Here is a 288,358-nt window from a genome sequence, read left to right as displayed (position 1 = left end):
GGGCAGCCTGCGACGTCACACACACACACACTAACCACCCCCCACACACACACACACTAACCACCCCCATTGATATTATATTAATATTATTCATTCACTCCTGACAGCGCGAGCAAGAAGACAGCGCTCTATGATCTTCTTTTCAAAGATCGGGGTTTTTTTCAAATGTATTTTGGCAGCGACGGACGGGAGCCGAGACGGACCCGAGAGCTCTAAAACAGGGCCCGACTTGCTCGTTCTTCACTCGCAGAGCGTGCCGCAGTCTTCAGCGATGATCTTCGGTATTCAGTCGACGGGATGACTTTTGAACAATGGGGGGAGGAGGGAGGGATGGCAGGTGACGTCAGTCGCAGCGCGAACAGATGGCACGGCAGGCAGGCAGATCTATTGTCACGTCATCAGTGAAAAAAACGCGTTTTGAATTCAAATTTTTATCGGATTTGTGAAGATTTTGATTAATAACTCAAGAAATAAAGCACAAATTTTTCAGGTAAGCCGATTTTGGACTCCAGGGGGTAAATCTCTACCGGAATATGTAAAAATATTCCCGTTAGCACGTTGTTTCTTCGAGTAGATGTGATCACACATAAACAAATAAACGCACACGCACACACACACACACACACACACACACACACACATACACACACACACAGACACACACACACACACACACACACCCACGTGCACACACACACACACACACACACCCACACGCACGCGCGCACACACACACACACGCACATAGACACGCACACACACACACACACAAATCCACATCCAAGATCAGAGTTTTTTAGTTACAGTTTTTGTCGCTTTGACACTAGTTTCAGAACCTTGATGTCATTTTTCACAACTCTAGATACAAAACTCAAAACGGTCACCACTTGTATCACAGGCTGTCCAACGTTCAAAACATTGCATTGTGTATTCATATCTTTAAAGAAAGCTTGCACTCACAGAATCATTGGTTCAAACAACTCATTTATCATGAAATACCATAGGGACATTTCTTTAGATCACCCACACACAACATACACATAGTTTCACTGTTTAGTTGTTCGTACAACCATTAAATATTGTAGTACAAAATATGTGATACATGTTTCATCCTGTGCTACACGTAATGTCACTGTAAAAGGATTAGTAGAGAGAATACCACAGACACAGTGGAATCATTGAACAAAGCTGAAATTTATTGATGAATACAAACTAAATGGCAACATAGGTTGAATGAAAGCAACAATTACTGTAACAAAACAAAAAAAAAGTCCTGCAAAACAAACTGCCGTGTTCCTCACCTGGCTACTGTACAGTAAGAAAAAAAAGCTAAACAAAGGATCAACAATCACTCGTCATCCCCATCAACCCTGTCTTGTGGATTGGGCCACAGGTTCTCATCCACATCCGCATAGATGTTTTCGTTTGCCAAACATCTTTTAAAGTACCTTCGCGCATGGCGAATCCAGGCCTGACACTGGTCTGCTGTAATGTCATCGCAGGCATTGTCCATGGCCTGAAGAAGGGTCACTTGTTGATGCGGATGCCGATCATACACTTTCCACCTCCATGTGGAGAAAAATTCCTCAATGGGGTTAAGGAAAGGAGAGTATGGGGGCAAGTACACAGTGAGGAACTGTGGATGGGCCTGAAACCATGCCTGCACCAGATGAGCGTGGTGGAACCTGACATTGTCCCACACAATGACATAAATTACACCAACAGCTCTACAGACTAGAGTTAGCTCATCAAGAAATGCAACAAGGAGCTCTGCATTGTATGCGCCAATCAGAGATCTACGCCCCACCACACCATCTTCTGATATCGCCGCACACATACTGATGTTGGCCCCATGTCGTGCAGGTACTTGTATGGTTGCCCGCTGGCCAATTAAATTTCGCCCTCTCCTCCTTGTCTTGGCCAGGTTGAAACCTGCCTCATCCACAAAAACAAATTTGTGATGATTGTCATCCGCATCCAGGGCCATCACCCTCTATGTACAAAAAGACATGTTGGAAAGAGAATTACTGTACAGTATTGATTACAGTACAATGATGGGGAATTTTTCACAAACAGGCATCATGAAATTGAACATACCTGAACATACTCAATCCTCAGTTGCTTCACTCTGTCTGCATTTCTTTCAAAAGGCACACGGTACAACTGTTTGAGGGACACCTGGTGCCTTTTCAGAACACGTGCAATGGTCGGCAAACTTATGGCTTCCACATTCCTGAAGAGACCTTCATCGTCCAGGATGTTCTGTCTGATTTCTCTAAGCCGAATGTCATTTCTGGCCCGGACCATGTTGACCACAGCCCGTTCCTGTTCCTCAGTGAGGAGTCTGCCTCTGCCTCCACTATTGGGTCTAGTCTCAATTCTGTAGGGAATATGACAGGAAGAACATGTCATCATACTGTAGAACACATTTTCATAGTCACATTACCTACTCTGTGCTGCACATTGGCATGCAGTGTACAATCATTTGACAATTACAGTAAGAGTAGCCTACAGTACTGTAATGTTTACTGTAATGCATGCTGAAGACTTATTGCGGAAAGTTCTAATGATTGAGGCCACGGTTGATCTTCTAAGGTTTGGTTGTATCATTCTCGCTGCCTCAATCATTGTCATGCCATGATTGATGACATGATCTACAACCATTGCTCTAATCTCATTGGAGGCTCTTTGCCGTTGCTGTCTTGGTCCTTGTCCTCGACCCCGTTCCCCCACACCCCTCAAATGGGGCCCATGGCCACCTCTCAAAAGGGGTGCTTGTCCCCTGCCATTCCTTTGACCACGTCTTCCTCCTCTTCCTCCTCTTCCTTCTCCTACTTGACCTCTAAGGTGCCCACCTGCCTGCTCCATGTTGTATCACTACAGATGTTGTTGTGGATGCCACTTACACCCATACCACAAGGTCAGATCAATCATCAGTAACAAATTGGTGTCACAGGTGGTGTCAATCATTGTCGTCATCCTGAAACTGTCATGATCTGAACATGCTCATCCTCAGTTTCCATAAGACTATGCTTTAAGAGTAATGCAACAGTTACTTGTCATTTTGAGCAGTTGTATCAATTGATAGTTAGATTATTGTAATGAAATGAATAGACAGTCATCTCAAATGTAATGTGTGAATTGCATTTTGAAATGGTTATACTTTGATGTTAAGTTGTGTCATTTTGAACAGGTGATTATAGTTCAATGGACAAATGATCTTTGGTTTATGTGAATTGTATCCAAGAAATTGGAAAAAGTGTTAGAGTTTTGAAAAAAATGCATTTTGATCATTGGTTGTGAGTTTTGTATCTAGAGTTGTGAAAAATGACATCAAGGTTCTGAAACTAGTGTCAAAGCGATTGACAAAAACTGTAAACAAAGTTGCCCCTCTTACCTTTAGCTTATGTCCTCTGGTTCTTGTGTCCCTACCCTGCATTTTTAAAAAAATATTTGTGCATTCAACCTATGTACTCCCTTCATAGAAACATAGACAATAGGTGCAGGAGGAGGCCATTCGGCCCTTCGAGCCAGCACCGCCATTCATTGCGATCATGGCTGATCAGACCCTCAGGAGTTTATACTCTATAAGATCACCCCTCAGCATCCTGCTCTCCAACGAATGAAGCCCAAGCCTGTCTAAGCTTTCCCTATTACCCAGGGCTTCAAGTCTTGGCAAAATCTTTGTAAACATTCTCCATGCTCTTTTAAAGTGTTAAAAGCTGTGTTGAAAGACATTCTACAAGGGAACATTGAAAGTGATGCAAACTCAGCAAAGTTTGTGAAATAAATCGTTTTGGCCAAATTATTAAAAATCTTCTAGAAGAAGCAACATGTGTTGTGGATAAAGAGGAACATCTGGGTGGACAAAGATTTATAGAATTTGGTGGGGTACTGAGGAAAACAAAAGCTGATGATGTAGGAAGTAACATATTGGCACAGATAGAAAACTGGCTACCATGAGACAGTATGTGGGCCTGAAAGTTCTTTATATGATTGGCAAAATTCAATTAGGAAATAGTGCTGGGGTTTCAACTTTAAACAATTTATAAAAATGACTTAGATGAAAGAATGGAAGGAATGGCTGCTTCATTTACTGGCGACACAGAGATAGGTAGCGAATTCAATAGATTACAAAGGGAAATTCACCTTTGAATAGATTACATAGGTGAATTACGAGAGTGGTCAAAGATCTGGTAAATGGTGTATGAGGTGTGAAAATATGCAATGGACCCTTCACAAGGTGGATGGTTGGAATCAGTTTAAAAGTAAGGGCCCACTTGTTCAAGACTTTTTCCTGTGACTTGAGTCTTTGGAACTCTCTTCCTCAAAGGGTGGTGAAATAGATTGGTGATAAGTGATGCAGTGAGATTTTCAGGGTAGACATGGATGCAAAGTTGAAGTCACTATCAGATCAGCTGCAATCCTATTGAATGGCTTCACCTCCTCTTAATTCATACGTTCCACATAGTTTAAGACTGCACCAACTTGCTTCACATTGGATTTTTTTAGCCACGGAACAAAGGACCCATTTATACCATCGTATCTGGCTGGATTCCAACCAAATCGCTTGGGATGAATATCCTCTGTCTGCCCAATGAATATCCTCTATCTGCAGTCTCCTGTTATTGATATTAACACTGGTCATGCAGGTTCGTAGGTTAATGGTTTCTGTAAATTTGCCGTAGTATGTAGGATAGAACTACTGTGAGCGGGTGCAGACTAGGTGGGCCGAATGGACTGTTTCCACGGTGTATTTCTAAACTAAACTAAGATAAACTGGAACTAGCAGTATCAAACCAAGATGTTTATTTCCTCTCACTATGAGAAGATACTGAGAACGAACAACATGCAGGAATATAATGATTACCTTTTATTTTCTAACACATCTTATGAAGGGGGTTTTACCCTACTCTGCTTCTTCAGGGTAAAGAGGGGCTGCATGGCGGAGCAGCGGTAGAGTTGCTGCTTTACAGCGCCAGAGACTCGCGTTCAATCCTGACTGTGGGTGCTGTCTGTACGGAGTTTGTACGTTCTCCCTGTGACCGCATGGGTCTTCTCCAGGTGCTCCAGTTTCATCCCACACTCCAAAGGCGTACAGGTTTGTAGGTTAATTGGCTTTGGTAAAAATTGAAAATCGTCCCAAGTGTGTGGGATAGTGATGGAGTACAGGCATGATCATCGGTTGGCATGGACCTGGTGGGCCAAAGGGCCTGTGTCCATGCTCTCTGTCTGAAGTCTAAAGTCTAGAGAAGGCATATGGTGGTGGGGCAAGGGTGGGTGGTGTAATCACCTGACTTGTAATTTGTTGAAAAAAATGACAAGGTTTGCATTTTTTGGTAATTTTAAGTAAAAACTGTTGAGCATATATGGAAGGTGTGACATTCTCATTTCACTTTGTCTGTTGCCATCTCTACATACCATCTATATGTGCCTGATCCGAATTCCTGCCGTTTGAAAGGTTTAGCTACAGGTACCTCAGGACTACAAGTCACTGCTGGTGCAAACGTTCTGTGCAAAACATCTTTGCATTAGGTTTCAATTTGCATCGTAATATCCCATCATTTTCATATTTACAGGACCGTAGGTCAGACGGGCCCGCGGTGTGTGCTGGAGGTTGGTCGCGAGGAGGGCCGGAGGCTTCGGAGGCTCAATCCAGCGCTAAATGCAGCTCAACTCTGCCTGTCTCACCGGGTTAACTACACTGTCTGGACTGGCGGGATACCAGCGCTGCTTCTCCGTGCTGGCCATATTTCCCGCAAATCCAGGAAGGGCTGTAGGCTCAACTGGCGGGACAGGCAGAGTTGAGCTGGGTTTAGCGCTGCTTCTCTGCGCTGGCTGTGGCCCTGGGGGCACCGCGCCCGTCTGACTCCCGACCAAAGATCCTATAGCGGAGGATCTTTGCTGCCGACCTCTCTGGCCGCCCTTGGGGGGGGGGGGGCACTCGGGACAGCGCCGGAGACACGGCCGGGATCGATCCTGGCTGCGGATGAAGCGCAGGTCTGTGCCACGTCTCCCTCCTCCAATCACCGCGCTCTATCATCAGTCCCACCCCCCCCCACCCACTCCTCCCTCCTCCAATCATCGCGCTGAATTATCATGTCCCGCCCCCATTGCTTGCTGACCGACGTCTCTCTCGTCCAATCGGCGCCCTCGATCATCAGTCCCACCCCCACTGTCTCGCGGAAAGCGGAGATTTCACCGGGTTTTAAAATCCGGATTACAAAAACTTGGGGGGATGTCCCCCACCTCTCAAAACATGGGGGGGACGTGTCCCCTCTGGCCCCCCCCCCCCGGATTTTCCGCCCCTGTGTGATAATAAAGTATCAATCAATCAGTCCATTTATTTAGCTGCCCGTAGTGATTCTATGCTCAGTCTAGCACCAGTTGATTTGGCACTGATGTCCAGATGAAGAATTTATTATGAAATGGTTGATGGAATTGAATACACAGAAGTGTGAGGTGTTGCATTTTTGAACGTCGAACAAGGGCAGGGCCTACACAGTAAATGGTAGGCCTCTGGGTAGTGTTGTAGAGCAGAGGGATCTAGGAGTTCCTTGAAGGTCGAGTCACAGGTAGATAAGGTGGTCAAAAAGGCTTTTGGCACTTTGGCCTTCATCAGTCAGAGTATTGAGTATAGAAGTTGGGAGGTCATGTTGCAGTTGTATAAGACGTTGGTGAGACCGCATTTAGAATATTGTGTTCAGTTCTGGGCACCATGTTATAGGAAAGATATTGTCAAGCTTGAAAGGGTTCAGAAAAGATTTACAAGGATGTTGCCAGGACTAGAGGGTGTGGGCTATAGGGAGAGGCTGAGTAGGCTGGGTCTCTATTCCATGGAGCGCAGGAGGATGAGGGGTGATCTTATAGAGGTGTACAAAATCATGAGAGGAATAGATCGGGTAGATGCACAGAGTCTCTTGCCCAGAGTTGGGGAATCGAGGACCAGAGGACATAGGTTCAAGATGAAGGGGAAAAGTTGTAATAGGAATCCGAGGGGTAACTTTTTCACACAAAGGGTGGTGGGTGTATGGAACAAGCTGCCAGAGGAGGTAGTTGAGGCTGGGATTATCCCATTATTTAAGAAACAGTGAGACAGGTACATAGATAGGACAGGTTTGGAGGGATATGGACCAAGCGCAGGCAAGTGGGACTAGTGTAGCAGGGACATGTTGGCCGGTGTGGGCAAGTTGGGTCGATGGGCCTGTTTCAACACTGTATCACTCTATGATTCTAATTAGGGGACACAAGAAACTGCAGATACCGGTTAAAAAAGAATAATTCCTCTTGTTATAAACCCCCACCCCTCTCAAACTCTCCAGGCAATAGTTTGTTCAACCAAGCCTTTATGTTGCCAGCCATTTGTTTCACTTGTTTAAAAATAACAATAATGGCCTGCAGCTCAGAAATCTATTTTTGCTACGAATACGATCGACACGCATATGTTTTCTAATTCTGCACTAATTCATTTGGATGGATTTATATTCTGTGATCTATGAGGCCCAGATGATATCCACGTGTACTTTGTCCCAGGAGTACCATTAGCTCTTCGAGTTCAGGCATCACAGCGAGCATTTCAGTTTAAGGTTTTCAAGCATGGGCCTCACTGCCAAGGATGAAAGATGGTGTGTGTCAAGAATAAAGCTGGTATTTTTTAATGTTCTTCATGAACCCTGCACTGAATGAGAGCTTGCTGTTGACCTCCACCACCCCCCCCCCCCCCCCCCCCCGCGCCACTTCCTCTACGGGGGTCACGTGCAAAAGGATAGATTGGTGCCTCGCAGTTCGATTTTTTTGAGCTGACGTCAACCCTCCCTGTGGTGACTTTCTCCCTGTGGTGAAGTTTGGATGAAATCCTAGACTCTGCTGGAACAGGAAAAAAAAAACCCTTTCATGTGGCTGAATGTAATGCTATCACTCAAAAGCTTTGACCACATGCCTCTGTGAAAGCAAACTCCACACGCACATTGTGCGGGAAGGAGCTGCAGATGCTGATTTACACCAAAGATAGACACAAAATGCTGGAGTAACTCAGCGGGTCAGGTATCATCTCTGGAGTTGACGACCACCCCTGCCACAGCCAACAATGGACCATTGTGGGCTCCACCTTTCTTAAGTCATTGGTGCCGGCTACGATTTATTCTAACCCTTGTCATGCCTTCAGTTTCCCTCTCTTCTGACTGGAGAAGGGTCTCGACCCGAAACGTCACAATAGACAATAGACCATTTGGCCCTTCGAGCCAGCACCGCCATTCAATGTGATCATGGCTGATCAACCTATTCCTTTTCTCCAGAGATGCTGCCTGACCCGATGGCGGGACTGTCATATGCTGAGAGAATGGAGCAGCTGGGCTTGTACACTCTGGAGTTTAGAGGGATGAGAGGGTAACTCATTGAAACATATAAGATTGTTAAGGGCTTGGACACGCTAGAGGCAGGAAACATGTTCCCGATGTTGGGGGAGTCCAGAACCAGTAGCCACAGTTTAAGAATAAGGAGTAAGCCATTTAGAACGGAGACGAGGAAACACTTTTTCTCACAGAGAGTGGTGAGTGTGGAATTCTCTGCCTCAGAGGACGGTGGAGGCAGGTTCTCTGGATGCTTTCAAGAGAGAGCTAGATAGGGCTCTTAAAAATAGCGGAGTCAGGGGATATGGGGCGAAGGCAGGAGCGGGATACTGATTGGGGATGATCAGCCATGATCACATTGAATGGCGGTGCTGGCTCGAAGGGCCGAATGGCCTACTCCTGCACCTATTATTGTCTATTGTTATGCCACCATTTTGTGTCTATCCATACGCACATTGTTTGGCTGAGCCATTCAACCAAGTAAATCCTCCCATTTCGTCCATGGTGATGGTGCTTGTTTATAATGCGGACGTGGGTGTGTAAAAGATGGATTCTGACCGTGGAGATTGGATGCGAGGGTAACTCTTGCATCGTAATGTGCCGAAAATAGACCATTCATCCAGTTTCACTTGGTGGCTGAACTCCCGATCATTGTGAGTTCCTTCACTGAAGCATCCAGGAGAACGCGTCTTTTACTAAACGGTCAACAAACCAATATCTTCGGCCAATATGTTCCTGCCACACAGCCCTGCTGCCCTGATGATCCAGATCCATGTTTCAACCCTGAAAAATGTGGATCACTCTCCTTATCCAGAGATATACCTCGAAGCCAATGCAGGCATTGATGACTGAATTTACTATTGCCTTCAATGAAGTAGCCCCGGCGTTGACTACCTGAGGAGCAGAACGTCTGAGAAGCCAAACCTCAAACGTGGGTCTGGACTCATGGTCTACCAAGCATCTTCAGAATATAGACTTTAGAGATACAGCATGGACACACACCCTTCGGCCCATCGAGTCCTCACCAGCAGCAATTACCCTGTACATTTTAAAATATATATATTTTATTTTATTAGAAGTACAATCATATGGCACCAAAGTGACTAATATATATTTTCATAATATATTTTATGTACAGCTTCTTATTTTTTTTGTTATAATAAAGAAAGATGAGAATAAGAAAAATAAATTAGATAGTAAAGGATAGAAAGGCGTGAGATATATAGTGTGTGAAGAAAATGAAAAAAGACGAATGAGTGAAGAAAGTTGAGGAAAAGAAAATAGAAAAAAGAGAATAAGACATAAAAAAATCATTGTTTATAATCTTGACCAATTCTCGTCCAGTCCTGAAACAGTTAGCTTTTACAATTGTGTTGCACCATATGTTTCCAAAAAGATGACAAATGGAGACCAACTCGTTATGAATTGGTCTGATTTATCCATTAGGAGGAATCGCATTTCCTCAAGATGTGCGGTGTCCAACATACTTGCAATCCACATTTTAAGCGTTGGTATTGATGTATTTTTCCAAAATTTAAGTATTCATTTTTTTGCTATTATTAAACCATAGTTAAAAAATAAATTTTGAGATGTGTTCAGTTTATTCCCATCTTCCATTACTCCAAATATAATAATTTCAGTATTAGGTTCCATTCTTATCTTGAATAATTTTGTAAATATTTCGAAAATATCACTCCAAAATCTATAAAGTTTTATGCAGGAAACAAAGAAGTGTGTTATAGTTGCGTTTTGGGATAGACATTCATCACAAATGGGGGATATATTTGGATAAAGTTTGTTCAATCTTGTTTTTGAATAATATAATCTATGTAAAATTTTAAATTGAATTAGAATATGTCTTACATTAATCGAACATTTGTGAATATATATCAAGTACTTTTCCCATGTAACCTTTGTAATTTTTATCATTAGTTCCGTTCCCACTCTTCTCTAAGTACCTCTGTCGATGGTAGGTCTATATTTAGAATACTATTATATAAATATGATATTAATTTTTGTGTCAGCTTTAATATTCATTGCTTCTTCCAATAATTCAGGAGTTATTTTTTGATATCCTTGTATATATTTTTTCATGAAATCGCAAATCTGAAGATATTTAAAATATTGGTTGTTTTTCAGTTTAAATTTTAATTGTAATTGTTGGAATGATAGTAGGTTTCCCATTTCGTACATATCCCCGATCCTTCTAATTCCGAGACTTTCCCATTGGTTATATGTTTTATCAATAAGAGATGGTTTAAATAAAGGGTTATTCGCTATTGGCATTAACAATGATAGATTTCTTAATTTTTTATTTTTTTTTGTTTATTTTATTAGAAGTTAATACAGTACAAAACAGTACAGTGGAACCTAATTTTAGGTGCCAACTATGTCATACCGTAATCCATTCTATGTACAACCTCTAGTTTTATGTTTTGAGAAGGAAGTAAGCAAGACAAGAAAAAGAAAACAATAGAAAGGGGAAAAAGAGGAAAAATAGATGGTAGAGAATAGAAAAACGTGAAGTGTGTATATAAAAAAAAAGAAAAAGTGGAAAGTAGAAATAGGAGAGAAGGCCCCTTAAAAGAGAAATTTTCAAATCTTTATTCGGAGATAACATTTCTTAATTTTAAAGATAATTTTATTTGTTTCCAAATTCTTATTGTACCATATATAATTGGGTTCTTCTTATATATTGTGTTGTTCAGTTTTTTCGGGGAGAAGAGGATCGTTCCTATATTACAAGGATGACAATCCTCTTTCTCAATTTTTATCCATTCTGTCTGTTGGGTAGAACTATCCAGCCAATAAATCATATTCTTAATATGCACTGCCCAGTAATAATACATAAAATTCGGAAGTGAAAGTCCCCCAACCTCTTTTGGTTTACATAAGTGTTTTTTTGTAATTCTATGTGATCTATAGTCCCAAATAAAATTAGTAATATTAGAGTCTAATTTTTTTTTAAAGTATTTTGGTATATATAGACTGAAATAGGTATAGTAATTGTGGTAGGAAGATCATTTTTATTGCATTTATTCTACCTAATAATGATAAAGGAAGTGTTTTCCAAAATTTAATCAGCGTATTAAGTTTATTTAATAAAGGTATAAAATTAGCGTTGAATAATGCTTTATATTTTCTAGTAATCTGAATACCCAAGTATTTAAATTTTTCTGTTGCGATTTTAAAAGGGAATTTCAGTAAGTGTGTAGGTTCTTGAGGTTTTAATGTCATGATTTCACTTTTATTCCAGTTTATTCTATATCCAGAAAAAGACCCAAATTCCTCTATTAAATTTAATAAATTTGGTATGCTCGTTTGTGACTTTGTAATATATAAAAGTATATCGTCTGCATATAATGAAATGTTATTCTTTGAGTCCCTAGTATTATAGCCCTGAATATTCGGATGAATTCTTATACTTACCCTGTACATATGAACAACATTTGTACATAAGGGGTTGGACAGGCTAGATGCAGGAAGATTATTCCCAATGTTGGGGAAGTCCAGAACTAGGGGTCAGAGTTTAAGGATAAGAGGGAAGTCTTTTAGGACCGAGATGAGAAAATCATTTTTTACACAGAGAGTGGTGAATCTGTGGAATTCTCTGCCACAGAAGGTAGTTGAGGCCAGTTCATTGGCTATATTTAAGAGGGAGTTAGATGTGGCCCTTGTGGCTAAAGGGATCAGGGGGTATGGAGAGAAGGCAGGGATGGGATACTGAGTTGGATGATCAGCCATGATCATATCGAATGGCGGTGCAGGCTCGAAGGGCTGAATGGCCTACTCCTGCACCTATTTTCTATGTTTCTAACTACCCTACACACGAGGCACAATTTACAATTAACCTGGAAACCTGTACGCCTTTGGAGTGAGGGAAGAATTAATCTGGCTATTCAAGGGTGATGGATTTATGCTGTGTCTGCTAATGCTTATTTTCTAGGAAAACGTAGGATTTACAATGTCAGCACCTAAATATTTCAAGGAATATTATTCAATAAACCTACAAACTTGCATGTCGTTGGAATGTGGGAGGAAGCCGGAGCACCTGGGCAAACCCACGTGGTCACAGGGAGAACGTATAAACCGCATTGATAGAACCTGGGTCTCTGGCAATGCTACAGCTGCGACAATGTGCTGCCAACTGTGTTCCCTGCACTCTTTATACATCAGAGACTTCAGAGCACTGGAGAAGCACCACCTACACATTCCTGACAACATCCTCCAAATTAATTGGCAAGGAAAATGAACCCACATCAGTGTCCTCCCGCAAGCCAACTTTCACAGCGTTTAGGCTGTGATCATTCTCAACTCAGTCCGGTGTGAAGGCCTCATTATCCTCGTATACAAGATGAGACCTCTGAAAATGGCACACTATGTGGACTCCATAAGTTCATAAGTTTTAGGAACAGAATTAGGCTATTTGGTCCATCAAGTCTACTCCGCCATTCAATCATGGCTGATCTATCTTTCCCTCTCAACCCCATTGTTCCTCCTTCTCCCCATAACCACTGACACCCGTACAGATCAAGAAACACATTCCAACAAGAGAGTTCTAGGGTGAATAGACAAAATGTTCTCTGGATATTCTTAAAGCTTCCTTGTAAAATACAACCTCATTAACTCATGAGAATCGTTGGCCTGTGCCAGATCGAAATGGAGGAGAAACATTTCATAGATACATAGGTGCAGTAGGCCATTCGCCCCTTCGAGCCAACACCGCCAGTCCATGTGATCATGGCTGATCATCCACAATCAGTACCCTGTTCCTGCCTTCTCCCTATACCCCCTAAGAGTTCTGTCTAACTCTCTTTTGAATGCATCCAGTGAATCGGCTCCACTGCCTTCTGAAGTAGAGAATTTCACAAATTCACAACTCTCTGCCTGAAAAAGTTTTTCCACATCTCAGCTCTAAATGGCCTACCCCTTATTCTTAAACTGTGGCCCCTGGTTCTGGACTCACCCAGCATCGGGAACATGTTTCCTGCATCTAGCATGTTCAAACCCTTACTAATTGTATATGTTTCTATAAGATCCTCTCTCATCCTTCTAAATTCCAGTGAATACAAGTTGAGTCGCTCCATTCTTTCATCATATGACAGTCCCGCCATCCAGGGAATGAACCTACGCTGCACTATCTCAATAGCAAGAATGTCCTTCCTCAAATTAGGAGACCAAAACTGCACACAATACTCCAGGTGTGGTCTCACCAGGGCCCTGTAGAACTGCAGAAGGACCTCTTTGCTCCTATACTCAACTCCTCTCTTTATGAAGGCCAACATGCCATTAGCTTTCTTCACTGCCTGTTGTACCTGTATGCTTACTTTCAGTGACTGATGAACTAGGACACCCCTTTGTAATTTCCCTTTTCCTAACCTGACTCCATTTAGATAATAATCTGCCTTCCCGTTCTTGCCTCCAAAGTGGATAGCCTCACATTTATCCACATTATACTGCACTGCCATGCATCTGCCCACTCACCCAACCTGTCCAAGTCACCCTGCATCCTCATAGCATCCTCTTCACAGTTCACACTGCCACCCAGCTTTGTGACATCTGCAAATTTGCTAATGTTACTTTTAATTCCTTCATCTAAATCATTAAAGTATATTGTAAATATACCAGCACCGAGCCTTGCGGCACCCAACTAGTCACTGCCTGCCATTCTGAAAGGGACCTGTTAATCCCTACTATTTGTTTCCTGTCTGCCAACCAATTTTCTATCCATGTCAATACCCTACCCCCTATACCATGTGCCCTAATTTTGCTCACTAATCTCCTGTTTGGGACCTTATCAAATGCTTTCTGAAAGTCCAGATACACTACAACCACTGGCTCTCCTTTGTCCATTTTTCATGCAATATCCTCAAAAACTCCAGAAGATTTGTCAAGCATGATTTCCCTTTCGTAAATCCATGCTGACTTGGACCGATCCTGTTACTGCTATCCAAATGCACCGCTTTTACATCTTTAATAATCAACTCCAGCATCTTCCCCACCACCGATGTCAGGCTAACTGGTCTATAATTCCCTGCTTTCTCTCTCCCTCCTTTCTTGAACAGTGGGATAACATTAGCTCTCCTCCAATCCATAGGAACTGATCCAGAATCTAAAGAACATTGGCAAATGATCACCAATAAGTACACAATTTCTAGAGCCACCTCCTTGAGTAGGCCCTGGGGATTTATCAGCCTTCAGTCCCATCGGTCTACCCAACACCATTTCCTGACTAATGTGAATTCCCTTCAGTTCCTCCGTCACCCTATGTCCTCTGTCCCCCAGCACATCTGGGAGATTGTTTGTGTCTTCCTTGGTGAAGCCAAAACCAAAGTACCTGTTCAACTCGTCTGCCATTTCCTTGTTCCCCATAATAAATTCACCTGTTTCTGTCTTCAAGGGACCCACATTTGTCTTAACTAATGTTTTTATCTTCACATACCTAAAGAAGCTTTTACTATCCTCCTTTATATTCTTGGCTAGCTTACCTTCATACTTCATCCTTTCTCCCCATATTGCTTTTTTAGTTATCTTCTGTTGATCTTTAAATGTTGCCCAATCCTCAGGCTTCCCGCTCATCTTTGCTATGTTGTACGTCTTCTCTTTTATTTTCATACTGTCCTTGACTGCCCTTGTCAGCCATGGTCGCCTCTTACTCCCCTTAGAATCTTTCTTCCTCTTTGGAATGAAATGACCCTGCTTCTTCTGGATTATTCCCAGAAATACCTGCCGTAGCTGTTCCACCATCATCCTTGCTAGGGTCCCTTTCCTGTCAACTTTAGCTAGCTCCTCCATCAAGCCAATATAGTCCCCTTAGTTCAACTGCAATACTGCTACTTCCGATTTTACCTTCTCCATCTCAAATTGCAGATTTGTTTACCTTGAGTTTTACCTTGGTTCCTTTACCTTGAGTTCCCTTATCAAATCCGGTTCATTACACAACCCTAAATCCAGAATTGCCTTCTCCCTGGTAGACTCCAGTACAAGCTGCTCTAAGAATCCATCTAGGAGCCACTGTACAAACTCCCTTTCTTGGGGTCCAGTACCAACCTAATTCACCCAGTCTACCTGCATGTTTAAATCTCCCATAACCACCGTACTACATGCTAATTTTAACTCCTGATGCAACTTGCACCCTCTCTCCAGGCTACTGTTTGGGAGGCTTGTAGATAACTCCCAATGGGGAGTTTTACCTTTTTACCGTTACAATTTCTCAGTTCTATCCACAATCACGCTACATCTTCTGATTCTCACCCCTCGCAAGGGACTGAACTTCAATCCTCACCAACAGAGCCACCCCACCCCCTCTGCCCATCTGTCTGTCTTTTCGATAGGACGTATACCCCTGAATATTCAGTTCCCAGCTCCGATCCTCTTGCAGCCACGTCTTTGTAATTCCCACAACATCATATCTACCAATCTCTAACTGAGTCCCAAACTCACCCACTTTATTTCTTATAGTTCGCGCATTCATGTATAACACTTTCACTTCGGTATTCACCTCCCCTCTCACACCAGTCACTTTTGGCCCTGACCTTACTCTCTTATCCCTTACAGTGAAACTGGCAGGACAACTAGGGTGACGACAGAGGGAATGCAGGGGTTACTTGAAATGAGAGAAATCAACATTCATACCGCTGGGTTGTGAGCTGCCACTCCTTCCCGCTCATCTTCAACCCATATTGATTGAGGGAGAAAAGCTAATTGATAACTAACTCCATGGATAACCCCTGGTGTTACTGCCATAGAAACTGTCCTGTTTAAAGGTTCAATTTAACCACACACTTTTGTGGTTGCCTTGAAGTGAATCATTGTGTTATTCTATCAATTGAAGGCACCAGGAGCTAGACTCTCCACTAATCATGGCGACATAGAAACATAGAAAATAGGTGCAGGAAGAGGCCATTCGGCCCCTTCGACATGGTAGCGCAGCAGTAGAATTGCTGCCTTACAGCACCAGAGACCCGGGTTCGATCCTGACTACGGGTACAGTCTGTATGGAGTTTGTACGTTCTCACCATGACCTGCGTGGGTTTCCCCAGGGAGCTCGGGTTTCCTCCCACACTCCGACAGGTTTGGAGGTTAATTGTTTTGGTATAATTGTACATTGTCCCCAGTGTGTGTAGGATAGTGTTATAGTGTGGGGGGGTCGCTGGTTGACGCGGAGTCGGTGGGCCAAAGGGCCTGTTTCCATGCTGTATTTCTAAACTAAACTGATCTAAACTAAACTAAACTAAACTAAACTAATCTGTACCAGGGCAGGAAACAGACTTCAGTCTCTCAGGCTGCTGCTGGTTAAGGTGGATTCTGCTGCTGCAGGAGTTTTGGCTGCATCTCTGGGCCTTGCCACACCTGGTAGGAGCGGAAGTGCTTCTTTTACATTTGCTACAAATGTCAGAAATGACAGATTGCAAGAAAGATATCCACGGTGTGCTGCCAACCTGCGTTGTTTTGGGGGTTGTCCAAAAACAACTAGTTAGCACTTTATTCGCCAGCTATTCACAGGAATAAACAGTGAAAAGGAAGGCTATTCAATTCAATGGTGCTCCCACCTGATCGCACAACACCACATCACCACATCACCACATCCCCTGAAGCAAAGCATTCATCTACGCCCTCACACCATGTACATTCCTGGTACACAAAAATGCTGGAGAAACTCAGCGGGCGCAGCAGCATCTATGGAGCAAAGGAAACAGGCGACGTTTCGGGCCGAAACCCTTCTTCAGTGTTGATTAGTCATTGTGAAGAAAGGAAATTCTTGGTGGCAATCCAAATCATGCCTTTTGACAAGTCTCTCTCACCTCCTTTGCCTTTGAAAGTGGTAGATTTCCTGCCCAGTTACTGTTTATCTGTGTAGGAAGGAACTGCAGATGCTGGTAAAAGAAAGGTATGAAGACGAGTCTCGACCCGAAACATCACCTATTCCCTTTTCTCCAGAGATGCTGTCGGACCCTATGGGCTACTCCAGCTTTTTGTGTCTATCTTTATATTTCTGTGCAGCTTTCCCTCTGTCACCTTTAGACTGAAGAGCCATAGCTTTCTCCAGTTAGTTTTCCTCACTCTAGAGTCTTCTGCTATTGGTTTCAACTTTGTTTCTCCCCTCTGCACTGTATCTCGAGGTGGAGAATTGTGTCCTTGTAACTCGAGTATTGGACCGGTCAGTGTAGTAGGGCAGGAGGTGCAGAAGCCTGACGTCCCGTACCACCAGGTTCGAGGACAGCTACTTTCCTACATACGCCATGTTCTTGAATCGACGTGCACCACTCTATTCCTACCTTGGCAATGAAATACTATAGACCATCTCTTGTACTACCATGGACTTGTTTTAGAATTGTGCTTTGCACTCATGTCTTGCTTTATGTCTTATTCTTCCAGAATGTATGAGTCTATGTGCCTGTGATGCTACTGCAAGCAAGAGTTTTCATTGTCGGTACACAAAAGTGCTGGAGAAACTCAGCGGGTGCAGCAGCATCTATGGAGCGAAGGAGATAGGCAATGTTTTGGGCCAAAACCCTCATTGTACCTGTAGATTAGATTAGATTAGATATAATTTATTGCCACACAGCCAGGCTGGTGGAAATTTGGGTTGTCTGCAGCGATACAATAATAAAGAACACACAACCACAATAAAACTGTAACACAAACATCCACCACAGCATTCATCACTGTGGTGGAAGGCACAAAATTTGGCCAGTCCTCCTCCATTTCCCCCCCGTGGTCAGGACCAGAGTCCAGAGTCAGTCCAGGATCGGCTCTTCCTCACCAGAGACCGCGGCTTTAAGTTGTTGTAGGATTTAAGTCCCCGCCGCAGCCAGAAGCACCGTAAACTGCAGGGCCGGCGGTCGAAGCTCCCCTCCAGGGGTGATGGTAAGTCCATGCCGGACCCGCAGTAGAAGTCGGCCGCGGGCCGGCAGTGATGGCTTCTTCTTCCCCCGGGTCCCCAACGTGAGATCCCGGGCTGTAGACGCCGCACCAGCTGGAGCTCTGCAGACCGCGGCTTCAGGCTGCGACTTCAGGCTGCCGGCTGCCCCGGACCAGCGAAACGGAGCGCTCCCCTCCAGCGAGGGCACACCCGCTCCACGCCGAGAGTCCACGCTGCGCCCGGGAAAGGCCGTAGCTCACTGTACTTGTACCTATGTCAATAAACTTGACTTTAGACTTTAGACTGTAGAGATACAGTGTGGAAACATATCCTGCCACTCACCGAGTCCGCACCGACCAGCGATCACCCTGTACGTTAGTTCTATCTTACACACTAGGGACAATTTACAATTTACAGAAGCCAATTAACATACAAATCTCTTCACCTTTGGAATGTGTGAGGAAACCAGAGCACCCGGAGAAAACCCACGCGGTCACAGAATGTACAATCCCCATACAGACAGCACCCTTGGTCAGGGTTGAACTAGTGTCTCTGCTGCTGTAAGGCAGCAACTCTACCGCTGCACCACTTTGCTGCCCACTTCACTTGAAGCGGAGTGTATGCCAGCGGAGAAGTATTGGGGGCTTTACTCTGACTTTATGCTGTTGGATGGGGAAAGTGTTGCATAAAAAAAGCACAACAGAATGAGGGGAAAATGGAATTGGGCAATAGAGGAAGAAAGAGAATTAAAACGTCACAATAGACATCATCAGCATTTGCGCATGAAACCATTTTTGGCAAAAGCATACACTTGGCAGCTGATAGGAAAATCTGTTGCTGGTAACCACAGAGCAACAAAACATTATTTTCACAGCCGTCCCATCATAAGCCCAGAGATAAATGAACCACTATGCACACCAAAGCCATGTAGGAGGTCATTCTATTTTGTATAACATTTGCCAGCTCGTTGTGGGATGGTTGCCAATTCTTTGTATAAAACTCCAATAACAGAAACTTCAGCGGCCATTTTCCCGTTGACAAAGTGCCAGTGATGCATGGGATTTCAGTACGTTAGTGATGCTCTACATTTCTCCTCAGAGTAATTTCAACATGTTTCTGTTTGTTGCACTTTATTATCAAGACTTGATATGTAAAATAAAGGGGGTCAACGTGACTGCCCTGTCAATCCAAGTTAACTAAAGCTTTGGTTTTAGGTTTCAGTTGGCAACAGCCATGTCACCAGAACCAGGGGCCACAGTCTTAGAATAGAGGGGAGGTCATTTAAGACTGAGGTGAGAAAAAACTATCATCCAGAGAGTTGTGAATGTATGGAATTCCCTGCCACAGAGGGCAGTGGAGGCCAAGTCACTGGATGGATTTAAGAGAGAGTTAGATAGAGCTCTAGGGGCTAGTGGAGTCAAGGGATATGGGGAGAAGGCAGGCACAGGTTATTGATAGGGGATGATCAGCCATAATCACAATGAATGGCGGTGCTGGATCGAGGGCCGAATGGCCTCCTCCTGCACCTATTTTCTATGTTTCTATGTTTCTGTCACAGAGTCGTACAGTCGTACAGCACAGATAAAGGCCTCTCCGCCCAAATCACCTATGCCGACCCTATGCCCTATCTAATCTGGTCCCTTTTGGCCCACATCCCTCTAAACCTTTCCTATCTGTGTACCTGTCTGTGATAGTGAACTACGTGTGATAGTTCACAGATTGGACGCCAGTTCTCACAACTTGGAAGAGCAGATTAACTGGACAGATTTTCCATTGCAGAGGTGAAAGGATTGTCGGAGAAGATAGTCTTCTGACAAGGCTCTTCTGATTCAGCAACCTGAAACATTAGCTCTGTTTCTACCCCCATAGATGCAGCTCAACCAGCTGGGTATTTCCATCATTTTCTGTGATTTTATGTTAGCCTTCCAAAAAGATGCAAGTGATCTCATGATGTTATTTTGAAGGATGAGAGGGAATTCTAATGCCACATCCCTGCCTCAATCATTGCCACTGAATTAACTGACCATGCATCTCAGTGCTATTTTCTGCTCACAATCAAACTATTGTAACTTCAGGTTACTTCAAACACAATATTTTTCTGACCGAAGAGATAAAATGATACTTGGATTTAACTCCTCCACTCTCTATCTGTAATCATACTGACTTTGCATAGAGAGGCAAACCACTGATAAGAAAGAAAGGTTGGTTAAAGCTAAACACAACGTGCTGGACAAACTCAGCGGGTCAGGCAGCATCTGTCGGGACTCTTCTTCAGACTCAAGTCAGAAATGTCACCTGTCCATTGACTCCACAGACGTGCTGAGTTCCACCAGCACTTTGTGTTTTGTTCCTCATTACAGCAGTGGGGCGGCAGGGTGGTGCAGCGGTAGGGTTGCTGCCTTAAGGGCCTGTCCCACCAGCATGCGACTGCATGCGGCAAGCGCAACCAAACCGGAAGCGGAGGTCGAGTGATCCCGTACGAGTTGACGTGAAGTTCGAGCGAAGTCCGCGGGATGTTCGCGCTAAGCGTACGCCGTCAAGACGCTGCGTACGGCATCGAGGCGGCTGCGGGCCGGCAGGCCGTTGCCGCGCGGAATTTTTGGACAGTGTCTGTTTTTCGGAGTCCCGCGCGATGTCAGGACCAGCTCCGCACAACTCCATACGGCTCCGGCAATCGAAGTGGGACCGGCCCCGCGAGGCCATACGGCTCAAGCGACCACGTTAGGTCGCGCTTGCCGCATGCAGTCGCATGCTCGTGGGACAGGCCCTTTACAGGTCCAGGGACCTAGGTTCGATGCTGACTACGGATGCTGTCTGTACGTTCTCCCCATGATCACATGGGTTTTCTCCAGGAGCTCCACTTGCCTCCCACATTTCATAGCCGTATATCTTTGTAGGTTAATTGGCTTTGGTAAAAATTGTAAATTGTCCATAGTGTGCAGGATAACGTTAGTGGGCGGGGATCAATGATCTGCGCAGACTCGGTGGGCCGAAGGGCCTGTTCCCGCACTGTATCTCACAACTAAACTAAACTAAACTAATCTGCCATTTTGTTGTGACTCCAAGGCTGGTTAAAGGACTAAATGGAAACTCTGCTGCCCCTCCTGGCCTCAACAAGCATTGCTGCTAGGACACCCAGCTTTTTGTCATGGCTGTCCTTGCGTTGTGTGTGGTCTGTCAAATTGTGGTGTTTTAACACCCCTCCCTTTCACCCTAAAATACTGTAAATGTTCTACTAGTTCTATTAGTGTGTTAGATTGAGAGGCAGAGGAAGTTTAATACAGGTCGTGGACTGTGTTGGGGAATAAAGAGAGTCAATGGCTGCCTTGGCAGTAACAGACATGCAAAGAAATATTTGGGAAAGGAATGGTCAGAAAATATTTGAGTGGGAGGTTCTGGATGGAGGTATAAGTCCTGCTTAATAGCAGAAGATGTTGACGGAAATTCTCTGTTAGTGGTTGCAATACCGTTCGAGAGAAGTGGATTTAACATAGAAACATAGAAAATAGGTGCAGGAGTAGGCCATTCGGCCCTTCGAGCCTGCACCGCCATTCACTATGATCATGGCTGATCATCCAACTCAGTATCCCGTACCTGCCTTCTCTCCATACCCTCTGATCCCCTTAGCCACAAGGGCCACATCTAACTCCCTCTTAAATATAGCCAATGAACTGGCCTCAACTACCTTCTGTGGAAGAGAATTCCAGAGATTCACCACTCTCTGTGTGAAAAATGTTTTTCTCATCTCGGTCCTCAAAGACTTCCCCCTTATCCTTAAACTGTGACCCCCTTGTTCTGGACTTCCCCAACATCGGGAACAATCTTCCTGCATCTAGCCTGTCCAACCCCTTAAGAATTTTGTAAGTTTCTATAAGATCCCCCCTCAATCTTTTAAATTCTAGCGAGTACAAGCCGAGTCTATCCAGTCTTTCTTCATATGAAAGTCCTGACATCCCAGGAATCAGTCTGGTGAATCTTCTCTGTACTCCCTCTATGGCAAGAATGTCTTTCCTCAGATTAGGAATGTCTTTCCTCATATTTAGATGGAACCATTTCTGTGCAGGTTTTGGGGGAGGAAGGAATTGTACATACTTTACTCAGTACAGAAGAGCAGGGGAAGGGGGGCCATTAATTGCCGTATGGTTTTCAACAGAAGACTATCCTTGCCATTAATAGAACTGCAGCAAGAGAGAGCAGATGGATGGGAGCTGGCTTGTGCCAGGTTCTTTGGAGATTGCAACATTTTCTCCGCAGCAAATGCCAAGGCTGTTTTGTGTTGGGTTAGCTTTGGTGTTAAGCAGGCAGTTTGTGGAACTTGTAATAAGAAAATACCAACAGAAGCAGGAGTGGCCATTTGGTTTCCTCATGCCTGCTCTGCCTTTCAATAAGTCCATGGCTGATACTTTTGCTCAGCACCGTTACTAATCCCAAGAGGAACATCCTCCCTGCATCCATCTTGTTGATCCCTGTAAGAATGTTCTCAGTTTCAATAAAGTCTCCTCTAAAACAGTCCAAGTGCAGTTAATCTCTCTCAGACGGCAAACCTGCCACCCCAGGAGTCAGCTGATGAATCTTTACACCACTTCCCCTATGGCCAGTAGGGCATTTTTTAATTAACAAATCTAAAGACATTATCGCATCTGCTGTTTACCAAGAGCTTGTGTCATTCACAATTTATATATATTTTTGTTCACTCTATTGGCCGTCCTGAATAGTTTTCTGGAAACATGGAGCGAGAGGGACATAGTTATGTTTAGTTGGTAATAACATCTAGTAAGCCTGACTATGAGCATAAAGTAATATCAGAACAGTAAACCTGCAAGTGTCTAAATTAAAATACAACTATATTAGTTCAGTTTAGTTTAGCTTAGAGATATAGCACGGTAACAGGCTCTTGGGCCCACCAAGTCCGCGCCGACCTGTGATCCCTGTACACTAGCACTATCCTACACACTAGGGACAATTTACAATCTTTACCAAAGCCAATTAACCTGCAAACCTGTACGCCTTGGGAGCGTGGGAGGAAACCGGAGCACTGAGAGAAACCACACAGGGAGAACATGCATACTCCATACAGACAGCACCCATAGTCTGGATCGAACATGGGTTTCTGTTGCCGCTCTTGACTATGGTAATGTCATAATCAAGAATATTGTTTTAAAATTCAATGTGGATAAAGAAAATAATATTGAAATTAGTGTCAAACTGTAAACATGTAGCTTCAACAGTATATATATATTTCTCACGGCTGCAATAACGAACAGTTATATTGACTCATGCAGCAGAGAAACAGGCCCTTCGGCCCACCATGACCGTCAGGTTTCTCTCCTAACGGTATGGTTCACAGCCTATTAGGCTTTGGTGATTCAAGTGGTCGTCAGGCGATACAGATATTCTGGTTCCTGCATCATGAACACTTTCCCATTAGTATTCATTTCATAGTTTACTGTGTCAGACATGATAGGAAGGAATAAATTGTTCACACTGAACATGCTCACCAAGTGCAAGGATTGTTGACTATTCCGTGCAAATAACCTTCTTACCTGTCCACCACTCCACCAATTTTCGGGTCACAGATGACTTACTAATCGTGCCACCTACACTGTTAGATAATCTTTGAAAATGGACAGTGGACCATGAAGAGTATTTTTTTTAAGATCACAATGGTTTCTTGACGAACTGGGGAAGTGAGTCATGGTGGCATTTAACTCAGCGAGGTGCTGCACTTTTCTAATATAAAGCAGGGTAGGACTTGCACAGTAGGGCCCTGGAAGAGTTGTAGAGGCGAGAGACACGAGGGTACAAGTGCATCATTCTCTGAAATCCGAAGCATGAGGAGACACAAGGTGGTAAAGAAAGCATTTGGCATAGCATGGACAAGTTGGGCTGAAGGGCCTGTTTCGTGCGATACATAAATCTATATAAAATGTAAAACTACTATACAAATAAAAATTATGTCTATGTATCAAAAGTAAGCAGTTTTATATATATATTTTTTGTTTTATCTTATAATATCTTATTGCAAATGAAGACTAGACTACTGGAATGAATCACTCCTCGTGAATCATGTGTGCACAACAGTATTTCCAGACTGTTATTGTTTCTGGCATGACATTTGGAACTTATTAAGCAAATGATGAAATATCTCTTCCCATTTCAAGAACCCCTCCATCAGAGAGGGGCAGTTCAGTGCGGTTAGCATTAATCTAATGGGTGTCAGAACTGATGAGCGAACAATTTCCTTGATGCAATGGCTGCACTGGTCCAACATGAAACTTGTTTCCACACTCTCAACCCAGTTCCCAGTCAGTGAAGTGAGGAGATTTTCCCACGCAGCAATGTTACAGCAACAATCTCATCCACTTTCTCAAATGGTTGATATTGGAAAATGGACAAGTTCATGCCATAGAGGGAGTACGGAGAAGGTTCACCAGACTGATTCCTGGGACGTCACGACTTTCATATGAAGAAAGACTGGATAGACTTGGCTTGTACACGCTAGAATTTAGAAGATTGAGGGGGGATCTTATAGAAACTTACAAAATTCTTAAGGGGTTGGACAGGAAGATTGTTTCCCATGTTGGGGATGTCCAGAACAAGGGGTAACAATTTAAGGATAAGGGGGAAGTCTTTTCGGACCGAGATGAGAAAAACATTTTTCACACAGAGAGTGGTGAATCTGTGGAATTCTCTGCCACATAAGGTAGTTGAAGCCAGTTCATTGCCTATATTTAAGAGGGAGTTAGATGTGGCCCTTGTGGTTAAGGGGATCAGCGGTATGGAGAGAAGGCAGGTACAGGATACTGAGTTGGATGATCAGCCATGATCATATTGAATGGCGGTGCAGGTTCGAAGGGCCGAATTGCCTACTCCTGCACCTATTTTCTATGTTTCTATGTAAAGTAATTTTGTGAAAGCAAAACCATGGTGATTGTAGTGATGTCCTTTGGATCTTCCTGACTGTGGATGTGTTCCCTGAAACCCACGGGTCACAAGGGGCTCAATTGGAAGCTTCAGCTCAGCAATGGTATTTTCTCACCCTGTGGACTGCGCTGGCATGACTTGCACATTTTCCTTCCAAAGCAAACATTAAATTTGAAGTTAAATTAATCCAGGAGAAGTTTATTATTTGTAATGCACTGAGTTGTGAGCCAACACATTTTTGTGGATTATGGCATTTGCAATTTTTTAACCTCTACATATATATTTCACCACAGTCTGCATATAAACCTAAAGATGGTTTGCTTGGCACTGTGCAGAGTCTGAAATTGTAGTTGAGTAGCAGTAATGCATTGCATTCTATCCTTGGTTTTCCTCTCCCGCGTATACCCTCCTTGTGTGGTGGGGGCCATTGGGAGCACAGTCAGTCAGTGTGTGGTGGAGCTCATAAGTTCATAAATTATGGGACAGAATTAGGCCATTCGGCCCATCATGTCCATTCCGCCATTCAATCATGGCTGACCTATCTTTGCCTCTCAACCCCATTCTCCTGCCTTCTTCCCATATGCCCCATTACTCAAGAATCTGTCAATCTCCACCTTAAAAATGTCCCTTGACTTGGTCTCCACAGCCTTCTGTGTCAATGAATTCCACAGATTCATCACCCTCTGACAAAATTAAATTCTAAAGGTACGTTCTTTTATTCTGAGAGAAAAGCATCTGGTCCTAGACTCTCCCACTAAATAAATCAAGGAATTATGGGGGAAAAGCAGGAAGGGGGTACTGATTTTAGATGATCAGCCATGATCATATTGAATGGCGGTGCTGGCTCGAAGGGCCAAATGGCCTACTCTTGCACCTATTTTTCTATGTTTCTAGTGAAACATCCTCTCCACATACACTCTGTCCAGGCCTTTCACTATTTGGTAAGTTTCAATGAGATTCTCCCTCATCCTTCTGAACTCTAGTGAATACAGGCCCAGTGTCGTCACTCATATATGCTCAAGCGTATTACATTTATTTAGCACATACAATGTCTGAAGACCGCTGAAAGCAATAAAGAGGATTATGATGGAAATTGGGATATGTAGATGGATTACCAAATGAATAGACAGGATGAATAAGCAAAGGTACAATGAAAGCTTTGCCTGTACCTCGCTGAGTGTGTGCATCTGACAATACTGCAAATGCAACTTGACTTGACGAAGAAAATCCGTTTGTTTTTATTGTCCAAAAGGGTATTGCGTACTTATCCTGTCTGCTTGTTGGTAACCTTTCAATCTCTATTACAACCTTGTTTTTACTGCTTTAAACTGCCTTCAGACATTGTGTTAAATGAATGCAATATGCCTGAGCTCCACTCTGCACTCTTAGTCAGTGCAATATCATTGATATTGATGAATGATCCTTGGGATAATTGAGTTAATGTTTGATAGCCCTGGGCCTGTACTTACTGGAGTTTAGAAAGATGAGGGGAGAATCTCATTGAAACTTAACAAATAATGAAAGGCTTGGATAGAGTGAATGTGAAAAGGATGTTTCCATTATTGGGAGAGTCTAGGACTAGAGGGTACAGCCTCAGAATAATAGGACGTACCTTTACAAAGGAGATGAAGAGGAAATTACTTTGTGAGAAGGTAGTGAATCTGTGGAATTAATTCCCACAGACATCTGTGGAGGCCAAGTCTTTGGGTATTTTTAAAGTGGAGTTTGACAGGTTCTGGATTAGTAAGGGTATAAAAGATTGTGGGGAAAATGCAGGAGAATAGGGTTAAGAGCGAAAAATAGATCAACCATAATTGAATGGCGAAGTAAATTAGATGGACTGAAAGGCCTAATTCTGTTCCTATGATTTATGAACCTATGAACATATAATTTTACACCTAAGATAGAGACAATAGACAATAGGTGCAGGAGTAGGCCATTTGACTCTTCGAGCCAGCACCACCATTCAATGTTATTATGGCTGATCATCCACAATCAGTACCCCGTTTCTGCCTTCTTCCCATATCCCCTGACTCCACTATCGTTAAGAACCCTATCTAGCACTCTCTTGAAAGGCAAGTTGTGGAGGGAATGGGTAGACGCCATCTCACCTGAAACATCGTCTGTCTTTGGCTCCATAGGTGCTGGCTGACCCATTACTCCAGACCCGAGTTACTCCAGCACTTTGTGTTTTGCTCAGGGTTCCAGCACCTGAAGTTTCTGTCACTCCTCCACATAATTAACAATTAAATTGTTGGTGATGTATTTCATGAGAGTATAACTTTGCAATTTTGAAAGTAACTTTGTATTGAAATGTTCATATTGATTACTGGTTGAAACAACATGAATGCACTGATGGACGCATAAGGCTGGAGTAACTCAGCGGGTCAAGCAGCATCTCTGGAAAAAATGTGTCTGGCTTTGGTATCAACCTGCACCTGCAGTTCATTTTCATTACATGGATGCACTGATGCTGCTTTCTTGCCTCAACAGTTGCAGAGGTCAGTAGTAGCCTCGGGAGAGAAGCAGACCGCTATGGAATATCGGATCAGTAAAAGGTAACACTACAAAGGCTGTCAGCAGGATTCTGGGTTAACCAGCTGTAATCGCCTGTCAATACATTGGTCGGTCTTTATCTAACTTTGCTTGTCTTTGATATCATTTAATTTCATGGTGGCCAGTGACAAAAAAAAAAATGCATTGCATTGACTTAAGTTTAATATCGGGTAGCTTAAACCCTTGCCATAAATCTCTCCTATCCTCCTCCACTTTCGTTGTGGCACAGAATTTGTAACAGATACCCAAGTGGCTTGCTTGCATCCGGCCCCTGTGGCACACATTAAGTTGGACATTTTTCCAATCCATTTTATTTAATTCACAGTTGAGGGAGACTGTTGTTGGCATGGTTCCAATATATGTGATCCTTTTGCATTCACTGCCTAATTTAAAGCAGAATGTTCCATGAGATTGAGCAAGTATGAGTGCAGGGAGAGTGGGAAAGATTAGTGCAATGGGTAGAGGCACAGTGTATGCACATTGTGTGCAGCTTAAAGTGGGAGATGCGATGGGGCATGTTTAGTTAGAAAGAAAGAGAATGTCAATATAAACTCAGTTTTAAAGGCGAGTGGGGCCGAAGGGATACTGAAGAGATACTGAGGCTACGATAGAAAATAGCAGGTCAAGTTTAAACATAAAACTACAGTGAAAGCTTGAGCAGAAACACAATATCCAGTCCTATTATAATCCAAAGCATCTCACGAGGGTTACCAATCAAAGGCAGGTGGGAAGGAGGCCAATGAAGGAGGGGAAAAAGAAAGTAAAGCGGATTTAGCGGACTAACACAGACTAGCAGTTTGTGATTGAAAAATCAGATACATTTACAGCTGCAATATAGAGAGTGCAAGAACGCTGGAATTGGAGTCCACGTCATCTGCAGAAACACAATTAAAAATTATTAATTAAATGTGAAACTTTTAAAAAAGCGTTATAGAAGTGCATGTTCCTTCTTTAAATGGAAGACGTTCCCATCCCAGTTATTCCTTCTTCTACATGCTCCCACTCACAGAAGGGGCAGAAGCTTGAAAGCACGCAGCACCAGATTCAGGAACAGATTCTTCCCCTCTCTTATCAGGCTCCTGTGCGGTCTTTCCATAAGCTTGGCTACTGTCCGATTCACCTCTACCTTATTGCAGATCTTGGACTTTGTTTCTGGAACTGATGCGCTACAATGCTGGGACCTATATTCTGCATTCTTTTATCTTCCCTTTTGCTCTATCTATTGAACTTGTGTTTGACTTGATTGTATTTATGTATAGTGTATCTGATCTGTTTGGATGGCATGCAATACAAAGCTTCTCATTGTACCTCGGTACACATAACATTAATAAAACTAAACCTAAGCCTAAATATTTAGTTTAAATACTGATAAATGGTGCTCTCTTTTAAAAACATCTCTTGGAGCCCAGGAGGATGTGATGATCTTATAAAGATGTATAAAATCATGAGAGGAATAGATCAGGTAGATGCATGGAGTCTCTTGCCCAAAGTAGGTGAATCGAGGACCAGAGGACATAGGTTGAAGGGGAAAAGATTTAATCAGAGGGGTAACTTTTTCACACAAAGGGTGGTTGGTTTGTGGAACAAGCTGCCAGAGGAGATAGTTGAGGCTGGGACTATCCCAACGTTTAAGAAACAGTTAGCCAGGTGCATGGATAGGACAGGTTTGGAGGGATATGGACCAAACGCAGGCAGGTGGGACTAGTGTTGCTAGGATATGTTGGGCCGAAGGACCTGTTTCCATGCTGTGTCACTCTATGATTCTATGACAATACATGTTATTTTTCCTTTTAATATTTGTTGAGTGTTTATGTATTGGGTGTTGCTTTGAAATAGACCTAGCAGATGATAGGTAGGGTCCACCTGGAAATGTTCATTCCTTTTAGCACTGCTCCCATAATTATTAACGTGTTAAGGGATTGGGCACGCTAGATGCAGGAAACATGTTCCCGATGTTGAGGGAGTCCAGAACCAGGGGCCACAGTTTAAGAATAAGGGGTAGGCCATTTAAAACTGAGATGAGGAAAAACTTTTTCACCCAGGCAGTTGTGAATTTGTGGAATTCTCTGTCACAGAAGGCAGTGGAGGCCTATTCACTGGATGCATTCAAAAGAGAGTTAATGCCCCTGTCCCACTTAGGAAACCTGAATGGAAACCTGTGGAGACTTTTCCGTGCGGTTCCCGGAGGTTGCAGGTGTTTGCCGGAAGTTACAGGTAGTTGAAGCAGGTAGGGAGACTGACAAAAACCTCCGGGAACCGCACGGAAACCTTGGGTGGGGCGCAAAGTCTCCAGAGGTTTCCGTTCAGGTTTCCCAAGTGGGACAGGGGCATTAGATAGAGCTCTTAGGACTAGCGGAATCAAGGGATACGGGGAGAAGGCAGGAACAGGGTACTGATTGTGGATGATCAGCCATGATCACATTGAATGGCGGCGCTGGCTCGAAGGGCCGAATGGCCTACTCCTGCACCTGTATTCTATGTTTCCAATATAACAGGATACACAATTATTTACTTACCCTTCTTAAAAAAGTTTTTATTTGGAAAAAGAAGGTACAAAGTGCTGGAGTAACTTAGTTGGCCAGGCAGTATCTCTGTAGAACATGGACAGGCGACGTTTTGGGTCAGACTGATGGTTTTTTTCGTACTGTCAGCCAGACTAACTGACTGAGTTATGTGTTTGTATATTGTTTCCCAGCGCCTGGCTCAAAGAGACAGTGGACCCGGTGATCGGCAAGCTGGACCTGCGGATTGCTCATCTCACCGGCTTAAACGTGCAGCAGCCTTACGCAGAGTATCTCCAGGTCGTGAACTATGGGATTGGAGGTCACTATGAGCCACACTTTGACCATGCAACGGTGAGTTTATAGAGGGCACCACGAGTGAGGCTGGTCAAGGAGTGTGCCGGATTGAAGTGAATAAAACCAGATGGATGTATTAACAAGGAACTGCAGATGCTGGTTTACAAAAAAAAGACGCAAAGTGCCGGAGTAACTCAGCGGGTCAAGTAGCATAGGAGGTTGGGGAGATACAGGTGAACCTTTGTCGCACCTGGAACGACTGCTTGGGTCCTTGAATGGAGTCGAGGGTCAAGTAGCATGTCTGGAGAACATGGATAGGTGACATTTCGGGTCAGACTGATCCGTATCAGATGCATATTTAGCGGTTTGGGCAGATTCAGGGGCCAGATACAGAGCTCAAAATAAATGCTGGCAATGAAGGCAGAGATAACACGAGTCAAATATTCCTCCAAGGCTGCAAGTAGACGAGTGTTAGATGGAGAGTCTTTGGTTAGGGAACAGAGCAGATCACTTGGGTTGTAATCATATTTAATGGCACGAACATCGAGCCATTTACAGTGTATAGACACATGATAAGGGGATAATGTTTAGTGCAAGCCCATATGCCTCTAAACCTATCCTACCCTTCTACCACTCTAGACGTTTCTTAAATGTTGCATAGTACATGTCTCAATTACCTCCTTCAGCAGCTTGTTCCATATACCCGCCACCCTTTGTGTAAAAAACGTTGACCCTCGAATTCCTATTAAATCTACCCCCTCTCACCTTAAAACTATATCCTCTGGTGTTGAGGCAGAGCTGCCTGTGACCTACCCTGTAGGTAGGAGGGAGAGGACCCAGGGAGATGTGTCCTCTGGCTGCAGCATCTGAAAGTAACGCTAATAATCTTAGAATGTAAGTTAACCATTTGGGACGAAAATGAAGAAAAGTTTCGTCAGGCATAGGCTTACAATTGGATGGATGTCGCTACCCTAAGCGGCTGCAGATGTTGTGAATATTCATACCAGTGAAGCTGAGCTCCTGCCTCCAAGGGTTGTATGTCTTGCCAATGTCAGTTGCACACATGTGCTCCGACTTGTTATCAAGCAACTGAACCATTAGACATAGAAAAAACATAGAAAATAGTTGCAGGAGGAGGCCATTCAGCCCCTCGAGCCAGCACCACCATTCATTGTGATCATGGCTGATCGTCCCCAATCAATAACCCGTGCCTGCCTTCTCCCCATATCCCTTGATTCCACTAGCCCATTAAGTCAAATTTAACTACACCAATTGGTGTATGTGATAATAAATGTCCTTTGTATCCTCTATCTAACTCTCTCTTAAATCCATCCAGTGATTTGGCCTCCACTGCCCTCTCTGGCAGGGAATTCCATAAATTCACAACTCTCTGGGAGAAAAAGTTTTTTCTCATCTCAGTCTTAAATGGCCTCCCCTTTATTCTAAGACTGTGACCCCTGGTTCTGGACTCGCCCAACATTGGGAACATTTTTCCTGCATCTAGCTTGTCCAGTCCTTTTATGATTTTGTATGTTTCTATAAGATCCCCCCTCATCCTTCCAAACTCCAGTGACTACAAGCCTAGTCTTTTCAATCTTTCCTCATATGACAGTCCCGCCATCCCAGGGATCAATCTCGTGAACCTACGCTGCACTGCCTCAATCACAAGGATATCCTTCCTCAAATTAGGAGACCAAAACTGTACGCAATACTCCAGATGTGGTCTTACCAGAGCTCTATACAACTGTAGAAAAACCTCTCTAATCCTATACTAAAATCCTCTTGTTATGAAGGCCAACATTCCATTAGCTTTCATTCACTGCCTGCTGTACCTGCACGCCAACTTTCAGTGACAGGTGTACAAGGACGCCCAGGTCTCGCTGTACCTCCCCCTTACCTAACCTAACCTAACCCCATTGAGATAATAATCTGCCCCCTTGTTTTTGCCACCAAAGTGGATAACCTCACATTTATCTATATTATACTGCATCTGCCATGCAACGGCCCACACACTCAACCTATCCAGGTCACCCTGCAACCTCCTAACATCCTCTTCACAGTTCACACTGCCACCCAGCTTTGTGTCATTCTACCACAACAAGTGAGCAATCCTATCTTCCTCATTGGTGACCCTCGGACTATCTTTGATCGGACTTTACCTTGCACTAAACATTATTCCCTCATGTATCTCTACGCTGTAAAGGGTTTGACTGTAATCATGTATTGTCTATCCCCGGCACGTTAGCATGCAACAAAAGCTTTTCACTGTACCTCGGTACACGTGACAATAAACAAACTGATCAGAACTGGGGGCTTCCAGCCGAAGGCCCCAGCTACATTCCAGGTTGCTAGAGCTCTGGTAGCAACATAGAAAGATAGAAAAATAGGTGCAGGAGTAGGCCATTTGGCCCTTCGAGCCAGCACCGCCATTCAATATGATCATGGCTGATCATCCAACTCAGTATCCCGTACCTGTTTTCCCCAAATCCCTTGATTCCGTTAGCCCAAAGAGCTATATCTCACTCTCTCTTGAAAACATCCAGTGAAATGGCCTCCACTGCCTTCTGTGGCAGAGAATTCCACAGATTCACAACTCTCTGGGTGAAGAAGTATTTCCTCCTCTTTGTCCTAAATTGCCTACCCCTTATTCCTAAACTATAACCCCTGGTTCTGGATTCCCCAATATGCGTAATAATTTTCCTGCATCTAGCCTGTCCAATCCTTTAAGAATTTTATATGTTTCTATAAGGTCCCCTCTCATCCTTCTAAATTCCAGTGAATACAAGCCCAGTTGACCCATTCTTTCATCATATGTCAGTCCCGCCATCCCAGGAATTAACCTGGTGAACCTCAATAGCAATAATGTTCTTTCTCAAATTAGGAGACCAAAATTGCACACAATACTCCAGGTATGGTTTCAACAGGGCCCTGTCCAACTGCAGTAGGACCTCCTTGCTCCTAAACTCAAATCATCTCACAATGAAAGCCAACATGTCATAGCTTTCTTCACTGCCTGCTGTATCTGCATGCTTGCTTTCAGTGACTGATGTACAAGCACACCCTGGTCTCATTCCATCTCCCCTTTTCCTAATCCAACACCATTCAGATAATAATCTGCCTTCCTGTTCTTGCCACCAAAGTGGATAACCTCACATTTATCCACATTATACTGCATCTGCCATGCATCTGTCCACTCACCCAACCTATCCAAGTCACCCAGCAGCCTCATAGCATCATCAACGCAGCTCAGACTGCCACCCAGCTTTGTGTCATCTGCAAACTTGAAGATGTCACATTTAATTCCCTCGTCTAAACCATTATTATATATTGTAAATAACTGGGGTCCCAGCACCAAGCCTTGCAGCACCCCATTAGTCACTGCCTGCCATTCTGAAAAGGACCTACCCTTTGCTTCCTGTCTGCCAACCAGTTCTTTATCCATGTCAATATCCTACCCCCAATACCATGTGCTTTAATTTTGCTCGTGTGGGACCTTGTCAAAGGCTTTTTGAAAGTCCAGATATAAGTTCAGTAACTTCCATATGTCACCAGAGATTCTAGTTATAATCCAAAGACATACTAAAGGTCAATGAATGTTTCTCCATTAAAAGATATGTTGATAAGTGTGAGTTGAAGATATAATCAGTTGGTGGTGCAAGCTCGAGGGCTGAATGTCTCGATCATGCTCATATTGTTCTGTGTATTGCTGTGAACTTTAACCCACTTTAAATGTTTGCCATTCTAATTCAAGAAAATAAATATTAGTTCTTTTATCAATGGACAATAACATACAATTCTGGAAAACATAGTAAAAAATACAAACATTGAAGGCGTTAAGTCTCTGATCTTTTAGTCTAAAGACACACGAAAACGATCATTGCTTAATAATATTTTTTCCTTTTTGATTTGCATTAGTCACCAAACAGTTCACTGTATAGGATGAAATCTGGAAACAGGGTGGCAACGTTCATGATATATGTAAGTATTGATTTTTTTAATTTTCTGTTGAAATGCCATCCACCAGCAAAACTCAATCTATTTAGTCAGTTTCCTTTAGAGGAAATGTGCACATTTCTATTCTTTCCCCCATTTCCTCTCTGGTTGTAATACCAAAGATACTGCTTCTCTGCGATTCTCAAATCAAGTTGAATTTATTGTCATGTGTGCAAGTGTGGTAAAGGTATAGGTACAAAATTGCTATGAGCCTCTAAATCCTATCATATGGCTCAGAGTCATCTTGTTCAGACAGCAAGATTTGCTATGCTGATATAAAGTAACAAGCATGCAATAATAGTTCGCTTTGGCAGATTATTTGTTTCTCTTCATGGTCATGATACCAGTTTAATGTTTAATGGTGAAGTGTTCTCATAAGTCCCACTGTGCTTATCTTTTTCAGTTGAGTGGAGTAGAAGCTGGAGGATCAACTGCTTTCATTTATGCTAACTTTAGTGTTCCCGTTGTCAAGGTGAGTGGAATGCACCTTATTCTCATGTCATAAGTAATAAGAGCAGATTTAGGCCATTTGGCCCATCAAGTCTGCTCTGCCATTCAATCATGGCAGATCGATCTCTCCCTCCTAACCCCATTCTCCTTCCTTCTCCCCGTAACCTCTGACACCTGCACTAATCAAGAATCTATCTAAGGTACACAAAAATGCTGGAGAAACTCAGCGGGTGCAGCAGCATCTATGGAGTGAAGGAGATAGGCAAAGTTTCGGGCCCAAACCCTTCTTCAGAATCTATCTATCTCTGCCTTAAAAATATCCATTAACATGACCTCCACAGCTTTCTGTGGCAGAGTATTCCACAGATTCACCACCCTCTGACTAAAGAAATTCCTCCTCAATTCCTCCTAATTTTGTCTCATTTAGTGCTAAGAGAACTCAACAGGGCAGGCAGCATCTGTGGAGGGAAACGAGCAGACAAGCAGAATACTTGTGTTCTACTAAGGCTTGCTGGATTTCCCGGTTGATATCCATTTCAATTTCTCCTCCCATTCGCAGGACAGATCCTACTTCAGACTGATGGAGTAGTGGGGAGAGAAAACTGGTAAAGAGATGCGAGGGGAAGGAGTGGTACAAAAACTGACAAGTAATGGTAGATTCAGGTGAGGATGAGTGATTGGCAGATGGATGCCGGTTGTAAAAAAAAGGCTAGCGGTAAAATGGAATTCAGAGGGAACCAGTTAAGGAAGGGAGAAGAAGTCCTGGGATGTCAGGACTTTCATATGAAGAAAGCCTGGATAGACTTGGCTTGTACTCGCTAGAATTTAGAAGATTGGGGGGGATCTTATAGAAACGTACAAAATTCTTAAGGGGTTGGACAGGCTAGATGCAGGAAGATTGTTCCCGATGTTGGGGAAGTCCAGGACAAGGGGTCACAGTTTAAGGATAGAGGGGAAATCCTTTAGGACCGAGATGATAAAAACATTTTTCACACAGAGAGTGGTGAATCTCTGGAACTCCCTGCCACAGAAGGTAGTTGAGGCCAGTTCATTGGCTATATTTAAGAGGGAGTTAGATGTGGCCCTTGTGGCTAAAGGGACCAGGGGGTATGGAGAGAAGGCAGGTATGGGATACTGAGTTGGATGATCAGCCATGATCATATTGAATGGCGGTGCAGGCTCGAAGGGACCAATGGCCTACTCCTGCACCTATTTTCTATGTTTCTATGTTTTTAAGAGAAGTGATCTGTAAAACCAGAGGGAGGGATAATGAGTGAACGGGGAGGTGGGAAGAGGGTGGAGAGAAAGAAGATGGGGAACACGGATTGGGGAGGGACAGGAGATAGTGGGCAGAAGAGGTTTAAAGAACTGGGTGACAGGGGCAGTGGGAGGAAGGCGTGCAGCCAGGGGGCGGAGAAACAGGTATATGAGAATGAGGGTGGGAAACTTACCTGAAGCTGGAGAAATCAATGTTCATGGCACTGGGTTGTGGACTATCCAAGCAAAAATGTGAGATTCTGTTCTTCAAATTTGAGTTGGGGCGGAGAAGGTGGATTGAAAAGTCAGCATGGGAATGGAGAGGGGAATTTAAAATGGTTAGCAAACTGGGAGATCCAACAAGTCTTCGCAAGTACAGCAAAACGGTCACCTAGTCTACACTTGGTCTCACCTTGAATTAAACATTTATAAAAATAAAATTGCTGACTCAGCATGCTACCATTTCTTTGTTGTCAGTAGGTTATAGGTTCAAATCCTATTCTTGGACCTGCACATTGATACTGAACAAGGCCAAAGTTAATCCTGAGATAGATTACTGGTTACTCGTTTCATTTAATGTAATCAATGACATTCTCTGAATGTAACATCAATAACAGGATTGGCAAGTGCTTGGCAAGATATTAATTTCAGCCTTTCAGTCCTGAAATGAGGTTAATCAAGTCAAGAGTGTTTAATTTTCATATGCATCGGGTATGGAACAATAACATTCTTACTTGTTGAAACTTTACAGGCAAATAAACACAATAACACAACAAATAAATATACTATAATCAATAATTACTAAAAGTATGCAGTATTGAATAAATTAATTCAGAGTAATGGAGTTAGTGCAATAAATTTGGTTCTTATAAATGTTGTTTCTTTTCAAAGACACCTCCTCTATTCCATCATTTTTACGAAAGATCCCGACCCAAAACAGTCATTGCGTCTATTTCCCTACCTAGATGCTACCTGATCTATTAAGTTCCTCCAGCAGTTTGTTTATTTCTCAGGATTTTATTATGTGATAGGAGCAGATTTAGCCCATCAAGTCTGCTCCGCCATTCAATCATGGCTGATCTAACTCTCCCTCCTAACTCCATTCTCCTGCCTTCTCCCCATAACTCCCGATACCCGTACTAAACAAGAATCTATCTCTGCCCAAAAAATATCCATTGTCTTGGCCTCCACAGCCTTCTGTGGCCGATTTCCACAGATTCACCACGTCCTTTAATTCTGAGGTTGTGACCTCTAGTCCTAGACTCTCCCACTTGTGGAAACATCCTCTCCACATCCACTGCATCCAAGCCTTTCATGTAAGTTTCAATGAGGTTATCTGCAATTATTTCTCGTGTCACCATTCATCAAAAGGTTTATCCTGGATGAGCTGCTGAAGTCTTGTTATGGCATATTTCTTTTTTTGTCATGTTTGCAATGAGATGGAAATTATGTCAGGTTATATAATATTAAGCTTGTGAGGAGTGAAAATCGAATAAGGACGTTTTTTGTGATATTATGAACGTTCGTTGCAGAGTAGAAATGTCAAGACACAAAATGGTGAGCGTGTACTTGACATGTTTTTAATGTGAGATCACTCTATCTGGCTCTTTCCCAGCTCGTTCCTGGCACCCAATAAGCCTTGCTACACCACAGGACTGATGCTGTGCTTTATTAGGCATTATATCTGTAAAGAATGGTGTTGATAATTTTGTGTGGAGGTGTCAGGCAGTGGGGAGTCCCACCACTTTCAGGTTGACTTCAGGGCAACTGCACTCTAATTTTACACAGCTCATCTGCACCTAATTTGTTACAAGAATTCAGCATCAGCAGCGGTGAGCTCATTGTATGCCGATTAGTCAGACTTCTGCAAGTGGGATTGTACATGGCTGACACAATTATTCGTATGCCAAACCACTCACTTCAGTAAATGCTAAAGGGCTGTTCCAAATGAATCAGCATCTTGCGCTCTGGACATTCCACCTCAAATGAATACAGTAGAAAAAAAGAGGAGTTTCTTGATTATTGTAAAGTCTTTAAGGAAAGCTGCTGCCATTTTTCCTTAACTTATCGATTGAACCCCAATTTCAAATTAATTCCTTTCCTTATTAAGTTTAGCATCTGATTAAAATGTTGTGGAATAGCAATGGATTACAACCCTAAGACTTTGGTGAATTGTATGCAGTATTATTCAAATACCTTGAAAACCTTGTTATGTTAGCAGATTAGGCAACACAAGCTTCCTTTAATGTAGCAAAAAACACTCAAGGGTTGTTTCAATTAGGTTGCTTCTCACTCTTCTAAACTCCAGCAGATACGAGCCTAACCTGTCCAACTTTTCTTCATAAGACAACCAGTCCACTTCAGGAGTCAGTCCAGTAAAGTTTCTCTGAACGGCTCCCAATGCATTATTATCCTTCCCTAATGGGGCTGTCCCACTGCACGAGTTAATTCAAGAGTTCTCCCGAGTTTCCCCTGATTCGAACTCGGAGATTTACGGTAATAGCCGCTCGTAGGTACTCGGGGCTCTCGGGGGACATTCTTCAACATGTTGAAAAATCTTCACGAGTCTTCCCGAGCTTACCATGTTTCCCAGAGTACCTGCCGTTAGCGTTACGAGCCGCTAAGAGATGTCCCAAGCTCCGACGTACCCGCGACGTACATTCTACGTGCTTATCAGGAGTTTGATTTTTTTTTTTAACTCGGGAGAGCTCTTGAATTACCTCGTACAGTGGGACAGGCCCTTTAATAAGGAGACTATTCAGGACAGGATGTGAACTCACCAATGTTTACAAACCTGTTATGCTTCTTCTTTTCGTGTCCATCGTGTTACAAATGTTGACCTCGCTGTCATCGTCCGTCCTGAACAGTAAGAATTTCATTATTCCGTTTCAGGACAAATTACAATAAAACGCTCTTTTTTTTTTTTTTAATATTTTATTTTATTAGAAGTAAGTACAGTCATATGGCACCAAAGTGCCTAATATATATTTTCATAATACATTTTATGTACAATTTCTTCTTTTTTTTTTTGTTACATTGAAAAAAGATTAGAATAAGAAAAAGAAGTTAGATAGTAAAGGATAGAAAGATGTGAAATATATAGTGTGTGAAAAAAGAAAACGAGTAAATGAAGAAAGTTGAGAGAGAAAATAGAGAAAAGAAAATAAAATAAAAAAGAAAAGAAAAGGAGATCATTATTTATAATCTTGACCAACCCTCGTCCAGTCCTGAAACAGTTATTTTTTTACAATTGTGTTGCACCATATGATTCCAAAAAAAAGACGAATGGAGACCAACTCGTTATGAATTGGTCTGATTTATCCATTAGGAGGAATCGCATTTCCTCAAGATGAGCGGTGTCCAACATACTTGCAATCCACATTTTAAGCGTTGGTATTGATGTACCCTTCCAAAATTTAAGAATTAATTTTTTTGCTATTATTAAACCATAGTTAAGGAATAGATTTTGAGATGTGTTCAATTTATTCCCATCTTCCATTACGCCAAATATAATCATTTCAGTATTAGGTTCCATTCTTGTCTTGAACAATTTTGTAAATATTTCAAAAATATCATTCCAAAATCTATAAAGTTTTATGCAGGAAACTAAGGAGTGTGTTATAGTTGCCTTTTGGGCTAGACATTTATCACAAGTGGCGGATATATTTGGATAAAATTTGTTCAATCTTGTTTTTGAATAATATAATCTATGTACAATTTTAAATTGAATTAGATTATGTCTTACATTAACGCTCTTGACTTGACTCTTGGACTCTGCCTGAGAATTATAAAGTAACAATTGACACTGAGTCAAAGAAGGAGATGCAGGCAAAAGGATGCAAGAAGTTTCTTAAAGGAGGAAATAGAAATAAATAGGTAGTGAGAGAATTTGTGGACATAGGGACCTGGCAGCTGAAGGGTTTACTGTCAGTGTGGAATGATTAAATGTAAGGTGCAAGACGGAGCCAGAATTGGAAGAGTTGAGCTTGAGAATTACAATTAGGAAGAGGCAAGGCAATGATCACATTTTAAAACAGCAACAATCATTTCAAAATCAATTATTTGCAAATAGGACTACCTTTAATGGGCATCTTGGTCAGAATAGAGGAGTCAGGTTGAGGGACCTGTTTTCATGCTAGTATGACTAGCATTAAAACAGCTCTGTCAACAATAGCTCTGTCAACAAATGTTCCACCTTCAGAAATATTTCCATAGAAACTGCGTGTGCAAAGTATGAAGTTCAGATATTTTTGTAACATAGCCAAGAATTGGAGAAATCTTCTCTATCACAGTGATGAGTTCTGTGAGAGAATTTAGCAATAGAATGAAACACAGCAAACATGGAAAGGTTTGCAGATAGGAAAGTGTTAGAGGGATATGGGCCAAACACGAGCAGGTGAGACTTGTGTAGACCGTGCATCTTGGTCAGCATGGGCAAATTGGGCCGAAGGGCCCGTTCTGTGCTGAATGACTGAACAATCACAAATTGCTCTTGATTTTCATTTTAATGATTTTTAGATCTAGCGTTTTGTTTTATTTTAAATGAAGAGCTGTCATCCATTTGTGTTGGAATGAACTGCAGATACTGGTTTAAATCGAAGATAGACACAAAATGCTGGAGTAACTCAGAGATGGGACAGGCACCATCTCTGGAGAGAAGGAATGGGTCGAGTCCCTTCTTTAGACTGTCATCCATTTCTGTTTAACCCTACAAATTAACTATTTGGCCAGTGGGTAAGAAAGAGGCGCTGGAAGCAGGTACTTTCACAATATTTATCAGATTGATCGGCAAGGCTATCCACCAAGTGCTGGTCAATGGGATTAGGATAAAAGGGAATTTGATGTCAGCAGTTAGTTGATAGGCTGAAGGGCCTGTCTCTGTGGTGCATGACACTAAGGTAGAGAATGGTTACTTTCCTTGTCCTAAATTGTGGAGGCCTGAGCCATTGATCTATGGATATGTTTGAATATCATTCTGGTAGCTGGATAATTTAAATTCAAGTGGTGACCTTTGCAACTTGTAGTTTGTTGTTTTAAAACCACTTCTGTTTCATTAATGTCCTTCGGGGCAGGAAATCTGCCACGCTTACCCTGTCTGGCCTCAACGTAAACCTAGACCCAGAGCAATGTGGTTAACTCTTAAACGTCCCTTGAAATGACTCGGGGTCATTTGGGGATGGGAAATAAATGTGAACCAGACAGCAAAGCCCGCATCCTGCCAGTGAATAAATATCAAACAAAAAGCAGGTTTGCAATTTCTCATAGACCTAACTATTGAATATTTGACAGATATTCACTGAAGGTTTGCACTAATGACATGTAATAATGTACACTTTGAATGTTCTTAATCCATAAAGTACCCACTACCATCCCATTTTTTCCATGGTTGTAAGTTGCCATGGAATGAATGGACCCTTTTCTTCCCCAACTGTGCTTCCCCTGCTGTGCCCGTCAGTTTCAGTAACACTGAAATCTAACAAATCCACCGGAGTATTAGTCTCTATGATCAACCCAATTACCCAAAAGAAAATGTGGGCATCATCCAGCAAGCTTTCAAAGACTGCCAGGATGAGTGAACTTGTAATACTGAAGCGATTGTCAAAGTCAAAGAACCACGAATGCTAGAAATCTGAAATAAAAACAAAGTAGAAGGGTCGAGATGGCCTGTTTCCGTGCTGTAATTGTTATATGGTTATATACTGGATACTCGCAGGCAGTAACTGTAGAAAAAAAAGTTTTATGTTGAAGACCCTTCATCATAAATTGATATTATAAAATTATCAAATGCTGTGTTTTCACAGCTTCTTTCACCTGTTACATTCATAATCATAAAAGTAGAACATCTCAATTTATGATGCCCATTATGACAATCTATGGATTTTTCTGCCACAGAAGGCAGTGGAAGCAAATTCTCTATGCTTTCAAGAGAGTTAGATAGAGCTCTTAAAGATAGCAGAGTCAGGGGATATGGGGAAAAGACAGGAACGGGGTACTGAGTGTGGATGATCAGCCATGATCACAGTGAATGGCAGTGCTGGTTCGAAGGGCAGAATGGCCTACTGCACCTGTTGTCTTTTGTCTATAAAGTACTATTATAAAAATCACATTCATTGTGTAAAAAAGTAAATAACACTTTAATTCAAAATGTATATGTGAATAATATTATAAACATTCAGCTTTTTCTGTTGTTTTTCTATTATTAATTATGCTTTTTTTTTTTTAAAGAATGCAGCACTATTTTGGTGGAATCTTCACAAAAATGGACAGGGCAATGCAGATACGCTCCATGCTGGCTGTCCTGTACTGGTCGGGGATAAGTGGGGTATGTGGAAGAATCACGTTTTCATGAATAATTTGTGATGTGCGCTTCTTAAGATGAGAACTCATATTCTGCATTAGGCCAGAGGAAGTAAAGATAGAAAATTGGGAAGGTTGTTTAATGTTGTAAAGTGATTTGGATATTAAAGCTGCCGGAGGTAAATGCAGATACAATTGTAACATTTAAAAAGGTCAAATGCAGGCAAAGGGGATTAGCATAGACAGGCATCATGGTCGGCATGATCGAGTTGGGTCGAAAGACCTGTTTTTTATGCTGTCGACTTCAATGGCCCTGGCCCTATTTACTATTCTGTGCACTGCTTCTCAGCCTTATCAGTCTCCTGCTGCTTTTAAAGCTTGGTAATAATGTGAGCACTAGAATCTGATTCAATTTAGCCCCAGCTTTACAAATTGTACAATGTAATTTGTGTTGCCTTGCAGAATATTGGTTTTGATCCCAGGGAAACTTTCTGTGATTCTGAGTCAACTTGCATCTGAGTGCTTAAGTTTCTAGTTTTACATCTGCAAACGCGTCTGTTAGAGTTTCTCATCGTACAATGCTTTTCCTGATCAGAAGGTTTAATGCACAGAGGGATTTGGTGCTCAGCAGGATTTGCTTATACTTGTGCCTCATGCTTTTTTCACCCTCCTACGTTTCTGGCTAATGTCAAGGTAACCCTCACCAGCCTCACCATACAGGAAACTATTTGACAGCACTGTCGTTTAAGGCAGGCAGGTGGAAGCAGTTAGGAAGTACTTGTGATTTACTGCTGTTTATTTTGGACAGTCAAGAAATGAATGTCGGGATTGGAATTTAAAATTTGGACTGCTGCATTAATATCACTCTGCATGTTTTGGAGTTAAAATAATTTAACACGTACTTATGGTAATGTCCATGCACTGTTAAAGGGGGTTCATGTTAACAGATTTACACTAAGGACAAATTAATTTGGATTTAAAAGCAGCTGTCTGCTTAAAAGGCTGTCTGAATAATGCAAATATGCAATACATCATTCACTCCTTACCACAAATAATTTAAGAAATTAAACAGCTGTGAAAGAAAGACCACAGTATAACACAGGTGACTAAAATGATGCTGTCAGCGCATTGAAAATAATGGGAATGTAACAGTAAAATGTGAAATTTGTTATAAAACCACAAGATACTTTGAATGAAGATTTTTTGAATTATTATTGAAGTAATTTACTGAAAATATCAGATTTGTAATGACATTTTTAAATTGTACCTCAGTACATGTGACAACAATAAACCTAAACCTAATATTCACTACTTTTGTTTTATTTCCATTAATAATAAAAACTAATTATCGTTTTTCTCCCCCACCTGAATAAATTCAATAATTAGTCTTAATTATCAATTTGTTTAACCAAAACAGAGAAGAGCAGTTTTATAACCTGAAATTATTTAACAACTGTTCTCTTTTTTTTTTTTAAAACCTCTTTTAAGTGGCTAACAAGTGGATCCGAGAACACGGGCAGGAGTTCCAAAGAAAGTGTGGAGCTGACCCAGATGAGTAAGAGACCCGTCTGTCGTGGGTCCTCTTGGAGTGCAAGAACCTGTGCTGTACAGTGGAGAGGAGTGGCACCATGTGTGTCTGAAATATCGACTGGGAACTCGAGACTATTCTGCACTGGATTCAGGAAACATGGCCGGCTAAACCCTCTTTAGTACCGATTCTGCTCTGAGGAATGCAGCTGAACTGTTGTTAACTCCAGGCAATAAAGCTCTTCATCTGTGGAAAACATTCACCATCAGAACCACAATACGTTGCTCAATATATCCACTGATTCGGTCTCTGACTGCAGCCAGGGGAGACATTTCTGCTGAAGGTTTAAAGCAGATGCATCTGATGTGGAAAAACAGGATCAGAAAGTAAAATGAACTATTCACATGTGTATTGCGAGGGGAGAGAAAAGAAAACAAAAAAGGTCCTCGAATGAAGAACGAGGATTAATTTATAAAAGAAACTCTAAAGCAGACTTATTGCATCATGCATTTCTGAGGGTAATTTCCTTAGGCAATTAAATAAGAAAATGAAATGGAACAAAGGCATGTGATTTTCTCATTATTAAATGATCTATGTGATTTAATTTTGTGATACACATCATAGGTTAGTTTTGAGATACAGAATGGAAACCGGCCCTTCAGCCCACCAAGTCCATACTGACCATCAATCACATGTTCATACTAGATCTTTATTATCCCACTTTTGTATCCACTCTCTACGCAATAGGGGGAATTTACAGAGGCCAATAAACCAACAAACCCTTATGTCTTTGGGATGTGGGAGGAAACTGAAGCACCCGAAAGAAGCCCACCTGGCCACAGAGAGAACATGCAAACTCCACACCAAGGTCAGCATCAAAACTAGGTCTCTGGCACTGTGAGGCAGCAGTTCTGTCAGCATAGCTACCCTTGTAAATGTTGAACCGTATACATCCACTCCTGCACTCAACCTTACCTTGCAAGGAAGATATCGAAATTACTCGTTATTTGTCACCATAGTATTAATATTACATCACCAATGTTACTATGAAGCAGGAAAAAAAAAAAAAAAACTGCTGGAAGAACTCTGCAGGTCCGGCATCTCTGGAGGTAGAGATAGTCAATCGTGCGGGTTGTAATTCTGCTTCAAGACAGAGGTTGTAAAGTGGAGATAGCTCTTATAAAAAAGTGAGAGAGAGGAGTGAGGCAGGATCTGTGCAAACTATCGGTGGATCTAAGTGAGGAGGGTTTGACAGGAGATGGTGCCAGGTGGGGAAGGGGAAACAAACTGGGTAGCAGAGGCTGGGACAGGGAATGACAAGGTATGCAAGAGGGGCTTGGTGGATCAGAAGGAGAGAACAAGAAACAAGAGTGGGTGTGGTTACCTGAACATGGAGAATTCAATGTTCACACCGTTGGGTTGTAGATTTTCCAGGCAGAATATGAGGTGATGTTCTTCTACTTTGCCAGTGGAGGAGGTTTTGGACAAATAGGTCATTGTGGGATTGGGAAGGTTGGCGCAACTTTCATCATTGTTCAACTTCTGTCAAGGAGAAGCCATACTTCAGCCTCGTTAGACCTCATTTGGACTACGCAGTTGCAGCATGGGACCCATACACAAATAAAAACATTTCATCCATTGAACGTGTCCAAAGACAGGCAGCTAGATTTGTTACTAACACCTATGAGAGAGAAGCGAGTGTCACCAAACTTCTGAATTCTCTGGGGTGGAACCCTCTCCAAGACAGACGTGAAGCTCACCGTTTGACCTGTTTTTACAAAATGTTAAATGGTCAGCTCGACATAGACTACAAGACCTACACCAAACCCAAACCAATTAGGAGCAGACAAGGGCATTCGATCCAATTTGTGATCCCAGCTACAAAGACAGATGTATACAGCAATTCGTTCTTCCCCCGCACAATTAAAGCATGGAATAATCTCCACCCAACTATAGTTACCCAACCAGATGCAACTAAATTTAAAGTAGCTCATTCTTCCCAATAACCCTTTCTGGCTTAAGCCCTCCCTTCACCACCTCCAGTTTAAATTCCATTTGGAATATTTTGCAGGACCAAGAACCAAGAACCAAATGTCAGACAGCTGTAAAGAATGTTGTTTGTACGAAGAACTGCAGATGCTGGTTTAAAGAAGGGTAAAGATGGTATATGTCCAATTATCCTATTATAATTTTGTAGCTTTCAAAATGTTTTTAATAACATCAGTCGTCACGTGTGTAAAAAGAAAAGACTCCTCCTATAATATGGTCACCACTAATGCAAACACAGGACGGAGAACCGGAATCAGGAAATCATCGTGAAGCTGACGGTACTTCCAATCTTTCAGATTCAATTTTAAAATAACTTCAGATTCAAAAACTGGCACAGCAAGATATATTGGGGTGAAAAACCCCATCTCTGGAGCGATTACTTAAAAGGTTACAGATGACAATGTGGGAACCTATTTTGAGGGGATTAATAATCTCATTTTAAAGTGTTCTAGTACATACAGGGGTAGGATATGTCCATGGAAATGTAGATAAATAGGTGCAGGAAGATTCGGCCCTTCGAGCCAGCACCGTTCATGGCTGATCATCTAAAATCAGTACTCCATTCCTGCTTTTTCTCCATATCCCTCGATTCCATTAGCTCCAAGAGCTAAATCCAACTCTCTCTTGAAAACATCCAGTGAATTGACCTCCACTGCCTTCTGTGGCAGAGAATTCGAGATTCACAACTCTCACCTAAATGGCCTAATCCTTATTCTTAAACTGTGACCCCTGGTTCTGGGCTCCCCAAACATCAGGAACATTTTTCCTGCATCTAGCCTGTCCAATCCTTTAAGAATTTTATATGCTTCTATAAGGTGTCCTCTCATCCTTCTAAATTCCAGTGAATACAAGCCCAGTTGACCCATTCTTTCATCATATGTCAGTCCTGCCATCCCAGGAATTAACCTGGTGAACCTCAATAGCAATAATGTTCTTTCTCAAATTATTGCCTCTCATCCTTCTATATTCTGGTGAATACATGCCCAGTCGACCCATTCTTTCATCATGTCGGTCCCGCCATCCTGGGAATTAACCATTAAGAAACTATGTTGCACTCCCTCAGTAGTAATAATGTTCTTCCACAAATTAGGAGAACACTATTGCACATAATATCCAGGTGCAGTCCCACCAGGGCCCTGTACAACTGCACTAGGGCCTCCTTGCTCCTAAACTCAAATTCTCTTGCAATGAAAGCCAACATGCCATTAGCTTTCTTCACTGCCTGCTGCGCATGCATGCTCACTTTCAGTGACTGATGGTCTCGTTGCACCTCCCCTTTTCCAAAAATCTGCCTTCCTGTTCTTGCCACCAAAGTGGATAACCTCACATTTATCCACATTATACTGCATCTACCATGCATCTGCCCACTCACCCTAGTCCTAGTCGCCCTGTTGCCTCACAGCATCCTCCTCGCAGTTCACACCGCCACCCAGCTTAGTGTCATCCACTAACTTGGAGATGTTACATTTAATCCTCTCGTCCAAATCATTAATATATATTGTAAATGACCGGGGTCCCAGCAGAGCCTTGCGGCATTTCACCAGTCACGGCCTGACATTCTGAAAAGGGCCCATTAATTCCTACTGTTTGCTTCCTGTCTGCCAACTATTTCTCTATCCATGTCAATACCCTACCCCCAATACCATGTGCTCTGATTTTGCACACTAATATGTGTCCATGTAATTTGCACACTAATCTCTTGTGCCCATGTCAGGTATAGAATAATATACAATGCTGGAAATACTCATCCAGTCACCAGCATCTGAGGAAAGATTAGCAATGTTAATGTTTCAGTATCCCTATCTTTCATTAGAACTGATGCCAAGTCTTTGACCTAAAACATGGTTTCTCTTTCCCCAGATGCCGCCTAAGCTGCTTAGTGTTTCCAGTATTTTCTGTCTTCATTTTTATTTCCAACATCTGCAATTCATTTTCAATTCCAAGTGACATATTTAAGAGAAGACATTAGAAATAAAATTGTATGTATTTTAGTGATTCATTTTAGTGAACTGCATTTAAACTAAATACATATTTCCACAAGAGGGAAGTGTCTGCATTAAAGGATGAAATTAAAATTATATTTACAGTATATTCATAGACTTTGCATTAGGATCTCTACCATAGTTCTTGCAGACATGGAAAAGAAATGGATGCTTTTGGATCGACAGTACCATTCTTAGCCATCCTTTTATGTACAATTCCATGGTGAAGTACTACTTTGTTAAATGAAAATGTCAGATTGCATAATATGTATTGGTGGCTTGAAACACAATATGCAAAAGATAATATTTGAAAACAAGTTTTGGTTTTGTAAGTCCTTTGCCATTTTAATATAAACAGATGAAGAACTTCTATTCAGACATTGAGAAAAAGGAACAAAAGTAGGTCATTTGGCCACTCAAGCTTGCTTCAACATTTAATAAGACCAGGCCAATAAGAATCAACTTTCCCGCTCACTTTTCCACCCTTTTCCCCCTAATCCTGAATTCTCTTAATGTTTAAAAACCTTTGCCACCGTTTAATATATTCAAGGATTCAGCCTCTTGCACGTTTCCGCGGCAAGACATATATAAAGACTCTCAATCTTTAGAGTTAAGAAATGCTTTCTCATATGGAGGTTAGGCAGTTGATTATCTGAACTGAGATGGATTAGTAAAGAGGAAAGCACGGCAAGAACTGGTTGTCCTTGTGCATCAATTGATGACAGTATACATCCAGCTGCAGACACGTAAGATTGAAAATTATATGTTGGCCTTGTAGCCAGAAAAATTGAGTATAGGGGCAGGGGGGCTGTGTTAGCTGTGAGGAGGATGCTAGGAGACTGCAAGGTGACTTGGATAGGTTGGGTGAGTGGGCAAATGTTTGGCAGATGCAGTATAATGTGGATAAATGTGAGGTTATCCACTTTGGTGGCAAAAACTGGAAAGCAGACTATTATCTAAATGGTGGCCAATTAGGAAAAGGGGAGATGCAACGAGACCTGGGTGTCATGGTACACCAGTCATTGAAAGTAGGCATGCAGGTGCAGCAGGCAGTGAAGAAAGCGAATGGTATGTTAGCTTTCATAGCAAAAGGATTTGAGTATAGGAGCAGGGAGGTTCTACTGCAATTGTACAGGGTCTTGGTGAGACCACACCTGGAGTATTGCGTAGTTTTGGTCTCCAAATCTGAGGAAGGACATTATTGCCATAGAGGAGTGCAGAGAAGGTTCACCAGACTGATTCCTGTGATGTCAGGACTTTCATATGAAGAAAGACTGGATAGACTCGGCTTATGCTTGTTAGAATTTAGAAGATTGAGGGGGGATCTTATAGAAACTTACAAAATTCTTAAGGGGTTGGACAGGCTAGATGCAGGAAGATTGTTCCCGATGTTGGGGAAGTTTCTCGTACCTTTCTCGTACATCAGTGGAGCTGCACACTAAATCTCGTTGCACTGACGTGCAATGACAATAAGATATATTATTATTATTATTATTATTATTAAGTTGTGGACAAGGGGTCACAGCTTAAGGATAAGGGGGAAATCCTTTAAGACCGAGATGAGAAAAACATTTTTCACAGAGTGGTGAATCTCTGGAACTCTCTGCCACAGAGGGTCGTTGAGGCCAGTTCATTGGCTATATTTAAGAGGGAGTTAGATGTGGCCCTTGTGGCTAAAGGGATCAGGGGGTATGGAGAGAAGGCAGGTACGAGATACTGAGTTGGATGATCAGTCATGATCATATTGTATGGCGGTGCAGGCTCGAAGGGCCGAATGGCCTACTGCTGCACCTATTTTCTATGTATCTATGGATGTCTTATTACATTTAGGGATGTAATGTTGAGGCTCCATAAGGCGTAGGCAAAGCCACATTTGGAATATTGTAAGCAATTTTGGGCACCATATCTGAGGATGTTCTGGCTCTGGAGAGGATCCAGAAGAGGTTTACAAGAATGATCCCAGGAATGAGTAGGTTAACCTATGATGAGAATTTGGCAGCACTGGGCCTGTCCTTGCTGGATTTTAGAAGAATGAGGGGGGATCCCATTGAAACATACAGAATAGTGAAAGGCTTGATTAGAGTGGATGTGGAGAGGATGTTTCCACGAGTGGGAGAGTCTAGGTCATAGCCTCAGAATTAAAGGACATTCTTTCAGGAAGGAGACATTTCTTTAGTCAGAGGGTGGTGAATCTATGGAATCCTTTGCCACAGAAGGCTGTGGAGGCCAAGTCAGTGGATATTTTTAAGGCAGAGATAGATAGATTCTTGATTGTCAGAGGTTATGGGAAGAATGCAAGATAATGGGGTTAGGAGGGAGAGATAGATCAGCCATGATTGAATGGCATAGACTAGATGGGCCAAATGTCCTAATTTTACTCCTATCCCTTATGACACGGTGGTCTAATATCAACCCCAGGGTGGCTCATCTTACGTTGATTTCTATGAGGTGTCTGACAGGAAGATTGAGATTACACAAACAGTTTTAAGTAGTCTCAGCAAGTGAACCCAAACACTGCCTCACAAAATTGGTGCAATCTTTCATGGGTTAGTTAAGAGCACATTTTGACATATTTTTAAGCAATTTGTTTTCATGCTCTCTTTTAGTTTCTTTGATTTGTACATTCATCATATGTTTTCTGTGGATTAACTTTTCTGAGGATTGCTAACCAAACTTGTTAACTTAACTGAGATAGTTTGGTCTGGTGTTATACTCCATCTAGTGCCCAAACAAAGAATTTCGAAGTCGGTTGTAATTTTCAGTAAAGAGTTCAAATATTTCACACTCTGGTATTGAATTTATTCCTTGCGTAAAATAATCATTACAGCAAGTTCAATGAAATAAGCAAATAAAGTTCCACAATAGTTTCACTACTAACTACAAAATGAATTGTTTCACAGTTATTGAACAACATGGCCTTGGAGTGCAAGCGAGAAATGAAATAAAATTAATTTATTTCATCCATCTGTTTCATACATTTCCTCTCTAGAAACAGAATGAATTTAAACCTGCAATCATTTAAATTCTTGCAAACATAATTTTTCTAGGATAGAATTGTGTAGATTCTCATGCAAAAGGTCTCTTAATACTAAACAATATTATTGAGTTTCTTCTACAAAACAATGCTGATGCATACTAGACCTTGTTCATGAGTAAACTTACTCTGGTTTGAATAGTAACATCCGCTCTTGGTTTAAACCACAGCGGTAAGATCCTGACTAAGTATTATAGCAACAGTTGGACTTTAGGAAAAGTAAGTCACATTTGCCTGTATTGGGTTTTTTTTTAAGACGCTGAAATAGAATAAGACACTTGTAAATATTGGCCAGTTCAATGTAAATGAAATTCCAAAATAACCCCAGAGCAAATTCTTAAACAAGCATTACTTTCACTTTGCCATCCACATTATTACTCATATCACAAAGATGTGACACAATGCACATATGTTAAGCATATACCCCTACTAATTGATGCTAACATGCATGATTGCATTGTGCACAGAGAAATTTGGACATTGCTGCATTCACTCAGGATGCCCCAGGCATGATGCAATTTTGCATCTGCTGACAAGGAAACAGAAGTGCAGCAATTGCTGCAGATTGCAGTCTCCCAAATTAAAAAAATAGCATGCTGATTGCAGTTGCTTTCAAGATATTCCTACTTAAGCGTTTTACTTCGCACTTTTACACTACCATGAGGAAATGAAGCAGGAATGTCACACATTGGACATTTAGAACCAAAGTAATTGTGGAAATCCAGATTTAGTGAGCACAGCATTACTCATCTTACGTCAAATTTGTTCAGAACATTTGCATCCAACCACACATTTCTTTCAATCCCCATCCGATTAGCTTTATATTTTTCTCTGGTTAAAATATTTGTGATCTTTTACTCTCAGTGGGAACAGCAAGTTGTTTTGGTGCTAAGAACTTACTCACCCTCTGGAACCTAGCAAAATATTCTCATACACTTTTCAGGGAATGTTTGATTTTACATGCAGGATCAAGTGCTACATTAATAAACCACTTCTTGAGCACTCGCCACCTTGCACTGAACTTTGTCTCTAAATCATGTTTAAAAAAATCCAAGTGTATATTTGGAAAATCATTCCCATTACCGTTATGTATTTGTTCCAGACACCAAGATAATTTTAGCAGAAACCTTTAAAGAACTTAATAGCTAAAATGCTACGCTAGTTCTGTACTAATCTATTAATTTAAGCAGACTTACTCTCCTAGGTTATATCTGACATTTATTCACAATTTCAATAAGTAAAGGTACATTTACAAAAGGGCAAGAACAAGCCTGAATAAAAACAGGAATAAAGATACCAAGGCGTTGGAGAAACATGAAGTTCTACCAACTTGCAAATTACAAATTAATTTTTAGTTTTGTTCACTTCTTATAAAGGCTTAGTTGGGATTTAACAAGATCTTAAAGTTGTGGATCCATAATGAAGGTAAAATTAAAACAAAACTGCTTCCAAATTTTACCAATAATATTTCCAAGTAAAAAATAAGAAAACAGTTCTGGGCAGTTTCTCAGTTAAATCAAACTTTACTAAAGCATTGAAAGTTGGCATTAAGTAAAAAGCCTCATTCAGAAAGAAAATGTGTATCCATTGCCTTTCTCACTGAAGTTAGTCTATATATTGACGCTCAAATTTGTAATTCTAAAATATAAATTTTCCTTTTATTTTAAAAATATATAATTTGTGCTAATACTTTGTAGGAAACAGGCTTAAGTATATTTATCTTTATTCACCATTTGTGAAAACAATAGTGGGAGTCAAATAGCTTTAGAGTTCTCAGACCAGAAAGCAAATATCTAAAGAACAAGATGAAATAAAATTTGCTGCAAGTGTCCGTCTTGAATATAAGTGTTGCATATTAAGTTAGTAAAGGGCTAATCTAGATCTGATTTCAGAAGTGCTCCATTATCTACAAAGATAAAAAGTATACAGAACTAAAAACTGAAAAGGCTTGAAACTTTCTACCTGACAGGCAGCATCTGTGGAAAGAGAAACAGTTAAGTTTGGAATTATGACCTCGAATCAATGTAGACATACAGGCTGAACTTTCAGAGAAAAGAGTAGAGGAAAGAAAATGTAAAAAATCCAATGTCTTTGGAGAGACATTACACTTGTCCAAATGGTCATCCACAGCCATCCTATACAATCATGATCTGAGGCAAATCAGCATTGTACTCATCCCTTTCAGGGTGGCCTTCTTAATTACATATGTAAACATCATGAATGTGGTACTGGTGGGCTACATTGACAAATGGGTGCCAGAAGGATGTGCCTTGAAAGGCAGCTGGTTAGGCTGTGGTGGAGCTGGAGAACCTTAAAATACAGACACAAGGAACTGCAGATGCTGGTTTACAAAAGAGGATATAAAGTGCTGGAGATACTCTGACAGCTTCTCTGGAGAACCTCTGACAGCTTCTCTGGAGAACCTCTGGCAGCTTCTCTGGAGAACATGAATAGGTCACCAGCCACCAGAAAGAAGGGGCCTGCCTCGAAACGTCACCTGTTCATGCTGCCTGCCCCACTGAGTTACTCCAGCACTTTATGTCTGAAAATGCAGACAGCTGCTGTTATGCGCAGTTATATTTTTCAATTTGGGAGAAGTCTGACATTAGGTACCCGGCTGCAATTAGTACAATAAAGAGCCAAAGACCTATTTTAGGTGAGCACATTGGGCACACAAAGGAAGAACAGCAATTAAAATACTGCTGGAGTCTGGAATGAGAATGGTAGTTCAACCCTAAGCCCTGACTCTCTCTCTCACCATCCTCCCTCTCTTCAGCTACAATAGAATATTGATTTTTCATCACAATTTATCAGATTTGCAAGTGAGATCAGAGTTTTAGTCATCTTTCTAAATAAAACCAAACCTCACTTTTTCTTATTTAATGTCAATATTATTGGCAATAACAATGTCCACATGTAGCAGTGCAAAATTCCAGTTACAGAAACATCTAATAAAGTAGCCCAAAAAAGACATTTCAGCCGTTTCCTTTATAGATGCCATCTGATCTGTTGGGTACTTGCAGCAGATACTCTCTGTTGATGTGAGCAGTTTTGTGCATTTTCGGTGACCTTGGCGAGCTTTGTTCCATTCTTATGCTTCACGCTTAGTGAAATGAGTCCAGCCTTACATTGAAGAAGACTTGGAAAAAGTTATCTCAACAGTTCAGAGGATCAGCTGACTCTTTCTAGGTATATATTGTACTAAAATTATTTTTAAATCTGTAATGAATATGGATGCTGTATAGATCTGGTGGATACCCTCATGCAGCTATTTTGCCTGATAACAAGAAAACATGACACATTGCTGAGTAAAGTAAAATATAAGTGATCTTTTGTCACCCATGTGTTCCACCAGCCAACATCTTAAGACAATAGTGTTACTATGATCTAAACACTTACTTTTTTTCCCCATAAACAATTTGGATCATACTAAATGAAATAAACATCATATCTCGTCACAATAGAAATCAAAACATGTGCAAAATCATTTGTTTGTCAACAATTAAGGCCAATATAGTTTGATCCCAGAAGCACATTCTAAAGTCATTTTAAATCAGATTATGCCTCAGTATGGGTGTCGAGTAGGAGTATTTGCACTCTAACAGCTAAAGTTGCAAACCAAAATCCAGCAGCTTATTGTATTTGGTTGGGTTGTCCTGCAAACTTGCACTTGTATTTCTCTTTTTATTTCTTTGATTTCTGACTTTGGAAATACTTCACTAGAAGAATAACAAATTCAATTTTAAAACTCGCTCAAACTTAACCACAGGCATTACTATCTCAAACACACAGTTCCAAAGCACATCTTAAATCTTTAACCAACAGTACAAAAGTAAATGCTCCCAGGTTCTAAAGCAAAAATGTGTGCAAGAAAGAAATACACTGTCTGAGCAAGCAATCCCCTTTTAATTGATTTTAATCTTCGAATCACAAACAGGTTGTATTATTCAACCATTGTGCAGTGCCAGATTCTACCAATGAATGCAGTGGAGTGGTGGAGGAATCTGGACTTCTGTCATTCCCAGCTTCTCTGTATTAGATTAGGTGGATGGCAATATGTGGATACTTCACAGTGGCCCCTGGTGCAGCTAGACGCAAAGTTGAATCTGAAGGCTGCTGGATCTATTAAAAACTGGGGAAACTGCTGAAACAAAACAAAGACATCTTAGGTTTACTGTTAATGAATCATGCATCAAGATACTCTTTCTGGTCAGCAACATTATCCATGCACAAATAATAGATATAACTCAGGAGGTGGTACCATAGTTGTGGGCAGTGGGCAGATGTTATAGACCTGCACGGGAAGGTAGATGCTCCCATCCCCATGAGTCTCGGGCAGATGGGGCTCGTCATCCTGGGAAGGCAGTCCATCTAGGAGAGGGAAAACTCTGATTTAAAACATCCACTGCCTTGTGGCCATATCCAGTCATGGAAAAGGCTCCTGGAGTAAACCTCAAGAAAATCCAGAGTCGGAGCCCCTAAGGCAGTTCGTCGTTGTCTACAACCTCGCTCTGGCATCTCCTGCGACAGCGCTGGTGCCCAAACTGTAACGGCCCTGCTGTTCCTTTGGATCGATCAGCGACGTGGAGAGAGGGGGGGGGGGGGGGGGGGGCTGCATGGGCCACAGCCTGTCCTCCATATGACATCGCCCAGGTTTGCATACGACCACACATCACCTGCAAACTTGGATGCATCACCCATAATCAAGCATGACCAAGGGGGGGCTACTAATTGGTATCATAGTGGTTAAGTTATTAGGCTGGCATCTGGAGGCCTGAAACACTAATCCAGTGGCACAACTTGAGTACCACCACAGAAACTGGGGAATTTAAATTCAAGTAATTAAATAAATCTGGAATGGAAAGCCATTGACGACAGCGGTAATCATGAAAATAGCCTCCATACACTAATGTCCTTTGGGGGAGGAGATTTGACATCCTTAATCCATCTGACATACACACAACCCCAACTTGTCAAAGCGGTTGCTTCTCATTCATGCAATATTTTGCAGTGACACTTCACATCCCATGAATGAATATACAAATATTAACCATTGTTTTATTTCTGTGTAAACAAAGGTTCAGCACTAGATCAGAGGGCAGCATTAGTCAGTCAATGTTTTTAAATATCTCGAGTCTTTACCAAATGTTTATCATGTGGCTAACCCAGGACACAGCTTCCATTAATAAACACCATATATGAAGATAGACACAAAAAGCTGGACAGACTGCATCTCTGGAGAAAAATAATTGGTGACGTTTCGGGTCAAGGCCCTTCCTCAGTCTCGACCCGAAACGTCAACTCGAGCTCTTTGTCTATCTTCAGTTTAAACCAGCATCTGCAGTTTCCTACACATCATATTTCTGTGGTTGGAACATGTTCCATGCACAAGTAGTCTGGAATAGCTTTTTGATCAAATGCTTGAATTGATATGTACAATCCCCATTATGTGCACAAGTCACCTCAAACAATAAATAATGTCTGTTCGTTTTAAAAACGAAACAAATTAGTTTAGTTTAGTTTAGAGATACAGCGTGGAAACAGGCCCTTCGGCCCACCAAGTCCGCACTGACCAGTGATCCCCTCACATTAACACTACCCTACACACACCAGGGGCAATTCACAGTTATACCAAGCCAATTAGCCTACAAACCTGTACATCATTGGAGTGTGGGAGGAAACCGGTGCTGCCAGAGAAAACCCACGCAGGTCACGGAGAGAATATACAAACTCCTTACAGACAAACACCCATAGTCAGGATCAAACCTGGGTCTCTGGCGCTATAAGGCAGCAACTCTACAGCTGTGCCACCATTTAAAAAAATAATAAATTCAAATGACCATAAAACTTAGGAGTAGAGCTAGGAAGCGGCCGCTCCAGACAATTCCAAGCCGCTGAGGAGTCTTCACCCGACGTCGGAGTTCCAGCTTTCCGGCAAGAGGGCCTGTAAACATCGGACTGGCTGCGGAGGCCACAATCGGCCTGACTATGGGTGAACAGGGGATGGGACTGGACTTTGCTGCCTTCCCCCACAGTGGGAACCATTGTGGGGGGATGTTTGTATGTTTATTGTTAAATTCTTTAATGTTGTGTCTTACCTTTATTCGTGTGCTGCATTGGCAAGTCAAATTTCACTACACCATTTGGTGTATGTGATAATAAATGTCCTCTGTATCCTTTGTACCATTCGGCTCATGGTCTGCTCCGTCATTTGATTATAACTGATCTATTATTCCCTCTCAACCCAATTCCCCAGCCTTCTCCCCGTAACTTTTGACATGGGAAAGCAATAGACTGTGTTCCCAATTTAGTGAGGTAGGAATGGGCCCCAAGATTAACATAATCAAAAAGGTATAGATGAAGAACGTAACAGAGAAAAACTCACACTGATATTGATTATTGAAGTAGAGATCATAGATTATTTGAATACAGAAATATTATAGGATTAATAAACCAATATTTGGTGATCAATAGATTTTTGGACACTATTATCAGGATCAGGAACTGGATGAGAAAGGGATCCACAGCAATCTTAATGGTGACCTTCATGCTGCAAATAATCAAATGCAGTATAGAAAACAATGGATAAAAAGTCTTACCTTTGGATATCACCCTTTGATTCTGTAAACTTGTTACGAATCATAAATGTTGCAAGTGCTTCTGCTACCTACAAAACAATGACAGTCTATATAAAGCTAGCTGCATGTGATGGATTAGATTTGAGCTCCAGTTTAGAAAGACCATCGTAATTAACAGATTGTAAATTTGTTTTAAAAAATACACTTGTCTTTCAAAATAAATCAAATTTTAAACTAAAATTCATGAAGATTTAATTTACTAAATAAAACACAAATACAAACCAGAAAGTACTGCAGGTCTGCAGCACCTCTGCAAATTCTGAGGAAGACCTCACATATGAAGTGATTTTTATGTCACAGACTAGACACCAAGTTACATTATTATTTTAAATTTGTGGCTTTTACAGATTTTGTTGGTTATACAAATGATTTTTTTTTTTAATTCCAAAGAATCCATATATGGCCAATTACTAATCAATTTTACTATCCTATACTGATCATTTATCACAAGACCTTTTCAAAATCTCAATGGTTCATTTTTTTTGATAAATGTACCAACTTGCAGCTACATTTGATTGCTTATTAAACTAGCATGAGCACAAACACCATTATTGTTCAAAATTGGTGATTTTATCAAAAGCTCCCACACGGGGTGCAACTACCAGACTGTCCTTGCAAATATTAATTGGTCACTTTTTTAACTTAATTCTGACTTGTAAGGTTTGGAATAACTTGAAATTTGAATACCACGAGTAAATTAAAGCAGTCGCTTTGAATGGAAAAGAATGGACTTTACTTACTTTGTCTGGGGCATCTTCATGTACAGCATGGCCACACTGTGGTAGGACTTGCATTTGAAATTTTCCTTTCAAGAAATACATATACAGAAATCATAATTATATTAGTGTTTTCATCATTCGATCGTTTCTATAGCTCCAAATTTTCATCAACACAGGAAGTGGCCATTTTAGACAATAGACAACAGGTGCAGGAATAGGCCATTTGGCCCTTCGAGCCAGCACCGCCATTCAATGTGATCATGACTGATCATCCCCAATCAATACCCCGTTCCTGCCTTCTCCCCATATCCCCTGACTCCACTATTTTTAAGAGCCCTATCTAGCTCTCTCTTGAAAGCATCCAGAGAACCTGCCTCCACCGCCCTCTGAGGCAGTGAATTCCACAGACTCACCACTTTCTGTGAGAAAAAGTGTTTCCTCGTCTCCGTTCTAAATGGCTTACTCCTTATTCTTAAACTGTGGCCCCTGGTTCTGGACTCCCCCAACATCGGGAACATGTTTCCTGTCTCTAGCGTGTCCAAGCCCTTAACAATCTTATATGTTTCAAGACTCAGTCTATGCCAACACACAGATCAATCCTATTTCCCCACTAATTTTTCCTGCAACCTATCTTTAGACCTTAGACGAGAAACAGAGTGGAAACAGACCCTTCGGCCCACCGAGTCTGCACTGACCAGCGATCACCCTGCACACTAACACTATCTGACACACCATTTACAATAATTTACCAAGCCAATTAACCTACAAACCTTGGATCTTTGGAGAGTGGGAGAAAACCGTAGCACCTGGAGAAAACCCACGCGGTCTCAAGGAGAACGTACTAACTCCGTAGACAGCACCCATAGCCAGGGGCGAACCTGGTTCTCTGGCGCTGTAAGGCAGTAACTCTACCACTGCGCTATCGTGCCACTCCTGCTCACATTCCCATCAACTCCCCAGATTATGCCACACGTCTACACACTAGGAGCAATTTACAGTGGCCATTCAACCTTCCTACCAACCGCCTCCCCCACTAACCACATCTTTGGACTGTGGAAACAAATCAGGGAGCCCATGTAGGCAGAAGGGGGACATGCAAACTCCACAAAGTAAGCACCAGAGATCATGAGCGAAAATAGCTGCTGGAGTAGGCCATTGGGCCCTTCGAGCCAGCACCTCCGTTCAATATAATCATGGCTGATCATCCAAAATCAGTACCCTGTTCCGGCTTTTTCCCCCATATCCCTCGATTCCCTTAGCCTTAAGAGCTAAATCTAACTCTCTCTTGAACATATCCAGTGAATTGGCCTCCACTGCCTGTGGCAGAGAATTCCAGATTCACAACTCTCTGACATGGATCACGAGAGCTGCACCACTATACATGATGCCCTATTAAATACTTCAGAATATTTTATTTCTATGAACAAAACATTCAGAGTACTATTTATATTTTTGTTCCTTTCATGATTTCAAGCAAGAATGGAGGATATATTTACATTGTTGGTTAAGTCCTTCGGTGATTCAGCCACAAATCAAATTCAGCTTGGGCAGCTTCGTAATATATTATGATGGAAGCAGCCACATATATGGTTTGCCATGCATACAAATTATCAAAGATATGTAGGCATATAGTTTGCATTAACCCTTGTGAAAAGAATCTGCCATTTGTGATGTTGGCAACTGAGCATCAACTATCACATTCATATTGAAATCATTCCTGGATTTACCTTGCATTTGACCAATCGTGAGGTCTCGATCCAATCTATCAACACCTGCAGCAAAAAAAGTTTTTATAATGGATTATTGGAATTACATGAAAGTTTTTTTTAAACAATTTTTACAAAGGAAAATATTTTAACCTATGTGTAAGAAAGAGTACCTGCTAGTAATAGGAGTTTGGGGACTGGGCAACTCAGAAAGAGGTTAGATAGACCTTTGAACCACCCTTCCCAGTATTTCTCAGTTTTAGATAGTTCAATACGCCATGTGTACTGAAACAAATAATATTGTACATAATTAACCACGTATAGAACAGTAGAGACCTTTAATTAAGTAAAATGGTCAGATTCTAGGAAACTGAAATAAAAACTGAAAATGCTGTAAATTCTCAGCAGCTCAGTCAGAACCTGTGAAGACACAGCAGTAAATACAAATATAGTGATTAGTTACCCCCTCCCATCCCTTAGTAAAATACTTTAGCAATAAGAACATAAAATAATATTTGTATATTTTCATCCAAATTAAACAGCTTACCTCCGGTTTGTCTTCTTTTATACTTATGCTTGGCTCATTTTTTTTCTCCTTCTTTGCGATTCCTCCTTCTTCTTCCTCTTCTTCTTCTTCATTAATAGCAGTGTCTACAAAAGCGTGAGAGCTCCCTGGAGAATTCTGCTCTTCCTCATATCTGGACGGAAGCAAGTCAAAATGACTCCATGACTCTTCAGTATTTTTAACCATTTTCCAGCAAAGAATCCCACCATCTTTAACGATTTCCAATCATACCAACTGCCACATCTAACTTCATCAACGTGGTTATACAATATGACCGAACTCTAAACTAAACTATTCTAATGCTTTCTTGCCAGACCTCCAACCTTTCACAATCCTTATCTTTACCAATTTAAATGCTGTTAATTAAAGCCAAACAAAATCCCATTAATCCATTGCCCTTGTCTTCACTGATCTTCTTTGCCTCCGGGACGCCCAAATGAAAACATATTTTGCTTACATACTTCCCTTGCCATCACCTTGGTCCCAAATTTGTTTTCCTCCTCATGTCCTTGAAATGCTTCAAGACTATTTACATGCAGTCGCTAATCAATAGCAATCATTCTCTGAAGCAGTACTGATATTTTTTATATAGGCATTTAAGAGGCAAATCATTACACAGGTCAAAATCTGCAAAGGGGGAAATTAAATTAGCTCAAATTTGTTGGCAAGGATATCAATAATAAAAGTACCGTTTTATTTGACCAAGCATGGATACTCTTGCCGATTCCAGATTTCGTATCTGACCACTTTTAACACTGCAAAAAAAAATAGGAGAATATCCTATCAAGACAAGTAACATACATCAGATGTTTAACATCATATAACAAAGGATTTGATAATTGTGAAAGCAATATAGGAAGAACTGACATAAATAAGAATTGAACTGACATAAATAAGAATTAAACTGACCCTGAAAGTGAAGTAGCATAGCAATCATTATACTAACCCTAACTGAAGTAACATGGATTAAACATAGAAAATAGGTGCAGGAAGAGGCCATTTGGCCCTTTATTATACACAACAGGTGATACTGTTGGCAGAGGAGGGTTGGCAGATCTCCTTCCCAAATGACATGGCTTTTTAAACATACCTCTGTAACTTCAAGACCACCTTGACTTATGCTAACATTCTCAGATTTTTATTTAAGTCAATTTTTAATTTTTAAATTGCCCTTTTACCTTACCACCTCTGGATTTTTAATCCAGTGGTATTAATACACACTTTCTACCACCACTTCCTTCTGATTACATGCAACAAAAATTAACACAAAAAACATTGTGATGTACAAATATAGAACTGAAGACATCCTAAATTATTTCTGGAATTTGCTTTCATTATTTTTTATCATTTTCTTTGCATAAATAACCAATTTCCAATACACTATTCTGACCCTCCTTTTGCCCATTAGCTACACCAAGGAAATCAATCTGGCTAAGTGTTTGCACACCATATGTCAGTTTTACGTAAACTTAAGAGTATGCAAGCTTTAAAAATCAGTCGTTTGAAGTGTCACAGGGAAATTAGCTCCAAAAAGTGCAATCTCACGCTCTGATGTCATCTCTCAGCAGATTGCTGAACTTGAGTTGTAAACTACATCCCACAAATAGACTGCAGGCCCCTCTAGTTGTCACATCTTTTGGATGTGTTCATGCCAAACGACATTTTCCAAATATATTTTAACATTGTGTTCCTGTTAATTTCCACTGTATTAAGAAATTGGCTGCTCTTATAATGTGCTCGATAATAAGTATGGCTCAATACTCAGAGAGTGGTGGCTGTGTGGAATGAGCTTCCAGTGAAGGTGGTGGAGGCAGGTTCGTTTTTATCATTTAAAAATAAATTGGATAGTTATATGGATAGGAAAGGAATGGAGGGTTATGGTCTGAGCGCAGGTATATGGGACTAGGGGAGATTATGTGTTCGGCACGGACTAGAAGGGTCGAGATGGCCTGTTTCCGTGCTGTAAATTGTTATATGGTTATATGGTTAATATATTTTCCGGTCATTAAAATATAATTCCCTAAGTGTATTTTCTATATGTGCACTCAAGTGCTTACACCATTTGATGAAACTTGAAACATAGATGTGTACTTTAAATCTTAAATTCTCTTATTTATAATTGTATTTCTTTTGCTTTAGAAAATAAAAGCTAACATAATGTTGAAACATTTTTAAATGATCTAGTTATAACAATAGAAGGTAGACAAAAATGCTGGAGAAACTCAGCGGGTGAGGCAGCATCTACGGAGTGAAGGAATAGGTGACGTTTAGGGTCGAGCCCCTTCTTCAGACTGATGTGGGGGTGGGAAGAAGAAAGGAAGAGGCGGAGACAGTAGGCTGTGGGAGAGCTGGGAAGGGGAGGGGAAGGGGAGGAGAAAGCAGGGACTACCTGAAATTGGAGGTCAATGTTCATGCCACTGGGGTGTAAACTGTCCAAGTGAAATATGAGGTGCTTCTCCTCCAATTTGTGGTGGGACTCACTGTGGCCATGGAGGAGGCCCAGGACAGAAAGGTTAGATTCGGATTGGGAGGGGGAGTTGAAGTGCTGAGCCACCGGGATATCAGGTTGATTAATGCAAACTGAGCAGAAGTGTTGGGCGAAGCAATCTCCAAGCCTGCGCTTGGTCTCACCGATGTAGAGCAGCTGACACCTGGAACAGCGGATGCAATAGATGAGATTGGAGGAGGTGCAGGGGAACCTCTGCCTCACCTGGAAAGACTGCTTGGGTTCTTGGATGGGGTTGAGGGGGGAGGTAACGCGACGAGTGTAGCATTTCCTGCGGTTGCAAGGGAAAGTGCCAGGGGAGGGGTGGTTTGGGTGGGAAGGGACGAATTGACCAAGGAGTTACGAAGGGAGCAGTCTCTGCGGAAAGCAGAAAGGGGAGGAGATGGGAAAATGTGGCCACTGGTGGGATCCCGTTGGAGGTGGCGAAAATGTCGGAGGATTATCTGTTGTATGTGACGGCTGGTAGGGTGGAAGGTGAGGACAAGGGGGACTCTGCCCTTGTTACGAGTGGGGGAGATGGGGAGTGAGAGCGGAGCTATAGGATATAGAGGAGACCCTGATGAGAACCTCATCTATAGTCGAAGAGGGGAACCCTCGTTCCCTAAAGAATGAGGACATCTCCGATGCCCTGGTATGGAACACCTCATCTTGGGTGCAAATGCGGCATAGACAGAGGAATTGGGAATAAGGGATAAAGTTCTTACTGGAAGCAGGGTGGGAAGAAGTATAGTCCAGATAGGCATGGGAGTCAGTGGGTTTGTCATAGATGTCAGTCAGTAGTCTGTTACCTGCGATGGAGATAGTGAGGTCTAGAAACGGTAGGGAAATGTCGGAAATGGTCCAGGTGAATTGGAGTGCCGGATGGAAGTTAGTGGTGAAAAGGATGAAGTCAGTGAGTTCTGCATGGGTGCAGGAGCTAGCACCAATGCAGTCGTCAATGTAGCGGAGGTAGAGTTCGGGGATAGGGCCACGGTACGCCTCGAGCAAGGATTGTTCGACGTATCCTACAAAGAGGTAGACATAGCTGGGGCCCATGCGCATGCCCATAATAGCTAGGCCTTGGATTTGGAGGAAATGGGAGGAGTCAAAGGAAAATTTGTTGAGGCTAAGGACCTATTAGTAGATGGGGACTGGTTGGTTCTGCGATCAAGGAAGAAACGGAGGGCTTTAAGATAATCCTGGTGGAGGATGGAGGTGTAGAGTGACTGAACATCCATGATGAAGATGAGGGAGTGGGGGCCTGGAAAACGCAAGTCATGGAGGAGACGAAAAGCGTGTGAGGTGTCTTGGACATAGGTGGGGAGGGATTTGATCGGGGGGGGGGATAGGATGGAGTCGAGGTATGTGGAAATAAGTTTTGTGGGACAAGAACAAGCAGAAACAGTGAGTCTGCCAGGATAGTCAGGTTTGTGGAATTTGTGGAGAAGGTAAAATCGGGCCGTGGTTGGAGGCTTGGGAGGGCAGGGAGCCGGAAGTGATGAAGTCAGTGATAGTGTTAGGTGCTCGTCTGTGGGGTCATGGTCCAAGGATAAGTAGGAGGAGGTGTGAGAGTTGGGGCCTGGCTTCAGACCGGTAGAGGTTAGCGCGCCAGACTACCACGGCACCTCCCTTGTTGGCAGGTTTGATCACCCAGTCGGGGTTGTTGCAGAGTGAGTGGAGGGCTGTACGTTCGGGGGGGGGAGAGGTTAGAGTGAGAAAGGGCAGAGGAAAGGTTGAGGCAGCTGATGTCCCATCGGCAGTTTAAAATGAAAAGGTCTAAAGCAGGTAGATGGCCATGAGGGGGAGTCCAAGAGGAGGGGGTCCGTTGGAGACGGGAGAACGGTCATCACTAGGGGGTGAGGACTCCTTCCCATTGAAGAACGTTTGGATGTGGATGCGACAGAAGAGGAGCTCCACATTGTGGTGAACACGGAACTCATTGAGGTGGGGACGGAGGGGAACAAAGGTGAGGCCTCTGCTGAGGGCAGACCGTTCGATATCAGAGAGGGGGAGGTCAGGGGGGATGGTGAACACACGGCAAGGATGGGGGTTGGGGCCAGAGGAAGGCAGGTGAGTGGATGGAGGCCGTGGCGATGTCTGATAAGGGGGTGGTGGGTGGTCAGGGAGGAGGGGGGCATGAAGACTGTAGTGTGGGTGGGGAGGAGCTGGGGTCATATGGTGCAAGGGGGAGGGGGAAGACCCAGTGGAACACCCACTGTTTCCCTGTGTGGGGGGGGGGGGGGGGATGATGGTGGTGTGGGGGGGGGGGGAAGAGCACTAGGACCCACCACAGTCAGACCGCGTGGTGTGAGAGTCTGCAACCTGGAGACTTCAGGCCCGGTGCTGAGCCTTGGACTCAGGTAAGGCGAAGGCTGTGGCCTGCTGGTGGGCGGTGGAATGGCGAGGATCGGTAGAGTCACTGCTGGAGGCCCGCGGGGAGTGGAGTCCGGGTCAGCGGGCGAAGCGTCGGAAGTCCCGGTCAGCTATTATATTTTAGTTATAACAATGTATTTGTCCCTGAGGCTATTCTTATTTGTGCTGAATGTTTTCATTTCCATCGATTATCTACGCATGGTAGAAGACAAATTATTAAACTTTTCTTACAGAAGGCACAAATGATAGAAAACTGATGTCACATTGAGGAAGAATGGCAGATCACCTTCTACATGATTATCCGATAAACAGAGATTGATTTGGGGGTTAAAAATCAATCTCTGGCTTGCTGACATATGTTGAGATTAATTTGATTAAAAAGCCAAATACTTTCCTGTTATAAAAGAGCAGCATAATTCAGCCGTGATCACAATGAATGGCGGTGCTGCCTCCTGCACCTATTTTCTATGTTTTCTATGTAATTCGAAGAAAAATTAAAAAGATAGAAGAATTATAATTGCTTATATTTTAAAAATTTGTATGATAGGTGTTTACGAATGTTAAATGCATTTTTTGGTGGTGGCTGTTAGTTAAATAACTACCCGAAGATGGCACATGAGCTTCACTTTGGAAGACTGCTACCTCAGACTGACTGAAGCTTTGTGCTCACTATCTCAGTCAGCTGAACACCAGATACCTCTATTCCAGATTCTAATTTTCACTTCAAACTAATTTTTTTAGCAACTATTAGCATTGAACAGTTTTATCATCCTTTGGTCTTTACATACGCCAGGAATAGAAAGTATACAAATCTCAATTACATCAGAACAATCTGCATTTTTTTAGACCAGAATTTTTTTGCTGCTTTACACTGTCAGTCAGAGTGCATCGAGATCCCCATCTTCTCCCAGACCTTACCCCCGAAAAGACAAAATGGTCCACAGTTTATTCTTAGTCATACAGTGTGGATACTGGCCCCTTGGCCCAACTTGCCCACACAAACCAACATGCCCCATCTATACCAGTCCCACCTGCCTGCAGTTGGCCCATATCTCTCCAAAGATATCCTATCTATGTACCTTCAAAATGTTTCTTAAACATTGCGACAGTATCTGCCTCAACTGCCTCCTTCAGCTGCTCATTTCATACACCCACTACCCTTTGTGTTAAAAAATCACCCCTCAGGTTCCAATTAAATCTTTCCCCTCCTCACCTTAAACCTGCGTGGCTGATGCAGTATGATGTAGATAAATGTGAGGTTATCCACTTTGGCGGCAAAAACAAGGGGGCAGATTATTATCTCAATGGGGTTAGGTTAGGTAAGGGGGAGGTGCAGCGAGACCTGGGCGTCCTTGTACACCGGTCACTGAAAGATGGCGTGCAGGTACAGCAGGCAGTGAATGAAAGCTAATGGAATGTTGGCCTTCATAACAAGAGGATTTCAGTATAGGAGTAAAGAGGTTCTTCTGCAGTTGTATAGGGCTCTGGTGAGACCACTCTGGAGTATTGTGTATAGTTTCAGTCTCCTAATTTGAGGAAGGACATCCTTATGATTGAGGCAGTGCAGCGTAGGTTCACGAGATTGATCCCTGGGATGGCAGGACTGTCATATGAGGAAAGATTGAAAAAACTAGGCTTGTATTCACTGGAGTTTAGAAGGATGAGGGGGGATCGTATAGAAACATATAAAATTATAAAAGGACTGGACAAGCTAGATGCAGGAAAAATGTTCCCAATGTTGGGCGGATCCAGAACCAGGGGCCACAGTCTTAGAATAAAGGGGAGGTCATTTAAGACTGAGGTGAGAAAAAACGCTTTCACCCAGAGAGTTGTGAATTTATGAAATTCCCTGCCACAGAGGGCAGTGGAGGCCAAGTCACTGGATGGATTTAAGAGAGTTAGATAGAGCTCTAGGGGCTAGTGGAGTCAAGGGATATGGGGAGAAGGCAGGCACGGGTTATTGATAGGGGACGATCAGCCATGATCACAATGAATGGCGGTGCTGGTTCGAAGGGCCGAATGGCCTCCTCCTGCACCTATTTTCTATGTAAGATATCATGCGAGTTACCAGAAATCTTAGCAAGAATCTACATAGAGAATAACTATTCAATAAGCACACTGCCTATTCTTATTGATGCAGACTCTGAATTGTTCTACTAGAGTACATGCATGGCTCATCTAGGGGAGATACAAAATATTCTAAAAACGTTTGTGTGTCCCTACTTTGTCATATCCATAGGGAAAGATATGCAATCAATTATTTTGAAAACTGAAAATCAGGTACCTGCAAATCTGATACTTCAAATATGAAACTTTATATTTTACTTGGAGACCAAAATGACCTTGAGGTATTAGGTTTAGTGCAACAGTGACTCAGTTAGACACGGAAAAAGTACATGACTTTTGTGCAACAACTCGTGTTATTGCAGGTTGCAGAGCTCTATAATACCCATCTGGTGAAATTGATCCTCCTTGTTCCTGCTCCTCAGTGAACTGCAATTATTCTGATTCAATACATTGCTGTAGAATAAAGCCCTCTTTGAGGTGCACTATTTTTGTCTCTGGGAATGCAGAGCCTGTGATTAAGGAAGCCTTTATTCCTCCTGTTATACCGAAGATGCAAGCACCAAACCCACAGAAATTGTGAGATATGCTTACGTTGCTCCCACAAATGAGGACAATTGAACAATGAACTTCCAAATAACTCAAAACTCATGTTGAAATTGTGACTCAAAAGCCTGATAATTCTTTCAAATATTAACATAAATTCATCCTCTAAGCTGATGATTAATGACTGATGACTAAGCTGATGATTAATCTGCAATTGGTGACTCGGAAAACAAATTTGCTGAAAAGGAGAGCAAGAACGTTGAGAATGATGTAGGAAAGAACTGAAGATGCTGGTTTAAATTAAAGGTAGACACAAAATGCTGGAGTAACTCAGCGGGACAGGCAGCATCGCTGGAGAGAAGGAATAGGTGGCGTTTCGGGTTCAGACTGAAGAAGGGTCTCGACCCAAAACGTCACCCATTCCTTCTTTCCAGAGATGCTGCCTGTCCTGCTGAGTTACTCCAGCATTTTGTGTCTACAATGAGAATGATTACCATCTTCAAAATGCACTCTAACTGCTCGCCAAAGCTCCTTCAACAGCTTCTCCCAAGCTTACAACTTCTACAACTTAAAAGAACAAAGGCAGAATGTGTAAGGGACCACCACCACTGACGGTTTCCCTCTAATTCGTTCACAATCCTGACTTCGAAATAATTTGGTGTTTCTTTATTGGAACTCCATACTCAAAAGCACTATGGGAGCACCTTAGTCAAATTGATTGCAGCAGCTCAAGGCAAACTGGTCACCACTATTTTGAGTGCAATTAGGCATGGATAATAAACTGTGGCATGCACAGTGATGCGCAAATCTCAAATGAATAAAAAAAATCTGTGTAAATCATATGGCACCTCTAGCTGACCATTGATTTAATACTCACTGTTCAATCATTCCTAATTTCAAATCATCTGCATATTCTTTATTTAACAAGTTTTCCTAGATAATTCAAATTTAATTTTGGGTTCCAAAGTTTCCAAATACCCAACTTTCAACCCGAAATGCAACATACCACAGAAAGAACAACAGCATGGACATTTCATATCCAAGGTTCTAACCAGACAGGAATGTTTTTGTTGACATGGCACTTGGATGAAAAGATAACTTACAGATTTTACTATAATTATCTACTGTTGGAAAGGACTTATGACTTCTAGACCCATTGCACTTGCCCACTAAATAATAGGCTACCTGAAGGGGGGGGGGGGGGTGGGGGGGGGGCCTCCCTCTGAAACTGAGAGACGGAGGAGCTTCTTATAGTCAGAAAGGTAAAAAAATCTCACCTCCATTCAATGGCACTCTCAACAGAGTTGAATATTTTCGGCCGACTTCGTAAAAACGTTTGCATGCTGTTTAAAGCGTCCATTGCTGTGCCTAGAAATGTTTTTTTTTTAAATCATTAAATGCTTTGGAAATTATTTATACATTCATTAACAGTAAAAATTCATATATTACTCAGTGGTTTACAAACACTGTTACTCTTGGGCGACACGGTGGTGTAGTGGTAGAGCTACTGCTTTACAGCGCCAGAGACCCTGGTTCGATCCTGACTATGGATGCATGTCTGTACGTTCTCCCCCATCTGCATGGTTTTTCCCCAAGATCTTCGGTTTCCTCCCCCTCCAAAGACGTACAGGTTGTAGGTTAATTGGCTTGATATATTTTTAAAAATGCAAATTGCCCCTAGTGTGTGTAAGATAGTGTTAATGTGCGGGTAATCGCTAGTCGGTGCGGTCTCGATGGGCCGAAGGGCTTGTTTTTCCATGCTGTATCTCTAAACTAAACTAAGATGTTACTCTGATGATATTTACATTTCTGGGCAGTGGGCAGGTGCTATAGACCTGCACGGGAAGGTAGACGCTCCCGCCCCCACGGGTCTCGGGCAGATGGGGCTCGTCAGCCTGGGAAGGCAGTCCATCTAGGAGAGGGAAAACCTCCACTGCCTTGTGGCCATATCCAGTCATGGAAAAGGCACCTGGAGTAAACCTCAAGAAAAATCCGGAGTCCGAGTCCCTAAGGCAGTTTGTCGTTGTCTACAACCTCGATCTGGCAGCTCCTGCGATGGCGCTGGTGCCAAACTGTAACGGCCCTGCTGTTCCTTTGGATCGATCAGCGACGTGGATAGGACGAGCTGCATGGGTCACAGCCTGTCCTCCATATGACATCGCCCAGGCTTGCATCCGACCAGGATGCATCACCCATGATCAGTCATGACTGGGGGGACCTAATATCTACATTTAAACAAGACTAAAACAACTTTGTTCTTTAAGTTTCCCATAGTAATTTAAATAACCCACCTTCCACCACATCAATCACGCAGAGGCCCTGGAGAGATGGAACAAGATTCTTTGCTGCACAATGAACTGCTATTGCTCCCCCCATACTATGGCCAATCAACAGAACTGGGGGAGCATCTGCACCGTATAGTGTGTCAATTATATCTCCAACATCCCTGTAAAGGAGAAATATATATATTTTTTTAAAAATATAAACACATATTCATTCTCAACAAAATTGACTGATAGACCATTTCAAACCTTACTATGTCGAGGTGAGTTATCCCATCTTGGTGTAATATACCAAACAGCTTGGTGTCAAGATATGTATCCCAAGGCTGTTCTTTCAAAATTCAATGCATAAATTTTGTATGTTATGTGAATGTGTTAACCTTTAGAGTTAAAATGAGTAATCTATAAATAGAACAATTATCATTCAATCCAAGGCCAAATTCAAGGCCTGTTTCATCTACCTCCAGAATTGAAAAGGTGGTTCAGATTTGATAAAAAGGAAATTAGCATGCTACATTAAATGCAATAAAAAATCTTTCAATGCTACGAATAATTTTATGTCTTCACGTTTCGTGCATTTTGATGTAGAGGTAGAAACCAAAGAACTGAATTGATCATATTTCTTTCTGGATTCTTTAAAAGCTGAAAATCAGTTTAAACTGTTTTTTAGCTAATGAAAAACAACTTTCCAAAAGCTTCTAAAACTGTCAGAAAAGATAGAACTAGCAGATCTTGCCAAATCAAATTGATCATTTAATACATAAAATTATTTTTAAAATAAATATTGAGAGTAGAAATTAACTGATGCAGATAAAGATGCAGATAAAACATGCAGACCTAAACTATTTAAAATACATTTTAATTGCCGTTTTTCAGTGCCTAGAATAGGGTTAATGTTGAGGTAATGGAGTACTTTTGCAATGTTGCAGTGTATTTCAAATATATGAAAAATTTAGCAACGAGTCATTGGGTATTTTCCTGAAACTAATAGTAGTTTAAATAGCAAGAACTCTGGAATAAATTATATTTATTAACTGTTCTATTTTTGATTTTGCAGAAACATTCAACACAAACATCCTTTGGAAGTCCACATATCAATAGAATATACAGGAGTCAGTTGTTTTATTATTTATCCATTATCCAAGAGCATCATACTGGCATTTACTGTAGCTATCAGTGTTTTTCATTACATTTTATTTTTCTAATTGCCTGGATAATATTAAACATTTTAAGGTCTGCTGTATCGAAAACTGATGTAATTAAATATTCAGCCTGAAAGAACACTTTGAAGTGAAAGTATTTTTAATAAGGACGAGAGAATTAAAATTAGGAATATTCAATAAACCACAGTCAAGTGCAGCTGACACATTCAAGTCTCAGCTGCAGCTGATAGTTCATTGTTAAAGGGAATGTGTATATGTGTGTGCGCACACATACGTGTTCACAAAACTAGGTTGCTGAATCAGAGCCAACAATGAGCTTAATGTCAGAAATGATATTTCTCCACCAGCATCTATATTTCAAAAACAGGCATTTAGATTGGGATAAAACGTACGTACACAATCCACCTACCCTTATCTGAGTTCAAAATAAACCCAGATTACCAGTGATCATTGCTTCTTTCATATTTGGTCAATAGAGACCAAAGATCAACAGGCCATCCTCTCATTAAACATCAGCATTTACTTTATTATGATGCAAAAATAACTGATCGCAAAAAAACCCCATAGTAAACTAAATTTGAGATAAAAACAAGAAGTCAATCATGTGCATTCCCTTAGTGCCTGCCTTTGCCTCTCTTCTCTCATGCAATGACACTTCCTTTGCAGCATGACTCATGACAGGCTACTGACTTTCAGTGGAGGAAACAATAAATAATAAATCAAATACAAATGAAAGATAAACCTAACCATCTTTGTGCCTGGATCATCACCGTCTTATCTTCAGCTGGCTACTCAGGGGCAAGAGCAAGGGTGCAGTCGAGTGACATGTTTAAAAACTACCATTTGTTCCAATGAGGAATCACTGACCTGCAATATTATTTAATGGTTTCTCCCTCTCTTCAGATACTGACTAAATTGCTGACTATTTCCAGCAATTTCTGGTTTTATTTTGGAATTAGAAATAGTAGTTCCCTCTCAGAGGACGGTCGGGATTGGCTCGGTGGCACTACCCTTTTACGTCAGAAATCCTAATAAACTATTGCCGTGCTATAGTAAGAGGGTGAAAGCCCCTTTATTATAACACTATAAACAGAGAAATTGCTACCTTTCAACTTCAGCTCAAGCCTCTTGTGCAGCACAAAGCCATTGACTTATGCTGGTCGAGAAAGATACAACTACTTTCCAGAGCTACGGCACATATACATCATTAAAATAATAATCGGGCCATAAATAGATGAATAATAGGGGCATGTAGCGTAAATACTATTTCTATTAATGAGTTTCTATAAATGGCTGCAGGGTGATCAAATGATGTTGTTAATATGATAACCTGATTCCACAGTTTAGAAAAAAATAAATGATTTCCTCTTAATGGGAAAATGCTGTAATAATGTTAAAATTAGAGTTAGATGATTTAAGAGTGAAACCAATATTGTCACAAAAACTGGAATTCTCTCCTCTGAACGTCATTGGATTCTGGTTCAATTAAAATATCCAGTACTCGGATCCATAGTACAAAATCATGAGAGGAATAGATCGGGTAGATGCACAGAGTCTTTTGCCCAGAGTAGGTGAATCGAGGACCAGAGGACATAGGTTTTAAGGTGAAGAGGAAAAGATTTATTAAGAATCTGAGGGGTAACTTTTTCCACACAAAGGGTGGTGGGTGTATGGAACAAGCTGCCAGATGAGGTAGTTGAGGCTGGGACTGTCCCAACGTTTAAGAAACAGGTACATGGATAGGACAGCTTTGGAAGGATATGGACCAAGCGCAGGCAGGTGGGACTAGTGTAGCATGGACATATTGGCCGGTGTGGGCAAATTGGGCCGATGGGCCTGTTTCCACACTGTATCACTCTATGGCTTAGATGTTTTTTTTCTCTTAATAGGCATCAAGAACATGGAGCAAAAGGAAATAAATGGATTTGAAGTAAAGAATAACCATGATCCATCTGAATGGCATAATAGGCTTGTGGGGCTCAGTGGCCTTCCTATGCCTCTATTGACTACAATGACCGTACTCAGTTTCCAGTAGAATTCTAGAACTAAGCTGAAAAACTATTTCACAGTAATAACTGCATTCGAGATTAGCTGTCAAAATTGTTTTTTTCTGTTTTTATTTTCCCACAACAATTAACAAGTAAACTTTGAAACCAAAATCATAAATATATGAATCCACAGATTATTTTCCTCTCAATGCTTTGATGTAAATCTAACTGTGGAAAAGTAAATAGAAAACTATCTACAGTTTTGGCCGTGCTAAATGTGTGTTAGTTATTCATATTATTAAAAGTTTTGCAATCTTTTTGGAACACTTGCATTTCACATTCAAGATGTAACTGCAGAAACTGCTAGACAGGATGTAGCTCACAATGGGAGATCTTGTCAACAGATGGAACAGCCCACACACAATAACATTTCACAGGTTGCTGAGGAACTATGATAAGGCCCTAATGACCTTGCAGTAACACAGAGGAGGAATGTACTGGTACAAATTAAACAATTTGTAATTTGGTGGCTGAATCATTTACAACATGAAAATAATTACAGGTGCACAACCTTTTATCCGAAGTTCCAAATAACGAAAAGCTCCGAAAAGCGGACATTTTTTCAGTCCTTGAAGAAAGGTCCTTGAAGACGTTCACCGAGGGCGGCCCGCAGAGGTGACAGCGGAACCTCCGGTCGGTCCTCGAAGAAAGGGGAACTAAATCCCCATTCATAAAAGAGAAGGTGAGGGTATATTGCGCGGGAGAGTTAATAATTGACAATCTGCTGCTGCCTGCCCGCTGAGTTAAAAAGTTCCCACGGTAGACTCACGATACACAGTGTATCGTGAGTCTTGCGTGGGAACATTTTAACTCAGCGGGCAGGCAGCAACAGATTGTCGCTCCCTTCAGTTTCACCCCACCTACACCCCTCTGCTTCCCGGCCATGTGTGTGACCCCTTCCCTCCCCTCTCCAGCTCCCCGCCCATTGCACCGGCGCGGGGGCTTTGCACTGTCTTCACGTCGGCGATGCCAGCAGGTCAATGCCAGTCACCGGAGACGTCAGGACCAACGGGACACCGACCCCCAGGCCCACTGCAAGCGCGGAGATCCCAGAGACCGACAGCCAGCAGCAGCCCAGCCCCGTTCCAACTCCATGGAACACGCTCCCCGTAGGGACAGCAGCTGATGGTGTGCAAGGTACGTCTTGGTCTTGGGGTTGCGGATGAGCTCGGGCTGTGACGTCTCCGGCCACCCCTCTGTACAGGAGCTGAGACTGGGAACTGTGGGGTTGTTTGCAGTTGCAGAGGGAGGGGGCAAGGGCGGTACAGTTCCCAGTCTCAGCTCCAGTCCAGGGGGGTGGCCGGAGACATCAGGACCAACGGGACACCGACTGCAAGCACGGAGATCCCAGAGACTCACAGCCAGCAGCAACTCTAGCCCAGCCCCGCTCCAACTCCAGAGGAACCCGAGTTGCGGATGAGGGGGCGCAGCTCGGGCTGTGGGCGAACTGCCACTTGTCGCTGTAGCGGCCCATCGGGGAGCGGGTTCATGTTGGTCCTGACGTCTCCGGCCACCCCCCTGGACATGAGCTGAGAGACGTCAGGACCACCAGAAGCCGCTCCCCGATGGGCCGCTACGGCGACAAGTGGCAGTTCGCCCACAGCCCGAGCTGCGCCACCTCATCGGGACACCGACCCCCAGGCCCACTGCAAGCACGGAGATCCCAGATCAGCAACTCCAGCCCAGCCCCGCTCCAACTCCAGAGGAACACGCTCCCCGTAGGGGCAGAAGCTGATGGTGTGCAAGGTACGTCTTGTTCTTGGGGTGGCGCAGCTCGGGCTGTGGGTGAACAGCCACTTGTCGCCGTAGCGGCCCATCGGGGAGCGGATTCCTCTGGAGTTGGAGGGACAGGGAGACACAGCGGCTTTTGAGAATGGTGGGCAATCACTTCCAAAGTTCTGCCCACACAGTCAGTACACCTCTCCTACACTTGTCTCCCGCACTAAGATCATCTTGCAGAGAATGATCCCAGCCTAACCCTCCCTATTCTCTCCTATTCTGCTAGAAAAAACTACATTGAAGACTCAAACTCGCGATCGAGTAACTGCCGGGATCGAGGCGCAAACTCGCGACCTTGCGGATATGAGCCGAGCACTCTACCACTGAGCCAGCCGTTAAAATCGACGCTAAAAATCTTCCAGTCCGAAAGCCGAAAAATTCTGAATTACGAAAAGTGTCTGGTCCCAAGGCTTTCGGATAAAAGGTTGTGCTGCAAGCACTTTATTGCCTTTGTACCTGGACATGTTTTCTGCTGAAAGATCATCACTGTCTACGACTTTTGTATCACCTGAAAGATAAATAGGACCTTCAGTTAATGTTTTCATAACAGATGGTTTCCTGCCTTCATATTAAATAAATTATGATTTGATCTTGTGCATTTGGCTTATACATTTTCATGAACAGAAAACTACCCATATTACAAACTTAAGCAAAAAAAAAGGAACTATCATGCTTATTTGTAGTAACATCGCTCCAGTATTAATTAGCCTTGCAGAAATCTAGAGCTTTTGACTTAATGTGTTCATAGCAAACAAAAAAAAGCCATTCAGGCTAGTTCCATCTGCCAGTCCTCAGTCCCTACTCTGGTTGATCATACCACAAATTCTCATCCAGGTACTTTTCAAGTGTGGGTTTATGCCTTCACCGCACATTTATGCAGCGAGTTTCAGACTTCCTGAACTCTGTTTTCCCCATTTAAAAAGAGTTATTATTAAACTTTTACATATCACCTTAAACCTATATCAGCCAGTTATTGACCTATCACCCTATCCAAGCATCGCATATTTCACCAACATCAACCAAATCTTCCCTCAGTTCCAAAGAGAATAGTTTTTTGTTTTCCTGGCAACATCCTTGCAGATCTCCTCCATACATCTTGTGTAAGAAGGAACTGCAGACGCTGGTTTAAACCGAAGATAGACACGAAAAGCTGGAGTAACTCAGCGCGACATGCAGCATCTCTGGAGAGAAGAAATGGTGACGTTTCGGGTCAAGACCCTTCCTCAGACTGAGTCAAGGGAGAGGGAAACAGAGATAAGAAAGTGTAAGGTGTGAAAATGAGACATCAAAACAGATGATGGTCAAGGAAAATGTAGAATAGATCATTGTTTGCTAGGAGTTCAAGTTCAAGTTCAAGTGAGTTTATTGTCATGTGTCCTTGTATAGGACAAGGAAATTCTTGCTTTGCTTAAGCACACAGAAAATAGTAGGCATTTACTACAAAACAGATAAATGTGTCCATATACCATGATATAAATATATACACACATGAATAAATAAACTGGTAGTGCAAATAACAGAAAGAGGTTGCTAATAATCAGAGTTTTGTCCGAGCCAGGTTTAATAGCCTGATGGCTGAGGGGAAGTAGCTATTCCTGAACCTGGTTGTTGCAGTCTTCAGGCTCCTGTACCTTCTACCTGAAGGTAGCAGGGAGATGAGTGTGTGGCCAGGATGGTGTGGGTCTTTGATGATACTGCCAGCCTTTTTGAGGCAGCGACTGCGATAAATCCCCTCGATGGAAGGAAGGTCAGAGCCGATGATGGACTGGGCAGTGTTTACTACTTTTTGTAGTCTTTTCCTCTCCAGGGCGCTCAAATTTCCGAACCAAGCCACAATGCAACCGGTCAGCATGCTCTCGACTGTGCACCTGTAGAAGTTAGAGAGAGTCTTCCTTGACAATCCGACTCTCCGTAATCTTCTCAGGAAGTAGAGGCGCTGATGAGCTTTTTTGATAATTGCGTTAGTGTTCTCGGACCAGGAAAGATCTTCAGAGATGTGCACGCCCAGGAATTTGAAGTTCTTGACCCTTTCAACCATCGACCCGTTGATATAAATGGGGCTGTGGGTCCCCCTCCTACTCCTTCCAAAGTCCACAATCAGTTCCTTGGTTTTGCTGGTGTTGAGGGCCAGGTTATTGCGCTGGCACCAAATGGACAGTTGCTCGATCTCTCTTCTGTACTCTGACTCATCCCCATCAGTGATACGCCCCACAATAGTGGTGTCGTCAGCGAACTTGATGATGGAGTTCGCACTGTGGTTCGCTACGCAGTCATGGGTATAGAGTGAGTACAGCAGGGGGCTGAGCACGCAGCCTTGAGGTGCTCCCGTGCTGATTGTTATTGAGGCTGACACATTTCCGCCAATACGAACAGACTGTGGTCTGTGGACGAGGAAGTCGAGGATCCAGTTGCAGAGGGATGCGCAGAGACCCAGTTCTGCGAGTTTGGTAACCACGGGAGATGGTGACAATGACGCATACAGAGATAAAATTTAATCGGGAAGACAGTCAGACTGGTTGGAGAACTGGGAAGGGGCAGGGATGAAGAGAGAGGGTAAGCAAGGGTTACTTGAAGTTAGATAAGTCAATATTCATACTGCTGGGGTGAAATATGAGATGCCGTTCCTCCAATTTACACTGGGCCTCATTCTGACAGTGGAGTTGGCCCAGGACAGAAAGGTCAGTATGGGAATGGGAGGGGGTTAAAGTGTTTAACAACTGGGTGATCAGATAAGTTTAGGTGGACTGAGCGGAGATATCCAGCCAAACGATCGCCGAGTCTGCGCTTGGTCTCGTCAATATATAGGAGTCCACACATCAGTAGATGAGATTAAGGCCCGAGGAAAGGTGAAATTTCTTCACTCACGGGATTATGAACCTTTAGAATTCCCTAGTTTTCTATTTTTATTTCAGACTGGTCAAAACTTTGTGGTTCTATTTGACCTCAAGCCATGGAACATTCACCCTGCCATTTCCAAGACAGAACATCTCCATTCCTGTGTCAGTCCAGCTCTTGCTAAACGCTCATCTCATGCCTGTGCTACGTTTAGGTTTTTCCAATGTACTCCTGACCTGCTGTCATTGCAGTACCTACTGCAAACCAGAGGTCATCCAAAGCCACAGCTGGCTTGTTCATGACATTGACCCAATATTGTTCACTTAGAAGCTAGTAAAGTAACACAATAATATTAAGATTTGCAACCCCATTTTCAAATCCCTTCAAGAGCTTGCCCATTCCTGTCATTGTAATCTCCTCCAAACATACCAGACAGCTACATTCCTGAGATTGATGTTTACGCTCAAATAGTTTTGCATGTGGCAGCCATGCTTTCAGCTACCAATGTGTCAAGCTCTAGATTTCTCTCTCTAAACATCACTACCTTTTGACCACTACCTGCTCCTGCAAGAGGCTTCTGATCTGCAAGTCTGCTGATCTGATTACATGTCCAGCCAAAAGTCCTGGGATGTTTTGCCAAGGTAAAATGAGCTGCACAAATATAAAAATATTTTATTTCTGAAAAAAAGGAATTCTACACTATATTTATGAAAGACTGTTTCCTTTGGAGCATCGGAGGCTGATGCATGACCTGATAGAAACAAGCATAGGAGGGGTAGATAATCAGAGTCTTTTTCCTTGGGTGGAAATTTCAAAAGCCAGTGAGCATAGCTCAAAGGTGACAGCAGGAACATTTTAAGGGAACGTGTGAAGCAAGTTATTTTTCTTTTTGGCATTTCGAGGTCACGGGCAAAATGCGACTTCATGCGCGCTGGATCGCGTAGTGCACGTGTGAACACAACCCGATCCGGCACCAGGAACGGCTGCAGCCCGCTCTGGCACGGGGAAATCATCCCACGGGCGGGATTGAATCCCTTCGCGGGCCACGAGTTTGACACCCCTGGATTAAACCATGTGCAGGCAGATGGTATTACTTTAATATAGCATCAGATCAGCACTGTCATTGTGGGCCAAAGACCCTGTCCTGTGCTGTACTGTTCTATGTATCACATAAGTGAATGGGAGGTAAATTGCTAATTTTGCACGTCGCCACAGTAGAACAGAGATGTTGGTATAATGTAATAATAATTGGTATTATTATTATTACACATATGTAATTAGGTTTTTATAACATATCATGTTACATTACATTACATTATATAATGTAACATAACATTATGTTAGAAAGTGCCATTGCATCTACCATACCCAAAATGACTAAGTTACCCATTTCTACTTTGCGTCTGTGCAGAAGCGCAGAAAATCATCAGGTGTTTCAACTTAGAGGAAAATGGCATTATGAGTTCAATAAAGGCGATCATTGGGTTACATATGGATTGTTACAGAGGACTTCCCGTAAGCTGATTTCTCCAATGTCAGAAACATCCATTTTCTGTAGCTACTCATATCGTCTCACTCTCCACCACACACATGCTATAATGCTTTCATTTCATTCAAAATTGCACTAACATTATCCATAATCAACCCATAATGGATTATACACTGTATATAGTTATTAATTAATAGGATGAAACATTATTATTGCTCAATTATTGAAAAATGCTTTAAAAATGTATGGTAAAATTAGCGTTGTCAGATTTCCACTGGTCACCATTGGTAACCCAGGGAGCCCCATGTTATATTTTCTCAGCAGTACAGTTCATAGATGCCATGGAGACTTAACCAATGGAGCTGCTGACTCACAGCTCCACTTATCTGGGCTCAAGACTGACCTCTAATGCTGTCTATATGGAGTTTGCACATTCTCACTGTGACCATGTGTGCTTCCTCTGGGTGCTCCAGTTTTCTCCCACATTCCAAAGATGTGAATTGGTAGGTTAATTGGCTTCTATAACTTCTTCCTAGCGTCTATGTGATTGGCAGAATCCGGGAAAAATTGATAAGAATAAGAGGAGAATAAAATGGGATTAGTGTAAATGGATGCTTGACAGTTGACGCAGATGCGATGGGCTGAAGGGCCTGTTTCCATACTATATAACTCTATGCCCTTACAGACACCTGGAAATAATTGTCTCCCAAGCCCTGGGAGACAAAACAACTGACTCAAACATTGTACATGTTATGGTTTACAAATATTCTGTTCAGCCCTACGTTTTGGGAACATCAAGTCAAAATGTATCTGCCTAAGAATATTCACTACTTATCTCTAAGTCTGAGAGGACATAGTCTATGTTACCATGTTAGCACAGAAAGATCTAGTGCCAGAATCTCATGTTTTGTTATGCTGTTGAACCGTGTAAAGAAATTACTTCAGGAGCATTTTACGAACTACCGGTTAACGGTGTTTTAAGGAAATGCTTTCCTAAATATACGAGGGCGGCAAGTCAAAAATTGCAGTAGCCTCTGAACTCATTTCTAGCAGAAATTAAACTGTGAAGGTAGACACAAAATGCTGGAGTAACTCAACGGGTCAGGCAGCATCTCTGGAGAGAAGGAATGGGTGACGTTTCGGGTCGAGACCTTTCTTCAGACTAAACTGTGAAATTGGCTCATATTGGCTATTTTCTAAAAGAATAGTTTCTATTAACCAAGAAACTTAATTTTGTGTAGTTTAAAATCATTTTGTTTTATGATATAAACAATGTACATATTGCTCTACGATAAGTTTTGAAGATGAATTCAGAAATATAGCATAAGGTGGCCAGAACGTCATGGTCTACCACGAAGGATTTGATTTTGCTCCTGACCACATTACTACAAATGTGATATGTCCATAATCCAAGAGATTAGTGTCTTTTAGTACTTTGTTGTGGATTCGAAAATCGATAGGAGCTGTATAATAAATGATGAGAGCGAGTGGGACCATAAAGTGGGAATACTTGAATAGACATTTGGGGTATACGCAAGTTTTAGACAGTGTACTGACATTTGTAGTTGGGGGGAGGGGGGGGCAGAGAGCCAAAGCACAAGGTATACAAGAAAGAAATAATTAATTTAGAGATGCAGCGTGGAAAAAGGCCCTTCGGCCCACCGAGTCCGCACTGATCAGCTAGTACACGAACACTATCCTACACACTAGGGACAATTGACAATTGACAATTTTACCAAACCAATTATCCTACAAACTTATACGCCTTTGGAGTGTGGGAGGAAACCGGAGCACCTGGGGAAAACCCAGGTGGTCACAGGGAGAACTTTCAAACTACGTACAGACAGCACCCGCAGTCAGGAACGAACCCGTGCCTCTGGTGCTGTAAGGCAGCAGCTCTATTGCTACGCCACTGTGCTGCCTACTAAACACAGGGAAGCACAGTCTCAGAGAAGGATCCGAATCAATGATAAACTTATAGATGTTCCTAAAAAGAATCAGATCCACTGTGTTCTTAAAAGTGATGAAACATGAATAAAAATATAAAGCCATACTAGTTTAAAAAGAAACAAAATGGAGGTTTCTTTATCAAATCTAATGACAAATATTTTTAGCAGCTAGAATAATATATATTTTTTATCAGAAGGTAGACAAAAATGCTGGAGAAACTCAGCGGGTGAGGCAGCATCTATAGAGCGAAGGAAATAGGTGACGTTTCAGGTCGCGACCTTTCTTCAGACTGATGTGGGGGTGTGGGGGGGCGGGAAGAAAGAAGGAAGAGGCGGAGACAGTGGGCTGTGGGAGAGCTGGGAAGGGGAGGGTAAAGGAGAAAGGAGAAAGCAGGGACTACCTGAAATTGGAAAAAATCGTCCCTGCTTTCTCCTTTCCACTCCCCTTCCCAGTTCTCCCACAGCCCACTGTCTCCGCCTCTTGCTTTCTTCTTCCCGCCCCCCCCCCACCCCCACATCAGTCTGAAGAGGGTCTCGACCTGAAACGTCATCTATTTCCTTCGCTCCATAGATGCTGCCTCACCCACTGAGTTTCTCCAGCATTTTTGTCTACCTTCGATTTTCCAGCATCTGCAGTTCCTTCTTAAACATTAAATTTTTTTAATCAGAAGTTAGTTTAAATGAACTTACCATGGCCTCGCAGGTCTACTGCCACAACTCTGCATTTAACACGACTGATAATCAAGGACTGTAGTCAAAAATAACAGATCATCAAAGTTATATAAACTAATAAGTCACATCACAATAACTCTTTATCTACAAATAAACATCTTCCAGAAAGATTAAAAATTTAATCTTTTATTCCAAATTTTGAAATTTCAGTATCAATTTTTGGTGAAAAATTACTTCATGGCAAGAAGAAATGGCAATAAATTTTGTTGTTCGAATGTTGCCACCATTCTGGGATAAAAAGATTCACCTACTTAAACGTGTTTAATGTTCCATTATGTATAATGTTGCAATTACATTGTTATTGTAAATTCAGCACTAAACATCATGAGTTTTCACACTGATAAATAAGCAGTGCCACCTTCTTTCCCATCCCTTCCGCATGCAATGATCCATGCATTGCTACTGCTAACTATGAAGTATCACAACAGTTATTCAAAACTATGAAAATATCAAAAAGCCAAACCTGAGAGAATTTACTCTTTTCAGTTTAGGTTAGCACAGTCTGATTCATGATGGCTATCTCATTGGTGTTTTATAATCATTCAGCAATTCAGCATTGCTTCACTGCTTTCACATTCTGTGCCTCTATTGATAAAACCCCAAATTACGCATGCCTTATTAACAGGTTTCTCAACCAACTCTCCTGTCATTTTCTTCAATTCTTGCACTAAATATCCGGGATTCTGCACCCCTTTTAGTTTAATTTAGTTTAGAGAAAGCACAGAGTCCGTGCCGACCAGCAATCCCTGCTCATTAACACTGCCCAACACATATTAGGGAAAATTTACACTTATACCAAGCCAATTAACCTACAAACCTGTAGGTCTTTGGAGTATGGTATGAAACCGAAGATCTTCGGAGAAAACCTACGCGGTCATGGGGAGAACGTAAAAACTCCGCTCAGACAGCACCCATAGTTGGGATTGAACCCGGGTCTCCGGTGCTGCAAGGCAACAACTCTACCGCTGCACCACCGTGCCAAATTAAATTTCGGACAAATCCTTCCTCGTTTATTTCATCTCAATCAACATCAAAATTAACCACTTCACATTGCACTTCATCTGCAATACACTGCCCATTCCACCCGTTTGTTTTATCACCGTAACCTATTACTGTTCTTTTTGCAGTTCACACAGCTGTCAAATTTAGTGGCATCCAGTAATTTACAAAAGGCATAAAGGTTTCACATGTGGAAATCAAATTGTTAATCCAACACAAATTTTGGTCAAAAAGAGGCAGAATAAACAATATTTATCTTAGTCCCTACTATGATGCATCAAATTTAGGACCTCAATTTCAGTGGCACCTCATTAGTCAGAGAACCAAGAGAGAGTGTTTTATTGTCATATGTCCCAGACGGGACAATGAAATTCTTACTTGCTGCAGCACCCATTAGTAAAAAGCAAAGAAAATGCAAGATAAGTGCAGGGCCAGTTTTGTAAACAGCAAATTTCCTAAATGGTATTCATTCTCCAGTCCCACTAACAAAGAACAACAATCAGTTGGAGATGCAAAGAGGTATGTAGTGCTATTGAATTTTAGCCCAACCTTCTGGAGAAAGCAAAGATTTTATTCTTATTAAAACATGCAAGCACAAGCACAGAAATGTGAAACGTAACAGGAATTAAATCACAGAATATATTGAAATAATCTTAAAACAATCATAATTTTACTTGTCAGTATACAAAGATATTTGGCCAATTTCACTTTAAACAACAACCAATTTCCTTTTTAAATTTGCAATTACTTACAGAAAAAACTGCCCAGGAGAGGGCTGAATGGCCTCCTCCATGTAATAATAAAAGGACAGGTCCTTCAGATCCACTTTTGTAGATTCGAAAAGAGTACATGTAGTTAAGGTTTACATGCAAAATATAAAAAAGCATATAAGGGTTAAAGGATAATGTATAATATCCTCTAAATATGGCCAGGTTAAAATAGCCTCATTGTCTATCACAACAACATTTGTAACCTTGCTAGTGTTATACATTTTTTTACATTAGATTGAAGATGATCAAAGGATAGGAGAGGGGGTGAAACATATCCCCTCGTGGAACATATTTTCAAGTTGGTTTTAAAAATAATAAAAATTATGAACCAACCTCAAGACTTTTAATGCTGATGGAGACAACGTTATTTTATGTTGTGGGACACAAAATAAGTGTAGAAATGCAACCAATAAGCTAAACTAAATTCCTGATCAAGACCAGACTTATATACGAACGTACAGGCCTTGTAGTGCACTGGAATTTTATAAAGGATATATCTTTACTTATTCCCCTCGTAATTATGACATCTTCCATTGTTTCAAAATAATGATTCCAGGGCACTGGTGAGAAGTCCCGTTTTCTTCCAGGGCTATAACAAAAGGGACATTAAACATTAGTTAAAGATAGCCATCAATAATCTATGTACAATTTTAGAACATATTTCCTTTGGGGAAATCACAACATGTCAGTTCTGTATGTTTCTGATTCATTATTAGTAGGTATCCGGTGAGAAAGGTAAATTAGGAGGGCTAACCAGCTGTTCCAGTAGAAAATATCACTTTGTTGCACAGTGCTTAAAGCAGAAAACTGCAGAGACTGAAGAACCAAAACAAAAGCTAAATACTAGAAGCACCCAGCAGATCAAGCAGCAACATTGGAGAGAGAAACAGTTAGCAAATCAGGTTGCGGCTATCAGAATTTTCACAATGAAAGATCAAAAATAAACTAGGCATGGGAGGGAGAATTAACAATGGCAGATAAGGACAACTAAGCATCCAATTAATTTTCATTTTAATTCCCTATCCCACCCCCATTCTAACCGCTCTGTCGTCAGCAAGTGGACTGTGAAAAAGACCACACAGCAATCAAGGAATTAAAATGAAGGGGAAAAACATTGTTTTAATCACTTTTATGGCATATTCATGACTGCTCACATCAGGAGGTCACATCAGGAGATAATATAATTCCCTAACTGAAAGAGAACCAAACAATCATTACTGAGTACTGAGAGAGATTACTATATCAAAATTATTTTGCATGGCATTAAATTGTGAAAATGCATCTTGCAGGAGAGAAGGAGAGAGGAACAGAGTTAATATTTGCAGTGGATTGCCTTTCATCAGAGAAAGTTACGTAACTTTTTCATTTTTTCTATTCCAACTCACACTTTGTCTCCATGCTATCAATTACTTTTTTTCCTTTTTCTCTGCCCTCCTATTTGCTCTTCCATCCTCTATTTTCCAGTTCTGATGCAAAGTTGTTAATAATAAACTGTTTATTTCTCTCTCCCGAGATTACTCTGCTGAATAATTCCAGCATCTGGAGTATATTGCTTTTGAATTATTACTTGGCATGGTACTGGATGGGTCAGCAAACCATCCATTCACTTCTAAGACCAAGATTCCAACGCACGAGAACCTTCTAATTCTGCTGACTATAAATACCCCGTAAAATTTTGATTTGTTTGCACTCAACCAACTTCTTTCTGAGATGTCAACAGAATAAAATTTCCTTTAGATTAGTTGAGGAAAATTGGCCAAAGGGTTGATTGATAAGGGAAAATGGGTAAACAAATAAATGACAAATTAAAACAAATTAGTCATATGTGGGTTTAGTGTTGGGATTAGTGACCTTGATGACAATTTGGCCATGAATCAGACTGAAATAGGGATGATTCGGATTGGTCAGTATTTGCACGCGAACCCCGGCTCACCATAAATACTACTACATGCTATTTCATGGCAAACTAGTACTTGGTTCTATTTCAACCAGCAAGCAGTGTATAGAAGATGACACATGGCATCCATTAATGAAACACACTGAAATTCCATTGCCTTCTTAAAATAAAGCATTTATGAAAACAGATTCTAGTTGTTTAATCAAATATGTTACTGATATTAATCTAAGAACATAAAACATAGAAAGGTACAGCAAAGGAATAGCCCCTTTGGCCCATGATGTTTGTGCTGACTATGATGCCAATTTAAACTATACGTACATTTGCCTGCATGCCATCTAAATGGCTCATATCGTATCTGCTAACACCACTACGCCTAGCAATGCATCCAGGCACTTACCATTCTCTGTGTAAAACAACTTTCCCCACACATCTCTTACACATTCTTCTCTGACCATAACACTATGCCCTCTCGTATTTGAGATTTCCACCCTGGGAAAAAGACTCTGACCGTCTCTCCTGTCTATGGCTCTCATAATTTTATACACTTCTGTCAGGTTGCCCCCTCTCCCTTCAGCACCAGAAAAAAAGTCCAAATTTATCCCACTGTTCCTTCAGGCAAATACTTTCAAATTCAAGCAGCATCTCCAGTGAAGCTCTGCACCCTTTCCAAAATCTCCACACTCTTCATGTAATGCAACCAGAACTGCACACAATACTTTAAATGTTGCCTATCCAAAGTTTTATGTTGTTTCAACATGACTTTCATCCTTTTATACACAACACCCTTATGGGCCTTATTGATGAAATCAAGCATGCCCTAAGTATTCTTAACCACCCTATCTACTTGTGTTGGCACTTTCAGGGAGCTCTAGATTTTTGCCCCCAATCCCTCTGAACACCAATGCACCAAGGCTCCAGCCATCTACTGTATATTTTCCTCTTGCATTTGACCTCAATGCTCACATTTCTCTATCCATATTTCCAACTGATCTATATCCTGCTGAATCTTTTGACAAACTTCCTCACTACCCACAAGTCAACCATTTTTTGTGTCATCTACACATTTATTAATCAAACCACCTGATTTTGTCCAAAAATATTTATATATATTCAAAACAGATCCTAACACTGATCCTTGCAGAACATCACGAGCCACAGACCTCCAGCCAAAATAACACCCTACCCTTTGTCTACTATGGCCAAGCCAATTTTTAAACCAATCTGCCAAGTTACCATGGATCTTATATGCCTTACCTTCTGGATCAGCTTACCAGGAGGGACCTTGGTACAGTTCATGTGCAAAACATTCACTGCCTAGCCTCATCAATCATCTTCTTCACCTTCCCCAAAAAAAACTCAAATCGAGTTTGTAAGACATGGCCTTACCCGCACCAACTGGCCTTTAAATTACTTCCAAATATCAGATGTGGGCTAACAGCTGCTTCCAATCTGCGCTTCCTAGCTCCTGCCTAACACCGTTGTAATTCGCCTTCCTCCAATTTAGCACTTTCCTGCAAAGTCCACTCTGATCCTTATCCATGACTATCTGAAAACTTAAGAAGTTATGATCTCTGTTCCGAAAATGATCTTCTACTGAAACTTATTTCCCATTACAATGTCTAGTATGGCCCCTTCACTGTTATTAATGTGCGATGTCAAGAAACCCTCTTGGATTCTATGGGTTATTGATTGGAGACGATCAGCCATGATCACAATGAATGGCGGTGCTGGCTCGAAGGGCCTCCTGCACCTATTTTCTATGTTTCTATGGATGCATTTAACGAATTCTGCACCATCCAAGCCTCTGGCACTAAGGGAGTCCCAATCAATATTGGGGAAATTAAAGTCACCCACTACAACTATCCTGTTGCTTTTATATCTTTCCATATGCTGCTGACATATCTGTTCCACTATCTCCTGCTAGCCTTTGGGAAGCCTATAATAACACCACATAATGAATGCAGCCTTTTCCATTCCTGAGCTCTACCTATATTTTCCACTTTTCTTAGCAAAATAAGGATCTCTAAGAAATACAAATCAAATAAATTAAATTTTCTCGAACAATAATTTCAAGAAATACATGTCCATTTAAGACCAGCTCAAATTCTTTGTTTTCCCAATCAGGTCCAACTCTTAAATTACTTCTTACGTTTATAAAGCTAAACAATAAACATTGTTTTCTGAAGAACATGACAAATCGCAACATAAAATCATATGGAAATACAAAATGAGTGGGCAGTTGCAATATTCTGAAACTCAGCACTTGGTCTTGTGATTAAAATTTACATTTAACGTTAAAAAAGCACAACAGCATGTATTTTGCAAGAAAATTCCTATGCAGTTAGGTTAAAAAACAATTTAAAATTCTTCATTAATTGAAATTGCAATAATCTGCTGTATAAAGCAAAATCTAAATTTAAGTTCACAATTAATAATATTCAGAAAATCTCTAATACTATTGGGATTACCTAAAATTGGAAAATTCAATGTTCATACCGTTGGGTTGTAAGCTACCCAAGTGGAATACAGGGTGCTGTTCCTCCAGTTTATGTGTGGCCGCCTCCTTGCAATGGAAGAGGCCCAGGACAGAAAGGTTGGCATGGGAAAGGGAAGGGGAGTTGAAATGATGAGCAACCACGAGATCCAACAGGCCTTGGCAGATGGAGAGCGTGTTTAGCTGATGTAAAGGAGGCCACATCAGGAGCACTGAATGCAGTAAAAGTTAGACAAGGTGCAGGTGAACTTCCATCTCACCTGGAAGGGTCACTGAGGTCCTTGGATAAAAGTAAGGGAGGAGGTATGGGGGCAGTTGTTACATTTCCCATGGCTGCAGCGGAAAGTATCTGGGAAGGTGTTGTTTTGGGCAGGAAGGACGAGTTAACTGGGAAGTTAAGGAAGGTGTGGTCTCTGCGAAATGAAGAAACGGGTGAGGATGGGAACATTTGACTCATTGTGGCATCATGTTGCTGGTGGCAGGAATGTCAGGGAAGAATGTTTAGAATTACAGCGTGGAAACAGGTCCTTCGGCCCACCAAGTCCATGCCAACCATCAGTCACCTGTACATTAGCTCCATTTATCCCACTTTCGCATCCTACACATTAGGACAATTTATAGAAGCCAATTAACCTACAAACCTGCACATCTTTGGAATGTGGGAGGAAACCAGAGCACCCGAAAACACAAACAAGCAGTCACAGGGAGAACATACAAACGCCTCACAGACAGCACCCATAGTCAGGATCTGGCACTGTGCGGCAACAGCTCTACCGCAGCGCTACTGTGCCGTCCAGCTTTACATTGTGTTGGATACGGAGGCTGGTAGGGTGAAAGGCAAGGACATGGGGAACTCTATACTAGTTCCATCCGGGGGAAGGGGGAACAAGAGCAGGAATGGGGGACACAGAGGAGACTCGTGTGAGGGATTCATCCACAACAACAGGGGCAAAATCATGCTCACAAAAGGAAGACGACATATGTCCTAGACAGGAAAGCTAATCTTGGGACCAGATGTGGCAGAAATTGAGAAATCGAGAGTAGGGAGATGGCGGACAGAGAAATTATCTCTGGATGGAGAAGTTGAGAGTAGGAAATGGTGGATGGATAAATTGAGAGTAGGGGATCGCAGACGGAGAAACTGCAAGTGAGGAATGTTGTTATGGAAATACACGTTACAACACAACTTCAATAATCTTCTATTGAGTATTCAGAAATCTAACTGGTTGGGCATCTAGTCCACCAGGTGATGTTTGCCATATTTCTTTCCGATTTGCTGGGGCCCAATTTCCCTGCTCTCTCTAAGCTGACCGAATTCCCTGGCAATTTTTGTATAAATACTGTGTAACATCAAAAAAAAGTGAAATTAAAATGTCTCCAGAAAATCTGCCACCAAAATCCTGAGTGTGCTAGATTATGAGAGGATGGTACTGTTCAAATGTACAGCTCAGAGAATGTAGCATGTTAACATTCAACCAAATCTAGAATGCAAAACTATAATTTGATAGACTACAAAACTACAATTTAAAGGAGTGGAGCAGAGTTCATCCAAACTTTATTCTTCACGGCATATGGCACATTTATTTTACAGCTGCGTAAATTTATGCTCTCAACTCCCTTGTTTCAGACAACCAATTAATTTTGATTTTAAATGCCTTTGAGAGCCTTTAAAGTTGCAGGCTGCATTTCTAATTTTCGTAAATTAAATTGTTATCACAAACAAAGAATTTTAATGAAAATTGTGAACTTTCATGTCATCCCAAAATTCTTTGCAAAGATAAGTTACTGTTTTAATATAGGAAAGTTGCCAGTTAATTTGCAAACAGCAAGGTGCCACAAACAACAACAAAAATGAAGTTATTTGTTTCAGCTGTAGATTTGAGGGATTTGTTATCTAGCACATTTGTATGTTTCCAGCATTTTCTGTTTTTATTCTTATCAAGCGGAACAGTTCCCCTTACTTACTCTGTCAAACCCCTTCATGACGTTGAATAACTATATTAAATTTTGTCTCTTCATGTAAATAAAATCTGTCATTCCTGAACTAAATTCCTGGTAATTCCAAATTAAAAAAGGATTAAAATAAATCTACCGTTTAAAAAAATGTAAATCTTAAAAGATTAGGCAACAAAATGGGAGGTTAACTTCAATTTGCACAATATATCTAAAGTGATATGTTTTAAGCTGACAGTTGGTTCTTTTAAATACAGTGTTATCATTAGTATTCCAGCAACGCATGTAAATAGCACACTGCATGAACTATGAAATACACAGCAGTACAATTATAGATTTTGCCATTCTACACCTGCCTAGAACATTATTTTAACACAAGGGTCAATAACTATTCGTGATAGATCCACCACTAGTATTCATGCCAGTAAAAGTAATTTAAAGTACTACATTCCAAGTATCATATAGGATGAGTATTGAACTCAGTTTATGTATGCCTTTTCTATTGTACATTGACTTTGAAAAAGCATTAAAAAACCTAGTGACCAGTCTGAAAAATAGGTGCTTCATCTTGTTAACAGACCTTCTATTTCATATAGTTTTGTCTAAAGTGGTCCCACCTTTATGTGCTGCTCTAATGAATAGTGCAATGTAGATTCATAACAACACGTTTTCATAAAATTGACTCAATAAGAAAATCATGTACAATTTCAGTTTTACTCAAGAGAAAACTAATCTCATTTAGTGCCATAGAGTCATACAACACAGAATCTGCCCCTTTGACTAAACTCATTCATGCTGACCAAGGTGCCCCCCATCTAAGCCAGTCACGTTTACCCATAAGATAGACACCAAAAGGTAGAGTAACTCAGCAGGACAGGCAACATCTCTGGAGACAAGGAATGGGTGACATTTCGAGTCAAGACCCGTCTTCAGACTGAAAGTCACCCATGTTTGGCCCAAATCCCTCTAAATCTTTCCTATCCATTTACCCATCCAAAAATCTTTTAAATGTGCAGGGCATTTTTACACATGTGGGTGCCTGGAACATGGTCCCAACAGTAGTGGTGGAGCCAGATATGATAGTGGCATTTAAGAGGCTTTTAAATAGGCACATGGATATGTAGAGAATGGAGTGATATGCATCATGTGCAGGCAGATAAGATTAGTTTATCTTGGCATAGATAAATAAGTGCAGGAGTACGTCATTCGGCCCTTCGCACCAGCACCGTCATTAAATATGATTATGGCTGATCATCCCGAATCAGTACCCCGTCCTGCTTTCTCCCCATATCCCTTGATTCCGTTAGCCCTAAGAGCTATATCCAACTCTCTCTTGAATAAATCCAGTGAATTGGTCTCCACTGCGGCAGAGAATTCCAGATTCACAACTCTCTGGGTGAAAATGTTTCTCCTCATCTCAGTCCTAAATGGCCTATACCTTATTCTTAAACTATAACCCCAGGTTCTGGGCTCCCCCAACATGGGGAACATTTTTCCTGCATCTAGCCTGTCTAATCCCTTCTTCTTCGAGTCCGTTGCAATCTCAGATGTCGTTCTGCCAGTATCTGGCGCAGGTCACAGCTGGTCGGGTCGGTTCAGCCAGGTCCTGGGGGCTGCACTGGGGGGCGTCGTCACACTCCAGTAGGTGGGACATTGTCTGTACTGCTCCACAGCTGCATGTGTCTTCTGCCTGGTAGTTCCATGCTTTCATAAGTGCTTTGCACCTCCCCTGCTCCACTCGTAATCTGTTGAGGGTCTTCCAGGTTGGCCATGGGAGGTCGTGCCCGCTGGCGAGGCATTCAGTCGGAGTGATTCCTCTCTCCATCCAGTCGTGGGCTCGTGTGTTGAGCTGGTTCCATTCATCTTTCCAGATGTTGGTCCTTGCTGTTTCTTTGGTTGTCTGGAGAGGTGGGACTGTCTGCAAGAAACTGGCTCTGGATTTCAGTCGGGGTGGAGGTGCTGTGTGTCCGTGCAGGGGGTGCCTGGTATCGATCTCCTGTGCTCTCCGCTCGTCTTGGGCGATGATGGATCGTCTGATATGGGGGGGGGGCAATACCAGCTAGGGCGTAGAGGCACGGGACTGCCGTTGTCTTTATGCATCCCGTGATAATGCGGCAGGTGTCGTTGAGGGCTGTGTCAACCAGTTTGGTGCGGTGGGAGCGGCTCCAGCTTGAGCACGCGTATTCAGCTGTGGAGAAGCACAGGGCTAGGGCAGTTGCACGGATGGTTGGTGGGTCAGCGCCCCACTTTGAGTTTACCAGTTTGCGCAGGATGTTGTTGCGAGTGTTGACCTTGGCTTTGGTGTTCTGAAGGTGGGGTTTGAAAGAGAGTGTCCTGTCGAGTGTGACTCCGAGGTACACGGGGTGGAAGTGGTTGGAGTTTGTGGCCATCCCATGAGACGCTCAGTTGTTTTCCTGCATCTCGATTTTTAAGATGGAAGCTGCATAGTTGGGTTTTTGATGGGTTGGGTTTCAGGTGGTTGTTATTGTAGTAGGTTATCATCTCTTGGAGGGCGCTTTCCAGGACAGACTCGATCTTCTGGAAGTTCTCCTGTTGGGTGGTGATGCAGAGGTCATCAGCATAGATGAAGCGGCGGCATTGTGGGGGAAGTGGTTGGTCGTTGGTGTAGATGTTGAAGAGGAGGGGGGCCAGTACGCTGCCTTGTGGTAGGCCATTCTTTTGGGCTTTCCATTTGCTCTTCTTGTCGTTTAGTTGAACGAAGAAGCGCCTGTTGTTGAGAAGGCTTTTGATGACTTGGCACAGGTCGAGGTCACCAGTCATGTCAAAAAGTTTCCTGATCATGGTGCGGTGCTGGACAGTGTCGTAGGCAGCGGTGAGGTCTATGAAAGCTGCTCCGGTGATGAGTTTGCACTCAAAACCGTCCTCAATGTGTTGGGTGAGGTTCAGTAGCTGCCCGGCACAGGAGCGGCCAGGGCGGAAGCCAGCTTGATCTTTAGTAAGCTTGGAGTCTATAAGTGGCATAAGGCGTTGGAGTAGTAGCCTCTCGTAGAGCTTGTAGGTGATGCAGAGGAGGGAAATGGGTCTGTAGCTCTTTGGGGATGATGGGTCCTTTCCAGGTTTGGGAATTGCGACAGTCCACTCCATACAGGTGGGGTTGTTTTCTGTGCCATGCATGAGTTCAGCATTGCTAGGAACCAGGTCTTTGCTTTAGGTCCAAGGTGCTGTATCATTTCCGTTAGTACATCATCGATTCCTGCTGCTTTCCCAGGTTTCAGCATGCTCATTGCAGCTTCGAGTTCTTCTAGGTCTAGGTCTAATCCCTTAATAATAGTATATGTTTCAATAAGATTCCCTCTCATCCTTCTAAATTCCAGTGAATATAAGCCCAGTCAATCCATTCTTTCATCATATGGGAGTCCCGCCATCCCGGGAATTAATCTTGTGAACCTACGCTGCACTCCCTCAATAGCAAGAATAGCATCATGGTCAGTGTGACCTCACCAACATCTTGTACAACTGCAACATAACGTCCTAACTATTCAGTACCCTGACTGATGAAAGTGAATATGCCAATAGTCCTCTTTCACATCCCATCTACCTATTGCACCACCTTCAGGGAATTATGTACTTGTTCACTGCAAAGATCCTGCCCTGATTTGACTTCCCAAAAAACAATACCTCACACTTATCTGAATTAAACTCTATTAGCCATTCCTCAACCCACTTATCCAGCTGATCCTGCTGTAATTCTTCATAACCATATTTACTATCTACAATATTAGCTATTTTAGTGATATCTGCAAACATGCAAGGTTAATAATTTCTCATCCAAATCGTTGATATAGATGACAAACAGGAATGGGGCCCAGCAGCAATCCCTGTGACATACCACTGGTCACAGGCATTCAGTCCGTCATCACCCTCTACTTCCTACCATGAAGCAATTATGTGTCCAGTTAGCTAGCTCTCCCTGGATTCCATGCAATTTAACCTTCCAGAGCAGCCTACCACGAAGAACACCATCAAAGGCTTGCACATCCAAATAGACTTTGTCTACAGCCCTGCCCTCATCAATCTTCTTAGTGATGCCTTAAAAAAAATTGATCAAATTCATGAGACACAATTTCCCACATACAAAACCATGCTGACTATCCCTAATCAACATACCCACATCATGTTGATGTTATCTGTCGGATTTCTCTCCACTAACTTTCCTACCAAAGATGTTAGGCTTATTGGTCTAGAGTCTCCATGTTTTTCTTTGCTGCCTTTCTTAAACAGCATTACTTCCCTTCAGTCTACTGGCGTTTCACCCGTGATTATGATGATTGATTTCTCTCAGCAGCACTCCTGCAATTTCTTTTTTAGTTTCACACAGAGTCCTTGGATATATCTGACGAGGCCTGGAGATTTATCTACCATTATACGTCTCATGCAATCCAGCACCTTCCCGACTGTAATACGGCAGGATAATCTTAAAAGGCTACACTTTATAGCAAAGATGCTATGTAAAATAATAGCTAATTCAAATATTGAATTCCAAAGAAAGTGCAATTATTGAACTTTAAATAATGATGTGTTTAGATTATGTCAGATGATCGACTGGGTGCACACCAAATATCAAATAATGAAAAAGCAATCAGATAGCCAACTAACAACATGTCTAAGTAAAACAATAAAATGTAATGGTCAGTGTACAAAGAATATAATACAGAAAATCAGGTGAACAATTATGTACACATAATCATAACAACTCATAACTAGCCAAGTCTTTCCTCCCCACAGTCTAATGTCAGATCGTATAATTTGTAGTAATCAAAACACTGAACACACATTTTCTACTTACACTTAACAATTAAAAACACGACACATTACTTTAAAAAGGAAGAAAACATTAGTAACCTTATATTTCATATTACAAATAGAAACTGTAATCAATAGATAAGACTGACTTAAACTTGCACTGTCTTTTACACCTGCATTTATGCAAGATAAATAAAATGAAGAAACCCCCTGAAGTTTAAATATGTTGCTGCTATTTGCTTGAGACTTTGGTTGTCAAAATGAACCAAACTGCAAAATTGATCAGTTATTACTGGTTCAACATCTCCTCCAGTGACTGGGGACGCGGTCCGTCAGAAAATAAATAAAATAAAATCAAGGTCTAGATTTGAAAAGATAGCTTGCACACTCACCCCATCCTCATTTTGGACCCCGTCTGAAGACCTGGCCGCATCGGTGGTCGCGAAGGCAATTTACTCAAGAACAACTCTTTCTCTAAAGAAGACATTTTTTCAGATGCATGGAGGAAAAGAAAATTAAGTTAATGGTGGACCCGTTTGATGTTACTGCTGTTAAGAAGCGGCCGCTCCTCTTCTGTGCGTTTATACTACATAAGGTGTTTCAAATGATGATTAGCAGGAAAATCATTAAAAATATATTTTTAAATCCCTTCTCCGGTCCAGAAGATGGCCTACACCGATAGGAAGACGGTTATTGCTCATGGGTCTTGGTGCCGGGACTTGTAGTTCGACCAGTCCATTTTGTGAGGCAATTGCAGTTTGGATCTTCAACATTAAACTACATTCTCTATGAAAGCGACCGTGAATGATGTAATGGTTGGGAAGAGGCAGCTGTCTACCAGGCTTTCTGGGAGTTGTAGTCAACATGTGGTTCCGGCGCGCCGTTGCTAACGTTACCAATTTGAATTTTTAGATAAAGGATCGTTGAGACTTTAGGCTGCTGGCAGCTTCCAGATATTGTCAGCAACTCCATCAAAACCTTCCTGCAATTGCACCTTTTATTTAACGGGCACATTTAATGTGTCTAATCTGAGCTAAATAACATAATTTATGGAGTGAGAAGAAGCCAATTTTTTAGGTCGAGGTTCTGCTTCCAAAAACAATATAACTCTTCTCCTACCAGCCTGCAATATTTCCTCCCCCAGATATCTTTCCAATCACGTTTGAAGACTGAATCTGCTTCCACAACTCTTTCAGCAATCAATTTAAAAAAAATTCAACCTGCATCTTCCACAATGTCATGCTCCCTCGTTTATCAGTCGATTAAATCGCACGTAGTTCTTGGTTCTTGGTTTCTTGGTCCTCCAAAATATTCTAAATGGAATTTAAACTGGAGGTGGTGAAGGAAGGTGGAGGTGGTGAAGGAGTTCCTTACCAATGAAGGAAGGTGGAAGTGGTGAAGGAAGGTGAAGGAGTTCCTTACCAATGCATGTTTTGTCCTTTTTTTTTGTTCATGATTTTGTAAAATATTGTCAAATAATAATGCTAATGTCCTTGATTGTCAGAAGCACATTCGCTTGCAATGGTCAGTGATTGCAAAGGGTATTAGACAATAGACAACAGGTGCAGGAGTAGGCCATTCGGCCCTTCGAGACAGCACAGCCATTCAATGTGATCATGGCTGATCATCCCCCATCAGTACCCCGTTCCTGCCTTCTCCCCATATCCCCCGACTCCGCTATCTTTAAGAGCCCTATCTAGCTCTCTCTTGAAAGTATCCAGAGAACCTGCCTCCACTGCCCTCTGAGGCAGAGAATTCCACAGACTCACTACTCTCTGTGGGAAAAAGTGTTTCTTTGTCTCTGTTCTAAATGGCTTACCCCTTATTCTTAAACTGTAGCCCCTGGTTCTGGACTCCCCCAACATCGGGAACATGTTTCCTGCTTCTAGCATGTCCAAACCATTAATATATCTTATATGTTTCAATGAGATCCCCTCTCATCCTTCTAAACTTGAGAACACAAGCCCAGCTGCTCCATTCTCTCAGCATATGACAGTCCCAGCATCCTGGGAATTAACCTTGTAAACCTACGCTGCACTCCCTCAATAACAAGAATGTCCTTCCTAAAATTAGGGGACCAAAACTGCACACAATACTTCAGGTGTGGTCTCACTAGGGCCCTATACAACTGCAGAAGGACCTCTTTGCTCCTATACTCAACTCCTCTTGTTATGAAGGTCAACATGCCATTCGCTTTCTTCACTGCCTGCTGTACCTGCATGCTTACTTTCATTGACTGATGAACAAGGACCCCCCAGATCCTGTTGTACTTCCCCTTTTCCCAACTTGACACAATTTAGATAATAATCTGCCTTCCAGTTTTTGCTACCAAAGTAGATAACCTCACATTTAAGGTCTTTAAGACTTTTGCCTTCCATCACCGTGAGGAGGTGCCTGGTAGACTCACTGTGGTGGATGTTAAACTGTGTTCATCGTGTGTTTTGTTGTTTTGTTCTATGTTATGACTGCAAGGTTCACAATTTCGTTCAGACTGAAAAGTCTGAATGACAATAAAGGATACTTTAATACTTTGACTTTGATTTATCCCCATTAATCTGCATCTGCCATGCATCTGCCCACTCATCCAACCTGTCCAAGTCACCCTGCATTCTCATAGCATCCTCCTCACAGTTCACACTGCCACCCAGCTTTGTGTCAACTGTAATTTTGCTAATGTTACTTTGAATCCCTTCATCTAATCTATTATTCCTCACACCCTTGCCTAACACAACACCTTCCACCCAGGTTGCCCACATTTCAGGGAACAGATGAACAAGAATCTGCAATGCAGCACATGCCAAAAATAACATAAGAAGCTGAAGCTGGTATAACCCATTTTTGCATCGTTTAATACAATTACGATTGATCTGTTATCTCAGTGCCACATTCCTGCACTAAAACCATAATCATGGATTCCATTAATATACAAGTATCTATTAGCCCCTTTCTTTAATATAGTCTGCAACTGAGTTCTGAGCCTACACATTAATACTGAATGTTGCAATCTAAAGATTCATTACCCTCTGGTTAATGAAATTCTCCCTTTCCACTCCCCTCCACCTATATTCCCCCAGCTTCATGTCACGCCTCTTCTACCTTTACTCTCCTTATCTCAACACTTTTCATCTCTTGCCAGTGTCCAACCATCTACAAATCCAAAATGTACTCACCTATCACGTGCCAGGCTTGGCTTGCTCCCACCTCCATTCCAGCTTTCTTCCCCACCTAATACAATCAGTCTGAAGAAGGGTCCCGACCTGAAACATCGCCTATCCATGTTCGTCAGAGATGTTGCCTGACCCGCTGAGTTACTCCAGCACTTTGTGTCTTTTTATGTAAAGAGTCTGGAGTCTGTTGTGACTAAATTTCCTCTCATTTCTGTTCTGAATGCCAATCTTATTTTGCAACAGTGACCCAAGGTCCTAGATAACACAGCCAAGCAACTCACTGAGTTCCTCAGCAGTTTGACTTTTTGTTCCAGACTACATAATCTGCAGTCTTTGGCTTTTCAATGAAAACATCTACCCTGTCAAGCCCCACAAGTATCTTATATCTAAAAATAAGTTTGTTTTTTTCAAAATATCTATAAAATTGTAATTTTATAATGCAGTACATTAATATTTTATCATAATCAGTACTTAGAGTCACAGGCACAAAAAAAAAAGACCACTCAACCCATCAAATCCACACCAGGTCCCAGCAGAGCTATTTCATCTGCCTCACATGTCCATCAAAAACCTTTTGATCGGTTCTACAAAAACACAGATGTAATGCTGCTGCTCTATAATGCGCTGGTCAGGCCGCATTTGGAGTACTGTGAGCAAATTTGGGCCCCATATCTGAGGAAGGATGTGTTGGCTCTGGAGCTGGTCCAGAGGAGGTTTACAAGAATGATTCCATAAATGAGTGGGTTAGCATATGATGAGCGTTTGTCAGCAATGGGCCTCTACTCACTGGAGTTTAGAAGGTTGAGGGGGGACATCATTGAAATTTACAGAATGAAAGACTTAATTAAAACATATAAGAACCTGAATAGTCTTCACAGAGTGGATGTGGGGAGCGTGAGTCCTCTTTTCGGAAACATTAGTACTCAGGGAAACTATTTAAAAATAACGTATGACAGAGATAACATAACATTTTTTCTTTCGCAGAGTATATTGAATCCTTGGTACTCTTTTCAAGGATGGTAGAAGCAGAGTCTTTGAACATTTAAAGTAGAGGTAGGCAGATTTCTGATAAACAAGAGGGTGAAAGGTTACTCTGGGTGGATGGAGATCAGATTATCCATGATGTGTTAAAAAGTGGAGTCGTCTGTCCATGCTCCAAATTCATATGTTTGTAAGAAGAAATGTTTATTTGACCAAGCTTTTGTTGCCCGTTTGACACTCGCATAATAACATCTGCATGTTTGTCAAAAAGGCAGAATGATACAAGATGTCACACGCCATAACCTGATGAGTTCAGATGAAATATTAAGCTCCAGTGCAATTGCAGGTGAAAAAGAGGAGCAGCCAAGACTAGGTAAATGGAGCAAAATTGTGAAATGAAATCCTATAGATAATGGGAGAAAATGAATTTCAAAACATTTGATTGATGTCTTGGAATTTTTCTCAGAAGCAAAAAGACAAATCACATTCATTATGGTGATGTATTTCATCTGATAATTATAATTTGTGTAATAATAATGAAACTTAAGAGAAGGTAGCAATCTCTGATACTTTTATGTTGTCTAATATCTTTAATGAATGACCTTCCTCATCTGCACCTACGATCAGATTTTTGGCATCAGCATTGTGTATGAAACCTAATAATGCTGATTCACTCAGTCTGACAGGAACTCAGTAATTTGCTTTCAATGTGATGTCGTCATATTACCAAGCTGGTGATTTTACTTTGCATTTGATCAATTTACATGAATGGCCCGATGCCAAATTGTTCAAAATAAATGAATAGGCTATTGGGTCTCACGTTATTTCTTGGGTATCTACTGTATAAAAATAGTTTTCATATTCCTTCCCTTTGTAAAATCAATTAAATGTTCATCAAAGTAGTAATGCTTCATCGTAAACATTTAAACAATATAATTAAATTAATCAATTGATTTATTAATTGATTTTATTGAGCCTGCCATCACAGAACAAAGCAGGTTTAAGTTTATTATTATCACATGTACCAAGGTACAATGAAAAGTTTTATTTTTGTATACTATCCAACAGATCAGATATACCAATCATAGATGCAATCAAGTTAAACCCATGTACAATAGATAGAACAAAGGGGAAGATATGGAGTGCAGAATATAGTATCAGACTGCAGAGCATTATAGCGTATCGGGTTTGTAGCTGTAGTATGTGGGAACTAAAGAAAATCAGTCTGTTCTTTGTAGGCCATAAACATCAGCAGCTCGAGGATCTCCAAGATTTGGACACTGCATCATAGAGGACGAAAAGCTCTGATATTTTGATGTAGATGCACCACTTAGATTAAATACTGCAGAACCGGTGAGTCAAAAGAAACAGGGGAGTGTGACTACAGGGAAACAGGTGTGCAGATGAAGAACCCCCTGCAATCTTCGACATTTTCATGTTATCTAATGCTTTCATCTAAGATGGACAAAGTGATCTTTTTCAGGTTTTTGGCATTGACCATGGATATCAAACCTAACAATGCTGATTGCTTGGTTTGACAGAAATAGTCAGAGGAATATCAGTTCACTTTTAATGCACCATCATCATAGTACTTCCTCTTAGGCCTTGTGATTGTCCAGCAGGTATATAATTTTGCAGCTTGTGCAGACATGAATGGAGACTGCAGGTGGGTTGAACAAACTGACCATTTTACTCAATAAAAAAAGCCCACTCATTTTGAGGAGTGAAAGGAATATAGTGTTTAAATGGAACAGTATCGTTAGCGGGATAGATTCTGTTTGCTGCAACTAAGATTGTAAATCCTGAAGACTGTTCCCTGCCTGATGCCAGGGCTATGGACATCTGCTTGGGGCTAAACACTAATTTAGAATGGCAGGAGAAAGATCCAATTGTTAAAGTCAATATGGGAAACAATAACATAGTTAGAACAATGATGGTGGTTCTGCTGAAATAATACGAGCAGTAGAGTTCAAATTTAAAAAAAGTAAAGACAATAATCCAGTTACAGAGGGATGCACAGAAACCCAAGGTAGGTAATAAGTTTGGAGGGGATGTTGAACGCCGAGCTGCAGTGTGTGAACAACAGCCTAAGACATGTGTGTTTTATCATCTAAATCGTCCAGTGCAGAGTGGAGAGCCAGCAAGATCGCATCCCCCATTGATCTAATGTGGCGGTAGGCAAATTGTAGCGGGTCCAGGTTCTTGTAAAGGTGGGAGCTGATGTGCACCATAACCAGCCTCTATTTCCTAAGAAGGCTTAGGAAGTTCGGCGTGTCTCACCAACTCCTACAGATGCGCTATAAAAAACATTTTATCGAGATTCATCACAGCTTGGTTTGGGAACAGCTCCATTCAAGACCACAAGAAATTACAGCATATTTTGGACACAGCCCAGACATCACATAGAAACATAGAAAATAGGTGCAGGAGTAGGCCATTCGAGCCTGCACCGCCATTCAATATGATCATGGCTGATCATCCAACTCAGTATCCTGTACCTGCCTTCTCTCCATACCCCCTGATCCCATTAGCCACAAGGGCCACATCTAACTCCCTCTTAAATATAGCCAATGAACTGGCCTCAACTACCTTCTGTGGCAGAGAATTCCAGAGATTCACCACTCTCTGTGTGAAAAATGTTTTTCTCATCTCGGTCCTAAAAGATTTCCCCCTTATCCTTAAACTGTGACCCCTTGTTCTGGACTTCCCCAACATCGGGAACAATCTTCCTGTATCTAGTCTGTCCAACCCCTTAAACATTTTGTAAAAACACAAACCAACCTCCTTTCCATTGACTCCATTTATACCTCACGCTTCCTCGGCAAGGCCAGCAGCATAATCAAGAACGAGTTGCACCCTGGCCACTCCCTCTTATCCCCTCTCCCATCGGGCAAAAGGTATCGAAGTGTGAAAACACACAACTCAAGATTCAGGGACAGTTTCTTCCCAGCTCTTATCAGGCAACTGAATCATCCTACCACAACTAGAGAGCAGTCCTGAACTATTTTCTACCTCATTGGTGACCCTCGGACTATCTTTGATCGGACTCTACTAGCTTACCTTGCATTAAACATTATCATATATCTATATGCTGTAAATGGCTCAATTGTAAGCATGTAATGTCTTTCCATTGACTGGTTAGCACGCAACAAAAACTTTTCAGTGTACACGTGACAAAAAACTACACTGAACCTCTCCAGAAACTTCATCACCACAAATACTTCTGCTGTGCAATCAACTCTTTCACATTTCAAATGTTTCTAGCACACAAACATCAAAATTGGGTTCAGGACAAGACCAATTGTTCCTTCGAAGCTGCCATGCTCCTCAACAAAATGAGGCTGATCAATAATGGCTCAAGATGATATTGCATTATCAAGAATCCTTAACAAATCCTCTTCCCATTGCTAACATTAGACAGGAGGTACAGAAGCCTGAAGTTCAACATCACCAGATTTAGGAAGGTATTTTCCTACAACTATCAGGTTCCTGAACTGATCTGTACAACCCAAACCTACCTCAACAACCAAACTCTTTGGACCACTTTTTTGCACTACAATGAACTTAGATTCTAGTTGTGTTTTTACACGATTGTCTTGTGTATTTTGGACAGTCTTTTTATTTTCTTAGATAATATATGTTTTGTGTAGGAAGGAACTGCAGATGCTAGTCTAAACCACATAGACACAAAAAGCTGGAGCACCTCAGCGGATCAGGTAGCAAGTTAAGTTTATTCGGCACATACACATACGAGATGTGCAGTGAAATGAAAAGTGGACTTTGTGCAAAAAGACAAACAAACAAACAACCAAACAAACTACAAACAGAATGGACAGAATCACATATTCTTTTACATATTAAATATTGTGGGCTGAAGGAAAAAGGGGGAAAAAAACAGCAATTTAAAAAAAAGCAGTAGAATGTTACAGTAAAGTTAGTCCCTGGTGAGATTAAGAGTTTACAGTCCTAATGGCCTCTGGGAAGAAACTCCTTCTCAACCTCTCCGTTCTCACAGCATGGCAACGGAGGCGTTTGCCTAAACGTAGCAACTGGAACAGTCCGTTGCAGGGGTTGAAAGGGTCTCCCATGATCTTATTGGCTCTGGAGTTGCACCTCCCGATGTATAGTTCCTGCAGAGGGGCGAGTGAAGATCCCATAGTGCGTTCGGCTGAACGCACTACTCTCTGCAGAGCCTTCTTGTCCTGGGCAGAGCAATTCCCAAACCAGATTGTAATATTTCCGGACAAGATGCTTTCCACAGCCGCTGAGTAGAAGCACTGGAGGATCCTCGGAGACACTCTGAATTTCCTCAATTGCCTGAGGTGGTAAAGGCGCTGCCTTGCCTTACTCACGAGTGCTGCGGCGTGTGATGTCCATGTCATATCCTCAGAGATGTGGACTCCCAGGTATTTAAAACAGCTCACCCTATCCACAGTATCCCCATTCGGTAGGGGGCGCTGCACTGGCAGCAGCCTGTCGGCAGCGTGTCCGTCTTTTTTCAATTTTTAATTTTTTTTTAGTATGTTTAAAAGTCTGTTTTTAATGTTTCTTTGTGTGTTATGTGTGGGGGGTGGTGTGGGGGGGTGAGGGGGAAACCGTTTCGGCCGCCTCTTCCATGGAGAGGCGACTTTTTCAGGTCGCCTCCCCCGTGGCCTAACAGCAAGGATCGGCACCGACTTTCCCGGAGACGCGCCCGGAGCTTCAGCGGCGGGCACAGCATGGACTCTCGGCGCGGAGCGGGTGAGACCTCGCTGGAGGGGAGCGCTCCGTTACGCTGGCCCGCGGCAGCCAGCAGCCTGAAGCCGCGGTCTGCAGAACTCCAGCTGGTGCGGCGTCTACAGCCCGGGATCTCACGTGGAGGACCCGGGGGAAGAAGCTTCCACCGCCGGCCCGCGGCCATCTTCTACCGCGGGCGTGGTATGGACTTATCATCTCCCCTGGAGGGGAGCTTCGACCGCCGGCCCTGCAGACTGCGGTGCTTCCGGCTGCGGCACGGCAGGTACTTTAAAACTTTGACCGCCGGCCTGCGGCCTACACCAGCCTGAAGCCGCGGTCTCTGGTTGGGAAGAGCCGATCCTGGACTCACCTTGACTTTGACTTTGTCCCTTACCATCTGGACGCCCGCAGCAACGGCTGTGGAGGGTGGAGGTCCCGACCACGGGGGAAAATGGAGGAGGACTGGCCAAGCTCTGTGCCTTCCACCACAGTGATGAATGCTGTGGTGGATGTTTGTGTAAAATTTTTATTGTGGTTGTGTTCTTTATTATTGTACCGCTGCTGGCAACCCAAATACCACCGACCTTGGTTGTGTGGCAATTAAATTATTATTTCAATTATTTCAATTTATGCTCAATGGTGTGTACGTCCTCAGATGATGTGCCCTCCTAAAGTCCACGATCAGCTCCTTAGTTTTTTTGATGTTCAAGAGGAGGCTATTGTCCTGACACCAGAGTACCAGATCTTCTCATCGTTGTCTGAGATCAGGCCCACCACGCAAACTTGATTATTGAGTTGAAATAATCTGAATCTGAATATGTTTCTGTGTTTTTTCTGCGCCTACGTGATGCGAGGCTGTTACAAGCAAGATTTTAATTGCACCAGTAACTCACCGTATTTATAGATATGATTATAAATACCTGACATGAAAGTAAACACACTTGAATAAGAAAATATTGCTGATGCTGGAAATTTGAAATATAAAACCAGAAAATACTAGAAACACTCAGCAGGTCAAACAGCATCTGTGGACAGGTCCGTTACCCAAGAGCAGATCAAGAACCAAGCACAGGATCGGCAACCATTTCGCAGAACACCTCCGCTCAGTCCGCCTAAACCTACTTGATCTCCCGGCTGCTCAACACTTTAATTCCCTCTCCCACTGTCCTGGGACCCCTCCACTGTCAGAGTGAGGCCCAGCGTAAATTGGGGGAACTGCACCTCATATTTCGCTTGGGCAGCTTACACCCCAGTGGTATGAATATTGACTTCTCTAACTTCAAGTAACCCTTGCTATCCCCCTTTTTATAGGGTGATTTCACGAAAGGTCACTGGAGCGTAGATCCGCACCCACGTGACCGAAAATTTTAACTGGGGGACAAGCGTCACTTCCGGTACATGTTAGTGAATGGGAAAACACGCACTTTCACACCCGTTAAAAACATCGAAAACGGACCGTTTTTGAGCTGCAATTTACTGTCCCAGTCGGGGTGACCGTGAGGCACAGCTACCTAAATTTACAGTTAAAAAAAAAGATAGAAGCTAAGGTAAATACAAGAGGGAGCTGAAGGGGCAAAATAAGCGGAAGTTGTTAGCGGACATTTTTCGTGGAGATTTAAAGATCCAAAATATCGGGAATTATCGCGTTTGCTCGCTGCATTTCATCAAAAGTAAGGCATTATTGGCTTTGTTATCTTTATTCATTTGTTAGATGAAAAGTATTAAAAGTTAGAAATCCTTCAGTAAAATTGCAAAATCGCCCATGGTTCTCATTTTATTATTAGCCAAAAAATGTCCTGATTTTGTCAAATGAACAGCTGACAATTATACCATTCCTTAGCTTGCATCTGAGTAAAATTTATTTCAAGACGCATTTATGATTCACGGATATTTAAATGGTGAATGTAGCTTCAGAAGCGTTTTCATTTTGCATGTTAAAACCCGCCCGAGAACCATGGGCGATTTTGCAATTTTACTGAAGGATTTCTAACTTTTAATACTTTTCATCAAACAAATGAATAAAGATAACAAAGCCAATAATGCCTTACTTTTGATGAAATACAGCGAGCAAACGCGATAATTCCCGATATTTTGGATCTTTAAATCTCCGCGAAAAATGTCCGCTATCAACTTCCGCTTATTTGCCCCTTCAGCTCGCTCTTGTATTTAGCTGAAGAAGGGTTTCGGCCCGAAACGTCGCCTATTTCCTTCGCTCCATAGATGCTGCTGCACCCGCTGAGTTTCCCCAGCATTTTTGTGTACCCTCTTGTATTTACCTTAGTTTCTATCTTTTTTTTTAACTGTAAATTTAGGTAGCTGCGCCTCACGGTCACCCCGACTAGTACAGTAAATTGCAGCTCAAAAACTGGTCGTTTTCGATGTTTTTAACGGGTGTGAAAGTGCGTGTTTTCCCATTCACTAACATGTACCGGAAGTGACGCTTATCCCCCAGTTAAAATTTTCGGTCACGTCGGTGCGGATCTACGCTCCAGTGACCTTTCGTGAATTCACCCTATAGCCTTCCCCATTCCCAGTTCTCCGAGCGATCTTACAATCTTACTGTCCCCGATTAAATTTTATCTTTGTATGCTCTGTTGTCACCTTATCCTAGCTAACGATACGATTTTATTCAATGATCTATTCTACATTTTCCTTGAACTGCATCTCCGTTGATATCGTTTTCACACCTTACACTCATCTCTGTGTCTCCCTTCCCTCTGACTTTCAGTCTGAAGAAGGGTCTGGACCCGAAACGTCACCCGTTCCTTCTATCCAGAGATGCTGCCTGTCGCACTGAGTTACTCCAGCATTTTGTGTCTATTAACGGAGTTAGAATATCAGCTCAGACGCCCTTCGTTAGACCTGGTGAAACGCGCTGCCCATTCCTTCAGTTCCGATCAACAGTCCTTGTCGCGAAACGTCAACTGTTCTCCCCAAACCCCCCCCCGCCTCTTTGCTTTGCTGGTCCTCCGGCATCCCATTGGCCGCTCGTCCCGTTCCTCCGGCATCCCATTGGACGCACGTCTCTGGTCCTCCGTTATCCCATTGGATGCCAGTTACAGGACCTCCCATTGGATAATCCTCGATGGTCCTCCGTCATCTCATTGGATACCCGTCGCTGGTCCTCCCTCATTCCATTGGACGATCTTCGCTGGTCCTCCCTCATCCCATTGGACACTAGTCGCTGATCCTCATCCCATTGGACGACAGTTTCCGGCACTCCGTCATCCCATTGGACGGTAATTACTGATCATGCTATTGGATGTCAGTTTCTGGTCCTCTGTCAACCCATTGGACGCCAGTTACTGGTCCTCCGTTGTCCTATTGGACGCTCGTTGCTGGGCCTCCGTCATCCTCTGGAAACCCGCGCGCGGCTGGCGGGCTGGCAGGCGGCGCGTTTGAAAGCCGAGTCCGTTGCCCGGGAGCGCGTTTTGTAAACAGATCGCTGGCGGCTGTTGGTCCTCCGCTGTCCCGGCGTGCCGAGCGGCCACCGTCCTTCCGCAACCGACCCGGAGTGCGCGGGCAACCAGGTTCAAACTATTCCAATGATCGACATGCACTGGAAAACCACGGAGCAACAATGAAAACCAAGAAACCAAAAACTGCAAAACTGGGAAAGAAAAAGAAGCGTAAGTGCGGATTTCCCCCCTTTCTGGAGAAGGATCTCGACCTGAAACGTCACCAATTACTGAGATGCTGCCCAAAGATCACAGAGCGGAGCTGACCCGATGAGTTACTCTATCTTCGGTTTAAACCAGCACCTGCAGGTCATTCTTACACGTTTCCCCTTTTAGTGTGTGTTTAACCATTGATTCTTTAGGCCTTGTGAACTAATGTATGTCAAACATAGAAGATAGACACAAAAAGCTGGAGTAACTCAGCGGGACAGGCAGCATCTCTGGAGAGAAGGAATGGGTGGGTGACGTTTCGGGTCGAGACCTTTCTTCAGACCCGAAACGCCACCCATTCCTCTCTCCAGAGATTTAAACCAGCATCTGCAGTTCCTTCTTACACGTAGAAACATAGAATATGCAGGTGTAGGCCATTCGGCCCTTCGAGCCAGCACTGCCATTCAATATGATCATGCCTGATCATCCATAATCAATAGCCAGTTCCTGCTTTCTCCCCATATCTGCAGTTCTTTCCTACACATTCTCCCCATATCCCTCGATTCCTTTAGCGTTAAGAGCTAAATCTAACTCTCTCTTGAAAACATTGAAAGCAGGTGCAGCAGGCAGTGAAGAAAGCGAAAGGTATGTTAGCATTCATAGCAAAAGGATTTGAGTATAGGAGCAGGGAGGTTCTACTGCAGTTGTACAGGGTCTTGGTGAGACCACACCTAGAGTATTGCATACAGTTTTGGTTTCCTAATCTGAGGAAAGACATTCTTGCCATAGAGGGAGTACAGAGAAGGTTCACCAGACTGATTCCTGGGATGTCAGGACTTTCAAATGAAGAAAGACTGGATAGACTCGATTTGTACTCGCTAGAATTTAGAAGATTGAGGGGGGATCTTATAGAAACGTACAAGATTCTTAAGGGGTTGGACAGACTAGATGCAGGAAGATTGTTCCCGATGTTGGGGAAGTCCAGAACAAGGGGTCACAGTTTAAGGATAAGGAGGAAGTCTTTTAGGACCGAGATGAGAAAAACATTTTTCACACAGAGAGTGGTGAATCTCTGGAATTCTCTGCCACAGTAGGTAGTTGAGGCCAGTTCATTGGCTATATTTAAGAGGGAGTTAGATGTGGCCCTTGTGGTTTAGGGGATCAGGGGGTATGGTGAGAAGGCAGGTACGGGATACTGAGTTGGATGATCAGCCATTGAATGGCGGTGCAGGCTCGAAGGGCTGAATGGCCTACTCCTGCACCTATTTTCTATGTTTCTATTTGAGGTACTTGCCTTCATCTGGATTGCAAGCGACCCAGGTGGAATATGAAGTGCTGTTCCTCCAGTCTGCGTGTGGCCTTATAAGCCAATGGAGGAGGCCAAGCCGAAAAGGCCAGTGTGGGAAGGGGAATTAAAATGATTGGCAAATAGGAGATCCAGCAGGCCTTGGTAGACAGAGTAGACAAGTGTTAGCCAAAACCTAGTCGATGTTTGGTATCGCCAATATAAAATAGATCACTTAAGGAGCGCAGAATACAATAGACAATATTTGAACTCGGCTCCCAGGGAAAACATCCTCCATTCACCTTGTAGAGTCCTGTAAGAATTTTGTAAGTATGTGAGGTGGGCTCTCATTCTTCTGAAAGATGGGTGGCGCCGCGAGCCTCGCCAGCAGCTGTTCGCCCTTTCCACTTTATTTTTGTTTTTAGTGTGTCTAAAAGTGTGTTTTAGTGTGGTGGGGGGGGGGGGTGGGGGCGGGAATTGGGGGAAACTTTTTTAGTCATTTACCTCAGTTGAATGCGACTTTTTACGTTGCATTTCGCCTTCCCTCGCGGCCTAACAGCTTGGATTGGTGTGGCCTTTCCTGTAGTCGGGTCCAGAGCTTCAGCAGCGGGCTCCAGAAGAAGTGCTCCAATCGCTGGCCCGCAGACTACGACATCCTGAAGACGTGGTCTGCGGAGCTTCTTTCCGCGGGCGCGGCGTGGACTTTCCATCCCGGAACCTGGGATCCCTTGCCGGGGATCGCTGGAGAAGAGCTCCGACTGCCGGCCTGCAGCCTATAACATCGTGAAGCCCCGGTCTCCGGTAGGAAGCGGCTGATTCCAGACCTCCAAGCCGCGGAGTGTCCGTCCGTCCCGACGTCGGAGTTTCGAGCAACCCGACGAGAGGGCCTGTACATCGGGCCATCCGTAGCGGCGACAGCGGATGGTTCATGCCCCCAACCACGGATGAACAAAGGAGGACTGACAAAGTTATTGCCTTCCACCACAATGATGAATGTTGATTCCACTGTGATGGATGTTCATGTTATATTCTATTGTGTATTGTGTTCTTTTGTTTGTATGGCTGCATGGTAAATCAGATTCCACTGTACCTTAATTGGTGCATGTGGCAATAAATATGAACTTGAACGAACTTGAAATCTAAGGACTTTCATGGAGAGTATTCAATCTCTCTTTGAAATGCAATCCTGCCTATTCAGGAATTGGTTTGATGAATTTCATCTGTTTCTTCTGTGGCAGGTAAATCCATTTTTTATTACCTAAGAAGACAAATCTGCATGCAATACTCTGGATGCTGTTTCATAGTGGCCACGTATAATTGCATATGTCATACCTTTGTAGCTTTCTTTGTTTAGATTAATAGAGTAATAGCCTAATGTAAAATTCTATCACATTACAGTTGCTTTGGCCTCAAGGCCCCTTAGCAATTTTCATGTTGGGTTCTTCAACATTGGTTCTGGAAAAGCATGTTGTATGCATTCTATAAATTTGTTCATATTGTCACAGCTGTGCTGGGACCTCTGTTGTTTATGATATATATAAATTACTTTGACATAAATGTGCATGGTCAGTTAGTAAGTTTGCAGACGACACCAAGATTGCCAGAGTTGTAGACAGTGAGGAGGGCTGTCAAAGTATACAATGGATTATAGATCATTTAATCCGAGCAAGCGTGAGGTGTTGCACTTTGGGAGTTCAAATGTAAGGGGAAGATATACAGTTGATTTTAAGACTTAATAGCATTGATGTGCTGAGGGATCTTGCGGGCTAGGTCCATAGCTCCACGAAAGCGGCAACACAAATAGGGTGGTAATGAAGTTGTCTGAGGTACTTGCCTTCATTAGTCGGAATATTAAGTATAAGCATCATGAAATCATAATGTAACTCTATAAGACTTTGGTTAGGCCACAGTTGGAGTACTGCATGCAGTTCTGGTCACCACATAACAGGAAGGATGTGGAGGCTTAGGAGAGGGTGCTGAAGAGGTTTGCTGCCTAGATATTGGGGTACTAGTTATAAGGAGGGGTTGGACAAACTTGTATTGTTTTCTCTGGAGTGTCAGAAGCTGAAGGGATACTTGATGGAAGTATATGAAATTATGAGAGTAGCTAATTAATAATAATAGATAGGGTAGACAGTCAGAATATAGAAACAAGGAACTTCAGATGCTGGTTAATACACAAAATGACATAAAATGCTGGAGTAACTCATCTAGTCGGGCAGCATCTTTGGGGAACAGGGATAGGTGAAGTTTAGGGTCGAGTCTGAAGAAGGGTCTCGACCCAGATAGTCAACCATCCACGTTCTCCAGAGATATTGCCTGACCTGTTGAATTACTCCAGCACTTTGTGTCCTAGGCAGTCCGAACCGTTTTCCCAGGGTGGAAATGTCTAAGATTAGAGGTCATAGATTTATGGTTAAAGTTTAAAGGCAGGTGCGGGGCAAATTTTTTTTTACACAGAATGTGATGGGTGCCTGGAATGTACTGCCTGGGGTGATGGTGGAGGAAATATGATAGTAGTGTTTCAGAGGGTTTTAGATAGGTGCATGGAAATGCAGGGAATGAGGAGACATGAATCGTATTTTGGCAGCATGTTTGGTACAGATGTTATGGGCTAAAGAGCCTGTTCCTGTGCTGTACTGTTCTATGTTAATTTGTCTTATCCTGTCTATTCATAGATTAGAATTCTCAGTGATAACCATATTACTTCTGTAACACTTAATTTTTTTTTTCATTTACACAATGCCCAATATTTGTTTCTACATAAGTGCTTCCTGACAGCTAAGCATTTTAGCATTTTAATGATTTATTCCTTTGATTCCAGCACATTTATATTTAAATAGTCTTAGTAACATAACATGAAAACGCATGTAGGGCAACATGTTAGAGAGGACTTGTTTCTTTGTTTGGATTGTGTTACCATTCTTATTAAGATGTACAATATACCGTCATATTTTCCTGTGTTGCATTTTGCCTGCTACGTTTCTGTCTGTTCCGCTATCCTATTTTGTTTGCTGAACAATACGTGTCTAATATTATTAGCACATTAATAAGAAGCACATATTGCAGGATGGAAAATGTGCTTATTAATTATTGTCCATTCATCACATTTTTGTTTCATTCTAAGTACAATGTAAAAATTGTTCATTGCTCTTGGTTAATTTTCCTACTTTCTCCAAAATGATAATAATAATAATAATAATAATGGATGGGATTTATATAGCGCCTTTCTAATACTCAACATGGTCATAAAATGACTTCAGGACAGTTGCATATATAAATATTTTAACATTATGACATTCATAATTCATCTTTCACTGCTCCTCAGCATCAATTAATCTGCAACCATTAGTATTTTACATTATGGTACTTGCCATGTGATATTTTCAACTGCCAAAGGTTTAAGCTTGTGGGAGATAATATCTTCAATTTGAAATTATTTAATATGTTGATTATTACTGATATTTTGTATGCAACTGATATTTTGTATGCAACTGATAACACTATGAGACACCTTAACATCATCATAACATTAATTATGTTTACAGGAATAAGTGACGTCATACCATCTACAAGTCTGCCACCGCTTGTTGACGGTCAGATTCGATGTTTTCTAAGGATAACGGTCAGTAAAATCCTGTGGATCATTCTCAAACCACCAGTAGCCCCTCTTGTTAGACTGCGCTGGTGGGGTGAAACTTCCAATGGCACTTTGTTTCACCCAAGAGATTCTTCGCATTCTGAACCAAAATCTGTGAAAACTACTGCTCGATATGCTGTTCGCTGTGGACCAAGACAGTTCACTTCTTACCTTGCAGGTTAGTTTCCAATATTATTAATTTTATTTAACTATATCTGCAAGTTTTCAGTTTTCCTAGTTTTCAGACTCGTATCTTCTTTCCGATGGCAGGAGTGAAATGAGAGCAAGGACATGGTGGTGTGGGTCCTTTGATGATGCTGGCTGCCTTTTTGAGGCAGTGACTCCTGAGGTTTCCTTAGATGGTGGGGAAGTCAGTACCCTTGATGGATTGGGCAGCTTTCACACTTTTTACAGACTTCATTCTTGGGCATTTAATTTTGCTGAACTAGGTCAATATGCTCTCTACTGTACACCGCTGTACACGGTCAGGCAAACGCCTCCGTTGCCATGCGGTGAGAACAGAGAGGTTGAGAAGGAGTTTCTTCCCAGAGGCCATTCGGACTGTAAACGCCTATCTCACCAGGGACTAACTCTACTAAACGTTTTTCCTTCCATTATTTATTATGTAAAGGTATATGTGTGTTATGATTGTGTTTATAGTTTGTTTGGTTGTTTGTCTTTTTGCACAAAAGTCCGCGAGCATTGCCACTTTCATTTCACTGCACATCTCGTATGTGTATGTGACAAATAAACGACTTGACTTGACTTGACGACCTATAGATGTTCAAGAGAGTATTTGTTGACATGCCGAAATTCCTCAATCTTCAAAGGAAGTAGAGGCTTTCTTTATGATTGCGTTAACGTGCTGGGTCAAGGATAGAACTTTGGAGATATGCATGCCCAGAAATTTAATTTTTTTGTCTCTCCACCGCCGTCCTGTTGATGAAGAGCGATTTGTGGATCTTTGGCCTTCTTCTAAAGACAGCATTCAGTTCCTTGGATGGACAATATGCTGAAGTAACTCAGTGGCTCAGGCAGCATCCTTGGAGAATATGGATATGTGATGTTTCGGGTCAGAACCCTTCTTCAGACTGCAAATCAGTTCCGTGGTTTTACTGATGTTGAGAGCAAGGCTGTGCTGGCAACATTTGGTCAATTGATCTTCCCACATTGACTCGTCATCTTCTGTAATTTATACAATAAGCTTGTGTATTTCTAAGTGGGAATAGTTTAGGCTTATTGTCATATTACCAAGGCCACAGTGAAGAGCTTTTGTTTGTGTGCTATAAAATCAAATCAGATAATATACACAAATACAATCAATCCAAACTCAAGTGCATACGGTAAAATGAAGAGAAAGAGTACAGGATACAGTTCTTAACATTGGAGCAAAGCAGTACCAGGGGAATCTTCCATTGTCCACAATGCGGTAGGTTGGAGAATGGGGAATGTACCAATATCTTATGGAAGGACCTTTCAGAAACCTGATAACAGAGGGGAAGATGCTGTTCATTAGTCTGGTGGTACTCACTTTCAAGCTTCTGTACCTTCTGCCCAACGGGAGCAGCGAGAATAAGGAATGATTGGAGTGGAAAAGGTCTACATTGTGTTGGCTGCTTTCCTGAGGCAGCATGAGGTGTAAACAGTGGTGTCCGAGGTTGTAGGTTTTGGTGTTCCCGGAGATCAGCTACTCTTGCACATGCAGATGTGTATTTTTCATTTCTCGATTAATGTTTGTCCAGTAGCGCAACTGCTAAAACTAGTTTTATATTTACAAAGGTTTTTTTTTCATCTTTTTAATATGATAGATATGGGAGTGCTGGTATTGGAAGTGTTGACAAAGGCTGACCATCTTCCCATTGGTCGAGTTCAAATAAATGGAATTTCACAACTATCATCCACGTATGAAATTAGTGGATTTTTCACAATGATTTCACCTACCTCGGAGAAACTTGGAGAACTACAGGTTAGAAATGCTATTTGCCTTGGTACGTTTGATTAAGAAATGTGGTATTAAAGTTTGTGCCTTACTTGGCAAATAAAATTTCATGATTATTTATTTAATTCAGGAAATAACCGCGCACACAATCTTTTTTTCCCAATACTTTTTTCTGCTTGCTGATTTCCAAAGTAACTTTTAAGTGGTACTCAAATTCCCAATTAAACTCAAGATGGACAGATCCTTTCCCAATCAAACACACTGTACAACTAATTTGGCACTAAAAAACAGATGGTATTCCCTATTTCATGAATCGTGTTATATCCAATTAGTGTAATGAAAAGTGCATTATAGCAAAACCAAGTACACGGGCAACCAGTTTGGTGGAAGATGAATAAATTATTATGGTGTCACATGTTATCTCATGTAAAGGATGAGATCTCCAATTTTGAATTTCACAGTTCAAATGTGAATTGATGTTTATTGCAACCATCATTGCCTATCAGAGCATCGAGTGTGCTTGAATTTGCTTAGCTGGGGTTGTTTCCAAACAGATGGGTGGTGAGAGGACAAAAAAATGTAAAGGGTATGTTTTAATCAAGGTATTTAAAACAAAGGCCTAAACAGAGTGAACAGGAAGGGCCCACTCCCCTTTACAGAATAACCAGTTACAAGTAGAAGCGGTGGTGAAGAGTTGGGGAAAATAGTTTTGACCCAAATTGTGATGAGGGTTTGGAACTTGCTTCCTGAAGAGAGTGACTCAGTCACAGCATCTTTATAAAGAGCAAAAGCAAAGTAAGGATTCTGGAAACGATACCTGCGGAAGCAGTAGAATCTCATAATCGATAAGGCTATATGTAGAGTTCTTGGATATCTAGACCTCTCCTTTTGTGCTGTAAATATGTATGATTCCACAATGCAGTTTGAACTGAGTGTAGTTTTCAGATATTGTCACCAGTATAATAAAGGGGAAAAAATTCAGACAGAGTAATATCTAAAAGTGATTTGTTTTTGAGGGGAAGTAAAATATGTTGGCCTATAGTGTCATTTGTGGATCATTTGGTAACATCCATTCCCGAGTCAGGATGTGACTTGAGCATAAAAATCAAAACTGCAATTCCAGCATGCTGCCGAGGACATGCTTCCCTGTTGTAGTTTTTTTTTGGGGGGCAAGATGTTAACCCAAAGCTCCATCTCCATCAAGTGGATTAAAAAAATGTATTCATGCTTGTGGTTTCACTTCATGAAGTATTTCATTGGCTGCAAAACATTGAATGAAAAATGTGAAAGACTTTTAAAGTGTGCATGTCTACTTTAGTGCATTATTCACCTGTTATTTCATTCCCTACAGTGTGCAACAAAAATATTATGTGTTACATTTGCTGACCATTTATGTTCACTTGTGTTGTTGTTGGAATGATTTGAAGGTTTCACTTGCTGTGGAGTCGCTGACTGACACATGTGATAGTGGCAGTTCTAATCCAACTACTGACACAAGTATGGATGGTGGAATCACAGTTCAAAGTCCTGTCATGGCGCATACTTCAAGAGCAGGATCTTTAGAAAATCTCGTTGAACTTTCTGCTCCTCGCAAATCATCCTTAACCAGCTTAAGTGGAAAGGAGTCCCTGTCAAGTAGTGCTTCTAATACTCCAAGGTATCATCAAAATAAATCTTGATTTTATATTTTGTATATATTTTGCATGAAATAATGTGTTTCTTCCCTATGTTCACAACAGCATGCATTTCTATTGTATCTGCGTTGAAAACAATTCTTATGCCTCCTTAATTTTTTTAATTAGACGGACACAGGGCCAGAATGTGAATTTTGAGAATAATAAGGTAGAGAAATGTGTTCAGCCAGAGATTCAACAACATTGAGCCTAGATGGATTGAAGTAGCAGCTCCCTTCATCATCTAGGCTCAATTGTGAAAGAAGCCAGTTGAATTGAGATGATGGCAGATGTGAAGTGAAATCAAAGGGAAATTTAATAGATGCAAACTTCACAAAGGAAGATGTAAAGAAATTAAGACATGGGTGTTAGCAATAAGAGGTTAAGTAAGTAGAAGGTCATTGTAGATCAGTGCATGCTCCTTTAACATAGTGACCTCACCCCGGGGTGACCGCTGTGTGCGGTTTGGTAGTAGTGGTCATGCAGAGCGTCCGGCACCACGACCTTGTGACCCTTCACCACCACGCCGTTGTGCAGCACCAATTCGTCCCGAACCATTAAGTAGGGCACGGCACCGGCCGGTAGGGAAGAGCGTCGGTCAGGCCAGCCACGGCGGATGACGCCCGCAAGCTGTTGCAGGGCAGGATCAGCGGCAGTGTGTTCGACCAGGGACTGCATCTGCCAAGAGGGAACAATGTTAACGTTCAGCACCATCAGGTCAAACGATTCGTATGGATGGCGGGCAACGGAAGGGAGCGGCGCACGGGACAATGTGTCGGCCACGAACATCTCCTTGCCCTTGCGGTACACAATGTTGAACGTAAATCGTTGGAGCTGCAGCATCATTCGCTGCAACCGCGAGGAGGCCGCATGGATAGGCTTGTTCAAGATAGAGACCAGCGGCTGGTGGTCAGTTTCAATGGTGAAAGTGTTGCCCAGAATGTAGTCTTTGAATTTGGAGCATGCGAAAACCACGGCAAGGAGCTCCTTCTCGATCTGAGCGTAGCGCTGCTCAGCAGGGGTCATGGTGCGAGAGGCATAGGGGACAGGCAGCTGCCGATCGTCCTGGAGCTGCAGGCAGGCAGCACCGAGTCCGAACCGAGATGCATCGCAGGTGAGGACGATTGGCCTGTTCAGGTCAAAATACGTTAAAGTCGGGGTGCGAGCGAGCTTGGACTTCAGGGCTACGAATGCAGACTGGTGATGCGGTAGCCAGACCCAGGCATTGTCCTTTTTGATTAGCTCCCTCAGGGGGGCACTCAGTTCGCTGAGGTCAGGTATGAACTTACCCAGGTAGTTGACCATGCCCAGAAAGCGCTGCAGGCCGGGCACGTCCGTGGGAGCGGGCATTTCGGTGACCGCAGCAGTCTTCTGGGGGTCTGGCTTTAGTCCCCTGGCCGTGAAAACGTGGCCCACGTACGTGACCTCCTGAACGCGGAACCGACACTTCTTCGGGTTAAGCTTGAGATTGATCTCACGAGCCCGGTCCAGGACTTGACGGAGGTGCAGGTCGTGCTCAGCGACGTCCTTCCCGTATACCAAAATGTCATCAACAATAATAGCGCATGGCAACCCGGCAAACAGCTGTTCCATGGTCCGCTGGAAAACCTCGCTTGCTGAGTTGATCCCGAAGGGCATGCGAAGAAAACGAAACCTGCCGAAAGGTGTGCTGAAGGTGGTTAAGAAGGATGAACGTTCATCCAGAGGGATCTGCCAAAAAGAGCTCTTGGCATCTAGGACCGAGAAGACTGTGGCTGGACCGACCTGTGCAGCGACGTCCTCCACCGTCCGCATGGGGTAGTGCGGGCGTTGGATAGCAAGGTTCAGGTCCTTCGGGTTGATGCAGATCCTGATCTCGCTCGCATCTTTCTTGGCAGCGACGACCATGGTGGAGACCCACAGGGTGGGTGCGCTCACCTCCTTGAGAATGCCAGTGGAAACCATATCACGAAGTGTGGACTCCACGCGGCCCTTCATGGCAAAAGACACACGGTGGGCCGGTCTAACCACCGGGTCGACCCCCGGGTCAACAACGATCTTATAGGCACAGGGCAGTTTGCCCAGAATGTCATCGAAACGGTCGGGATACTCTATCAGGGGGTCCATGGGGGCCTGCACCAGGTGGACGTCGCGGTGAAAAGAGACCAATCCCAAGTCCTGGCATGCACGGGCGCCCAGCAGGGTGACGTTATCAGAGTCCAGCAAGAATGTTTAGACTCCTTCTAGGAGCAGGGACAGGTTTCCCACGAGAACGACAGGCTCCAGAAAAATGGTTAAGTTTCCCGCAGGAGTTGCAAGTTTTACCCAGCGCTGGGCAAACGTTGTACTGGTGCGAGGAGAAATTACAATTTTGGCATCGACGAGGGGTGACCTTAGCGGGAGTGGAGGGGGTTAACTGGCGAGGCGGGCTATTGATCCGCCGGCGGCCAACGGTACCGGTGAAGTTGATGTCCTGGGACGGCGGGTGAGATACGGAGCCGACAGCAGAGGCCATACGAGCAGAATGCATGGCATCCTTTAGCGTGAGGTCGGGTTTCATTAGGAGATCTTCGCGCAGCTTTGAGTTTAGGAGACCGTTGACCAGGACGTCCTTGATCAATTCGTCCGTTGTAATCGCTTCAAGGCGGCACCGCCGAGCCATATGTCGCAAAGAGGCAATGTAAGCGTCAATGTGCTCACCGGGAACCTGACGTCTTGTGAAGAACTTGAAACGCTCAATAATGTTATTGGTGGGAATGTCACATAGGGCAGTAAATTTGGTCATGAGACATACCGGGTCATGGCGGTCCTCCGGAGGGACGAACTCGAACGCCGCATAATGTTCCATAGCCTCCGGACCAGCCAGGTTGAGGAGTAGGTGAGCCTGTACCACAGGAGTGGCACCAGGATGAGCGATAGCGATGTAATGTTCATAGTCGCGCTGGAAGACAGTCCAGCGGTGCACGATGTCCGCGTCAAAAACGAGCTTGTCAGGACGACGGCACGAGTTAGCCATAGTAAAATGCAAAGGTGGGGAAACAACTGGGAGAAACAAATAATAAAATAAAGCCGATAAACAGGAGACGCAAGTCTACCGCGCTGACACCATGTAAAAGGACTTGTTCGACACACAAAGTCTCTTACTAAGTATCTTTATTAAGTCACTACACACATTGTGCTCTAGCTGTCCGTGGTCATCACTGGGACTAGAGAGCGAGCTAGAGGCGGGGAAGCTACAATTATACAGGAGACAATGGGGAGTGGTTAGTAGTGGTGAGGTCACTATTTAAAGGAGCATGCACTGATCTACAGTCATGAGGAAACTTTTTTTGGATTGTGTTAGATTATGCCTTGATTACCGTTTTTGTAGATAATTACATTTAGAAGGCTTGCCTTTGGGGCACAGTTCATCAGAAAACTAATGCGAGGAAAAATAATTTTTGGCTCTTTGTGTTTTTCTCACCTGCCTCTCAGAGGAAGAGATCATTTGTACTTCCAGGAAAATGCAAGAAGTTCCACAAAGACTGGTACATCTGAAGCTAAGGAACTGCTGAACACGGCTCCTTTGGCCTCTGCTGTGACATTTGCCACTGGCAGCAAGAGGACAGATAAACATGTACTGTCATCAAAGAGCCAGAGTACTAAAAATCTGATTTCGGGTAAGTTGCTAACATGAAATCTTATTTTAAGCAAGGTACTAAATGAGTACTTTGCATCTGTATTCTACAAAGAGTAGAACATGGAAGATCGTGCGATCAATGTGGGGTATACCAGAGCTTGCTTTCCCTGGAATGATGGAGGCTGAGGGGTGATCTGAAAGAGGTATTAAATTATAAGGTGCAAAGGTAGGATACATGGTCAGAATATTTTTTCTTCCATGATAGGGGTATTAAAAACAAGAGTACATAGGTTTAAGTTGAGAGGAACGAATTTCAGTGCGGATTTGAGGGGAATTTTTTTGGGGGGACTGGGTCGACTGGGCTTGTATTCACTGGAGTTTAGAAGGTTGAGAGGGGATCTTCTAGAAACATATAACATTCTTAAGAGATTGGACAGACAGGAAAAATGTTCGCCATGTTGGGGAGTCCAGAACTAGGGATCACCGTTTAAGAATAATGGGTAGGCCATTTAGGCCTGAGATGAGGAAAAACTTTTTCTCCCAGAGAGTGGTGAATCTGTGGAATACTCTGGCACAGAAGGCAGTGGAGGCCAATTCACTGGACGTTTTCAAGAGAGAGTTAGATTTAGCTCTTAGGGCTAACGGAATCAATGGATATTGGGAAAAAGCAGGAACGGGGTACTGATTTTGGATGATCAACCATGATCATATTGAATGGCGGTGCTGGCTCGAAGAGCCGAATGGCCTACTCCTTCACCTATTTTCTATGTATACCGAGTGGTTGTTATGTGGAACTTGCTGTAAAAGGAGATTGTGGGGTTAGATATGGTCACTGATTAAAATTTGGACAGGCACTTGAATAGGCAAAGCATATTAGGATATAAACCTTATGTGGTAAGAGGATTTAGTGTAGTTGAACAAAAATGTTGTCATATAACTGTGGGCTTTATAAAAAAATGTTTGTCTGTTCTTCTTAATTTGTTTGGATACCACCTTTAAATTTATTGTTTGTAATGTGTAAATATGCTGTGTGAGAACCTTTGCTGAGTTGGTTGCAGTTAAATTTGATGGATAAACCTTTGGGGATGGGTGTAGCCTGCAATTGTTCTGACCAGTGATTTACAATTCACAATTTATACTATTTTTAACTTGGTGTGCAAGAGTTTGTTGGGTAGGGGAGAGTTGGTGTTAAAATGACCGCCCACTAACTGGTATCAGAAATAAAAATATTACCATCTATTTATCAAATCCCGCCATATTGAGTACCACAAAGCCCAAAATTTCACCTTCTCTCAGCCTCGCGTTGCCTCAGTCCCTTAAATATTGTACATGGGTCGCCCTTCCTGACCATTAATTTCCTTTACACTTATTTTTGCCACTTTCCCCTAACAATGAGCAATATTGATCACTGTTCTTACATGTTGTCACCTCACTTACAGCATTCATTTATTCTACAGTATTATGGAGCATATTATTGTTCCTCAGATCCATATAATTTCTTGCATATGTTTCCTTTTGAATACCTGATATATTTTACACCTTGTTAATATTTTGAGCACTATGCCACAGTGCAAAAGGAATATCAGTGCAGGACTCTCACTTAACTCTTTTTCTCTGTTGTCAGTCGGGCAACCTAGGCAGCTTTTTAGGTTGCCAAATGACAGTTTAGGTGGTCATTTAAGACGGCTTGCATGACGTGTGCGATAATGTGCTCGGACAAAGTGCGTAGTTACCAGTCGGAATTATGCTCAATGAAGCATTCACATATTATTTCTACTTCAAATAAAGTCACAAACTAAACATATTCACCAATCAAGACATGATATATACCACAATGACATGCAGCAAAATTATAATACAGTATATACAGTATCTCAACTCTTTTTACACGTTGCAATGAATGCAATTTCTATTATTTCTTTCCACTTCCAAACAAAAATGTGGTTGGATTATTCAGCGTATGATCAACCTCGATGAGACCAAGCGCAGGCTTGGCGATCGCTTCGCACAACACCTCCACTCAGTTCGCAATTACCAACCTGATCTCCCGGTGGCTCAGCACTTCAACTCCCCCTCCCATTCCGATTCCGACCTTTCTGTCCTGGGCCTCCTCCATTGCCAGAGTGAGGCCCACCGCAAATTGGAGGAACATCACCTCATATTTCACTTGAGTAGTTTACACCCCAGCTGTATGAACATTGGCTTCTCCAATTTCAGGTAGTCCTTGCTTTCTCCCTCATTCCCCTCCCAATCCCAGCTCTCCCACAGCCTACTGTCTCCGCCTCTTCCTTTCTTTTACCTGCTCTATAGATGTTGCCTCATCCGCTGCTTTTCTCCAGCTTTTTTGTCTACCAACGGGATCCCACCACTGGCCACATCTTCCCTTCTCCTCCCCTGTTGGCTTTCCGCAGAGACCGCTCCCTTCGTAACTCCCTGGTCAATTCGTCCCTTCCCACCCAATTTCTCCTGGCACTTTCCCTTGCAACCACAGGAAATGCTACACTTGTCACTTTACCTCCCCCCTTGACTCCATTCAAGGACCCAAGCAGTCTTTCCAGGTGCGGCAGAGGTTCACCTGCACCTCCTCCAACCTCATCTATTGCATCCGCTGCTCAAGGTGTCAGCTGCTCTACATCGGTGAGACCAAGCGTAGGCTTGGCGATCGCTTCGCCCAACACCTCTGCTCGGTTCTCAATAACCAACCTGATCTCCCGGTGGCTCAACATTTCAACTACCCCACCCATTCCGAATCCGACCTTTCTGTCCTGGGCCTCCTCCATGGCCAGAGTGAGGCCCACTGTAAATTGGAGCAGCAGCACCTCATATTTAGCTTGGGCAGTTTACACCCCAACGGAATGAACATTGACTTTTCCAATTTCAAGTAGTCCCTGCTTTCTCATCCCCTTCCCAGCTCTCCCTCAGCCCACTGTCTCCGCCTCTTCCTATCTTCTTCCCGCCCCCACCCTCACATCAGTCCGAAGAAGGGTCTCGACCTGAAACGTCGCCTATACCTTCGCTCCATAGATGCTGCCTCACCCGCTGAGTTTCTCCAGCATTTTTGTCTACCCATTCACCCAAGTTCTGTTATCCCACTTTCCTCAGTCACTCCCTACACATTAGGGGCAATTTTACAGAGACAAGTTAACCTACAAAGCCTATGCGTCTTTGGGATGTGGTAGGAAACCCACATGCTTGCAGGGAGAATGTGCAAATTCAACACAGACAGTGCCCGAGGACAGGATCGAACACAGATCCCTGGCGTGGGAGGCAGCAAGTCCACCAGCTGTGCCACTATATTTTGTTTTCCAACACACAAAAAATTATACGTTGATAACTTTGGTTACTAAAAAAAAGAAACTATCCATTTTCTGTCTTAAATCTCTTAAGTGATGCTATGTCCCCCTTTACAGCTACTGTATGTTTTAATTCAGTTCAAGACTATGGGGCAGTACATTGGCCATAAAGTTGCTGCCTAAAAGTGCCAGAGACCCAGAATTGATCCTGAATATGGGTGCTGTCTGTATGGAGTTTGCTCCTTTTCCCTTTGATTGTATGGGTTTTCTCCGGGTGCTCTTGTTTCCTTCCCCATTCCAAAGGTGTGCAGGAACCTTTTTCAGACCCAACCCAAAACGTAATATTTTCCTTTTTGTCCAGAGATTCTGTCTGACCTGTTGAGTTACTCCAGCTGTTTGTGTCTATCTTCAGTTTAAACCAGCATCTGCAGTTCCTGCCTACACACACGATACTATACGATAGAAGTTTGTTAATCACAGGAGGGAAATTGTGTGTGTGTGTGTGTGTGTGCCTATATATATTATATACACACACACACACACACACATATATATATATAACGGGTCCCACTTAGTCTAGTATATATATATATATATATATGGTAATTATATATTATATATCTCTCTGTATTATATTATATATATATATATTTATATATCTATAGCTCTTCCTCTCTCTCTCTGTGTGTGTGTGTGTCTCTCTGTCTCTCTGTCTCTCTCTCTATCTCTCTCTCTGTCTCTCTCTCTCTCTCTCTCTCACCTCTCTCTCTCATCTCTCTCTCTCTCTCCCTCTCTCTCTCCTCTCTCTCTCTCTCCTCTCTCTCTCTCATCTCTCTCTCTCTCCCCCCCCCCCTCTCTCTCTCTCTCTCTCTCTCTCCTCTCTCTCTCTCTCTCTCTCCCCTATCTCTCTCCGCTCTCTCTCCTCTCTCCTCTCTTCCCCCTATCTCTCTCTCCCCATATATCTCTATTACACCCATATATATGCTACACACATATATATTATACCACATTATAATATTATTATATACACACCATCTATATTATATATATATAACACATATATATATATATATATACACATATATATATATATATATACACATATATATATATATATACATATACATATACATATATATATATATATATATATATATGTATATGTATATATACTAGACTAAGTGGGACCCGTTATATATATATATGTGTGTGTGTGTGTGTGTGTGTGTGTGTGTGTGTGTGTGTATATATATATACTAGACTAAGTGGGACCCGTTGGGTCCCAGCATCACACAGGAGGGCTGGTCATCCAACGCAATATTACACCTCTCCACCAATTCTAATATTGGTGGCCAGTTGGGGGGGGGGCTTTCTGGAGCGCTAGTATGGGTGTTGTGGGCTGAAGGGGCTGGTTTCCAAAGGGCTAGTATGCAAATTGTGCGCCAATTGGATTCTTGGGCTGGCGTCTCAGTCAATCAAGCCTGTTGTGCTGGCAACTCACTCACGGCTGGTAGTTGACTCACGGCAAATCCTTGAAATTCTATTTCAAGCAGGGTATAAGGCCACCAAATTCAAGTGCAGTTTCTTACCACTTCTAGCAGGGTGCAAGGCCACCAAATTCAAGTGCAGTTTCATACCATTTGAAGTAGGGTGCAAAGCCACTAAAGACAGCGAGTCGTGACCTCTCCCTCGTCCATCTTGCAGAGACTGAGCCACACCCACATTTCCGGGTTTTATAACCCCTCCCCCCACCACCAGAAAAGGTGTGGCTTTCATGGAGTGATTGACAGGAGAGAGATTCTCAACATTTAAAAAAAAACTAATAACACTTTGATGGGAAGAATTCTCTGCACCTGCTCAGCGGAGGGGGACTGAGTAAGATGGCCAAAAATCACAGCCGTAAGTGGTAGCGTTTTATCTAAAATCAATATACAGTGCAAACAGGAAGTAAGTGCATTTACAGTAGTGCCTTTTAACTTCAAGCCAAAGCACCCAAGCCACCATTTGCAGTAAGTAGTGCCTTTTAACTTCAAGCCATTGCATCCAAGCCACCATTTGCAGTAAGTAGTGCCTTTCAACCTCAAGCCACCATTTGCAGTGCCTTTCAACTTAATGCCAAAGCACCCAAGCTACAATTTGCAGTAAGTAATAATAATAATGGATGGGATTTATATAGCGCCTTTCTAATACTCAAGGCGCTTTACATCGCATTATTCATTCACTCCTCAGTTACACTCGGTGGTGGTAAGCTACTTCTGTAGCCACAGCTGCCCTGGGGCAGACTGACGGAAGCGTGGCTGCCATTCTGCGCCTACGGCCCCTCCGACCACCACCAATCACTCACACACATTCACACACAGGCAAAGGTGGGTGAAGTGTCTTGCCCAAGGACACAACGACAGTATGCACTCCAAGCGGGATTTGAGTAAGTAATGCCTTTCAACTTAATGCCAAAGCACCCAAGCCACCATTTGCAGTAAGTAGTGCCTTTCAACTTCAAACCACAATTTGCAGTAAGTAGTGCCTTTCAACTTCAAGCCAATGCACCCACGCCCCCATTTGCAGTAAATAATGCATTTTAACTTCAAGCCATTGCACCCAAGCCACCATCTGCAGTAAGTAGTGCCTTTCAACTTCAAGTCAAAACTCCCAAGCCACCATTTGCAGTAAGTAGTGCCTTTCAACTTCAATCCAAAGCAACCAAGCCACCATTCGCAGCAATAGTGCCTTTCAACTTCAAGCCAAAGCTCCCAAGCCACCATTTGCAGTAAGTAGTGCCTTTCAACTTCAATCCAAAGCAACCAAGCCACCATTCGCAGCAATAGTGCCTTTCAACTTCATGCCACCATTTGCAATAAGTGGTGTCTTTCAACTTCAAGCCACACCCAATCCACCATTTGCAGTAAGTAGTGCCTTTCAACTTCAATCCAAAGCAACCAAGCCACCATTCGCAGCAATAGTGCCTTTCAACTTCAAGCCAAAGCTCCCAAGCCACCATTTGCAGTAAGTAGTGCCTTTCAACTTCAAGCCAAAGCAACCAAGCCACCATTTGCAGTAAGTAGTGCCTTTCAACTTCATGCCACCATTTGCAGTAAGTGGTGTCTTTCAACTTCAAGCCACACCCAAGCCACCATTTGCAGTAAGTAGTGCCTTTCAACTTCAAAGCTCCCAAGCCACCATTTGCAGTAAGTGGTGTCTTTCAACTTCAAGCCACACCAAGCCATCATTTGCAGTAAGTGGTGTCTTTCAACTTCAAGCCACCATTTGCAGTAAGTGGTGTCTTTCAACTTCAAGCCACACCCAAGCCACCATTTGCAGTAAGTAGTGCCTTTCAACTTCAAAGCTCCCAAGCCACCATTTGCAGTAAGTGGTGTCTTTCAACTTCAAGCCACACCAAGCCATCATTTGCAGTAAGTGGTGTCTTTCAACTTCAAGCCACCATTTGCAGTAAGTAGTGCCTTTCAACTTCAAGCCAAAGCAACCAAGCCACCATTTGCTGTAATAGTGTCTTTCAACTTCAAGCCAAAGCAACCAAGCCACCATTTGCAGTAATAGTGCCTTTCAACTTCAAACCAAAGCTCCCAAGCCACCATTTGCAGTAAGTAGTGCCTTTCAATTTCAAGACACACCCAAGCCAAGCCAACCAGGGGAGGGGAGGGGAGGGGAGGGGGGGGGGGCGCTTTCTGGAGCGCTAGTATGAACCATTTTAGAACGAATAGACATTTTTCTTGCAAGCTTTAGAACCAATAGAGACACTTTTTGTAAGCTTTAGAACCAATAGACTTTTTTGCAGGCTTTAGAACCAATAGACATTTTTTTGCAAGCTTGAGAACCAATAGCCATTTTTTTGCAAGCTTTAGAACCAATAGACATTTTTTTTGCAAGCTTTAGAACCAATAGACATTGTTTTGCCAGCTATAGAACCAATAGACATTGTTTTGCAAGCTTTAGAACCAATAGATATTGTTTTGCAAGCTTTAGAACCAATAGACATTGTTTTGCAAGCTTTAGAACCAATAGACATTGTTTTGCAAGCTTTAGAACCAATAGACATTGTTTTGCAAGCTTTAGAACCAATAGACATTGTTTTGCAAGCTTTAGAACCAATAAACTTGTTTTGCAAGCTTTAGAACCAATAGACACTTTTTGCAAGCTTTAGAACCAATAGACATTTTTTTTGCAAGCTTTAGAACCAATAAGACATTTTTTTGCAAGCTTTAGAACCAATAGAGACATTTTTTTGCAAGCTTTAGAACCAATAGAGACATTTTTTTGCCATGTTTAGAACCAATAGATATTTTTTTTGCAAGCTTTAGAACCAATAGACATTTTTTTGCAAGCTTTAGAACCAATAGAGACATTTTTTGCAAGCTTTAGAACCAATTGAGACATTTATTTGCAAGCATTAGAACCAATAGACATTTTTTTGCAAGCTTTAGAACCAATAGACATTTTTTTGCAAGCTTTAGAACCAATAGACATTTTTTTGCAACCTTTAGAACCAATAGACACTTTTTGCAAGCTTTAGAACCAATAGAGACACTTTTTGCTAGCTTTAGAACCAATAGACATTTTTTGCAAGCATTTTAGAACCACTAAGGGCACTTACATTTGAGTAGACGTGTTCTGTGTTATTCACAACTCAGAGAAATGTGACCCTCTGCCTTCCTCCAGCTTGCAGACACTGATTGAGGCACACCACTTCCTGGTTTTATAGTCCCTCCCCCCTGCCGCCAGCGGGGGCAGCAGAGAGAATGGGGAATTTTGTAAAAACATTATCTCTGTCATTTTTAATCGACGGGAAAAATCCTCGGCACACATGCGGCGGAGGGGGGCTCTGAGCAAGGTGGCCAAAAATGACGGCCATAGGTGGCGGCGTTCTCTCGGAAATCGCAGCACAGAAGGCCAAACCCGGTCAAGAACAGACTTTTAGTAATATAGATATATATAAATATACACTGTTTTCTCGTTTATAGCACAATGTTTACATATTCTGTTGTGCTGCTGCAAGTAAGGATTTCATTGTTCTAACTGGGACGTGAGAGACTTGACTCTTGACTTACGTGGCTAATGTGTGGGACAGCGCTAGTATACGGGTGATCGGTGGTCGGCGTGGACTTGGTGGGCTGAAGGGCCTGTTTCCACGCTGTATCTTTAAATTAAACTAAAAACACTAAAACCAGAGGAAATCTAAAGAAAGGTCTCTACCCGAAACATCACCCAATTTCTTCTATCCAGAGATGCTGGCTGCTCCATGGAGTTCCACGGCACAATTAAAGCATGGAATAATCTTCACCCTACCATAGTTACCCAACCAGACGCAACTAAATTTAAGATAGCTCTTTTTTCCCCACGAACCCTTTTTTGCATGTCCAAGTCAAGAGTCAAGATAGTTTTATTGTCATGTGTTTCAGATAGGACAATGAAATTCTTGCTTGCTGCAGCACAACAGAATATGTAAACATAATACAGAACAGGAGATAAAAGTTCAGTGTATTTATATACCATAGACCATACATAAACACAATAAATAAACAGATAAAGTGCAATAGGCTGTTATTTTTCAGAATTTGGAGTTTGGTGGTGGAGGGTCCACCAGTTTAAATTCCATTTGGAATATTTTTGGAGGACCAGGAAACCAAGAAGCAAGAGTTACTCCAGGGAGTTACTCCAGCTCCAGGGAGTGATTCTGCATTGGTTTTCAACGGTCGCGGCAAGGCGGCGACCGGACAGCAATGGCGGCCACATCTCCCACAATGCAAAGGGAGGGAGAAAGTCCCCGCCGCCGACCAGTTGTCATGGCAGTGCGCATGTGCAGGGGGAGGATGTTCAGGCCGTGGCAGTGCACATGTGCAAGGTGGTCGGCCGTGCCGGCGGATGAGGAGCGGGCGGAAAGCAGAGAACCGAGAATCGGCAGCCCGGACATGGATACGGATGGCGGGCGGAGACGGAGAGTGATAGAGAGCGAGAGAGATAGAAAGGGGGGGCCCCGCTCAGAGTTGAACGATAGGTGTCCCGGGTGCTTGCCAAGCCGGGCAAAATGGCACAGCTTTTAAGTTGCCCGGCGGGACTTTAGGTCGCCATTGGCACCCGGGCAACCATTAATTTCAAGCCCTGCAGTGATGGGAAAACTACTGAGAGGGTGCAGCTTTCGAGGAAGACTCCTGTGTTTACAGTTGTTTAGGTTCACGTACTTATATAGCATAATCAAAAACAAACATTATCGACTAAGCACTTTGAAGTTTCACGTAGAAAAGGTTTTGATGTAAATTCATATTGTTATAGTAGTAGAGAATTCTTGCAGTTGTTCACTCAATTAATATTTTTCTTTGCAGTTCTATTAGACCGAGGTAGCAAATTGCGAAATGCGATGGTGGTTTCGGCAATGAAAACTGTTCCTGATGGTGTATCCGGATTAATGGATGTTCCTTCCTCACCTCAATGTCATCCTATGGATGTACCACAATCAAAGTAAGCTTGATAAAACTCTGAGTGGTTGCAAAACTCTTTTTGTGCCTTAATAAATATAATCAATGCCTTCAGCAAGGCATTTCATAAGGTAGCCCATCAAAGATTTGAATGAGTATGTAGAAGACTTAATTAGTAAGCTTATAGATGACACTAAAGTGGATGGTATTGTCGATAGCGAAGATGATTGCCAAACATTGCAGCAGGATCTTGATCAATTGGGCAGGTGGGCGTTTTGGGAAGTCAAGCCAGGGCAGGACCTACTCAGTGAATGGCAGGGCCCTGGGGAGTGTTGTAGAGGGATCTAGGAGTGCTGGTACATTGATACTTGAAAGTGACATCACAGGTAGATTGGGTGGCCAAGAAGACTTTCAGAACATTGGCCTTCATCAGTCGGGGTATTCAGTATCTAAGTTAACTTGTTACATTACAGTTGTATAAGATGTTGGTGATTGTGTTTTGGAATATTGTGTTTAATTTTGGTCACCCTGCCAGAAGAAGGATGTTATTAAGCTGAAAAGAGTGAAGAAAGGATTTATGGAGATATTGGAAGGACTTGCGGGCCTGAGTTATTGGGAGAGGCTTGGCAGGCTTGGACTTTATTCCTCGAAGTGCAAGAGGCAGAGGGGTGATCTTATGGAAGTATATAAGATCATGAGGAGAATAGAAAGGGTGAATGCACAGAGTCTTTTACCCAGTGTAGGGGAATCAAGACCAGAGCACGAGTTTAAAGTGAGAGGAAATATTTAATAGGAACCTGAGGGGCAACTTCTTCACACAGAAGGTGGTAGGCATGTGGAACAAGCTGCCAGAGGAGGTAGTTGAGGCAGGTATTATATCAACATTTTAAAGAAATTTGGCCAGGTACATGGAAAGGAAAACTTCAGAGGGATATTGGCCAAACACGGGCAGGTGGGACTAATGTAGATAGAGCATCTTTTTCAGTATGATTGGTTTGAATTGAAATTATTTCTTCTTTGTTGTATTTTCCTCAAAAATCCAATTCATGTTGTACCATTTTCAATGATTTGGTTACAATGTGGGATCTCTGCAGATAGTGGGGCATTCATGCAGACGGGGAAGAAAAATGCTTCTGCATTGCACAGCATTCATGTTCAGCATTTATTCCGATATACCATTACTCATTTCCTTTCATCCATGACTGATGAAATTAATCTTTAAATAAGCTCCAAGTATCATTTCTATGGAAAGGCAGTTTGATTGTTAATTTGTTTTATATTAAATGAAAAGTCAGTTTTTTGCAAATGTGAGTGGAAAAATTGTATTTTAAGTTTTTTAAATTGGTCAGAGGAGTAGAGAAATTTACAAAGACCAGTGATGTTAATAGACATTATTTGGTAAAATATTCAAAGGTTTATAGGTCTATTATTGCAATGTGCACCAATTAAGGTACAGTGATATTCGATTTACAATACAGCCATACTAAAAAAAAGCAACAAGACACACAACTACATAAAAGTTAACATAAACATCCACCACAGCAATTCCTCACATTCCTCACTGTGATGGAAGGCAATAAAGCTGACTCCCGAAGTCGGTCCTTAACCAGGGACCGCGAGCTCCACGAGTCCCTGCAAGCTCCCGAAGTACGTCCCCAGCAGAGGCTGCCAACTGCACGATGTTAGGCCGCAGTGCAGACGGAGATACAATACAGGAAACAAATCGCATCTACGTCAAGGTAAGAGGTAAAAAAAAAAGGTAAGAGGTAAAAACAAGTTTCCCCCAACCCCCTCCCCCGTTCCCCCCACATAAAACAAGCTAAAGAACACTAAAACATCCATTTAACACATACTAAAAGAAAGAAAAGGACAAGTCAGACTGTTGGCAAGGCAGCCATTACAGGCGCCATCCGGTGGTTATATTTGTGTTTATTGATAAAATACATCAACTTGCTTTCCAGTTTCCATCACAAATGATCATTTAAGCTTTTGGCTGTATCATTCATTATCATTAAACCGTGAGAATTAATATCCCTTTTAAATCCACCACCCAAACTTGCTAAATCATCAATTTCAACGATGACACCTGCCAAAGATTAATCAGAATCAGATTTTATTCGTCAAGTATGTTTTGCAACATACGAGGAATTTCACTGGCCAGATCAGTCATACAATTAAAAGCAACATACTCAAAAACAGATTTTAACATTAATATCCACCATAGTGACTCCTACACATTCCTCACTGTGATGGAAGGCGAAATAATGTTCAAGTCCTTCCTATTGTTCTTCTGTGGTCCTGGGCTTCTTGACGGGACGGTCTTGACTCCCGTAGCCGGCGGCATTCTGGCCCTCCGCGTCGAGGCATTCAGCTCCTGCATCGGGGGGTTGTCAGCTCCCCCGCGCCGGGTGATCGATCCTCGCGTCGGGGCTGGTCGAACCTCCGGAGTTCCGGACTAGCCTCTCCCGAGACTGCAAGCCCTTGATGGTAAGTCTGCAGGCCACGGTGGGAGCGATCCCAGGCAAGGGATCCGCTCCGAAGTTAAGTTTGCGCCCCGTGATGGGGCTCACGACAGTCCGAGGAGACCTCCAGCTCCAGTGATGGTAGGCTGCAGAGCCCGGAGAATGTGATCCGAAAATTGATCACATCTCCGGGAAGGTAGGAATTTGAAAAAAAGTTTCCCCCGATCCCCTCCCCCCACATAAAACAAACCGAAGTACATTAAAACAAACTTTTAACAAACGCTAAAAATAACAAAAAGATGCAAAAACGAACAGACTGCCGGCAGGGCAGCCATCTCCCCGGCACCCTGTGGTGAAGAGAATGAGAATTAAATATCTGAAAATAAAGTGGAACTGCATAGTCTGCTCAATGTACTAAATAATGATGACATCAAGGGATTTATCAATGATAATAATTTATAAGTTATGATAATTTGCTATTTGCAATGTTATTTGAGCCCTTGAATGAGATTGCTGCTTTAACATCCTTTATTATTTGTTCATTATTAACTCATATTTGTGGATTAAGAAAATGTCTGAAAGTGAAAACTGTTCAAAAATTGTCTGACATCTGGGCATCACACAGAGCACAGCAAATAATTACAATTTGTTTAACAGACTACAATGCTTTGAATTATGTGAAATAACATAATTTAAGAGAATAGCCCTAGTCCATTAGATGTGCTAAATATTTCCATGATGGACCTGTCATAAGGTTGTTCACCTGCAAGTCATCGAATTGTGCACACTTTTTTGAGGTGAACATTTGTCATGATTATGAATATATTTCTCACTTATAGTTTCTAAATGCTGGCCACCCCACTTGATGTTTTCAAGCTCATGTGATTAAGTAATGCAGTATTTCGCAGTTATAAACAGTTGTTCTCTAAATCCCTTTTTTCCCTCCCTTAAGAATACATCAATCTCCTTCGGGAAAACTCTTTCATAATTTGCCCGAATCTGAAGAAATGTTACCATCTAGAGATTTTTTACTGCCTTCTCCTGAATACTCATTTAAAGAACGTTATCCCAACACTGAGGCCACAGCTATCAATTTACTTCTTGGGAGGTAAATACTGGTTTAACTTGTTAATTAACTATTTTAATTTGTTTTGTAGTTGAACTTTGCATTGGTTTCAATGTTTTCAGGTTGGTAATACAGGTGCACAACCTTTTATCCGAAATTCCGGAAACCGAAATGCTCCGGAAACCGAACATTTTTTCCAGGATGTCGTCTGCACACCAAAGTTCGTGTTTGGCGCCAAAATTGACCCGAAACAACCCACGGTCAACCCAGGTCTGTACTACTGTAGCGGCTGCCTCCTCCCCGGAGACCGGGGAGACACTTAAACATCTGTAAATCATTGCTTAAATGTTAGTCAGTTAGTTTGGAGGGCTTTTATGTGAAGGGGGGGGTGAAGGGGGAAACTTTAATTCTTAGTCCCCTACCTGGTCGGAGAGGCGGGGAGCGGGCAATGCCTTACCGGGTCGCCGTGCGGTAAGCTCCGTGGCGCTGTGGCCGCCGACTCCCAACATCGCAGAGCTGGGGCTGCGGGCGTCCGGCCGCTGGCGGCGCCGGTTGGAGCTCCGACCCCGGCAACTCTACCCTTGGCTGCGCGGCGCTCCAAATCCAGCGCTGCCGACGCCCGCAGCCCCAGCTCCGCGATTTTCGGAGTTGGCGGCCACAGCGCTCTGGAGCTTACCGCACGGCGACCCGGTAAGGCATTGCCCGCTCCCCACTGGTATCCCAGCGCTGTGGCCGCCGACTCCCAACATTGCGGAGCTGTGGCTGCGGGCGTCCGGCCGCGGGCCGCGCTGGATTTGGAGCGCCGCGCAGCCAGGGGTAGAGTTGCCGGGATCGGAGCTCCAACCGGCGTCGCCCGCGGCCGGACGCCCGCAGCCCCCAGCTCCGCGATGTTGGGAGTCGGCGGCCACAGCGCTCCGGAGCTTACTGCACGGCGACCCGGTAAGGCATTGCCCGCTCCCCGCCTCTCCGACCAGGTAGGGGACTAAGAATTAAAGTTTCCCCCTTCACTTCCACCACCCCCCACATAAAATCCCTCCAAACTAACCGACTAACATTTATGCAATGATTCCCCGGTCTCCGGGGAGGAGGCAGCCGCTCCAGACTTTTCAAGCCGCCCGTGCTACCTAACTAATCTACGCTAAAAATCTTCCATTCCGAAACCCGAAAAATTCCGAAATCCGAGAAGTGTCTGGTCCCAAGGCTTTCGGATAAAAGGTTGTGTACCTGTAATGTAAAAACACACCTGTGTCAGAGGTTCCACAATTAAGAGAAACTAGGAAGTTAATTTGTACATAAGGTAATGGATGGGTAATAAGTTCTGCTTGGGGCATTCCATTAGAATTAATTATATTTTTCTTCCTGGTGATTTAAAGGGAAGAACTATAATATCTAATAATAATTAAGTATTATTATCTAATGCAGTAATTGGGGAATCCCAGTGGTAAAATTACAACTATAGAGATTGATATAGAGCAAAGAGTAGGAGTAAACAGGTCCATTTCAGAATGGCAGGCAGTGCCTAGTGGGGTACCGCAAGGCTCAGTGCTGGGACCCCAGCTATTTACAATATATATTAATGATCTGGATGAGGGAATTGAATGCAACATCTCTAAGTTTGCGGATGACAGGAAGCTGGGGGGCAGTGTTAGCTGTGAGGAGGATGCTAGGAGGCTGCAAGGTGACTTGGATAGGTTGGGTGAGTGGGCAAATGCATGGCAGATGCAGTATAATGTGGATAAACGTGAGGTTATCCACTTTGGTGGCAAAAACAGGAAAGTAGACTATTATCTGAATGGTGGCCGATTAGGTAAAGGGGAGATACAACGAGACCTGGGTGTCATGGTACACCAGTCATTGAAAGTAGGCATGCAGGTGCAGCAGGCAGTGAAGAAAGCGAATGGTATGTTAGCATTCATAGCAAAAGGATTTGAGTATAAGAGCAGGGAGGTTCTACCGCAGTTGTACAGGGTCTTGGTGAGACCACACCTGGAGTCTCCTAATCTGAGGAAAGACATTCTTGCCATAGAGGGAGTACAGAGAAGGTTCACCAGACTGATTCCTGGGATGTCACGACTTTCATATGAAGAAAGACTGGATAGACTTGGCTTGTACTCGCTAGAATTTACAAGATTGAGGGGGGATCTTATAGAAACTTACAAAATTCTTAAGGGGTTGGACAGGCTAGATGCAGGAAGATTATTCCCGATGTTGGGGAAGTCCAGAACAAGGGATCACAGTTTAAGGATAAGGGGGAAGTCTTTGAGGACCAAGTTGAGAAAATCATTTTTTACACAGAGAGCGGTGAATCTGTGCAATTCTCTGCCACAGAAGGTAGTTGAGGCCAGTTCATTGGCTATATTTAAGAGGGAGTTAGATGTGGCCCTTGTGGCTAAAGGGATCAGGGGGTATGGAGAGAAGGCAGGTACAGGATACTGTTGGATGATCAGCCATGATCATATTGAATGGCAGTGCAGACTCGAAGGGCCGAATGGCCTACTCCTGCACCTATTTTCTATGTTTCTATGATACCTGTACTCTTGAAGTAAGGGTCATAGAATCATAGAGTTATGCAGCATGCAAACAGGTCCTTCGGCCCACCATGTCCATGATGCGCAAGTTGGCCTTTTGGGGATAGTCCTATTTGGCTCATATAACGTTCTAAATCTCTAATTTCCATATATGGGCTATCTGTTGAGATTCTTCCAATTAAGTTTATCAGGTACAACTGATGAGTATTGAAGTGAAATTCGGGCTTTCATTTAAAATGTTCTGTTCCATCTAAATTTTAAAAAGCTGTTTCAAGGCACTTTCTGCATGATTATTCATTCACAGTAGCGAGTTAACCTACCACCAGCAGATCTTTGGGGTGTGGGAGGAATTGAGCCCATTAAGGGGAAACTTGCGTAGTCACAGGATTACCCTGGGTTAGAATTGAAACTGGGTCACTGGAGATGTCTAACATCAGTACTAACTCTTTAACTATCATACTGTCCAGATATGGCATCTTAAATGCTGTATTGCAAATCCTTGAAGAAGATTCTTAAAATGTGATTTTATTGCTGCATGAGATAATAATAAACTTCCATAAAGATTTATTTTAAAGTTAGTAAATTTCTGCCTTGGTGGTTTATGGTTTTGTAGATACTGGGAGACTACAAGAGTCTGTCATGGTACAAGAATTGCAATCCTGACCATCTAGAAAACCAACAGTCTAAAATTCATTTGGTTTGTGTAACATCTTGTTTTTTGGAAAGATGAAAGTTCTCATGAGATGTGAATTTCTGATGGGATGGGATGTAGTTAACTTTTGTGTCAATTTATTGTTCTACAGGTATAACGCAATGGAGCATTTTTAACAAACTCATCAATTTAAATTCAATATGTTTGCAAGATAAAGATATCTTGATTAGAAAACATAGAAAATAGGTGCAGGAGTAGGCCATTCGGCCCTTTGAGCCAGCACCTGCATTCAATATGATCATGGCTGATCATCTAAATTCAGTACCTCGTTCATGCTTTTTCCCCATATCCCTTGATTCCTTTAGCCCTACGTTAAATCTACTGTAACTCTCTCTTGAAAACATCCAGCAAATTGGCCTCCACTGCCTTCTGTGGCAGAGAATTCCACAGATTCACAACACTCTGGGTGAAGAATTTTTTCCTCATTTCAGTTCTAAATGGCCTGCCCCTTATTCTTAAACTGTGACCCCTGGTTCTGGACGCACCTAACATCGGGAAAATCTTTCCTGCATCTGGCCTGTCCAATCCTTTAAGAATTTTATATGTTTGTATAAGATCTCCTCTCGTCCTTCTAAATTCCAGTGAATATAAGCCCAGTCAACCCATTCTTTCATCATATGTCAGTCCCGCTATCCCGGGAATTAACCTGGTGAAGCTATGCTGCACTCCCTCAATAGCAATAATGTCCTTCCTCTAATTAGGAGACCAAAATTGCACACAATACACCAGTTGCGGTCTCACCAGAGCCCTGTAAAACTGCAGTAGGACCTCCTTGTTCCTAAACTCAAATCCTCTCGCAATGAAAGCCATTAGCTTTCTTCACTGCCTGCTGTACCTGCATGCTTACTTTCAGTGACTGATGTAAAAGCACACCCAGGTCTCGTTGCACCTCCCCTTTTCCTAATCTCACATCATTCAGATAATAATCTGCCTTCCTGTTCTTGCCACCAAAGTGGATAGCCTCACATTTATCCACATTATACTGCATCTGCCCACTCACCCAACCTATCCAAGTCACCCTGCAGCCTCATAGCATCCTCATCGCAGCTCACACTGCCACCCAGCTTTGTGTCATCCGCAAACTTGGAGATGTCACATTTAATTTCCTCGTCTAAATCGTTAATATATATTGTAAATAACTGAGGTCCCAGCACTGAACCTTGCGGCACCCCACTAGTCACTCCTGCCATTCTGAAAAGGACCCCTTAATTCCTACTCTTTGCTTCCTATCTGCCAACTAGTTTTCTATCCATTTCAATACCCTACCCCCAATACCATGTACACTAATTTTGCACACTAATCGCTTGTGTGGGACCTTGTCAAAGGCTTTTTGAGTCCAGATACACCACATCCACTGGCTCTCCCTTATCCATTCTGCTTGTTACATCCTCAAAAAATTCCACAAGATTAGTCAAGCATGTTTTCCCCTTCGTAAATCCATGCTGACTTTGACTGAACCTGTCACTGCTTTCCAAATGTGCTGCTATAACATCTTTAATAATCGACTCAAGCAACTTCCCCACTACCGATGTAAGGCTAACTGGCCTATAATTCCCTGTTTTCTCTCTTCCTCCTTTCTTAAAAAGTGGAGTGGAGCTACCCCCAGTCGACAGGAACTGTTCCAGAGTCGAGGGAGCATTGGAAAACGATCACCAATGCATCCACAATTTCTAGGGCCATCTTCATGAGTACTCTGGGATGCAGAGCCTCAGGCCCTGGGGATGTATCTGCCTTCAGTCCCAACAGTTTACCTAACACCATTTCCTGATTAATGTGGATTCCCTTCAGTTCCTCCCTTCCACTGGATCCTCGGTCCCCTAGTATTTCAGGGAGATTGTGTCTTCCTTAGTGAAGACTGAACCAAAGCACTCGGTTAACTGTTCTGAGGATTAGAGGAAGTGTGGTTGACCAAGAGATTTGACTAAGTTGTATGTTTCTTAGATTCACTTGTAGATTTGCAACTTCAAAAAAGGTGTGTCACTGACATGGTGGATTGGCGTCCATTACAGAAAATTCCAAATTTTCAATTGTGTTGAAATCTATTTTAATTTACATGGCATGGTATATGTAAGAGATAACCAATCCTTAACATTGGTTTTGCATCAGGATGATGACATCTAAATGTTCCTCACTGTAATTATGAAAATATTCCTGAATTATTTTTTGACACAAACATTCTTTCTTCACAAAATTCCTTCCAACAGATTCATATTCTGCTTTTCATTTATTTATCTACAGTACTGACTCTATACCTCTCCATTACTGGCATGGCACACACTCCCCTCCAGAGTCTTTATCTGGTGGAAGTAGTATTCTTGATGCAAGCGAATTAAACGATCCTCATTATGACAAGAGCCTGCTGGAAAATCTCTTCTACAAGGATCCTGTAAGTTTAAAAAGTTACAAAGCTTCCAAGATTTTTCACATTGATAATCGGCATGTTATAATTAGGTGATTGCTTTATATTGACACGATAAATGGTTTGGTATATTTAAAAACTTCCACTTCCCCCCCCCCCCTTTTTTTATGCTGTTGCCAATGTACTTATTGGGCAACAACGGTCTGGTTTCTACCAGTTATTAGAGCAGAAATTTAAAGATGCACTTAGGATAATTATTTTGTATAATGTGTAATGCTAATATGCAGAAGGCACTCTACTTGACCACTCACAGATGAATCCTTAGAACAATGCAAATAAAATGCAGTAAATATAAAATATGAAACAGGCCCTTCGGCCCACCAAGTCTACGGCAACCATCGATCACCCGTTAACACTAGTTCTATGAAATAGAAGCATAGTTAGTTCGTTAATTTATTGTCACGTGTACTTCTGTACAGTAACAAGCTCGTTCTGCCTGCTATCCAGTCAAATCATACCATATATGCGTAGAATAGATCGTCTTCTGGAACAGCACGCAGAGAGACGCCACGTCCTAGCGCCATCTTACAACTTCCAAGTCTCTGCAAAGTACGATCTTGGCCAAAGAGATGTGTGATTTCTTATTTTCTCATTATTTTCTCATTATTTTCTCATTATAAGGCCTGCTTTCCTGGTCACTGGGCTCTCACTTAACTTTATTTCTCTGTTGCTAGCCGGGCAACCTAGGCAGCTTTTTAGGTTGCCAAATGACAGTTTAGGTGGTCATTTAAGACGACTTGCATGACGCGTGCGATAATGTGCTCGGACTAAGTGCGTAGTTACAAGTCGGAATTATGCTCAATGAAGCATTCACATATTATTTCTGCTTCAAATAAAGTCACAAACTAAACATATTCACCAATCAAGACGTGACATATACCACAATGGCATGCAGCAAAATTACAATACAGTATCTCAACTCTTTTTACACGTTGCAAAGAAATGCAATTTCTAACCACTTCCAAACAAAAATGTGGTTGGATTATTCAGCGTATGATCAACTTCGGTGAGACCAAGCGCAGGCTTGGCGATTGCTTCGCACATCACCTCCACTCAGTTCGCAATAACCAACCTGATCTCCCGGCGGCTCAACACTTCAACTCCCCCTCCCATTCAGAATCCGACCTTCTGTCCTGGGCCTCCTCCATGGCCAGAGTGAGGACCACAGCAAATTGGAGGAACAGCACCTCATATTTCGCTTGGGTAGTTTACACCCCAGAGGTATGAACATAGGCTTCTCCAGTTTCAGGTAGTCTTTGCATTCCCCTTCCTTACCCTCCCATTCCCAACTCTCCCAATCCTACCATCTCCGCCTCTTCCTTTCCTTTTCCTGCCCCCCCCCCCTCCGACATCAGTCTGAAGAAGGGTCTCGACCCGCAACGTTACCTATTCCTTCGCTCCATAGATGCTGCCTCACCCGCTGTTTTTCTCCAGCTTTTTTGTCTTCCACCCATTCACACAAGTTCTGTTATCCCACTTTCCTCACCCACACCCTACACATTAGGGGCAATTTTACAGAGACAAGTTAACCTACAAAGCCTATGCGTCTTTGGGATGTGGGAGGAAACCCACACGCTTGCAGGGAGAATGTGCAAATTCAACACAGACAGTGCCCGAGGACGGGATCGAACACAGATCTCTGGCGTATGAGGCAGCAAGTCCACCAGCTGTGCCACTATATTTTGTTTTCCAACACACAAAAAATTATACGTTGATAACTTTGGTTTCAGTCTTAAATCTCTAAGTCATGCTATATCCCCCTTTACAGCTACTGTATGTTTTAATTCAGTTCAAGACTATGGGGCAGTACATTGGCCATAATGTTGCTGCCTAAAAGTGCCAGAGATCCGGAATTGATCCTGAATATGGGTGCTGTCTGTATGGAGTTTGCTCCTTTTCCCTTTGATTGCATGGGTTTTCTCCGGGTGCTCTTGTTTCCCTCCACATTCCAAAGGTGTGCAGGAAGCTTTTTCAGACCCAACCCAAACGTAATGTTTTCCTTTTGTCCAGAGATTCTGTCTGACCTGTTGAGTTACTCCAGCTTTTTGTGTCTATCTTCAGTTTAAACCAGCATCTGCAGTTCCTTCCTACACACACGGTACTATACAATAGAACTTTATTAATCCCAGGAGGGAAATTGTGTGAGTGTGTGGGTATATATATTACACACACACACACACACACACACACACACACACACACACACACACACACACACACACACACACACACACACACACACACACACACACACACAGAGTTAAACATTCATATATAAATATACACTTTTGTTTTCGCGTTTATAACATTGTTTACAGAGTACTATGTTTACATATTCTGTTGTGCTGCTGCAAGTAAGGATTTCATTGTTCTAACTGGGACGTGAGAATAAAATACTCTTGACTCTTGACTTGCGTCGCTAATGTGTGGGATAGAACTAGTGTATGGGTGATCGGTGGTCGGCGTGGACTCGGTGGGCCGAAGGGCCTGTTTCCGCTCTATCTTTAAATTAAACTAAAAACACTAAAACCAGAGGGAGTCTAAAGAAGGGTCTCTACCCGAAAAGGTCACCCAATTTCTTCTATCCAGAGATGCTGGCTGCTCCACGGAGTTCCCCCGCACAATTAAAGCATGGAATAGTCTTCACCCTGCCATAGTTACCCAACTAAATTTAAGGTAGCATACAGACGCAACTAAATTTAAGGTAGCTCTTTTTTCCCCCAAGAACCCTTTTTAGCTTTGGTCCACCCTCCACCACCTCCAGTTTAAATTCCATTTGGAATATTTTTGGGGAAACCAAGAAGCAAGAGTTACTCCAGCTCCAGGGAGTGATTCTGCGTTGGGTTTCAGCAGTCGCAACCTGGCAGTGCGCATGTGCAAGGCGGCCGGCCGTGCTGGCGGATGAGGAATGGCTGGATTGCGGAGACCCGGAGACCCGGATACACATGGCGGGTGGAGATGGAGAGTGACAGAGAGAGAGATAGAGAGGGGGGCCAAGCCGGGCAAAATGACTCGGCTTTTAGGTTGCCCGGTGGGACTTTAGGTGGCCATTGGCAACCGGGCAACCGTTAATTTCGAGCCCTGAATAAAGTAGGGTTCGGCCTGGCCCATCGCGATGCCATCGGCTCCTTCCACCATCGCTACGTGCAGCTGCCACAGGCTGCATTTGATTTGCTCGCACACTGACTGCTAAAGGACCTCCCGTGACCGCCTCCGCTGTAACCATTACTGGGGTCACCGCAAACATGCAGCCCACCACTTCTAGCAGCCACCCTTCTCACTGTGTGCCATAGTCATTTCCTGAGACGGTCATGGAAAGTTGGGACAGTTCCTGAGGATGCGGGGAGTGAATTTGTGGACCATTCACAGTGCTGACTTTCCCCTTCACCTTCCACTGCTGCCATTGTTTGCTCTGAACTGAGTAAGACCCTGATCTTCTCGATCTCTGCTGAGGTCGGATGTGACGCCCAGTGTCCAACTTCAAGCAGAACAGCCATGCTATGGCCAGTCCCCGTGAGTGACTGGCGTGCTCATAGCTGGTCCCTGTGGGCAATCAATGGGCACAAGTAACGGATGTGCTCTGTGGCTATGAGGAAACTGGAGGAAATGAGAATGATCCCAGGAATGAGTGGGTTAACATATGATGAGCGTTAGACGGCACTAGGCCTCTACTCGCTGGGGTTTAGAAATATGAGAGGGGATCTCATTGAAACTTACCGAATAGTGAAAGGCCTGGATAGAATGGATATTGAGAGGATATTTCCACTAGTGGGAAAGTCTAGGACCAGATCAGAATTAAACAACGTTCCTTTAGGAAGATGAGGAGGAATTTCTTTGGTCAGAGCGTGGTGAATCTGTGGAATTCATTGCCACTGAAGGCTGTGGAGGCAATGGATATTTTCAAGGCAGAGATAGATAGATTCTTGATTGGTACAGGTGTCATGGGTTATGGGGAGAAGGCAGGAGAACGGGGTTTGGAGGGAGAGATTGATCAGCCATGATTGAATGGTAGAATGGACTTGATGGGCTGAATGGCCTAATTGTGCTCCTATCAGTTGTGAAACGCGCACGGTCATATGGAGAACGTACATACTTCAGACAGTCAGGATGGAACCCGGTTCTCTGGCGCTGTGAGGCAACAGCTCTACCAGCTGTGCCACTTTGCAATTGGAGATGAACAATAGATGCTGGCTATTCATCAGATGTTTACATCTGGTAATTGAACAAATAAGTTCCTCTCATCTCAGACACAAGAAATTCAGTCTGTTTAAGCATGGATTTGGTGTGAAATAACAAGTTAAGTAAACGCATGGTTTTGTGTATGTGGATTTGCATAATATTTTCTTGTATTTTATTTATGTGAAGAGTTTGTTCAACATTCCTGACACTTGCATTGCTGCACCTGCTGAGTTTCTCCAGCTTTTTTGTGTACCTGACACTTGCATTGTTTGGTTGTGATTGCTGTGTACTTTTACAAGTCTACATTGTCAAATTTAGTGTTGTGCTAAAATAAGGAACTGCAGATGCTAGTTTGCAAAAAAGAGAAACAAAGTGCTGGAGTAATTCAGCGGGTCAGGCAGAGACAATGATAGGTGACGTTTCGGGTCAGGCCCCTTCAGACTGAATCAGCCCTGACCCAAAACATCATCTATCCATGTTCTCCAGCAATTCTGCCTGACTGCTGGATTAATCCAGCACTCTTTGCCTTTTTTCAGTGCTGTGGGGTTTAGTTATAAATCCACTTTCATGCACATTCACAAATTTCTTATCCATTTGTTGTTGCTTCCGCATAGAATTATGAAAGTAGCATAAGTGATTTTACTAGTGAAGATGAGGAATTGGATACTTCAAAGAAAAAACTGAAGACGAAGTCATGTTACAAACCTGATGACCATAACCAGCATAAAACTGCTAGTAGAATAGATTTAAATCAAAACAAAGCACAAAAGATTATCAGGTAAAATAGTGTTTTATTAACATTTAATGTTGGTAAATGTAAGTATTTGTGCATTTAATGTACGGTTTTATATAATGTTGTTTTCTACAATTTTGCTTTTGCTTAAATGCAAGCATTGCTTGCTGTTGACATAGATGCATAGATACATAGACAATATGTGCAGGAGTAGGCCATTCGGCCCTTCGAGCCAGCACTGCCATTCAATGTGATCATGGCTGATCATCCACAATCAGTACACCGTACCTGCCTTCTCCCCATATCCCTTGATTCCGCTAGCCTCAGAGCTCTATCTAACTCTTTTAGACAATAGATAATAGGTGCAGGAGTAGGCCATTCGGCCCTTCGAGCCAGCACCGCCCTTCAATGTGATCATGGCTGATCATCCCCAATCAGTACCACGTTCCTGCCTTCTCCGCATATCCCCTGACTCCGCTATATTTAAGTGCCCTATCTAGCTCTCTCTTAAAAGCATCTAGAGAACGCGCCTCCACTGCCCTCTGAGGCAGAGAATTCCACAGACACACTACACTCTGTGAGAAAAAGTATTTCCTCGTCTCCGTTCTAATTGGCTTACTCCTTATTCTTAAACTGTGGCCCCTGGTTCTGGACCCCCCCAACATCGGGAACAAGTTTCCTGCCTCTAGTGTGTCCAAACCCTTAACAATCTTATATGTTCCAATGAGATTGCCTCTCATCCTTCTAAACTCCAGAGTGTACAAGCCTAGCTGCTCCATTCTCTCAGCATATGACAGTCCTGCCATCCCGGGAATTAACCTTGTAAACCTACGCTGCACTCCCACAATAGCAAGAATGTCCTTCCTCAAATTAGGGGACCAAAACTGCACACAATACTCCAGGTATGGTCTCACTAGGGCTCTGTACAACTGCAGAAGGACCTCTTTGCTCCTATATTCGATTCCTCTTGTTATAAAGGCCAACATGCCATTCGCTTTTGTCACTGCCTGCTGTACCTGCATGCTTACTTTCATAGACTGATGTACAAGGACCCCCAGATCCCGTTGTACTTCCCCTTTTCCCAACTTGACGCCATTTAGATAGTAATCTGCCTTCCTGTTTTTGCTACCAAAGTGGATAACCTCACATTTATCCGCATTAAACTTCATCTGCGATGCATCTGCCCACTCCCCTAACCTGTCCAAGTCACCCTGCATTCTCATAGCATCCTCCTCACAGTTCACACTGCCACCCAGCTTTGTGTCATCTGCAAATTTGCTAATGTTACTTTGAATCCCTTCATCCAAATCATTGATATATTTGGAAATAGCTGCGGTCCCAGCACCGAGCCTTGCGGTCCCCCACTAGTCACTGCCTGCCATTCTGAAAGGGACCCGTTAATCCTTACTCTTTGTTTCCTGTCTGCCAACCACTTCTCTATCCATGTCAGCACTCTACCCCCAATACCATGTGCCCTAATTTTGCCCCCTAATCTCCTATGTGGGACTTTATCAAATGCTTTCTGAAAGTCCAGGTACACTATATCCACTGGCTCTCCCTTGCCCATTTTCCTAGTTACATCTTCAAAAAATTCCAGAAGATTAGTCGAGCATGATTTCCCATTCGTAAATCCATGCTGACTCGGACCGATCCTGTTACTGCTAGCCAAATGTTCGGTTATCTCATCTTTTATAATTAACTCCAGCATCTTCCCCACCACCGATGTCTGGCTAACAGGTCTATAATTCCCTGTTTTCTCTCTCCCGCCTTTCTTAAAGAGTGGGATCCAGTGAATCGGCCTCCACTGCCTTCTGAGGCAGAGAATTCCAGAAATTTACAAGCCTCTTTTCCTCATCTCAGTTCTAAATGGCTTACCCCTTGTTCTTAAACTGTGGCCCCTGGTTCTGGACTCCCCCAACATCGGGAACATGTTTCCTGCATCTAGCGTGTCCAATCTCTTAATAATTTTATATGTTTCTATAAGATTGCCTCTCATCCTTCTAAATTCCAGCGAATACAAGCCCGGTCGCTCCATTCTTTCATCATATGACAGTCCCGCCATCCCGGGAATTAACCTCGTGAACCTACGCTGCACTCCCTCAATAGCAAGAATGTCCTTCCAGAACCTTTCTATTAACAATAAAGCTGTTCAGCTACTTGTTACACTCCTGCACCGTACAAGTTCCTTTCTCAAATGATTTTTGACCACTCTGCTTTACTTAGTGAATTTTTGCTAACTTTTAATCACAAAGAGGAGTTTACTATAGGAGTAAAGAGGTCCTTCTGCAGTTGTACAGGGCCCTAGTGAGACCACACCTGGAGTATTGTGTGCAGCTTTGGTCTCCCAATTTGAGCAAGGACATTCTTGCTATTGAGGGAGTGCAGCGTAGGTTCACCAGGTTAATTCCCGGGATGGCGGGACTGTTATATGATGATAGAATGGAGCGGCTGGGCTTGTATACCCTGGAATTTAGAAGGATGAGAGGATATCTTATTGAAAATTAAGATTATTAAGGGTTTGGACATGCTGGACGCCGGAAACATGTTCCCGATGTTGGGGGAGTACAGTAACCAAGAAAAATCTCCAAACATCTGTCCGACCGATCGGAAACACTCTTCAGGAGTCAGGTGTGGATTTGGAGGGCACTGTAGCTTAATGTCACATTGTGTATTTATTCACTGATCCTGCTGTTGAGAATTGCTCAGTGTTGAGACAGAGAAGACTTTACATTTTTTTTTTTTTTACCTACAGTCAACACCCTATGCAAGAAGGTTCTGTACTGAGTAAAGAACAAGAGATACCTGCTGTTGAGTTGAATGTAAATAGACTTGCCCTACTTGAACGCATTTGTTTGGCCCGCGTTATAATTGAAACATTAAAGCTTCCTCCGGATAGCACTCGCGCAATGCCAAAAGGAAAAGGCAGCAGAGGAAAGCCACCTCGACCTGTTTCAGGAAGGAAATGGTAATTTATAAAATATCACAGTTCATGCATCTTTTCGCATTTGCTTTTTTAGATACGTTTCTGGCTCTGTGCTTTTTAGTGTTATGGCAGGCTTTATGAATGATCAGGTGTTCGATTAACCCTCAACATATAATTTGGAATGCCACTTCAGTGTATTAGCAGGGGAAAACTGCAAATGATGAATGGGTTGCTGATCAATTAGATTGCTTTGCAGTGGATGGGGTCAAACATTTCAAGTGCTTGTACAGCTGGCCCTGGTCACACAAGTAGCAAGGATTCCTTAACACCTCTGACATAGCTTCCCAATGCGGTGAGACTTTAGAGAGGATTAGGAAGAGGAACCCAGGCCTCTACACCTGTCTTTGCATCACAACATTTTTTAGTTGTTCATTGCTGCTTACCAGGCTGGTGGCAATAATGTTGATACTGAGAAAGGTTGTTAAATCTTTTAATTGTTGTAGAAGGTCATTGCTTGACATTGTTATCATTATCTGAGAACCACAAAGTTCTTGCATAAATGCAAGTGCTTCTTTCACACCATTTCAAGGCATTTCTTATCAAGGCTTTCATAATAAATTTTTTCTGCCTGTGACTATACGTGTCCATTAGATTCTTATCCAGCAGTTTTATGTTTTTAACTTAGTAACATTTCAGCAATGGCACTTGCATAGTTTAATGGCGGGCTGAAACAATCGTGGAAGTTACATAGAAACATAGAAAATAGGTGCAGGAGGAGGCCATTCGGTCCTTCGAGCTGAATGGCCTCCTCCTCTAAATTACATAGCAGCAATTGATGAATTCACTTGATAAATTGTCCCCAGTATTAAAAATAATGCTTGTCTGATAACCTCGCCCATTGTCAAAGTAGATAACATGATCATATTTGACAAAGTGAGAAAATATTATGTAGGAATAATAATGCTTAAAGGTGTCTGGAGAGAAGTAATTGACCACAGTCTTCCTTGATACAAGTGTTTTTCAATACTGGCAAACATTATGATTAATGGCTAGAAGCATTCATTTGAGAGACCTAGGCTGGTTCTATTTATCAGAACATCTATGTGCAGGTGATAATCTATTTATCATTTTGAAAGGCAGGAAAGATAGTTTTAGGGAAGATCGGTTGTCCTGATGCAAGAAAATAAAGAGAACTTCTTGAATTTATTTGATTAGAAATAATAGTTTTATTTCCAGATTTGTATTCTAATTCTTTTTTCTCCTTCAGCACTTATATTGTTGAGTACAATCTTCCTGTGTCCACATCTTCAAAGAGTGGAGTGCAAGAGCTGTACATGGGATCTGAGATTACACGGGTAGCTTCCAGCAAAGTTATAAATGAAGGTAGGAATGATGGGCAAAACTCCTTCTGGACCATTTGAGTAAAAAGTAAATCAAATAAGCTGACATTGTTCTGCAGGCTGATTATCTTCTACCTGTTTCCTGATCTTAGCCATGTCACTTAAAGTTGTGGTAATAAATAGCCAGGGACTTATTATGACATTCACCATGTGAAAATATGAAGAGGCTACATTCTGAGATGTGCATTAATTTGTGAGTTTTTCCAGAATTAGCAGAGGGCTCCTTGGTCAGGGGTCAGTATGACAGCCAGTGAAACCTACTTTAGGATGAAATGTTTGACATGTTGTTCTAACAAAAAGTAATTTGTGTAAGAGATGTCGTCCAGTAAACTGCGTGTTCCCTGTTTCATAGAAACATAGAAATTAGGTGCAGGAGTAGGCCATTCGGCCCTTCGAGCCTGCACCGCCATTCAATATGATCATGGCTGATCATCCAACTCAGTATCCCGTACCTGCCTTCTCTCCATACCCTCTGATCCCCTTAGCCACAAGGGCCACATCTAACTCCCTCTTAAATATAGCCAATGAACTGGCCTCGACTACCCTCTGTGGCAGAGAGTTCCAGAGATTCACCACTCTCTGTGTGAAAAAAGTTCTTCTCATCTCGGTTTTAAAGGATTTCCCCCTTATCCTTAAGCTGTGACCCCTTGTCCTGGACTTCCCCAACATCGGGAGCAATCTTCCTGCATTTAGCCTGTCCAACCCCTTAAGAATTTTGTAAGTTTCTATAAGATCCCCTCTCAATATCCTAAATTCTAGAGAGTATAAACCAAGTCTATCCAGTCTTTCTTCATAAGACAGTCCTGACATCCCAGGAATCAGTCTGGTGAACCTTCTCTGCACTCCCTCTATGGCAATAATGTCCTTCCTCAGATTTGGAGACCAAAACTGTACGCAATACTCCAGGTGTGGTCTCACCAAGGCCCTGTACAACTGCAGTAGAACCTCCCTGCTCCTATACTCAAATCCCTTTGCTATGAAAGCTGACATACCATTCGCTTTCTTCACTGCCTGCTGCACCTGCATGCCTACTTTCAATGACTGGTGTACCATGACACCCAGGTCTCGCTGCATCTCCCCTTTTCCTAGTCGGCCACCATTTAGATAATAGTCATATCACGGTATAAAACGTTTGCAGCCTTATTCAAAAAGTTTCTAAGTGGGTTTTTTTTTGTTAGTTTTGTAGAATCCCATTTTGTACATTGAGGTTATAGTGGGCAAATCTAAAGCCATATAGTCAAATTTTTACACCGGTCTCCTGTTTTTTAATCATAGTGTTCTGCTTTTCATCCATAACCTCCTTTATCACCCCCTTCAGGCAGTGAATTCCAAGTCCCTTTTTGACATTTCACTGCTGCCACCCCCACCACATGTCACCACAAATCTGTGTCCTCTATTTATTGACCACTCTACCAAGGAATCAAGTCCTTCCTATGAACATCTTCCAAGCCTCTCAATTTAATCTCAACCGATTATTACTCCAAAGAAAAAAAACACTAGCCTTGCCACTATCTCCTCCTAAACATAGTTCTCCAACCATGGAAACAACCTCCGGAATCTCCTCCACTCACTCTCTGTTGCTCTCAGAGTTGACATTTGAATTTGCAATTGTGTGCTAAGCAGAACCGTACCGATTTTATTTTCTACAGTGGTACAATTCCAGCAGCGGCTTGTTTTTCCTGTTTGCTTTGATGGTTTGATGATAGAGCATTGGTGGAACTCCAATCTTGTGTTTAGCATTTACTCCAAAAAGATGACACAGAAAAAGGTTAGATTTAATTATTTTAAATTATTTGATATGGTAAATATTTATTTACACTTGGTATTCTTTTTGAAATAAAATACTATTTTGTAAATTGGACCAAGATTATTTAAAAATCTGTACTTGACAACAGGGAGGCTGAAGGGTCTTGTTCGCTGAGTCCAATTAGTTGTAGTTGGTGAAGTTTTATATTGAATATCATCAATTCCTATTATTAGAGTGGTTGTCATTACCATTTAGTTCTGATCTACCTGGATATTAATATTAATCTTTCAAATATGTTTTGAAGCAACTGGGGGAAACATCTATGGAAAGTATTGATGAACTCCATTTCCATTTCCCTTTCCCCAACCTATTTTTCCATCTGCAGTTAATGCTGGAAAGGAGTTTGCAACTCATTACTGTCTGCAATTGAAAGGAGTTTCTTGGGCTTCAAAGTGCTTATTTCAATCTAAATTATGAATAATCAAGTTCTCTCCAAGTTTGCGGATGACACGAAGCTGGGGGGCAGTGTTAGCTGTGAGGAGGAGGCTAGGAGGCTGCAAGGTGACTTGGATAGGTTGGGTGAGTGGGCAAATGCATGTATAATGTGGATAAATGTGAGGTTATCCACTTTGGTGGCACAAACAGGAAAGTAGACTATTATCTGAATGGTGGCCGATTAGGAAAAGGGGAGATGCAACGAGACCTGGGTGTCATGGTACACCAGTCATTGAAAGTAGGCATGCAGGTGCAGCAGGCAGTGAAGAAAGCGAATGGTATGTTAGCATTCATAGCAAAAGGATTTGAGTATAGGAGCAGGGATGTTCTACTGCAGTTGTACAGGGTCTTGGTGAGACCACACCTGGAGTATTGCGTACAGTTTTGGTCTCTAAATCTGAGGAAAGACATTCTTGCCATAGAGGGAGTACAGAGAAGGTTCACCAGACTGATTCCTGGGATAGCAGGACTTTCATATGAAGAAAGACTGGATAGACTCGGCTTGTACACGCTAGAATTTAGAAAATTCAGGGGGGATCTTATAGAAACTTACAAAATTCTTAAGGGGTTGGACAGGCTAGATGCAGGAAGATTATTCCCGATGTTGGGGAAGTCCAGAACAAGGGGTCACAGTTTAAGGATAAGAGGGAAGTCCTTTAGGACCGAGATGAGAAAATCATTTTTTACACAGAGAGTGGTGAATCTGTGGAATTCTCTGCCACAGAAGGTAGTTGAGGCCAGTTCATTGACTATATTTAAGAGGGAGTTAGATGTGGCCCCTGTGGCTAAAGGGATCAGGGGGTATGGAGAGAAGGCAGGTATTGGATACTGAGTTGGATGATCATCCATGATCATATTGAATGGCGGTGCAGGCTCGAAGGGCCGAATGGCCTACTCCTGCACCTATTTTCTATGTTTCTATGTTTGAAGCATTTTTTTCCTTTACCCATTTAATAAAACAGGAGGTAGACAAACGTGCTGGAGAAACTCAGCGGGTGCAGCAGCATCTATGGAGCGAAGGAAATAGGCAACGTTCGGGCCGAAACCCTTCTTCAGACAGGAGGAGCCCAGCCAGGACTCACCCCACAGAGCCCAGTCCCTCCACGCACTAGAGTCTCCCAACCCCTGCAGAGTAGTTATTAAGATGGCTGATCCATGGGCGGTTGCTGCTGGGACGAAAGTCAGGGCCTGATCAACCCCGGCTGGGTCACCTGGGCGAGGGTGTCTGATGTTGTGAGACCCGAAACACCCGATGACCCCAAATCACATCATTGAGGATGCGTCCCAGCGCATCTGGAAGATGTATATTTTTCACACAGTACAAGTGACTTTGTCATTTTTATTTGTTCACTGAACACCTGATCACTTTTGGCAAATTCAAAAGCCAAAAGATTGGGTCTGGAGCTCCCTCATGTTTCTCTTGTGCTCTGCTAAAGTGGCCACAAGGGGGCATCAGTCAGCAAACCTAGAACCATACTCTTTCTGACATCCCCCTCCCCCCCCCCCCTTTTCCTGAAAACAGAATAAATTCTTACTAATATTTACCATTATAAAATGATTCCATTGTAAAAAAACAGTGAACGCATTATGTGGTCATTGCAATGAAAATGATTTTTGAATACATATTACTAATTTTCTTTTTTCCCCACTGAAGCCAATTTTGATTGGTACAGCAAGTCTTGCGCTTCGAACCATCATTCAATCAGATTTATTAAGTATAACCAGTGAATTACCCGTCAATATGATGTGTGACAAGAAGGAAAAGCAGCAACCGATTGGTCCTTTAAAGGTAAATATCAGAAATAAAAATACTGTAATTTATGCAATGTGTAAGAAGGAACTGCAGATGCTGGTTTAAACTGAAGATAGACATAAAAAGCTGGAGTAACTCAGCGGGACATCTCTAGAAAGAAGGAATGGGTGGCGTTTCGTGTCGAGATCCTTCGTCAATCTGAAGAAGCGTCTCGACCCGAAACATCACCCATTCCTTCTCTCCAGAGATGCTGTCTGTCCCGCTGAGTTATTCCACCTCTTTGTGTAAATGATGCAATGATTGATGGGGAAATTGAAGAACATGGGCCAGCTTGTTTGTTTACTTTCAGGGTCAGTAAATAAATTATGATGCGAACTGAAATGGATGATATATATGTTATGGTGCTAGGAGCGAGGACAGACACAAAGTGCTGGGTTAGGCAGCATCTCTGGAGAAAAAGGATGGGTGACGTTTTGGGTCGGAATCCTTCCTCAGACTGACGAAGGGTTCAGACCCAAAATGTCACCCATCCTTTTTCTTGAAGATTGCTGCCTGACCCACTGAGTTACTCCAGCACTTTGTGTCTATCTTCAGTAAAAAACAACATCTGCTGTTCATTCCTAAACATGGTGCTAGGAATACTTAGCAACTGGCAGATCATCTGAGAAATTAACATGGTGGTCTCTTGATTTAGTTTGAATTTATTGTGGTCTAATTTCCTTTTCCTTTGTGTTAATGTTTGGCAGATATCCGTGGATCTGGCTTCTGACAACAAAGATTTCACAAGTGCTAATTCCAGATTAGCTCCTTCTCCAAAGACTACTTATGCTGTTTCTAGCCCAGGACCAAAGTTTCCATCAGATCACAACATTGTTGATTTATGCCCAGTGGACCCACATTTTGGTGATCTGCAGGCTGGTGAAGTATTAGAAAAAGGAAATACTGAAACTCAGGTGAAACAAAGTCATACAAAGGATGGCTCTAGAACTTGCAATGCAAACCATCACCATCTTCCCTCTGTAGCTGCAGCACAAAGTTTAATGGAGCAGTTTAATTCTTCAATAGAGGAAGAAGGTTTCTTACTCCATGTTCTTCTGATGGTACCTGATGGAAAAGACTTTACGATGGGAGATGGCTGTGTCCAAAAACAATGGAATATATACCTAAAATGTAAGCTTTTCAGCACCGACGAGGCCACCAGATCTCCAGTTAGCTGGAGCACAACTCGACCAGTTTTTAACTTTTCACTGGTAAGTTTTCAAAGAATTCAAAAAGCACCAGTCAAGTGCATATGTTGACTTTTTAAATAAGAGATTCTCTATATGAACATTCTCTATAAGAACATGCCCAGAAACCAGAAGGAGAGGAGGTCTTTGCTGTGGATGGGGAAGAAGTGCAGTGGTGCAGCAAGAGAAGAGATGGCACAGCAGTGGTTGAGCTGCTGCATGAAGGCATCCAAGAAGGGTTAAATCCTAACTACACATGCTGTCTCTGCGTAATTTGTACGTACTCCCTGTGACTGCATAGGTTTTCTCCAGGTGCTCCGGTTTCCTCCCAGGTTCCAAAGAACTGCAGGTTTGTAGGCTAATTGGCTTCCGTAAACTTGCCCCCTGTGTGTAGGATGTGAAAGTGGGATATCATAGAACAGGTGTGTAAGAAAGAACCGCAGATGCTGGTTTAAACCAAAGACAGACACAAAAAGCTGGAGTACCTCAGCGGGACAAGCAGCATCTCTGGAGAGAAGGGATGGGTGACGTTTCGGGTCGAGACCCTTCTTCAGAACTAGTGTACAGGTGATCGATGGTCAGCAAGGACACGGTGAGCCAAAGGGCCTGTTTCCACATTGTATATCTCAATGAAACTAAACTAAAGAAAAACTACTGGTGAACATTACTTGTAATTTTGTAGAGGTTTCAGTACTAACCTCTAAAGAACAATTTGTTCTTAGTTTCTTGTCTGGTGAATTTATTTAATGCTCGCATTGTTAATTTAGCCATAGCATTGCAATTTACAGAAAGTTAATTGCATCTCCTTTAGCAACTCATTAGCATTTAAAACCCAAGCTATAAGACATGTTAATTGGCCATGAAAATTGATTGAACTGTCCAGCCTTTTATATAAACTGTACTTCATTATTGAAAAGCTGCATTTCATTTTCAAAACCGATCAAGTAGTAGATTTGCTAAGATTTTTCATTCTTTTTATTAGGTAGCTCCGATCACACTGACTCCAACACTACTAGAGAGGATGAAGAATAATATGATGATTATAGAGATCTGGAATAAAGCAATGACCTCAGGACAAGAGAATCTACTTGGGCTTGTGAAATTACCACTTCATCAATTTTACTTATCATTTAGGTAAATAGCATTCAGTAAACGTGTTTTTGTTTAAATTTCTCACATAGTGATATGATACAGACATTTAAGATATGTCATGTACCCCACTTTTTTTACTCCGGTACAAAATAACTTATATTTAAACAAGTTGTGCTTCATTAAGTCATTCTTTGTAAGTTGGAGTGAAGGAGGTGCATCAAACTTGAGGCCATTGATGATTTTGCTTGAATAGACCATGAGTAGAACCATGTTAAAACAGAAATGTATGCCAATTCAAGTAGAGGGATAGCCATTTTTACTTAGAAACTGAAATTTGAAATAGGCAATCTAAAATTAGTTAACTTCCCCAATTATTAATTATTGGTGGAAGTTGTGTTAATTTAATGAACAATAGCCAAAATTGATTCAGGAGGGGCACTTTTCAGCCTAACCATCTTCATTGATTTTTGTTTATTGAAATGGGTTGTGGAAAGCCTTGTAAAGAAGTGATCATAAACTTTGGAAGCACAAGGCACACGTTAACCGCAAAGGGAAGATTCTGTGAAATTTGGGTAACAAATTGATCTTAAGGTCAGAAACATGACTGGTCCAGATCTGCAGAACTGCTATGTCAACTGAGTTTACTAGTGTTTCTTTTGTTAATGATTATTTGATGAATTATCAGGTTGAATGATTGATCTGGTGATTAATTTAGCTGTATAAATTTCATCTGAACTAAGCAATTTAAATAACCATGGACGATAGTAATCACTTTTCCACAAATCCACATTTGCTCAGTATATGTCCTGCCTCTAAAACAAAACATAAATTGTCTAAATTTGCTGCTTACTGGATACGATAAACATAGTGTTATGGTTTTAAAATATTAGAGCTCATGAATTTTTAATCAAACCTATTTTCACGCATTTGTGTGCATTGTTTTCACCATGTAAATACACAATGCGCATGTGTGATTTTTGCACATGTACTGTGTGGTTTCCTAGTTATCAATTGGCAGGGAAACATAGAACAGTACTGCAAAGGAACAAACCTTTCAGCCCACAGCCGAACATGATGCTGAGATATCTACCTGCGCATAATCCATATCCCTTCATTGGCTGCATACCCATATGCCTATCCAAAAGTCTCTTAAATGTTGTTAAAAGTATCCTGATTTTTTAATATATGTTGCCTTCTGCCAGTATTTTGCTTTATTGCATCAAAGGATAAGAAATGTACAGAAACTCTGCCATTCTATACAAAAAACAAGAAACTTCTCTGTGGTATAACAAAATTGGAACAAAATTTAGAAAGAGTGTTTAAGCAACTCTACAGGCAAGCACAGAATTTATCTTAGACCAGTGGGATATGGGTTCTTGCACTTCATTGCAATGTTGCCAATCTGATGAAAAGAAACACAAGTGACCCGCTGAGTGCTGTTCTTGACCTGGGGGAAGTATCTTTCCTAAAAACTATTTAAAAACATCATAAAATCACCAAAACTTGCCTGAACGTGTCCAGCTAGATTGAGCAATTGTAACCATGTTTTTGAAGTCTGGAATCAGTGAATACCTGTTCTGGACTTGCATGCGTACTGGACATTAAAAAAACGGAGACGTGGCTGTTAAGGGTGGAAGCCAGCAAGCTGGAGAAAAATCAGTTGGCGCACTTGATTATTATATTACTGTATAATGTTAGGTTTAATTTAATCAGAAAGTTTTTTTTTAGATGGGTTTTTTGTTAAAATTACACTTGCTTAACATATGATTAGATGTTCTGTTTAAACAGCTTTAGTATGCACAACCCTCCCATGGTTTTAATTCTTAACTGAAGTGTAGCAAGTTGAGGGTGTCAGCAGATTTGTGTACAAAACAAATTAAACTTGTTTCCTTTTGAAATATAGATTATTTTTTGTGTGTCATTAGGGATCCCAAGATTTCTCATTTACTGCTCCAAGCTCAATATCCCGTGGTTGCTGTGGACAGCTACATGCCAATGATGGATGTTTTCACAGGGAATCAAAGGGGTAGCCTTCGAGTTCTATTAGCTATCGGAGGAGCAGACCAAATAGCAGCACTTCAGAAATTAAAAAGTGACGAGGAGGTATCTATCGCCGGTTTCCAGAGAACACCACATTTCTTGGATGCAGGGCCATCGATTCTATCAAAGGTTTGTGATTATTGTACTGCAAAATTATGTTGTAATGCAACCCCAGTATGTTATAAATACGCCTTACGCAGATTTTGCAGCAAGAACCAAATTAAAAAAATTGTGCATGTCAATTTTTGTCAATCTCTGAAAACTCTCATATTATGCTGCCTTAATTGGAATTATTATGCAGTATTAATTATGATCCAGTAATTAAAATAATACTGATTCCAGTTAACAATATCAGTTATATATTGAGCTTTGTCTCATTGAGATGTATCCAAGGGGAAGGATGCCCTGTATGAGGTTGTATTAATCTGCAGAGCTTTGATTTAGTAATGGCACATCTTTAATGTTGGGAAATTTCAGACAGTTCTTTATCTTCTCAAAACATTAAAACACACACTCAAATGCAGCAAGTGTATGAAAGGTAGTGAGAAAAAAAACGTTCATATTTTAAATTGAGTTTCTTGTAAAACTATGATACTGCAAAACCAAGGTGTGATACTGAAGAAATTATATTCAGAGTTAGTGTTATTTAGTGTAGAAACAGCCCTTCAATCCAACTTATCTATGCTGTCTTTCTGAGCTAGTCCCATTTGCTGCCATTTGGCCCATATGCCTCTAAATCTTTCATATCCAATATCTTTTAAACATAATAATTGTACCTGACTTTACCACTTCCTCTGGCAGATCATTCCATGTACACACCACCCTCTGTATGAAGAAACTTGCTGCTTGGGTCCCACTCACCTTCAACCTATGCTTTCTCAATTCCACGCTATGGAAACAAACTATGATAATCCACTTAGTCATGGAGTGATACAGTGTGTAAACAGGCCCTTTGGCCCAACTCGTCCACACCAGCTGACAATTTCCCAGCTACCCTAGTCCCACTTGCCTGCGCTTGGTCCATATCCCTTCAAACCTGTCGTATCGATGTACCTGTCTAACTGTTTCTTAAATGATGGGATAGTCCCAGCCTCAACCACCTGCCAGCTTGTTCCATACACCCACCACCCTTTGTGTGAAAAGGTTACCCCTTGGATTCCTATTAAATCTTTTCCCCTTCACCTTAAACCTATTTCCTCTGGTCCTCGATTCCCCTACTCTGGGCAAAAGACTCTGTGCATCTACCCGATCTATTCCTGTCATGATTTTGTATAACTCCATAAGATCTCCCCTCATCCTTCTGCGCTCCATTGAATAGAGACCCAGCCTACTCAACCTCTCCCTATAGCTCACACCCTCTAATCCTGGTAACTTATTTATGTTCTTCATTATTTTATAATGTTTTACAGTCATCCTCAGTCTCCTTCACTCTAGGGAAAATAATCCAGTTTATTCACGCTTTCATAACACAAACCCCCAGTTCTGGCAACATCTTTGTGAATCTTTATTGCACCCTCTCTATCTAAATCATGTTTTTCCTTTAGTATGGTGACCAGGACTGTACACAATATTCCAGTTGGTCTCACCTGATGTCCCAAATCTTACACTGAGTAGACTGGCCAATGAAGGCAAGCGTGTGCCATACACTTTCTTCACCACCTTATCTTTATGTATTATCGATATACTGTATGCGACAAACAGCATTAGACCCAGGACTGAATCTATGGCACACCATTGGCCTCCAATCTAAAAAATAACCCTCCATCACCACCCTTGGTCTCCTTCCACCAAGCCATTTTTGTAGCCAGTTAGCTAGCTCACCCTGGATCCCAAGTGATCTAACCTTCTGGACCAGTCTTCCTGTGGGACCTTGCTAAAATCCATGTAGATAACATCTACTGCCTTAATCAATCTCCTTGGTCAAGCAAATTTGTGAGAGTATTTTCTACACAGAAAGCAATGCTAACTATCCTTAATCAGCCCTTGCCTTTGTAATGCAGTGCTACCCACTGTGGGGGGATGATTTTTTTTTTTTTTTGTCAAATTGTAGTCCTGTAGGTCTGTGTCCAAGATGGCTGCCGTGAAGAGAGAGTGGACGCTGGCACGCTTTGGCTGCCGCTGCTCTCTTTTCACACTGTGTTTTTGATTTTCTGTTTTTGGATTGAATTCTGTTTTTAATTTGTGTCACTGTGATGTCTTTAATTACTTGTTTTATTCCGATTATATGTTTTTATTCCGATTACTATGTAAGGTGTCCTTGAGATGTATGAAAGGCGCCCATTAAATAAAATTTATTATTATTATTATTAATGCAGGTGGATTCTGAGAGACAGGATCTCCTCTGGTAATTCTCCCACCATTGCTGTTAGGCTAACTTAGTTGGGAGATCTTGCTTGACGGATGATTTGGGAGGAAGGGCCTGTTTATAACTCCGTGACTCTTTATTGGCTGACAGGGTAGGAACTGGAAGACACAGAATGTTGGCAAATGGCAGAAGAACTAAATTAACATGAAAACATTTTTTTGCGGAGTGGCTGAGAACTGGAATTCACTGCCAGTGGATAAATAGAAAGTGATTCATTTGTGCTGTTCATAAGGGAACTAGATAAATACATGAGAAACAAAAAGGTTTAGCTTAGTTTTGTTTAGCGATATAGTGCAGAAACAGGTCCACTGAGTCCATGCCGACCAGCGATGGTATTGTGGCAATACGGGAATAGAAACATAGAAACATAGGAAATAGGTGCACCGCCATTCAATATGATCATGGCTGATCATCCAACTCAGTATCCTGTACCTGCCTTCTCTCCTGATCCCTTTAGCCACAAGGGCCACATCTAACTCCATCTTAAATATAGCCAATGAACTGGCCTCAACTACATTCTGTGGCAGAGAATTCCAGAGATGTGGTTAGAATAGGTGTGGTTAGATTAGTATTTCATATATCCTGCATGGACGTGTTTGAATGATCTCTTTACATGGTAGAACTTTTCTGAACTGTTGCTGTGAGATAATATGTTGAGGAGTCAGATGGCCATTGGACAGGATGCCATTCCTGTTAAGGTGAAGCTACTTAACATCAATGAAAAAAGTGACTGGAACTCCACATCTATTCTGCATACTACCAGCCAGTTGATGTTCAGTAATTTCTATGCTGCTGAAATAAATGCTTCTCAAGAACTTGGTCATTCAAAATATACTAATATCTGCATTGTGTAGATGATTTATTCATATATTTAGAAAAAATAAAACTTAAGTTTCTCTCTCGAGTTTAATCGTATAACTATTCTGATGCAATATGTAATATTTCAGTCCAATAGAGGGGAGACTGAGCCATTGATGGAACACACTTTTGAGATGAATGTGATAAAACTTAAAGGATTGACTCCCTTGCAGTCTACTGTTTGGGGAGAGGCAGACTGCTATGTACAATATCATTTCCCAACTCACGATGCAAATATCATATCTGAGGCATTGCCAGTGGAACCTGGTAGGTAACTTTATTTCAGCCCTGTTTTTCAGCCAGCACATAGCATTATAAAATAGCTTTTTTTTGCTCTTAAAGATATATATTATCAAATATTCTAAGCAAGTCAAAAGTAAGCACAAAGGAAGTATTTTTTTCAAAGTAAGCTTTGAGTATTACAGAGAGAAATTAGATAAAAGGGATGAAGATAATTTAGAGATACAGGTGACAATGAAATGGATAAAAATATTTAAACATTTACTATTATAGGTTGCTAGGTTTCTTGTTTCACTGGCTGAGTGGCATTCTATGATCGGCTTTGTTCTGTTGCCTTGCTCCATCTTTGCAGTATTATCTATGGAGCCTCCCAAGAGCCTTTCTGCACTTCCTCCTTGTCAACAGGTTCAACACGTACATGGCCACGCAGATCTGCTTCTCTGTCACTACATTTGGTGTCAGACTACTATCCATTCTTGGATTTGTAATTTACTCTGAAGTTGTTGTTGTTTTCAGCCTCTGTAACCAACTCTTTATCCTCAACATTGATCTCGTGTTTCCCTCAACCCTTTACCTCAGTCCTGAATTCCTATTCAACTCTAGGCTGAAATTCTAACCCTAAATTCCACATTGCTTCTACCTACTTGCCGTTTGAAACCCTCTTACATTTTGTCACCTCTCAGCTCAATTATTCCAATCCTCTCTGCATTGGACTTTATCGTTCTGCTTACCATAACAAATTCTGTTCGTCTGAGAATCTGCATTACATCCTGTTGATACAGGATTACCCATCATTGTTAAAATTATCTTTCTCTCATTTGGTTGTTTCCTGGATTGTTCCCTAGTCTTGTCCACCAATTCAAATCCCAAGATCACTTCACTCATTTCTTATGATTCTAGATTTTTATGCAGCCAGCTTTCTCTGAATCCTATTGTAGGAAGTTGGTATTTCATTCATTCTGGCTCCATGAGTTCCTCAATCTTTTTGCTTCTTCAATCTCTTTCCTTACTGAAGGCATTCTATGAAATCCTTTATTTTTGAGAAAGCTGTGGTCACATCCATCAATATCAGCATCTTTGCAGTGACAGACAGTTGTATTTGGCTGTTTTTTCAAAGCGTTGTTTATCGATATTAAAGATACCATTTAGTTGTTATTTCTGGAATATGTAGAAATGGAAATGTTAGTGATTTAAGAATGATAATGGAATTTGCAATATATAAGCAGAATGAGCCAGATTTATCAAATGCCAGTTCATCTTTGATAGTTAACTCTTTGCAATACCTCGGCAACATACATACTCAGAGCTAGAATAGTTTGGACAATCAGTTTAATATTTTAATAAACACATTAAAATTGTTACTGTTGTGTAATTTATGCTGTAGATTATGTATTTTGTGTACAAGTTAAATAGATTTAAAATGGTCATGTAAATTATTTTGATATGAGATTGATGGTTATATAGCATAGAAAAGTACATCACAGGATCAGGTCCTTCGACCCTCAATGTCTGTGCTAAACATGATGCCAAGACCAACTCTTGTCTGCCAGTACATAATCCATATCCCTCCATTCCTTGTATATCCATGTGCCGATCCTAAAATCTCTTAAGCATCACTGTCTTATCTGCCTCCACCACCATTCCTGGCAGTGGGTTAGATACCCATCACCCTCTGTATATATAATCTTGCCCCACTCATTTCCTTTAAACTTTGCCCCTCTCACCTTTAAAGCTATGTGCTCAAGTCTTTGACGTTTCCACACTGAGAAAAAAGGCAGGACAGCCGCAGGCCCTTTGGCCCAACCTGTCCATGCCAACCAAGATGTCTATCTGCACTAGTTCCATTTGCTCGCATTTGGCCTGTATTCCGCTCCAATTCCTATCAAATTACCTACCTAAATGTCTTTTAAATGTTGTAATAGAACCTAGCTCTTCCATTTCTTCTGGCCATATTTCCACCACCCTCTGTGTGTAAAAACCTGCCTCTTCGGTCTCTTCTACCTATGCTCTCCAGTTTTACAATCCCCTGCCCTCGGAAAACAACTGTAACATCCCCTTATTTATGTCCTCATAATTTATATGCATCCATCAGCTATTCCATTTCCCATTTGTCTTTGTGAATCCAGATCCTGACCACTATACTACCATCTACATGCTTACTAATCATGCCGATCTATTCCTTGGGCCTGGCACTGATCCCTGCAGCACACTACTGGTATCAGGTCTCTTATATGCAAAGCATACCCCACTACTACCCTCTGCCTTCCATTACTAACCCAATTTTGTAGCCAGTTTGCTATCTCAATCTATAATCCATGTGCAATAACCTGTGCGACTTTGTCATGGGGCTTGCTAAAGTCTATGTAGATAATATCCACCGCCGTGGCATCATCAATTCTCTTGGTCGATTCCTCAAAACAATGCAAATTTCTATGACATGATCTCCCACGAATCAAGCCATTAGAATATTTGGGCATTTTCCTGATTTTGATCAGCCCAATTTTATATTTTCTTATGTTTTAAAATATTATAAAGATTAATTTCTACATTTACATTTTTTATATATGTACTTTATTTTCCTGTAGGTATCATCTTGAAGTCGTTTCGCACTGCAACTACATTGTGTGTTCCAGATCCTGTATTTAATCACTGTCAAAGTCACTTGCTTCTGATCCCAATGGATCTTCCAGTGCAGAGAATACTATTGGATGTCTGCTCAACACAAAGACTTGAAGGAGGTGGTGGCATTCAATTTGAGGTTTGGTGTAGGTAAGTACAATAGCTATAGAAATATATACATTTTAAGTTGGATATGGTGACTTTGATAATCAGTTGTTCAGTTTGAGATATTTCAACAACAAACAAATTTACCTATTTTACATAGAATATGTTGCAAAATTAATTTCCCAACATATTTTGTAAAATTATTTGACTTAATTCAGTGTAAACCCCAAAGATATATAATTAAAGTGATGTTATGGCTATATTTTTGAGAATTGCACATCTATTGCATATTTATTGGGCTGGGATTTATTAGGTAGTTCATGAGTGGAAAGTCTCAACTATGGTTGAATTGTGATTTACTTTTTCCAAATGTATTTTGTTATTTTTGCTTAAGGAAATTACCCCTATCAGTTCTGGCTATCCTGTTGTATTTCCCAAACTTCCAAAATTCTATTCAAGAGAGAGTTGGATATGGCTCTTAGGGCTAACGGAGTCAAGGGATGTGGGGAGAAAGCAGGAACGGGGTACTGATTTTGAATGATCAGCCATGATCATATTGAATGGCGATGTTGGCTCGAAGGGCCGAATGGCCTACTCCTGCACCTATTTTCTCTGTTTCTAATGTAAATGTTGACAAGATGGTCCACATATTTTAGGCACTGTACTCTATTCTCACAATATATGGAATGAGCTGCCAAAGGAGGTAGTTGACACAGTTACTGTAACGGCATTTAAAAGACACTTGGATAGGTACATGGATAGGAGAAATTTAGAGTTATGTGGTCCAAAAGCGGGAAAATGGGACTAGCTTAGATGCGGCATCTTGGTCAGCATGGACCAGTTGTGTCAAAGGGCCTGTTCCACAATATATGACTATCATGCACTTCAGTAATATTACTTGTTGATATTTTTCTTCTCCCATCCCCACCTTTATTGAGCATACTGAGGCCATTTACAGCCAACAATATTTTCCTGACTGGCTTAACATTTTAGATGACAAATATACTGTATATATATATCGAATCATCATATAATTTACTGAAGCTACCCACAGACATTTTTGAAACTTGTTTATAAAGGCATACTATCTCTTCCCATTGTGTAGCATTGCAGAGCATTGAGCCTCAATATATTTGGTATATTTTAGCACTGCTGCTTGATTCTAAACAGGCGAACATTTCATAGATACATTTGTTTGAGGTTAAAGGAAAATCTAAAGATTCCTTGTATTCAAATAGTTTCTGCCATTTTGCATCATAACTGATTGATTTGGCAAATGTTCCTTTATTTCAATAAAAGCATTAAACATATTGGCAATGAGGAACCTCAAATCAGGTCATATGTTATGAGCAGCCTCCCTGTGGATGTTCCTTCTTTTCAGGCAACTTTATAATGAAATGCTAAATTCAATAATAACAAATTGAAATTACTGGAATGAGCAGATCAGACATTATGAGTGTGGAAGGAAGCAAAATGAATGATTCAGGTTATAAGTACTCTTTATTATGTGACCTCACTTGCTGAGTACAGAATATTCCATTTATATTTTGGATTTCTAGTACCTGCAGAATTTTGCTTATGTTTTAAGGGCCAAGTTGATGCTTACTGACTTTAGAAGCATTAATAAAGCAGTAAAGGATTTAGGTATGTGCCTACAGCAGCTTTATTATTTGAAAGTGCTGTATCATATAAATGTGTAATAAAAGAGAAAAGCAGGCATTGATAACGTTTCTGCTTTACCCTTTTTTTTTGCAATCTGCACAATCATTTGTTATACAATTTTCAGACAACTTGAGTAATTAATCGTACCATTTTATTCATACTTCCTTCTATGATCATTTCTCATTGAATGTCAATCCATTCGAAACCATTTATAAAGCTGGATCTCCTGTAGAGGGCATGACTGTGTGAAGGTATAGTTGTCTTTGCAGACAAGCCCACAAAATGTCTGTGGCCAATTGTCATTGAAGTGAGCGGAGGGTACCTTGCTTTTATAACCCAGCTTCAGCATTCCTTTAAGGATATCAACAAGCAGTTTAGGCAATGAAAGCTTTTTCAAATGTGGAAACCAACATGTGCACAGAAAGCTTCCAGGATGTCAGTGTAATAATGGCCAGATACAGTAAAAATCTGATAATCCCACACACTCGTGATTTTGCTTGTGAGAGATTCCTGTGTTTTCGATGTTATTCCTATTAATACCAACAACACAATTTTTAATTCATTCTTCACAATATTATAATCAATTTTCCAGTGAGTCAGAAGGAAACGTGTGAAACCTTACCTGGTGAGGCGGACACTGAACCCATGGGATTTCTGAATTGTAAGATCGTGGATTACTGGACTTACTGCAATTTTACTTGACCTATATAAAGCTTTTGGTTGGATTAAATAAAGAGTATTATGTAGTGTTCTGTACACAGCATCTTAAAAAGAGTGCTTGATATTGCGATTAAGATTCCCAGCATTTTACCTGTGCTCTGAGGTTCAGAATTTGAGCAAAATTATGTTTCACTGGAATATAATAAAGTCTTAAAAAGAACCTTGAATTATTTTTTTAATTTTGGAGGAAATTGATAAGGTAGGCACTTTTTCCCCAATGATGGCTGGGTCCAGGGTAATAGGATATGAATATTAAGATCAGCCCATTTAGTAGTTTTAAAAACAAATAATTTTCAGAGTTAGTAGGATTGTGGGACACTGAGGAAAAGGCAGTGATGTTGACACAATTTTCAATTTGAGATAAATACATCTTTGCTAGTCAACAATATAAAAGGAAACTTAACCAAACCAACGTGCAGAACCATTATCTCATTGAATTGTGCAATGGATTTGTGATCTAAATGTCCTGCTGTTTCAATGTCTCATTTCATTATAGGTATTCAGCTTTAGTAATAAAAATCACAGTGAAAAAATTGTATAACAACCAGCAGGTGGCATAAGATTTCATGAATAATAGAAAATACCAGACCAATTGGAACCCGTTGGGTCCATGTTACATGGGAGGCCTGGTACCCCAATGCAATATTCCACCACTAGCCCGTAGCCCCCATGGGAGGCGTGGTACCCCAACTCATCCTGTTCCCCAACGTAAGATTCCACCACTCCCCTGCCTTGCCCAGCACTGGACTTAAAAAGAAATTCCAATTGCACTTCCCCTGCCTGCCACAGCACTTCCAATTGCAATACCAATTGACCCTTCCCCTCCTGTTCAAGTTGGCAGGAGCAGGAGTAAGTGTTCTATGACGTCAACATTGTTGAAAATGTTGGGTGGAGGACTGTGACATTCCATTCAGGTGAAAACTTGGTGGAAGCACAGAGTGTTCCTGGATTGCAACTTTGTATGTTAGTTTGTTGAAAGCTGACGCAGCAAGGATTTAACTGAAAATGTTTTTAAATTTTGCTTTTTAAAACCTTTAAATATCATTAACATGAAAGATAACATCAAATCTGAAGGAAACTTGACATGGGTGACGACGGCTGAGTAACATTGTTCAAAACGTTACTCAGATTTTGAGGGAGGTGGGGGGGGGGGGAGGGGAGGAGGGGGACGGGGGGTGTTGTTACCGAACTGAACTCACTGTGGAATGAATGCATTAACGGAGCCACTCTGCTGCTGGATACGAAGTTGTCCTGCAGCTGACGGTAAAGTCAGTGAAAGCGGCCCCATCAGAGACTGTGAGGCCTCGGATCCTCGGCACTCTGACACGCCGGCTCTGTCGCGCTGGCTGTTCCCTCGCTGCTCAAAAAGCAGCGGTTGAACATCCGATATTTGACTTGAGGCAGCGTGACAGAGCCGGGCGGGGCACCAGCGGTAGGGGAAAATGTCAGCGTTTTTCGAGCAGAGCCGGACGTCAGCAGCCGTTATGGTAGCTGGCCAGCAGGAGGCGACAAAATGAGTGAGTGGAGGGGTGGAGGGGGGGGGATTTTATTAATAAATGTGTACATAAAAGTGTCCACATGTTTTGAGGAGTGCATGAGTGAATGTAAAAGTGAATTAGCTAGCGAAATGGAAAAAATCACAGAGTTTCTGCGTGTGGTTTTGGCGGACCAAGGAATCAAAGGCCGAATCAGACACCCACAAATAAATACACACACACAGAGGATAGATAGATAGATAGATAGATAGATAGATAGATAGATAGATAGATAGATAGATAGATAGATAGATAGATAGATAGATAGATAGATAGATAGATAGATAGATAGATAGATAGATAGATAGATAGATGTAGATAGATAGATAGATGTAGATAGATAGATGTAGATAGATAGATGTAGATAGATAGATAGATGTAGATAGATAGATAGATAGATGTAGATAGATAGATAGATAGATGTAGATAGATAGATAGATAGATGTAGATAGATAGATAGATAGATGTAGATAGATAGATAGATAGATGTAGATAGATAGATAGATGTAGATAGATAGATAGATGTAGATAGATAGATAGATGTAGATAGATGTAGATAGGTAGATGTAGATATGTAGATAGATAGATGTAGATAGATGTAGATAGATGTAGATAGATAGATGTAGATAGATAGATGTAGATAGATGTAGATAGATAGATGTAGATAGATAGATGTAGATAGATGTAGACAGATAGATAGATAGATAGATAGATAGATAGATAGATAGATAGATAGATAGATAGATAGATAGATAGATAGATAGATAGATAGATAGATAGATAGATAGATGTAGATAGATAGATGTAGATAGATAGATGTAGATAGATAGATAGATAGATAGATGTAGATAGATAGATAGATAGATGTAGATAAATAGATTGTAGTTTAATGGAAGATATAATTCATTGAAGCATTCAATGAACTGCATTGATATTTGTGGGGGAAATTTTTAAACTTGGAAGTTATTATAGAAACATAGAAAATAGGTGCAGGAGTAGGCCATTCGGCCCTTCGAGCCTGCACCGCCATTCATAGAAACATAGAAATTAGGTGCAGGAGTAGGCCATTCGGCCCTTCGAGCCTGCACCGCCATTCAATATGATCATGGCTGATCATCCAACTCAGTATCCTGTACCTGCCTTCTCTCCATACCCCCTGATCCCTTTAGCCACAAGGGCCACATCTAACTCCCTCTTAAATATAGCCAATGAACTGGCCTCGACTACCTTCTGCGGCAGAGAATTCCAGAGATTCACCACTCTCTGTGTGAAAAAAGTTTTCCTCATCTCGGTCCTAAAAGATTTCCCCCTTATCCTTAAACTGTGACCCCTTGTCCTGGACTTCCCCAACATCGGGAACAATCTTCCTGCATCTAGCCTGTCCAACCCCTTAAGAATGTTGTAAGTTTCTATAAGATCTCCCCTCAATCTTCTAAATTCTAGCGAGTACAAACCGAGTCTATCCAGTCTTTCTTCATATGAAAGTCCTGACATCCCAGGAATCAGTCTGTACTCCCTCTATGGGAGCAATCTAATGCATATAGTATGAACCTTTCATTTTATTTTCTCAGGTATTATTACCCTAATGTTAGAGATCAGGTTGTTGCCAGAGGTATCCTCCCTTTGTCCAAGCTATGTGGCATGGTGACAATGCAACATCACAAGGAAGTTGGAGTTCAGATCTTTTGTGTTCCCCTGATACCAAGGACAATAAATGTTGAAAAGCATCTTCCGCATTCTACTGGTAGGTAAACCTTTTCCACAATTTTTATTGGACTGTATTAACAAATTAACATTCTGGAGCAGAATTCCATTCAATTTCTATTTTTGAAGCCAGCTGGGGTGCACGTCAATAATGTAGGAAAGCCAAACCAAAATACTCGCCAGGTATAAACGGTAGGCCAAATTGTTAGTTTCACAAGTATCAAGTATCACGTTTTTTTCAAGTATCAAGTATCTTTATTGTCATTCAGACTTTTCAGTCTGAACGAAATTTCGTGCCTTGCAGTCATAACATAGAATGAAATAACAAAACACACAATAAACACAGATTTAACATCTACCAGGCCATCCTCACTGTGATGGAAGGCAAAAGTCTTAAAGTCCATGTCTCTTCCCTCCTTGTTCTCCCTCTGCGTTGAGGCAATCCAAGCTTCCAATGTTGTGACCCCGCTGGGTGATGGTAAGTAAGTCCTGCGGTTGAATCCGAGCTCCGCGAACGGGCCAGTTCAAACTCCGCGGCCCGGGGCGGTCGAAGTTGCCGAAGCTGCCACCCTAGAGTCCAGCGGACGAAGCTGTTGTTGCGGGAGCTCCAGAGAACAGGTCACCAACACGAGCTCCCGGCGTTGTCATCCACTGGGCCCACCGCTGCAACGCCACCACAGCCCTGAAGTCGGGTCGCCGCCGCCGCAACGCCACCACAGCCCCGAAGTCGGCCAGCCTCGCGTTGGTAAGTCCTGGCTGGCTCTGCCTCCGGAGCCTCGAGGTCGGTCCCAGTTGGAGGCCGCCAGCTCCGCCATTAGGCCTCAGCGCAGACGGAGACGGGGGATACGACAAGAAAAAGTCGCATCCCCCCGAAGGAAGAGTTTCTCCCACACCCTCCCCCCCCCCCACATACACAACTAAAATAAACTGAAAATAAACTGTAACAACGTGACAAGAAAAACAAAAAAAGATAAAAGAAACGGACTGCAGGCGAGCCGCAGCAGCTAGGGCAGCGCCGCCACTTCCACCCCTCAAATTGTACATATTCAGAGAAACTAATAACACAGTTGGTTCAATTATGAGTCTGTTGCATAATACTACATAATTATTGGGAAAAGTATTAAATATTTCACACGCGTTCTTCCAAATGTGAACTTTTTAGGGGCATTTTCAAGTTAAACTGTATCAACTAATCCATCTCTGATGTTCTTATTCAAGCATTAAAAAGTTAGTATACCACACCGTTCTACCTTCCATGCAGGACAATCAAAGTAATATAATTCTTTCACATATTACAGGCTTATTGGATATTAGTGTAAAATACAGATGTTCTGTAAAAGCAACTAAGGATGGCAGAGAAGGGGTCATATCATCTCGTGCAGTGACTCTTTCAGTACAGTTGCTCCGAGCTTCAGGTTTACAAGCTGCAACAAGGTAGGGACAATTTCCAGATCTGAATTGAAAATCCTTTTACATTTTATTAGTGTTAAAACTATTTGTGGGATTTTTGTTAAACATATTGCATGAATTAAATCAGATTTATAATTGATTTTAAGAAAAAGTGCCTTGACCAACTAAATGAGATGAATTACTGAGCATTGGGGCCAGTTGAATGCAATGGATATTCAGATCCAATAAACATAATTGATAAAGTAGCATTGAACAAGATTACTTAAGGTTGACTATAATCAAAATGGGGCACAATCTCAGGGGGTGACTAGAGAATAGCAGTAGAGAGAATAAGTGAAAATGCAACTGAAGTTCCATGTTGATTCATAATCAGAGTATATATAACAGATTTGGAGATGGATTTAATAAGAACAAAGTCTGCGTTTGTTGATGCCAAGTTGGTGATTCGGGGTGAGGACAGCCTCGTGGTCGGAGGTCTATGAGGGCATGGGCGAACCACCATGAGGGGGGGAGAGGGAAGAACAATGGAGGACCCGGCGTGGGGGGACTGCCGTGATGGAGGCGGAAGAGCAATGGAGGACCCAGCGTGGAGGGGTGGAGAACAAAGGAGGAGCCGGCAGGGGTACTTTGTACCTTTGTCAGCACCATTTCTGTGGCGACTATTTGCATACCTTGGGTATGCAAGCAAAGAATTTCACTGTGCCTTGTTACATGTGACAATAAAGTAACCATTCCATGGCAAACTGAGAAAGGATGTAGGAGACCATGAAAATACATTAACTTGTTAAGATTCTCTGGTAATGAAGATAAATGTACAGAAGTATAAAATTGTAAGGAACAAAGAATGGATATATACCTTAAATGTTAGACATCCAAGTCATAGTTTTGAACATATTTTGAACATAAGTTCAGGAACTGATTTTGATTCATCAGCAGCAGTCGTAATACTAATGGTTTAATAAATGGTTTACATTTATTTTATTTCTTTAAATACAGGGCTGTCGCAGAAATTAACCATTTGTTACATTACCAATCTGAAGTCGGTGTGAACACGTATGTTACAATTCATATTTCCTTTCTTCTGGGAAATGAAAAGCGGCGCACGAAAGTTGTGGCCCGTACATTCTGCCCAGAGTTTGACCATTATTCTGAGTTTCCATGTAATCTTATAATTCAGAAATCCAATGGAGAGAGTTTCAGTTTGGCTGAACTACTAGATTCATCAGAAGCAGTGTTTACCATCTATCATCAGTCTAATAAAGCAGGTGGGCTTTGATTCTTCATTTATCTCTGTCTTTTAAGTGCATGTGTTGCTGTTTCACACCACCTCTGCACTTCCCATTATTTCTGGATTCCATCACATGTGAAAAATACCTACAGCTGCACTGATATTTAGATGACTTACTTACACACCATCTAGATAGCATTTAGCTTTGGATTATTAAATGGCAAATAACATTTGCATCAGTGGAAGGTTTGACAATAATGCTCTCAAAGAGATCTTAACCACTTCCTTGCGATATCCGTACTATTAGCATTGTCAGATTTGTCATGATCAATATCTTGTGTTCACAGTCGACCAGAAACTTCTCTGTGCAAGTCATATAAATAATGTGGTTATGAAAGCAAGTCAGAAGCTGGGCATTTGGCAATGATTGACTCACCTTTTGATCTGTCCATTCTCTCCATAGCCTATATCATCATCATCATCAATACTCAAACATGACCAGGGAATCAAATGGATTGTCATCACATTCACCATCTAAAACATTCAGCCTATTCACTATTAGTGCTTGCTAGTTGCAGTGGATATTATCCACAAGATACACTGCAGACACTGAAGCTTCTTCAACAGCACTAAGATCATTAATCTATGATCATCAGCACATAGGAAGAAATAGGCAAAAAAAAATGCATGGAATAACTGTCACTTCCAAGTTATTTTCGCCTGTCATCTGGGCATGGAAAATGTTTTGTCATCACTTAGGAACGGTGACATTAGATCAGAATTATGAACATACTGCGTAGTAGCCACAGCACATGGATTTCAATGTTTCAAGATGGCAACTTACCCTCACCTTATTAAATGCAGTTCGGGATGAACAAAAAGTGCCTATTCCATTGACCCAAGCACATTGCCTGCTCAGTAAATATACATTGTAGCATCCAACTATACATTACATAAAATAATTCATTCTGAACATATGAAAGGCAGTTTAATCATTCTGAATAAGGGTCTTGTTTTGTAAAGCAGTATCTGCCACTCCTTGTGTCTACATTTTTAGTTTTCTGTGTTTGTCTCAATTTTTTCGTTTAAATCTGAAGGCTGAATTGTCGTATGATTTGGAACATAATTGTTGTCTTTTATGCACTATAGAATTTACGTGCAAGTAACTGCTGACTTTTACGATATCCTTTCTGTTTGCAGCTAAGCCAAATACAATTTTAATTGGTTCATCAAGAGACATTGAATTGGGAAGTGTACGGATTCCTCTGGCAGATCTTCTGACCAAGCGAACAGGTAATGCAAAATCTGGTACAATGAGATTTTGTGTTATTTAACTAGCATTTACTAACCTGGGAATATAATCCGAGGATTTCTGAAGTTCAATAGGAATAACATTGTTTTATTCTAATTCCAAGAATGTGGTTACAAGGCTCAATTTAATCAATGTTACTTTTTAAAAACTTGTTAACATAAGGCTTTCAAGGTAAAATAAGGAATATTTTATCCCTTAATGCAGCGTATATCAAAGCCATTTGCTTTGCCATTTCTTGGCACAGCTGGTTGAGAGAGAGCGAATGGATTGAAGAAAGACTGGAAAAAAAGGAATGTGACTCAATCTGACACTAATTGGCATTTTCAGTGAATTAGAGTCCCTTGGACAGATTAGAGAATAGATTCTCTTCCTATTTTATGTCAGGAAATAGTGGACCTAACAAGGAAAGAAAAAATAAAACATTCTCTCATGTCCTCGGTCTTTGTTGCATTAACTTCAATGATGGTATCCCTCACAGGTTCCACCACGATTACTTCTCTCTTCTTTAGCTATGGATGTCCATTTACTGTAGTGAACCGAGCTCTTGACTGTGTCTTCTCTGTTTTCCACACCTCTGCACTCCCTCCTTCATTTCCTGGACAGAGCAAGTTCTCTGGTCCTTGCCTTACACCCTGCTCACCTCCATATTCAATGATTCATCCTTCATGGTTTCATTCAGCTGTAACTGACCCATTATCCATCCCCTCCACCAAGTATTTCGTAGAGATTACACCCTTCACAACTTTCTAGACTGCTCTTCCATCACCATCTACCCACTACATTAGGCAATTTTCTATTAAACCGTAGAAGGTGTAACACTTGCCCTATTACTTCTTCCCTTCCCACTGTCCATGGACCTAAGCATTTGTTCCAGCTGTGATTTGCTTGCAATTAAGTGTACAGAATGTGGTCTTCTTTACATTGGAGAAACCAAACATACTTTGTCTGAAGAAGGGTTTCGGCCCGATACGTTGCCTATTTCCTTCGCTCCATAGATGCTGCTGCACCCGCTGAGTTTCTCCTGCATTTTTGTGTACCTTCGATTTTCCAGCATCTGCAGTTCCTTCTTAAATACTTTGTTGATTGCTTTGTGGAGTTCCTGTACGTAGCCCACAGAAATGATACTGATACTGAGCTTGCAGTCAGTCGCATGCCACTTTAATTCATCATTCCACACCCACTCTGATCTCTCTGTTTGTGGCCTGCATTATTCCAAAGTGATTCATGCATGCTAATTTTCTATCTAACTTTAGATAACATGTTGTATTTACCATTATCGTAGGGGGCGCTGCTCTGGCAGCAGCCATGTCATGCGGCTCGTCAGTTTTTCAACTTTTTTTTATTTTTTTAGTATGTTTTAAAGTCTGTATTTAATGTTTCTTTGTGTGTTTTGTGTGGGGGGTGGTGTGGGGGGGTGAGCGGGGAACCGCTTCGGTCGCCTCCTCCACGGAGAGGCGAGTTTTTCCAGGTCGCCTCCCCTGTGGCCTAACATCAAGGATCGACGCGGCTTTTCCCCGAGACGCGCACGGGGCTTCAGCGGCGGGCGCAGAGTGGACTCTCGGCGTGGAGCGGGTGAGCCCTCGCTGGGGCTCGCTGGAGGGGAGCGCTCCGTTTCGCTGGCCCGGGGCAGCCGGCAGCCTGAAGTCGCAGCCTGAAGCCGCGGTCTGCAGAGCTCCAGCTGGTGCGGCGTCTACAGCCTGGGATCTCACATTGGGGACCCGGGGGAAGAAGAAGCCATTACTGCCGGCCCGCGGCCGACTTCTACCGCGGGTCCGGCATGGACTTACCATCACCCCTGGAGGGGAGCTTCGACCGCCGGCCCTGCAGTCAACGGTGCTTCTGGCTGCGGCGGGGACTTAAATCTTGACCGCCGGTCTGCGGCCTACAACAACTTAAAGCCGCGGTCTCCGGTGAGGAAGAGCCGACCCTGGACTGACTCTGGACTCTGGTCCTGACCACGGGGGGGAAATGGAGGAGCACTGGCCAAATTTTGTGCCTTCCACCACAGTGATGAATGCTGTGGTGGATGTTTGTGTTATAGTTTTATTGTGGTTGTGTGTTCTTTATTATTGTATCGCTGCAGACAACCCAAATTTCCACCAGCCTGGCTGTGTGGCAATAAATTATATCTAATCTAATCTAATTACCATGTATACTATTTACCCTGAGCTTCATTGTACCATGGTGTATAAACAAATCTAAATCTTTCTTTATGTCCATATAAAAACCATAGATATACACAAAATGCTGGAGTAACTCAGAGGGTTAGGCAGCATCTCTGGAGAGAAGGAATGGGTGACGTTTCGGGTCAAGACCTTTCTTCAGACTGGTCTGAAGAAGGGTCTCGACTCGAAACGCCATCCATTTGTTCTCTCCAGAGATGCTGCCTGTCCCACTGAGTTACTCCATCTTTCTGTGTCTATCTTCGGTTTAAACAAGCATCTGCAGTTCCTTCCTACATATATTAAAAATATTTCTGCTGACATCCTTTTTTCATTTACTTTCGGTAAATGGGAAGAGCCGATCCTGGACTCACCTTGACTTTGACTTTGTCCCTTACCATCTGGACGCCCGCAGCAACTGCTGTGGAGGGTGGTGGTCCCGACCACGGGGGAAAATGGAGGAGGACTGGCCAAGCTCTGTGCCTTCCACCACAGTGATGAATGCTGTGGTGGATGTTTGTGTAAAATTTTTATTGTGGTTGTGTTCTTTATTATTGTACCGCTGCTGGCAACCCAAATACCACCGACCTTGGTTGTGTGGCAATTAAATTATTTCAATTATTTCAATTCTGTATAATATGGCCTGTCGGCTTGATCCCACATGCCAGAATCACATCAGCAACAAACTACGCAGCCATTGTAGCTTCTTCACTCCCTCAGAGAAATTCCCTTTGTTCCACTCACGTTGCACTGGTAACTAGATCACCTTTTTTTTGTCTTCTCTGAAATGTTAATTATTTTTCCTTCCATATATTTTTCCTTCCTGCCCTGTCTAGTTTTTACAGGATTTTCTATTTTTGTATCTCATTGGTTCAATTTCTCTTATGTTCAAGGTTCAAGGTTTTTATTATAACGTGTACCAATTAAGGTACAGTGATATTCAATTTACCATCGAATTTCGTTGTGGAAATCGCCTATGTTGGCCAGATCCCACAACATTACAGCTCATCACACAAGTCTGAAGGAAGGTCCTGTCCCATCTGTCTGTTCCCATCCCAGATGCTCCCGGACACACTAAGTTTCTCCAGCACTTTGATTTTTCTTAAGATTCCAGCATCTGCAACTTTGTGTCTTAGTTACACAATTCTATAGGTTAAATCTGCTGATAACTGCCCCGCTGATGCCATTTCAATTCTCCTCAGACATTCCCTTTATTCTAGGAGCTGCGGTTGCAGCTCCTAGACTGTGGAACAGCATCCCTCTTCCCATCAGAACTGCCCCCTCCATCGACTTCTTTAAGTCGAGACTTAAAACTCATCTTTACTCTCAAGCCTTTCTTGACATCCTCTGAGGGAGGGCTATATGTTTGTATTTATGTATGTACTTAATCTATGAACCAATGTTGTATAACATTAGTACCTCCACCAATGTAAAGCACTTTGGCCAACGAGAGTTGTTTTTTAAATGTGCTACAGAAATAAAAGCGACTTGACTTTATTCTGCACATTCCTACTTTACCTTCTCTCCTACTGGAAACTAACTTGCATCTCTCTTTTTATTCCAGTTTGGTTGAAGGCTCACAGACCTGAACCATTGACTGTTTCTTTTTTCACAGCTGCTATCTGACTTTTCTGTTTGTTTCAGATTTGCAATGTCTTTTTAATTTATTTTTCATTTGCATTTAAAACAATGTATTTTTAATTTATTTTCCATTTGCATTTAAAACTGTGACTAGAGTTTTTAGTTATGTACTGTAATCACAGTGATGTTTTCTCATGGTGAATATACATTTTAAAAACATCAAGAAACTATAGATTACAAATGCTGAACTTTTTCTCCATATATTTTTGTGTTCTATATTAAGGTATCTCTGGATGGTATGCAGTGAACCTTCCAGAGGTAGTTGCTTCTAATCAATCCATTGGCGCTCCGCTGAATGTGGGTGGTGGACTCGAGCTTTCAATCCAATTTGCACATCCCAGCGATAGAGAGCGTGTTACGATGGCTGCAGAGGCATTGGAGTGGAAGACTGGAATGAGCAGAGATGAAGCTGACAACTGGGAAACCGTAGAGAGCAACATGTCACTATCAATAGCTGTACCACGAATATGGCTCCCACTGCACTGTGTACTATTGGCTGGACATGCACATCTGGATAAATATACTTCCTGCTATCTACGTTACAAATTCTATGATAGAGAGGCTGTTTGTACATATCTTCAAAAGCCAATTCTTACTGACATCGAAAACCATGTAACTGTGAGCTTTGCCCAGGCAAATACCATATTTTTGAAAAGAACCCAATCATTGCTTTGGTACCTAAAAGAAGAAAGACTAGAAGTTCAGGTGTGGATGGCATATGGAAAAGACAAGGTTCAGAGACCCCATGATACGGATCGGCTGATTGGATATTCATTCATAGATCTATCAAAATTGACAGCGAAATCTTCAAGAAAGATTACAGTTAGTGGTATGTATATTGATTTATGAAGCAAACTGAATTAAAATATGTAATGAGAATTTTATTTATTTCCAAAATGTGATGTTCCTTCAGTTTTAAAAATAAAATAGAGTTGTCTCTTCAACTTTTTCAGTCCTGAATCATGTATCTATTTAACCTATTCTTTTGTCTCATTTTACTTTCAATCAAAAAGGAAACTTAGGAATCCTATGTTTAATTGCCTTTTTATGTGGAAGGAAATTTAGTTTTTCTGTTAGAAAGGGTCTTTCTGAAGAAGGCTCTCCCGAAACGTCATCTCTTCATGTTCTCCTGAGATGCTGCCTGACCAGCTGAGTTACAAGTCTATAAAGAGTTGCCGTATTTCTCTATTAGTCAGATGTCAGAGTCGATGATATTCTTGGCAAACCTTCCTGATCCAAATCAGATTAAATGTGGTCCAGTGGGGTATCTGAGCAGTGTGTCCATTCACAAGCCCTGTTCAGCAAAATCTGGACCATCAAAGATAAATGTGTAATTCTAAATAAAAAATTACTACATGAATAAGAGTCCTGAAATTTTAAGACCATCTAAAACCTGATATTTCAAAACTTGTGTTAAAGGAGTTGTATGTGAAACTAGCTCAGGAGAATGAGATGGATATAGAGTGGTTGGTTTATGTAGGGGATAGAGGTGTGGAAGCATTGACAATCACAATGAAAGTAGATGGAAGAAAATAAACATTTATTGAAGTGGTTGAGGTCACTGATGTTAATGGGCAGTGAGTGATAAGCATAAGTAAAGTTCATCTGCGACAAATGCATGTTTCATGAGCAGGAGGAGGCTGAAATGATGGGGCTTCTGGAGTGTTCAGAGTTAATTCCTTAAACATCTCTGCTTCATTTCCTTTTCTTCACACAAGGCCTTTTTAAAATCCACTTTTTAATCTGTTTGAGCACTAGTCCTAATTGTTTCTTGGCTAGGTTTTCAGTTCACTTCACACCTCTCTGAGGACTCATTGAATACTTTTTTTTTTTTGCATTAGAGGCAGGTTGTTGCTCATTTCCAAAAATAAACCTGATGCGAAATAGAAAAATGATCCAGAGAAATTCCAAATTGAAAATGTTTCTCCATTTTAACGTTGTTTTTCTTTTACAGGTATTTATCCACTTTTTAAACGAGGTGCTTCTGACCTATCAGGTGCAGCTCTGAGGTTCCATATCACACTTGTACCGAATGATCTTCCATCATCCAACACTAAATATACTTCTGAGAGAATAAGCTATTCAGATGATGACCATGATTATGAATGCGGTGCCAAGGAAGATGTTCCGCTCATTAATGAAACAGAACAAGAAGTAAGAGAAGTGCAAATTAATGATGAATTGCCCACAGACTCTAACATTGAATGCAATAAAGTGGCTAATGAGGTTCCTGGGATGGACCTGGCATACACATTTGCAGTGAATGTTGTAGTGGAGAGAGCTATGCATCTAAGCTTGAAAGGTGAGTTTCATATTTTTATGAAGTGTAAATATATCTATTTTTTAATATTGAGGGTGGCACAGTTGCGCTGCTGTAGGGTTGCTGCCTTACAGTGCCAGAGACCTGGGTACAATCCCAACTATGGGTGTTGTCTGTACGGAATTTCTACGTTCACCCTGTGACTGCGTGGGTTTTCTTAGGGTTCCCTCCCACACTCCAAAGACGTACAGATTTGTAGGTTAATTGACTTCTGTAAATTGTGAATTGTCCCTGGTGTGTAGGATAGTGCTATTGCACACGGTGATCGCTGGTTGGTGTGGACTCAGTGGGCAGAAGGACCTGTTTTCACACTGTATCTCTCAAGTTGGCCTACAGGTACAGCAGGCAGTGAAAAAAGCTAATGGAATGTTGGCCTTCATAACAAGAGTATTTCAGTATAGGAGTAAAGAGGTTCTTCTGCAGTTGTATAGGGCTCTGGTGAGACCACATCTAGAGTATTGTGTACAGTTTTGGTCTCCTAATTTGAGGAAGGACATCCTTGTGATTGAGGCAGTGCAGCGTAAGTTCATGGGATGGCGGGACTGTCATATGAGGAAAGATTGAAAAGACTAGGCTTGTATTCACTGGAGTTTAGAAGGATGAGGGGGATCTTATAGAAACATATAAAATTATAAAAGGACTGGACAAGCTAGATGCAGGAAAAATGTGCAAAAATGTTGGGCGAGTCCAGAACCAGGGGCCACAGTCTTAGAATAAAGGGTGAGGTGAGAAAAAACGTTTTCACCCAGAGAGTTGTGAATTTATGGAATTCCCTGCCACAGAGGGCAGTGGAGGCCAAGTCACTGGATGGATTTAAGAGAGAGTTAGATAGAGCTCTAGGGGCTAGTGGAGTCAAGGAATATGGGGAGAAAGCAAGCACGGGTTATTGATAGGGGACGATCAGCCATGATCACAATGAATGGCGGTGCTGGCGAGAAGGGCCGAATGGCCTCCTCCTGCACCTATTTTCTATGTCTATGTCTATAAAGAGTTGCTGTTGATAATTTTGGTCTCCAAATTTGAGGAAGGACATTATTGCTATTGAGGGAGTGCAGCGTAGGTTCACTAGGTTAATTCCCGAGATGGCGGGACTGTCATATGCTGAGAGAATGGAGCGGCTGGGCATGTATACTCTGGAATTTAGAAGGATGAGAGGGAATCTTATTGAAACATACAAGATTATTTAGGTTTTGGACACGCTGGAGACAGGAGACATGCTCCCGATGTTGGGGGAGTCCAGAACCAGGGGCCACAGTTTAAGAATAAGGGGTAAGCCATTTAGAACGGAGGTGAGGAAACACTTTTTCATACAGAGAGTTGTGAGTCTGGAATTCTCTGCCTCAGAGGGCAGTGGAGGCCGGTTCTCTGGATACTTTCAAGAGAGCTAGATAGGGCTCTTAAAGACAGCGGAGTCAGGAGATATGGGGAGAAGGCAATAACGGGGTACTGATTGTGGATGATCTGACATGATCACATTGAATGGCGGTGTTGGCTCGAAGGGCCGAATGGCCTACTCCTACACCTATTGTATATTGTATTCATTTTCTCTACTCAGAAATGTATTGATTAATTTTGCACATAATTATAAAAATGGCGTAGCTTGATGAGAGCAAAGAACATAGTATAAAACAGCCTGACATGCAATTGTTTTTTCTTTAGCATTTTTTAATATTAAAGTTGTTTTGGTGCAATAAGTAAGAAATGCAGTGGTTAGTGAAGAAGACAAAATGAGCTGCAACCACTAATATACATAACAGTTAAGAGTTTGTACAAAATTATGTGCTTAATAACAGACAGTGGTTGATGAGTAGCTCACAGGCCTTGGTGGATGAAGTCTCTCCCACTGTTATATTGTCTTCAATCTGCTCTCCTCTTTCCTGTCATCCCAGGCAGTCTTTAAACCTGTGCAAACCTTTCTTCTGTATGTTCTGCATCAATGCCTAATCCCTAAGCGCCAGCCTTTGTTTCATCTCTGCAACATCTCCTTTGATAATTTCAAAACTAAAGACCTTTATTGTGAAACAGAAACAGAAACACCAGCACAGATTGATTTATGTAATAGCTGCACACGTTAACCTTGAACTTAATAAAGCTTTCCATCAGCCTCATGGTTTTACAACAATTCACAAATAAAAATCAAGAGGGTGTGTTAGATACCATTGGACCCAATAGGGTTGGTATTGGTTTAATATCATCATGTTTCGAGAAACAGTGAAAAACTTTGTTTGCATACTATCCAGTCAAATCATACAAGAATGCAATTGGTAGTGTCTCAAAACCTGTACCCGTTCTTAAGTCATTACCGCACTACTCAAACCTCACGTCAAAAACCTTGCCGTGATATTTGACTCAGCATTGAAATTTGACAAACAAGTCAATGCTGTGGTAAAAGCTAGCTTCTTTCAGCTTCGGGTGATAGCTAAAAAAATCAATTCCTCCCGTTTGATGACCTGGAAAAGATCATCCACACATTTATCTCCTCCCGCCTCGATTACTGCAACTCCCTTTACACTGGCATCAGCCAATCTTCCCTGTCCCGCCTGCAACTGGTCCAAAACGCCGCAGCGAGACTCCTGACGGGCACCCGAAAAAGGGACCACATCACCCCGATCCTGGCCTCTCTCCACTGGTTCCCTGTGCGGTTCCGAATAAATTTCAAGATCCTCCTCTTTGTCTACAAAGTCCTCAATGGGCTTGCCCCCACCTAGATCAAAAATCTGCTTACCCACAACACCACCTCCAGGTCCCTCAGATCGGCCGACTTGGGGTTACTGAACGCGCGGTCTAGGCATAAGCTCAGGGGCGACCGCGTCTTTGCGGTTGCAGCTCCTAGACTGTGGAACAGCATCTCTCTTCCCATCAGAACTGCTCCCTCCATCGGCTCCTTTAAGTCGAGACTTAAAACTCATCTCTACTCCCAAGCCTTTCTTGACGTCCTCTGAGCGAGGGCTATATGTATGTAGTGATGTTTGTATTTAATCTATGAACCACTGTTGTATAACATTAGTACCTCCACCAATGTAAAGCACTTTGGCCAACGAGAGTTGTTTTTTAAATGTGCTATATAAATAAAAGTGACTTGACTTGATTTAAGTCTTGGGGTCACCATCAACCAGCAACATTACTGAGCCAGACATATAACTATAGGTATATCTGCTATAACAGGATAGCTATGTTCCTTAAAAACCTCACTACAGAAAATGGTGATATTCAAACAACTCTGTCACTGGGGGAAATGGAATTAGGGGCCAGAGAGATTCAAACTTGCAATAACAAGTTTATTTTTCCTGCAGGATTTTCAAAAATACTTTTAATAGCTACGTTTATATTTGTTTCTGCAAGCCAAAAGTATTAAAAACTGTATGTTGCATTGTTTAATAGTGTCATTGCACGTGTCAGTAGAAGCAATTGCTTGTCAATTTCCAAAGGTAACTTTTAAGTGAAAAAAGACACAAAGTGCTGGAGTAACTCAGGCAGCATCTCTGGAGAACGTAGATAAGTGACTCTTCGTGTTGACACCCTTCTCTGATCTCTGATGCTGCCTGACCCACTGAGTTACTCCAGCATTTTGTGTCTTTTTTGGTAAACTAACAGCTTCAGTTCCTTGTTTCTAACGTGTTTCTATGTGGTTCTATTTCTCCCCTGAAACAAATTGCGTTATAATCAATCCAGTTCAACGTGATACAAATGGTGATTACTAATTCATAAATCGCGTTGCATCCAATTTGCGTTTATAGAAACGTGTGTCACAACAGAATGTCCATACAAAAGAAAGCCAGAAGGCAATGGTGTTAAAGTGGGCACTTGCCTTTATCTCACAGAGTTCAGTGGAATATTCTTCATTGCCTGAAAAAATGCATTTCCAAAAACGAGTTCACCTACTGAAGCCTATTTGTATTCATCCCCTAGGTAGCTCATTCGGGTACATCATAATTTAACAATTTTACTTGTCTTGTTGTTATTGCCTTCAATTAATGTTTGTGAAGGATGTCCTAAATTAAATGCTGTTTGATAGATTTATCGTACGATGTAATGCTGAACTCATTCAATTAACTCGGATATCATTGCTAGCCTAATTTGCTATTCCAACATGTAGTAATTGGATATTTGTTTCACATTTTATGGCTTTCTTTTTCTTAATACATCCCTTGGGGTCAAGGTTATATTACATTCATTCCAATTCTATATGTTCTCGAGTGGCTGATGAAGCTCTTGTGAGACTGTTCCGCAGGGAGGGTGACAGATTGAGAGAAAATGTGCCATTTCCACAATTTATGTTGGGCATCTGAGCGATTCCCACAAGTGCAGACGAGGTTCTTAATGCCATTCTAAAATCTTCCCCCATTTTGAGCAGTCGTGGATCAGGGTTAGGGATTTCCAATGAATCAGTGGTTGCCCTGGTTCAGCTGGTATTCTCTTGCTGTGATGGGCTGCTTTTTCAGTCTGGTATTCGATAAACAATGTGGCCTGCCCAACAATCCCAACTGAAGATGCCCTCTAAATGTTTCTCTGGCAACTTGTTATGTTGGAGCTCGGAATAGAGTGCCTGTTTCGGAAGTGTAGTATTGGTGTGCAAGTGACCTGTCTATGGCAACTGACTGAAAGTAATTAACACCTTGATGCTGGGGTTGGTATCCTGGAAGAGGAGATAATGTTGGTTCAATGATTTGGAGAACTTTATTGACACATGGTTGGATATTTTCAGAGCACTGAAGTTCTTGCGGTAAAGAGTCCTGTAACTAAACTACCCCCATTGGCAGGAGTTGTTACCCTGGCAATCATTAACGTTGCTAGGTTGGAGGGCTTGATTTTAAAATGCTCGCCTCTGATCCAGAGGCTGTTCTTGGATACATGTACATGAGACAATAATAATAAACCAATATCAAAGCTGGGGGATGACCTTGGTGGTGGAGTAGAGTAATCATAGGTTGAAGGCTTTCTCATTTGTCTTGTAAATTACTCCATCTGGGTGCATATTTGAGCTGAGGTGCAGCATTGTGGTAAGAAAGATTGAGAGAGATAGTTGGGCGGTGACGCAGCTCTTGAGTACCAGTTTGTTCTGACAGAATATCATATTGATGAGTAGAAGTTGTTTGTGATTTTTTCTTTGTGTGAATGTCACACACCAGCCACCACAGGGGTATGACAAACAAAGGTCTTGATTCAATGTAAGGATATCAAAGACCATTGGAGATAGGCTCAGCTTCATGGACTTTGACAGACATAAGTAAAAATGTTTGTTGGGGGGATCTGTTAGCCCGTATACAATCACTCCTTTTGAACGTGTGCGCACAAGCGTGCATTCTTGCACATGCACTGTCCCCTCTTTGGTTTCCCTGACCTACTTTCTTCTTGATCACTCGTTTCCCCTCTCATCTTTAACCTTCTCAATCTCTGAATCTTGACTGCCTCATTACTAACCTTGCACCCCCATTCCCCATAACCTTAAGCCGATGGGGCATTATCTCAAACACTGTCCCTAAATTTAAGAGACCATTGCCTGCCATATAGCCTGTAAATACACTTTGTAGGTGTGGTGCTGGTATTTCTGATTCCAAACCTCCTTTAAATCCATGGAGATTTGTTCCTTATGCTTTCTCTAAAAACATGGGGCACTTATCTCCTGTGTTGCCTAAATCAACAATTCTGGAAGAGCTATTTCAAGCTCATAATTTATCTTATTCTACCTATAACGTGAATGCTAACAATTTTTATATGTTTCATCCTGACACGTTCTTTAACAGGAGACAAGTAAGGTAGCCCACTCAGACGACAACAGTATAATATCTGACTGATGCTATAAAAATATTCAAAGGTTTCAAAGGTCTTTTATTGTCACGTGTACCAATTAAGGTACAATGATATGCAAATTACCTTACAGCCATATGAGGAAAAAAAAGCAACAAAACACACAACTACATAAAAGTTAACATAAACATCCACCACAGCAGAATCCCCACATTCCTCGCTGTGAGGGAAGGCACTTTCTCTTTATTCTCCCGTGGTCGGGGCAGTCGAACCATCCGCAGTCGGGGTGATTGAATCTCCCGCAGCCGGCGGTCGAAGCCCCCGCATCGGGGCGATCGAAGCTCCCTCGTCGGGGCAGTCGAAGCTCGGCTTGCAGTTCCCCAGAAATCGGTCTCTAACCAGAGACCGAGAGCTCCGTAATGGTAAGTCCCCAGTCTCCCCGCGATGGAGCTCCTGGTCGAGGTCGGAGATACAATACGAAATCGCATCTCCATCGAGGTAATTCTTCCCACCCCCCACCCTGCATCAGTCTGAAGAAGGGTTTTGGCCCGAAACTTTGCCTATTTCCTGCAGTTCCTTCTTGAACATAATCTGCCTTCCTGTTCTTCCCAACAAAGTGGATAACCTCACATTTATCCACATTATACTCCATCTGCCATGCATCTGCCCATTCACCCAACCTATCCAAGTCACCCTGCAGCCTCATAACATCCTCCTTGCAGCTCACTCTGCCACCCAGCTTTGTGTCATCCGCAAACCTGGAGATGTTACATTTAATTCCCTCGTCTAAATCGTTAATATAGTAAATAACTGGGGTCCCAGCACTGAGCCTTGCAGCACCCCACTAGTCACTGCCTGCCATTCTGAAAAGGACCCATTAATTCCTACTCTTTGCTTCCTGTCTGCCAACCAGTTCTCTATCCATGTCAATACCCTTTCAGAACATTTTCAGAAGCTAGCTCTAATCACTCTGTATCCACAAACTTTACATTTATTTTTCAGTAGCTTGAGCCATGAGGGAATTTGATTGCAAATGTATCAATCTTTAAAAAGTGAGATGGTATTTCTAGTTATTATGGTAAATGTGGGAAATGGGAAGAGGTCCTGTTGAGAGTGTACCGGGAGTCAGGAACTTAAAGTTGGGTAATAATAATGCTTTGATTACTCCCGGCACTTTGGGCAAATTTGTTTGAACGCAGATGAACCAAGTGAATTGACATTGATCGTTGGGACTAATGTAATGTTCCTGCATTCTTCAGACATTGATACAAAAAATGGGGGGGAAAGGTTCACTTCATGTGCATGTATATTACCGTGTTACGGATTAATCTAACATTTGAAGGACCTTTGTTTCATCAGGGATTGCTTGCAACTTGAGTCTATGTTTTGTTATGAAACTGTAAGGCATAGCTGTAAGGCATAATCTCCTGCTTGTTGCTGATAGTCTGTAACTGCGACCTTCATCAAGCCATGGTGTCCAGGCCATAATGCTGTCCTGAAAAAAAACCTGTTACCTTTGCATTTATCTTTTACAACTTTTCGTTTAGTTTCAAAGTTTTTCTACATGGCTGTTTGAAAATATAAGTTTGCATCATCACATGTGTCACATTGCATGTTGATGATGTTGAGCCATCATTAAAAATGTTCACATAGATCCATAGCACAAACAGAAAGTGCTGGAATTACTCAGTAGATCAGACCGCATCAGTGGGAAAGAAAACGGAGTCAACATTTCAGGTTGATGACAAAAGAGTTCTGCCGATGCAACCTGGCCTGAGTATTTCCAGTAATTTTGTGTCGGAAGGAACTGCAGATGCTGGCTTACACCGAAGATACCCCCAACCAAATCACGTAACCCCTGCATTCCCTCTCTCTCCATCGCTCCCCACCCAAGTTACACCAGCTTTTCGTTCTCACCGAGAAAACTGCTAACTGGCCTGTTTCCTTTATCGTGTGTAAGAAGGAACTGCCGGTTTTGAAATGTCCAGAGATGCTGCTTGTCCTACTGAGTTACTCCAGGTTTTTGTGTCTATCTTCTGTTTCTTATATCGGTGTTACTCTTTTACTCATTTATTTGTTCTATGTCTCTCTACATCATCGTCTTTGTCTCTCGTTTCTCTTTCCCGTGACTTTCAGTCTGAAGAAGGGTCTCAACTGAAACGTCACTCATTCCTTCTCTCCAGAGATGCTGCCTGTCCTGCAGAGTTACTCAAGTAATTTTTGGGTTTGTTTTAGAATTGTAGCATGTACAGTTTCTTATTTCATTTTCACATAATTTTAATTTTGTGTTAAAGTTAGTTCTGCAAGACACGTAAACCAATATCTCCTACTTTGAATTAGGGATGGCAATGAAAGAAACAATTTCTGATTATTTGTAAAGATAACAGCAATTTGTGTTGGCAATGATCAGCAATAGTGTGGAAGACAGTGACAAATTACAAGATAGTAATAAGCTTGCATACTGGCGATATAATTAGGAAATACATTTCTATCAGTCAAGTCTGAGGCATGACCTTGCAGTAAGAAAACAGGTCATTAAGTCTACCAGTCAGATTCTAGACTTGACTAAAAGGCATGAGTTTAAATCCCATCGTGGCAGCTGGAGGAATCCATGTAATTAAATAAAATTTGAATTTAAAAAAAAACTAGTCTTGGGTCATGAAATGACTGAATCTTTTTTTTTAAACATGATTTGGTTTGCTAATGTCCTTCAAGGAAGAAAATCTGCCAACGTTGCCCAATTTGGTCTATATGTGACACCAGACCTATGCATGTCATCAACTTAGTTTGGGGCAATTGATAAAAATCAAACAAATCTTGGAAATCAAAAATATGAATGCAATAGAAGAGCTACGGGATCTTTTTGAATAACAATACACAAATCATGAAAAATAGAAGGTCAGGCTGACAAGGCCACACAATAGGCAAACCAAGCACTAGGGTTTCTTTCTGGGAGGAAGGAATAAAAAAATCGGAAGTTACAAGAAACTTCCTACTTAATAAATTGTATGAAAACATGATTTACCTGCACCTGGAGTACGGGGTGCAATTCTGTTCACGATATTATAAAAAAGGATGCAAAATGGATGAACGATGATTTGCTTGGGTAACACCTAAATTGAGATCCTGCAGGAATGGTTGTCTCTATGTTTCAATGATGAGGAAGAGTACTTGGATGGGGAGGAGTTTGAGAGAGTGTCTAATGGAAGGCTTTTGAATTATGAAGGGTTGGAAGAGAAAAATAGAGAAAATGGAAAGATATAAAATTCACAAGAATTTGTTAACCTAGTGAGTGGTACCATGTGAGACTTGCTTTCAAACAATGCTTGAGGCAAATAATTTGGAAAGATTTAAGGGGAGGCTATATAGGGACAGCTTAACAAAGGATATTGCTAATGAAGCTGCATTAAGCCTAGAACACGTCTACTATGTGAAGAAATTTCAGTAGTCTGTAAATACTGACCTGCAGTATTTAAAACAAAATGGTCTTTCTTTGGGATATATGTTCTGTATCTTCCATAACAATACTTTGGACAATCGAAGAAAAATTATCTCAAAAATATTTTGCCTGAATAGCCACAGATCGCCAGGATAATTTAACAAGATTTTGGTTTGTGTTGCAAAAGTGTGAATTAATATATGAAAAGTATAATTATAGAATTTTTAAAAATAGTACTGAACTTATCTACTGTAGCCACTTTGAACTTTAGCTGATCTTTATACGTCTTTGAATCTAAAAATAAGAACGCATTTTTGTTTGCTGTGCAGGATTGGTTGATGTTTCGTTGCTTGAAGGTCAATAGTTTATTATGTGTTCACTTCACACTTACTATCTATAAAACTATGTTTTTAAAGGATGTCCCTTGACAGAACAAACTGGTGTTAAACCAAGTTGCTATGTATCATATTCTACACCAGCCAGTCCAACTCCTATAAGAACCCAACTGATAGAAAATGCCTGCAGTCCTATTTGGGAACATCAACAGCAAACGAGGTACATGTTTATTGGGATTTTAAAACGTAACTATGGCTAGATTTATTAAGGAATTGAATCTGTACTGTTGTTCTGAATGATTAATGAACTACTTTGTACTTTCGCAATGTTATCTTTAGAATCTCCCCATGTCCTATTCCTCATCAACATATGCTGCCTCTTGGTATAGCGCTGCTGGGAGTTGTAGTCCTGGTTAAGTCCTGATCTCTATTACTGTCAACATGAAGGTGGCATCTTCTCCCTTGACTGCATGTGTTTCCTCTGAGTCCTTCAGTTTCCTTCCACATCCCCACAACTTGCCAGTTATTAGGTTAGTTGGTTACTTTAAATGCCTATTGGTCAAACGATCATGGGAATGGGCATAAGCGCTGGAGTAACTGAAAGGGACAAGCAGTATCTGTGGAGAAAATAAATGGGTGACGTTTCGGGTCGAGACCCCCCTTTAGTATTTCTTCTGCTAGCTGCACAGCCCATTTCAATCCTTGGTTATTCTTGGATACTGTCTCAAACTTGTAATCTTACAAGTCTGTTCCCTTTCTTTCATCTTGATAAGCATTTCCCAATTCTTTCTCTGATTTACCTCTCTCTGATTTTGTGGGTGCTGAGGTGGCTGATGAGACCAATAAGCAAGCCAAAGACTTTTCCATATGTGGGGCGTCTTTGTGGACTTGCGATTCTCTGCACCAAACTAAATACTTCCCCTTTATTTTGCATTGTCATGAGAACTGGTAACAAATTGGATTTCTTCAAGGCCACTTTGAGCACATCCTTGAATCTTTTTCCCTGTCTGCTTCATAATTGCATACGATGATCGAGTTCTGAACAGTGTCTATTTTGGGATTTGGTGTGAGGCATGTGTACAAAGTGATCAGCCTAATATTACCTCATTGCTGGGAAATTGGACTTGAAGGGGATGCACCTGTTGACATTTATCCTTCCACTGAATTTGGAGGATTTCATCATGACAACATTGGTCGCAACAGCTATTTTGATGTTCTCCTGGCCAATCACTCTTTAATTGCTCTCCTTCAATGTGATTCCACCAACAGCCGCATCTTCCTACCCCACCCTAGTTCACCTTCCGCAGAGACTGCTCCCTCCTCGATTCACTCATCCCCTCCCACCTAAACCACCCCTCCCTAAGTACTTCCCCTGCAAGGAAATGTTACCCCTGTCCCTATATCTCCTCCCTCACATCCATTCGCGGACCCCAGAAGTCCTTCGAGGTGAAACAGAGGTACACATGTACTTCAACAGGCCTCATTTAAATCTGCAAGCCCAAGCATAGACGTGGTGGCTGATTCGCTGTATACGCATTAGATCTGCAAGGGCCTACTGGATCTCCAAGTTGCTAACCACTTTAACTCCCATTCCCATTCTGACCTATTAAAAATAAGGAATGTTTAATTTAGAAAGTGAAAAAATCCAACTAGAGATACATTTTGTGGTATCGAGTACAGTATACAGTATTCAGTCAATTCTTCCCTTCCCTCCCGCACCACCCCCTCCCCGGGCACTTTCCGTTGCAACCGCAAGAAATGCAACACCTGTCCCTTCACCTCCCCCCTCGACTCCATTCAAGGTCCCAAGCAGTCGTTCCAGGTGCGACAAAGGTTCACCTGTATCTCCTCCAACCTCATCTTCTGCATCCGCTGCTCTAGATGTCAGCCGATTTACATCGGGGAGACCAAGCGTAGGTTGGGCGATCGTTTCGCCGAACACCTCCGCTCAGTCCGCAATAACCTACCTGAACTCCCGGTGGCTTAGCACTTCAACTCCCCCTCCCATTCCCAATCCGACCTCTCTGTCCTGGGTCTCCTCCATTGCCAGAGTGAGCAACAGCGGAAATTGGAGGAACAGCACCTCATATTCCGTCTGGGGACCTTGCGTCCCTATGGCATTAACATTGAATTCTCCCAATTTTGCTAGCCCTTGCTGTCTCCTCCCCTTCCTTAACCCTCTAGCTGTCTCCTCCCACCCTCCCATCCGCCCGCCCTCGGGCTCCTCCTCCTCCTCCTCCCCTTTTCCTTCTTCTTCCCCCCCCCCACCCCCCATCAGTCTGAAGAAGGGTTTCGGCCCGAAACGTCGCCTATTTCCTTCGCTCCATAGTTGCTGCTGCACCCGCTGAGTTTCCCCAGCAATTTTGTGTACCTTAGAGATACATTTTGTTTGTTACGGTAGATGTTCTCTAATTGCAGGCTACCCAAAGAGTTGCTACTGGATCCACAGCAAACACTCGTTTTCAAAGTGTGGCATAAAGCAGGTAAATGCTAAATATAATTTTCTTATTTTTTAATATCTGAAACAGCTGATGGTCCAACTGTTCCTGAATGCATTTCAAAAAGGAAAACCTATCCATCTAGTTACTGAAAAGAAACTAAGGTAGAATGAGTAACTGTCAAAAGTTTTTTTTTTGAGGTACAGTATTCAGACAATTTAGTGAAGTGCAGCCAATGCTGAAAGGTTGTGTGTTTATAGAATGGTGTGAGTCTTGAAATCAATTGGTGCATCCAATGTAGGAGCACACTGGGGAAAATAATGTAGTCCAACAATGAAATGCAAAAAGAGTGAAAATCAAAAATAGTCAAAAGATAAATAAGAAAAAACAAAACGATGCCAATCACGTTCTTGGTAAAAAGATCTAGGTTCAATTATTTGTCAACTGACCTTGGGAGTTGAACTGATGCGGTAGAATTAACCTCAGTGTGCCTAGGAAAATATCAATCTCTTAAGTCTTAAGAGCAGAATTAGGCCATTCCGCCCATTAAGAAATTTGTAAATTTCTATAAAATCCCCCCTCAATCTCCTAAATTCTAGCGAGTACAAGCCGAGTCTATCCAGTCTTTCTTCATATGAAAGTCCTGACATCCCAGGAATCAGTCTGGTGAACCTTCTCTGTACTCCCTCTATGGCAAGAATGTCTTTCCTCAGATTAGGAGACCAAAACTGTACGCAACTCAGTACGCAACTGTACGCAAAACTGTGTGAACTCAGAAACTGTCTTAACTTTTCAAGAAGCTGAATGAAAAAAATTACTAGCAAAGTTCTTCAACTTGAATTTGTGATCAGTTGTCAATCCAAATCATTTGAGATCACTTGAATAGTCAGAGAGATATACAGCACGGAAACAGGCCCTTTGGCCCAACTTGCCCATGCTGACCAAGGTGCCCCATCTACACTGGTCCCAACTGCCCATATTTGGCTCGTATCCCTTTAAACCTTTCCTATCCATGACCTGTCCAAAAGTCTTTTAAATGTTGTAACATCACCTTATCTGGCTGCTGATCCGTATACCCTCTGTGGAAAAGTTGCCCATCGGGTTCCTATTAAATACTTCCCCTCTAATCTTAAACCTATTTTCACTGGTTCTTGATTACTCTTGAATAGTTGCTAGGAAATAGCATACGTTTTTAAAGTAAAAATAAGATTAAAGATGTACCATATCCAAATTCTAGCAGTAATATGAAAATGGGGCAATCAAGTCATGACTTTATTAATGTATGCAATGAAGAAAAGAATCACAGGTTTAGCGACTTTCACTTGCACAGAATTTAAACTGATATCTGATGGTAAATCAGTTGAAAGTATTATAAAGTGTAAATAGCATTTGATTATTGTTGTGGTTTTAAAAACTCAGAAGACCACTTTCATGGCAACATTGCATTTATGAAAATTGCAGAAATGCTTTTTTTTTTTGTTCTAGATATTGATCGGGTTATAGGATTTGCATCCGTGGATCTTTCACCTTTATTATCTGGATTTATGTCTATTTGTGGCTGGTACAATATCACTGACTTTAGTGGTCAGTGCCAAGGTCAACTTAAAGTGGCAATTACTCCTTTGGAGAATATCCATCACCTGAGAGAAAAGCGATGGACCCCAGCGCACAAACAGCCAGGAAGTATCGTAAGTGTTTGGCATGATTCAAAAGATGAACCAGTCCAAGAACACATTATTTTTAGAGATCTGCTAGTAACCATCGATTCGGTTTGATCGGGATAATTGTTCTCAGATTCTACTTTTCTGCTTTGTTATTTTGCGCAACACAAAAAGAGGAGTATCTGAGGGTCAGGAAACATCAGTGGGTGGAATGGACAAGTGACATTTCGGGTCAGGACCTTTCTTCAGACTGATTGTAGTAAGGGAACGAAAGCTTGAAAATAGAGGTTGGGCATGATAAAACCTGGCAAATGATAGGCAGATACTGATGTAGGGGTATGATTAGCAGATAGGTGGAATAAGTGACAAAAGCTAGAGGTGGAAAGAAGACAAAAGGATGTCAGCTAGGGTGAGGATAGGGAGAATAAATCCATAGGGAGGAACATGGGTGGAAGGGGAGTTGAGGGGAGAGGGTGGATAAATAGGAAATTAGGAACTCGGGGATGAGGGGACGAAGTAGATGAATTGGGGGGGGGGGGGGGGGGGGGGGCGCTATGAACCAAATTTCATATACCGGTGATGTGATCAATGAATTTTGCAATTTTAGATATCCCGCACCCTGAACTGTGCTGACACACACTCGCCTACCATGTAGTTTTCTCTCTTTGCTCATGTCTCTCATCCTCTCCATCCACCTGGTTCCATCTGCCAATTATCTTCGCCCATCTAGCGCTACCTTTCACCTACCAGCCTGTATCGCACCCTACTTCCCCACCACACTAGGTTCCACCTGCCCCTCATTCCCCCACCATCTGGCGACGTTTCGGGTCGAGACCCTTCTTCAGACCTGAACAAGGGTCTTGACCTGAAACGTCGCCTATTTCTTTCGCTCCATAGACGCTGCCTCACTCGCTGAGTTTCTCCAGCATTTTAGTCTACCTTTGATTTTCCAGCTTCTGCAGTTCCTTCTTAAATAAAAATAAAAGGATTGTTCTACAAAATTTGGATTCATTCAAAAGGCCGCACTTAATGGCCTAGAAGGCCGCAGGTTCCCCACCCCTGAACTTCGAGAAGACCGTAATGAGTCAATTATATAATTGCAGTTTTTCCAAATGTCACTGCTAGAGGCAAATAAAGCATTTAATCTTACAATACTTATTATAAATTAAGGACCTTAAGTGGGGGGCTACCATCGACCCATTCATGGTCTGGTTTGGTTCAGCCACCAAGCACGACACCTGGAGGCTGCAGCGAATCGTCCGATCAGCAGAGAAGATTATTGGCTGCAACCTTCCCTCCATTGATGAACTGTACACTGCAAGGGCCAGGAAGCGAGCGGGCAAGATCATCTCTGACCCCTCTCACCTTGGCCACAAACTCTTTGAATCACTTCCCTCTGGAAGGCGACTCTGGACTGTCAAAGCTGCCACAGCCAGACATAAAAATAGTTTTTATCCACGAGTAGTTGCTCTACTCATCAGCCAAAAATCTGTAGCCTCCCTTTGATCTGGTATTTTGTTGGTTCACATGGTTGATCAATGGTGTTTTATCATTAATGTTTTATTATTATTAATGTTTAGTGTTTTCTGAGTCATTCGTAACTGTCACTGTATGCCATGTTGTTACTTGTGGGCGGAGCACCAAGGCAAATTCCTTGTATGTGAATACTTGGCCAATAAACTTAATTACTTACTTACTTAACTTTGACATTACAGGCTCCTACCATGGAATCATTGTTATATGAGACCAATGCCAAGTATAACTCATTCCCTAGTCACATCTCCAAATATTCAGAACAATTCATCAGTTCATCTAGAAATCCTGATGCTTCTCCAGCCTGTGACAGGTACGCTATAACACTTTAACAATTTTATAATGAAAGAAATTGGAAATAGTTAATCTGGAGAAAATATACATTGACATCCAACAATGACTAGATAATATTGACAAGCCTGGTTAAGGGAATTAAATAATGATTATCATTTCATTGTGCGTGCATTTCAATACCGATGGAAATGTGGTATCCTGAGTTTTTATGGATTGCTGGTTAAATTATTCATTGAAGACACTATTCATTAATATCTTGTATATTGCCTGAATTTCATCCAACTATATTATGGTTCAATATGTATCCCACTAAATAGATGGTAGAGCTGAAGTGTTCTCGGATACATAGATACATAGAAAATAGGTGCAGGAGTAGGCCATTCGGCCCTTCGAGCCTGCACCGCCATTCAATATGATCATGGCTGATCATCCAACTCAGTATCCCGTACCTGCCTTCTCTCCATACCCCCTGATCCCTTTAGCCACAAGTGCCACATCTAACTCCCTCTTAAATATAGCCAATGAACTGGCCTCGACTACCCTCTGTGGCAGAGAGTTCCAGAGATTCACCACTCTCTGTGTGAAAAAGTTTCTTCTCATCTCGGTCCTAAAGGATTTCCCCCTTATCCTTAAGCTGTGACCCCTTGTCCTGGACTTCCCCAACATCGGGAACAATCTTCCTGCATCTAGCCTGTCCAACCCCATAAGAATTTTGTACGTTTCTATAAGATCCCCTCTCAATCTCCTAAATTCTAGCGAGTATAAGCCAAGTCTATCCAGTCTTTCTTCATATGAAAGTCCTGACATCCCAGGAATCAGTCTGGATGCTTGCTTATATTGGTAATTATCCGATGCCTTTAGATTGAAGAAGTTCCGAGGGATTTTCCTAAACTGGTCCTTCCCTTTTTATCCACTCGTAACTGACAGTGGGCTTGCGATGCATAAAGGCTGCATTTTAGTTTTGAGAGAAGCATTGGATGAGACAGTTGACCTGCCCTTGTCCTTTTTGAGTTTTCGCAAATTGGTTTGAAAGGAAAGTTTTTAATTTTTCCCTTTATTATTTTGTTCCTAACGTAGCATTTGGTGCTTGTGGACCTAAAGTAGAATTTAAATTTCAGATGATTTTGTAATTTGATCACAGTGCAAATTATGATTGAAGTGCCCTTTTCCCACATTTAAAAAAAAAGGTTAACCAACACCAAAGTCCACAGCTCACGTCATGGGGAACACATGGAAAATGTTCGCAAGTTTCACCAGACCTTGCAGCAGGTGGAGTACAGCATGCAAAGTGCTGGGAACATAGAATCATTGCCGCAAACTTCACGGACTACACTTTTCAGTGCTCTAAGGTAAAATGGTCTGTTGCTTGTGCAAATAAAATACATACATTATACCACATTTGTATTTACAGAGTAATTTTATGTTATTACTAATTACACTCAAACTTCAAATGAAAGTTGCTATTGCCTATGTAACATCTTCAGAGAATAAGCCGCGTACATGAAATTGCTCTCACTGGTAGCATTAAAAATGTGTCCATTATTCAATTGCTTGATAGAACTATATCATTCAATCCATGGCCCATGTCTTCTGAAGTAAGTGGCCACAGTTGAGTTAACATTCAGACTTAGTGTTCCCAAAAATGATCAAGGACTGTATCTCTCCGTATAGTTAGTATATTGTGTATAATATGTTAGGTGGATTAAGTTTAGTCGTGGCTCCGAACACACAGCAGTTCTACATAAACATACATTGTTACCTATTACTAGTCTAATTTATAACCGATATATTGATCAGTGTTTCAGAGAAATGTTACTAAGCCTAATTACTATTTGGAAAAATTGTAAGCCATCGTTAATTGCTTTGCTTTCCTAAGTTATATGAAAAATGACCATAACATAAATAGGAGCAAAGGGAATTCACTTATGCCATAGTTAATAAAACTTCAGCTTGACGTTTCTGTCCAATCTCCATTTCTGTTTTGTTATGTTATCCTACATTACAAATCTGAGGGGTAACTCTTTCACACAAAGGGTGGTAGATGTATGGAAAACGTTGCAAGAGGAGATTGTTCAGGCAAGGACTATCCCAACATTTACAGAAAGAAGCAGTTAGACAGGTACATGGATAGGACAGGTTTGGAGGGATATGGGCCAAATGCTGGCAGGTGGGACTAGTGTAGCTGGGAAATGTTGGCCAGTGTGGACAAGTAGGGCTGAAGGGCCTATTTTCACACTGTATGACTATTAAATTGAATTTTAAAGGGAACAAATTATGAATAATATGCCCCCAATAGTGGGCAATGTATGTCAGTCCGGTGTTGTGAACAGTCCGGTGTTGTGAATTTATTTCAGTGTATCTGAATTTCTGTGTCTTAATATTATGTGTAGGAAGAATCTCAGTGAACTGGATGATATACAAAGATATTTCAATCAAAAGCTGGACACAACTCCATTTTCTCACGTAACTAATCCCACGCCACGAGAAAGGGCAAATGTTGCTAACATAAATCTTCACCATGGATCGTCAAATGTCCATGATAATGGACAGCATCCTTTGGAAAATTCAAATAAACAGGTCCATGAAAATCATGGCACTAGCGGTGGTGAGCAAAAATAAGTTTCTATTTTTATCCTTTATTTGTGTTTTGTGTATGTATGTCTTCAGTTTAAACCAGCATCTGCCGTTCTTTCCTGCACATTCTATTTTTATTATTTATTTTTCACTATTTGTGAATTGATTTCATTATTTGTGAACTGACACTTGCCTTCATGGTGGAATCTAGAACCAATTATCCTGTTTTCAGAATAACAAATCACTTGTTTAAGCTTTTACTAATACTAAGATGAGGAGTAATTCCTTGTTTGTGAATCATAAATCTTGGTATTCACTAGAGAGTTGTGGAGAATGAATCACTAAAAAATATTTAATGCTATGATGGATACATTCTTCATATTTTGTAATTTGAGCCTAATGAACAGCAGGCAGGATAGTGGAGTTGAGGCCAAGATCACATTATTCTTGTCGAAACTAGGAACTGCGGATGCTGATTTACAAAGCAGGACAAATAATGCTGAAGTAACTCAGTGGGTCAGGAAGCATCTCTGGAGAACACGGATAAGTGATGTTTCAGGTCGGGACCCTTCTTCAGACGGAATCAGTCTGAAATGTCACCTGTCCATGTTCTCCAGAGATGCTGCCTGACCCACTGAGTTAATCTAGCACTCTGTGTCCTTTCAGATTATTCTTGTCTTTATTCAATGCTACAAACGGGATCTATGTGACGCAGGTGTCTTGTCTTGCACCTATTTCTAAAGGTATTCTATGGCCCTGAAAGCTATCTTTCATATTTAAAATGAAGCTTTCTGACATCTATGTTTCAAATTGCAGGGAATGGACTTTGTATCTGCATCCATCTTTATCAGACACTCTTCATAATGCTTCAAAATTTAATTTAAAAATCCCCCCTGATGTCCATGAGAATTCTTAATGTAATTGATGACATCGCAGCGTTAGGTAGTTGAAGATCCCTTTGAACCAGTGCTTAACAGCAGCAGGCAGCGAGAAAGAAGGTTCTGCCCAGAAAGATGTTCATGGGAAACTATTTTGTGGTTGGGGAAAAGCTTTAATGTTAACTGGGCAATTAACATTCTGTTTGGGGCTCTGTTCATGACCTGGACCTCAGTTGTAAAATTGTCCATTTCAGTTTGACACGAATAAATGATTTTCAGTGTTTTTCTGGGCAATTAATCCCAATTATGATATATTGGCTCTTGGTTGTAGTTTTGAGAGGTGGGGGACGATCCCCCCCCCCCCATTTTTTGTAATCCAGATTTTAAAACCCGGTGAAATCTCAGCTTTCCGCGAGACAGTGGGGGTGGAACTGCTGATCGAAGGCGCCGATTGGACGAGAGAGACATCGGTCAGCAGGCAATGAGGACGGGACATGATGATTCGGCGCGATCATTGGAAGAGGGAGATGTCGGTCAGAGGCGGAAGTAGGGGGGGGGGTAGGACTGAGGATAGAGCGCGGTGAATGGCGGGGGGAGACGTGCCAAAACACTCTCAGCAGCCCTGGACACACACCTGCGCCTTATTCGCAGCCAGGATCGATCCCGGCGCTGCAATCGCTGCCGAACCACCACTGGACCATTCCCGTCCCCACCCAAGTTTCTCCTTTTTCCCCTTTTCCTTCTTTCCCCTTTTCTTGCACTGCTACTGCAAAGAGAATTTGTCTCTAGTCATCAAGAGACTAGTCATTGAGTGATACAGAGTGGAAACGGGCTCTTTGGCCCAAGTTGCCCACACCAGCCAACATGTCCCAGCTACACATCCCACCTGCCTGCGTTTGGTTCATATCCGTCCAGACCTGTCCTATCCATGTTCCTGTCTAACTGTTTCTTGAACATAGTCCCAGCCTCAACTACCTCCTCTGGCAGCTTGTTCCATACATCCATCACCCTTTGTGTGAAACAGTTACCCCTCAGATTCCTATTAAACCTCTTCCCCTTCACTGTATACCTACAGTAAGTATATCCTCTGGTCCTTGATTCACCTACTCTGGGCAAGAGACTCTGAGCTTCTGCAAGAGAAACATAGAAAATAGGTGCAGGAGGAGGCCATTCGGCCCTTCGAGCCAGCACCGCCATTCATTGATCATGGCTGATCGAAGTCTGCTGTTGTTCTTTATCGACGCCTGGCATAAAGTGTCATACACTATTATCTGTTCAGGCTTCTTTCCCCTCCACCTTTGTGGAATTAAAAGTATTGAGCCTTTTGGTTGCAGATTTGTTTTGCAGAAAAAAACAGAAAATCATTTATTTGTGTCGAACTGAAAATTACAATTTCACAACTGTGGTCCAGGTCATAATCAGAGCCCCAAACAGTATTCTGAAACTTGGTCAAAGTAGGCTTCATTCCAGAAGCTGTGTGTATAAATTCAAAGCTGCCGGGTTCTTTGCAACATTACAATTGATTTTCTATCCAGGACCTTTTATTGTATGTATATAGAAACATAGAAAATAGGTGCAGGAGTAGGCCATTCGGCCCTTCGAGCCTGCACCGCCATTCAATATGATCATGGCTGATCATCCAACTCAGTATCCCGTACCTGCCTTCTCTCCATACCCACTGATCCCTTTAGCCACAAGGGCCACATCTAACTCCCTCTTAAATATAGCCAATGAACTGGCCTCAACTACCTTCTGTGGCAGAGAATTCCAGAGATTGTGTGAAAAATGTTTTTCTCATCTCGGTCCTAAAAGATTTCCCCCTTATCTTTAAACTGTGACCCCTTGTTCTGGACTTCCCCAACATTGGGAACAATCTTCCTGCATCTAGCCTGTCCAACCCCTTAAGAATATTGTAAGTTTCTATAAGATCCCCTCTTAATCTTCTAAATTCTAGTGAGTACAAGCCGAGTCTATCCAGTCTTTCTTCATATGAAAGTCCTGACATCCCAGGAATCTAGTCTGGTGAACCTTCTCTGTACTCCCTCTATGGCAAGAATGTCTTTCCTCAGATTAGGAGACCAAAGCTGTACGCAATACTCCAGGTGTGGTCTCACCAAGACCCTGTACAACTGCAGTAGAACCTCCCTGCTCCTATACTCAAATCCTTTTGCTATGAATATAGGGGGGGGGAGGATTTCTTAGATATTTATCTGTTTATTTTTCTTTATATAGCTTCACATGCTTTGCTGTTAGGGAGAGAGCTCTAGGTTTTTGATCCAGAGATAGTGAAAGAATGGCGATTTATTTCAAGATGGTGTGTGCCTTGGAAGGGAACTTCCTAGCTAGTGGTGTTCCCATATTTCTACTGCCATCGAGTCATACTGTAGAATCATGGAGCTACACAGCAAGTGAACAAGTCTTTCAGGACAACTTGTTCATGCTGACTAAGTTGGCATTCTGGGCAAGACACATTCGACACATTGTGTATATGATTCCTTCATTTCAATTTCTGGTTAGTTGTAACACCCAAGTTATGGATAGAGGGGTGAATTCAGTGATGGTGATGTCAGTAGGTGATAGCTGGATTTTCGCTTGTTGAATATTGTCATTATCTGGCACAAATGCTACTTGCCAGCTATCAGCCTATGCCTGGATATTGTTTGATTTTTACAATATAAAGCTCACCCACATGGAATAAATAGGAGGTGCTTAGTTTGAAATATCCTGGGCAGAATTGCATGGTCAGGCACCAACTGCAGAACTATATTATGAACTTTTGGATATCCTTACCGAGCAAAGTCCCATATTGTCATTATTATATGTGCCTGCAACATATCTGAATTATCACACCAAATTTGCAGTGTTAGCATTATTTTATCCAAAACATGCTTTAAGTGATTTCCTCTACTGGATGACAGTGACTAAATATCTAATATTCTGTTCACATGCTGTTTCTGTGTTGGGAGTGAACTGGTGTAATAAAGGGGCCACCTTGTAATAATACTTTTGGGTAAGACATCTGTAATCCTAGTTTTCTATCCCTTCTCTGGCTGTCAAGTGCATACATTCACATTATTATGGGTAAGGTTGGTTTTAATTTGTTGACCTAATACGTCATGGTACAATCTAAATGCAGTCATCAGTGGTATATGTACCAAAATGTATACATTAGCAGCTAATAGGTCAGCAATTATTTAATAAATGCCTAATGATTAGTGAAAAATGTTTACAGAATTATTTCCATTTTCATGCCCATGCTTATATTTCACAATCTAACAGGTCTGCAGAAACACAATGTTGATGTTACTTATCCAGTCCAGTTTCCTCGAGACATTGAAGACGGTGTGGAGGAAATAGCTGAAAATGAAAGACCTGCAGATCTCCTTAATCCACAATCACCAGAAAGAGAGAATATAAAGCAGTGCCTTCCTCAATTCTGTACACCAGGAAATGCGGAGTTTGGACTGCCTGAACATAATGAATTACTTGATAAAGACGTAATAGATTACCAGAATAGTAGGTGCATTGTAGAAGGTGCACACCAACAAAATCATTATGAAAGTGATTGGTGCAGTGATGAAGAATATGAAGAAGTTGTGATTCAGCCGAAAACCTTAAATGACGTGACTGGTATGACTGATAGAACCAGCCCTTGGTCAAGTATTTTGTCAGATTTTGATGAAGATAACAAGCATAAATTTGAAACAAAAAGAAACACACCAGAGTCAATAGGAAATGGAAATGTGGCTAATGAGGAAGAAGCAGTTTCCAAAAGGGTACATGACGAGGTGTTGGCTGAGATGCAAAATAAAAATGCCAAGTTACCAAGTGATATTGCATCTAGCGAGTCTTCACATACAGAAAAGTCTTCAATAGCTGAAGAAATAGAGCTTGATATGTTAAACTGTAATTTAATCGAAAGTGACTGTGGCTCAGATATGAAGTTACAGGAAAGACAGTTCTCAGATGATCTGAACATGTTTTTCTCAAACCACGATGAAGCGGAAGACCAGGCACGAGAAAATGAAGACTTTACAGAGTATGACGTTTTCTCCAGCAAAACATTTTCCCCTACAGAAAAGGAAGAAACAGGCCTTAGAATAACAAATATTCATGAAGACTGCTACCAAACGGAAGAGCTCAGTGATGAAGTGAACCTGGAGTCCTGTGAAGAATGCGACAATGAAGATATTCCAAAGATGCACAAGAAAACATCTGAAACAGAAACTGAAGATAAACTTCGTTATAAATTGTATCCTTTGCATAACCAATATTGCCTGTAAACTCTGCTTTTATTCAGATGTGTGTCGATTCCTAGTATTCCAATGGAAGCCTACTGTTCTGAGCAGCAATTAATTTAACCTGCACTGCAATTAATTTCTTACTTGTTAAAAGAAGAATTTTCTGACATTGTTGTCCGTTAAATTAAATCTTTCCTTGACATGTTAGATTATTACTAATTAATTTTGTTATAAAGTGATTTATTTGCTTTTAAGTAGGTTCTAGAAAACTTGGCCTTTGGACATTTCTAATCCTTATTTTATTATGTGATGAGAATATAATCACTTCCGTTTTTTGTATATAATGTGCAATATAATTATTCTTATAACATGTGAATGCTATCCTTATGACATTCTACATCGGTATATTCTCATTAAGCTTTAATATCCTGCAATTCTACTTGTATCTAAAGATTCCTTCCATCTAAATATTGTGAATATTGAAGCCATTGCCTTTGGTCTCTGCTGTAAATTCTGTTCCTGACCACTGACACCAACTTTCTCTCTGAAACTAAATGATCCTGAACTAGAGTTTCTGACCCCATAATTGACAACAGCTGAGCACATATCTGGACCATCCCTAAAATATCATCTTTACAGGTCTTCAATGTTGCCGATTCCTCTCCTCCTCCTTCTCGAATGCTGCTGAAATTGATATCCATGCTTTTCTTAACTGTGAATGTCGCTTTTCTAAAGTGTTTGTGGTTGGTTTGCCACCTTCAATCTTTCTAAACTTCACTCAGTACTTTACTGCCTCACACCAAGTCCCATCCACGTATCACCTCCCTCAATGAATAAAATTATTATAAAGTAGGAAAAGATAATGAGAGTATACTGGGGAATAATATAAAAAATAAAGAGTAAGATCGAGAAGAGTAAGAGAAAGTAAGAGATAAAAGATAGCTGAAATAAACCTTGGTACCTCAGATGATGAGATTGGGAAATGACAGAAATTATAACTAATTATTCATAATGGGTCAATGGTAAAATTAAAAACAATCTAATGGGTGTATAATCAGAGGCTCTGGGGAGGGAGGAAATTGTGCCAATACGCATTCAACTATAAAAGCATGAGAGGTGTAGGAAGGAACTACTGATGCTGGTTTAAACCGAAGATAGCCACAAAAAGCTGGAGTAACTCAACGGGTCAGGCAGCATCTCTGGAGAAAAGGAAAAGGTGACATTTTGGGTCGAGACACTACGAGACTGATGTGGGGGGGGGGGGGGCACGGGAAGAAGAAAGGAAGAAGCGTAGACAGTGGGCTGTGGGAGCGCTGGGAAGGGGAGGGGAAGGAGGGAGAAATCAAGGACCATCTGAAATTGGAGAAGTCAATGTTCATTCCGCTGGGATGTAAAATACTGACTCCCATGGCTCTCTGGACTACACTTCTTCCCACCCCGCTTACTGTGAACACTATATCCCCTACTCCAAATTCCTCTGTCTATGCCGCACCTGCACCCTGGATGAGGTGTTCCAAACCAAACCTCTTCGACTATAGATGAGGCTCTCACCAGGGTCTCTTCTATATCCCGTAGCTCCGCTCTCACTCCCCATCCCCCCACTCGTAACAAGGACAGAGTCCCCCTTGTCCTCACCTTCCACCCTACCAGCCGTCACATACAACCGATAATCCTCCGACAATTTCGCCACCTCCAACGGGATCCCACCACTGGCCACATCTTCTCATCTCCTCCCCTTTCGGCTTTACGCAAAGACCGCTCCCTCCGTAACTCCCTGGTCAATTCGCCCCTTCCCGCCCAAACCACCCCCTCCCCTGGTACTTTCCCTTGCAACCGCAGGAAATGCTATACTTGTCACTTTACCTCCCCCCTCGACTCCATCCAAGGACCCAAGCAGTCTTTCCAGGTCTTTCCAAGTGAGGCAGAGGTTCACATGCACCTTCTCCAACCTCATCTATTGCATCCGCTGCTCTACATCGGTGAGACCAACCGCAGGCTTGGCGATCGCTTCGCCCAACACCTCCGCACACTAAGCATTCACCAACCCGAACTCCCGGTGGCTCAGCACTTCAACTCCCCCTCCGATTCCGTATCTGACCTTTCTGTCCTGGGCCTCCTCCATGGCCAGAGTGAGTCCCACTGCAAATTGGAGGAGCAACACCTCATATTTCGCTTGGGTAGTTTACACCCCAGCGGTATGAACATTGACTTCTCCAATTTCAGGTAGTCCTTGCTCTCTCCCTCCTTCCCCTCCCCTTCCCAGCTCTCCCGCAGCCCACTTTCGCCGCATCTTCCTTTCTTCTTCCCGCCCCCCGACCCCCACAACAGTCTGAAGAAGGTTCTCGACCCGAAACATCACCTATTCCTTCGCTCCATAGATGCTGCTTCACCCGCTGAGTTTCTCCAGCATTTTTGTCTACCTTAGACGGTGATCTAGAGAGATATAGAACAAATGAATGAAAGGTATACAAAAAAAGGAAAGGATGATAAAGGAAAGGCCATTGTTAGCTGTTGGCTAGGTGAAAACGAGCACAGACAATGAGACTCAACAAGGCAACTTTGAAGCTGGTACGACTTGGGTTGGGGAGGGATAGAGAGAGAGAGAGGGGGGGTTGCAAGTGTTGTCTATTTCAAGATAAGATTTCTGAGGAGGGTTGACTAGGTTGATGCCAAGAAATGGGAGTGCCTCAAAAAAGAGGACATTGTTTCAGATTAAGATGCAGATAACATTTTTCTGATATCCGGAATCTTTAGAATTCTCTACTCCAGTGACCAATGGAGGCCTGAGTCATTAAATATATGTTTTAAATAGAGATAATTAACAGTATAACAAAGAATGGAGTCAAGGAGTATGGTGAGAGAGCAGGAAAGGAGTGTTGAGCAAGATTGGATCAGCCATGATCTTTATTAAATGACAAAGTGGGCTATCCTTTTTCTTATCTTATCCTGTACACGTGTTACATAGCATGCTTTATTTCAATTATCATCCTTTCAAATCCTTCCTTGACCGCATTTCATTAACTTCTTCCAACCTAGTGCCTCTGATACATTTGTTTCTTCAGTTCAGGCTCTTATCTGCAATTCCAATCATTCAATAATGACCGTTGTTGCTTCAGGCCTAAAGTTTAGTTTTGTTTAGAGATACAGCATGGAAACAGTCCCTTCGGCCCACCGAATACATGCCAACCAACAGTCACCCACTCAATAGTTCTATCCTACAGCTAGGAATAATTAACAAAGCAAATTAACCTACTAACCTGCACGTCTGTGGAATGTGGGAAAAAGACAGCACCCGGTGTCGGGATTGAACTCGGGTCTCTGGAGCTATAAGGCAGCAACTCTGCCACTGTGCCGCCCCTCCATATTTCAGTAACTTCTTCTAGCCTTGTGCTTCTCTGATCTATTTGTAATTCTTCAGTTCGGGTTCTTATTATCTGTAATTTTCATAATTAAAAAATACTGTTATTCCTACAGGCTTAAAGTGAGGTGACCCTTATCGATAAGCTTTTATCTTTCAAACTCAATTATTTTTTCCCTTTTCTTTAAGCCTCTCTTTTGAATTCTGCCCAATTAAATCCTTCCTTGTTTTACAGCCGAGTTCCGTTTCATAATATACATGTGAAGTTCCTTCAGAAATTTAGCCATAATATATAATACAAGTTATTTTGGGTACTGTTTGAAGTTGCAGATGAAGTTTTAATTGATTACATTGCTTGTGTCACTTTCCTCGCCGATTGATTATAATTTATGACCTTGATACAAACTATTTTAAAATATTTTAGTGTCACCTTTATTTTCAATTTCTGATTTGTGAGAGTAACTACAATTATTGAGATTGTTTGCAAAGGACCATGTTAAAAAATAATCATGTCCAGTTTAATTATATTGCTTTGGGCAAACTGGAATGGGTATCACAAAGAAATTGTACTTCTCAACATTCACCAATGGCAATAATCTTTAACATTTTTATTCAGACCCGATCCAGTTATAATTCCAAACTTCTTTCTCCCTCCAAGTCATTTGGAAGCCTCAATGAGAAAACTAAATGTTCGACATTCATTTCATACACCGGCAGCAGATCCTGTAAGTTTTAATATTTCCTTTGCATTGGTTGCACTGCTCAAAAAGTACCTTGTAATTTGTTGACAACTCAACAATTTTATGTATTTAGTACATGGTAACATTCATGGTGGTTTAAATGGGCAATTACTTGTGGACACATAATTAAGGAAGCTTTTCTCTATGTATGCACAAGGTTGCGTAACTACAAAATAATTTTAACATCTCCAAGAAGCAGCAAAGTCTCACGTACCTAACTATTAATCAGGATCATAGGACATTTGTTTAACTGTTTGCAAACAATAATGGGCAACACATTTTGGCATTTCCCAAATTTCTACTGATGTAACTGATGATTGATTGTGCATTGCAATCCACATGGAACATTGCCTGCAGTCGCAAAGCAAAAAAAGTCACTAGCTGGTTAGAATTAGGAAACCCTAGTCACGTCTACACCAGGCAAGTATACCCATCAAAGTTAATGGGTCAATAAAGATCTGAGAGGAGCCACTAATCTTTCATTGCAGATGTGCAAGATATATTCCCTATGTTCCCATTGAGTAAGCAAAATGAGTATAGACCAATAATCACTGGAAATATTTTACAGGTTAGACACCATTAGTGGAGATGCAAAAATACTAATATTTCAGGGCAATGACCATCCATCAGAACTCAAAAATGTTAGCACAGGAGCTATTTATGACCACAGAGAAAGTGGAGAGAGTAAGATTGAAAGAAGTTATGCTGCCAGGACCTTTTAAACATAAAATAAGTACTCCGCGGAACAAAAACAGAAAATGCTGAAAGTGTCCAAAAAATGAAGCAGTATCAAAGGGGAGAGAAACGTTAAGGATCCTTTATCCAAACTGGAGGGGAAATGGAGAAAACAATACAAAACAAGTTGTAGAGCGGGAGAAATTGTGTGAACAGTGAACCAGGCTGTCACGGAGGGAGTGATCTCTTTAGAATCCTGGTGTGAGGCAACAATGGAGATGGAATCCCACTGGAGGTGGAGAAATTATGGAGGATGGCCTGTCCAATGCGGAGGCTGTGGGGTGGAAAATGAAGGAAATGGAAACTCCATTTGTGATCTGGCTCGGAGGAGGGCAGAAACCAGAAGTCCAGACATTGTTGAGAGTCCTGTCAACTATGTTTACAACAAAACCACAATTAAGGAACAACCTGCTGAAAGCTTCATTATCAATGCAGATGCAATGAACACAAATAAATTGTGAGGATGAAATAACGTGCTTACAGGAAACTAGGTCGGAGCAGAGATAGTTTGATGGCAGCCTAGGGGGGGGGGCACAGTAGCACAGCTGGTAGAGCTGCTGTTTCACTGGGCCAGAGATGTGGGTTTGATCCAGACCTCCAGTACTGTCTGTGTGGAGTTTGCACGTTCTCCCTATGATTGCGTGGGGTTCCTCCAGGTACTCCAGTTTCCTCCCATATCCCAAAGATATGCTAGTCTGTAGGTTAATTAGCTTCTGCATTGTCCCTGGTGTGAAGAGCGAGGATGAGAAAGTGGGATAACATAAAACAAGTATGAATGGGTGATTGATGTAGTTGTGGACAAAGGACCTGTTTCCTTGCTGTATTGCTAAAACAAAAACTATAACCTGGCTCCTGAGAATGATGTGAAAAAAGAGAAGAGACTGATTTGGACCCTGTGAAAATGTTACAAGAGTGGAAATCTGCAGCAAAAGCTATGAAATGTTTCAATTCTATAAGAAATGCAAAATGCAGCACCAATTAATTTGACAGGTATTGAGAAAAGAGGTGCAGGAGGGGGGTGTAAATGCATCCCATGCACGTTCTCATGGTTACATCTATAACTTGGAGAAAATCAATGGAATTAAAGGACATATTGTTCAGACTCAAGTTCAGTCAGCAAAGTAGAGTGGTTTTGGATGGTATATGTTTTTCCCTACGTTCAAGGAAGAATTGAAGGGGGACCTCATTGAAACATCCAGAATAGTGAAAGGCTTGCATAGAGTGGATGTGGAGAGGATGTTTCCATTTGTGGGAGCGTCTAGGACTAGAGGTCATTGCCTCAGAATTAAGGGACGTCTTTTTGGAAGGAGATGAGGAGAAATTTCTGTAGTCAGAAGGTGGTGAATCTATGGAATTCTTTGTCACAGAAGGCTTTGGAGGTTAAGTTAGTGGATATTTTCAAGGCAGAGATAGATAGAGTCTTGATTAGTACAGGTGTCAGAGGTTATTGGGCGAAGGCAGGAGAATGGGGTTAGGAGGGAGAGATAGATCAGCCATGATTGAATGGCGGAGTAGACTTGATGGGCTGAATGGCCTAATTTTACTCCTATCACTTATGACCATATGACTCTAAGACAGTCCTCTTGTAGGATTTAAGTAAAGGCCATCCCTGTGTTTCAGCAGTTTAAGTAATGGAAATTTCCCCTCGCAGAGTTTACAAACCACTACCTAAAATTCTGAGATACAAAATAAAATGTGCTCTCATGGAATTTACATGGGCGGGGTAGTTGTGCCTGGGTACTTTCCCCTGCAACCGCAGGATATGTAACAGATGTCCCATTACCCCCTTTCCCACGTCCATCCAGGGACCGCAGCAGTCCTCGGGTAAGACAGAAGTTCAGCTACATCTTCTCTAACCTCATCTACTGCGTCTGGTGTTCCCAATGTGGCCTCCTTTACATAGGCGAGACCAAATTATGCAAAACATGAGTATAATCAAGTCACACGCAGTATAACAGGTCGCGCAAAGAGAAAAATACCAGAGTGCAGAATATAGTGTAAAACTATTATAATGTTACAGTTACAGAGAAAGTGCAGATAACACTAAAGTATAAGGCCCTCAATGAGGTAGGTTGGAAGATTGGGACTGCACCCTAGCTTATGGGAGGACTGTTCTGTAGTCTGATAACATCAGGGAAAACATATCCATTGTCTGCAGGTTTTCTGATAAAAGAATATACATTTAAATTAAGAATATAAATTCATTTAAAGCTACCAAATAATGAAAGGCCTATATAAAGTGGATGTGGAGAGGATGTTTCCAATAGCAGGAGAATCTAGGACCAGATGGCATAACCTCTGAATAAAAGGACGTACTTTTAGTATTGTGATGAGGAGGAGTTTGTTTGCCAAAGGGTGATGAAAGTGAAATTAATTGCCACAGATGGCAGTGGAGGCCAAGTCATTGGGTATTTTTAAAGCGATGATTGATAGGTTACTGATTAGTAAGGGAGACAAAGGTTATGTTGAGAAGGCAGGAGAATGAGATGAGAAAAAACTTTTTCACCCAGAGAGTTGTGAATTTATGGAATTCCCTGCCACAGAGGGCAGTGGAGGCCAAGTCACTGGATGGATTTAAGAGGGAGTTAGATAGAGCTCTAGGGGCTAATGGAGTCAAGGGATGTGGGGAGAAGGCAGGCACGGGTTATTGATAGGGGACGATCAGCCATGATCACAATGAATGGCGGTGTTGGCTCGAAGGGCCAAATGGCCTCCTCCTGCACCTATTTTCTATGTTTCTATTTTCTTATGGGGAGCAGACTCGATGGGCTGAATGGGCTAATTCTGCTCATGTCTTCTGATCATTTAAATGAGTGGACAAACATCTAGCAAATGGCAAATGATATGGAAAATGGGGAATTAACATTTTAGAAGGAAAAAAAAATCTAAATGAAATTCCTGAAGCCCTTCTCCGTACTGTGCTTTAATAAGACTTCTACTGTGTAATACCTTTTCAAAGAAAAAGGTTAATTTGTGTGTGTCGTAATAATAGAATATATCCAATCGTCTGGAAAATCTGCTGGTCTGGCACAATCAATATCCCATATGTGCCAGATTAATGGTGTTTTACTGTATATCTAAAACTTGTGTTTTGTTCACCGAGTTTATACAAACTTTGTAGCTTTAAGCATGTTCAATCTGATATACAGGTAACACGAATGTTGACAGAACAGGGCAAAAGTAGTCTGTTGGACCAGTTTTCATTGCCTAAAGAGATCGGAGCAGAATTTCCAATATGATTATTAATCGAAATGGCCTTTGTCAAGAGATTGCATGGCTCTCAGAATAGTAGGAAATTAATATGTTGAGATGTCCAAGACTTCAGTTGTGTACATAGCTTTGAATGATGGAAAGATCTTTACCTCTAAATTATTTTTCAGAAGCAGATACAACTTGCAAACATTTGAGGGAAATTAAAAAAAATAATAGGCACATCCTTTTCCAGCCAAGGTTTTATTTTAATATTTCCTTATCGGTATTTCATCTTGCAGGAATAAACATCTGAGCATTGGGGATTAAGAAACAAGTTTGTCAAGAGTAAACTAAATTAAGTGTTCAAAAATAACCTGGTATTTTATGCCTCATGGATCTCTCTCTGTTGCAGGGAAAGATTATCTACAGTCCTTACGTAACCAGTTTCTTATTACAGGTTACTGATACACAATGTTCTGCTCGTCCTGTTTATTCCATTCTGGCAGCCCTGAAGGCGCTCTGTGGCAATAATCTAATTATGAGTTCACTTGAACATGCACGGCAATTTTAACATGTACCTTTACAGGATATTTAACTTTTATATTTATTGATGTGATATGTACCTGTCAAACTTTTTTTTTGTTTACTTGTAATGGCAGGGTGTTTCTAAAGCAAGCATTCGACCCGTACATATGATCCATTATTTCTGATTTAACAGCTGATCCGAGGCATAATGGTACAACAGCTGGTCTATGCAACCTTGAGACGAGAGACAATAAGTCCAGTAAAACCTGATTGCACTTATGTTGCCTACTCGGTGTTTTGGCAGGTTCCAATTTTGGTTCACAGGATGTACCCAGCAGTAACACAGCAACACCACTGAGATCAAAAATTGAAACCAATGCTGATGCTGTGACCTTTGTGCGTATGTCATTGAGTGGTGCAGCACAGAAGCAGGCACTTCGGCACATCGCATCCATGCCAACCTTTCTGCCCATCTCCACTGATCTCATTTGCCCAAACTAGGACCATATCTTATAGAAACAAAGGACTGCAGATGCTGGTTAAAACACAAGAGGACACAAAGAACTGGAGTAACTCAGCAGGTCAGGCAGCATCTCTGTAAAACATGGATAGGCTACATTTCGGGTTGAAACCCTTCTTCAGATATATATAATAGTAATTTTGCCACGTAAACAATCACCTCTTGATTTATTGTTGAAAGGATTGAAAATCTGGTGGAAATATGAACCAGACAGGTTCCTTTCAGTTGATAGCGACAGGCTGAGGTTATTTTGCTGTCCCTTTTGCTCCAGCTCTACTCTTCATATTTCAATTTCCAAGCACGTCACATTTTCTTCCTAATTTATTTCAATTGCTGCACTGGCTCTTAAACTCAACTTTCCTGCTCCTACACCTTTCCTTTAATTCTGTATATTTCAATTAGCAAAAATCATTAGATCACCCTACTTAAAATTTTAGATACATTCTAAAAAGAGCTGCTCCCCCATTAATAATCCTTCCCTTTCTCGCCTGAATCTTTCTCTTGCTCGCCCATCAGTTCAGTGATAACTCCTCATGGACCCATGTTGGACTTCTACCTTCTCTGGACATTTTTATTTCCAACTGCTGAGGCAACATCAAGTCCTCTCAACTTCTCCACTCCACTTCTCCACCCGGAGTATTGTGTGCAGTTTTGGTCTCCAAATTTGAGGAAGGACATTCTTGCTATTGAGGGAGTGCAGCGTAGGTTCACAGGGTTAATTCCCGGGATGGCGCGACTGTCATATGTTGATAGAATGGAGCGGCTGGGTTTGTATACTCTGAAATTTAGAAGGATGAGAGGGAATCTTATTGAAAAATATAAGATTATTAATGGTTTGGACACGCTAGAGGCAGGAAACATGTTCCCGATGTTGGGGGAGTTTAGAACCAGGGACCATAGTTTAAGAATAAGGGGGTAAGCCATTTAGAACGGAGATGAGGAAATACTTTTTCACACAGAGAGTTGTGAGTCTGGAATTTTCTGCCACAGGGCGGTGGAGGCCGGTTCTCTGGATGCTTTCAAGAGAGAGTTAGATGGGGCTCTTAAAGATAGCAGAGTCAGAGGATATGGGGAGAAGGCAGGAATGGGGTACCGATTGTGGATGATCAGCCATGATCACATTGAAGGGCCGAATGGCCTACTCCTGCACCTATTGCCTATTGACTCTCATCCAACTAACATTGTTATTAAACCTGTTCAAGAAGGAACTGCAGATGCTGGAAGATCGAAGGTACACAAAAATGCTGGAGAAATTCAGCGGGTGCAGCAGCATCTATGGAGCGAAGGAAATAGGCGACGTTTCGGGCCGAAACCCTTCTTCAGACCTTCAGTTATTAAACCTGCCGTAAATAGTCTGATATTAGTCGCTGTAGTCTAGCAGGCTGACCTCCACTGTAATATGACCAGGCGCCAGCACTCAGGCATCTCTTCACACCTACCCCTTGACCATGACCCCAAAGATGAATACTGGGCCATCCTCTCCCAGACTGCTACCGATCTCATTACCTCTGGCGATCTGCCCTCCACGGCCTCCAACCTTATTGTTCCCCAACACTGTCTTCCCAAAATCCACAAACAGAACAGACCCATTGCTTCTGCAAAACACATCTCTAAATACCTTGATTCCATCCTATAGCCCCCTTTTCCAGTCCCTTCTAACCATCCGAGACACCTCACAGAAGATAGATACAAAATGCTGGAGTAACACAGGGGGTCAGACAGCAACTCTGGAGAAAAGGACTCAACTCCAACTCTTCAATAGGTTTCAATTTATGATGCCTCCATTGCCTCATCTGTACCATGTCACTTTACACCATCCCCCACCAGGAGGTTACTCCAGCATGTCTATCCTCTAGCTCTTCTTTGAATCAGTTTCCCTCTATTAACATTCTTCTCTGCCTGGTAAAACCGCTCCTCACCCTCAACAGTTTCTCTTTCGACTCCTCTCACTTTCTCCAAGTTAGAAGTGTAGCCATGGGCCGTGCCAATGCATGCCTTTTCGTTAGTTATGTCAAACAGTCTTTTCCCCAAATGTATACTAGCACCATCCCACAACTCTTTCTCTGCTACTGAAGACTGCATTAGGGTGTTATAGAACGTGATGATTTCATTAACTTTACCACTAACTTCCACATTGCCCTCAAATTCATTTGAGCTACAACACCTCTCTCCCCTTTCTTGATCTCTTTGTCTCAATCACAAAGGGCTGCCTATCAACTGACGTCCATTGCAAGCCTACCGATTCCCAGTAATCTGGACTGCACCTCCTCTTACCCTGCCTCTTGCAAAGAAGCTTTGCCCTGCTTGCAATTCCTCCGTCTCTGTTGCACCTGCTCCCAAGATGAGGCTTTCCATTGCAGGACATCCGAGATGTCCTCTTTCTTTAATAAATGTGGTTTCCCCCCTGCTGCCATAGATGGCTCCCTCGCCCATGTCTCCTGTGTGTCCCATAATTCGGCTCTCGCTCCCCCCACTCCGAGACGGAGCAAGGATAGAGTTCCCCTGGTGCTCACTTTTCACCCCACCAGCCTCTGCATCCAACACATCATTCTCTGATTTTTCCACCGCCTACAACATGATCCCACCACCAGTCACCTCATTCCATCCCCACCCCTTTCTGCCTTTTGTGGAGACCGCTCGTTATGCAATTCCTTGGTTAGCTCATCCCCTTCCACCAAAAGCACCTCCTCCAAACCCCAGGTACTTTCCCCTGCAACTGCAGAAGTTGTAAAATCTGCCCCAATACCTCCTCCCTCACAGCCATCCTTGGGCCCCGGCAGCCCTTCCTAGTGCACCTCCTCTAGCCTCATCTACTACATCCGTTGTTCCCAATATGGTCTTTTCATGAGCGAGACTAAGCATAGAATCAGTAACCATTTCTCCAAACACTACTGCTTGATCCCCGAGGACTACTGGATCTCCCAGATGGAACCATTTTATCTCCCCTCCCTGTTCCCATACTAACCTTTCTGTTCTGGGCCTCTTCTACAATACAATTTATTTGTTGTCATTTGAACCTCATTGAGGTTCAAATGAAATTTGGTTTCTGTAGTCATACACACAAGAAAAAGAACCAAGACACAACACAATTTACACAAACATCCATCACAGTGAATCTCCTCCTGACTGTGATGGAAGGCAAAGTCTTATCTCTCCCCTGCACTCCTCATTCTCCTCCCGATGTCAGAGTCAAAGCCCCCGGCGGGCGATGGTAAGTGTCCCGCGGCCATTAAAACCGCGCTGGGTGATGCAAGGCCACGCTCCGGGTCTTGATGTTGGAGCCCTCGGCGGGCGCTAGCAAGTCCCATGGCCGTTAAAGCCGGACGCCGGGCGATGTAAGGCCCCGCTCCAGGTAATTTTCAACCCCGCAACTCGGGAGGGAGAAGTCGCCGTTGCGGAAGCCCCGAAAAGCGGTCTCCCAGCAGGGACCCGCGGGCTCCCGGTGTTACTGTCCACCAGACCTGCGGTTGGAGCCTCCGAATCTCCGGGGTCGGGTCGCAGCAGCGCGCCACCACAGCTCCTCCCGCTCCGAACTCGGCCTGCTCCGTGATGGTGGGTAAGTCCGCAGCTCCGCGACTGGAGCCCCAGGTCGTTCCGGTTGGAGGCCGCTCCACAGTGCTAGGCCCCAACGACAACGGAGACCCGACAGAGAAAAGTTCTCCGTGCAGGGGAAAGATTTTAAAAGTTTCCCCACCCCCCGTCCCCACACACATACCCAGTTAAAAAAAAAACACTTTAAACTACATTCAAACGAGACACAAAAAAAAAAGGCAGACTGCAGAGGCCGCTGCGACTCTTCTGTTGTCGGAGTGAGGCCACACGCAAATTGGAGGAACAGCACTTCAATAGCTTACAACCCAGTGGTATGAATATCGAATTCTCCAATTTTAGGTAACTAATCAAACATCCTTCTTTGAAGCCCTCTCCCCCGACCTCTTCTCTGTGTGCCACCTGGGCTCAAACCTACCCCTCCACTTCTATCAGCATTCCTTCCTCTGGCTTTGCAATTCGCATCTCTTCTATCCTTATCTCACACCTTTTGTCTTTTCACCTCAGCCCTTTGTCCAACCATCTGTCTATTAAAAAAATCCCCCTCGCCTGTATCTGCTTATCACTTGCCAGACTTTGTCCTGCCCTTCCTCTCTCCCAGCTTTCTCCCACGCCCCATCCCCTACAACAATCAGTTTTAAGTGTCCCGATCCAGACCGTCACCTATTCATGTTCTCCAGAGATGGGGCTTGACCTGCTGAGTTATTCCAGCACTTTGTCTTTTTTTACTTTACTGATATCCCTTGATTCACTATGAGCTGCATTGAAGAGGATCCGCTGCTATTGGAAAAAAAACTGAAGAATATCTTTGTAATATTGTTATAAGCAACCAATGTGACAAAAGCACTTTGATCAATGAATGAAGTGTAGCCGGATAGCATCCTGAGTATGCTGGTTGAGGTGATGGATAATCAAGAGTATTATATTTTCATTACTTTTAAGATTCTGTTCATAGCTTGATCACACTAGAAGCGGTAAATTAAAAATCTATGTGACACTTGTATTTAAATATTGACTTAAATATTTGGTAATCGCGAGCAACTCACAAAAGTAGTTTCTGGCCATTTTAATTAAAATGTTTTGTGCTAATATGCAATAAAATCAAAATTCCTAATTTAATTCATACACTTGCCACTGAGCAATTGACCGCAATTGAAAATGAAAGGATTCAATTTAATCATGAAGTTTTTTACTAGGGTGTTTAATCCTACAACCTAATTTTGATCTTTAAAAAATAGCAAGGTGTAATTTCAAGGGCTGCTGCTGGCTGTGAAACTCAAATCCAATTTTGATACAAAGATGATGAAATAAGATTAAGTATTAATCCTACATCAACAAACAAGTTCGACTCAATCCAATGCTTTTAGTGAACCAGTGTCTTTTCTCATTCAATGCATACCTGACATAGTTTGTTGCAAAATATGTTTGGGTTGCCCATAGTTCGAAGGGCAGAACTTGCCTTTTATCTAAAATAGACACAAAACGCTGGATTAACTCAGCAGGACAGGCAGCATCCCTTTTATCTCATTTTGTTTCAGGGCTTTTCCATGCAGGAAGTAGTTACGTCCAGTTTCAGCCAGGCCTTTTGAAATGTCATCAGTTGTTTGTTGACTGTAGCCAAACCTCTAAGGGCAGTCCGCTGATCACGAAATATTACAAGGGATGGAAATCCTGAATGCTGACAATTTGCTAGTTTCTGTTCTCTGAAATTCTGTCGAACTGCAGAAATTAATTAGTCATCTTCAGCTGAAAGTTTATATTGGATCAGATTGCTTTAAAAAGTTTAATTAAAAAAGTTCCAGCTTTTGAGTTTCATTCTGAACATGCTTCATTTTGCAATGTCAATAATTTGAACATTTGGGGGTTTTTTTGCGTAAGGGTTGGGTTATGATTACTTTCTTTTGTGAAATTACATTTTAAATGTTATTTAAAAAAAGCAATGCACACGGCGGGTATTATTTTGTCTTGCAGATTCACCCTTTTATAACAATTATACTTGCATGCACTATTTTAATTTTTTAATCCGCGTGGTGTGATGTGGAGGAATTTAGAGGTGATAATATTGCCTTTGAGTGGAGGATTTGTATTTGGAAAAATGCTGCCCAGCGAGCCTTGAAAATGTGTCAATGTGGCTCGTGTGAATAGTCCACTGCAGTCACGGACAAGGATTTTTTTAAACTGCAGATACAAGAAATCTGAAATATAAATTGAAGCTGCTGGAAATACTCCAAGATCAGGCAGCATCTGTGGGGAAAAGAGGTTGAAGTAATGTTTCAGGTCAAAGGGTCTTTATTTTCACTTCAAACTGAAACGTTAACTTGACTTCTCTTTACCCATATGCTGCCTGACATACTGAGTACCGTATTTAGAGTAATTTTGTTTATTATTTACTACAACACAGTACTGAAGTGAATGCCGATGTAGATCAGTGGGCATTGTTCAACAGTAGCTAGTTTCTTGAGTGTTATGGCTTAAATAGGAAGTCGGAGTCTGAATGTGCTCCTTAATGTGTGATTGAGAGGCTTTGGGAACTTGGGAGGTAGGTCCAGCATGTGAACTGACCGAGTGGTCATGGTACAAATGTTGGCAGTCAGTGAGTTTCTGTTAATTGCATTTCCCAGGATGTTAAGTGGGGTGGGTATGAGGATGGGTGACCTTTTGCCGGCAAGTGGATGTGTCTAACCTCTCTTTAGGCATTGCTTTGCACTTAATATATTCAGGATGTCACTTGCCATTTACCAGCCCATGTCTGGATGTTGCACAGGTGTTGATGCATTCAGACCCAACCTGCTTCATTGCTTGAAGAACACTATGCAGTCATCCGGAAGTGGCGGCGCTGGTGAACGGCTGCGGCTCGCCTGCAGTCCGTTTGTTTTTACTTTTTTGTGTTGTTTTTTTCGTTTAGTCTAGCTACGTTTTTGTTTTTTTAGGCTGTGTTTATGTGTGTGGGGGGGGGAAGGGGGGTTAAAACAGGGCTTGCTGTCTCTCCCTTCGGGGGAATGCAACTTTTTTGTTGTATCCCCCTTCTCTGCCTCCGTCTGCGCTGAGGCCTAATGGCGGAGCTGGCGACCTCGAGGCTCCGGAGGCAGCCTGTCAGGACTCGCCCTGGGTTCGTTCCCGTGAGGGCGGCCCAGCTCGGGGCTGGAACGGCGCTCCCGTGAGGGGCTGTGACGCTCCCGTGAGGGCGGCCTGGCGAGGGGCTGAGACGCTCCCGTGAGGGGCTGAGATGCTCCCGTGAGGGGCTGAGACGCTCCCGTGTGGGCGGCCCAGCTCGAGGGTAACGGCGCTCCCGTGAGGGCGGCCTGACGCGGGGCTGAGACGCTCACGTGAGGGCGACCCGGCTCGGGGCTGGAACGGTGCTCCGGCGGCTGAGGCGGCCTGAGTCCGGGGTTCGGCCGCGGGCCAGTGGACGACGTCGTCAACAGCTGCGTCCGCTGGACTGGAGGGCGGCAGCTTCGACCACCCCGGGCCGCGGTGTTTGAACCGGCCCGTTCGCGGAGCTTGATGAGCCGCGGGACTAACTAACTTACCATCGCCCGGTGGGTATCACCTCAGCGCAGAGGGAGAAGAGGAGGGAAGAGACTGCAGCCCTAAGATTTTTGCCTCCATCACAATGAGGAGGTGCTTGGTGGACTCACTGTGGTGGATGTTAATTTGTGTTTACTGTCTGTTCTCTTGTCTATTGTATTATTGTATGTATGACTGCAGGCACGAAATTTCGTTCAGACTGAAAGGTCTGAATGACAATAAAGGAAATTCAATTCATTGGCATGCAGCTCTACCATTGACCACGAGGAAGAGATGAGCAATAATAAAACAGCTAAAGAAAGTTCTAACAAAATCGTACAAAGACGTACTAGATAGTAATATACTAGAAAAAATAATATTGTTGTAATCATAACCATTTTCCTTTGGTTGGAATAATTTTGATCATGGAGATTTTCTTTCCTGATCATCCTTGGCTGAAATTGCATGAGAGATCTGAGGTGTCACACTTGGTCAAAAGCTGCCAGGTTTTTTCTGACTTTGCATTAGTAATTTGGGTCTCGTGATGTGTTTGAACCAAGCTTGTAATTAAGTCTGGAATCAGAATCTCCCGTCAAGCTCATAGTGAGCATTAATGAGCAGCTTTTTGGTGAATCATGACTACTCAAGAGCATCTCAAATGATTCCTTCCATTAATGATTAAAAAATAATTGGCTGGGTTGAATCTGTCCTTGTTAATGTGAACAGGGATAACTGGATAACTTGTGAACAGGGATAACTTATTGTAACCTGTGAACAGGGATAACTTATTGGGGACTCATCCATGTTGTATTTGGATAGAAGTGCAACCACGAGTGCATTTAAATTGTCAGAATCCTAATCTCCAACCCACTCAGCTGTGTGTTGATACCATCCTATGGCTGAGAATGACCATCCGATCAGCACTTCTGATTCAAGCCAGTTACAGTCACATCAAAAACAGATTATAAGACTTATTAAAACTAAAAGCTTTTAAAGCTTAGCAACTTCCTACTCAGCAATCTGTTTAGGAAGGTGTTGGTAATGAGTATACTCATTTAAACTTTATATATTACCTCAGTTTCAGCAGTCTAGCTATCTCTGAGGAACTGAATTAGCCTTATGCCTAATATTTCCTTCCTATTCTCTGTAAACAATTACTTTCTCAGAATCATCAAATTGCTACAGCACAGAAAGCTTCATCTCCTGTCAAGGGTAAGGGGGAGAAAGGGGTTAGGAGTGAGTGATAGATCAGCCATGATTGAATGGCGGAGCAGATATGATGGGCTGAATGGCCTAATTCTGCTCCTATCATTTATGACCTTATGACACTGTTGTGGGCATGCAAAGATTCTACGACATTACAATTTTTTTTTGTGTTTGAAAAGATACAAATACTTTTGCATACCTTATTTCAACCAATTTCTAGATCCCTTTGTGGTGATGTGATTTGGTACTTGAATTATATGCTTTAATATTTTAGTACACTAAAGAAAGGCGCAGTCCTATTTCTGGTTAAATGTTCCAGTATTCTATTCAGTTAAAATATATATCTTGGGTTTGTCGCTTCTATTGTCATACCTTCAGTTCTCCTCAAGGATGGAAACTTTCTGACTTGTGACTGTGGTATTGGGTAGTGTTATTCTGTGCTGCATCACACTGATCTGAACGTAATAGCAACTTAACAAATAACTTTATATTTCAGCAGTTATTTATTAGGGTGTTTGCTGTAGAAATCATCTTTGTTGGATTTGAATTCACCTTTCAAATATGTTTCCTAAATTACTTCTTTTCTCCCCAGAGGGAAATTCCAACTCTGACTAGAGCTGCACGGCAGAGCAATCGACAAAAGCCCAGGTTAATCTCAAAAGAGTTATCGAAAGAAGAAACCGAAAGAATCGCCAAGATTTTTGCAGGACACTTTACAGAAAAACGTTGATGTGATTTTTCACTTAAGATTATTTTAAAAGCCTAAAAGTGGGTTGGAGATTAGTATGCTGACAACAATTTAAACGCACTCGCGGTTGAACTTCTATCCAGATACAACATGGACGCTTCCCCAATAAAGTTATCCAGTTATCCCTGTTCACATTAACAAGGACAGATTCAACCCAGCCAATTATTTTTTAATCATTGATGGAAGGAATCATTTTAAAAGCCTACATCATTTATACCAGAGATTTGGTGAGTGTCCAAGTATATTCATGTGACTCTTGAGCTGTTTATGGCTGGACCTGAACAATGAGTACAGTAAAACAGATTACCCCATTCTGCAGATCATCTTTTGCTCCGGGGGAGTGGGAGCATTGTTAATTTGTGCGTATAGTTATCAGATACTGTTCCTTGTTTATTCAGCACGTTTGGTCCTTTTAGTCCTGTCTACCTCATGCACAAATACTTTAGCTGAGGTGAAGGTTTTGAGTTTGGCATTACCCATTGACATTCACACTCCTTGCCCACAGCACTGTAAGTCATGTGCACAGCACTACCAAGGAGGATGCTTTAGGGCAGTGAAAAGCATTTGGTGTACATCTATCTGCAAGATGGTATCTTCTTCACAGTCTACTATATAAAGGATTGAAGTGATGCCGTGGCAATGATTCAGTACAATGTTTTCATTAGCTATTTGTAAGAAAATTATTTTTCTTTACTGATAGTCTGGTTTGCCTGATCAGGATAAGTGGTACAAATTTACTGAGGCAGTCTATTCACCCTTAACAACCAATGGTTATTGGATACTCTTAAGTTGCAGTAACATTGGTTTTGGAGGCTTGAGCTGGGAATAATCTCATTTGATTACAACATTTACAGCACTTATCATGTGTACGTGGACACTCAGCATTGGGGGATATTACTACAATAGCTTACATGATATTCTAATAATTTGATGCAAAGCAAAGAAAAAATAAACTGTTTAGAATATGACCCTCCATTTTGTGGTAAAATGATCAGACCTGTAGGGGATAAATGTTTTATTCCAATTCCCAGTGTTGGTTTTGATTGAGGTTTGATTTACAGCAAAATTCAGACGATCTGAGCCAATGGATTAGATCTTCAATGGGTCCCATTTTCTTCAAACTTCCTTCTTAGCTGCAGTGTTTTTGGAATTCCACAATTTTTGGTCATGTTTGGAATTCCACTATTTTTATAGCTCCAACAAAATACAGAAATTGGACCAGTGGTAAACTGTTAAAAGTGCTTTGTTTTCCGAAATAAAGTTCAGTAATAATGTGAGAATCTTAAAAAAGACAGAAAGTGGAAAATAAAATAGAGCAGGACACCTGTGCAAATGCTTTTATACAAGTGAATAAAGAGTTGCATTGGTCGTAATGCTGGTGAATGTATTTTTGTATTTGTGTGAAATAAGTTAAATCTTGTATAATAGGTTACTAAACCTTTATATTTGTGTGTCAGAATTATGTTTTTTTTCAAAACTATGTCAGAGTGCAGTAATAAATTATTTTTGAATGCATTACAATTGATTCTATTTGTGATATATTTTGGAGTGCACATGACTCCGGTGAATTTTCTCTCTGAGTTCGGGGGAAAAGAGCATTTGGAATGTCTCACTGCACCCGTTATTTTGCATTTGTGACATAGTTATTAATATCACAATTAATTGCAGTGACCACAATCTGACGCATTTTCAAAGTCCTGTCTACCACTGATATTGTTGTAGCTATAACATTTTTATTTGTGTGATAAAGGCAGTATTTACACCTGTTGAAAATTGCCCTTGTGAAAATGGTGGCAAATTGCATCTTGACCCACAACAATCTTCCCATTGAGGGTGGTCCCACAGTTCCAGGATTTAAAGCCAGTGTTGAAGAATTGAGTATGGTTTACATAGAAACATAGAAATTAGGTGCAGGAGTAGGCCATTCAGCCCTTCGAGCCTGCACCGCCATTCAATATGATCATGGCTGATCATCCAACTCAGTATCCTGTACCTGCCTTCTCTCCATACCCCCTGATCCCTTTAGCCACAAGGGCCACATCTAACTCCCTCTTAAATATAGCCAATGAACTGGCCTCAACTACCTTCTGTGGCAGAGAATTCCAGAGATTCACCACTCTCTGTGTGAAAAATGTTTTTCTCATCTCGGTCCTAATCCTTAAACTGTGACCCCTTGTTCTGGACTTCCCCAACATCGGGAACAATCTTCCTGCATCTAGCCTGTCCAACCCCTTAAGAATTTTGTAAGTTTCTATAAGATCCTCCCTCAGTCTTCTAAATTCTAGCGAGTACAAGCCGAGTCTATCCAGTATGAGGAAGCATGTGATGTAATTCGGCGGAGAAGCTGCAGGTAGTAGCTTTACAGTGCACCTGCTTTCCTTTCTCACATTTGACAGGTTAAGGTGTTCCATTACACTTCTGATCTCTAGATGATGAGAAGTAATTGGAGAGACAGGAGATGAAGCTCTCCCCCATGGCGGAGAAAACTGGGTTTGTTCTCCCTGGAATGTTGGAGACTGCGAGAAGGCCTTTTTGAGGTATATAAAATTATGAAGGGGATAGAAATTTGTCGTTTTTCCTGTGTGGTGGTTCCAAACTAGTCGTGGTTTAATATGACGGGGGAGAAACTTAAAGGAGATCTGAGGGGTATATTTTTCACACAGAAGATGGCTCTCAGGAGGTGATAGAGGCAGATACAATGTTTAAAAGACAATTGGACAGGCACTTGGATAAGAAAGGAGTAGAGGGATGTGAGCCTAATGAGGACAAATGTACTGCACAACTCTTGACTTTTTACATCCTCCACTGGAGCTATTTTTGGATAGTTATTTCAAAGTAGCATAGCAGGTTTTTTAAGTGGGTACATTGTGTGATATTCCAGGCATTATAAATAGGTGCATAAAATACCAGAACAGAAAGTTGCGATAAATCTTATATACAGCATAAATGAGTTATCATATTCAGTTCTGGGTGCCAAACGTTAGGAAGGTTGTGTACATTTGGAAGAGAATACAGATAGATTTATCTAAATAAAACTGAGGGGAGGATGTTAAAGATCTGTAATCAAATGGATAGAAAAGGAAAAGTAAGGTTTGTTTTTCTTGGAACAGCGATAATAAGTGAGTTCGGGATTCCGATTGCGCATGCCAAGGTCGTAGGTCACACACGATAAACATTCTCGACATCTGTGCTGCTGCATGAATACAGACCTGCGTTTCATCCACAGTCAGGATCAAACCCGGGTCTCCGGGTCTCCGGCGCTGTTGAATTGCTACTGGACAGTCCCCGTTCCCTTCAGAGTGTCCCATCCCTGTCTGGGGGCGGCTGGAGATGTCCGTGGTGACCCTGGACTGACGGGATTCAGACGGTGGGGGGCGCCCCAGGTTTACAGCCAGCACGGAGAAGAAGCGCTAACTCCAGCTCAACTCTGCCTGTCCCGCCGGGTTCACCGACAGCCCTGGACTGAAGGGACACCGGCCTGTTGCAGTGGTGGTTCAGGCTTACAGACAGCGCGGAGAAGCAGCGTTAACTTCACTGGTCCGGGCCGGTGTACCGTCAGTACAACGGGATCTGGGGGTCCTTGTTCATCAGTCAATGAAAGTAAGCATGCAGGTACAGCAGGCAGTGAAAAAAGCGAATGGCATATTGGCCTGTTGAGTATAGGAGCAAAGAGGTCCTTCAGCAGTTGTACAGGGCCCTAGTGAGACCACACCTGGTGCATTGTGTGCACCCGGAGGATTGTGTGCAGTTTTGGTCTCCAAATTTGAGGAAGGACATTCTTGCTATTGAGGGAGTGCAGCGAAGGTTCACAAGGTTAATTTCCTGGATGGCGGGACTGTCATATGCTGAGAGAATGGAGCAGCTGGACTTGTATACTTTGGAATTTACAAGGATGAGAGGGGATCTTATTAAAACATATAAGATTATTAAGGGTTTGGACATGCTAGAGGCAGGAAACATGTTCCCGATGTTGGGGGTGTCCAGAACCAGGGGCCACAGTTTAAGAATAAGGGGTAGGCCATTTAGAACAGAGACGAGGAAACACTTTTTCTCACAGAGAGTGGTGAGTCTGGAATTCTCTGCCTCAGAGGGCGGTGGAGGCAGGTTCTCCGGATACTTTCAAGAGAGATCTAGATAGGGCTCTTGAAGAAAGCGGAGTCAGGGGATATGGGGAGAAGGCAGGAATGGGGTACTGATTGTGGATCATCAGCCATGATCACATTGAATGGTGATGCTGGCTTGAAGGGCCTACTCCTGCACCTATTGTCTATTACAGCTTTTTGTATAGATCCTCTTAAAGTCATATTTGGTCTACTGCTGCTTTGAGGTAGATCATAATTATTGCCTTGCCTCATAAATGAATTCAATTCAATTCAATTCAATTCAATTCAATTCAATTCAATTCAATTCAATTCAATATTTGACCTGGTTCGGAGTTCTGGAGCTAAATAGCCTCAACACTAAATTAGCACCACAATGATAGCAACAAGGACAATATCTTCTATATTTAAGCATACAGGTACAATAATATACTTAACTAGAGTTGTTATTTTTATTAAGGGCATACCTGACTATGTACTTAGTGAGTTAGATACTGCAGTTATAAATATATTGGGAACGTGTGGCTGGTTTAAGTTAACGGAATGTAAAAACTAAGATCTTCAGAATCTGCATAGTTCATTATAGATGGACGTAGACATAGCATAGAAACAAAGAACTGCAGATGCTGGTTTATACCGAAGATAGACGCATAGTGCTGGAATAATTCAGCGGGTCAGGCAGCATCTCTGGAGAAAAAGGATGGGTGATGTTTCGGGGTGGGACCATTCATCAGACATAGACTTTAATATAAAGGCTGTTTTGGTAAGAATATACAAAATACAACCTCTCATACATCATGTCACTGTATGAGACAGTCCGTTTCACATGAACCAACTTGTAATGAGGTGTAATCAGGTGGGGCGAAGGAAAGATAAATTACAATTTACACCGACATTAATATATTAACACCAAAAATAACATTATTTTCAGGATAGAGAAATAAGCCAGACTAAAAATCTTGCAGTTCAATTTATATAACAGATTCAGATTAGTTTCTTGCCACATACACCAAGGTGCAATGAAATTCCTTGACTGCATGAAGCTCATAAATAGCATACATCGTAAGGATAGATACAACAATAAATGCAATGACAAATGTAAAACTGCAGAATGGTGCAAAAACTGTTGTGCCATCTGAAGTAGTGCTGAAAAAAAGAAGTAAAGTGCAATTAAGTAATAACCAAATGAGGTAGAGTCAAGAGTGAGAGGATGTGGCAACACCTCTAGAAAGGGGATGTGAAAGAGAAAGTCTGAAGAAGGGTCTCGACCCGAAATGTTACCCATTCCTTCTCTCCAGAGATGCTGCCTGTCCCCCTGAGTTACCAGCATTTTGTGTCTCCCTGAAAGAGATGATGTTCAGGAGACATTGGGGAAGAAGCTATGTTTAAGTCTGGACATCCAGGCTTTCAAACTCCTGTAGAGACTGGAAGAGAAAAGGGGAACAGGCTAGGGTGGTGGACAATAATTCCAGCCTTCTTTGACGCAATGCACCGTGAAGATTGACTGCATGAAAGGAAATGGCAAGCTTGTGATAGATGGGCTGGGCTGGGTTCACAAGTTTGGGTAATATCAGGAGCAGAGCGGTTGCTATACCAGCCACGCATCCCGTCAGAATACTTTCTATAGCATATCTGTAACGGTTCAAGAAAATCCTCACAGACGCATAAGAAAGTAAATTTGTCACTGTGCATTATTGATCGCAGAATGCCTGTGGCAAAATTCTGCTTGTGGTGAAATAGTTGATAGCAAGATTCTAGAGTAGTGTGTTGCTTCCCTGGTGCTAGGGTCAAGAATGTTTTGAGAGTGGGTACGAGACATTCTGAGAGAGGAAAGTGAGAAGCCAAAGGTCATGGTCCACATTAGTACTATCGGCATCGGCAAGAAAAGAGATTAGATCCTACAAAATAAATATAGGGAGTTATGCAGAAGGTGAGAAAGCAGGTCTTTGAGGCTTGTAATCTCAGGATTCCTCCTTGTGCCACATAAGAAAGTGACTGCAGGATGGAGTGCTTTAGTTACTAGGACAATTGGCATCTCTTGGCCTGTGGTGACCTATGCAAGAGGGACAGCAGGAGGATCAATGTCCTTGTAAGGAGATTCACTGGTGAACTCAAACTAGTCTGGCAGGAGGAGGGCACCCAAAGTAGTAATGTAACAAATGAGAAAGTTGAATGTAATAAAAGTTAGCAGAAGCAAACCCAGTAGGCAGGCCTGGCAGGGGTAGGCCACACAGCCTGGGATAGCTGATAGGCTCATCTATATTCATTTTAATACAAAATGCCTCACTGATAAAGCAAAAAAACCCAGAGCATAGGCTGTCACTTAGAATAGAAGCATAGAAAATAGGTGCAGGAGTAGGCCATTCGGCCCTTCAAGCCAGCACTGCTATTCAATATGATCATGGCTGATCATCCTAAATCAGTACCCCGTTCCTGATTTTCAACATCGGGAACATTTTTCCTGCATCTAGACTGTCCAATCCCTTAAGAATTTTATATGTTTCTATATGATCCCCTCTCACCCTTCTAAATTAGAGTAATTGTGATATTATAGCTACTACAGAAACATGGTAAGGAATGGGCAGCACAATGTTCTGGGATACTGATACTTCTAGCATAACCGAGGTGGAGATAAGAGGGGGGGGAGTTATACTATTGATTGGGGAGACCATCAGGGGGCTACTCCGAGAGATATCCTGAAAGAGAGGCGGTGGAAGCAGGAACCGCAACAATATTTAAGAGGCATCTAGACAGGTACTTCAGCGACCAACAATATGGAATTCATGCAGGCAGATGTGAACAATATAGATAAGCATGATAGTCATTAAGGTTGAAAGACCCGTTTCATTGCAATGCAACGCTATGAAAAGTATAATCATGTGATCACGTTTGCTTCACAGCAAAATATATTCTAGAAATCATCATTCTTCGCCTTATATAAAAACATAAAAGCTCTTTGTGTAAACAATTTTCAAAATCACCCGGTATGATAAAAGTACATCACCACATCGACCTGCGACATGCTCACATTACAAATCCTTTTTGTTTAAAGATCCAAGACCTTAAAATCCATACACGATTTAAAGGGATTCAGTTTAAATCGTCTGCTAATGCAAGTACAGGATGTCAAAGAGATTCACAGGACTACTTGGCCATCATCATTGCACGTTTCAACTGTTCATAGGTGACAAACATCACCACGTTCCATGAGCCCAGTCTCAGGAAGGAGGGAATGAATCTGTTGAGAAACGGAGAAAATTAGTTTGCAATTGTGATTCGCTGAGAGCAATCTGTCCTACACTAGCACCATAAAACCAGCAGTACCCCATGTTGTTGCAGAGGTTATGATGATCTACATGTTTTCTTGCCCCCCGTCCCCCTGTGCACATGAATCACATTGCCACAGTTCTAGATTTGCCATCAAACCTCTCAACTTGCAGGTGTCCAAGCAGATTTATTTAGTTTGTAGGCTTCTGCAGAATGAACGATAGACAATGAAGTACATTGACAAAGCAACTCACGGCTATTAATTCCAACGGGAGGGAAAATGAGACGGTAGGAAAAAAGAATCACTGCATTTCAGTAATATTGGAGTATTTGGAGAGAATCGTGTGGAAAATGCTAAACCCCAGAACAGAACACACAGAAATAGAGAGGCCAAAGAGGATGGAATTGATGGCAACTTATTGTTTGCTAATCCAATGGCATTAATAATAATAATACATTTTATTTATGGGCGCCTTTCAGGACTCACAAGGACACCTTACAGATTAAAACAAGCAAATTACCAACATATAAACAAATGAAACAAAAAAAGAAGTAGTAGTAGGGACATCAACAATACACAATTCAAAGAGAGGTTCATGTTCCCTGGTGTCCTGAGATGGCCAACATAGACGGACACATGCACAGTGTAAAAAGCAATATTCAACAACTTGCATAACAAGATTGGTAATGACGTAGATAGTGAAGATGGGCTGAAGAATGCGTTATGGACTTTAATGCAGGTAAGTGTGAGATGTTTGCATTTTGGCAAGTCAAACCAGGGCAGAACCGTCACAGTGAAAGATTTAAAGCAGAGGGATATTGGAGTGCAGGTACAAAGATGCCTTTCGCTACATTGTCCTTCATCATTCAGGGTATTGGAGTAAAGAATTTGGGATGTTATGTTACAGTTGTACAAGACATTGGAGTGACTGCATTTGGAATATTGTGTTCACTTCTGGTCACCCTGCTTTAAGAAAGATGTCATTAAGCTGGAAAAATTGCAGAGAGGATTTATAAGGATGTTGCCAGGACTTGAGGGCCTGAGCTATAGGGAGCGGTTGGGCAGGCTAGGACTCTATTTCTTGCAGCACAGGAGACTGAGGCGATCGTATAGAGAAGGGAAAGATGTAATAAGAACCTGAGAGACATATTTTTCACACACAGAGTATTGGATATATGGAATGTGTTGGCAGAGGAGGTGGTTTAGGCAGGTAAAAAACTTTAAAAAGACATGATCACAATGAATGGCGGTGCTGGCTCGAAGGGCCGTATGGCCTCCTCCTGCACCTATTTTCTATTTGACAGTACGTGGATAGGAAAGATTTAGTGGAATATGAATACGGGCAGGCGGTTCTAACATAGATGGGGCATCTTGGCATGGACAATTTGGGTCAAGGGGCCTGTTTCCATACTGTACAACTCCAGAATTATATGCCAGGTTAGTTGGAGATAAATAGTGAATGGTTTCCACAGAGGAAGTAGGATGCTTCTTGAGAAAATAAACTAATCGACCTTGGTATAAGAGCTAAGAGGTATAGTTAACCAGCTAGGAGTAAGTTTTGAAGAGATCAAGTGGAGGATGCAAACAGGAAAATGCGCAATAAATGAAGGGCAATAACAATGGCGGCAGAAATTAGCATGTCTCAATAATGTTACTGCTCTTTTAAACCAGTTATTAGTGTCGAGGGCAGGAGTAATAATTTGTGAACCAACCAAATGTTGACAGATCAGTGGAACAATGAATAGAAGACCTAACACCATATTCCCTGCCCAGTTTCACCAAACACTGTGTTGATAGAACAGAATGGTTACCCTTTGTAAAATGCTGTTAGACCTTCTTTTCTCAGCATAATAAAGGAACAATTAATAGCACTGTTGTACTGGCCAGGGGAAGAGTTCATGTATCTGGTCTTGATGACATCGACAGGCGAAGCAACAATGGTCGTGCAGAATCCAGCCGCAAATGCAGCACAGAAGTGGCAAGGAAGGTTATCTGAAATCAAAATCTTAATTACTATTTTTCTCTCAGCGAAGAATAACTAGCATTTGTTTCAAGAGGGCTTCTATATATGAACAGGGATGTAATGTTGAGGCTCTATAAGGCCGCATTTGGAATATTATGAGCAATTCTGGGCACCATATCTGAGGAAGGATGTGCTGGCTCTGAAGAGAGTCCAGAAGATATTTACTTGTATGATCCGAGGAGTGAGTAGGTTAACCTATGATGAGCGTTTGTCGGCACTGGGCCTGTACTCGCTGGAGTTCAGAAGAATGAGGGGGGGCCTCATTGAAACATACAGAATAGTGAAAGGCTCGATTAGAGTAGATGTGGAGAGGGTGTTTCCACTAGTGGGAGAGTCTAGGACTAGAGGTCATAGCCTCAGAACTTAAGGATGTTCTTTTAGGAAGGAGACGGGAAATTTATTTAGTCAGAGGGTGGTGAATCTGTGGAATTCTTTGCCACAGAAGGCTGTGAAGGCCAAGTCAGTGGATATTTTTATGGCAGAGATAGATAGATTCTTGATTAGTGTGGGTGTCAGGGGTTATGGGGAGAAGGCAGGAGAAAGGGGTTAGGAGGGAGGGATTGATCAGCCATGATTGAATGGCGGAGTAGACAAGATGGGCCGAATGGCCTAATTCTACTCCTATACCTTATGACATTATGAACTATTGTCTTTTACGTTGTGCAAAGCTTACCAGTCATAAGGCTATGTCGTAACAATGCATCCTTAAACATGTCATAGGTCACCAGTTCTGCGCAGTTCACGATAGAATTGCGAGCAATATTTGGCAAGGTCCCTGCAAAACCAACGTACATTTTAGTGAAAGGGAATTGGCACTTTTGGCAAATTGTGCGCAACATGATTTTGTTGTTGAATTGAACTGGCTCTACAAATTAATGGTCCTGCAAAAACCTATGAAAATTAAAGTTCCTTTATAATACAAAGAACGCCAAAAGCAGAATACACACCGTGTTCAAAAGAATTGGGATCGAAGATATGGAATCGTTGCCACCAGCTAGAAGGGTGTAAGGAGGTGATAGGGCACCTAACAGGAGTAATCGGAGAAATAGGTATAGTGGGCGGCACAGTAGTGCAGCGGTAGAGTAATGCCCCTGTCCCAATTAGGAAACCTGAACGGAAACCTCTGGAGACTTTGCGCCCCACCCAAGGTTTCCGTGCGGTTCCCGGAGGTTTTTGTCAGTCTCCCTAATGGTCGAAGTGGTTTCCGCTTCTTCGATGTTCCAACGATTATTTCAAAAAATTCAAAACCGGCCGCGACTAAAAATAGATCGCCATTTTAAAAATCAGTAATTTTTTAGTCGAAGCCGGTTGCGATGCTAGTTGAAGATCTTCCACTACCTGCAACTTCCGGCAACCATCTGCAACCTCCGGCAACCATCTGCAACTAGCATCGCTACCGGCTTCGGGACCTCCGGGAACCTCCACCCGCATGGAAACCTTGGGTGGGACGCAAAGTCTCCAGAGGTTTCCGTTCAGGTTTCCCAAGTGGGACAGGGGCATTACTGCCTTACAGCATCAGAGACCTGACTACGGATGCTGTCTGCACAGAATCTGTAGGGTCTCCCTGTAACCGCGTGGATTTTCTCCGGGTGCTCCGGTTTCCTCTCGCAATCCAAAGATATACAAGCTTGTAAGTTAATTGGCTTTGGTAAAAATTGTAAATTCTCCCTAGTGGGTAGGATAGTGTTGGTGTTTGGGGCGTTCGTTGGCTGGCATGGACTCGTTGGGCCGACGGGCCTTTTTCCCCGCTGTATCACCAAATCCCCCCCCCCCCCCCAGGAGAAGGAATTTCTAAGTATGAACCAATTGTTCCAGGCTAGTCACAAAATAACAACAAAAACACAAAAAATAAAACAAAGACAAAACAGACCTTTCCATAATCCTTTAAATCCTTCTTCTTTGGCAATTGTTCTGTAGGCATTCAATGTCCCACTGTAGCGTTTAGCCATGCCTGTTACGTTTGCCTGTGCTTGAAACCTTACTTTCACCACATCTGTTGGCTGTGCCAACGTGACTGCCATGGTTCCAGTTGTACATCCAGCGAGCAGTCGACAACCAATGGAGACATCTGGAAGAGAGAAATGTGCAAATTCTAAATCCCTCTTTGTTCCCCGCATGTCAAAGGTTGAGGCTGAAACTGTTGAACCAAGATTCAACCAGAGAGATCATGAGAAAAGGGATTTAAAAGTTGTCAAGATAGGGCAGGTGGGTAGTGCGGGGTGGGTAGTGCGGGGTGGGTAGTGCGGGGTGGGGAGTGCGGGGTGGGTAGTGCGGGGTGGGGAGTGCGGGGTGGGTAGTGCGGGGTGGGTAGTGCGGGGTGGGTAGTGCGGGGTGGGTAGTGCGGGGTGGGTAGTGCGGGGTGGGTGGTGGGGGTGGGTAGTGCGGGGTGGGTGGTGGGGGTGGGTAGTGCGGGGTGGGTAGTGCGGGTGGGTAGTGCGGGGTGGGGAGTGCGGGGTGGGTGGTGCGGGGTGGGTAGTGCGGGGTGGGTGGTGGGGGTGGGTAGTGCGGGGTGGGTAGTGCGGGTGGGTAGTGCGGGGTGGGTAGTGCGGGGTGGGTGGTGGGGGTGGGTAGTGCGGGGTGGGTAGTGCGGGGTGGGTAGTGCGGGGTGGGTGGTGCGGGGTGGGTAGTGCGGGGTGGGTAGTGCGGGGTGGGTGGTGGGGGTGGGTAGTGCGGGGTGGGGTGCGGGGTGGGGTGCGGGGTGGTAGTGCGGGGTGGGTAGTGCGGGGGTGGGTGCGGGTGGTAGTGCGGGGTGGGTAGTGCGGGTGGGTGGTGCGGGGTGGGTAGTGCGGGTGGGTGGTGCGGGGTGGGTAGTGCGGGGTGGGTAGTGCGGGGTGTGGGGTGGGTAGTGCGGGGTGGGTAGTGCGGGGTGGGGTGCGGGGTGGGGAGTGCAGGGTGGGTGGTGGGTAGTGCGGGGTGGGTAGTGCGGGGTGGGTAGTGCGGGTGGGTAGTGCGGGTGGGTAGTGCGGGTGGGTAGTGCGGGGTGGGTAGTGCGGGGTGGGTAGTGCGGGGTGGGTAGTGCGGGGTGGGTAGTGCGGGGTGGGTAGTGCGGGGTGGGTAGTGCGGGTGGGTAGTGCGGGTGGGTAGTGCGGTGGGTAGTGCGGGGTGGGTAGTGCGGGGTGGGTAGTGCGGGGTGGGTAGTGCGGGGTGGGTAGTGCGGGGTGGGTAGTGCGGGGTGGGTAGTGCGGGGTGGGTAGTGCGGGGTGGGTAGTGCGGGTGGGTAGTGCGGGTGGGTAGTGCGGGTGGGTAGTGCGGGTGGGTAGTGCGGGGTGGGTAGTGCGGGGTGGGTAGTGCGGGGTGGGTAGTGCGGGGTGTGGGGTGGGTAGTGCGGGTGGGTAGTGCGGGGTGGGTAGTGCGGGGTGGGTAGTGCGGGGTGGGGAGTGCGGGGTGGGTAGTGCGGGTGGGTAGTGCGGGGTTGGTAGTGCGGGTGGGTAGTGCTGGTGGGTAGTGCGGGGGTAGGTGCGGGTGGTAGTGCTGGTGGGTATGCGGGGTGGGGAGTGCGGGTGGTAGTGCGGTGGGTAGTGCGGGTGGGTAGTGCGGGGTGGGTAAGTGCGGGGTGGGTAGTGCGGGGTGGGTAGTGCGGGGTGGGGAGTGCGGGTGGGTAGTGCGGGTGGGTAGTGCGGGGTGGGGTGCGGGGTGGGGTGCGGGGTGGGGTGCGGGGTGGGGTGCGGGGTGGGTAGTGCGGGGTGGGTAGTGCGGGTGGGTAGTGCGGGGTGGGTGGGGTGCGGGGTGGGTAGTGCGGGGTGGGTAGTGCGGGGTGGGTAGTGCGGGGTGGGTGGGGTGCGGGGTGGGTGGTGCGGGGTGGGTAGTGCGGGGTGGGTGGTGCGGGTGGGTAGTGCGGGTGGGGAGTGGCGGGGTGGGTAGTGCGGTGGGTAGTGCGGGGTGGGTAGTGCGGGGGGGTAGTGCGGGGTGGGTGGTGCGGGGTGGGTAGTGCGGGGTGGGGTAGTGCTGGGTGGGTAGTGCGGGGTGGGTGGTGCGGGGTGGGTAGTGCGGGGTGGGGTGCGGGGTGGGGTGCGGGGGGGGGGTGCGGGGTGGGGTGCGGGGTGGTAGTGCGGGGTGGTAGTTGCGGGTGGGTAGTGCGGGGTGGGTAGTGCGGGGTGGGTAGTGCGGGTGGGTAGTGCGGGGTGGGTAGTGCGGGTGGGTAGTGCGGGTGGGTAGTGCGGGGTGGGGTAGTGCGGGGTGGGTGGTGCGGGGTGGGTAGTGCGGGGTGGGTAGTGCGGGTGGTAGTGCGGGGTGGGTAGTGCGGGTGGGGTAGTGCGGGGTGGGTAGTGCGGGGTGGGGAGTGCGGGGTGGGGAGTGCGGGTGGGGAGTGCGGGGTGGGTAGTGCGGGGTGGGGTGCGGGTGGGTAGTGCGGGGGTGGGTAGTGCGGGGTGGTGAGTGCGGGGTGGGGAGTGCGGGGTGGGGAGTGCGGGGTGGGGAGTGCGGGGTGGGGAGTGCGGGGTGGGTAGTGCGGGGTGGGGTGCGGGGTGGGTAGTGCGGGGTGGGGAGTGCGGGGTGGGTAGTGCGGGGTGGGTAGTGCGGGTGGGTAGTGCGGGGTGGGTAGTGCGGGGTGGGTAGTGCGGGGTGGGGAGTGCGGGGTGGGTAGTGCGGGGTGGGTAGTGCGGGGTGGGGTGCGGGGTGGGGTGCGGGGTGGGGTGCGGGGGGGGGGGGATGTGAAATTAGGACTTTGTGTGGCAGGCAAGTCCTCTAGAGTGACCTAGAATTACTGAATCGCCACTCGGCTCTTTTACAGCTCATTGAAACATATATCCAAACTTTCCATTTTCTCTATAGCCCCACACTGTTTCATTCTTTCCAAAAACACATCAGTTCTATTTTGCACCTTGTAGTGTTTGCATCAATCACCATTACCGGAACTGGAATCCGCAAATTGCTGCTTAATTAAAAAACGCACCATATTTTCTCTCTGAGCTCTTATCGGTCATCTTAGATATGCAAGTTCTTGTTATGCAAAAACATCCAAACTTTCTGAACATTAATCAAACTATTATTGGTTCATCTGCTCTAATCCCTACTTCCTTCGACACAAATACCCTGCTGTGAAAAATTTACTTTTGCCAATGTTTCAAAATCCTTCCTCATGGTTGATGCCCAGAACTGGTAAAAATATTGGACGTCTTTTATGAACATTCACCATAAACATTTTTCCTCGTGAATCATTTATTTCTCTAAATGTCAATGATCACGTTTGTCTAAGTGCCGTATCAATACGGAGGCACAAGCAATTGCAGATGCTGGAATCTTGTGCCGAACACAAAGCGCTGCAGTAACTCAGTGGGTGAGGCAGCATTGCTGGAGGATGTGTTCAGGTCGTGATCCTTCTTCAGACTCGTGGAATACAAAGTGCTGGAATAACTGAGCGGGTCAGGCTGCATCTCTAAAGTGTTGATGTTACTCATCAGGTAACACGGACTGAAGAAGGGTCCTGACCTGAAATGTCACCTATCCATGTCCTGCAGTGATACTGCTGGGCCCGTTAACCTCTCCAGCACTTTGTACCATCTCATTTTATCAATCTATTCCAAAAATGTTTGTGTAACCCAAAGTTCCTTTTTTCCTTTAAAACTACACTACCTATATAGTTTTGTCTTAATTTCACCTCACAGCCCCCTCCAACCCCTCCCCCCTCCCCCCCAAACCCCCCGAATAACTTCAATACTTTCTTGCATCCGTCTCATTACCAAATATCTGCCCATTTTATACTTGGCCTTCCTGAAATCTGTTACAATCCTTCATGTACTAATATGTAATATACATCTTACCATAGATATGAAGATAGAAACATAGAGGTGCAGGAGTAGGCCTTTTGGCCCTTTGAGCCTGCACCGCCATTCAATATGATCATGGTTGATCATCCAACTCAGTATCCTGTACCTGCCTTCTCTCCATACCCCCTGATCCCTTTAGCCACAAGGGCCACATCTAACTCCCTCTTAAATATAGCCAATGAACTGGCCTCAACTACCTTCTGTGGCAGAGAGTTCCAGAGATTCACCACACATTTTTTTTCTCATCTCGGTCCTAAAAGATTTCCCCCTTATCCTTAAAATGTGACCCCTTGTCCTGGACTTCCCCAACATCGGGAACAATCTTCCTGCATCTAGCCTGTCCAACCCCTTAAGAATTTTGTACCTTTCTATAAGATCCCCCCTCAATCTTCTAAATTTTAGCAAGTACAAGCCGAGTCTATCCAGTCTTTCTTCATATGAAAGTCCTGACATCCCAGGAATCAGTCTGGTGAACCTTCTCTGTACTCCCTCCATGGCAAGAATGTCTTTCCTCAGATTTGGAGTCCAAAACTGTACGCAATATATTGTGCGCACACCTGCGATGGATACTTACTGTCAGATCCATTGGAGTAGAACACTTTAACAGTGTCATAAAGCCCAATGCGCACCGATGCGAAACTCATCTGACGTTGAAGGCCAGCGACCAGGCCATTGTAGAGACTTCTCACTCCTTCAGTCTTCACAATTGTAGCTATCGTACCAAAGACCCCTCTGTACTTCAGTGCATTCGCAAGGTTTGCAGATTTAGATTCCCCTTGAATCTGTGCATCATAATAAACAGGATTTCATTTTGACTGATCAATTCTCAATGTTATTTATTAGAGCCGCAGCCTAGCACCTTAATCTGTTATCATTTCAATTGCAAAATAGCCAATTGCCTTGGGAAACATTTCAGCCTACTCTGTTAATGAATACATTTATTATTGTAAAATGACATTAATAATAAGTTAATGAGTGCAATTATTAGAAAAATGATAATAATTTAATTAACACAATTGTTATGAGAAAATTGGCACAGAATAAAGATGTTAAATGTGATAATAGAAGTTAGCTGTCGAAGAATCCAGGCTTCCAAATTAGAACGGTGGTGCATGTGATTTTATACACAGAGGATAGACACAAAGTGCCTATGGAGTTACTCAGTGGGTCAGGCAGCATCTCTGGAGAAAAGGAATAGGTGATGTTTTGAGTCAGGATCCTTCTTCAGACCCACATGCACAAGGGCCAGATTTCATATCACAATCCAGGACCTTTTCACATTAAATTTTAACAAAGCCAGATATGGATATTTTTAATAATGCACAGAACATGTGCTGGAATTTATAACAGGGATAATATATCTTGTTGACATTGGGTCCGTGTAAGCCAATGTCAATGGATTCCTTATTAAAGTCCAGAGCATTATGACACAAGATTTGCCCTTCTACAGTTCACCAAACACCCACTGACCCCCGAATCACACTCTCCCTCTTCTCTTTATTCTGCCTCTCTCCACTCTCAATCCATCCTTTTTCCACCTCATAGATGCTGCTTGACCCACTGAGTTCCCCCAGCAAATTGTTTGTTGCCCCAAATTTCCAACCTTCTCCGCTTGCAGCACATAACCATTATTCTTTCTAGATTCCTGCAGAGAATGTGAAACAAAGGGAATGATTTTTGTATCTATTGCAATTCCCTCCAGAAATTCCCCTTTGCTTTAAAAGGGCATAGATGTTATCAGTGCCCAAGAAGAGTAAGGCGACATGCCTCAATAACTACCAACCCGAAGAAGTAAGAATTTATTTGTTCCGCTTCGGGGCATATGATGATAAACACTCTTGACTTGTCATGATCTGATGGTATGCAAACTACAAACAGAGACTGCACCATGCCAGATGAGCATAGCAGAAATATTTCTCTCAAGTCAACTGCAGGCCAAAAGCATTGATCAAACCATATATAACAATTACAGCACGGAAACAGGCCATCTCGGCCCTACAAGTCCGTGCCGAACACTTATTTTCCCCTAGTCCCATCTACCTGCACTCAGACCATAACCCTCCATTCCTTTCCCATCCATATACCTATCCAATTTATTTTTAAATGATAAAATCGAACCTGCCTCCACCACTTCCACTGGAAGCTCATTCCACACCGCTACCACTCTCTGAGTAAAGAAGTTCCCCCGCATGTTACCCCTAAACTTCTGTCCCTTAATTCTGAAGTCATGTCCTCTTGTTTGAATCTTCCCTACTCTCAGCGGGAAAAGCTTATCCACGTCAACTCTGTCTATCCCTCTCATCATTTTAAAGACCTCTATCAAGTCCCCCCTTAACCTTCTGCGCTCCAGAGAATAAAGACCAAGTTGAAGAATATTTTGATTTGTATTTTTTTTTCTTTTCAATTCTCCTCACTCTTATAGTTTTCCAGTGGTTTGTCTATTTTTTGAGACGTCATCAAACGGCACGGTGGCGCAGTGGTAGAGTAGGCCAAGAGTTGGGTATTAGCGATAGACAGAAGTGCCAATCTGTTGGCTTGAAGTAGTGATGGGTCAAAAGGTCTATGACCAGATAAAGATAAATTCAGCCAAAGTCAAATATTAAATGAGGTAACCTTGTTAGATCCAGACAGTAAATCCAAAACTATGATTAGACTCGTGTGTGACCTAGACAGGCCAGAGTAAATATAATACCCAAATTAGACCAGTATATGAATGCTCAACATTATTTGGCATATTTATGCAAACCCAATGAAGGGATAAAAATCTCACCATGTCTTCTGACAAGCATTTCAGTTTCTATTTATGTCATTTAAAAATTCCAATTCACAGAAAGGAATTTGAAGGCAATTCATTTAATATCTGATATTGTACTGTATCAGAATCTGATGTAAGTTCTTGACCTGAATGTCAACAATTCCTTTACTCCCCACAGACTCACTGAGTTCTCCCACCGGCTTGTCTGCATTCCAAGAACTGGTTCTAGATCCGAAACACTCCCAAACACTCATTGCCCTTTACTTCGCACAGCTGCCTTTTTGCATCACAAAAATGTGGTTAATTAACAAGATTTTAATTGTGATTGGATGTATATGCAATGATATGGAAAACAAACCAATGACCAGTTTTACTTCAGTGAAAATTCTGTATGGTATTGGTCCTATTTCCAGACTAAGCCAACATGAAGTGCCATTGATTCCAAACTGGAGCAAGCATACTGTTCCATTCAAACACGGAGGTGTATTGGAATTGGACCCACAGATACCAACCAGACACAGGGCCAACCTAGGTTAAAATAAGTCACAAAGTGCTGGTGTAACTCAGTGGGTCAGGCAACATCTCAGGAGAACATGGGTCGGGACCTTTCTTCAGTCTTTAGATCCTTCTTCAACCTGAGTAATGTGCAGCAGCATGTGTACTTTGGTGCCTTTCAATGACGTCTCCATCTTTAACCACATGATGATGATGATGATGATTCAGTATTAACCTAGTCTCGATTGACTAAAGAGGAAGTGGGAACTGAATTTCTTTCACACAAACTTTTCCTCGTGGCACAGAGTGGCCCCATCGCAGAAGTGGAAGTATCCTGAGCTAATTCTGCTACCACCGCCATCTATTGCAACAAGTGATGGCTCCCACTGAGTGTCGCCGGAAGTTTGCGTCCTTTGCAGGACGGACGATGACAGCGATGTCAACATTTGAAACATGGAAGATGGACACGAAAGAAGAAGGGCACTGAGTAAACAAATTGATCCATTCCCCTTGCAAGGAATAATCAAAGAAGGCAGTGGCCGGCTCAACCAAACAAGTGTGTAGGAAGGAACTGTAGATGCTGGTATAAACCGAAGGCAGACACAAAAAGCTGGAGTAGCTCAACGGGCCAGGCAGCATCTCTGGGTAGAAGGAATTGGTAAAGTTTCGGGTCAAGGCCCTTCTTCAGACTGAAAGTCACGGGAAAGGGAAACGAGAGATAGACGATGATGTAGAGAGAAATACAGAACAATGAATAAAAGATATGCAAAAAAGTAACGCTGATTAAGGAAACAGGCCGTTGTTAGTTGTTTGTTGGGCGAAAACAAGAAGCTGGTGCGACTTGGGTGGGGGTGGGATGGAAAGAGAGGAAAGGCCAGGGTTACTTGAAGTTAGAGAAATCATATCTCAACCAAACAAGTTCATTTTGCTTTGGGACTGGGATTAAAAGAGAACAGAAGTCCCACCCAGATTGGCTGCTCGGGAAGTGCAATTTCCCATGCAGCTACACACAAGGGGATCTACAAAGCTCCTTACACAGCAACAGTCAGCAATCAGTCTTAAGGAAACCGCCAACTTCTATCTTCAGGAGAAGTGAAAGATGAGAAAAATCCCCATTTTTAGAGGTTGAGTAACCCATTATTTGTATCAGCAATACCATACTACTAGAGGTCCTTTAAAAGATTACAGATGAAAGGAATTCACTTTCTTGTTCAGATCATTACAATATTCCGGGCACTTCTACACATGTATGGTAGATGAGCGTAAACACGGCCTGGTTTGGCAACTCAAGCAGGCAGCATCTGTGGAGGCAGAGGGATGGTCAATGTTTTGAGTCGGAACTCTGCATCAGGACTCGAGCAGGGTCGTTACCTAAAATGTTGACTATCCCTCTGTCTCCACAGAAGCTGCCTGACCCGCTCAGGTCCTCCATTAGTTAACATTTTTACAGTATCTGTTCCTCTCCCTGCACTTTGCTGGCTGACATAGAAACATAGAAACATAGAAAATAGGTACAGGAGGAGGGCATTCAGCCCTTCGAGCCATTGTGATCATGGTTGATTGTCCCCAATCAATAACCCGTGCCTGCCTTCTCCCCACATCCCATATCCCCATAGCCCCATAGAGCTCTATCTAACTCTCTCTTAAATCCATCCAGTGACTTGGCCTCCACTGCTCTCTGTGGCAGGGAATTCCACAAATTCACAACTCTCTGGGTGAAAAAGTTATTTCCCACCTCAGTCTTAAATGGCTTCCTCTTTATTCAAAGACTGTGGCCCCTGGTTCTGGATTCACCCAACATTGGGAACATTTTTCCTGTATCTAGCTTGTCCAGTCCTTTTATAATTTTATATGTTTCTATAAGAACCCCCTCATCCTTCTAAACTCCAGTGAATACAAGCCTAGTCTTTTCAATCTTTCCTCATATGACAGTCCTGCCATCCCAGGGATCAATCTCGTGAACCTACGCTGCACTGCCTCAATCACAATGAATGAATGAATGAATACGTTTATTGTCATTGCACAAACTGTGCAACGAAATTCCATTACATCTCCTCCGGTTAAAAAAAATACAAACACGACAACCATTAACACATATGTACACTTATTAGTAAAATAATAAATAAGTATTTTAAAAGAGTTTAAAAGAATTTGGCAGCATTTCTTGGAATTATATTTTGCTTCCCCAGTGTTCTCTGTTGGAATTTAGCTCTTTTATCGCACATGGGTAGAAACTATTTTTTAGTCTACCGGTGCAAGCCTTCAGAGACCTGAATCGCCTCCCCGAGGGTAGCAGAGTAAAAAGGTGGTTGGCAGGGTGGGATGTGTCCTGCTTGATATTTGTGGCCCGGCGCAAGCATCGGGCCCTATATATGTCATCCAAGGAGGGTAGTTGGGCGTTTGTAATGCGCTGCGCAGTTTTTATAATTCCCTGCAGCGCCCTCCTTTCCGCCACAGTACAGCTGGCAAACCACACCAGGATTCCATAGGAGAGGATACTTTCCACGGCGCATCGGTAGAAGGACAGCAGCAGCGGCTGTGAGACGTTTGCTCTCCGCAGAGACCTCAGGAAATACAGCCGCTGATGCGACTTCTTCACGAGAGTGACGGTGTTCATTTGCCATTTGAGGTCCTGGGAGATGTTTATTCCCAGGAACTTAAAGCCGATGACTCTCTCCACCATGTCTCCTTTGATGTATAAGGGAGCAGGTTCCTCTCTCCTCTTCCTCCTGAAGTCAACGACCAGTTCTTTTGTCTTTGATGGGTTGAGTACCAGGTTGTTTTTGGTACACCAGACAGTCAGTTTTTGGACTTCATCCCTGTAGGCAAACTTGTCGTTGTTGTTTATCAGTCCCACCACAGTCGTGTCGTCCGCAAACTTGATGATCCTGTTTGTACTGTGTGTTGGTATACAGTCATAAATGTATATTGTATACAAGATGGGACTCAGCACACAACCTTGTGGCGCACCTGTGCTGAGCGTCAGGACTGGGGAGTAATTGGACCCCATCCTGACAGTCTGTGGGCGGTCTGTTAGAAAGTCCTTAATCCATCCGCATGTGTTTGCATTAACACCCAGATCAGACAGTTTGTCCACCATTCTGCTGGGGATGATTGGATTAAATGCAGAACTAAAATCTACAAATAACATCCTCACATATGAGCCAGGACGCTCCAGATGTGTCAGTGCAGAATGTAGAGCTATGTTGATGGCCTCCTCCGTTGACCTATTTGCTCTATATGCAAACTGATGCTGATCCAGGGTGGATGGGAGTGAGGACTTAATGTGGGCCAGGACCAGCCGTTCAAAACACTTCATCACCGTTGAAGTGAGAGCAACAGGTCTATAGTCATTCAAGCTGGTAATGGATGTTTTTTTGGGTACAGGCACGATGGTAGCAGTCTTAAAGCATTTAGGGACAGTGCACGTTGACAGAGAGAGGTTGAAGATGTCGCTAAAAACCTCCGCTAACTGGTCTGCACAGTCCCGCAATACTCTCCCTGGGATGCCATCTGGGCCAGCAGCCTTCCTGGGGTTGACCCTGCGGAGTGTTCTTCTGACATCCTCCGTACTCACAGCGAGTGGCACAGTGAGTGCCAGGTCGTCAGTGCTGGGCGCGGCTGCAGGTGCAGGCTCTGCCTCATTCAGCTCAAAACGGGCGAAAAAATGGTTGAGCTCCTCAGCTAGCGAGTTGTTACTGCTGCAGATGATCGGCCCCCCCTTGCCCTTGTAGTTTGTGAGTTGCTGAATGCCCTGCCAGACACGCCGAGGGTCCCTCTCGTTAAAATACCCCTCTAACCTTCTTCCATAGGCTGTCTTTGCCTCTTTAATGGCTCTCTTTAGTTTAGATCTGGCAGTGCTGTACAATTCATCACTGCCAGATCTAAAGGCTGAGTTGCGTTCCCTCAGCAGATTCCTGACATCCCTGGTCATCCATGGTTTGTTGTTTGGATAGCACCTGACCTCCCTGTCGACAGTGACGTTGTTGATACAGTTCTGTATATAGAACATGACTGTAGATGTATATTCCTGTATGTCCTGGTTTGCAAACAAGTCCCACTCGGTGCGCTCAAAACAGTCCTGAAGTTGGGCGGCAGCGCCCTCGGGCCAAGTCTCTATGTTTCTCACACTGGGCTTGGTTCTCATAATGAGAGGTCTGTATGCCGGGGTGAGAAAGAGTGATAGATGGTCAGACTGGCCGAGATGAGGGAGAGAGGAGGCTTTGTATCCATCCCTAATGTTGCTGTACACGTGATCCAGTGCATTTTGACCTCTCGTCGGACACGTGACATGCTGGTGGAATTTAGGGAGGACAGTTTTTAGATTAGCCTGGTTGAAATCTCCAGCCACGATGAAAATCCCATCAGGGTGCGCCATCTGTAATTTGTTGATTGATGCTAGCAGGGTGTTCAGTGCTAGCTTGACGTTAGCGCTTGGTGGAATATAAACAGCCAGAATAACAACAGTTGTGAACTCCCGCGGCAGGTAGAAGGGTCGACATGTCCTTCCTCAAATTAGGAGACTAAAACTGTACACAATACTCCAGATGTGGTCTCACCAGAGCCCTATACAACTGCAGAAGAACCTCTTTACTCCTATACTGAAATCCTCTTGTTATGAAGGCCAACATTCCATTAGCTTTCTTCACTGCCTGCTGTACCTGCACACCAACTTTCAGTGACCAGTGTACAAGGACGCCTCGGTCTCGCTGTACCTCCCCCTTACCTAAACTAACCCCATTGAGATAATAATCTGCCCCCTTATTTTTGCCGCCAAAGTGGATAACCTCACATTTATCTATATCATACTGCACCTGCCACGCATCTGCCCACACACTCAACCTGTCCAGGTCACCCTGCAACCTCCTAACATCCTCTTCACAGTTCACACTGCCACCCAGCTTTGTGTCATCCGCAAACTTGCTAGTGTTGCTCCTAATTCCCTCTTCCAAATCATTAATATATATGGTAAACAGTTGCGTCACCAGTCTCCCGTGCGGGACCTTTAGTCACCAGTCTCCTGTGCGGGACCTTATCGAAGGCTTTCTGAAAGTCTAGATACACTACATCCACTGGCACCCCTTCATCCGTTTTACTTGTCACATCCTCAAAAATTCCAGAAGATTAGTCAAGCATGATTTCCCTTTCATAAATCCATGTTGACTTGGACTAATCCTTTTACTGCTATCCAAATGCCCCATTATTACCTCTTTAATAATTGGCTCCAGCATCTTTCCCACCACCGAAGTCAGGCTAACTGGTCTGTAATTCCCCGTTTTCTCTCTCTCGCTCCTTGCTGACCTGCTGACCATTTCCAGCGTTTGCCCTCTTTGGCTTTTTGGTGATTTTTTAAAAAACATTTTCCTGTAGAGCAGCTTGGCACATTCTACATTCATGCTGTACAAGTGAAAGTTGAAATGGATAACTGACCATAAATGAATAGATAACTCCAAGAATGTAGAATAAGGAGGCGTTGTTTAAGAATGTGATTTATCATAAGATCATAAGGGATAGAATTAGGCATTCGGCCCATCAAGTATCATGGCTGATCTATCTCTGCCTCCTAACCCCAATCTCTTGCCTTCTCCTCATAACCTCTGACACCTGTACTAATCAATCATCTATTAGAGAAGACCATGAACACATTTTGTCTCTCAGACATCGCTCCCTAACTTCCACCAACATGTCTCCTGCCCAAACACCCTCGACCACTGCTACACCACCAACAAGAATGCCTATCGTTCTATCCCTCGCCCTCACTTTGGTAAATCCGACCATACTGCGGTGCTGCTTCTTCCTGCCTACAGGCAGCAATTAAAGAGCACACCCCCAGGGGTGAGGACTGTACAGAGCTGGTCGGGGGGGCAGAGGAACAACTCCAGGACTGTTTGGAGTCTGTAGATTGGGCAATGTTCAGGGATCCGGCAACGGACCTGAACGAATACGCCACAGTCGTTACAGACTTCATAAAGAAATGTGTGGAGGACTGCATCCCAACAAAAACCTTCCAAGTGTTTCCCCATCAGAAGCCTTGGATGAACTAAGAGATCCGCAATCTTCTGAATTCCAGTTCCCGGGCATTCATATCCGAAGATACCAAGGACTACAAGAAGTCCAGGTACGACCTTAGTAAGGCCATCAAAAAGGCCAAAAGGAACTTCTGCTCCAAACTGGAGGATGAGACAGATGTTCGGCAGCTGTGGCGGGGCCTGAATGCAATCACCTCCTGCAAGGCGAAATCAGGAGGCAGCACGCATGTCAGCGACACATCACTCCCTGACGAGCTCAATGTGTTTTACGCACGCTTTGATAGGGAGAATACTGATGTGCCTTCTCGAGCCCCCATTCACTGTGATGGTATTTCAGTCGCGGTCCCTGAGGTCGACGTCAGAAAATCCTTCAGAGGGGTGAACCCTCGGAAAGCGCCTGGTGCTATACCCGTTCGTGTTCTAAAAACCTGTGCGGACCAACTGGCTGGAAATTTTACGGATATTTTCAACCTCTCACTTCTGAGGTCTGAGGTCCCCACCTGCTTTAAAAGGGCATCAATTATACCGGTGCCCAAGAAGAGCAAGGTGACGTGTCTCAATGACTATCGACCAGTGGCACTAACGTCGGTGGTGATGAAGTGCTTTGAGAGGTTGGTTATGGTGCACATCAACTCCTACCTCGACAAAAAACCTGGACCCACTGCAGTTCGCTTACCGCCACAACAGATCAACAGTGGATGCGATCTCTCTGGCCCTCCACTCCGCTCTGGACCACTTGGACAACAAAAGCTCATATGTCAGGCTGTTATTCATTGATTACAGCTCGGCATTTAATACAATCATCCCCTCCAAGCTGGTTACCAAACTCGCAGAACTGGGTCTCTGCGCATCCCTCTGCAATTGGATCCTCGACTTTCCGTATTGACCAAGATCTGTCCATATTGGTGGAAATGTGTCAGCCTCGATTACAATCAGCATGGGAGCACCTCAAGGCTGCGTACTCAGCCCCCTGCTGTACTCACTCTATACTCATGACTGCGTAGCCAGACATAGTGCGAACTCCGTCATCAAGTTCGCTGACGACACCACTGTTGTGGGCCGTATCACTGATGGAGATGAGTCAGAGTATAGAAGGAAGATAGACCGTTTGACCAAATGGTGCCAGCACAATAACCTGGCTCTCAACACCAGCAAAACCAAACAATTTATTGTGGACTTTGGAAGGGGTAGGATGGGGACCCACAGTCCCGTTTATATCAACGGGTCAATGGTGGAGAGGGTCAAGAGCTTCAAATTCCTGGGCGTGCATATCTCTGAAGATCTCTCCTGGTCCGAGAACACTGATCTAATTATAAAGAAAACACATCAGCGCCTCTACTTCCTGAGAAGATTACGGAGAGTTGGTATGTCAAGGAGGACTCTCTCTAACTTCTACAGGTGCACAGTAGAGAGCATGCTGACCGGTTGCATCGTGGTTTGGTTCGGCAACTTGAGCGCCCAGGAGCGGAAAAGACTACAAAAAGTTGTAAACACTGCCGAGTCCATCATCGGCTCTGACCTCCCTACCATCGAGGGGATCTATCGCAGTCGCTGCCTCAAAAAGGCTGCCAGCATCATCAAGGATCCACACCATCCTGGCCACACACTCATCTCCCTGCTGCCTTCAGGTAGAAGGTACAGGAGCCTGAAATCTGCGACATCCAGGTTCAGGAATAGCTACTTCCCCACAGCCCTCAGGATATTAAACTCAACTCGATCAAAACTCTGAACATTAATAGCCCATTGCACTTTATCTGATTATTTATGTGTGTATATATATATTCATTGGTATATGGTCACACTGATCTGTTCTGTATTTATTTATGCCTACTTATTCTGTTGTGCTGAAGCAAAGCAAGAATTTAATTGTCCTATCTGGGACACATGACAATAAACTCTCTTGGTCTCTTGATCTTGATCTTTATCTTGAGGATGAGAATCCTAAGAGTTATTTGCCTAAGTAATTGGCTCCATGAATATGTTGAGTTTTTATGTGCAATTGGCAGTCAGGCAAGAGGTCAGCCACGATCTTATTGAAGATAAGCCATGATCTTATTGCAGAACTGGCTCAGGGCCTATTTATGCTCTTATTTATTAATACTCATAGACTCGTGCAGTGTAAAAATAAATGATTTTGTACACCTCTGTAAGATCACCCCCTCAACCTCCTGCGCTTCCCTATCCATCCATGTTATTCCACCAGTTGCAAGGTGAACATCGTACATCAAAAACAAAGTACTGATGCTGTAGCAATTTAGACACAGATATCTTTATCCAATTAGGAAGTATACTGACCAACAATGCCAGGGTGACAGTCAAGAGAAATAACACGAGATATATTCATCAGTCCATGCAAAAAATGTACCTGTAATCTCACTTTGGTCGTATCAAGAGGGAATGTAATGAGATCGGCAATGCAAGCTGCTAACCCGGCACCAAGTACTTTTATACTAGATGGTGGAGGGACATCCAGGGGCTTTAATCCAACCATATTCAGCCTTTTTTACAGGTGGCTGGGAAGTGAACATTCCTGCACATTCACCATTCTTCAATCAAACCTGCAAGAAAGTAAAATTAAGGAAACGGAACACCTTGGTTTTTTTTCCCTTCTCAAGAGGGATAAAAAAACAACCCAGCAGAGCTTTTAAAGTACGGCCAGAATAGATTGCAAGGACCAGTACTTGCCAAGTTCATTATCACTGGAGTCCATGCATTCTGCTTACCTACAAATCTTGTAGAAGAATAAAAGGAAACTCAATATATGAACTGTCAAAGGCCCTTTGTCCCACCAGTCTGCCCTAGACAGGTACATGGATAGGACTGGTTTGGAGAGATATGGGTCAAATGCAAGCAGGTGGGACTAGTTTAGCTGGGACATGTTGGCCGGTTTGGACCTGTTTCCACGCTGTATCACTCTGTCAAGCTATGGCTCTATTAAAGCACGGTGTTACCAGTTGTGAAAACACTCCTAATGGGCCTGTCCCACTTGGCGATGTTTTAGGCAACTGCCGGAGACTGTCATAGTCGTAGCAGGTCGCCGACAACCTACGTCATCCTGGCGACAACCTACAACAGCACCTACGTCAGAAGAAGTCAAGCTACGCTCATTGGCGTCAAACCCACTGTCATCGAAAATGTTTCAACTTTTTGCGCGACTGAGGAGACTATTCCCGGCAACCACCGGCGAACATGTGGTGACAAACTAGTCGCCTGTAGTTGCCTAAAAATCGCCTAAGTGGGACAGGCCCATAGCCCATCCAAAACTAGAGAGAGAATTAACCAGAAAATTATGCAGGAGCTTTGGGGTAAAATGTCTGGGAAGCTCTTCCTTCCATCTATACAATTGTAATTAGTCCATCGGGCTCCAATACCTTTAAATAAGATGTGACGTGCATCCTCAAGAATAATAGCTGGAGCTCCTGCTTAAAGCACTAGAGAATCACCATCCACACATCAGAGGCTGGTCTATTCCAAAGATCCACTATCCCCTGTGCAAAGAACAACTCCTGACATCTACAACTTACCTTTAAGTGAATTTGGAGGACTGTTTGGCAGGAGACCTCTGAGATGCTGCAATCGTGACCAACTGCAAGAAAGGGGAATGTAAAAATCAGAGGGATTGTCTATTGTCTGCCAAAGGCAAGATCACCACCTAAGTCCTCTGCATTCCGATGGAAGAGAGCTGCTACCCAGGGCAGTGTGAATTCTGTCCATCAAGAGCAGCAATGGGCATGATTTTCATTGTGCAACAATGCCAAGAAACATCCACCTGAAAGTACTTTGTTGCTGTCAAATGAGAGGAATGTAAATAACCTTGTTCAAAAGTAGACTCCACTCAGAAGCCCATATCCATCCTATGTTTGGCACCCTATGGCATGACTCCAACTGACTGGTCCACCACAGTCACAGTGTAGGCCAAGGTCAAGGCAGTCTGGCCATATTGTAATCCTCAATCTCAATACTGCACCTCATTTCCATCCAGCTCCCCAGTGGAATGAAGCCAATTACATGGTGGGTGGCGTGACCGACGTCGCAGCGGCCTCTGCAGTCCGTCTGTCTTGTTTTATTGTTTTGTCCCGTGAGGGGTATAGTTTGTAGTGGTTTTTTAAACTGTGTATGTGTGGGGGGCGGGGGAAACTTTTAAATCTCTTCCCTGTACGGGAACCCGACCTTTTCCCTGCCGGGTCTCCGTTGTTGTTGGGGCCCAGCACCGTGGAGCGGCCTCCAACCGGAACGACCTGGGGGCTCAAGTCACGGAGCCGGCGGAGCTGCGAACTTGCCATCGTGGGGCTGGCCGGCTTCGGGGCGTGTAGAGCTGTGGTGGCGCGCTGCTGCGACCCGACTCCGGTGGATGGTGACACCCGGAGCTCGAGGGTCCCCGGTGGGGGACTGCTTTGCGGAGCACCAGCAACAGCAACTTCTCCCGCCCGAAATTCAGGTTTGAAAGTGGCCTGGAGCGGGGCCTTACATCGCCCGGCACAGCTTAAACAGTCGCGGGACTTGCTAGCAGCCGCCGAGGGCTCCAACATCAAGACCTGGAGCGGGGCCTTACATCGCCCGGCGCGGCTTTAAATGGCCGCGGGATTTGCTAGCGACCGCCGGGGGTTTTGACTTTGACTTCGGGAGAAGAATGGAGAGCAGGGGAGAGGCAAGACTTTGCCTTCCATCACAGTGAGGAGGAGATTCACTGTGATGGATGTTTGTGTAAATTGTGTTGGTGTGCGTCTTGGTTCTTTTTCTTGTTTGTATGACTGCAGAAACCAAATTTCAGTTGAACTTCATGCGAGGTTGAAATGACAAATAAATGGTATTGTATCGGTATTGTATGTCAACAGGGAAATTGTCTAACCTTTGCTGAAGCAAGGCCATCCTCATTTATGTGCAGGGACAAGCTCAAGTCGTCACGGAACCATACTATGAGGTGTACAAAACCAGACTTTACGCCAAATGACTGAGGCAAGGCCCATCTGACATTTAAGTTCCAAGACGCCTTGGATACGGAGATCAGTTTCCACATCCCAAGGGCATCCTCATAGCAAAGGCAGATATCTTTGTCCAAGTACCGAGAGTGGCTGTGATGGGAATATACAGTGGCCAATCGAAAACAGAAATAATTTAGAATATGCCAAACAGCTTGCTTATCCATCCCATCAATCTCCTCCCTTTAAGCTGCTGCAGAGTTTGTAATTCACTGATAAATCCTATCAACCACTCCAGAACTACAGTCCACCCTGGAACACAAACAATTTTATAGACCAGATCGTAGCCTACCCTTATTTTGTTTGCTGGTTCTTCTGAACCTGGTAAAACATATCCCAGGTGTTTGGCTCAGGCCACATCTATCCTGTATTGTTGCTCAAGGTGTAGCAACAGCAGATTTCACAGGCAAGGGGCTATAAATTGAGTCATACAGTAGAGAAACAGGCCATTCAGCCCACCGTGTACATGGAGCAAAGGCCTGTAAGCTTCTCTGCCAAGGCGGTTTGTGCCTGTCCAGACAAATGCTGTCAGCTACTCTACTTCAACCTATCTCTCTGGCAATGCATTCCAAGGACTTTTATCACTCTCTGGGTGGAAAGAGTCCCCCTTAAGGGCCTGTCCCACTTAAGCGACTTTTTAGGCGAGTGCAGGAGACTCTGCGCTCGCCACATGTTCGCTGGTAGTCTCTGGCGAGTCTCCTTCATTGTCGCGAGGAGTTCCTGCATTCTGGGAACCAGTCGCGGCCTCAGTATGGTCGCCGCAAATTTTTCAACATGTGGAACATTTTTCTGCGACCAAAAATTGGTCGCCATGGAGATAATCGATAATCCTGTAGTTGTAGGTGCATTTGTAGTGGGGTCACCATGTAGTTGGAGGTAGTCGAGGTAGTCGTAGGGAGTTTAAGTTAACCTTTGCTGACCGGTCATTTTCATTGGCTCATTGGGGTAAAAAAAACTTAAGCAGGAGTTTTCAGAACAAAGGATAACCGACCGGTAATGTTAAATGTCCGCCGAACTTCACAGCTGTGTATCTCTGGCTTATTAAAAGTTGTCTATCTTCTTAAAAGTTGTCTCCACTCCATCTCCACTCCTTCCCCCACCTTGGATTTATAAACGCCACAATGAGAAGCCAGAACCTTAGCTGGTTCTCAGTTGGATCCCGAACGCACCAGCTGCATGGCTGCATTCATCAATCTACCCCTGGCCATCCCAATAATACAGGCAAGGAACAGGCATTAATGATAGGACTTCACAGTTATACCCCTTGGTGGAGTTGTGGTGGGCACTGAAAGACTATTCATGGAGGGAGAGAAGAGGAACAAGGATTGACCTGAAGAAAACCAAATATAGATGTTTTGTTTAGTTTAGTTTAGAGATACAGCGTGGAAACAGGCACTGTGGCCCACTAAATCCGTGCCGACCGGCGATTCCCGTACACTAGACTCTCCTACACACTTTTTACCCAAGCCAATTAACCTACAAACCTGTACGTCTTTGGAGTGTGGGGGGGAAACCGGAGCTCCCGGAGAAAATCCACGTGCTCACGAGGAGAATGTACAAACTCCGTACAGACAGCACCTATAGTCAGGATTGAATCCAGGTTTCTGGCGCTGTAAGGCAGCAACTCTACCGCTGCACCACCGTGCCCCAACTACAGGTTAGAATTAATTGGCTTCAATCTTCCATCCACCCTGACCACCCTTTGACCTCCGGCACCACCACAACAAAACCCAATACTAACTCATGAAACAGCATCTCCTCAGCCAACTTGGTGCATTACAGCACTCATAACTCAACAAAATAAACCATTTCAGATAAGCAGCCTTTTAAATTTATATCAGTAAGCATGCAGGTACAGCAGGCAGTGAAGATAGCTTATGGCATGTTGACCTTCATAGCGAGAGGAGTTGAGTATAGGAGCAAGGAGGTCCTTCTGCAGTTGTGCAGGGCCCTGTTGAGACCACACACAGAGTATTGTGTACAGTTTTGATCTCCTAATTTGAGGAAGGAGATTCTTGCTATTGGGGGAGTGCAGCGAGTTTCACGAGGTGGCGGGACTGGCATCTGATGAAAGAATGGAGCGACTGGGTTTGTATTCACTGGAATTTAGAAGGATGAGAGGGTGATCTTATAGAAACATAAAATTATTAAGGATTGGACACACTCGATGCAGGAAACATGTTCCCGACGTTGGGGGAGTCCAGAACCAGGGGCCACAGTTTAAGAATAAAGGGTAGGCCATTTAGAACTGAGATGAGGGGAAAAAAATTCACACAGAGAGTTGTAAATTTGTGGAATTCTCTGCCTCAGAAGGCAGTGGAGGCTGATTCACTAGGTGCATTCAAAATAAAGTTGGATAGAGCTCTTAGGGCTAGTAGAATCAAGGGGTATGGGGAGAAGGCAGGAACGGGGTATTGATTGTGGATGATCAGCCATGATCACATTGAATGGCAGTGCTGGCTCATGGGGCCTAAAGGCCTACTCCTGCAGCTATTGTCTATGTATTCTAGGGATCTAACCGACCAATTCTGACGAAAGATCATGATCAGATAATGTTTGTTGTTTTTCTCTCCAACAATCATTCCTCATACGCCGAATGTCTCCGGTATCTAATACCGGTTCATGGAATTCACAGTTACACCTTTGTTTCTATTTTTCTCTCCCCATCCATTGGTCTCTGCACAGGACTGGCAGCTGCGGGGGCCACGTTGCTCTTCGCTGGCCTCTTTATTCTGCTTCTTGAGGGACTTCAGCTCCTGCCGGATCTTGTGGATCTTTGTCACTCGTTGGTTCATGGTGAAAGGTGTTCTGGCCGGCTTCTTCTCCACTGTTCCAAACCTTTCCACAGCTGGGCTGATGATGATTGTCGTCATCGACCGCAGCCTTCGGTCCACGTCTCCCTTCGCAGTTGCTTCTCGCACCTTGTCGACGTCCTCGTCGAACTGATGCCACACTGCCGTCTTGCAGGCCTGAGGCCATTTGACTCGAACCTTCTCTGGAGGTCGGTTCTGAGGGACTTGTAGGCTTCGGGCTCTACGGGGTGCTTCCGGGCCCAGCTCCTCCTGCATCTCACCAGGTAAAACTCCTGTGCGATGTGACACTCCCTCTCCCTCCAAACACTTCATCCGGGTCTGGTGAATCTTCAGGCCTTGACCGTTCTTGCAGACCTTTCCACATCTGCATTTCATACTCATAGTCGGTTGTCCATTGCCATTAGCCTTTGATCCGTCAAATTGGGGTGCTCATCCTCCCCCCCTCTCGGGCACCCCTGAGGGATTTTTTTTCATGAGTTTATCCGTAGTTTGATTGTATCTCCTCCTCACAGAGCATGCGGTTTGGGCTGCCAACCCCCCCATGCCCCGGTTGCCGTCTTTCCGAGCTGTCCACTGTCTCTCCAGTCGTCACCACCCTCTTCTTGGTTCTCAGAAGCACAAGCAGAGTAACTCTGGAGTAACTCTGGCAGCAACTCTGGAGAAAAGGGTTGGGTGAAGTTTCGGGTTGGAAAGAATTATTATCTGAATGGTGGCCGATTAGGAAAAGGGGAGATGCAACGAGACCAGGGTGTCACGGTACACCAGTCATTGAAAGTAGGCATGCAGGTGCAGCAGGCAGTGAAGAAAGCGAATGGTATGTCAGCATTCATAGCAAAAGGATTTGAGTATAGGAGCAGGGAGGTTCTACTGCAGTTGTACAAGGTCTTGGTGAGACCACACCTGGAGTATTGCGTACAGTTTTGGTCTCCTAATCTGAGGAAATACATTCTTGCCATAGAGGGAGTACAGAGAAGGTTCACCAGACTGATTCCTGGGATGGCAGGACTTTCATATGAAGAAAGACTGGATAGACTCGGCTTGTACTCGCTAGAATTTAGAAGATTGAGGGGGGATCTTATAAAAACTTACAAAATTCTTAAGGGGTTGGACAGGCTAGATGCAGGAAGATTATTCCCGATGTTGGGGAAGTCCAGAACAAGGGGTCACAGTTTAAGGATAGGGGGAAGTCTTTTAGGACTGAGATGAGAAAATCATTTTTTACACAGAGAGTGGTGAATCTGTGGAATTCTCTGCCACAGAAGGTAGTTGAGGCCAGTTCATTGGCTATATTTAAGAGGGAGTTAGATGTGCCCCTCGTGACTAAAGGGATCATGTGGTATGGAGAGAAGGCAGGTACAGGATACTGAGTTGGATGATCAGCCATGATCATATTGAATGGCAGTGCAGGCTCGAAGGGCCGAATGGCCTACTCCTGCACCTATTTTCTATGTTTCTATGAAACTTTCTTCAGACTGGTCAGATTTCTGCCTGACCCGCTGCAGTTACTCCAGCACGTTGTGTTTATCCACCGTAACACTGCTCTGGTCCCTCCACCCACCTCTCTCTCAAGAAGTTCTCGACTGGAAACAACAAACTCACACAGATGCTGCTCGACCCGTGGAGTGTTTCCAACGTTTCCCTATTTTACTCCAACTCAGTACCGAGAGAGTTAAGATACTGGGTCAAAAAAAAAAAACATTTACAGTACAAGAACGTATCAGATGCTATTTCACATTGCACATCCACCTGTGTTTCTTATGGCAAAGTGGGTTGATTTAATGCCAAACTATTGATTTAATCGTTTATGCAATTCAGCTAAAATTAATAAGGAAAAGTAACTGGTCAATGTTCTTACCTGATGCACTACAGAAAAACTAGCAAAGGAAACGTTGACACCAAACTTCTCCAACGAGCTTGCATTCTCGTCCACATCTGCCTCAACTCACTCCGAACAGTTGCAACGCCTGTGCTGGTCTCTATTTATACAGGGAGATTGCTGCTCATTGGTTAAGGAATAGATACATTCGTCTTGGCAACTCGCTGTCCGGGATAGGAATCTCGCACACTCCAACACCACAGGATGGGTCACCAGCGGGGCAAGGAGACCACGGATCACATGCTTGTAAACATCAACATGGGACACGAGTCCCGTCACAGAGAATGTTGACTGCCGAGCAACTCACAACCATATCGCTTCAAATACCCAAAGAAATAGTCAAAGTACCCAAGAAAGTCCCATTCTGCTTATACAGGTCTGAAGAAGGGTCCGTATTCCTTTTCTCCAGAGGCGCTGCCTAACCCGCTGAGTTACTCCAGTTTGCCTTTCCTGTTCTACATACAATGCCTCGTGTTGTTCCTGTTCTGTGGAGCTTTTATTCTTTAATATCTCATGTATATGGAGCGTTATTAATGCGCGTCAAACGTAGACATGCCTGCACAGGATGTGAATTTTGTTTACGCTCTTGAAGGCGGAATAAACGCTGGAAGCGCCTTAAACTCAATCATTATGTCATTACTAATTAAGCTGTTCAGTTTTTCGGAAACATTAAAAATGGCATTAGATGCCACCTTTTAAGTGGCCTCACCCAAATGACACATACCCGATAAGACGCACTCCATTCTCGTGATGTTTCTCATATTTGTTGCCATTATGTACGAGTCGCACGTAATATTAATCTATGCTGCACCCGCTGAGTTTCTCCAGCATTTTTGTGTACCTATTATTAATACTGGTTGTGAATGGCCGATGATAAATTGTGGGTTTAAAATTCCCATTACACCACCAGCTTCATCCCCTCCTTTAAAAAAGTTTGTTTTGAGTACATGGTGGTGATCTGATCGTTGCCGGTGTGCCCTGACATATTATATTTCTGTTGACCGGTCCAAATGTTTTTTTTTAAATCAGCTGTTGGGGCAGAGACATGAACATATTTTACTTGCAAGACTAGGATTGAACACGTCCAAGCCTCGGGTGCTTCCCCCAACCAATAGTCAATGCCAACTGGGTGCCGCTCTCCCCACAGCTACGACAACCCAAATTTCAACCAGCCTGGCTGTGTGGCAATAAATTATATCTATCTATCTATCTATACAATAGACCTTTATTTATCCCAGGAGGGAAATTCAAGTCAAGTCAAGTGAGTTTATTGTCACGTGTCCCTGTACAGGACAATGAAATTCTTCTTTTGCTTCAGCACACAGAACATAGTAGGCATTTACTACAAAACAGATCAGTGTGTCCATATATCATAATATAAATATATACACACATGAATAAATAAACTGATTCAGTGCAAATCACAGATAATGGGTTATTAATAATCAGAGTTTTGTCCAAGCCAGGTTTAATAGCCTGATGGCTGTGGGGAAGTAGCTATTCCTGAACCTGGTTGTTGCAGTCTTCAGGCTCCTGTACCAATTGGTCCGCCAACAGTCATAAAACACAACAAGATACATGAAACATTAAATTAAAGTGGCCAGTGGAAGGATTGGGGAGGGGGGGGAGGGGTGTGGGGGGAGGGGTGTGGGGGGTGTGGGGGGGGGGGTGTGGGGGGAGGGTGGTGGGGGTTGGGAGGGGAGTCAGTCTACCCCACGACAGAAGGGGGAGGAGTTGTACAGTTTGATAGCCACAGGGGGAAAGGATCTCCTGTAGCTTTCCTTACTGCATCTTGTTGGAACCAGTCTGTTGCTGAAGGTGCTCCTCGGGTTGACCAGTGTGTCATGGAGGGGGTGGGCTGTATTGTCCAAGGTGCTCCACAGTTTGAGGAGCATCGTCCCCTCCAAGACCACCTCCCATGAATCCAACTCCACCCTATGGATGGAGCCTGCCTTCGTGATGAGCTTGTTAATCCTGTTGGTGTCCGCAGCCTTCGCCCTGCTGCCCCAGCACACGGCAGTGAAGAAGATGGCACTGGCTACCACCAATTGGTAGAACATTTGCAGCATCTTACTGCAGATGTTGAAGGAGCGGAGCCTTCTCAAAAGGTACAGCTGGCTCTGCCCCTTCTTGTACAGGGCTTCACTGTTCCTGAACCGGTCCAGACAGTTTACTGTCCAAGTACACTCCAAGGTATTTGTATTCCTTGGTAAACTGTACATCCACATTATTGATGGAGACAGGGGACAGGGATGTTCCTCCTGTTAAAGTCCACCACAAACTCCTTAGTCTTGTCAGCTGCAGGTGATTCAGACCACACCACTCTACAAAGTCATTGACTACACCTCTGTGTTCAGCTTCCCTCCCCTCACTGATGCAGCCCACAATTGCTGAGTCAGCCGAAAACCTCTGCAGGTGGTAGGAGTCCGAGTTATATCTGGTCCGAGGTGTAGATGGTGAACAGGAATGGAGAGAGGACCCGTCCTCTGTGAGGCCCCTGTGTTGCTCACGACCATGTCCGAGACCCAGTTCTGTAGTCTGACATGCTGTGGTCGTGCAGTCAAGGAGTTGGTGCTCCAGGACACCAGTGGAGCATCCACCCGCATCTTCGTCAGTTTGCTCCCTAGCTGCGCAGGTGTTAAAGGCACTGGAGAAGTGAAAAAAAAGACTCACAATGCTTCCCGGCTTATCCAGGTGAGCATAGGAACGATGCTCCATCGGTGGATGATGGCGTCCTCAACCCCCATCTTTGTTTGGTAACCGAACCGCAGGGGACCCAGGTCGGGTTTAACCAGGGGTCGCAGGTGAGTGAGCACCAGCTTCGCCAGGGGTTTCATGATTTGTGAAGACAGCGTGGAGGAGCCGTGTAACATGTACAATATTAGGTGTGGAGGTGTTGGCTGGGAATTTGGAAAGTGGTGAATTCTAAAAAATAAAAAATAAACCCACGTTGAGATCTTTTAAAATCCAGCACATGATAATTTCCGAGCTATTTTATTATGACTTAAAACGCAGTCAGTTGTGGTGGAGCAAGACAGATTGGGGTACCTATCTAAAATATGCTATTAGATAGGTACATGGTGATGGATGGATATGGATTATGTGCAGGTAAGTGGGAATAGTTGAATTTAGCTTCATGTTCTGTACAGACATTATGGGCCAAAAAGCTTGTGCTGTTCTTTTGTTCTATGTAATATACAGCTGGTCAGGCAGTATCTAGGGAGGGAGAGTAAAAGAGGGTTAAGGCAATGAATTTTCATCGGAAGTAGCTAAACTCTTTGCAAAGCATTTCCCCCTTTCCCTTCACCTAAATCTATGTCCTGAAGAGGTTCACTTGTATAAACACTCCGTTTAATATTTAAACGATACAGCTCAACAAATAGTACAAAAGGGCAAGGTGTGTGTGTTAACGTGTCGACTACGAAGTGAAGACTAGCTCCGTCATCTGCTCCACTGACCACATAGTAGCACTTGGTCACCTCGGCAGTTATCTGGCAGATGTGGAATTGGGCTTCAGCTTGTTCAAACCACACTTGGGGCTGTGATGTCCAGAAGGTGGGCAGTTTTGTTGAAACTGCGTTCTGCTGATCTGGGTTGTCTTCTCCAGGGATGATGAAATCCAAAAGAGGCCGTTTTGGATCGTCGGGGTCACCACTGAAGAGGGTGTGTGCGTGTTCACGTGTTGACTGTGAAGTGAAGACTAGCTCCATCGCCCGCTGCATCCTCCCCCCCCAGCTGTTCACCCAGGTCAACATTGATTGGTCGGCCCAGATCACGCCAGGTCCGCGCGAGTGCTCGAGCTCGACAAACGACACTTCGAGACCAAGGTGGCTCGGCCCGCCACAGTCCTCTAGTTTTCGATTCTCCTTCTCCGGGCAAGAGACTCTGTGCATTTGCCCAATCTATTCCTCTGATTATTTTGTACACTATTAGATCACCCCTCATTCTCCTGCTCTCCAAGGAATAATGTCCTAGCCTGCGCAACCTCTCCCTATAGCTCAGCCCCTCATTGTATCCGGATAGTTGTATCCTTTAATGAGCGCACTTATTTATAATGAACAGAAAATGCTTCAAATGCTCCGTAGGTCAAGTAACATCAGTAGAGAGGGTGCAGAGCAGTGGAGCCAAGGTTTCAAGGCAATGGTCTTTCATTAGATTGTTCCAACACCAGGTCGATGACTTCTAACTTTGGTTCCGAGCTTCCAAATATTTTTGGCAGATTCTGCTCCCATTTGACTTTTATAACAGCACACAGGTAGAAGCACCAATGCTCAGGATTGGGTAACACCATTAAATCAACATGTTTTGTATAAATCACACCCTTATCACAGAGATCACTTCATTCCCGGTAATGACATTTCCATTTGGGCCTTACTTCAAATGCAGAGTTAAAAGTACAACATATAACTCACTTCAGTTTACGACATTAATATTGGCCTGACGGTGCCAGCTACATAGGTTTTATGAATTTGACAGAGGTGCTTACGAGAAGCACAAATAGGTCCCGAGGAAACATTGGTGAAATGTCAAAGAGCAAATGTAAGATTAAATCCCAGGCGGTGAGAATACAGTATACATCTGCCCGGGTGCTTTAGTGGCACTTAGCCAGTCTTGTGCAAATATGTAAAATATTATCATGATATAATTTGCCTGAAAGATATTAGGGGTACATAGAACATGGAAGAGTACAGCACAGGAACAGACCCTTCAGCCCACCATGTCTGTGCCGAACATGATGCCATGTTAAGGGCCTGTCCCACTTTCACGACCGAATTCACGACCTCTGCCGAGTTTGCCCTTGACTCATATTCGCAGCATGGTCGTCACGAGGTCGTAGGAGGTTGTATGTAGGTCAGAGGTCACCATTTACAGTAACTGGCGGAGCAGGCTCGAAGGGCCGAATGGCCTACTCCTGCACCTATTTTCTATGTAGTAGGCCGTGATGCTAGTCGTAGGCACTCGTGGCATCAAGTAGGTCGGGGGGGGGTTTCTAGCATGATGAAAAATGTCCACGAGTAAAAAATGTCGTGAATTAGGTTGTGGAAGTGGGACAGGCCCTTTAAGCTAATCTAGACCTACACGAGATGCATTCCCAGCATATCCATGTGCCTATCCTAAAGCATCTTAAATGCCACTATCATATCTGCCTTCACCACCACCCCTGTCAGGATTCATTGCGTTTTCTTTACGTTGAGTAGCACACCCACCGGGCAAATAGAGGGCCTCGCTTACTTACCATAACATAGAAGGAGACCACACGGCCCATAAGATCTAGGCTGTCTCCTGGCAGAATAATCTCACCAGTCCCATCTTCACGTAAGAATGCTATTCATCGATTACAGCTCAGCATTCAACACCATTATACCATCAAAACTGATCACCAAACTCGGTAACCTGGGCATCGACCCCTCCCTCTGCAACTGGATACTGGACTTTCTAACCAACAGACCCCAGTCTGTTAGGTTAGACAAGCACACCTCTTCAACCCTCACCCTGAACACCGGCATTCCACAGGGCTGTGTGCTGAGCCCCCTCCTCTACTCCCTCTTCACCTATGACTGCACACCTGTACATGGTACTAACACCATCATCAAGTATGCAGATGATACAACGGTGATTGGCCTCATCAGCAACAACGATGAGTCGGCCTACAGGGAGGAGGTCCAGCACTTAGCAGCATGGTGCGCTGACAACAACCTGGCCCTTAACTCCAAGAAGACCAAGGAGCTCATTGTAGACTTCAGGAAGTCCAGGGGCGGCACGCACACCCCCATCCACATTAACGGGACGGAGGTGGAACGTGTTTCTAGCTTCAGGTTCCTGGGAGTCAACATCTCCGATGACCTCTCTTGGACCCACAATACCTCAACTCTGATCAAGAAGGCTCACCAGCGTCTCTTCTTCCTGAGGAGACTGAAGAAGGTCCATCTGTCTCCTCAGATCCTGGTGAACTTCTACCGCTGCACCATCGAGAGCATCCTTACCAACTGCATCACAGTATGGTATGGCAACTGCTCTGTCTCCGACCGGAAGGCATTGCAGAGGGTGGTGAAAATTGCCCAACGCATCACCGGTTCCTCGCTCCCCTCCATTGAGTCTGTCCAAAGCAAGCGTTGTCTGCGGAGGGCGCTCAGCATCGCCAAGGACTGCTCTCACCCCAACCATGGACTGTTTACCCTCCTACCATCCGGGAGGCGCTACAGGTCTCTCCGTTGCCGAACCAGCAGGTCCAGGAACAGCTTCTTCCCGGCGGCTGTCACTCTACTCAACAATGTACCTCGGTGACTGCCAATCACCCCCCCACCCCCCGGACACTTATTATCACTTATTATTATTTATTCAAATCATTTGCTATGTCGCTCTTCCAGGGAGATGCTAACTGCATTTCGTTGTCTCTGTACTGTACACTGACAATGACAATTAAAATTGAATCTGAATCTGAATCTGAATCTGAATCTGAATCTTCACTCTCTTTGTTTCCCTTTGCCCCTGTAACTGGCTCTCTCTTCCACACCCATCATCTCTCCTTTAGTACTTTTGCCATTAACCTGGACAAAGAGGTAATTTACAGTAACTGATTGAGCTACCTGTGCACCTTTGGTATGAAGGAGGAAACCGAAGCATGAGGAGAATGTGCAAACTCCACATTACCCAAGATCAGGGTTGATCCCAGGCCTCTCTAGAGCACCAAATGTAGTGTCACTGACCATGCCACCCCTTATGGTGGCCACACAACTCCCCAGCACATCTTTGGAATGTGGATGAGAACTGTCTTCAGTTGTTTTCCCCCCAAGCCCTGGTCTAGATTGTTGCTCTTGGTCAGTGTCCACGGATCAGCTCCTGGAATGAACGTTTGAGTGAGCAGATGGGAGCAGCTGTAAAGTCAGTGGCAATATTTGCAAATGACTTAAGATGCCAGAAGTGATAAGTACACAAGCACTTGTCTTCAGAGGTAAAAGTCCATTTATTCGACCCTAAATTAATAATATTGGGTATATCAGAACAATATCTAAAACTCACAATAAACCAAAGAAATTTCCTTGATTACAGTATAATAATTGGGAAAAAATTGATATTAAAATTTTGGAAAAACCCAACAACCCCCACAATCAAGATGCGGATTATGGAGATGTCGGAGACCTTACATTTGGAAAAAATTAGATATGTCTTAATTGACAAACCAGAATTATTCATTAGAATATGGTCTCCATTTATAGATTACTTGAAGGGGTAGATTGGACCGGCACGGAGGCCGGACTGAAGCCTGAACCCAGGATTAGATGAATAGTTATGTTCTCTGATCTATGGACCTATCTCCCAAGATGTATTATTGATAGTTTATCCTATTTTTCTAATTTCTTTCTTTCTTTCTTTATTTATTTATTTTTCCTATCTATAAATATAAATAAATAATTAGAGGCAATGTTAATAGGTAACCGATAAAGGAGGATCCCAGCTACTTTGGTAACTGGGTCCCTGGAAACCTGGATATTTAATATGTAACTGTTAAACAAAGTCTGTACTGGTTTGGATTATGATATGCAGATGCCTCTAATAAAAATGTATTAAAAAAAATCCTGGTTCTGTTCTGTTGTTTTTACCCAATCCCCAGGCATTGCCACTTTCATTTCACTGCACATCTTGTATATGTATCTGACAAATAAAGTTGACTTGACTTGACGGGTGGTGATTCTGTGGAATTATTTGCACAGAAGGCTATGGAGGCCAAGTTAATGGACATTTTGAAAGCAGAGATAGATTCTTGATTAGTACGGGTGTCAGGGGTTATGGGCAGACGGCAGGAGTATGGGGTTGGGAGGGAATAATCAGCCATGACTGAATGGCAGAGTAGACTTGATGGGCAGAATGGCCTAATTCTGCTCCAATCACTTATTACCTGCAAGGGTTTTCGCTAAGATCCTCAGTTTCCTCCCACAGTCCAATGTTGTACAGATTTGAATGATAATTGGCTTGGTATAAGTGTAAATTGTCTCTAGTGTGCAGGATAGTATTAGCATGCAGGGATCGCTGATCGGCGTGGACTCAGTGGGATGAAGCCCTGGATCTCTAATCTCTAAACTAAACTAAAATGGAGTCCCATCCCGAGTAGATAGAACCTTCCCATTGAAACACTTACTAATTATTTGAATCCCAGTAGATTACGACACAACGTATCTGATTTCCTTTGATTCATTGTTGGTAGGTCACAGCATCAAAATGAACTTGTAAAGCATAGAATCGCAGATGCTGAAAATCTGAAATAATCTGCATGTATGTTCTTGTAAAAAAAATCAATTTATTTCAAATGGGAAAACAGTAGCAGCAAACCTGTGCCAGGGACATGTAAATATACAGAAATAAGAGCTAGGAGGGGCAGGTAGTGTGGAGAAAGAGGGACTCGGCAGAAGGACTTGGACGGGTTGGAAAATTGGACAGAGAAGTAGCAGATGGAATATAGCACAGCAAAGTGTGGAGTCATGCATTTTGGCAGTAGGAATAAAGGCATGGACTACTTTCTAAATAGGGTGAGAATTCAAAAGGCGGAGGTTCAAAGGGACTTGGGAGTGCTGGTGCAGAATTCTCAAAAACTTCATTTGCAAGTCGAATTGGTGGTATGGCAAACGCAATGGTAGCCGTTATTTTGAGAGGATCAGTCTACAAAACCAGGGATGTAATGTTGAGATTAGGCACAAAAAGCTGGAGTAACTCAGCAGGTCAGACAGTGTCTCTGGAGAAAAGGAATAGGTTACGTTTCGGGTTGAGACCCTTCTTCAGACTGAGAGTCAGGGGAAAGGGAAATGAGAGATATAGACAGTGTTGTAGAGAGATATAGAATAAGTTAGTGAAAGATATGCAAAAAGTAATGATGATAAAGGAAATTGTTAGCTGTTTTTTTAGGTGAGAATGATTACAGACAATGAGATTCAACAAGACGACCAGTTGGATGGCAGAGGAATGGGGATTGCAAGGATTACTTGAAGTTAGAGAAATCAATATTCATGCCACTGGATTGTAAGCTGCCCAAGCTAACTATTAGATGCCGAGGCTCTATGAGGCGCTGGTCAGACCGCATTTGGTGTATTGTTAGCAATTCTGGGCACTATATCTGAAGAAACCTCCAGAGGAGGTTTACGAGAATGATCCCAGGAATGAGTGGGTTACGATAACGATACGATACGATTGAACGTTACTTATCCCAGGAGGGTCAATGTATGATGAGCACTTGATGGTACTGGGCCCGTACTCGCTGGAGTTTAGATGAGGGGAAACCTCATTGAAACTTACCGAATAGTGAAAGCTCTGGATAGAGTGGATGTGGTGAGGATGTTTCCACTGGTGGGAGAGTCTAGGACCATAGCCTCAGAATTAAAGGACGTTCCTTTAGGGAGGAGATGAGAAGGGGTTTCTTTAGTCAGAGGGTGGTGAATCTGTGGACTGCATTGCTACAGAGGACTGTGGAGGCCAAGACAATGGATATATTTAAGGTAGAGATAGATAGATAGATTCTTGATTAGTATGGGTGTCAGAGGTTATGGGGAGAAGGCAGGAGAATGAGGTTAAGAGGAAAAGTCAGATCAGCCATGATTGAATGGTGGAGTAGACTTGATGAGTCGAATGGCCTAATTCTGCTCCTATCATATTATTTGTATTGGCGACAATTAAAGTACCAGAAGATTTCAAAAAAAGCATATATTTTTCAGGAAGAAACTCTGCCATTTTCACCCAGTCAGGCTCGTGAGGTTCCTTTGGACAGGCCAAAAATCATAGAATGTTGCTCAGCAGATCAGGAACCTTGCTGTACAGATGGGATGTCAAAAATGACCTAAGTCTGACAGAGTGAAGGCAATCAAAACTCTTTTACCCAACTCTTTTGACTGTTAACATTTTGCTGCATTCTGTGACATTTTTTGTTGTGTTGGTAATTTGTCTTCAGTGATGAGAATTAATCTCTCCTGTGCCCAATGACAGTCGTAATTTCTCCATTCGCATACTGTTCGAGTTACGGCTACAAATTGAGAACAACAAAGGAAGATAGTGTGCAGGAGGAAATCTTTTTGCCGAAAGTTGTTAAGTATCTGGGACATTATAGAGTGTGGAGAAAGTTGGAGTGTGGGATGGGATAGATCCATTTGTTGTTGTCCTAGTGAGAACTAATGACGTGGGGAGGTTCTGCTGAAGGCAAATGAGGAAGGTTCTTAACTCACAAAAGGTGTTATGTCTGCATTACTACATGAGCAACATGCAAATTGACAATGGTACGAAAGGTCAGAGAGCTGAATCCATGCTTCAAGACTTGGTGTGGAAGAGATGGGTTTCAATTCTGGGAACTGGCACCAAACAGGAAACGAGGGAACTGTACCATTGGGGCAGGATCCATTTCAATCAGCTCGGACCAGAGTCTTAGTTTAGTTTAGTTTAGAGATACGGAGTGGAAACAGGCCCTTTGGCCTACCGAGTCCGCGCCGACCAGTGATTTCCCCCTACACTATCCTACACACGCTAGGGACAATTTACATGTTTTACAAAGCCAATTAGGAAATTAAGGGACAGAAGTTTAGGGGTAACATGAGGGGGAACTTCTTTACTCAGAGAGTGGTAGCGGTGTGGAATGAGCTTCCAGTGGAAGTGGTGGCGGCAGGTTCGTTGGTATCATTTAAGAATAAATTGGATAGGCATATGGATGAGAAGGGAATGGAGGGTTATGGTATGAGTGCAGGCAGGTGGGACTAAGGGAAAAAAATTGTTTGGCACAGACTTGTAGGGCCGAGATGGCCTGTTTCCGTGCTGTAATTGTTATATGGTTATATGGTTATTAGCCTACAAACCTGTATGTCTTTGGAATGTGGGAGGTAACCAGAGCACCCGGAGAAAACCCATGCAGTCATAGGGAAAACTTACAAACTCCGTACAGACAGCACCCGTAGTCAGGATCGAACCAGGGTCACTGGCGCTGTAAGGCAGCGACTCTGTCACTGTGCCACCGTGCCACCCCGGTGAAACAGATAACTGGGGTTCTAAACAGGGCTTGACATTAGTAGGTGGGGGGAGGACTCTGGTGAGGGAATGTGTAGAAAGAGAAAGAGCAAAGTGATGATGTAGGGTGCTGAGATGGATAACGACAACCAGGGTGTGTCAGGAAGAGACAGATATATTCGTAGAACTGCAATTAGTCAGGGCAGGGAATACGTTTAAAAATGGCATGTTCTAGACTCATGTGCAGGAAAGAACTGCAGATGCTGGTTTAAATCGAAGGTAGACACAAAATGCTGGAGTAACTCAGTGGGACAGGCAGTATCTCTGGAGAGAAGGAATGGGTGACGTTTCGGGTCGAGACCCTTCTTCAGTTTGAGTTGTTCTAGGCTCATCATTCCTTAAGGCAAAATTAGGAATAAATGGGCATGATCATTAATTTAATTCTTCTATTTGGCTGAAGATGGTTCCTGTCCGGTACGTCGCCTTCCTATGTTCTCCAGAAATACTGCCTGGGTTACTGAAGCACTTTACAAAGGATACAAAGGACATTTATTATCACGTACACCAATTGGTGTAGTGAAATTTGTCTTGCCATGCAGCACACAAATAAAGATAAGACACAACATTAAAGAATTTAACAATAAACATAAAAACATCCCCCCACAATGGTTCCCACTGTGAGGGAAGGCACAAAGTCCAGTCCCCATCCCCTTGTCCACCCGTAGTCAAGCCTATTGAGGTAGCTGCAGTCAGCGCTACGGGGGCCGATGTTTCAGGCCCTCTCGCAGGGTGATGGTGCTCCGGCGTCGGGAGAACCCTCTCAGTGGCTCGGGATACCTGGAACGGCCGCTTCCATACTGGAGACCGCAGCTTCCGAAGCCAACAGGCCGCGCTGGATGGAGCTCCACCACTGACGATCTCGCCGAGAGATCCCAGACTCCCGATGTAAAGTTCAGCGCCGCCACCCGCGGCTGGCCGCTCCACAGGCCCGCAGCTCCACGATGTTCACCTGAGGTCTCAGCATTCCGGAGCTCCAACGCGGCGACACGGGCAAGGCATCACCCGCTCGTGGTGCACAGTGATCAAGGATGGAAATTACAGACACAACATAAAAATTGCTTCAACTTGGGACAATAATATAGGTCTGCTGTGTTTTATAAAGTTGGTGGCGATGGTTGTGAGAAGCACAAACAGGTCTCAAGGAAATGTCAGTGAGATGTCAAGGAGTAAATATAAGATTAAATTCCAGCTGGTGAAAACATACGTCTGCCCAGGTGGTTTACTGTTACTTAGCCAGTCTTGAATAATAATTTAATGCACTGCCATGATATAATATCAGGGTTACATAGACATGAAACAGTGCAGCACAGGAACAGGCCCTTCAGCCCATAATGTCCGTGTCAAACATGTTAAACTAATCTGCTCTGCCTGCACGTGATCCATATCCCTCCAATTATCTCCTATAAATGTAATTTATAGAAGAGATAGGCAGAATGGGATAAAGGCGGTGGAGAGAAAGATGTCCCATAAGGTCTAGCAGATAGAATTCCTGGTTTTCACCCGGGCGTCCTGGGTTCGACTCCTAGCCTGTGAATTGAAGTTCTACGTGCCACATTGAAGCTGGAAAGATGGTTACAGCTTTTTTTTTAACTCTGGTCTTTACTGAGGTTAATTCTGCTGTAGATTATTGTTTTGTTTTTATTTACAGAGATTCAGCGTGGAAACAGGCCCTTTGGCCCACCGAGTCATCGATCACACATACTAGTGTATGTGTTCAATGTTATCCCACTTTCCCGTCCTACACACTAGGGCCAATTTACAAAGGCCAATTAACCTACAAAACCTGCGCGTTTTTGGAATGAGGGAGGAAACCGGAGCACCCGGAGAAAACTCACACGGTCCCAGGGAGAACGTACAAACTCAGTACAGACAGCACCCGTAATTAGGATCGAACCTCGGCGATGTTGAAGAAGCCTTGTATCATCATCCTCGCCTTAACCCTGCATTTTCCTCGGCTCTGTTGCTTGGTGGAGATCATGTCCACTGTATCTCTGAATGAAAGGCTGTGATCTGGAGAGCACTTCTCTTGCCACTGGGAGGATGCATTTCAGGAGGACCCTGGTGATGACTTTCCCTGTGGTGGACAGCAGGAGATCTCTCCGTGGTTACCACAATTGGACATAGATCCTTTCTTGAAGATAGGCACAAAAAGTTGGAGTAACTCAGCGGGTCAGGCAGCATCCTTTCTTGATGGTTATAACCACGACACCTCTGACATCCCCTGGTACTTCCTTGTGTTTTGTGCTTTGTTTAAAACACATCCTAATAATTTCAAATGTACGTGAGGTGCAATTTGTTGAATTTCTCTCTTTTTTTTCTCTGGTATTTTATTTCATTCACATGTTTAAACCATAATGTTTTATTCTTAATGTTTTAACTTTTTATGTTTTATTCTTAATGGGTTACTGTATGTCGTGCTGTTACTTGCGAGCAGAGCACCAAGGCAAATTCTTTGTATGTGCACATACTTGGCCAATAAACTTATTCATTCATTCATTCATTCCATTTATTTCCACCACCTCGGCTCCTTGCTCAGATATTTTTGCATCTCAGGCAGAGAGAAAATAAGGGCCAAATTTTGGAAATGGTAGCTACATTTGTCTTCTCAATAACCTGCTCTTGAAGAGATCACTGCAGCTGCCTCTCCTTCGACTGCCATCATGCAGCATAGCGGGGCATATTTTCCCAGTGTGACCCGTCACTGACTAGTAAGTTGAACTGTACGTCACGGATAGAGCCTGTCCTGTTGATTATACTTTTAGTCTTTAGAGATTCAGCGTGGAAACAGGCCCTTCGGCACACTGAGTCCACACAGACCAGCAATCACCCTGTACACTAGCACTATCCAAAACACTATGGACAAATTTACAATGTTATCGAAGCCAATTAACCTACAAACCTAAACATCTTTGGAGTGTGGGAGGAAATCTGTGCACCCAGAGAAAACCCACGTGGTCACAGGAAGAATGTACAGACAGCACCCATAGCCAGGATCGAACCCAGATCTCTGGTGCTGTAAGGCAGCAATTCTACCACTGCGCGATTGTGCTGCTCACGATTACTCATGGAATTTTCTATTTGTGTCACATTGACAGTGAAAGTTTCATTTTTTGAATCAGTTGGGATTAGACTCAGGCAAAGCCACGGACACAATGATTCCAATTCTGTAGGTAGTTTGGAACAATTGATCATAATGTTCGACGGAGATACGAGGAACTGCAGCTGCAAGGATCCTGAACAGAACATAAAGTGCTGGAGTAACTCAGTGGGTCAGGCAGTATCTCTGGAGAACAATGATTGGTGATGTTTCAGGTCAGGACCTTTCTTCGGAATGGCTGAGTCTGAAGAAGGGTCCTGACCGAAAACATCACCTATCCATGTTCTCTAGAGAGGCTGCCTGACCCACTGAGTTACTCCAGCACTTTGTGTCCTTTTGTATAAACCAGCATCTGCAGTTCCTTGTTTCCATATAGAATCTGTGAAGGGAATGGACAGGCGATGCTTCAGGTCAAGACATCTCTTCAGACTCATAATGTTAGCATTGAAGCATTCTTGGCAACAGCAAAGACGTGGCTGGTCACACAATATGACTGTCATGTGGCATTATGAAGATGTGGGAGGAAATCACATCTTAGTAGACTTTTGGACATGTACATGGATAGAAAAGCTATTCCGCTGGTTGGTTAGCATGGAACAAAGGCTTTTCACTGTACCTCAGTACACTTGACAATAAACTAAACTGAACTGAAAGGTTTAGAGGGATATAGGTTTCATGCGGGCAAATGGGACTAGCTTAGCGAATCATGTTTCGCATGGATTTGGGCTGGAAGGCCTGTTTCTGCGCTACATGACTCTATAACTCATTTATTGCGACTCTGCCAGTCTGCAGCCCCACTGGAACCACATGTAATGATCACCATGTTGCCTCATTAGACAGGCCACACCAGCCCTCAGATTGAGACCAGGAACCCAGCCAGCCTTGGGCTGGGACAATCTCTAGGAATGGATATATTCCAAGGTATAGGATGCAATGCCAGTCAATTCCCTAGAGCATCAGCATGAAGAGGCAAGAGCTTTGGAGGATAAACACACAGAATTGAAAAGACCGGTGGTTATATAGATTAGTTTGCGATGGAGAATGAGAACAGTGTCAATCTGAATAGAGAGGAGAAACAGGGCAAGGACAAAACAGCAATGTGGGATATCTGTGAATTATCTGGAAAGTAAGCCAGCTTGAATTGAAAAGTTGAAGTGTGACTTATATCTTACGGTGATTAGATCCACACGGTGGTATGTCCAACGTGAGCGAGGTAATGGTTTAGTATATTATCTAGTGGATGTTGTAGGGAACAGCCAACAGACATCCATTTTGGGCAGTAGTTTACAGTCTCATCCACTGTCTGGTTTCATGTCCATGGTCACGTACATTTGTGGCTATGATTTCCCAGTGGTGGAGAAGATGACAGCCTCTCCCACAGGTTTACTGGCATTGGTTGAATGTTTTCCACAGCACAACTGAGTTTGATGGAAGGTTTGTGGGTTTGGCAATAAGTTGCTTGTTGGATACATTATTTCTGACCCACAACTCCTTCATCTGGCCTTGCTAATGGCCTGATTGATGAGCATGAGTTGACTTTGTGGGGACTGCCCTGATTTCAGTGGCGGGATGTTGAAGGATTTCTGGGTCTAGCCATAAGAACAAAGTTCAAGTCAGATTGATGGTCATAACATGAAAGGAGGAAAAAAGAAGGTTTCGCATATGTGAGCTTAAAATCTGAACAAGAGGTTTTGGGCTGGAGGATATAACTAGTAGAGTGGATAAGGGAGAACCAGTAGATGTGTTATATCTGGACTTTCAGAAGGCTTTCAACAAGGTCCCACATAAGAGATTAGTATACAAACTTAAAGCACACGATATTGGGGGTTCAGTATTGATGTGGATAGAGAACTGGCTAGCAAAGAGTAGGAGTAAACGGGTCCTTTTCAGAATGGCAGGGAATGACTAGTGGGGTACCGCAAGGCTCAGTGCTGGGACCCCAGCTATTTACAATATATATTACTGATTTGGACGAGGGAATTGAATGCAACATCTCCAAGTTTGCGGATGACACGAAGCTGGGGGGCAGTGTTAGCTAGGATGCTAGGAGGCTGCAAGGTGACTTGGATAGGCTGGGTGAGTGGGCAAATGCATGGCAGATGCAGTATAATGTGAATAAATGTGAGGTTATCCACTTTGGTGGCAAAAACAGGAAAGTAGACTATTATCTAAATGGTGACCGATTAGGAAAAGGGGAGATGCAACGAGACCTGGGTGTCATGGTACACCAGTCATTGAATGTAGGCATGCAGGTGCAGCAGGCAGTGAAGAAAGCGAATGGTATGTTAGCATTCATAGCAAAAGGATTTGAGTATAGGAGCAGGGAGGTTCTACTGCAGTTGACAGGGCATTGGTGAGATCACACCTGGAGTATTGTGTACAGTTTTGGTCTCCAAATCTGAGGAAAGACATTCTTGCCATAGAGGGAGTACAGAGAAGGTTCACCAGACTGATTCCTGGGATGTCAGGACTTTCATATGAAGATAGACTGGATAGACTCAGCTTGTACTCGCTAGAATTTAGAAGATTGAGGGGGGATCTTATAGAAACTTACAAAATTCTTAAGGGGTTGGACAGGCTAGATGCAGGAAGATTGTTCCCGATGTTGGGAAAGTCCAGGACAAGGGGTCACAGTTTAAGGATAAAGGGGAAATCCTTTAGGACCGAGATGAGAAAAACATTTTTCACACAGAGAGTGATGAATCTCTGGAACTCTCTGCCACAGAAGGTAGTTGAGGCCAGTTCATTGGCTATATTTAAGAGGGAGTTTGATGTGGCCCTTGTGGCTAAAGGGATCAGGGGGTATGGAGAGAAGGCAGGTACAGGATACTGAGTTGGATGATCAGCCATGATCATATTGAATGGCGGTGCAGGCTCGAAAGGCCGAATGGCCTACTCCTGCACCTATTTTCTATGTTTCTATCGTCATATCTATGGTAAGATGTATATTACATATTAGTACATGAAGGATTGTAACAGATTTCAGGAAGGCCAAGTATAAAATGGGCAGATATTTGGTAATGAGACGGATGCAAGAAAGTATTGAAGTCATTCGGGGGGTTGGCGGGGGGGAGGGGGGAGGGGTTGGAGGGGGCTGTGAGGTGGAATGAAGACAAAACTATATACCATATAGTTCCCACTGAGAGTAGGGAAGATTCAAACAAGGGGACATGACTTGAGAATTAAGGGACTGAAGTTTAGGGGTAACATGGGGAACTTCTTTACTCAGAGAGTGGTAGCTGTGTGGAATGAGCTTCCAGTGAAGGTGGTGGAGGCAGGTTTGTTTTTATCATTTAAAAATAAATTGGATAGTTATATGGATGGGAAAGGAATGGAGGGTTATGGTCTGAGCGCAGGTATATGGGACTAGGGGAGATTATGTGTTCGGCACGGACTAGAAGGGTCGAGATGGCCTGTTTCCGTGCTGTAATTGTTATATGGTTATATGGTTTGTTATATAGGTAGTGTAGTGTCGAAGATGTAAAGATCGCGTGGATAATAATAATAATAATAATAATAAGTATAATAATAATAATAATAATAATAATAATAATAATAATAATAATAATAATAATAATAATAATAATAATGATAATAATAATAAATACTTTATTGATCCCCTCAGGGAAATTCAGATTTTTTGTCAGCAGCGGTACAATAATAAAGAACACACAACCACAATAAAAAATTTACACAAACATCCACCACAGCATTCATCACTGTGGTGGAAGGCACAGAAATTGGCCAGTCCTCCTCCATTTTCCCCCATGGTCGGGACCTCCACCTCCGCAGCCATTGCTGCGGGCGTCCAGATGGTAAAGAACAAAGTAAAGTCAAGGTAAGTCCAGGATCGGCTCTTCCCCACCGGAGACCGCGGCTTCATGATGGTGTAGGCCGCAGGCCGGCGGTCAAAGATTTAAAGTTCCCGCCACGCCACAGCCAGAAGCACCGCAGACGGCAGGGCCGGCGGTCGAAGCTCCCCTCCAGGGGTGATGGGAAGTCCATGCTGGACCCACGGTAGAAGTTGTCCGCGGGCCGGCCGATGGAGCTTCTTCTTCCCCCCGGGTCCCCAACGTGAGATCCCGGGCTGTAGACGCCGCACCAGCTGGATCTGTGCAGACCGCTGCTTCAGGCTGCCGGCTGCCTCGGGCCAGCAAAGCGGAACGCTCCCCTCTGGCGAGCCCCAGCGAGGGCTCACCCGCTCCACGGCGAGAGTCCACGCTGCGCCCGCCGCTGAAGCCCCGGGCGCGTCTCCAGGAAAGGCCGCGCCGATCCTGATTGTTAGGCCACGGGGGAGGCGACCTGGAAAAAAGTCGCCTCTCCATGGAGGAGGCGGCCGAAACGGTTTCCCCCTCACCCCCCCACACCACCTCCCACACAAAACACACAAAGAAACACTAAAAACATACTTTAAGACATACTAAAAAAAAAAAAAAAAGGCTGAAAACAACTAACACGCTGCTGACAGGGCTGCCGCCAATGCAGCGCCCCCACCATGGACTGCAGAAATTGTTCAACCCAGTCTGGCAAAAAAATAAAACTGGGAAGGCGGCTCAACCGTGGCTGACGAGGGAAGTCAAGGATAGAGGCATATAAATTGGCTAGAAGAATTGGCAGACCAGAGGACTGGGAGAAATTTAGAACGCAACAGAGGAGGACAAAGGGTTTAATTAGGAAGGGGAAAAAAGAGCTTGAAAGAAAGCTAGCAGGGATTATAAAAGACTGTAAACGTTCCTATAGGTATGTAAAAAGGAAAAGATTACAGTCCCTTATTATGTGAAACAAGGAAATGGAAGAACAATTAAGTTAGTAAGTAAGTAAGTTTATTGGCCAAGTATTCACATACAAGGAGTTTGCCTTGGTGCTCCGACCACAAGTAACAACATGACATACAGTGACAGTTACGAATGACTCAGAAAACACTAAACATTAATGATAAAACACCATTGATCAAGCATGTGAACCAACAAAATACCAGATCAAAGGGAGGTTACAGATTTTTGGGTAGAGCAACTACTCGTGGATAGGTGTTTTTTTGTCTGTCTGTGGCAGCTTTCACAGTCCGGAGTTGCCTTCCAGAGGGAAGTGATTCAAAGAGTTTGTGGTCAGGGTGAGAGGGGTCAGAGATGATCTTGCCCGCTCGCTTCCTGGCCCTTGAAGTGTACAGTTCATCAATGGAGGGAAGGTTGCAGCTAATAATCTTCTCTGCTGATCGGACGATTCGCTGCAGCCTCCGGGTGTCGTGTTTGGTGGCTGAGCCAAACCAGACCATGATGGAGAAGGTGAGAACAGACTCTATGATGGCCGTGTAGAATTGGACCATCATTGCCTGTGGCAGATTGTGTTTCCTCAGCTGCCGCAGGAAGTACATCCTCTGTTGTGCCTTTTTGACTGTGGAGTCGATGGTGGCCCCCACTTAAGGTCCTTGGAGATGATGGTTCCCAGGAACTTAAAAGACTCCACAGATGTGACTGTGGTGTTGTTGATGGTGAGGGGAGGGGGAGCTCTCCTAAAGTCTACAATCAATTCCACAATCTTAAGAGCATTGAGTTCTAGGTTGTTACGACGGCACCAGGACGGCAGCTGTGGCACTTCCTGGTTCTGTCTTCACTAAGGAAGATACAAGCAATCTTCCAGAAATACTAGTGGAAGAGAGGAACTGAAGGGAATTCACATTAGTCAGGAAATGGTGTTAGGTAAACTGTTGGGACTGAAGGCAGATAAATCCCCAGGGCCTGATGATCTTCATCCCAGGGTACTCAAGGAGGTGGCCCTAGATATCGTGGATGCATTGGTGATCATTTTCCAATGTTTTCCTGACTCTGGATCAGTTCCTGTGGACTGGGGGGTAGCCAATGTAACACCACTTTTTAAGACAGGAGGGAGAGAGAAAATTAGGGATTATAGACCAGTTAGCTTTGCATCGGTAGTGGGGAAGTGGCTGGAGTTAATTGTTAAAGATGTTATACCAGCGCATTTGGAAAGCAGTGATGGGATCGGTCAAAGGCAGCATGGATTTACGAAGGGGAAATCATGCTTGACTAATCTTTTGGAATTTTTAGAAGATGTAGCAAGTATAATGGATAAGGGATAGCCAGTTGATGTGGTGTATCTGGACTTTCAAAAAGCCTTTGACAAGGTCCCACACAAGAGATTAGTGTGCAAAATTGGGGCACATGGTATTGGGGGTAGGGTATTGACATGGATAGCGGCCTCTGCAGTCCGTCTGTCTTTTTATTATTTTTTGTCTCGTTGAATGTAGTTTTTTTTTTTTTTGTGTATGTGTGTGGGGGGTGGGGGAAACTTTTAAAATCTATCCCCTGCACGGAGAACCCGACCTTTTCTCTGTCGGGTCTCCGTTGCCGTTGGGGCCTAGCACCGTGGAGCGGCCTCCAGCAGGAACGACCTGGGGCTCCAGTCGCGGAGCCTGCGGACCTACCCACCATCTGGCTGAGTTCGGAGCGGGAGGAGCTGTGGTGGCGCGCTGCTGCGACCTGACCCCGGAGATTCAGAGGCTTACCGCAGGTCTCGTGGACAGGGACGCCGGGAGCCCGCGGGTCCCTGCTAGGAGACCGCTTTTCGGGGCTTCCTCAGCGGCGACTTCATCCGCCAGAGTTGCGGGGTTGAAGAGTACCTGGAGCGGGGCCTTACATCACCGCCCGGCGTGGCTTGGAATGGCTGTGGGACTTTGCTAGCGCCCGCCGGGGGCTCCAACAACAAGACCTGGAGCGTGGCCTTGCATCACCCGGCGCGGCGTTAATGGCCGCGGGGCAATTACCATCGCCCGCCGGGGGCTTTGACTTTGACTCTGACACCGGGAGGGGAATGGGGAGTGCAGGGGAGAGATAAGTCTTTGCCTTCCATCACAGCGAGGAGGAGATGCGCTGTGATGGATGTTTGTGTAAATTGTGTTGTGTCTTGGTTCTTTCTTGTGTGTATGACTGCAGAAACAACATTTCGTTTGAACCTCAATGGGGTTCAAATGACAAATAAATTGTATTGTATTGTATTGTAGAGAACTGGTTGGCAGACAGGATGCAAAGAGTAGGAATTAACGGGTCATTTTCAGAATGGCAGAATGACTAGTGGGGTGCCGCAAGGCTCAGTGCTGGGACCCCAGCTATTTACAATATATATTAATGATTTGGACGAGGGAATTAAATGTAACATCTCTAAGTTTGCTGATGACACAAAGCTGGGTGGCAGTGTGAGCTGCGAGGAGGATGCTATGAGGGTGCAGGGTGACTTGGATAGGTTGGATGAGTGGGCAGAAGCATGGCACATGCAGTAAAATGTGGATAAATGTGAGTTTATCCACTTTGGTGGCAACAGGAAGGCCGATTATTATCTGAATGGTGTCAGATTAGAAAAGGGGGAGGTGCAACGAGACTTTGGTGTGCTTGTACATCAGTCACTGAAAGTAAGCATGCAGGTACAGCAGGCCGTGAAGAAAGCCTGGCCTTCATTGCAAGAGGATTTGAGTTTAGGAGCAAGGAAGTCCTACTGCAGTTGTACAGGGCTCTGGTGAGACCACACCTGGAGTATTGTGTGCAATTTTGGTCTCCTAATTTGAGGAACAACATTATTGCTATTGAGGGAGTGAAGCGTTGGTTCACCGGGTTAATTCCCGGGATGGCGGGACTGACATATGATGAAAGAATGGGTCGACTGGGCTTGTGTTCACTGGAATTTAGAAGGATGAGAAACATATAAAATTCATAGAGGATTGGACAGGCTAGATGCAGGAAAAATGTTCCCGATGTTGGGGGAGTCCAGAACCAGGTGCCACAGTTTAAGAATAAGGGGTAGGCCATTTAGGACTGAGATAAGGAAAAACGTTTTCACCCACAGAGTTGTGAATCTGTGGAATTCTCTGCCACAGAAGGCAGTGGAGGCCAATTCACTGAATGTTTTCAAGAGAGAGTTAAATTTAACTCTTAAGGCTGAGGGAATCAAGGGTTATGGGTTAAAAAAGGGAATGGGGTACTGATACACCAGTGTCATGGTACACCAGTCATTGAAAGTAGGCATGCAGGTTTTAGCATTCATAGCAAAAGGATTTGAGTAAAGGAGCAGGGAGGTTCTACTGCAGTTGTACAGGGTCTTGGTGAGACCATACCTGGAGTATTGCGTATAGTTTTGGTCTCCAAATCTGAGGAAGGACATTATTGCCATAGAGGGAGTGCAGAGAAGGTTCACCAGACTGATTCCAGGGATGGCAGGACTTTCATATGAAGAAAGACTGGATAGACTCGGCTTGTATTCGCTAGAATTTAGAAGATTGAGGGGGGATCTTATAGAAACTTACATTTTTAGGGGGTTGGACAGGCTAGATGCAGGAAGATTGTTCCCGATGTTGGGGAAGTCCAGAACAAGGAGTCACAGTTTAAGGATAAGGGGTAAGTCTTTTAGGACCAAGATGAGAAAATGAAAATTCACACAGAGAGTGGTGAATCTGTGGAATTCTCCGCCACAGAAAGTAGTTGAGGCCAGTTCATTGGCTATATTTAGGAGGGAGTTAGATGTGGCCCTTGTGGCTAAAGGGATCAGGGGGTATGGAGAGAAGGCAGGTACAGGATACCGAGTTGGATGATCAGCCATGATCACATTGAATGGCAGTGCTGGCTCGAAGGGCCGAATGGCCTACTCCTCCACCTATTTTCTATGTTTCTATGTAATTTTCTTGAAAAAAACGTCTAAAGGGCCTGTCCCACGGACGACCTAATCCAAGAGTTTAGAAGACCCTGGACGAGTTGAAAAAAATGTCAAGGTTGTGTTGACTCACTGAAGTAAAAGACCTCCTACAACTATGTCTACGACCTCCTACAACTTTGTGTATGGCCTTCCTACAACCCCCCTCGACCTCAGTCTTCCACACCTAAGTATCTACGACTAGCTACGAGTGGAAAATGATCACATGTTAAAATGATGTCATGTTTGCCTTTTTTTCTCGGGCCAGTTACCGACCCACAACTACCCACGACTACCTACGACTACCCACGACTATCTACGACTACCTACGACTACCATCAAGACCTACTACGACCTACCTACAAGTAAAAAGTATTATTTTTTTTCATGCCGACCTTTTTATTACTCGTGGACATTTTTTATCAGGCTGGAAAAAATGCTGCAACCTACTTGAGGCCACGAGTACGCGGAGACCACTCACGAGCATGAGGAAGAGTTACGAAGGCCTCCTACAACTTCGTGGTGACCATGCTGCGAGTACGAGTCAAGGGCAAACTCGGCAGAGGTCGCCAACTAGGTTGTGAAAGTGGGACAGGGGCTTTACAAGATTAGAAATAACAAGTCTGAGTTAGAATAATCAATATGCTAATATTTCCACAATCCAAACATGTTATTGTTCACAATCCAATTCTTATGGTTACTATGAGAATCCCAGTATCATGGATGTGGATGTTCATTAATTTAGTTTAGTTTATTGTCACATGTACCGTAGTAGTCTTCTTCTTGCGTTTGAGGCAGCAGAAGTTAAGGGCCTGTCCCATGAGCATGCGACTGCATGCGGCAAGCGCGACCAAACCGGAAGCGGGGGCCGCGCGGTGGTCGAGTGATCCCGTACGAGTTGACGTGAAGTTCGAGCAAAGTCCGCGGGATGTTCGCGCTAGGCGTACGCCGTCAAGACGCTGCGTACGGCGTCAAGACGATGCATACGGCGTCGAGACGCTGCGCACACGCCCGCCGAGGCGGTGCGTACGGCCTCAATGCGGCTGCGGGCCGACAGGCCGTTGCCGCGCGGAATTTTTGGACAGTGTCAGTTTTTCGGAGCCCCGCGCGATGTCGGGACCAGCCCCGCACAACTCCATACGGCTCCGGCAATCGAAGTGAGACCGGCCTCACGAGGCCGTACGGCTCAAGCAACCACGTTAGGTCGCATGCTCGTGGGACAGGCCCTTTATATAACGCTGTAGCCAGTGGTAGTGAAAAGCTTCATGTTGTGTGGAACCCGAACATGATGAATTATAAAAGGAACCCAGAGAAAGAATCGCATCCACTGCAGCCCTTCTTATTTTACTCATTTTTTGACTTCCAAATCAATTTGCCATCTAACAACAAAATGACCTTTGTACCTGTAGGTGGTTATGCATGCAACCAAATATGTAGCTGCCTCATTACCATTTGACACTCCCACCTTAGGTAGTATAACTGTAGTATCTGCATGCACCCTCCCTCTCTTGGTTCCAGTACGTGTGTAGACCAGTTGTGGTCAGTGCTGGGACGTGTGGATGTAGTGTCTTAATAAAGACTTAGTGAAGGATTAAGGACCACGTCTAAACACATCTACAGTACCTTATTATAATTTCCAATTCCTTCCAGCAAAATAGAACATGAAATCAGTTTATTGTTCCATTATCTTTACCAATGGGTTAAACACCAACTAGGTTATATAAGATATCATCCAATTATGCTTATTTGTACATGTTCCTCTTGGAAACATACAAGGCAGCATTTGTTCCAACATGAAAAAAATCCTTGCTAGTATCTCACCACGATTTTGTGTAACAGTCAGGCAAATGAGTTGTGAAAGGTAGGATGAGAGGAAAATTCTTGATTCGATTTAACTAATTCAATATTTTGCACAGTGGCTATCCTATTCAGATAAATAAGATCATTTAGGCTTTAGAATTTAGAGATACAGCATGGAAACAGGCCCTTTGGCCCATTAAGCCCGTACTGAACAGCGATCACTCATATGTGTTCAAAAGGGAACTGCAGATGCTGGAATATCGAAGGTACACAAAATTGCTGGGGAAACTCAGCGGGTGCAGCAGCATCTATGGAGCGAAGGAAATAGGCGACGTTTCGGGTCTGAAGAAGGGTTTCGGCCCGAAACGTCGCCTATTTCCTTCGCTCCATAGATGCTGCTGCACCCACTGAGTTTCCCCAGCAATTTTGTGTACCAGCGATCACTCATATGTTAGTTTTATCCTACACACTAGGGATAATTTCCAGAAGCCAATTAAACTACAAACCTACACATCTTTGGAGTGTGGGAGGAAACCGGAGCACTCAAAGAAAATCCAGGGAGAACATAGAAACTCCATACAGACAGCACCCGTAGTCAGGATCGAACCCGGGTCTCTGGTGCTGCAAGGCAGCAACTCTACCGCTGCACTACTCTGCTGCCCCAGTTTTTGTGCATGTACACATATCTGAGGAATGTAAATGGCTCCCCACCCACCCTCTTTCCTTTTAGCGTACAAGGGGCATAGCACAAAGGGTGGGCCCTGACATCATCTCAGTCAGTTGTGTAAGAAGGAACTGCAGATGCTGGAAAATCGAAGGTACACAAAAATGCTGGAGAAACTCAGCGGGTGCAGCAGCATCTATGGAGCAAAGGAGCTGGCAACGTTTCGGGCCGAAACCCTTCTTCAGACTCACTCAGGATGGCTAATATTAATGTTGCGCAACTATCCATGCCCGCTGCCAAGATGTTCCTGTGCATGTAACACTGGCACCAACCCAACAGGCTGCAACATTGTTCGGGCATGCCCTGCTCTCAAAAGCTAACACTGATATAACCCAGGCACCACTATCAGCCTATCGTCAAATCATCATAGAATCATAGTGCTGTCCAGCATGGACACTGTCCCTTCGGCCCAATTCGTCCATGCTGACCAGGGTGCCTAACAGCTCTAGACCTACTTGCCCACACCTGGCCCCTATTTAAGTTGTGGATGTCTGCTTCCCACTGTTAGCGATGCTTTCCTGTTTGTGGTCCACACCTTCACCGGGGCTTCAGCTGTGGGCGCAGCGTGGACTCTCGGCGTGGAGCGGGCGAGCCCTCGCTGGGGCTCGCCGGAAGGGAGCACTCCGCTCACTAGCCCGCGGCAGCCTGAAGCTGCGGTCTGCGGAGCTCCAGCTGGCGTGGCGTCCGGAGCCTGGGATCCCTCGTTGGGGACCTGGGAGAATAAGCTCCCACCGCCGGACACGGTGGGGACTTACCATCAGGAGCGGGGTCCCTCGCCGGGGACCCCTGGAGGGGAGTTTCGACTGGCGGCCCTGCGGTCTGCAGTGCTTCTGACTGCGGCACGGCGGGAACTTTAAATATTCGACCGCCGGCCTGTGGCCTACACCAACTTGAAGCCGCGGTCTCCGGTGGGGGAGGCACCGATTCAGGACTTATCTGGACTTACCTTGACTTTTACTCATCTGGACGCCCGCAGCGATGGCTGCGGAGTGTTGAGGTCCCGACCACGGGGGAAAATGGAGGAGGACTGGCCAATTTTTGTGCCTTCCACCACAGTGATAAATGCTGTGGTGAATGTTTGTGTTAAATTTTGATTGTGTTTTTGTGTGTTCTTTTTCATTGTACCGCTGCTGGCAAATTCATTTCACTTGCACTTTATGTGCAAGTGACGAATAAAACTGATTGATTGATTGATTGTTTTTAAGGAGACCCAAGGGGCACATTTTCCACATAGAGAGTGCTAGGTATATGGAGCAAGTTGCCAGAGGAAGTGATTGAGGCAGGTAGAATTGTAATGTTTAAAAGACATTCATACATGTACGTAGATAGGCAAGAATTTGAGAGATTTGGGCCAGACAGGTAAATGGGATTAGGGTAGATTAGGGTAGCATTTTGGTTGTCATGTTGGGCAGAAAGCCCCGTTTCCATGCTGTATAACTCTATGGTCTATAATGTATCATCACAACCTGCTATTCCTTACTCCCTCAGATAAGTATGTTTGCCACAGATGTTATAGAAAATATTTAATTCCATTGTTAGACTATTGCAAGTTATTCATGTTTTGGTTTGAACTGCGTTTGCACACCAGTTGTTACAATGTTGAATTATTAACAAGCGTGCTTTTTTTGTTACACACTAAGAACTGTTGCAAAGTGTACTGTTTGCTTGCTCATTGGACGGTTAATATCGTAGTGTATCTATTTCACTGTTTAGAGACTGGATTAGCTCAAACCCACATAACCGTAGCTGAAGAATCATCCCTGCTTCTCATGTCTCAGTCTGAAGAAGGGTCCCAACTCAAAATGTCACCTATCCATGTTCTCCAAATATGCTGCCTAACCCGCTGAGTTACGCCAGCACTTATAGAGTCATAGAGTGTGGAAACAGGCCTCGGGGCCCAACTTGCCGATGCCAATCACACTAGTCCCACCTGCCTGCGTTTGGCTCATATGCTTCTAAACCTATCCTATCCATGTACCTGTCCAAATATTTGTTTACAAGTTGTGATAGTACCTGCCCCAACTACCTCCTCTGGCAGCTCGTTCCCTACACCTACCATCTTTTGTGTAAAAAAAGTGGCCATAGAGTTCCTACTAAAACTTCACCTCCTCACCTATTGTATTGTATTGTATTGTATTCAAATTTATTGTCATTGTCTCAATTAGAGACAACGAAATGAATTTCCCTTTACAGTCAGTATCATAAAAATAAATAAATAATAAATAAATAATAAAACATATTAAAAATAAAATAGAATTTAAAAAAAAGCACAAACACAGAAAGTCCACGACACAACATAACACAATGGCACCAAGGTGAGGAAGGCACCATAGTCCAGCCAGCCTCCCCTCCGATCTTCCCAGATGTTCACCCGTGGTCGGGGCCTTCCGAGCACCCGCAGTCGCCACCCCGTGCGGCCCGGTGCTCAGGCCCTCTCGCCGGGCTGATAGAACGCCGACGCCGAACCCCGACGGTGAAAATCCTCCTCCTAAACCTCTTCCCTCTGGTTCTTGATTCCCCTAAAGACTCTGTGCATTTACTCCCTCTTCACTCACGACTGTGTCCCTGCATTCGACACCAACACCATCGTGAAGTTTGCAGACGACACAACAGTGATTGGGCTGATCACCAACGGTGATGAAACAAAATACAGATCGGAGGTGCAGAACCTGGCGGACTGGTGCGCCAATAACTACTTGGCACTTAACACCTCCAAGACCAAGGAGCTGATTATTGACTTCAGGAGGTCCCATTCTGGAGAATACGCCCCAATCTCCATTTATGGGGAAAGTGTGGAGAGAGTGTCCAGCTTTAAGTTTCTGGGCACTCACATTTCAGAAGACCTCACATGGTCCACAAACACCGCCGCGCTGGTCAAGAAGGCACAGCAACGACTGTTCGTCCTGAGGACATTAAAAAAGACTGGTCTGCCACAACACCTGCTGACAACGTTCTACCGCTGCACCACAGAGAGCATACTAACGTATGGCATCTCTGTGTGGTATCTCAGCTGCACGGAGGCGGAGAGGAGAGCTCTTCAGCGCGTCGTCAACAGAGCGCAGAGGATCATCGGGACAGAGCTACCAGCCTTGGAGGGCATCTACCACACGCGGTGCCTCAGGAAGGCCCTCAGCATCCATAAGGACTCATCACACCCCTGCCACGGTCTGTTTCAACTACTTCCCTCCGGCAGACGTTACAAGGCCTTCTACGCCCGAACCTCCAGACTCAGGAACAGTTTCATCCCAAGAGCTATAGCGGCTCTGAACCGGCCCTAATGAGTGCCCCCCCCACCCACCCCCTTTGGACAGTCTCCCTCAGATGGTCACGTCAATCAATTCAGCTTGTTTATTTATGTATTGTATTTATTTACCTTTCTTGTACATCAGTGGAGCTGCACACTAAATCTCGTTGCACTGACGTGCAATGACAATAAAAGATATATTATTATTATTACCAGCCCCACTCATCCCATCTGTCGTCACCAGCAACTGGTGTCAAGGGTTATTGGGAGAGGGCAAGAAAATGGGATTTGGAGGCTGTAATGAGGTGACACGAACAGTTGGAGACCAGAACCATGTAATGAGGTGACACGAACTAACGCTTCCACCGCGACCAGCTCACCTATCTCATCACCCTCCCTGCCTGTCGGGTCGCCAGTCGTTTCCCCAATTCCCTTCCTGGTATTTTCTCCGGTGAAAGGAGGCGAGGCGGATTCATGCCGCTTACGGGCCGGACGGGTTTGCAGGCCACCCATTAGATACGGTGATTTTGTGTCATTTTACAAACTTTCCCAAATGTGCTATTAACATTCCACCTATATTGATTAGCCACCGATACTTCTTTTGTTTCTACAAGGAAAGATGTAGATTGGCTATTTCATACTAGCCAATTATAGTGTTTGTTAGTAGTGGCTCCGCCTAGTATCTGCTTTATATCAAAGATCCTATAGCGAGCAAGATAGTCCACTCGACGAAAAAGACGTAGTACGGTCATGGGCAGATTCATGGGTAATTTTCGGCCCCATTTCCGTAACCGGCTTCTGTCTCCGCACCATAGATCCCATAGCGGAGCAAAGATACTAGTGCGGAGACGGAAGCCGATTACGGAAACCAAAGATTATAGAGGAGCAAGATAGACCACTCCTCGAAAAACGCGTAGTATGACGTGTGTGATTGTCTACGCCATTTTATTGAGCATTTTATTGGGCTGTCATGGCGTCCTCATCTAAATCTTCATCTCACTGCTCCGCTATCAATTGTTCTAATCGTAAATCTAAACGACCAGACCTGTCATTCTTTAGGTTCCCCGATAAAAAAGAAAGAAAAGAAAATATTATTATTCTTTTTTGTCGATATTCTGTCGTGAAAATGTTATTTTCTGTTCTCCCATCAACGGCCATTGTGAAACTAGGTTTGTCGGTAGATTAGAAAGTTAGTAGACTTATTTTTAATAGATCTTTACTTACCACTATAATAAAAACAATTTTAACACTTCTGTACGTTTTTGGTTTTGTTCTTGTAAGGGATTGGTCTCCAAAATATGGTCCGTGGGACACATTTGGCCCAGTGACCACAAGATTTTTCGAGCTCAGATTCAAGTCCGAGAACGCGGCAGCTGTTACCCATTATAGCCCTCGAATTGTCGAGACATCACAAGCAAAGATCACAAGCCCGCCGTGAAGAAGGGTGCAATCAAAGATTATATAACTCTGCTCTATCATCTTTGGGTGCAATGGTGGGCCGTGGCGTTCGGCGGCGGCGGTTGCAATCAAAGATACTAGAGGAGCTCTGCTCTATAATCTTTGGTCGGAATGGGATGGCTGAACGTTATAACATGCTATCGTTCCACCCTCCCTCTCCCCCTTCTCCCTCTCCCCCCTTCTCCCTCTTCCCCCTTCTCCCTCTCCCCTCTCGATCCCTCTCCCCACTCGATCCCTCTCCCTTCTCTCGATCCCTCTCTCCCCTCTCTTCTCTCGATCCCTCTCTCCTCTCAATCCCTCTCTCTCCCTCTCTTCTCTCGATCTCTCTCTCTCCCTCCCTTACGCTTAAAGAAATGGCGGCCGTGACGTTCCGTCACGTACTACACGTCAGTCCATTGGAGTGGTCTATCTTGCTCTGCTATAAGATCTTTGACGGAAACATCCTCATAAAAATAAAAGTTCCTTGGTAAAAACCTTCTCCTCATTTTCAGAATTATAATTTATTAACACAAACTGTTCTCCTGCAACGTTGATTACACTGCGAGTCGGGTTACTGAAATGGATGAAAAAAAGGCCCACGTTCCGCTCCGTTGTGTACTACACGTCAGCCTATTGCCTTTAGCAGGAGTGGTCTATCTTGCTCCGCTATAGGATCTTTGCTTTATATTATCAAGAGCTTGCCTATGCTAATTAGTATGAGTAGCAGCTAGGAAATGTAATGTCTGCAGATCCTTGCTGTAAATAGATTTAATACATGTGTTGGATCTTTATATGTGTTCCTGTCACCTCATTACATGGTTCTGGTCTCCAATTGGAAGCGGGTGTTGGTATCCCACTTCTGACACCATGTAATGAGGAGACACGAACACATATAAAGATACAACACATGTTGTATTAAATCTACTTACAGCAAGGATCTGCAGACATTACATTTCCTAGCTGCTACTCATACTAATTAGCATAGGCAAGCTCTTGATAATATAAAGCACATACTAGGCGGAGTCACTACTAACAAGCACAAGCTTCTAATAAAAATATTATTAAAAAAAACAAGCACTATAATTGGCTAGTATGAAATAGCCAATGTACAGAGGCAGAGAGCAACCATGATTGAATGCGAAGTAGACTCGATGGGACAAATGGCCTAATTTTACTCATAATTTGTGAACTTGTTAACCAGTGGCTCCCTCCTCCTCGATTCGCTTTTCTTCAGGGCCAATATTGGGGGCTTCCGAGCTTCCCCTGCCGGCAGTGGCCCACCGGGTCCTTCTTCGTGGTGACCCTGGCCTGCCGCTCTGTGTGCCCGCGGGCAACCCGCCAGGTCTGCCTTCGTTCTCTGCGGACCCCGGGTGCGTCTTCCTTCGGGTCCGCGGCACAGCGCAGAGCATGGATAGGAAGTAGGTAGACAAAAGTGCTGGAGAAACTCAGCGGGTGCAGCAGCATCTATGGAGCGAAGGAAATAGGCAATGTTTCGGGCCGAAACCCTTCTTCAGACTGATGAGCACTTTTGTCTACCTTCGATTTTCCAGCATCTTCAGTTCCTTCTTAAACACATGGATAGGAAGTAATTACCAACAGGTTCTTTCTCTTTCAAAAATAAAATATTCAGAATCAAACATATTTACAAAAAAACTGTGCAAAAACTCTTCTCATATTCTCAGTGTCTATGCATTCAACAGCATCATATTTGTCAGTGTACGCACCTATCTTTAAAGAAAGCCTTGCCACTCGTGGCCCCCCCTTGGTCATAAGTAATAGGAGCAGAATTAGGCCATTCAGTCCATCGTCTATTCTGCCATTCAATCATGGCTGATCTATCTCTTCCCCCTAACCCCATTCTCCTGCCTTCTCCCCATAAGCACACGGTATTGGGGGTTCAGTATTGATGTGGATAGAGAACTGGCTGGCAAACAGGAATCAAAGAGTAGGAGTAAACGGGTCCTTTTCACAATGGCAGGCAGTGACTAGTGGGGTACCGCAAGGCTCAGTGCTGCGACCCCAGCTATTTACAATATATATTAATGATTTGGACGAGGGAATTGAATGCAACATCTCCAAGTTTGCGGATGACACTAAGCAGGGGGGCAGTGTTAGCTGTGTGGAGGATGCTATGAGGCTGCAAGGATAGGCTGGGTGAGTGGGCAAATGTATGGCAGATGCAGTATAATGTGGATAAATGTGAGGTTATCCACTTTGGTGGCAAAAACAGGAAAGCAGACTATTATCTAAATGGTGGCCGATTAGGAAAAGGGGAGATGAAACGAGACCTGGGTGTCATGGTACACCAGTCATTGAAAGCAGGCATGCAGGTGCAGCAGGCAGTGAAGAAAGCGAATGGTATGTTAGCATTCATAGCAAAAGGATTTGAGTATAGGAGCAGGGAGGTTCTACTGCAGTTGACAGGGCATTGGTGAGATCACACCTGGAGTATTGTGTACAGTTTTGGTCTCCAAATCTGAGGAAAGACATTCTTGCCATAGAGGGAGTACAGAGAAGGTTCACCAGACTGATTCCTGGGATGTCAGGACTTTCATATGAAGAAAGACTGGATAGACTCGGCTTGTACTCGCTAGAATTTAGGAGATTGAGGGGGGATCTTATAGAAACTTACAAAATTCTTAAGGGGTTGGACAGGCTGGATGCAGGAAGATTGTTCCCGATGTTGGGGAAGTCCAGGACAAGGGGTCACAGCTTAAGGATAAAGGGGAAATCCTTTAAGCGAGATGAGAAAAACATTTTTTACACAGAGTGGTGAATCTCTGGAACTCTCTGCCACAGAAGGTAGTTGAGGCTAGTTCATTGGCTATATTTAAGAGGGAGTTAGATGTGGCTCTTGTGGCTAAAGGGATCAGGGGGTATGGAGAGAAGGCAGGTACGGGACCTGCACCTATTTCCTCTGTATCTATGTATCTATAAGCCTTGACACCCGTACTAATCAAAGGTGTGTTCCCACAGGACTCTGCCCCTCAATGTCCAGCAGTGGAAAGACTGTGGCAACCACCAACAGATTAAATAAGATTGCGAGTGAGTAATGAGAACTTGAAGGTCACTGGCAGATGGAGTGCTAAAAGCAAAGAGCATTGATACATTTTAAGGCGAGGCTTTATCTGCACATGAATGAGAGGGGAATAAAGAGAAATGGAGCATGGTGGGAAGAGGTAATTAAAGTGAGGGAGGATTATGCTAACTAAAGCCATCATCGAGGCCGGTTGGATCCAATTACCGTTTAATGTTACTTTATCTTTGTTAGCTCTGGGAAAGCACCAACTCAATTTTTAAATTCTTCTGCAAAACACAAAGTGCTGGCGGAACTAAACGGGTCAGGCAGCATCTGGGGAGGGAATGGGCAGGCGGCGTTTGGAGTCGGGACCCTTCTTCAGACTTCTCCCCAAAACCTTCCTTAACCTTGTAGTTCCCCGTGTTCAGTCTAAAGGATGTCGACCAGAAACGTCCTGACCCGAAAAGTCACTTATCCATGTTTTCCAGAGATTTGCCGCCTGCCCCACTGAGTTACTCCAGCACTTTGTGTCTTTTTTTTTTGTAAACCAGCATCTGCATTTCTTTGTTACTACTTCCCGTGTTACTTTCTCCAGCCTCACCTCTCTAAACTATTGCTCTCTGAAGTTCTGGCCTCCCGTTCATCTCAGTATTAATAATCTCTTCATCGCGACTGTCTGCAATTCCATCAGAAACCAGGGCCTTTAAGTCTGAAATTCCCTCATGAAACTTTCCTGCATGGATTTCTCCTGTTATATGATGGTCTTCAAAATGTCTGTCTCCAGCTCCGCGCTGGTATCTTTGGTCTCCAGGCTTTAGTTTCAGCGTCTGCTCTCCCGCCTCACCCTCAAGTCCTGATCTTCCCTGCCCCTCTTATCCTGGAATCCTGAGCCTGCCTCTCCCACAGCTGAGGCCCCCTGCTCTCCATCTTCCTGCCTCTCATTTCCTTCTCTCCTCACCCACACTCTGACTCCTTGCTGTCCCTCCTCTGCCTCAAATCCTGCTTCTTCACTGTCGTTCCTTTGTTCTTCTCTCCCCTATCCCATCCTAAAGACCTGCCCCCCACTCTCCCACTGTGAATCCCACCCTTCACCTCGCTGCTCCTCGACACAATCTTAACTCCCAGAAGATGTGATGATGGTGGAGTCAGATTCCCTTGAGTTTGAAGAGGGGTCTCGATCCGAAATGTCAAGTACCCATGTTCCCCAGAGATCTGCCTGACTTGCTGAGTTATGCCCCTGTCCCACTTAGGAAACCTGAACGGAAACCTCTGGAGACTTTGCGCCCCACCCAAGGTTTCCGTGCGGTTCCCGGAGGTTGCAGGTAGTGGAAGCAGGTAGGAAGACTGACAAAAACCTCCGGGAACCGCACGGAAACCTTGAGTGGGGCGCAAAGTCTCCAGACGTTTCCGTTCAGGTTTCCTAAGTGGGACAGGGGCATAACTCCAGCATTTTACTTAGACATACAGCACGGAGACAGGCTTTTCGGCCCGCCCAGTCCATACCAAACAATGATCACCCTGTACACTAGCACTATCCTACACACTAGGGCCAATTGACTATTTTACCTAAGCCAATTAACCTACATACCTGTATGTCTTTGGAGTGTGGGAGGAAACCAAGCACCCAGAGAACACCCACGTGGTCTCAGGGAGAACGTACAAACCAAAGC

At 43.1% G+C, this 288,358-nt stretch overlaps 4 protein-coding genes across 9 annotated transcripts in view; 2 read left to right on the top strand and 2 right to left on the bottom strand.

Moving 5' to 3' along the window:
• The window catches only part of p4ha3 (prolyl 4-hydroxylase subunit alpha 3), a 70,775-nt gene extending 26,201 nt beyond the window's left edge, over positions 1–44,574 (top strand). The window contains exons 8-13 of the mRNA XM_033023205.1: positions 27,631–27,695; positions 30,389–30,548; positions 34,407–34,469; positions 34,888–34,956; positions 42,417–42,513; positions 43,977–44,574. Of these exons, the coding sequence (XP_032879096.1) occupies positions 27,631–27,695; positions 30,389–30,548; positions 34,407–34,469; positions 34,888–34,956; positions 42,417–42,513; positions 43,977–44,047 (525 nt within the window). The 3' untranslated portion in view covers positions 44,048–44,574. The remainder of the gene's footprint in view (positions 1–27,630; positions 27,696–30,388; positions 30,549–34,406; positions 34,470–34,887; positions 34,957–42,416; positions 42,514–43,976) is intronic.
• Positions 44,575–50,824: 6,250 nt separating this feature from the next.
• Positions 50,825–96,047, bottom strand: ppme1 (protein phosphatase methylesterase 1). Of its 2 annotated transcripts, none has more exons than XM_033023204.1 (14): positions 95,727–96,047; positions 84,719–84,812; positions 84,206–84,298; positions 82,413–82,470; positions 75,906–75,957; positions 70,469–70,623; positions 69,455–69,545; positions 61,399–61,464; positions 60,692–60,842; positions 60,318–60,429; positions 60,166–60,210; positions 58,460–58,524; positions 57,681–57,748; positions 50,825–55,222 (listed from the first exon to the last, which is right to left on the bottom strand). In XM_033023204.1, exons 1-14 carry the CDS (start codon positions 95,819–95,821, stop codon positions 55,207–55,209), a joined length of 1,161 nt encoding a protein of 386 aa, XP_032879095.1. In that variant the 5' UTR covers positions 95,822–96,047; the 3' UTR covers positions 50,825–55,206. The 2 variants fall into 2 exon arrangements, with proteins under 2 accessions (XP_032879095.1, XP_032879094.1); XM_033023203.1 differs by having other exon boundaries at positions 50,825–55,225; positions 95,727–96,046.
• An 11,465-nt stretch (positions 96,048–107,512) lies between these two features.
• c2cd3 (C2 domain containing 3 centriole elongation regulator) lies at positions 107,513–221,054 on the top strand. Of its 3 annotated transcripts, XM_033023199.1 has the most exons (34): positions 107,513–107,827; positions 112,640–112,909; positions 114,540–114,697; positions 116,098–116,327; positions 119,797–119,981; positions 129,570–129,705; positions 133,077–133,232; positions 138,669–138,816; positions 143,643–143,806; positions 146,514–146,726; positions 147,952–148,067; positions 149,734–149,852; positions 151,981–152,115; positions 152,826–153,329; positions 154,288–154,439; positions 156,323–156,566; positions 159,750–159,927; positions 162,486–162,669; positions 168,113–168,285; positions 169,544–169,679; positions 170,652–170,920; positions 172,084–172,176; positions 176,222–176,827; positions 177,953–178,300; positions 187,922–188,060; positions 190,259–190,323; positions 191,764–191,966; positions 193,655–193,785; positions 194,954–195,115; positions 196,157–196,371; positions 200,498–201,470; positions 205,434–205,542; positions 219,384–219,542; positions 219,731–221,054. In XM_033023199.1, exons 1-33 carry the CDS (start codon positions 107,779–107,781, stop codon positions 219,519–219,521), a joined length of 7,101 nt encoding a protein of 2,366 aa, XP_032879090.1. In that variant the 5' UTR covers positions 107,513–107,778; the 3' UTR covers positions 219,522–219,542; positions 219,731–221,054. The 3 variants fall into 3 exon arrangements, with proteins under 3 accessions (XP_032879090.1, XP_032879088.1, XP_032879091.1); XM_033023197.1 differs by having other exon boundaries at positions 219,384–221,054; XM_033023200.1 differs by lacking the exon at positions 133,077–133,232 and having other exon boundaries at positions 219,384–221,054.
• LOC116974578 (mitochondrial uncoupling protein 2-like) lies at positions 212,004–254,085 on the bottom strand. Of its 3 annotated transcripts, XR_004412393.1 has the most exons (10): positions 253,622–254,084; positions 247,499–247,560; positions 246,340–246,532; positions 235,270–235,477; positions 230,801–230,998; positions 229,604–229,705; positions 228,719–228,899; positions 225,065–226,877; positions 212,057–212,059; positions 212,004–212,016 (listed from the first exon to the last, which is right to left on the bottom strand). XR_004412393.1 is itself a non-coding variant. In XM_033023201.1 (8 exons), the coding sequence occupies exons 3-8, from the start codon at positions 246,463–246,465 to the stop codon at positions 226,784–226,786; spliced, it is 909 nt and encodes a 302-aa protein (XP_032879092.1). In that variant the 5' UTR covers positions 246,466–246,532; positions 247,499–247,560; positions 253,622–254,084; the 3' UTR covers positions 224,602–226,783. The 3 variants fall into 3 exon arrangements, 2 of the variants coding, with proteins under 2 accessions (XP_032879092.1, XP_032879093.1); XM_033023201.1 differs by lacking the exons at positions 212,004–212,016; positions 212,057–212,059 and having other exon boundaries at positions 224,602–226,877; XM_033023202.1 differs by lacking the exons at positions 212,004–212,016; positions 212,057–212,059; positions 247,499–247,560 and having other exon boundaries at positions 224,602–226,877; positions 253,622–254,085.
• Positions 254,086–288,358: the final 34,273 nt, after the last annotated feature.

The sequence above is a fragment of the Amblyraja radiata genome, chromosome 6, assembly GCF_010909765.2.
Source record: "Amblyraja radiata isolate CabotCenter1 chromosome 6, sAmbRad1.1.pri, whole genome shotgun sequence".
Classification (NCBI taxonomy): Eukaryota; Metazoa; Chordata; class Chondrichthyes; order Rajiformes; family Rajidae; genus Amblyraja; species Amblyraja radiata.
The sequence above is the reverse complement of the archived record's forward strand: the minus strand, read 5'-3'. Positions and strand labels throughout refer to the sequence as shown.

Coding starts and splice junctions, on each gene's coding strand:
- c2cd3 (XM_033023199.1), top strand. CDS start 107,779: ATGAAAACCAAGAAACCAAAAACTGCAAAACTGGGAAAGAAAAAGAAG. Junction 149,853..151,980: donor AAAAGATGACACAGAAAAAG/GTTAGATTTAAT, acceptor TCCCCACTGAAG/CCAATTTTGATTGGTACAGC. Junction 154,440..156,322: donor CAATTTTACTTATCATTTAG/GTAAATAGCATT, acceptor GTGTGTCATTAG/GGATCCCAAGATTTCTCATT.
- LOC116974578 (XM_033023202.1), bottom strand. CDS start 246,465: ATGGTTGGATTAAAGCCCCTGGATGTCCCTCCACCATCTAGTATAAAA. Junction 229,706..230,800: donor ATTTAAAGGATTATGGAAAG/GTCTGTTTTGTC, acceptor TTGGTTTTGCAG/GGACCTTGCCAAATATTGCT. Junction 228,900..229,603: donor ACGACATAGCCTTATGACTG/GTAAGCTTTGCA, acceptor TTTTGATTTCAG/ATAACCTTCCTTGCCACTTC.
- ppme1 (XM_033023203.1), bottom strand. CDS start 95,821: ATGTCTTCTTTAGAGAAAGAGTTGTTCTTGAGTAAATTGCCTTCGCGA. Junction 60,430..60,691: donor TAAAAGAAGACAAACCGGAG/GTAAGCTGTTTA, acceptor TATTTGTTTCAG/TACACATGGCGTATTGAACT. Junction 60,211..60,317: donor CAAACTCCTATTACTAGCAG/GTACTCTTTCTT, acceptor TTTTTGCTGCAG/GTGTTGATAGATTGGATCGA.